The 288,358-nt window shown below is 40.8% G+C and overlaps 12 protein-coding genes and 1 pseudogene across 30 annotated transcripts in view; 8 read left to right on the forward strand and 5 right to left on the reverse strand.

Annotated features, from left to right (window-relative positions):
- The first annotated feature begins 31,249 nt into the window (after window positions 1-31,249).
- Window positions 31,250-52,428, forward strand: polr3b (polymerase (RNA) III (DNA directed) polypeptide B). The gene is made up of 28 exons (XM_044036532.1): window positions 31,250-31,414; window positions 31,732-31,764; window positions 33,153-33,209; window positions 33,285-33,349; window positions 33,441-33,516; window positions 33,668-33,768; window positions 33,943-34,034; window positions 34,164-34,281; window positions 34,721-34,829; window positions 35,581-35,703; window positions 37,062-37,178; window positions 37,262-37,396; window positions 38,572-38,733; window positions 39,332-39,532; window positions 40,091-40,253; window positions 41,526-41,679; window positions 41,777-41,851; window positions 42,245-42,343; window positions 42,439-42,566; window positions 43,641-43,850; window positions 43,946-44,104; window positions 44,981-45,098; window positions 45,237-45,379; window positions 47,789-47,892; window positions 49,779-49,945; window positions 50,602-50,715; window positions 50,866-51,039; window positions 52,114-52,428. The coding sequence occupies exons 1-28, from the start codon at window positions 31,343-31,345 to the stop codon at window positions 52,241-52,243; spliced, it is 3,399 nt and encodes a 1,132-aa protein (XP_043892467.1). The 5' UTR covers window positions 31,250-31,342; the 3' UTR covers window positions 52,244-52,428.
- Window positions 52,429-55,281: 2,853 nt separating this feature from the next.
- On the forward strand, window positions 55,282-73,985 carry rfx4 (regulatory factor X, 4). Of its 3 annotated transcripts, none has more exons than XM_044036719.1 (18): window positions 55,282-55,514; window positions 57,702-57,788; window positions 57,934-57,994; window positions 59,827-59,950; window positions 61,659-61,720; window positions 62,306-62,519; window positions 63,000-63,077; window positions 63,214-63,377; window positions 64,284-64,384; window positions 64,499-64,557; window positions 64,677-64,821; window positions 65,111-65,205; window positions 66,192-66,309; window positions 68,116-68,235; window positions 69,293-69,457; window positions 69,593-69,758; window positions 70,002-70,140; window positions 72,683-73,985. In XM_044036719.1, exons 1-18 carry the CDS (start codon window positions 55,472-55,474, stop codon window positions 72,953-72,955), a joined length of 2,214 nt encoding a protein of 737 aa, XP_043892654.1. In that variant the 5' UTR covers window positions 55,282-55,471; the 3' UTR covers window positions 72,956-73,985. The 3 variants fall into 3 exon arrangements, with proteins under 3 accessions (XP_043892654.1, XP_043892656.1, XP_043892655.1); XM_044036721.1 differs by having other exon boundaries at window positions 69,632-69,758; XM_044036720.1 differs by having other exon boundaries at window positions 69,296-69,457.
- A 2,005-nt stretch (window positions 73,986-75,990) lies between these two features.
- On the forward strand, window positions 75,991-87,899 carry ric8b (RIC8 guanine nucleotide exchange factor B). Of its 3 annotated transcripts, none has more exons than XM_044036138.1 (10): window positions 75,991-76,144; window positions 77,890-77,937; window positions 78,034-78,660; window positions 79,751-79,845; window positions 80,220-80,370; window positions 81,186-81,284; window positions 81,925-82,069; window positions 82,400-82,544; window positions 82,666-82,785; window positions 85,620-87,899. In XM_044036138.1, the coding sequence occupies exons 1-10, from the start codon at window positions 76,061-76,063 to the stop codon at window positions 85,726-85,728; spliced, it is 1,623 nt and encodes a 540-aa protein (XP_043892073.1). In that variant the 5' UTR covers window positions 75,991-76,060; the 3' UTR covers window positions 85,729-87,899. The 3 variants fall into 3 exon arrangements, with proteins under 3 accessions (XP_043892073.1, XP_043892074.1, XP_043892075.1); XM_044036139.1 differs by having other exon boundaries at window positions 81,189-81,284; XM_044036140.1 differs by having other exon boundaries at window positions 79,754-79,845.
- Window positions 87,900-87,936: 37 nt separating this feature from the next.
- si:dkey-103i16.6 (uncharacterized protein LOC557125 homolog) lies at window positions 87,937-97,293 on the reverse strand. Of its 4 annotated transcripts, none has more exons than XM_044036143.1 (8): window positions 97,114-97,293; window positions 90,757-90,985; window positions 90,245-90,445; window positions 89,324-89,556; window positions 89,116-89,216; window positions 88,864-89,025; window positions 88,573-88,785; window positions 87,937-88,435 (listed from the first exon to the last, which is right to left on the reverse strand). In XM_044036143.1, exons 2-8 carry the CDS (start codon window positions 90,975-90,977, stop codon window positions 88,235-88,237), a joined length of 1,332 nt encoding a protein of 443 aa, XP_043892078.1. In that variant the 5' UTR covers window positions 90,978-90,985; window positions 97,114-97,293; the 3' UTR covers window positions 87,937-88,234. The 4 variants fall into 4 exon arrangements, with proteins under 4 accessions (XP_043892078.1, XP_043892077.1, XP_043892079.1 ...); XM_044036142.1 differs by having other exon boundaries at window positions 97,045-97,292; XM_044036144.1 differs by lacking the exon at window positions 97,114-97,293 and adding an exon at window positions 91,104-91,273.
- A 948-nt stretch (window positions 97,294-98,241) lies between these two features.
- tmem263 (transmembrane protein 263) lies at window positions 98,242-102,342 on the forward strand. 3 transcript variants are annotated; one of them, XM_044035293.1, is made up of 4 exons: window positions 100,291-100,479; window positions 100,581-100,628; window positions 101,073-101,143; window positions 101,775-102,341. In XM_044035293.1, the coding sequence occupies exons 3-4, from the start codon at window positions 101,077-101,079 to the stop codon at window positions 102,071-102,073; spliced, it is 366 nt and encodes a 121-aa protein (XP_043891228.1). In that variant the 5' UTR covers window positions 100,291-100,479; window positions 100,581-100,628; window positions 101,073-101,076; the 3' UTR covers window positions 102,074-102,341. The 3 variants fall into 3 exon arrangements, with proteins under 3 accessions (XP_043891227.1, XP_043891228.1, XP_043891226.1); XM_044035292.1 differs by lacking the exons at window positions 100,291-100,479; window positions 100,581-100,628 and adding an exon at window positions 98,242-98,417; XM_044035291.1 differs by having other exon boundaries at window positions 100,291-100,628; window positions 101,775-102,342.
- A 1,238-nt stretch (window positions 102,343-103,580) lies between these two features.
- On the reverse strand, window positions 103,581-107,382 carry LOC122775879 (annotated as a pseudogene). Its single transcript, XR_006361145.1, has 9 exons — window positions 106,979-107,382; window positions 106,107-106,704; window positions 105,714-105,898; window positions 105,166-105,263; window positions 104,927-105,087; window positions 104,647-104,839; window positions 104,348-104,495; window positions 104,184-104,265; window positions 103,581-104,099 (listed from the first exon to the last, which is right to left on the reverse strand). The product of XR_006361145.1 is annotated as a zona pellucida sperm-binding protein 4-like (transcript).
- Window positions 107,383-110,863: 3,481 nt separating this feature from the next.
- Window positions 110,864-126,379, forward strand: LOC122775713 (low affinity vacuolar monovalent cation/H(+) antiporter-like). The gene is made up of 20 exons (XM_044035828.1): window positions 110,864-111,198; window positions 114,556-114,678; window positions 114,766-114,872; window positions 114,976-115,084; window positions 116,347-116,463; window positions 116,544-116,605; window positions 117,072-117,218; window positions 117,291-117,482; window positions 117,614-117,713; window positions 117,808-117,949; window positions 119,260-119,443; window positions 121,061-121,160; window positions 122,497-122,624; window positions 122,714-122,745; window positions 123,540-123,652; window positions 123,759-123,904; window positions 124,411-124,505; window positions 124,585-124,663; window positions 124,762-124,870; window positions 125,640-126,379. Exons 1-20 carry the CDS (start codon window positions 111,126-111,128, stop codon window positions 125,711-125,713), a joined length of 2,232 nt encoding a protein of 743 aa, XP_043891763.1. The 5' UTR covers window positions 110,864-111,125; the 3' UTR covers window positions 125,714-126,379.
- Window positions 126,380-126,858: 479 nt separating this feature from the next.
- LOC122776370 (kelch domain-containing protein 10-like) lies at window positions 126,859-134,601 on the reverse strand. The gene is made up of 10 exons (XM_044036868.1): window positions 134,374-134,601; window positions 133,206-133,298; window positions 132,293-132,514; window positions 130,643-130,797; window positions 130,410-130,558; window positions 130,241-130,325; window positions 130,090-130,156; window positions 129,949-129,996; window positions 129,720-129,859; window positions 126,859-128,922 (listed from the first exon to the last, which is right to left on the reverse strand). The coding sequence occupies exons 1-10, from the start codon at window positions 134,453-134,455 to the stop codon at window positions 128,713-128,715; spliced, it is 1,251 nt and encodes a 416-aa protein (XP_043892803.1). The 5' UTR covers window positions 134,456-134,601; the 3' UTR covers window positions 126,859-128,712.
- Window positions 134,602-137,400: 2,799 nt separating this feature from the next.
- Window positions 137,401-148,216, forward strand: LOC122776214 (ubiquitin-conjugating enzyme E2 H-like). Its single transcript, XM_044036635.1, has 7 exons — window positions 137,401-137,674; window positions 141,919-141,995; window positions 142,729-142,803; window positions 142,943-142,982; window positions 143,181-143,233; window positions 144,096-144,224; window positions 145,799-148,216. The coding sequence occupies exons 1-7, from the start codon at window positions 137,622-137,624 to the stop codon at window positions 145,921-145,923; spliced, it is 552 nt and encodes a 183-aa protein (XP_043892570.1). The 5' UTR covers window positions 137,401-137,621; the 3' UTR covers window positions 145,924-148,216.
- An 8,679-nt stretch (window positions 148,217-156,895) lies between these two features.
- On the reverse strand, window positions 156,896-170,097 carry LOC122776241 (S-adenosylhomocysteine hydrolase-like protein 1). Of its 3 annotated transcripts, XM_044036680.1 has the most exons (18): window positions 167,265-167,328; window positions 165,218-165,330; window positions 164,946-165,057; window positions 164,429-164,566; window positions 163,999-164,099; window positions 163,764-163,866; window positions 163,551-163,645; window positions 163,044-163,150; window positions 162,844-162,960; window positions 162,699-162,762; window positions 161,660-161,748; window positions 161,499-161,569; window positions 160,240-160,334; window positions 160,039-160,137; window positions 159,777-159,845; window positions 159,576-159,654; window positions 157,475-157,595; window positions 156,896-157,382 (listed from the first exon to the last, which is right to left on the reverse strand). In XM_044036680.1, exons 2-18 carry the CDS (start codon window positions 165,272-165,274, stop codon window positions 157,376-157,378), a joined length of 1,524 nt encoding a protein of 507 aa, XP_043892615.1. In that variant the 5' UTR covers window positions 165,275-165,330; window positions 167,265-167,328; the 3' UTR covers window positions 156,896-157,375. The 3 variants fall into 3 exon arrangements, with proteins under 3 accessions (XP_043892615.1, XP_043892613.1, XP_043892614.1); XM_044036678.1 differs by lacking the exons at window positions 165,218-165,330; window positions 167,265-167,328 and adding an exon at window positions 169,787-170,097; XM_044036679.1 differs by lacking the exon at window positions 165,218-165,330 and having other exon boundaries at window positions 167,265-167,393.
- Window positions 170,098-171,864: 1,767 nt separating this feature from the next.
- LOC122776242 (muscarinic acetylcholine receptor M2-like) lies at window positions 171,865-183,007 on the reverse strand. 2 transcript variants are annotated; one of them, XM_044036681.1, is made up of 4 exons: window positions 182,917-183,007; window positions 176,054-176,287; window positions 174,972-175,838; window positions 171,865-173,006 (listed from the first exon to the last, which is right to left on the reverse strand). In XM_044036681.1, the coding sequence occupies exons 2-4, from the start codon at window positions 176,222-176,224 to the stop codon at window positions 172,695-172,697; spliced, it is 1,350 nt and encodes a 449-aa protein (XP_043892616.1). In that variant the 5' UTR covers window positions 176,225-176,287; window positions 182,917-183,007; the 3' UTR covers window positions 171,865-172,694. The 2 variants fall into 2 exon arrangements, with proteins under 2 accessions (XP_043892616.1, XP_043892618.1); XM_044036683.1 differs by having other exon boundaries at window positions 182,874-182,928.
- An 8,538-nt stretch (window positions 183,008-191,545) lies between these two features.
- On the forward strand, window positions 191,546-204,800 carry LOC122775825 (guanine nucleotide-binding protein G(i) subunit alpha-1). The gene is made up of 9 exons (XM_044036015.1): window positions 191,546-192,037; window positions 196,133-196,175; window positions 197,091-197,232; window positions 198,066-198,223; window positions 199,851-199,979; window positions 200,645-200,774; window positions 200,872-201,025; window positions 203,350-203,542; window positions 203,639-204,800. Exons 1-8 carry the CDS (start codon window positions 191,920-191,922, stop codon window positions 203,538-203,540), a joined length of 1,065 nt encoding a protein of 354 aa, XP_043891950.1. The 5' UTR covers window positions 191,546-191,919; the 3' UTR covers window positions 203,541-203,542; window positions 203,639-204,800.
- Window positions 204,801-212,662: 7,862 nt separating this feature from the next.
- The window catches only part of LOC122775744 (membrane-associated guanylate kinase, WW and PDZ domain-containing protein 2-like), a 113,981-nt gene continuing 38,285 nt past the window's right edge, over window positions 212,663-288,358 (forward strand). For 3 of the 6 annotated variants that reach the window (XM_044035867.1, XM_044035869.1, XM_044035868.1), the window contains exons 1-6: window positions 212,667-213,271; window positions 247,928-248,044; window positions 268,678-268,797; window positions 274,056-274,280; window positions 277,598-277,826; window positions 278,727-278,806. In XM_044035867.1, the coding sequence (XP_043891802.1) occupies window positions 212,974-213,271; window positions 247,928-248,044; window positions 268,678-268,797; window positions 274,056-274,280; window positions 277,598-277,826; window positions 278,727-278,806 (1,069 nt within the window). In that variant the 5' untranslated portion in view covers window positions 212,667-212,973. Of the gene's footprint in view, window positions 213,272-247,927; window positions 248,045-268,677; window positions 268,798-274,055; window positions 274,281-277,597; window positions 277,827-278,726; window positions 278,807-288,358 lie in introns of all 6 variants that reach the window. The other 3 variants (XM_044035870.1, XM_044035872.1, XM_044035871.1) reach the window with 2 other exon arrangements.

Genomic DNA, 288,358 nt, shown 5'->3' on the forward strand with positions numbered 1-288,358 from the left:
GTAAAATAGATGTTTTCTTGACTGAGATATGCTAGTGAGGAGAGAACATGGGCATATGTTCTGTTGGTAATGTAGATGTGAATCAACAATATACATTAAAAGACATTTTCGGTCCATCTTGTTCCGTACTCATCAGCTACAGCACCTGACAACATTTCAGAACAGTGTCTATCAAGCCCTCAACAGTATCAAATGCTGCAGTTAAAGCTAAAAGTACCAGGCCAGAAAACACTTATCTTTTAACTATGCTATGACAAAATTAAAAACCAGACTTTTCGAAAGAGTCTTTAAAATCAAGGTAAGATTGTAGTTGCCCATAAACAATTTTCTCTAAAAGTTTGTACCGTAAGATAGTCAGATCACACCCTGGAAACAATAGGTTTTCCCCAGACAAAACATCGCTCTTTGATTATCTGTAAATGAATTAATCAGTTGGGGACAGTCCCACCACTCTTAAGGTCTCAGTGCAGGATGTAGACAAGTCAAGGTGGCTGAATTGTCATGTGGAAAAGACCCCATGGTGATTTAAAAAGTCCTCAGACAGAATAGCATTCCTGAGTAAATTTAATATCTAATATTACCTTGTTGAGACTTGTTCTAAATAGTTAAGAATCTGTTATTGAATATTTATTTAGTCTAGTTATGATGAGATTTAACATTCATACCCTCCACCTGAGTTGAATAGAAAAGATTTAGTATCATGTCCCGTAAACTCTTGAGTTACATTTCTGACCTAAATACTTCAACCCAGGCATTAGGGCTAATCTTCCATGTGGTTTTTAGAATATAAACCATCCCTGAACTAGACCGCTGTCAGATTTCTTTAATTCTTAAATGGTTAACATTCTCACTGATATAAGTAAAGTTATTTGATTTAATAAATATTTACTTTACAAAGAGGCGAGAAGTCAATTCTGGCAGATCAAACAATGAGGTGTAAATTCCTGTGTCTACCTACAGCTTCTGTGGTGAGTACAGATTAGGGAAAGCTTAAATTCACATTACATATAGACACATAATATAGAACGGATCAACATATCTGCTGATGAAATTCCTCACGGGTATTCCACAAAAGGTGTTGCACTAAAATCTAAAAAATTTCACAATCTCTCTGTAGCAATGATTTAAAATCCATTGCTGAGAGAGAACGTACTTTGGAGAATATCCAAAGACTTCGGTCAGAAGAGATCAAAAACATTAGAGAACAAATTGATGCATCCCATTATGAAAAAGTAAATTGGGAAAGAAAGCAATGGATGCAGAAATTAAGCAGCAACAAACTAAATTTAGAAAAGCTACACTTGCCAACTGGAAGATTACTACGGCGAGGCTAGCTTTCCAGTAGCAGCTGCCATTAGCTTTAAAAGCCTAGAGAACCACAATCAGGAGGACAGTGAAGATGAGGACATTACTCTCATTTCTAGGTGCCCTGTAACTCAGGATGTCACAGACAATGAGATAGGACCTGCAGCTCTCACACTCAGTTAGGGCGATTATTGCCCCCAGCGTGCCTCTCAATTTAAACACTGTAACCAAAACCGGCACAATTATCAGAAAATCTGTTAAAAACAGTAAGAGCTGCAAATAATGATGTCACTACCATTATGTGATGAAAGTTCAAAACACCAAGTAATCGGCCTCACGGCAGCCCGTTTCAAGGTTATTTGGACAAACTAAAGCTCCTGGAGCCTGGAGATGTGTGGCAAATAGTCTTGCTTACTATTCCAGAAGAGCTACACTCTAAAATCCCCCCAGAACTCCGATCTGGAGCAATTCTTGAGAGACAGCTCGGAGAAACCAATGACGATATTTACAGTCATATAAGAGGTTTTAATTCAGATGAGGGGACCACAGAATCCTCGAAATTAAACAATCAAATACAGAAACCACTGAGGCATTTGCAGAGTGTATGTGGGTAGCTTTCAGCGAATACAATGCGGTAGATGATTGCAACCATAACCATGAAATCCTCTTACAAATGCTCCACAATAATGCGTTAGCTATAAGTGGAGACCCACCTCACAACACATTCATTGAATGGGCCCAGCTGGGCACAGCCTGGCAAAGTCACATGGCCTCTTCGTCATCCTCCTGTGGACCCTAAACCTGCAGGGAGACCGACTGGGGTTGGGTACGCTGCCATATGGGTGGCAGTGAAGTCTCGACGTGCTGGCTCTGGGGACGTGGAACGTCACCTCGCTGTGGGGGAAAGAGCCAGAGCTTGTGCGGGAGATGGAGGTGCTACCAGTTAGATCTGGTGGGGCTTACCTCCATGCACAGCCTTGGCTCTGGAACCACTTCTCCGGAGTTGCCCGAAGGGGGCTGCCTCTGTAGCAGACGCAAGCGGGTATGGTCTACATGTGTCTGGACCTGGAGAAAGCGTATGATCGGGTTACTGTGGGAGGTGCTGCGGGAGTATGGGGTGAGGGGGGCACTACTTGGGGCCATCCAATCCCTATACGCCGAAAGTATGAGCTGTGTCTGTATGAGTTGGATAATTCTCAACTACAAAAACTTAGAAATGGCCAACCTGTTAAGAGTGGGAACTCTGCGAAGAGAGTTGCAGCAACGTTCACCGCCTCTGTCAAAAGAATTGAGATCCATAGGAAGGAGATCGGAGTCAGCTCAGTGTCCAAACAAGGGTTTAATCTTGTACAAGAGGAGCATTCACAAAGCAACACACACAGGCCAGTTACAAAGTGAAGACTCCCTGTCTTGTAGGAATCGCAAGGTATTTATCTGTCTCAATGGGTCAGCTATCACCCTGCCATAAGGTGCAGACCCCCGCCTCTGTGGGTTTGTTATCACCTTGCCCTCAGTCGCAGACCCATTGTCTCTATTCACAAGTTACTTCAAACAGTTCCTAAAACAATACATATGGTCACTGGCCAAAAGTCACATTAACAATACAAAGAGTGAGTGGTCTCAACGGTTGCATTTGTCTTCATGTATTACATGAGGTGCATAATTCCCATAACAGCCTCCATACGCAAGCACCTATTCAGAATCTATAGCTGCAGTCTCATATCAGAAGAGACCAGAAACAGCAAGACACCATCATGGCTCCCATGATAATAGTTAAAGGCAGGGCAGTGGATTTTGAGGAAATGGATAATGAAGCGGTTCAGACCTTAAGTCTAATAACTGATTTGGAAAAATCTTTGGATGAAGATAGCGAAGGAGGTAGAGGCAAATGGGAAATTACACCAAGCCCTTTCGTATAGATGTTTATGAAAATGGCTTTGTAAGTGCCATTCTGTTTCAGAAGGAGTTTTGATGTATCATAGTGCCAAATTAGATCACACAAAACAAGGACATCTTGACATGATATGACTCAATAGTCCAGTGTGCATTTGGACTTTCTGTGTATCTCATAGGACTACTGGAATTAAGCTAAGTATCACTTCTGTAGGTCTGTCTTATTTGGTTTCTATTTCATTAATTGCTATTGTATCTAGCTGGGTTGCTTGACTTGACTTGTCTGTTTAGTTAAGGTGAAAGTTTGTTGATATTTTGTTTGCTAGGTCAAAGAGAAAGTTGTTTCTATTGAGTCATCACCATCACCAGGTGTGAATTTTCATTGGCTACAGGGGAGTGGCCAACACTGCTGTAACCAATCTGCCCCTAATCAGGTGTCTTTGAAGCAGCAGCTTCAGTGGCAGACGGAGTCTAAGTACCTGCCTGCAATTCTTTTTCTACCTTTTCACATATGTGCACTTTTTCCATTCCTGTTCATGTTTCTTCTCGTAGATATTACAAACCTCACATTCACTCACAGCATCACTGTAATCTATCCCAACCGCTCCACACACATCCAACACCTTGTTGCAGGGGGCCTGTGGAACTGCCAGTCAGCTACCCGCAAGACTGAGTTCATCTCTGGATTTGCTAATGAGCAATGCCTGGACTTCCTTGCTCTCTCCCACACACCCAGAGCCACTGGAAGAGGTAGTGGGACAGGTCTGCTCATCAACCCCAACTGGACTTTCACTCTTTACCCACTGCCACGCTTCTCTTCAGTCGTTTGAATTTCATGCTGTAACTCACCCAGTAAAACTAATCATTGTTGTCATTTACCGTCCACCAGGCCCATTGGGACACTTCTTGGAGGAACTAGATGTCCTCCTTTCAAACATCCCAGAAAATAGCCCACCACTTGTTCTTCTTGGTGACTTCAACATCCAGTCAGAGAAGTCATCTGATCTACTTCTCACAAAGCTAGCAACAACCTTGACCTCATTTTCACCAGAAACTGCTCCACCTCCGACCTCAAGGTAACTCCACTTCATATCCCACTCTCCCAATTTGATGATCTCATTAGATATTGCACTTGTCTGTCGTAACATTCTGTCTTCAACTGACTCCTTCTCCCTCATGCATCCCAACTCTGCCACAGACACCGTCCTCTTACTTCACGGCAGGTTCCTAAGTCATCCCCAGCCCTGTGGTTGTCTGACTTGTGCGTGCTGAGAGCCACGATACAGGCAGCAGAAAGGAAATGGAGGAAATCAAAACACTCTGACCATCACCTCACACTGCAAGGAATCTGGGTGTGACACTTGATGACCATCTCTCCCTCACTGCCAACATTGCTGCAACAGCTCGATCTTGCAGATACAGCCTCTTCTAACTCAGAAGGCGGCACAGGTTCTAGTCATCTCACACTTGGACTACTGCAACTCCCTCCTGGCTGGTCTCCCTGCGTGTGCCATACAACCTCTGCAACTCATCCAGAATGCATCTTCAACATACCAAAATTCTCCCACACTACACCGCTCCTCTGCTCCCTTCACTGGCTTCCTGTAGCTGCTCGCATCTGCTTCAAGACTCTAGTGCTTGCGTTCCATGCTACAAACGGATCCGGTCCAGCCTACATCCAGGACGCCCACTCCGCTCTGCATCGGCAAACCGGCTCGCTGCCCCCTCACTGAGAGGATCGCAGACCTCGAGACTGTTCACTGTCCAAGCTCCCCATCAACATCCGGACAGCGGAAAGCCGCCAACTAAAATGGTACTGTGTCATTCTGAATCCAACATGGATCTCTATTGGAAGTTGTTGACATTTGCACAAGACATGCTGGAACAATTATGATTCTGATGATTGTCTACAGGTCTCATCAGACACTGAGGACCATCTGCACAGCAAGATGCCTTGTATATTCCCTCTACAAGACTTGGTTAGTCTAAACATTATTTTCACACATCATTGACCACACAGATCGGTTCTCTCTGTCAGGCTTATCTGTATATCCATTTAGGGCAGTGATGTTACTGTGGCCAGACAAGTTGCCATCCAGGATGACGCCTTATCAGAGTCTTGTGGTACGTATTGAAGTGCAAATAATCAGGGAAAGAAAATGTCGTATTCAGTGTTGCATATTATGTATAATCTAGTTTTAGGAAAGGCCCAACAAGCGCAATAGAAACGATGCAAGGCAAGTTGTAACACCTTAAAGTGAGTGACAATGGCATTTAGTGTGGTGTTTGTATTTATATACAAGTACCCAAACTAAAATCCTATGGAATTTTGTAGAAAATCAGAGGCAACACTGTCTCCCTGAGCCAAGAAAGAGGACAAGGTCAAGCACTTCTCTGAAGTACTCGAACGTACAGAGACAGACAAGAAGTCTGCAGATCCTGTGGCGTTCATAATGGATGTACTTTTGCCAGAGGTGAGATCTCAGACACTGACTTGTAGACTACATGTCTGTCTCCTTTTAACACAATCTTTAATGCCACAGGCAACAGTATATGTACTGTACATACGTGGAACTGAGTTTGACTCAAGGTAAACCGGATAGTTTAACTGTTAATCCAATTTTCAGTTTATATATTATGATGTATGTGAGTGTCTTTAATGATTAATTATTTTGCTATATCATTTTGGCTAGTCAGTGAGATAACCCAGCTTGGGGAACAGCTTGAGAGCCACATGTCAACACAAGCAAGGCTGAAACTAGATAGCTTCCTGGGGAATTACAGGAAAGCCTTGGAGAGTGAGGAATTTCTCAGGTGCCTGTAAATTAAACGTTGAAAGAACTGCATGCCTGTTTCCAATCGACATTTATATATTTTAGTTAGCAGTTTGGCTATAAAATTGCACAGAAAGTACATTTCCTTTCCCGTCGCACACCGGAATAAAAGTCTTGTCAACAAATGTCTGATATACGCATGTGTAAATAGAGTTTCAATGTGTCGTGTAGAGCGGTCATCTTGGGTAACCCAGGAGTATGAGGAGCGTCACTGTGACAACCGTCACAGTCAAACCTGTTCCTGGAGCTTCACCTGTCAGTCTGTGGGACACCACTTTTTCAGCTGGACAATCGTTCAGAATGTAACCCATGCACCCATTCAGATCCCAACTAAACACCCACTTGAGTGGTTGATTGACAGCTCTTTCCATGACTTTGAGTAGGCGATTCCTGTCATAGGAGAGATGCCGCTTTACCCAAAGTTCTCTTCACACGACCCACTCAAGCTATAGCCATCGCCTGCCACGCCTTAAAGTGACCACTTTCATCCCACAGGACATAGTGGCTAGCCCATCCTAAATAAACTCACCTGAGGAGATAAAACCTCCTCAAACCCCTCACTGACCCAGTAGGCAAACCGAAACGCACTATCCCAAACCTACTAGACAACTGCTTCTGGTGTGAGCACAAGGCTCTGTGACTAGCTAAGAATCACCAGAAACTGAGTCCAGGGTCACTAGCTTTCTTGTTACATGCTGTTTGACAGCCAAGCCAGCATAGAGGACTGGATCTGACAGTGTGTGGTTTCTTTGCCAGACATGAAGTAAAGCCCAGTGTCTGCCAAAGAAGCCTGGACACTGATATGGACTAAGCCAGACTCCGCCTCACTCACAAAACTGGACTTTGTTGGGTGGGGAAGAGAAGCGGAGGAGGCTGGGTCCCCTCTCCACCTCCACTTACTAGCACTTCAACCCTTCCTTCTTTATTTCCCAGGGTAACGTGCATGATTCATACATCTCTGTGGTGGTAAAGGGGGATGTACTCACTTTGCACTCATTTGGTCCAGCAAGCATTTTGTTAAGTCGCGAATAACAAAGTGGCTGCTAACAACGAGCCGTTCCTCACCGATTCAAGCTTCTTGCTCAGAGCCTATTCCTAGCCCTGAAGTCTTTGTTGAATGTGTTTGTTAACCATTGCTTTTTCTTTGAACCTATAAGCTGTTTTCCACATCCGGAAAGGGGGAGCAGGTTCCAGCAACCAGTGCTGGAGCTCTCGTTCACCCAAGGAATGGAAAACACATTGTTCACCTCAGCACGCACCAACCATTTATAAGAACCAGCTCAATAATTCTATTAGATTGTTTAGGTGTAACATCATTGCATGTCAGAGGGTCTGAAAAGATTGAAACGTGTGTGTAGTTAGGACTCTTATTCAGGACATTGAACAGAGAAGTCAGCTTGCCCGTCAGTGACTTAAAGTAGCAGTTAAACCCTCATTTAGTCCCACTTGACCTGGTCGAATAGCTCCTTACCTCCACCACCACTTTGGTTGTTGTCTCTCAGGTTCACCTCTCACACAGTCTTGTGTGCAATCCCTATTGTTGAAACCTACAGGTTAGAGATGGGACTACAGGTTAGAGTATGTGTGTCATTTGAAATCCGTACTCTACATCGATTGTTGGAAAGGTCAACACACGTGCAACTGAAACACCTCCTCGTATTTCACACTGAGGATCCCTGTGGATTGCCTTCTCCGGGTAGGGAGTGACTCCTTGCCCCAGGTGAAGGAGTTCAAGTATCTCGGGGTCTTGTTCACGAGTGAGGGGACATGGGCCGGAGAATCGGAGCGGCTGGTGCGGTACTGCATTCGCTTTACCGCACGGTTGTGACGAAAAGGGAGCTGAGCCGGAAGGCAAAGCTCTCGATCTACCGGTCAATCTTCGTTCCTATCCTCACCTATGGTCATGAAGGTTGGGTCATGATCGAAAGAACGAGATGGCGGGTACAAGCGGCCGAAATGGGATTCCTCAGAAGGGTGGCAGGCTTTTCCCTTAGAGATAGGGTGAGAAACTCGGAGTAGAACCGCTGCTCCTTCACGTTGAAAGGAGCCAGTTAAGGTGGTTCAGGCATCTGGTGAGGATGCCTCCTGGGCGCCTCCCAAGGGAGGTAGCCTAGGGGTAGACCTAGGACCAGGTGGAGAGATTACATCTCCACTCTGGCCTGGGAACGCCTTGGGATACCTCAGTCGGAGCTGGTCAATGCGGCTCAGGAAAAGGAAGTTTGGGGTCCCTTGCTGAAACTGCTGCCCCCGGATAAGCGGATGATGATCCCTCACTTTACCTGACTCTGAACCTGTGCTCCTAAACAAAAGATAAAAAAAAAGTCCCAATAGCCAATTATCTGAGTATATGTGCCAGGGGGCAGCATGTCTGTTCAAGAAACCAGACTCGAAGACTCAGGTAAAGTGGACGGATGGCGTGACCGGCATGACACAGCTACTAAGGTGAACCTGCCAAAAATAGATTGTTTTTCTTCTCCAATCAGCAAGACTGGGAGATCAAGATCGTGGATGCCCTTTTAACGGTCACATCACAGTAAACACCACCTTCCATCAGCAAACTTATTGCAGAGGGAACTAAATGGTGAGGTTCAGTCCCAAAAGTACTGAAACCACAGGCTTGATCACCTAAACAGGCTGTTAGAGACAATCTAGCTTACTGCACTTGGCCTTCTTAGCTGCTGGGCCATCACAGCTCTTGTTACACATTTAATTTACTGATACACAAAGCAGCTTGAAAACTCTTTGGCTACTAACCACTTTGAGGTTAAGCCAACCTCACACTGTCCTGTCTCCTTTCTGTTTTAAACAAAGTCTCAGTCCACCATTTGGGGCATTCCATGAGTTAGGTTAAGGTTCTATGTTTTATAAACTTTCCGTTGTGTTGGATTGTGTAAGACAGTGAGACCACACCCTGGAGACAATAGACGAAATGTCATCACTCTGTATATTCTGCTCTTTGATGAATTAATCAACTAGGTTCAAACCTCATCAGTTGGGGACAGTCCCACCACTCTGAAGTGTAAACACTGTCTCATTTTAAGTGTGTCTCAGTGCAGGAAGTAGACAAGTCAAGGTGGCTCAATTGTCATGTGAAAAGACCCCATGGTGATTAAAAGGTCCTCAGAAGGAAATAGCATTCCTGAGTAAATCACAATGGATATGTAAATATAAGGTGTCTGTATTCTGGTGGGCTATCTTGGATATAAGGGACAGAGCTCCCATTCATCGTGGAGCTTGGTCTGCTTAACAGAAGCTCCCACACATCAACTGTGTCACGCAACTTACTGGCTGTATTTTCTACTACTGGACATTTCAATAAACTGGTATGTTAACCCTTCATTTCTAATATTGCCTTGTTGAGACTTTTTGTTCTAAATAGTTAAGAATCTGTTATTGAAGATTTATTTAGTCTAGTTATATGGTGAGAATTAACACTCATACCCTCCACCTCTGAGTTGAATAGAAAAGATTGAGTATTATGTCCTGTAAACTGTTGAGTTACATTTCTGACCTCTGAATACTTCAACCTAGGCATTAGGGCTAATCTATGTGGAAAAAGGTCACTGAGTGGTTTTTATAATATAAACCATCCCTGAACTAGACCGATGTCAGATTCCTTGACAATAGAATTGAATTCTTAAAAGGTTTACATGTTAAATGATTGGTTAACTTTAATTCCCAACAATATTTAAAAGTAAAGTTAATTGTTGTTTAAATGGAGTCAGATTAAATAAATATTTACTATACTTTACTTTAGAAAACCTCTTGCTAACGTCGGAAAGACTGAATACTTCTTGGGGAGAGATTGTTACTTGCTGGTAGATATTTCCTCCCCTACAATTGCGCACCCACACTTTCGTTTGTGTTTACACGTTTATTAATTCCCTTCTCATGCCATGTGATCACGCAGTGAGATAGTTTTCTTTGATCACCCTGTATGTTTAAATGTGCCGCTGAAAGCAGAGCGCACCACTGCAGTGATAGAATGTCGGCATAAACGCTAAGATTCACAGACTGGCCTGGCTTTGCCTGTGTAGTTTAAACTTACAAACTCTCACATATGCGATCAAAGCATGGTCCTGTGCTTTGAAACACACCTTTTGGTCTGCTATTCAAACGCGATAGTTGATCCCCAACAGTGGGGCTTGGCTGATTTTCACCACTGAGTGCAATGAACTGCCCTCGGCCCCTGCAAAATGGGACACTTGGCAACGACCATCGCGTGGGCCCAAAAGAACTTGGAGGCTAGCGCTAAAGGAGCAAAGTCCTCCTATGACGGAAAGAGTCCACATGCGAGTACGAGGTAGGAAGTCCTATTTTCAGTACGCCAAGTTGGGCTGGACCCTTTGAGGTCGTTGGTAAGCTGTCCCCAGTGGTTTACCGAATCCATACCTCAGGCTCTAATCTGCCGCTGGGTCCACTACAACCAAAAAGGGGGAGTCGGCTCCAGCTGCTGAGGCTGAAGCAGACTCTGAGAATGGAGTAGATTGATTTGTTGTTGGGACCCAGAAGCCATCAAAGCGGTTTCTGGGAGGCCTACTGATGGCAGCTTAGGCGATTGGGTCCTTATTTTCAGTGGGGTTGTCTGCGGCAAACTCCGTGAGCTTGAGCGCACACCAAAAACATATGGGTGAACTGGATGCAGAGTTGCCGGATATCCAACGGAGAATTGTTTTTTACAGCAGAGAACATTACAAGAGTTCGGTGAAACCCTACAAGGGACAGTTACCGCCGTGAACCATCATTCCACGGTGCATGCTCTAGGTACCGTAACAGAGATTGTCATGGAGGACATGACTTATGTACAGGCAGTCAGAGACCTTATGAATGATCTGATAAGCGAGGTAAGGGTGTCCGCCAGTGAGCTGGGCAGCGGTCGAATCCCTGCCTACTTGGTCCCACTGGATCTGTTTGAGCGCATTCTAGCCTCTGCTACGCCATCAATCATGCAGCCCTCTCAGGTGCACTTAGCATACAACCTTGATAGCGCAATCCTCATTTACGTAAATCCTACCGATTTAGAGATTGGCTTCCTCCTTAACCTCCCAATTATCAAACTTGAGAATGTGTATCGTTTGAAATCCGTTCTCAATGTCGGTTTTTGGAAGGACCACACCCGAGTCCAGCTAAAGACGCCACCAGTCCTTGCCTTCCACGACGAGTACCCCTCGCTGTACCTGATTCCAAATTTGTGTACATGTGTACCCTCACCAAAGAAGTCCATTGGGTTTGCCAAATAACCCCTTTATGAAGGACGTTACTAGTTATGAACAAACCTGCCAGGGTAACATGTCCGTTAAGGAGTCAGGTCCGGGCCCAGGTGGAGAGGGCGGGAAATCGATGGTTGTAAGCGCGCCAGTGGATGAAGCACTCATGGCCTATGATCGCCATGACACAACCACTGGTGAAAGATGAAATTGTCAGACTCTGTCCCTCAGGGGGCCACGATGCACATTGATGACCTGGTCCTCCATTTCAAGTCCCAGTGCCACGGATGCCTTTTTGGGTCATAACGTAAGCATCGACATCTCCCTTCTTCAACAACTTGCAGCTGAGGGGACAAAAATGGGGAAGTTCAGCCTCAACTCCACTGGGCGGAACTCCCAGCAAGGCCAGTCTTAGAACAACATTCGGTCAGCCTAGCCTATATCGTGACTAGCGAGCTGAATATATTGACTGCAAGTTTGCTTCTGTGTTTAACTGCGGTGCTGTCCACGAATATTATTTGTCTGTGTATTTCCTTTGCACTGTTGCTTCGTGCAGAGTGCGATCACACGCCAGGATAGATGATTTTACTCGATCTGTAAAACTACAGAGTAACTGGACAAACTCCAGCTATGCTGTGTGATTGAGGGAAATCGCTAATTCCTGTGTGCCTCCTTCATATCTTCTCTCTCCTCTTGCTGATTATCTGCGGGATCCTTACTCCCTTGTATTATTTTGATCACCCAGTGTCCACAACGCAGCTCGCAATTACGTGGTGAGATGGAAAATCTCCTTTGATCTGTTAGAATCGCAGTTCAAGTCGAGTACAGCAGGATAAACTGCGTGATTAACAGGAGATTTCTGATCAGCCACGTCCCCTTTAAATTTCCATCGTCATTGCTGACTCCATTTCCTCCCTCGGCCCCCAGCCCGTGAGAGGCGAGAACTGACAGTCGGAATCTGAGCACAAGTTGTGGAGCATAGTAAATGCAACTATAGTCCCCTTGAACTTGGTGGACCGTTTGTATAAGAAGGCTACAGTCTCCAATCTCCTGCCTCCTACGATCACCAAGCAGCACATGCTACTTTTGAGGATGTTTGATAAGTCAATAAGCTGACCATGAGGGTTTTCCCACTGTCACTTCAACTCTAGTCTTCATAATGCTTTGGTCTGGTCTTGGGCTCCTTGATCTGACTGGATGTTCAGGTTCTTCTGGGACATACTGTAGATTGATGTCACCAAATCCTCTATCTTGTTTGCACACAATCATGATTGTCCATGCCCTGGTCAGCTCCCTGGACTCCCAAACAAAGGCATTTTATTTGGTTACAAATCAGGCATCAGACCAAGTGCTGCAGCAGCTCGGGAGAATGTGTTCCTGCCAAATCTCTGAACAATTCTGCCCAAGAAAAGCAAAACTAACACTATATAGTCGCCTTTTTTCTCCTGTTTCCATGGTGCAATGTGTACTGTATTTGAAAACAAGTCGGGTCCGGATATACCATACTATCTCATGATCTATAAATTGGATGCAACAAGTTTGGACAATATCACCATTTAGTCAAAGAGACATCTATACTTCCTTAACACACCATGTCCTATACAGGATGTGTATGGTCTGACTGTCATGTATCCAGAATACCCTCTTATCTCATGTTTACTCAATACATTTAAGGATTAAACATTAGCTGAAGATGGAGGCTTTCTGCTGTCCGGATGTCGATGGGGAGCTTGTTCCACCATTTGGGAGCTAGGACAGCGAACAGTCTTGAGTTCGGTGAATGCCTCTGCGATACTCTGAGAGGGGGAAGCAAGCCAGTTTGCTGATGCAGAGTGGGCGGGCTGGGGTGTAGGTTTTGATCATCCTGGATGTAGGCTGGACCAGATCCATTTGTAGCATGGAACGCAAGCACTAGAGCCTTGAAGCGGATGCGAGCAGCTCCAGGAAGCCAGTGAAGGGAGTGGAGGAGTGGTGTAGTGTGAGAACTTTGGTAAGTTGAAGACCAGTCGAGCTGCTGCATTCTGGATGAGCTGAAGAGGTTGTATGGCACATGCAGGGAGACCAGCCAGGAGGGAGTTGTAGTAGTCCAAGAGTGAGATGACAAGAGCCTGAACCAAAACCTGTGCTGCCTTCTGGGTTAGAAGAGGACCCAATTCTCAAGTAAGCGAACAGCGAGGACGGTTCTCAAACCTGGAAGTGTTCTCGCTCCGCCCATGTTTACCAAGTATGCATCGGATGTGACTTAAGCGTACTTGGGATGGCTATGTATCCCAGAATACATTTCGGCGGAACATAGCAGCAGATATTACAAATATAAAAAATAAATATTTTTCTGTGTCCCGGAACGCAGAAATAAACTACCTCTACCTGCCAAGACACACCTCATTGAGCCAACACTCCACACCAGTGATCACAGCTCTTGTTCTTAGCCCTGATGCAAGACTCTCCAGCATGCATTCCATTACCAACATTTCTGCCTGTTCCCTGGACTGTCTGGTGAGTTTTTCATTACCAACTGTCTTGCACTGCATTGCGTTGCATTCAGGTCTGTACTACACCCGTTTCGTGACTTGTATGACCAAGTACCTTCAGACAAATAAATTACAGAGGCCTCTAAAAAAAGAGGCCTGTGCTTCACCCTCCCCTACAAAAATTCTCAGACTGGAGGTGAAGCACAGCGCTATACAAAAGTTTTGATCTTCATGTCCCCTGTCCAGAGCAACAGGGGACATGCTTGTCAACATTATTGGATCCCCGATTCAAAGAGGTGGGCTTCTGCAGCACAACAAGCTGCCAGGCAGCGGTGGAAAGGCTCACCAGAGAATGCACCAATATAATGCCTGCACTGGCTCTGCCACTGCCACCTGGAGAGGGTCCATCCCCTGTCCAGAGCAACAGGGGCCTCTGGGACCTACTGGACAGCCACATGGATGCACACTTTATTTTGACACTGTAGCACAAGCACAATCCCACATATTCACAAGTACCTCTACAATGTTGCATTTGAATCTTTTCATATTATGTGTTACATCACAATCATGTTCTTAATGATTATCTGTGATCCAACTCCTGGGATGTCCCACCATAAGTGGTTTCCACTGAATTGCATAAAAACTTCTCACAAACTCAGTCACACCTCCAAAACATGTTTCAAGTAATTACAGGTTAGTCAATTGACATTATATAGTAACACTTTCATGTGTGAACAATGATTCTTAGAACGAAGACACAACTGCTTAATAACAACTTTATTGCTTTTGTGTTGGAACTGGAATCAATGATGATCAATCATTTGGCAGTTCATTGCTGCTGTAATTGCAGTTGACCACTAGATGTCACTGGTAGGGTCTTTCTTTGAAGCTTCAAATCTTTTTTTGGTACAATCAGGAAGAAACCTCAAAAGCTTCACAAGGCTTCATTTGCCAATCTCTAATTATTCTATTGCCACCCAATAAATCTACTAAGAGTAGACAAATGAAAATTTAAACAAAAAGTGAGCGTCACTAAAGAGTGTGGCCGACCATGAAAACGTTATTCAAGACATGAAAAAAAAAAACATTTTGTTCCCTTTTCCCACATAAATGAGAAGGACAACTGATGGTGTTGACCCTCCTGTTGCATCCAACCCACTGAGCTCACCACCACGAGCCTCCTCCCTATATAACCCAGCTGATCATCATCAGCTCACAGCTGAGAGAAGACCTCACAGGTGTCTCCAATGACTCCTGATGAACAGGGTGAAGTGCGTGGCTCAAAATGTTTGAACAGACCCAAAACATCATGTGAACAAAGTGAAAACTAAAATTCTTACACATTTTCTGAGAGCTTCCATTGATATTGTTCTGTTTTTCATCCTTTCAAATACTTTTTTTATATGAAACTTAATTACTACTGGAGATAAACAGTCTGCAAATACATTTTCTTTGTGTGTGTGTGGGGTAAGTAGATGTCTGTGTGTGTCCAGACCAATGTCCATAGTTTTAGAATTTTCTTGAAAGATGTAATATTTTATTTACTTAAGTGAAATCCAAAACATATGAATGTAGCAGATTGTCTAATCAACTATGTTTTGAATGCACATAAGGGTTAGGGTAATCCAAGTAATCTAATTGATTTTTGAAGTTTGTGTTGTCAAACTTAATCACTGCAATGCAATGGCGATGTCCTTGCCATTTGTCAGCGTTAATACACAGCTGATAAAGAAGCATTTTTACTTGACTAAATTTTGCACACGCCTGTAACTTTCTTTCTTTTTGCAAAATGAAACTTACCCATAAAAAAAATTAAATATTTCAGTATTACAACAAGTGAGTTTGGGGAGTTGCCATTTGAATTTAACTTATCAATTTAACATATATATGATTTTATTTATTTACTCATGTAAATAGTACTTTTGATGTTCAGTGCCTGAGCATTTTTTTCTTAAATACTGTATAAATATAAAGTGCTATATACATGCATTATTATATCATCATCATATTTGGACAGTTGTAAAATAACTTTAATTGCTCCTCCAAATTTCTTTTTAACACCTCCAACATAAAACCATGAAGAAATTTAACAGACAAGACATTTAGCCTTCAAAAACACATTATAAGGGAAACCATATTATTTCAGCCTGCTGCCAGAAAATATACTCCCCCTCTATTTACATTTCTGATCATGCTGAATAACATTTGAACAAGTTCCATCACTCCATGTCAAAGTTTTAGGGGACATATTTTATTTAATCTCTCTCTCACGCATTGACTAAAACTAAGTTCACTCTGTTCATCAGGAGCCATTGGAGACACCTGTGAGCTGATGATAATCAGCTGTGCTATATAGGGAGGAGGTTTGTCAGTGAGCTCAGTGTGTTGGGTGCAACAGAGGAGTCAACACCATCAGTTGTCTTTCTAGTTTATGGGGAATAAGGAATTGAAATACTTTTTAGTGATGCAGGATAAAGCTTTGTTGTCTTTGCCAAAGTGGAAAACAGACAGTTGTGATCATGTAATCTGTGGTACTGCTCAATGAGGTCAAGACTCTGGGAAGCAAAGTCAGCTATAACCAGTTCCCTGCAGCCAGTGCAGACCACATAGCAGCAGCTCCCATGCAGCTGGGTGACTGTCCGTAATAAGAAGCATAGTGCTAAACCTAAAAGTTCTGCTCACTACCAACCAGTGCATATCACTAATAAGTTTTCCCCACTCTGCACCACACAGACTCGGAAGCAAACTCTAGTGATTGGTGACTCTATCCTGAGGAACGTGAAAATGGCAACGCCAGCGACCAGTCATGTGCTTTCCAGAGCTGGTGACAGTGTCTGAAACGGCTGGCTAAGGATAACCATAGACTCAGTGAAGTTACCATTCATGTCGGCCGTAATGACACCTGATTACGCTGATCAGTGTTAATGTTGAGTGTGGGTACGCAAAATCAATGTACGACACCATTATTTTCCAAATGACGGTGTCTGACCTTTCCTTTTTCCCCATAGTGACCAGTGATGACATTCAATCACTGGCTGTCAACGGTGGAGTCCAGAAAACATAGGTTTTATCAATAACTGGCAAACCTTCTGGGGAAAACCTGGTCATGACCATCCAGAGTTGAGACCAGGAGGCAGAATTGCAGTCTTTCATGCTTTCTGTGCTTCTTTTTGTGTAGTCGCCAAATAAAAACCCCATAGACTGTCTGCACTCTGACCTACTAAAGTAAATGAATTGATAAATAGAAGAGGAGTTTGACATTCTAAATATCAATACCAATAATAAAATGGATTCCAAGAATACCACTTTTAAATGTGGACTATTAAATATAAGATCACTCCCATCAACCTGTTTTTTCAGTGATCTCATTACTGACAATCATATTGCTTTATTTTGTGTAATTTAACTTAGTTACACAAAGAAGATTGCGTTAGTTAAAATGAGTCGACTCCATCCGCTCATGCTAACAACCATATTCTCAGTAGCTCAGGCCATGTAAGTACATCTGAAGTTACTGTGATTTTACTCCTTTTCTCATAGATAACCTTGTTTGGTCGTCAATCAGAGGAGACGAGCGACATAGTTCAACTCGCGCTCTTAAACAGGCTTTACGTAGATCAGAAAGAAAGGAGTGTTCATTAATCTAGAGGAATTTCATATAGCCTGGAAAGAAGAATGGCTCTAAAATGTGCAGATTGTAAACACATTTGCAAATACTGTTTTAAACAGCCTGAGGCAATGAACACCAAATTACTCCATGCATCACCTTGAAATACTGCAAAAAATGTGGAAATGTCAATGGAAAATCAGCATAAATGCACCCCTTAGTGTTCACATTGTGGTGAACATAAAGCAGAAGAATACAAAAGGACATTCTCTTTGATCTTGAGACCAGGTATAATAACAGCAAATTATGTGCGTGATGGACATGGAGAGAAACAAGATGGATTTTAGCACATTAAAAGTGTGTCGACTTTTTGCATGCTTCTGGGCTGCTTTTTGAGCAGGTATTAATTTAAAAACCCATTGTCTGTCTCCCAACCTAAAATAAATCAATAACAAGAGGGAACTGCTGCAACTCAGGGAGCGCAGCAGTTCCTTGACCTCACTACTACTCTCAAGTCGGCTTGCTTTATATTCATTCAGGGACATTTGTGCCAAATTCCATGAATTTGTGTGTCTACGTTTTCCTCATGAAGCCTAATACACTTGTGTGCAGCCTATTTAAACCTCATTCATTACCTACATTACACACTTGATGCACACAAAATTTTTTATTAACACCTTACAGGGATGTGTCCAGTGTGGTGCTGAGACTCGACATGGTTGTCCAGCAAAGCCCACAAGAAGGATATAAGAGATACTTTTTTTTTCCACATGCACATTTTTTATGACCGGTTTTGTTTATGATGTGCATGAGCCGTTTGTGGTGGGAAGGGTGATCTCTTTGGGCACGGAAGAGAAACGCATGGAAAAACACAAATTATTGTCTGTGTTTGTCGGATTGTCAAGACAAGCCTGCTTCTTTTTAAATATTTGGTCATACGCCATACTTCCTAATTTACGCCTCACACCACCCTGTTTTTTTTTGTTTTTTTTAAAACGGCTGTGACTACAAATTCAAGACTATCATCTGAGAGTAGTCTGTCATTGCTTTGTATAACTTTCTTGATTTCATTTAGAAAAGTTTCAGCAGTGTAATCAGATGTGTTGGGTGTTAAATACCGCGCACATGTCGCTTGGCCATGATGGACCTCTCAGTATTATGTGTAAAACACCCATTTGGTGCCGCAAGATTTGTGAAAAAATTAACATCTTTTAATTTATGTCTTAATGTTGACATCACAGTTCTTAAATCCCCCATTACGATGCTCCTCAAATCCATATGTTGACTAATCCATTATATTGAAACCGTTTGTTTTGTACTTGTAAAACAGTGTTTGCGGTTTGGAGGGTTTGAGTGTAAAGATTGTGAGTTGTGTTGTCTGCGAGGCATTGTATCACCACCCGTTTGAGGAGATTGCAAATCATCATCCAATTCGATGAATTCTGAGTCATCTCTTTAGTATACCCATATTTTGCAAAACATTAAGAAGCTCAACCGGGGTCATTTCAAAGTCTAAAGTGTTAATTCCATTTTCTTCTAATTCTTTGAATATTGTTTTTCAATATCAGACCAGTTTTGTGGGGAGAGATTGTTTCATTTTCACCCAATTGTAGTCGCTGTCTGAATCTGTGTTATATTTCTCAAATTCTTTCTCTAAATCTGACCAACTTTTGAGGGGAATGGATGAATCGTTTTCACTTTTGCATCACCTACCATATTATGATTTGCTTGTACATTTACGTGAAATGATTAAACAATATGAACTGACAAAATCAGACAGTTTCAAAACCGTCCTCTGGAGTGTCAGAGATCACAATGGGGGCTTGACATTAGGTTGTTCCGACTTTCTCAGGAGTTGTTGCAGATCCTACCTGCGGCTGCCGTCTGAGGCTTGGAGCCTTTTTCGGAAAATACTATATACTCCTGTATAATACAGAAGTTAAAATTTCTAACCAAATCCATGTTTCAACTAACATTTTTAGATACGGAATACTGACTGTTTCGCAGTATCTTTGGCTGGAGATTCTCTCAGCCAAAATTCTCTTTGTTATTATGCTATCCACCTTCACATCGATCAATTCATTGGTCATCTCACTGCTGATCTTTTTCAGTTCCCGGTATAGCAGGAACATTCCCCATCCCAGGGAGAGCATTCAATCATCATGAATGTGAATATGTACACATCCTCTACATCCATTGCGGCAAGGCACACGACTTTCCACTTATCCCATCCATCCCAAATGTAGCCAGCCACGAAGGTCCCATCTGGGCAAGGTTGGGTACATAGGTTGGGAGATCGCTGGCAAAATTTCTAAATACCGCACTAATTTTGAGACAAGCTGCAGCTTGTCTTTTAACACCTTGTGACCATTCTCTGCCAGAAAACAAAGTAGAGACACTGTATCTTTTCTACAATCCTCCCTTGTGGGTGAACATACAAGAAGGTCGTCGACATTACTGTACAAGTGTACTCCCACATGGTGGTTGCCAATGTGACAGGTTTTCTGCTACAGTCATTGCAAACAAAGTGGGACTGGAGGAGAAACCCTGTGGCATTTGCGTCCATGTATACCTTTTACCATTACAAGCAAGCCAGAAATGTGAACAGGGATACTGAAATACGCCTTTGCTAAGTCTCTTACGGAAAACCGACAAGACTCTGATGGAACCTGTGACATTAGTGTTGACAGGCAGAATGGGGGAGTGGTGAATGAGGACATTCCACGATGGCACATTGTTTTGAGAGACTGAATGACAGGATCTATGCCTTCAGATTCTGGACTGAGTGGATCTTGTCTTTTACAAGGTCTGAAAACAGATTTTGGCTTGACAGTAACAGGAATTGCACTTTTTATATTTCCAAAATCAAATTTACTTGTAGCCCAAAATTTGTCAGGTACTGTTGAAACCAATGCTTCCTCTTCAGTGGTTAAAGTCATAAGTGTAACTTCATGCGTATATGTGTGAATCTTTCGATCGACTGCTACTCTAATGTTCACAGGATAAGATGTGATCTTCATTGACGGGGAGTAACAATTTTTGGTCTGGTTTGCCAGTCTGATACCTATAAACAGGTGGCCAAGTGGAAATGGAACTTGGCTTGTAACCGGAAGGTCGCCAGTTCAAGTCCCCACCAGGTCGAAAGGGCTGGGGTACCCCTGAGGAAGGTACCCAACCCCCATTGCTCCCCGGGCGCTACTCAGTGTGGCAGCCCACTGCTCCTAACTCTAGGATGGGTCAAAATACGTAGTCATGACACGATCCTTGAGGCTAGGGTGGAGGCCATTAATCAAAGCTGTTTTCAGCAGGTCATCGCATTAGTGATGCTCAAATGAAGCAATAAAGCAGTATTGAACCACTTTGCCAATTGTATTGAACATGGGTTCATTCATTCAAAGGTTCATTTCAGTGACATCTAGTGGTGAAATATTAGACAACATGCCAGTGATTGCCGTTGTGACAGACAGTGTTGGTTGTTTACTGCTGAACATATTATATTCAGCTTATTCAGTAGACAAGGTTAACTAGTATCTGGGATTGAGAGAGGGTGTGGTCGAGGAAACAAAGTAGGTGCAGGGAAGGTGGGCTGTGCTTGTGTAACTTGGGGATGAATTCAGAGGTTTTTATTGAGGAATAGCAGTTTTTCCACTGTTTTTGGACTCAATCGATTTCTTTTTTTGCTGACAACTTCTCCAGCACTGGACCTGTATGAACAGTAATGATCAAACAAGAAAACAAACTGTCAGGCCATAGAAATCACTTAAATCACCACACATGCTAATGTACCTAACTTACAAACAGCTGGCTTACTACTCTTTAAGTAACATTACATGTCATTTAACTGACACTTTTATCAAAAAGTGCAAACAGCTTTGAGGGCCTTGACTAAGGGTCCATACTGGGTATGAAAAGTATTATAAGTATAAAAGTACCATCTGGGATTTGAACCCCAGTCCTCAAGACGAAGGCCCTGCGACTATGCCACTGAGCTATACAACATACTGTACTTTGAATCAGATACTCACCTTATTAGGACTGATCAGCTCAAAGTGTTCCCACATTTGAGAACGGCTTCTCTTCCTATTTGGCTCCATGACGATCAACCAACAGCAGGGATGATAACAGCAACAACAGCAATAACGCACACAACAACTTTGGCAAGGCCACATGTTGTGGAGTGTGTCGGGTGCCTTTAGGTGTGTTTTGGCGCGCACAAGCCTCCCGAAGCAAGTCTCACGCCAACAACTAATCTCGCGATAGCTCGTGAAGCTCATTCGGGGACCGAAGCAGTCGCTGCTTCATACGTCATCGATTACGTCACTTGCTCTGCCCCAAAGCAAGCTTCGAATCAGCGGTTCAAGGAGAGCACAGCTTCGAGTTTGAAGCAAGGATCGGAGCTCCGGTGTCAGACTCGCATCACTACATCGCATGACACATTTTCTGCGTCGATGCCGGAGTGAGCTGCAAAAACAGATTCCATGCGAGTGCGGTAGTCAGCTGCTAACTCACCCTCCTTTTGTGTTGTGTTGTGAATCTCAGGCCAACACACTCTTAAGGGGAAAGCAGCCTGCAAAGCTTCAGCCAGGCTGGTCATCATGTCGTTGAACCTCACTGATCCAATGACTGGGGATGTTGACCAGTTGGCTGGTCGGATATTGGCCCATCTGAGTTTGAGACACATAGCTTCTACCTCCTGCAGAGTTGGATAATACATGGTTAATAGCTGTTGCATTGCTATTACCCACTTCTCACCTCCAGTCTTTTGGGGATCTGGCAGTTCTCCTGCGATCTCTTTTAGTTCATCTGGCTGCCATGGCCTATAGACCAACACTTCCGGATCCCAGTGGACATATTCCTCTTCACCAGTTGGCCGTGGATTTGGAAATGTCAACGTAGGCATCTGGTGCACGTTTCCTTTTTCCCCTTGACTCCCCAGCCAGTAATCGAAAGAAGCTGCTAATGGAGAGGAGACATTCCTGGGAGAGGCAATGTTAACTGGTTGAGACATGATATCAGTCCGTTGTTTACCCTCATAGGTGTTGGAAGGGTAGACAGATCAGGGTACAGCTTTGGCTTCTTCTCCTTCTCCCCTTCAGAGTCCTTTTGGGATTCAGCTGTAGGTGATTGTCCTGCTGTTTGTGTCTGAGGGAGGAGGGGGTGCAGACACGGGGAGAACATATGGAGGAGGCAGATTCACTTCTCTGGTCTGTCTTTCTTTTTTACCACCTTCTCCATTTCTCAAACTTGCCAATCTATCTTTACTTTTCCTTACTCTCTTCTAACAATACCATACACCTTTTCAAACAATCAGTACTTAATGTGCCTGTTATAGGAAACACTTCCTTGGTCAAATGGCGCCAGAGTGGGATATCTTCATTAACACTTTTACCCCATTTTTCTGCCATCAATTTAGATGGACCCGTAAGAGGATCAGATACTGACTTAAGTTTTCCCGTTTTGTTCCCCATGTTGTCTATTGATTCACTTGAACGGATGTGCTTTTAACTTCCAATGGGCTTATTGTTTACTCAAACTTCTTCACTCATTCTAATCTTCCCATGCCACCATGGTTAGATCTTATCAAACACACACTAGCGTTGGATAACTTTTTCAGCCAGGTGGTTTGTATGACACATACGTTCCAAGCAACGCAGCCTGGTAATATCCACAAAGGAAATTGAGACACTGAAATGAGTCACCACAAAGTTTATTTTCATTACCGCATCCACACGCCCATTTTATTATAGTGGGGAATCGATCATGATCATACAATTACTATTATAGATATAGTTCAAGAGTAACCCCTCTGCAAAATTGCTTCAAAACTCATGAACATCTTCTCCAAGAGCCTATGATAGTAAATTTTATATTCCCTGCCTCAGCTCTTGACCAACTCCTTTTGTTTAAACTGTTCGAATTTTATGACAATCGGACGTGGTCGCTGGCCTTCCTAGACGATGGGCCCGGTGGATCGAAATGTTTTTGACGGTGTCTGCCGGGAGTTTGAGTTGTTTGGTAATAAAGCTCTTTACTGTCGCTTCTGCGTCTTCCTCGTTGTTTTACGGGATCCCAGAGAAAACTAGATTGTCCCTCATACTGCATGCCTGTAGATCAATAATTGTGTCCTTTATGTGAGTATACTTCTGAGGCGCCTCGTTTCCTCAGTGAGGGTTTTACCGACCCTTTAAGTGCGTTGTTTTCCACCGTGAGCTGGGACACCTGTTGCTGGCTGACTAGAGATTCTCGCAGCGATTGGAATTCTTTGTGCAAGACCTCTACCAGAGAAAGTCGGGCATTGAAGGTGTCCAGCTTTGCGTTTCTGGAGGTAAGGATCTCCATAAATTCGCTGTTGGATGATGAGGCTGCTCCAGTGGAGTCCTCCGGGCGACTGCGTTTGGAGGAGGGGGTAACCGCTGGTTGTTTTGGTTTCCCCATTACGACTCGTTGAAAGTACTCATCGATGTAATCCTCCAGACCCTCCAGTCTCCTGTATTTGCCCTCTTCACGTGCAGAAAAGGAGATGTGACTGACAAGTATTTTTTCCTCTTGATAGTATACGATGTGGAAATGTTTGGGCTAGATGCGCTGCTGCCAGGTTTTGGTTTGATTGTACAAATCAATCTCGCGATACTACCACATCTCTACCCCTCGCGATACTACCACATCTCTACCCTCAGCGTCAACTACAATGTTCTCAGCATCAACTGCAACTTTGCGTTTAACCATGCACCCTTCCAGAACAGAGATGGAAACTCCACCAGCTTCATCCTCCTCCCCGCGATGTCCGCACCTGGGCCGACATCTCTCTCCGAACCTGGCGCCCAAACTGCTGTCCTCCACCGATGCAGAGAATCGTCTGCTGTGATCCACACAGCGGCCCGTCCACGCTCTGCAACTCCAACAAACTGGACCGGACCCAACGACAGACTGCATAACTTGTTGTCAGCTCATAGTGTCACACCCTGGTTTCTTGCGGTATGAGAAGGAGCTACCACAGAGTTGTCGAGGGTGATAATCAGGTCTGTGGTGGGAGAGCCCTTTCCTGGGAGAAAAGGAGGTTAGAGAGATCGAGAAAAGGTTTTTGGGGTAGAGAAAGAGGACTGAATTTTAGTCTGATAGAAAGATTGTTTGGCTGCAGAGAAGAGAATGATAGGAAAGCATGTCGTCAGGGTGTTTTTGATTTCCTCCATTTCCTTTCTGCTGCCCGTATCGTGGCTCTCTCAGCACGCACTGAGTTAGACAACCACGGGGCTGGGGAGGACTTACGAACCCGACGTGAAGTAAGAGGACAGAGAGAGTCAAGAGAGGAGGACAGAGTAGAGAGGAAGGTGTCTGTGACAGAGTTGGGATGCATGAGGGAGAAGGAGTCAGCCAAAGGAAGTGCTGATAGAATAGTTGAGGAGTGAGAGCGAATGTTACAACAGACAAGTGCAATATCTGATGAGATCATCAGATTGGGAGAGTAGGATATGAAGAAATGATCAGAGACATGAAGCGGAGTTACCTTGAGGTCAGAGGTGGAGCAGTTTCTGGTGAAGATGAGGTCAAGGTGGTTGCCAGCTTTGTGAGTTGGTGGAGAAGGAGCAAGTGAGAGCGAAAGAGACGAAAGTAGAAGTAGATCAGATGACTTCTCTGACTGGATGTTGAAGTCACCAAGAAGAACAAGCGATGAGCCATTTTCTGGGATGTTTGAAAGGAGGACATCTAGTTCCTCCAAGAAGTGTCCCAATGGGCCTGGTGGACGGTAGATGACAACAATGATTAGTTTTACTGGGTGAGTTACAGTTACAGCATGAAATTCTAATGACTGAAGAGAAATGTGGCAGTGGGTAAAGAGTGAAAGTCCAGTTGGGGTTGATGAGCAGACCTGTCCCACCACCTCTTCCAGTGGATCTGGGTGTGTGGGAGGAGTGGGTGGAGGAGAGGGCCGCAGGGGTGGCTGTGTTAGAGGGTACCATTTAGGTACCTGTTTGCTTTCTCCACTCACCTTGACTCCAATCAACAAGACCAGGAGATCAAGATCATGGACACCCTTTTAACACTCACATCTCAATAAATACCCTTCCACCCTTCTAGCAGCAACTTATTGCAGAGGGAACTAAATGGTGGTGATCAGTCCCAAGCACCTAACCCCTCCCTAGGTGCCTCTCTTGGACCAACAGCAAGAACTATGCCCTTTTTTCGCTGCCCGAGTAAAAACTTGTTTTGCATTTAACCACAGAACAGATGGAAACTGTGCAGCCGCCAGCTTGAAAACTAAGGTTTACGAAGTAATGCTAAACACAGATATTTTACCACTTTTCTTCACATTACTTTAACTTCTCGAATAAAATTAAAGAAAATAACCGCATATTCTATATCAAAAAATATTGTGTCCCACGTGACAAATAAAGTTCCCATACTTTGCCCCCTGCATTACTTTTATACTTTAAAATTAAAAAATAACCTTCTACATCAGAGCCATATTATGTCCCCATGCATTCCCCTGAGACAGTGAGGTGTTAAAGACATCAACCTAAACTTTCATCAATCCATAAGGGTGTTACCCTTACATCCTTGATCTCACATACTCCCCCTTAATGAAGCCTCACCAAATCATACTCAAAGTGATCACCCTTCCCGCCACAAATGGCTCATGCACATCACATGCACGTCATAAATCAAACGGTCGTAAAAATTGTCTCTTATATTCTTCTCCCAGAAGTTGTAGTTCTCTTCACCGGCACTGGTTGATGTTGTTGCAGGCACTATCCGTCAATAAGGCTGACTCACTCGTGTCAGCAACCTTTGACAGCAACCTGAGCATTGCTTGGATTACTAAAGTTAGCTTGTTTGAACCGTGGATCCAACATACGTGTCACCTTTTCCATGCCTACGGAATTTTTTTAGGGCAGCACTCAAGGCCTATGGAGTCCCATGGGGTCAGCCATTAAAACGACACCCCTTTTACAAACTTATTACAAGCAGAGGAACTTCCAGGGGCTTTGTCTCCACTTTTTATACTTCTATTGAAGTCCTCTTACAAGGACCTGCTCTTAGACAAACAGTGGAGAATTGATGTTCCAGGATTTACACCTGATTTCCATTGGGACAAGGTCTGGTCTGAAATTTTGTTGACTTCACGTAATCCAAATCACCCATAATACCATATTATTATAAAGTATAATATAATTATTATAAAGTACTTTTATTTGTTGATATAATGCGCACAACTTTTTAAGTAGCAACAATATAATAAAATCTGTTGCTCCAATTAGAGTTTCTTCTTTCTTGGTAATGTAGTAGCTTTCAAGAAAGATAGTTCAACCACTGCTTTTGCAATTAACTTCTTTTTTTTATTATTTTGAACTAAACTTGAGATTGCAAAATAAGAAAACAAACTCAAATTTCAACTTCTCCTCAGTGAGAAAAGCATTATGTGTTATGTATTCCTTAAACGTCTTAAATAAGTGTGACCACCTCAAAATCGCTGTCTCCGTGGATACATACTGTAACAGCAAAAGCCATGGAACTTACAGCAAGAGACTGACCGCAAGTGACTAAAAGCTGCATAGTAGCACAAGTATAATCATCACAAGTAAGCCCACATCATTCATTTCAAAAATATTCTCTTTGGGCTAAAATATCTGTAGAAAATGTGACAGTGATGGATCTGAGATTTTTAGAAAATAGTGTTTTTCAGACCCATGACTTTAGCACTGCATGTCAGCCCATACAGGCCAAGGAACAACTTTTGAAAAACTTCAAAGTGTATTTAAATTTCTTGCAGTAGATGATGTTGAGGGCATAAATTATGCCCATCAACAAGGCACAGGACCTTGGAATATTCTTCTCAACCAAACATTTGGTTCCTTCCGCGACAATTGTTGTCATCCAGTGATCTGATCCAGGGGTAGACCTGTCTCCAACGATGGCAATTTTCATCATGTGACTTTCAAAGCTGGTCTCAAACTCTTAATTAAAAAGAAGAGGGAATTATAGTCTACCAGTTTCCGATCTGACACTTTCTGAGCCTCATGAGAGTGCTGTCTTGATAGATGTGATCTAAGGCTACCCCATGTTTTAAATGAACAAAAACAGTCTTGGTGAATACATGGCAAACGTTCCCCACCATGACCATGACGTAACCTGTAGTGCCGTAGCGACCCAGTTTGTGTGGAGGTTTCAAATTGACACAGTTTGCACTCAAAACCCATCTTTGAAAACAATGGGAAATTTTACAAAATGTAAATCTGATTAGATTGTCCAAAGTCTTTTAAGATTACATAATTACAGTCACATGGCTATTACAAACACATGACTAAAATCTCTTTCTTCAGATTTTAAACAGGCAGAAAAAATAAAAGAAATAGTTTGCTTACCTCTTTGATTCCTCTCACAGAAATATCAAACCACACTTTGCCCTCAGTGGAACACAGCTATACAACAAAAAATTAATTGTGTTTGTGACAGTGGGGTAACATTAGGTGGTTACACGGTTAAACCGCAATCACATAACTAAAATCTTTTTCTTCAGATTTTAAACAGGCAGACAAAATAAAACAAATAGTTTGCTTATTTCTGTGATTCCTCCCACAGAAACATCAAACCACAATTTGGAACAACACAGCTATATACATATGAATGAACAATTGTTGTTATTATTATTATTATTATTATTATTATTATTTATTATTTTATTTTTTTTAATTGTGGCTGTGACAGTGGGTAACATTAGCATGTAGCTGGCGGCCGCATGCAATGACGTGAATAATCCTTTTCCCAACAGCTCTCTCTTGCTGGGCACACAGGCTATTATCCGAATGAAAGTCACTGAAACAAATGTAAACCCAATACTTAAGTAGAACTATTAGAATTAAATTTTACTCACCATGAAATGTTGCTTTTATCAAGGTTGTTCAGCCTCCTAACACACGTTTCTACTCAGAACTAGTCCAGGCACGTTGTGTGAGTAGGAGAGGGAACTTGCAAAGTCAATGTTGAGAAAAATTGAGTTATTAAGCTAAGTTTTTAAAGTTACAACAACTTGAATTTTGTTTTAAACCCACTAACAATGAAATTTGAATATAAATTATATACAAAATTATTTTGATCTAATTACCAACATTATTATTTGATCACAACTTAAAAAATAAAGTTTGCAACTTAGAAGGTTTATCTAAATTAACTAATTACAATTTTTTTATATATATTTTATTTTAAGTTTTTAAACTTATACAACAAAGGCCGAGACCCCCGCTTTTTAAATTCTTATGCAGATGGGCTTTAGAAATACGAGCGGGTTTATCTGCTCAGACAAATGATAGGACGGCTGAATCCAGTTGTTTAAAAAAAATATAATGGCAAATAAATAGGGAGGTTTTGAAAAATCTTGGAAGTGCAACCATTTTAACAGCATTCATGAGGCCAATCATTGAGAGGGAGCAACTTCCAGTTCCTAATATTAGCTTTTAGTTTATCCGTCATATCCAAGAAATTCAATTTCAGTAAAAGTTTGGGGTTGTTGGAGATCTTAAGGCCAAGATATGTAATATGAGTAGTAACTAATTTAAATATCAAAGATTTCAAGAAAGTAGGACACATGTTTGTCAATGGCATGAACTCACATTTGTCCCAGTTAATTGTATACCCAGACAATTTACTAAATTATTTTATATAATTCAGAAGGTTGGGAACTGAGACCACTGGGTCTGATAAACAGATCAATAAATCATCTGCATACAGATTAACAAGGCTTTCAACGTTATCAAACTTTACCCCATGAACACCTGGGTGACCCCTTATGCCAATTGCAAGTGGTTCCAAGGTAATATCAAAAAGAAGAGGAGAAAGAGGGTCGCCCTGCCTTACACCCCGCTTTAACTCAAAAGGTTGGGATCTATCTGAATTAGTGAGAATAAAAGATACTGGTTCAAGATAAATTATTTTCACCCATTCAATAAAATTTTCCCCAAATCCAAATTGTTTTAGTGTCCTCAGCACGTAAGGTCATTCAATCTGATCAAATGCCTTCTGGGCGTCAAGAGATAAAACAGCAGCCTGTGTATTCTTCCCATGCACACTAATTACAATTTTTAACCTGCGTCCATGTATTAAATCAAGATGTGTTAACAGGCCCTCTGAGTTACTTTTTAGAGTGCAGCAGACCGCTCCATAAAAACTAGCTGATGCCACTACTGAGTCATAGAAGGTCTTAAGGAGTTCTCCCTGCACCCCAAAAGACCTTAGTCTCCTCAACAGGTAGAGTCTGCTCAGACCCTTCCTGTAGAGCGCAGCAGCATGATCAAGCATGATAGTTGAATGTCTATCCTTAATTAATCCTGTCTGGTCTGGGTGGATTACGAAGGGGGTGATTTTTTTTTTTTTTGTTTGTTTTTTCCAGTCTCCTTGCTAAGGCTTTGCAGATGATTTTGAGATCTGTGTTTATGAGTGAGATGGGGCGATGGCTGGATGAGAGTGAGGGGTCTTTCTCAGGTTTGAGGTGGAGACAGATATGTGCCGTGTTTGTGTGTGGGAAGGATTTTACTTTCCTTAATTTCTATTATCATTTTATATAAATGTTGGTGCTAGTATAGACCAGAATGTTTTGTAGAATTCCACTGGGAATCCTTCTGGTCCTGGGGCTTTCTGGTTTGGCATATGATGTAGGGCCTCATTCAGTTCAGCTATTGTGATATTGGACTCCATAGACTTGTGGAAAGAATTTGACTGTAAGATAAAGGTCAGATTTTTTAATACTCCCTTTATCATCTCTTCATACGTGAAAAGCCCCAATGTGGCATTATGTTGGCGAAAATGTGGAAATACTGGAGACACCACGCACATTTTTTGGGATTGCCCGGCAATACAAAGTTTTTGGGATAATGTTAAAAAGGAAATTGATGTTATTTTGGAAGTAGATGTCACTCCGGAACCAATGTTGTTTTTGCTGGGAGCCATACCCAAAGACCTATATAATGCAGATCATAGATACATACATACATACATACATACATAGATACATACATACATACATACTGAGGATTATTTTAATAGAAAATTGCCAACAATAGGTCAATGGGCCTGAAAAATGTATACAGGATGGAGCGAATGACAGCAAGTCTGCAGCTGACTATGGACAGTTTTATTCAGAGGTGGACTTGTATTTCAAGGTACCTGGGTGTCTGATGGATGGGATGATGTGATGGAGAACTGTAGGGAAGGGTTGCCCATCTAAATTCCTCTTTGGAAATATTTATCTATTATTTACAGATATTCGCTCCTCTGCCTGTCGTTATTGTTGTCACTATTATTAATATAACTATTATGTTATTTCATTTATCTTACTTTATTTGTTTGTCACATTTATATGTATGTCAGGAAATGTTATGTAAAGTGATTAAAATGTATACATAAAAAGTAAAAAACAAAAATGTATGAGTTTGGTCAAGTTATGTGACCTCATGTCAAAGTTACAGGGGGATACACAATATTTCAGAGGGAACTTTTTAAATTGTTTTATAGATGCTCAAAACAAAAGTGAAATAAAATGCATTCAGATGTTCTAAATGTGTAGTAAATTACACAGAAAATGATACAGAAAGGAAATACACAGTATAGATAATAATAATAATAAAAACAATGTGAGCCTTAGTATACATTGTACGTTCAGTACATTGAATGAGGATGGACAACACATGCAGAAGAATATACTGTACACCTAGATAAATGTAAAATGATCAATTAATTTAGGTTATGAGATCATTCAGCCTTCATTTCAGCAGTGAAAGATCACATTACCACAAAAACCTAATAAAAACAATTTAGATAAATTTGAACCCCTTCAAATGAGTGATTACACTCGTATCCGTTTTTTCTCTTTAATCTATACAAAAATCATCATAAGCGGAACGTTTCCACTCGCACGGACGTTTTATAGTGTAGCACACTAGGAGTACGCATGTTGCAACGACTTCCGTCGCCGCACAACAACAGTGAAATGTAACCAGAGTTTAGTGCGTTTACAGGGGAATAGTATAAACAAACATGGAGGTGCTGGCAGGAGAGTTTGGAGACATGACTCCCCAGGAGCTGGCGGCTCCTGTCAACACTGTAGCGGTAAGTTTAACAGATGAGGAGTTAAAGTTTCAGACCACGAGCCACGAAAAGCTAACGTGGTGGTGGCGGCAGAAACACAGCAGAGCTGTAAAAACAGTGTTATAGACACCCTCACTAAACATGTTAGTTTGGTTTATATTTATGGATTTAAATAACTGAAGCCGCTACCATGTCTGCGTGGAGACATTTTGTGAACTCATTCTTTATCAGCCACTGCTGCAGATAAATGTGTCAACTAAGCAACTTACGGTCCATTTTCTGTAAAAACAAACCAACAAAAAAAAAGACTGATGTTGTGTTTTCTCTTTCTCTTAAAGGAAAAATGGAAACTTCTGCCGGCTTTCCTAAAGGTAATGGAACACATTTAAACAAATATTTAGACTGAATCCAAAGTGAAAAACCACCACATACTGAAATGAGTTGACTGTTCAGTGTGTAACACTGAACTGAGAGGTTAACTGGCTGAAATTGAATATACTAACCAGGTACAATTTTATAATCACTGTAACATAAAAGTCCTTTGGGGCATATGAAAGGCTAGGAAAACTAATCTTGTTCCATGTTTCTATAACAGCCTGAACAGACCGACCATTTACCATCTATCATTGTGCTCTGAGGTTCATCACTGGCTGTAGCCGCCTCACCCACCACTGTGAACTGTATGCCAAAGCTTCCATGTCTTCTCTGTCTGAAAGACGCTACACACACTGGATGACTCTGGTCTATAAGGCTCTTCTCGGCTTGGTTCCTACTTATTTAAGTACTTTTCTTCAGCGGACCAGAAGCCATTATGCCTTACGTTCAAATTATATTTTGCACTTGTCTGCCTCACGTGTTTGGACTGAAATGGGGAAAAAAAGCTTTCAGTTTCTCTGCCCCCTCTGCTTGGAATACCCTCCAAACTGAACTTAAATTGCATGCTCTTATTTCACTGGGAGCTTTCCGCTCCATCTTAAAAGATAGACAACAAAAATCCATCGAACAGTGCCTGTGTTCTTAAAATTGTTACTGTGACCTTTCTCTACCTGTTACTTTCTATGTTTGTATTGCAGTTGCTGCCTTCCTGTTTTATTTAACTATGATGTGTGCTGCTGCCTTTCTTGGCCAGGTCGCCCTTGTGAAAGAGATCTTGATCTCAATGGGTCTTTTATCTGGTTAAATAAAGGAGAAATTAAAAAAATATAATTTAGTTTGTTTTGCATTTTGAAGTGGAAGCTTCCTATTTACAGAAACTTGTCTGATGACCAGTGTGAGGGGCTTTACTAGCGTGTCCTTGCCAGCAAAGAGATGTTATTTGACATTAATTTAGCATAGACTACCATTGAGTTTCTTTCATTTTGGAGGTTAATTTGTGGAAGGACAGCTGATCCATGGTGTTTCTCCACATGTTATCTTGTAATGTCTAGCATTTCTGTGTTTTTCACTTTTGAGCCAAAATATTATAAATAACAAATTAATGCTGAATGTAAATAAATGAAAAAATTAAAGAAATAGATTTTAAACAGTTGAAGCGTTTCCTGCAGGCCACACATGGATAAATATTTAAAACATGATCTACTAGTTTCAAATTCTGGCAGTGGATTACATTCATCATGATAATATATTGTTTTGTATTGTCAGTTTCCTACTAACTAAAACTTGTCATTGGTAACTTGTGTTTGCCACTGCTTTACAAGTCTCTACTTATTTTTTTGCTTCCCATAGTAATTTTAACTTCATTTTACACTGTATTTTCCAGGTGAAAGGTCTGGTGAAGCAACACATCGACTCATTCAACTATTTTATCAATGTTGAGGTAAAACACGATCTTGACCTGAGTGCGTTTCAGATGCTTTTGTTTTATTGATTTCAATGTGTGTTCTTTTTACAGATAAAGAAAATAATGAAAGCAAATGAGAAAATTACGAGTGATGCTGATCCAATGTGGTACCTCAAGTGAGTCAAGTCTTTGTATGCTGTATCTCAGAGTAGAAAACACAAGCAACATCACATAGACATACTGTATGTTTCTATGTCTTTCCTTCAGATACCTCAATATCTATGTTGGTATGCCTGATGTTGAAGAAAGCTTCAATGTAACTAGACCAGTATCTCCACATGAGGTGAGATCATTTCACTATTAAGAGCAGTAGCAATATTTTCATGTTGCATACTGAATGTTTATCATTTGGTTTTACTAAAGCGTTTGGCTGATGATACAGCAGTCCAATAACTATAATGTCGAGATCCTGCTCATGGTTCCTGTTTTCTCAGTGTCGTCTTAGAGACATGACCTACTCGGCGCCCATCACGGTGGACATAGAGTATACACGCGGCAGTCAGAGAATCATTCGAAATGCCCTACCCATTGGAAGGTATCACCACCTCTTTGTTTTGTTCCATGGAGTCCTTTTCTCTCACCGTTTTTAACTCTAACATTTGATCTTCAGAGTACAAACGACAGGAGTCATGTTTAGTTTTTTTACAACATGCAACAATCCTGCATTTAAGCAGGGCCTTCCATCACTCCTATTTTTTGCTTTTCTCAGGATGCCAATCATGTTGCGAAGCTCCAACTGTGTTCTCAGTGGAAAGACACCCATGGAGTTTTCCAAACTGAATGAATGTCCTCTGGATCCAGGTACACATTCACAATATGAACTTTAAATAATCTTAACTCACAGACACCACAACATCACTAACGGATCAACAGCAATACTACTGGTGTTCATTCCCTGTAGTGATGGCAGCACACTTATTTTTTTCACAGGTGGATATTTTATTGTGAAAGGTCAGGAAAAAGTCATTCTGATCCAGGAGCAACTGTCCAAGAATCGAATCATTGTGGAGCAGGACAGAAAAGGTGCAGTTGGTGCTTCAGTTACCAGGTACTATGACCTCACTTTTAAGTTTATTCTGGTTTGAGTTGATTCCTAATTAAGATACACTGGTAAAATATGGACCTAGTACATTTTATTCATCAGGCACCTTTCATGACACTCAAGGTCACCTTACAATTTCTGCAACAAAAATACAAATGACACAATAACTAAATGAAATTTAACCACAAATTCTTCCGACATTCAAAACACACATACCCTCCCCGTCAGATTCCTTGGTAGGCCTGTTGGATATATGTAGTAATTAAAGAACTGAATAAAATTTAATTAGAAAAAAAGGAAAATTAAAAATAAAACAATTTTTTTGTAAAGTGACCATTACAGACAACTAAAAAGTACAGTGTGACAAAAACTAAGAAAGTGGGAGAAGGAAAAAGAGGTGAAACTGCTGTTAAACTTATTTTTAATCTTTTCCTTTTATTTCCAGCTCCACACATGAGAAGAAAAGCAGAACTAATATGATCGTTAAACAAGGCAGATTCTACCTGAGACACAACACACTGTCAGAGGACGCTCCCATTGCCATCATATTCAAGGTAAAGGAGATTTTGATGAGGTGCACTGACAAAACTGATGTGTCCACTAGAGGGTGCTACAGGACAGCTAGATAAAGTGGGTGATCATTTTAAAATTTGATGTTGTGCGGTAACTTGTTTGTCTTATGTGTAACTCGGTCTTAAAGGAATGTCACAAAGTTTAAATGATGCATGCATTTAGCGAGAGGTTTTGATACAAGGAAGTAAATGGTTAGAAGTCAGTATTTTCAGTAGTAGTACGTCTTCATCGTTTTCATGTGGTGCCCTTTGCCCTCACTGAAAATGTCAGCGAGCCAGCTGGCAACATTAACTCCTTCTCCTCTGAGGACAAATCTCTCCAAACATGTCAACTTGTGAGTGTTGAGTGTTTGTGTCCCAAGGATAATGACTTCAGCTCCAGTTTACTCACTCACTCTGTTTGCTGTGTTCTTGTATGTCCTCTGTGACTTCGTCAAGTTCCAGTGTGGGGCAGACGAACAAGGTCCCACAGCCTCACATTTCCATAAGCAAATGTCAGACAACCTTATGTCTTCGAGTCCACATCTCCCTCTCTGTGCACACACTCATGTCATTTGACTCACCTTTTCATTTCACCTCACCAGCAAGGTCTGATCTGCACAAATTAAGTGTATTTATTTATTTTTCATTTACATATATTTAATTTTCAGTGCAGTTCCCAAATGCTGTTTTATGTTGCTTGGTTTCCACCTTACATTTCAGTACTCATGCAACCTTTCTGTCATTCTCACAGGGTATGGGTGTAGAGAGTGACCAGGAGATTGTACAGATGATTGGTACAGAGGAACACGTTATGGCCAGCTTTGCTCCGAGTCTAGAGGAATGTCAGAAAGCCCAGATCTTTACACAGACTCAGGTAACTCAATGATCCATGTCTGCTAAGGCAGAGGGATGTAACTGAAATGAGGCTTTACAAGTCAGTTTATAAGTCACAGACCCTCTGAATCCAGTTTGTGGATTTTTCCAATTTCAAAATATGTTTTCAGATTTATCAAAATACTTGAACCAATGATGAGAAGAAGGTGAAATTAAACTTATGCAAAACATTTTAGTTCACTTAATTTGTCCTGAAGTGAAACTTATTCAGACAATTTCATATAAACAGAATTTTCAGTATGCATAAAAGAGCAGTTGAATTCACTGGGCTCTGACCTCTGATATTAGCCTATTAACATTGTCTCCTTTGTCTCTGTGGTGTATGTTTTATCAGCCTGTTAAGTAATGTATCTCTTGGGCTAGTCTTGATGCCCATGGCTTTTCTTTCATATCTGCAGGTGAATGCAGTGAGCCAATTTGTTTTTTCATAAAGATTATGTTGTTAGATGAACCACTGATTCAGTGATGAGGCCATATTTGCTTCCCTAGCAACCAGTCGCTGCAGCTCTCGTGTTTGTATGTCTGCCAGCCCCCATGATGCCTTTTCATGGTATTCATTGGGTCATTGTATGGTGCACAATGAGGCCTAAATCTATATAATTAAAGGCAGATAAGGCTGACGAAACAGTTATCAGATTATGGTAAGTAATCTGTCTAAACTACATTTGAATGTCATCTTTTTTTGAGTAATATACACTTAGATCCTAAAATAATATGCTTGTATACCTTATATATCTTGGAGTGTTTTCTTTATGTATTTTTATATATGCACTTATCATAGAGGTCAGGGTGGGTGGTCTTTCAGAAAGTCTTCAAGCTCATTAACCTTTGCCCTTTTGTATAGTTGTGTAGAGGGTTCAGAGCACAGTGAGTCAGGTGTGCACATGTGCCTGATTTCCTTTGTGATTCACTTGACTTCACACAGTCCTTATGCATGCTTTATCCTGTGCTCTCTAAAACAAATTTACTTGGCTTTTGCCAAACTTTAACCATTTATTTAAACCATTTCGCCTTGTGTCAGAGAGTCTAAACCTCTGACTATGTGATGTAAACATCCTGGGTTTGACTCCAGCTGAGGTGAGCTGTGGAGTCACCTCCATCTTCCCAAATCACTCCCTATATTCACTACTGACTTTTTGAAGTCTTTGGCTTATTTAATTATATGAATGATTTGTTTTTTGACAATTAGACCAGAATACATGATACACAGTGTAAAGGTTAAGAATGTTTGCCCAACAAGTCTCTTTTTGGCACATTATATAAAGCTTTCACTACTTGATGATTATGATGCTTAATTCAAATTCCCATTTTTAACATTTCTACCACTTTGTGTCTCAGGCTCTGAGGTACCTCGGTAATAAAGTGAGGAGACAGCGCATGTGGGGAGGCCCCAAGAAAACCAAAATGGAGGAGGCCAGAGAGCTGCTGGCATCTCTTATCCTCACACATGTGCCTGTATGTAAACACGTCAACAAAAATCACAGGTGATTATATTTCACATTGTAAAACAATGCAGTATTTTAACATTTTGTCTGCAGGTTAAGGAGTTTAACTTCCGGGCTAAGTGTATTTACCTGGCTGTGATGGTGAGGAGGGTGATTCTGGCTCAAGGAGACAACAAGGTGGACGACCGAGATTACTATGGCAACAAACGTCTTGAGTTGGCAGGACAGGTCAGTTTCAGCGCACCATGTGGTCTCATTTACAGCTCATACATTGCCCATTTTCCATTTAGTCATTTAGTTTTCTTGTGCTTCACATTATGAAACTAATAAAATCAGGCTAATTAAGTTCACTTTATTTATTAATTAGTCAACTGATCAACAGGGAACTGAATGAGCCTGAGTTCAGTTCAGACATTAAAGGCACCCTGTTGAACTGGGTTTGTTTTTTTTCATCAAAGAACCTCTAGAAAACAAAACACATTTGATGTTTATTAATAATGTGTATGGAAACATAGCAGTAGTGCTCACACGCTTCAGTGCTAACGGATCACAGGAGCAGACCAGAGGACAGCGGCCGCTTTAGCTCTGATCTCTCACCTGCATCTTTGTTCCTGCCTCCTTCTTTTAATAAGACTCTCATTATTTTCCTTCAGCTTTGTTTTTCCCTGTTTTGTTTTCACCCCTCCACACACCACCACCCTCTCCCTGTATTTCAGCCTGGCTTTGTCAGGAGAGAGATATGCAGTGGCACCAAAATCCGGAGGCTGTGGAAGCATGGGGATTTTTCAGCACCGTGACAATAGAATTGCTGCCTTGACTGCAGCGATTGAGCTAATCCTCAGGCTCGGCTCTGATAATGTAATTACTGCTGTCTTAAGGCCTTTAATTTCCCCCCCAACCTGCTCTGTATAAGGAGTAGGGGATGGGAGGAGGGGAAGCACAGAGCCCTCTTTCAATAGGGGGCTTACACACTAACAACGCCAGCAATCTCCTCACTCTCCAATTATGGTTCCCTGACATTCAACTAATTGGCCTGGCTGCGCAGCGGAAGCTTAATTTCTTTATTAATTTCAAGCAGTGCCGCCTGTTTGTTTTGATGTATGCTAATGCACAGGGTGCATGGGGGTTGTGAGAGAGGTTGCCTCCTGTATGCCTGGCAGAGGAGGACAGGGACCCGGGCCGGAGGCCAGGTCAGGCTTATCAGTGAGCTGGCACACCTGGTGATTAAATCTGACTGTAAACGCACCTCAACGCTGATTAGAGACATGAGAAGATGCAGCACGCCAGGAGATCTGAGACTGTGTGAAGAAACAATGGCAATTCAAACTTTGAAATAATTGTTGCTGTAACTCCGTGCTCTGTGGGTAATATCAGTCAAAGAAGTATTCTGCTCTGTTTTCTAGCTCCTGTCGCTGCTGTTTGAAGATCTGTTCAAGAAGTTTAACTCGGAGCTGAAAAAAATCGCCGACCAGATCATCCCCAAGCAGAGAGCAGCACAGTTTGACGTGGTGAAGCACATGCGGCAGGATCAGATCACCAACGGCATGGTCAATGCCATTTCCACTGTGAGTGTGTGACATGAATAAATGTAATAAAGTCAATTCTTTGCCCTCTGTCTCTATGGACAGAACTCTGTCCATAGTAATTAGATATTGTATTATAATTATTGTCATACAGTTTTTTTTAACCTTTGCACACCAAGTACAAAGTTAAATATTATATTATAATATAAATAATCTTTTTTTAATAATTAATTCAGTGTTGAGTACAATTAAGAGCGTAGGTCAAGTGTAACTTCACTATACCATAGCTTTCTTGCTGAATGTGTATTCCTAATGATAACAATGAACTCCATACTAAACGCATTTTATGAAAATCTTCATTAATAAGAATTTCAGATCAATTGTTAACCTTCAAAATCTGCTGCATATTTTGATGACTTTTTCAAACGTTGGTACACTATTCAGACCATTTAAATTTAAAGTTACCTGACATCACACAGGTTTCCAAAAATAAAATCCAATTCAAATTCAAAAGCCAGATTAAACGGTACACTTATTTTATACCAAAATATTTCATATATTAATAATATAATAGTTTACCTTTTGTTCCAGAAAATATGTATTTATGTTGGTTAATAGATTTTTTTTCCTGTGTCCACAGGGAAACTGGTCTCTGAAGAGATTTAAGATGGACCGTCAGGGTGTCACACAGGTCCTCTCTCGTCTCTCCTTCATCTCAGCTCTGGGTATGATGACCAGGATCTCCTCTCAGTTTGAAAAGACCAGGAAGGTCAGCGGACCCCGTTCGCTGCAGCCGTCACAGTGGGGCATGCTGTGTCCCTCTGATACACCTGAGGGAGAGGTGAGTGAGCTACACGTTTCACTTAAAGTGATTAAACACTATTGTGGTTAGTATATTCAATTTCTGCCAATCAATTATCCTAAATGCAACACACTGGACCTTTTTTACAGTTTGTTGTTAAACTCCAAAATAAAATAAATAATATAATGATCAAATATCCAATCAATAATACTGCAGATTTTAATTGTATTTTCATAAATATCTGTTGTTTATTTATTTTTTATTTGTATAGCACCTTTAAAAACAGCAATTTACAAAGTGCTTTGACAAATAATAATAATGGCCATGTTTACACATCATGGTATGGAAAAAGGGGGAGATGGAGCAACATTAGAGGACAAAGGAAATTATTATTAGCTTATTAGTAAATTGATTTAAGGTGCTTGTAAAGAAAGAAAAGCAATGAGATAAAGAATAAAAAGACAGCATCGCATAAAGGAAAGTCTACAAAATGAGTGTTAAGAAGTGATTTAAAAAGGACACTGTTGTGTGGTGTGCAGCATTATTCAAATACATAACATGTTTAACTGTGTGTGCATCATTGGTCTGGTTGTATAGGCATGTGGTTTGGTGAAGAACTTGGCTCTCATGACCCACATCACCACAGATATGGAGGACGGTCCCATCATCAAACTGGCCTTCAACCTCGGTGTAGAAGACGTCAACCTGCTGTGTGGCGAGGAGCTTTCCTACCCGAGCGTCTTCCTCGTCTTCCTTAATGGTAAACCTCCTCTGCACTAGTACAGCCTAATAACTAACTAAATAAATAAATGAATAAACAAACGCAGAGAAAATTAACAGCGTATGCTTTTGCTTCAGATCACTTGAAAAGAAAGTCTAATCCTACATGTTTTGAATGCATTGCTTATGAACATAAAGGGGGGAAAAAATACTCTGTTTATTTTACAGACGGTAATTTTGTGTTTTGCAAGAAGGCTGATAAGTCATTAATTTCATGGCAGCAGTAGGTATTATTCTTGAGTCAGAACTTGGCCCCTTAATTACTGTATATGTTTGTCTCAGCACTGATAACTGTCAAATTATATTAGCTGCCATACCATTTAATTAGTTGGTCGCAGCAGGTGTCAAAGCCCTTCAGAGTGTGTTCAGTGCAAATGTGCCCTCACACAGAGGCAGAGCACAGCGTCTCCTCTGTTCTCCAGTCATTTGTCTGTCAGACGTGATATGAACAAACCCCTGCAGGCAGTTTGAGCTCTGCTTTTACCAGCAATGGAGGCTCAGAATTTTCCACCATATATACTGTATATGGTGTTTTCTCCTTCTTTATTTAACCTAAAGTTTTTTTAGGTGTAACTTTTTGTCAAAATTTAACAACGGACCTGCTTACCTGTTTTTATCTGTCATGGATCTTTCTTGTATTTTTTGCAGTCGAGCTAAAACACTTCATGAATTGACTGGAAAATTAATTGATTACACTTTTAATTGTTGATTTCCTGGTTCACATCTCAAAATTAGCTTGTAGTCTGTGTTTAATATGGAGGTAAACACTATATTTTTGTATTTCACACTGCTGTTTTGACGTAATTGACATAGTGGTTAGGCAACTTTACACTCGCACTGAGTCTAAAGGCGTCCCCTTATTTGTGAATATTATTTTTTTAATATATATATTTTTCTCGTTTGTTCCCGTTTTGTTACCTTTCCATGTATGTACCTGATTGTTTTGTCTTATTCCATCAACCTGCCCATAGGTACTACAGATGTTGGCATGATAAATCTCTTCAAATTACTGAAACGAAAGCAGACAAGCACATTTCACAAAATATAATATTAATCCTTTAACCTAATCTAAGTTATTTTTGTTTATTCTGTACAGGACCAACTCATCATTTGGTTTACAAAATATATTTTAACACAAGAGTGATACAGTACATTCAAATGTGATTTTAACATCTTTTTAGTGTTTCTGGAAAAGTGTGCATCAACCCTGTCTTGACACCTGTTTTTCTGTCGGTCTGTACTTCTACCACAGGTAACATTCTGGGTGTGATTAGAGACCACCATAAACTGGTCAGCACCTTCAGACTGATGCGCCGTGCTGGTTTCATCACAGAGTTTGTGTCCATCTCCACCAATTTAACCGACCGCTGCGTCTACATCTCGTCTGATGGAGGACGCCTCTGCAGGTGGGAAAGCAACTGCAAACTTGTAGTGAAAGCTTTGAAAGCAGGAAACAAATGCAAATTAAGGCAAATTTGAATGTGTTGCGTTCTTTCCATACAGGCCGTACATAATAGTGAAGAAAGGGCAGCCTATGGTGAAAAACAAACACATTGAAGATCTGTCACAGGGCTACAGGTGAGGCTGGCAGAGTTATTTGGAACATGGTTTGCACATCATTCTGGATATTAAAAAAAAAGTTTAAAAAATTTATTTTAATGATCGGCTTTCTTATCTTTTTTGTGTTGCCAAACAAATTGCCAACAACTATTTGACCTGCGATTTATTAAATAACGTCCAAAATGAAGTTGTGGTCCATTTATCAAAGAAATATTTTGAAAAGCCCAGTTTACCAATTTAAGTTGGTATCAAGTCTTACAAAAAATGCAATAAGATAGACAAGTAATATTTTGTGATATAGGACACAAGAGTTTGTTTTGTCTGTGAAGATTCGCAGTCTTCCAGATCGTTGTAATCTTGAACATGAAAGGTTTGGGATACTTTGCTTTAAAACTCTTTCTTTCACTACAGAACCTTTGAGGATTTCTTGCACGAGGGCCTAGTTGAGTATTTGGATGTCAATGAAGAAAATGACTGTCAGATTGCCCTGTATGAATACATGATTAACAAGTGAGTGAAGAATGATTCTGCTGACATAAAAAAAATAGAAAGAGATCCTCCTTTGTTGATTTCCATTTGTATGTATTCATTTTTTTTGTCTGCAGAGACACGACACACTTGGAGATCGAGCCCTTCACTTTGCTCGGGGTGTGTGCCGGCCTCATCCCTTACCCCCACCACAACCAGTCACCCAGGAACACATACCAGTGTGCCATGGGCAAGCAGGCCATGGGTAAGTGTGACACAGCTGAGCAGGTGACTCCACTCAGCAAGCACTCATTAAAGTGTGAGGATCAGAAATCTCTTCTCAAACATTCTTCACACAGCTGCAGTGTTTACCACATGAGCACACACAGAGAAATACACACACTTACTTACAGTAATTTTAATCTTACATGAACACCAATCTTAAGCCTCCTAAGTCTGCTGGTTCAGAGTTTAGAGTTTTGTTTGCACAGGTTAAAATCTTACAAAAGGTCATTAGAATAACAAATAACAAAGATACAAGAAGCCCGCTGGTTCAGCTCCCCCAAAACTCTGCTCCTGCTCTACCTCTTGTCAGAATACATTTGTATGTGTGATTGAGTGTTTTTGTGTGTGTGTCTGCGTGCACGCACACACATTTGGACATCAAACATGGGGCTCTTGCGTAGGTCCTCCATTGTGCGTGTGTGTGCTGAGGCCCTTTCCCTGCCAGTCACCCAGAGTGTCATTAGCAATTCATTGTGTCTGCTGTGGCTGTGCTCAGGGGGTCAGTGTACTCAGCTGCGAAAGACCACAGAGTGAGCACCCGTAGCTCCTTGGTAACCAAAACTTCCCCAAACGGCACTGCTAACATTCGTAAGAACCTCTGTCACCCCAACCCACTGCTTTACCTCTGTCTGCCCCCCCCATCTTTACAAAAACACAGACTGGAACTATATCTGGCACAATATCCTCTGCCTTGTCTGTTTCTGTGTGGACAGCCCCATACATGTGCAAATCTGGCTGTGTGGCCCCAGCCTATTATCACAGACGCTGTGTTGTAGCTTGATTGTGAAGTAATAGCATCTGACAAATGTCAAGGCTTTCAGACCAGGCTGTTTGCCATACCTCACCCCATTCCTCTAGTGTGCTGCTCTGTGATAGTGATGACCAGACTCTGCCTTGCCCCACCTGACGGCAGTATAGATACCCTTTTATAACACTTAGACACTTGACATGTGCTTTACTCTTTTGGATACCATCACTTGTTTGAGTGTCAGTGAGTTCATATCATTTTAACAGGTATAGCAGATGTCATGTTCACCATGTCCTCTCTCTTCAGGGACTATTGGTTACAACCAGAGGAACCGCATCGACACTCTGATGTACCTGCTGGCATATCCTCAGAGACCAATGGTCAAAACAAAAACCATTGAGCTTATCGACTTTGAGAAGCTGCCTGCTGGTCAGAACGCCACCGTGGCTGTCATGAGTTACAGTGGCTACGACATAGAAGACGCTCTGGTCCTCAACAAAGCCTCACTTGACCGAGGTGAGACCGACCAGACCTGACAAGCAGCACTTTCTCTAATCACCGACATGGTCAGGTAGCAGAAAGTCTGATCTCGGCAAACTTTATCTCTGCAGGGTTTGGTCGTTGCCTCGTCTATAAAAATGCCAAGTGTACGCTGCGGCGTTACACCAACCAGACCTTTGACAAGGTGATGGGGCCAATGCTGGATGCTGCCACACGAAAGCCCATCTGGAGGCACAACATCCTGGATGCTGATGGCATCTGCTCCCCAGGTGAGTAGCAGCAGGAATGTGGAAGGCCCAGTATGCTTTGCTATTCCTTACCAAAAGCTAATTGTTACACTGAATTACTCTAATTATCATAAATTTGAGGAGTCATTTAATGTTTCAGCTGCACAGCTTTTTTTGCCTTTTGCCATGTAGAGTAGTGTAAATGTTTGTTCCCATATTTTTGCTTACTTATAATTATGTAAGCAAATAATGGTTGTTATTGTGTCAACACATTTCTACAGCAAAGTAGCCCAAAATCAAGTTCTGACAAACTGTGACAGTTTCAGCTGAGAATCCTTCTTTATATATCCATTGCACCTTCTGTTTATGTTGATATGCTGACACCCTCAACCATAAAAAGGCAGTATCATGGCAACAGTGAGTGTAGGCACAGTTAGAGACAGAGTCTTCATGGCCAATCAGAAGAGAGATGGATAAAAGATTAATACCTGCGCATAAACTGCGTATTAATATATTGTTAAAACTTCCATTACACACTTTGGCTTTGTCTGATACCATTACATAGCTTGCCTATTGTAAACAAACATGATTTGATGTCGCACTGATATCAAACAGAGGAGACACAATTGCATGGTGGGACAAAAAGACAAAAACATTAAACAAATAAACATTGTGAACAGATTGTCAAACTTTTGACCTTGACCGTTTTCCAAAAATGTGTGTTTTCAGAGACCTAACCCACGGGGGGGGGTGTGTGCATGACGATTTTTTTTTTTAAAATACCCAATTACATGAGACTGTAGATTTGTTTACACTGTTGAAAGTAAGAGATTTAATATGGCCCAGTCTAGGCAGTAATGGCCTTTTATGTAAAGTTATATAGTACTCCTCCTTTAACCTGTCCTTTGTCTGGTGCAGGTGAGAAAGTCGAGAACAAGCAGGTGTTGGTGAACAAATCCATGCCAACTGTCACTCAGACACCACTGGAGGGCAGTACCCAGCCAGGCCAGCCCCAGTACAGAGATGTGCCCATCAGGTGAGTGCACATCATCTCCTCCACCACACCCACCCAAACACTTTCACTGTGAGCTCAGCTGGTGTCACTTCACTGTGGACCCATCTGCTATGTCAGTTCAGCTGAATTTTCGGTGACAAAAACTGTATTTGTGTGTAGCTATAAGGGCTCAACAGACTCGTACATCGAGAAGGTCATGATTTCATCCAACGCCGAAGATGCTTTCCTCATCAAGATCCTCCTGAGGCAGACCAGGAGACCAGAGATAGGAGACAAATTCAGCAGTCGCCACGGACAGAAAGGTGCCGACCTTAGCACGTTCACACTGTCATCTCTCTCTGAAATTAACTGGTTGAGCAAAAAAAACAAAGCTTTTCATACTTAATCACCATTCCAGGCTACATTAGAACCTGCTGAAAAATTGTAAATGACTGGACAAAAAAGAAATTCAGTGGTCGTCTCTGTGTCAGAGGGTTTGTTGAGTCAAGTCCCAGTGGCTGTTGCTCCGTCACTGCCCCCCTGTCCTCATCTCTCAAGAGCTCTTTTCAATTAATTGGCTCTTTGTCCTGTGCCAGACTATGCAAATTTATTACACCACAGCAGTATTCTGCTGCTACTGGGGGGAAAAGTGTTTACAACCTCTATTGTTTCGCAGCACCTCCCCTATAGAGGGCTTGTATGATGTTTTAATCAAAAAGCTAACTGGCGCCATGCATAATTTACTTTCTTCATTAACGCAGTGGCCACTGAGCGGTCAGCTTAGGATGGGACAATGTCTTCTGTCTCAGATAATGACGAAGAGTGAGGGGTCATCGGTGGGTTAGCAGGAGGAGATCTGGATGGAGAGCCCCAGATGTGTGACTGATGTATTGCTAGTTTTTTAATCAGAGTTCTGTGGAGTCACGTTGAGGTGTTCACTGCAAGTTCATAAGCCAGAGAAGCTCATAAAAACTTGCACTTTTGCTTCAGCTGGGTTTTTTTTCCTTTATCAAAATAACTGCGCTTTCCTGCCTGTCAAATATATAAAAAGAAATCCCAAACAAGTTTTTATTATTTAATTAGAAGTGAATTTGGCCTCAGTGGTAGATCTCCCAGTGACTCATGACTAGTCTCATAAGTCCTGGTCAGCAGAGCAGAATAAGTTAATTATTTACTGGTTACACACACACACACACACACACACACAGCTGTGGAGGTGGGGGAGGAGGTGGAGAGGTTGTCAGTAGTAGGGTTCCATTGTGCGAGCCTCCAGTGTGGAGCTGTATGAGCTGTGATGGAGGGCTCTGAACCCTTGCTGTTGTCTTGCCTTTCTCTGCTGATTTCATGCCTCTTTTATCATTCACTTTCACACAAAACAAACAACACCAAGGATGTCTGCTATGGGAACTAGTGTCTCTCTCTCTCTCACTCTCTCTGTCTCTCTCTCTCTCCCTCTGAATCTTTCTGTTCACCTTCTCTACCATCCATTTTCCACATTATTTCCCTCATGTCTTTCATCTCACTCACTTAGCCTGATGTTCAAACTTTTTTGTTTTCTTTGTTTTTAATGACTCCCCCCCCCGCCTTCACTCCTGGCTCTGTCACACTTGCCTTTTCTCTCCTCCTTTCACCTTCTTCCTGCTGTTGGATGACTTTCCACTAAATCGTTGCACTTGTTCCTAGTCAACATCCTGTTGCTGTGTCCTGTAATGGCATCAACAGTCTGCTGTGCACTGTGTCGCTGACAAGACGGCTAATAGTGAATTTTTCCCACGTGCTCAGATTCAATTTCTCCTCTCCAGTTGATCCCCAGTACTTCCTCTGAGTTGAGCTGAAAGTCATGGGTGTGTAATCCTGGTCTCTCTGTCGCACTAAGCACCTTTCTCCACTTCCTGCTCTCCTTCTCTTCTCTACTCATTCTCTTTTTTCATTTGCAAATGGGCCTACAATCTGTTTACCCTGGCCTGGGAAGAGTGCTTCGGCCCCTCGGCAAACATTTGCACTCACACTTAAACTCCAGGCTACCAGAGAGCTTGTCCCCCCATGTCATGTGAATCAAAAGAAGACCCCGTCTGTCCACATGGGTATGGAAATGTCATGTTCCGCCTCAGGTCCACACCAAGCTTCCAGCTGCAAGACACAAAACAAAAACAACAGTTTTTCTTGGAGTTTGCTGCAGATCTGGGTGGTCACTTCAGTCAGTGGGCTTAAAAGAATCAAACCTGCTGCCAACTTTTTTTTCCACATGATACTCTTAAGTGTTTTGATTAATTTGTCAGTCTGTCAAATGTGAAAAAAATCTACAACAAAAACTAGCATCCAAAACTGGTACCAGATCCTGACTTGTATTTCTTTTGGTAATATTTTTCCTTAAATGGCAAAAGTTTTAAGATATTTTTGTTCAGTTTCCTGTTGATTTTTTAATTATAGGCCCAGTGTGTAAAAACTTGTGCCGTCTTTCTTTCACATCAGTGAATTTTGGTGGTGGCACAAAAAGGCTGCCCCGTAAAGCAAGGCCCTTACCTAAAGTACATATAATAGGCTTATTTTACTTTCATGTGATTATACACTGATATTCAATTTCTACCCATAGACTCTTCTAAATGGACCTTTACTGCATCAGTTTGCCCACTTAAACAGAAGAGAGAACGTTAAAGTGGATGCATTTACTTCAAAAAGTGCAGACACACAGATGTGGACATTGACTGTTTTTCTGTTTGTGTGTCTCTCAGGTGTTTGTGGTCTCATCGTCCCACAGGAGGACATGCCATTCTGTGACACGGGCATCTGTCCGGATATTATCATGAACCCTCACGGATATCCCTCCAGAATGACGGTAGAACTCTTCACATTTTGTAGTTCTATAAGATACTATGATTTTGGATCAAAAATTCTCAGAGCCTTGTTTTGACAGCTCAAAAACCAAATGTATCCAATACCCTGTGATATTAAAGAGGAAAACCAGCCAATAATCACTTGTTAGCTGATAAAGTTTGGCATTGTCTTCTTAAAAAGGTAGTTGATTGATTGGTTTATTTAAGTGTCATTGCCCATCCCACACAAGACACCAACAATAACAATACAAAGTTGACTGCAGTATACCCATCCACAATTTCCCATGCATAGTACCCAAAGGTAGAATAAAAGCAGTCATTAAGTTGGACACATCATTCTCTTCTTTAATATCCACACATTTCCTATAAATCTGTCTAATTTCATTCTAAAGTAAGTAACCAATGTAATGTTTCACAAATCGATCACGAAAATAAATCTACGGTAATTATTTCACTGAACACAGGACAGTGAAGCAGAAAATGAAATTCATCTTCACCTACATATAGATCACACCAAACACATTAACACTGCTCTTCTGGGATACCTTTTGTACCTGCCTGCTTCAATACCTAACCTGAATATTTATGATTTAGAGCTTAGAGTCTGTGTTGACCGTCAAGTTTGTCTCTGCTCTTCAGAGACAAAACCCTCATTATCCTACTCCTCTCCTCTCTCGGTTATCATTGGCTTCCACAGCACACGTCCATTGACGCCATTAAGCAGCAGTCTCACTGTTCACAAACAGATATTTGTTGCTACAGAGACGGCTGCCAGCGAAGCCGCCTCCTGTAGCAGCGTGTGGAAGTTTTATCAAACATGCACAGAACATAGTGGTGCTGAATGTGAATGACATAAAACTTGGCCCCCGTATGTGCCTGCTTTTTTTGTCCCTGACGCTATAAAAACGTGAATAATCTTTATTGCTGAAGTTGTCAGTGCCAATGTATTTGCAGGCAGTGGTTGTCATGGAAAAGACTCAGAAATGTTTGGCTCGGGAGGATGTTTCTGTGGCCTGACAGTGAAATGAGAGTAGGTGTTTCCTTTTATGTGACAGGGTCAGGGGTCCTGTGGGTGTGACCTCAATGGAATTGTAGAAATCAGTCATCCTTAGTCTCAGAGCCTGAGCAGCTCACCCTGAACATCACATGTGATTTTTTTTTCTTTTTCTTTTTCTTTTTGTTTATCTTTTGTGATTTACATCACAAATCACAAAAGCTGGACCCCAAAAGGATTTGGATGCTACTGTACAGTGCATTCAGAAAGAGGTCAGACTCAATAAGTGGTGCAAGGAAAAATGTGTTTAAGAATTATGGCTTGACAGGTTTCTGGCATTATTTGTCATTATTATTTCAATATATGCATTTATTTTAAATGTAAAAATAGTAAACTATAAGAAGCGATACATTATAAAAGAGGAATGTAAGGGCAATTTCTCTTCTCCCCCCATTGCTCCCTCTGTCTGCTCAGTCAGCCAGCTCTACTAAGTGTCCTGCTTGTTCCAGACTTCTGTGTTGACACAGTCCTGTCTCTGCAGGCTGTTCTTTTGACCTTGTTATTTGGTTTTTGCTTTAAATTTGTGTCATTAACTGTGAAACATTTTGTACAGGGACTACTGTGCATCTTTCCAGGGAACATGTGCGATCCAATGACTCTAATCAGGGAGAAGGAACATCTTAAAGATCACCAATAGTGTTTGACCACTTACAGTGTTAACAATCTTTACTCTATATATGATCAACCTTTAGCAAACGAAAATATGAGTGGAATTTTTTTTTAAATTGAAGCATAAAGCTGCAACAAAAATGTGCAAAGAGGCTTCAAATGCTTTGTGAGTGCACTGAATATAGCTTTTTATTTACATCTGTGTGTCTGATTCTGTTCTGTCAGGTGGGAAAGTTGATTGAGTTGTTGGCGGGGAAGGCGGGAGTCCTCGACGGACGCTTTCACTATGGCACGGCCTTCGGAGGCAGCAAAGTGAAGGATGTTTGTGAGGATCTCATCCGATACGGATACAACTACCAGGGCAAAGACTACGTCACCTCCGGAATCACTGGGTAAGTTTATTTTTATCTCTGTAACACACGTCATGTTACTGCCCAGCTGTTTGTATGTGAGTTAAAAAATAAAGTAAAGTAAAGGATTTTGATGAAATTTTCTCATGTAGGTTATGGCCCAAGGAAGAAATGATCAGATTTTGTTGGTGATACAAATCAGGATTGTTTTAAAACATTGTTAACCTTGCAAGATAGAGGAGTTTTTAATATCTTCATTACTACCCTATTATGAATCTTGATCCATATTAACACTAGGAAAACTGGGCTGCCTTGGTTGAGGTTTGTGCTTTCTCACCTTTAGAAGAAGTTTGATCTGACTGGACAGCAACACTTTTAATAATGCATCTACTTAGGTGCTTTGGTTGAGAAGGGTAGTCGTCTTGAATAAGTACAAAAATATTCAGTCCTCCTGATGTTTTTTCAAGTTTTCTTCCTCATCTGCATTTCCAAAAGACAGTAACACCGCTGTAATTTATAGACGATCGCTTTAGTCCGAGGGAAAAAAACTCAATAGTCATGAGAAATATCACGTTATTAGAACACAGAATGGTTCCAATCATTGTTTTTGATATACAGTTGTATCTGATAAAAATGTGTTGTAATACATTTTGTAAAATTAGCTCGATGTATATGTTTGACGGCTGTATTTTCCTCAGAGAACCACTGGAGGCTTACATCTACTTTGGACCGGTGTATTATCAGAAACTGAAGCACATGGTCCTCGACAAAATGCACGCCAGAGCCCGAGGCCCTCGAGCTGTTCTCACCAGGTCAAAACTGTGGACTTTTACAACAATAGAATGAAGCATATTTTAATCAAAAAGTATACCATTTAAACTCATACAGAGCAGCTGGATTAACAAACTATACCTATATCTGTCTCACCGGTCTGTTTTCTCTGAATGTGTCGTGGCCAACAGGCAGCCGACAGAGGGTCGCTCCCGAGACGGAGGTCTGCGTCTGGGCGAGATGGAGCGTGACTGTTTGATCGGCTATGGAGCGAGCATGTTACTGCTGGAGCGTCTCATGATCTCCAGTGACGCCTTTGAGGTGGATGTGTGCGGACAGTGTGGCCTGTTGGGATACTCAGGGTGGTAAGCTTGATAACAGCAGAGTTCAAATGTAGCATTGTAGTTCACAACAGCTGCTTTGTCGTGAAATGGAAACTGAAGTTGACATGAATGTGGATGACCCTTACCCAGCTTGTTGTGTAAACACAGAGCTGTTGTCATTTACTCATAACAAGCCTTTTTACTAAAAAATGCTCGTAACTGGCATTTTTGTCATTTCTTAGTGACCTCACCTGTCTCACTTATTGGCTACTTTCTGTATTTTTTGTCACAAATTTAAACTGGATTATGGAAATAATTTAATATTAAAAGGTCCAGTGTGTAACATTAATGATTGTTTATTGGCAGTAACTGAATATACAACCCATAAGTATGTACGTGTAAGCGTTTAATCACTTTAGAATTAAAAATGTTGGTTTTTGTGGAATAAGTTTTCCTATGGGCCAACCAGCCAGAGAGTGCATTTAGCTACTGCACAAAGGAACATTATTTCTGGTATTTGATGGCTACTATAGTTCTCTGATGAGTTTGTTAAATGCAGGAGTGAGTGGAGGAGTTTGCTGCAGTCTCACTATTAGATGTTACTAATTTTTTCACACTGGACTTTTTAAGGTAAATGTCATTTTATGTTTTCGAGACGTCTCCTGTTTCAGGTGAAAAGCTCTTGCCTCATGTCGTTGAGGTGACAGGTAACATTATGAGAGCTGTTGTTGCTCCTGTTAATTTGTGTCAAGAGTCAACAGACGACTTTCATGTCCCTAGCGTTTCCTGTTTGATCACCGTCATAAACAAGATGCTGGTACTAAGGACTTATCTCAAAGTTAGTGTTGTTTATAGTAAACTCCCCTGCAGTGTTTTGGATACAAAATAACTCTGTTCCTTTGTCTCTTAAGTTGATTCAGTTTTTCCACAGAGACAAGAGATTTAACATGATGAAAGTAAGGTTTATATGTGAACAATTATCAGTTTTAACACCATAATATGCTGATAGCACCTCTCAATGCCTGGTTAGTGGAGCTAGAGCATAGAGTTGTTGAGCCCCAGTATTCTGAAGAATGTCTACAGTCTTCTGGTCTGATTTTCGTGTCTTCTTCCCAGGTGTCACTACTGTAAGTCGTCCTGTCACGTCTCTTCTCTACGTATCCCGTATGCCTGCAAGCTGCTGTTCCAGGAGCTGCAGTCCATGAACATCATTCCCCGACTCAAACTGTCTCGTTACAATGAGTGACTGGGAGAAGGAGAGGAGCACAGTGTATGTGAGTGAAAGGTTTCGAGTCACAGATGTGAGTGACAAACTTTATTTGTGAAAGCTGTTTGAGCTTTGAATGAGCAGTAAGAAACAGGCTGAAGATTTACTTTGGTGTCCACAAACCAAAAAAACACTTCTGTACATCATGTTTTTTTTTCTGTTTCTCATTTATGTTGATACTTTCACATTTCTTTGCTCTTTGTATGTAATAAACACAGAAAGATTATTTCAAATCGGCTGCCGTGTCTTGTACAATTTGATCAATTTAAACAGCATTTGCTGTTTATTGAAAAACAAAAAGCACATTAAAAAAAAACACCTTTTAAATCTACATAATTTTTTTTGGACGTCAACACAAGGGGAAAATGCAGCTGCCATTTTTCCTTTTGTACGGTGTATCATTATACTGTAAATAATGGGTGGTAGTTTTCCGTCTGCTGAAACATTTCAGCAGAAATATATTGTTTTATTTTGTTGTATTCTTTCATTGGGTGTCCAGGTTTCATCACTGGTTTAATTCCAACCAAAAGCACTTGTTGCATGTGACACTGGCTCCCACGGCTTTTAAATCTTTATATAAGAGCTCACACACTTATTATTATTGCAGTATGTGGTCAATTCAACCAAAGAAATTAAACAAAACAGACTTTTCCATCGATATGGGTTTTTCTATGGCCAATGCTGATTCATAGAAATCAGAGCAGCCAATAATTGTGGCAGTTGGGGTTTTTTTGGCCCATATATGTAGCCGATTTTTTTTTCCTCCATCAGATGAAATATAACTTTTTAATGATAAAAAATAATACAAACAATTGCTTAATGATCGGTCTCTCAATCCACATTTACATCTGCACTGCAATGCACTACAGTATTGTGATTTGTAATAACCCACCAATTATTTATTGCAAATCCACTAAATAATAATCCACTAATGCTGATTATTAAAGAATGGCAAATATTAGCCCAATTAATCGACTGAACTGATTAATCAGTCTACGTCTAAATGGACTTGATGATCAGTGATGTTTGAGCTTATAGAAAAACTATTTTTAGTGTATCAACTTCTCTAAATTTAAAAAAAAAAATGGTGATAAAACACTTTTCAATGCGTTTTTCTACAGTGCACACTGACGTACACATGTCATAAATAATCTGCATATAGCAGACGTGCGTCTTCAAGCATTCATTAGGAGATTTGGGAAAAATTTAAATAAAGTTACACAGTATGGTGTTAAATGTACTTATAACTCAATTTAAAAAAAAAAAAAATCTTATTTTGTTAATGAGAAAAATCATTAGCCCTATTCATACCAATACATTTAAATATTTTTCCCCTAATTCACTGATTTGTTTTTTTTAAAACAATATAGCAGTTGGAAAAAAAGAGATTCCCAATTTCATAAAGCCCAGGAAAAAACTTAAATGCCATATGTCTTATTTTGATTAACCACTAGTTGAAAACCCAAAGACATCCAGTTTACATACATCTAACGTGTTCTTGTTTTCTCTGTAGAAAATGGAGGGCCACATATTTGGTGACAACATAATGACGGATATAAACAGAGCTACAGCTTCATTCATGTCTTTGACTCACACAATTTCTTCCAAGCCTTAATGTCACCAACACGCTGTATGTAGCGTAACCATACCCCCCACTCGCTCATACACACATGACTCAACTGGGGCCTTTTCATGGAACAAAAGCAGTACACATCCGTTTGTGTGTGCAAAGTGTGTGAGGATAGGAAGAGTAGAGGCTCATTTGATGGCTGCACCTGTCCCGTTTTATGAGGCTCTAATAAGCAGATAACGGGAGGGAAATACGACGTCCACTGACAGAGGACAGAGACTCCACCTTGTGCTTATTTGACAGAAAATAATAAGATCCCCATTAGCCACCATTTAAGCTTTTGAATACTGTGCCATTAAATGGTTGTAGTGTTGTTGATATGTAATGTATTTACTTTAAAGCAAATTTGCAATGATTTTTGAGTCGACTTGTTCCATGTACTCACTCCAGCAGCTTTCTTCTTCCTCTGTGAGTCTGAATATAGGTGCACATCACTGTTTTGTCAAACCATGACACTCATGGCATGTTGGTGCCACCCTGTCCCACCCGTGCTCCCAGGTGGCTGCATGGTGCGTGTCAGTGAGTGGTAGCGTTGGTGTCCACGCCTGCGCCGTGGCAGAGCGAGTCCTCCTTTGCTATCCATGGTGCGGTGAGTAATTCAGCCATAATCCGCCTTTCTCCTCTCCCCTCTTCTTTTCCCCTCTCCTCTCCCCCTCTCCTGTGGTTCCATTCATATTCTAATCACAGCTTTCCCTTCTCCAGCTCTCAGGCACTCCATCAGAGCCCTCCCAGCCTCGGGCTTTGCACTTTTACTTCCCCCCCTTTTGTGACCGTTCCCTCTTCTCATAGGCACACTAAAAAAAAAAAAAAAGGTTTCCAAAAGTAAAAAGCGGCTAAAGCTCCCATCAGAAAAATTCACACTTGTGCAGTTTTGGCGTGTGTTGATGTTGCGTCTGATGTGTGACGTGGGGAAAAAAAGTTCTCACAAAGATGCATTAATGGTGGAGTGAGAAGGTTTCGCAGAAGAAACGATGCAACAAGTGTCTGTGGGATGTGAAAGTGAAGTTTAAAAAAACGATGGAAAGGCAGGAGCGGCGGTTGTGCAGGGACGTATGTTTATTTGCAGCTCGGGGGTGTATAAAACTTAAATTAGATGCCATAATGGAAGATGGGGAGGCCACAGTGTTAGGACTGTGTAGATCTAAGCCTCTCTTTTTTTTTCTGGGAGGGAGCTTTTCTTATTCAAAACAGCCCCACAAAAGACTTCCAGTGAGCCTTGCCACATCCCCATCTGACTTGGGGCCATTCATCAGCCTTCCAAGCCTATCAATGACATGTCCCCATCAGGGCTCCTATAAAATCAGCCCCTTTCCCATGAAACATCAGCAAACATTTTGACGGGTCTGGCTTTCCGCTGGATTTCTGAGTCTCAACCCCCCCACCTCCCTCATTCCCACCTCCCCCTCTCTCCTCCGCCAACACCACCCCTCTCCGGGCGAACGTCAGATCCTCAACATCTCCTGTGACGGGCAGTGGTCACGGAAACACTGAGCGAGACAAGGGGAGAGCGGCCGTGGAGGAGGAAACGTGCACTAAGCCATTTTCTTGGAGGAGCCAGCGTTGTTGATGGGAAGAGGATGCATTGCGGGCTGCTGGAGGAGCCTGATATGGATTCCACAGGTCAGTCCTCTTCATCTCTGCATGTCTGGATGGTGTTTAGAGAAATCAGCTTCCGCTGCAGAAGCATGGTGCGAGTTTCTGCCGCTGCACACTCGAGGAAAACTTTCTCTGCAGTCATTCAGAGAGTCTGGGAATATATTTTGTTTTTTGGTTTTAACATTTTTTCCTCTTTGTTAAGTGACCTCAGCACACAAATTCAATTAGAAGTGTGTGATGTTAGAGGACACACTTTTTGGTTGATTTAAGAAAAGTCATAGAAGACACATAATAGTCCTTAAAAGTGATGCCTTGCTGGGGGTTTTTTTTCAAAAAGATTTTTTTTATAAATTGTACCTGATCATCATTAGTGGAGAAATAGAAACAGGTGCAACTTCATGCACCTGCTCTTTTTGTTCATCTTTTCCAGTTGTTAGTCTAAAACTCTGCTTATAACTGAATTTTATTATAAATGCATTAGTGAAATGTCAATTAATGAATGAGGTCCAAACACAAATAATTAGTAATTTGTCTCATCTGCTGAGACACTGAGTTATTTTTTTAATTTGAGAAAATTGGTTAATGAACGATCATGTGGCCGTTTGTGTTAAAGTGGTGCGGTGTAGAGCACTTAAGTCCTGAATGTGTGTTAATAAATGAGTGAACATCTGTTTCACTTGTTGATCAAATTTAATCCAATTATTTAGATCCCCAACTTATCTGCTCCTGTGGCAAATGAAGCTTGAGATCTGAGCCTCTGTGGAGAATTAGCTTCACTTCACTGGGTTCACTTTTTCATTTCCAGGGTTTTAGGGAACAGAAGTGAAAGCTGTCGGTAAAAGATGAGAGATGTCGCTGACAACGCTGCTGTGTTCTTCAGAGTTGATGCATAAATGCTCCGACTGCTGCTGTCGTAGTTTTGCATTATAATTAGATTGTTATCCAGAATACTAATCAGCAGGAGCAGGAAGACAATTGGAGAGAAAAAAAGCTTCTAATGATCATTTTAATTTAACTTAAAAGCTTCTTCCCTGTCTGTGTTTAAACATGATGATAGAACTTAAAGCACAACCTGATTTAAACATTTTTTTTCTTTACAAGCATGTGCCTAACATGGAGATCAAGATCCTCGCTTAGTGAAAACTTCTAAAACTTTTCAGCCTCTGATTCTCCACCATAGGCTGCACCAACAGGTCGTCCTGCCAACAGTTTATGCTAGCAACAGCTGTTATGGTGACTGTTGTCATTTCATTTACACACTAAAAAAGAGATGAATAAATTTTCTAGAAACAGTATGTAAGGAGTTTTTTGTTGTTGAAGGTGTAAAAAGTAACTGCTGTGGTGTTTTATGTTGATCCTGTACGCGCTGGATACAGTTGTGAGGCTTTGCCTCCTAATTTCCATTTAAGGTTACATAATAGGTTTTGTCAACCAATTTAATAACAGACATTTCACTTTGTATTCACGTCTCCGTTTAATATGCCTGGCTAACAATAAATAAGCTGGATAAGCAAGATTCAGAAAGTGCTTTGTTGCTTTCACATAAAAAAAAGAACATTAGTTACACACAATTTCATCCTCAATTATATTTATCAAATACTGAAATGTCTGTGTGAAAGAAATAAAAGAATTGTAAAGGGATTTCCACTCTGTCAGGCAGTTCCTACATAAAAGCACTGGTGTTTTGCTGCAGCTCGGTCACAGAAAGCACACCAGTCGTGCCATTTCTAAGTAGAAATTAAAACCGGACAATGGCCTCTGTTCCACCAGAATGCTTCAGTAATGTGCACGGGCTCTTTTAAGCAGGCGTGTTCGCGCAGATTCTCCTGGGAACAATGCTGGATTCCTGCCGTCTTGGTGAAAACATCTCAAATAGAGCCATGGCTGCTGCGCTGCCCATACAATCGATTGTTGTCAGCTCGCCCTGTCACGTAAGTGACATTTATAGTGTCCTGTATAGGCAGCGATTGTCAGTGTTTATAAACTAAACTAAACTAAAGCTTTATTTACAAAAACGAGACCGGTTCAACAAAAACTCCTTTTTTTCCCACCAAATGACAGAAAGGATCCACTGTTAAAGCCTTAGAATCATGTTCTTTTTTATCAAAGTAATACATCGTCTAAATGACAAAGTAAATATTAATATTATTATTTTCTGAGTTGTTCTAAAAGGTGATTTATGCTTCTTCTTCGTCTTTTTTTTTTTTTAAGAGAGTTGGATTGAAAGATGCCTCAACGAGAGCGAAAGCAAGCGATACTCCAGTCACACGTCTCTGGGGAACATGTCCAACGATGAACGTAAGCACAAACAAACACACGGCGTCACACTTAAACTGACACCGCCGTGTCACACACGCTTCAGTGCAATAAATGCTCTCGTCATGTCCTGCACGTTACTGCGCCAGTTTTTAAATAAACTCACTAAATGTGTCGTGTTTCACAGATGAAGAGAAGGAAAATAACCGAGCCTCGAAACCACATTCGACACCAGCTACTCTGGAATGGTGAGTCTGAGAATTAATCTTTGTTTTTTTTTTTCACTCAACTTTAAAAGGGAAAGCCACAGAAGGGCGGTGGGGGGATTAATTAATCTATATTAATTAAGTACTTAGAAGTGAATACAATTAATTCACTTCAAAACAAATGTAGACTCCCAATTAAAAAAAAAATGTGTGGAACATAAACAAAATGTATGTAAACAGAAAATGAAGTTCACATTGAGTCAATTTTAATTTGTGTTTTTGCTGCTCCTCATCCTATCACACACTTAGATGACATGAACGTTATTTTTGACATCATTATATCGGGAAACGTGAGGTTTAGTAAAAAAAAAATGTTTTTTTAATCAAAAAACATTTTGTATTTAATTTCAGCAGATTAGTTTTCTCTATTTTAAGTATAATACAAACCCTAACACATGTATGGCCTCTCTGTGGCTCAGCCTGTGAAATAGCCACACGACCAATGACATCCTGAACTCAGTAGCATGAAGACACACATGGACTGAAATGAATATTAATAGTGATTTAAGCTGCACTGTGGGAGGCTGACACCCACAGGGAGGAGGATGAGTGGAGTCACTCACCTGTTGTCATATATCCTTTGTGAAAAGAGGCATTAAAGTCATAAATGCTAATGCACTCTCCAATAATAATTGTAATGATGATCATTTAATAGAGGGTTTAAAACTAACCCATTATAACAGGCAGTATATGTTTGTCATCTGTCAAAGTTTATTAAAATCCAGTTTGCATTATGTATATTATTATAAGTATTATTGTATTATAACATTACAAAACAGCAATGAATGAATTGGCAGATTTTAAAAAATGTGAAAATTGTCCTTTTTTTCAAAGGTCATAGCTTTCTGAGTGAAAGAAAATTATAATAACTATTCATGTCACAAAATAAAGGGCAATATCAGAGGACTTTATTTAGGACTTTTGATTCTGAATTTGCTCCTTTATGCATTAACTCTTATTCTGCCAACAATAACAAAAGGAACTACACACATGGAAATACATATATAATATAAAATATATTTGACTTATTGAAGAAAGATTTGTTTGACATATATTAAAAAGTCAGTAAATAGACCAGTTTCTTTAAAAACATCTGGACCATTAGGGGGCAGAGAGTCACACTTAAGAAACAAATAGTGATAGTAATATTTATTTTATCACAAATACTGAGTGTAAATATGTTCCAAATATACCAACAATGTTTAATTTTCTGAAAGTTAGGAGATAAAAAGGACCAGGCTTTGGGAACATACAGGAGTGCATCATCAGCATAGCAATGAAATCTATACTATCATTTACACAGAAGGAAGGAAGGAAAGAAAGTAACAGATAAGAGATGAAGCATTAATGTCACAACAGGGAGGTCAACAAAAGTCTCCAGATGCTGTTTGTGCCTCATATACATATATATATAAAAAATACAATGTAGTGACACTGACAGCTCCAGAGAGCTTTTGTCATGCAGGACTATAATAAAAGCAGTATGATCCGTTATAAACTGGAACAAATGCACATGATCTCTGCAAAAGTGTAATAAAATATCCTCACAAAAATGAATTTATCTTATCTATTTTTCCACAACAAAGTCACCTGCTTCTAAATTCGACCTGATTCGACTTCTGGTTTGTTTATTTACTTACCTTCTTATGTAAATTAAAAAAAAAATACATTTAATAATGTCACATCATTAGATGCACTACATCACAGTCCTTTGCTGATAGTGGCACAGTAAATTCCTCTGTATTATATCTACACTGTTTACAAATACCAAACCCTTTTTGTGACACTGATGAATTCTATGATCTTTTCTTCAGGCTAGAGGAGAACTATGAGATAGCTGAAGGTGTGTGTATTCCCCGAAGTGCCCTCTACATGCACTACTTAGACTTCAGCGAGAAGCAGGACACACAGCCTGTGAATGCGGCCAGCTTTGGAAAGGTGAGATTCAAAAACCCCTGTAGAGATAAAGGTTGTAGTATCTGACAGCTCATCATCCTAAAACCCAGCATGAAATGTCTTACAATTCCATAAAGCAGCGAACTCTGTACCATTGTCACTGTGTTTTCTTGAAGCATAATTGTTTGATTAGTGATTTTGAGCTGCATTTATTAAAAAGCAAAATGTGTAACAACTTGCTTCAACAACATATATCCCCTATGAAAGCAATAATCCCAATAATCTCATCAATTCAATCAGCCTAATGCATTAGTCTGACCATTTCATGGCTGGGTTGGTTCTGTGCTGCAGCTCTGGCTGCTGAGTTGGAATAATATTGTCTGAAGCTCAGTGTGAAGCAAAGCTCTGTGGTCGCTCACTGAACACATAATCTAGAGCCAAAGGAGATGTGCTTTCGTCTGTTCCCACAACCCCGAGAAGTTCCTCGTAGCCCTTCCTACCCCCAGCCATCGCCTGTACTCTGGACTCCAGCCCCAATCCCCAACCCCCAACCTCCCGGGCCCACCCCCCGCCCCTCCGCAGCTCCTGTCGGAAGATATTGAAAAAGAGAAGGGGCCTGGATTAATGTGTAATTAAAGGAAATTTGGAAGGGTGAGATGTTGCGGAATGTTAGATCAGTGGCTGGAGCAGTGTGGGGTGTCCTTTAGGAAGGCTTCATTGATTCAGGACAAAAAAACGAGAGAGGGCCCGGACTGCCTCCCTGTCTGCTCATTTATCAAGCGGGGCCTGACAGAAACTTCACAGCTTGGCCTCTTTTTTCATCCCACACAATGGAGAGCTACACTGTTTGCTAAAGTTTCTGCACCAGGAGCTGGACCAAGGATCCAATCTCTTTGGACATAAAGAGAGGAGAGGAAGAAGGAGGGAGTGGAGGAGAGAAAGAGAGTGTGAAGGAAAAGGGGATGGGGTGGATGGATGAGGGGACACTGTTGGTATTGGGGGGGGGATACGACTGGATGTCATAAATGGATGGTTCTCAATGCTTTTATTTTCCTCTCAGACCTCCCAGTGGACACAGCGACGAGACTTTTACGTCGATCTGCTGACAAACTTTACTAAATGACCCGTCATTGTGTTTTAATCTGTTACCTTCAGGCAGACGTTGTAGAGCGAGCAAATGTAAAACCAATGTCTATCACACCACTCAATGAGGAAATGGCTTCATTCTGTCATGAATCTTCATAAGAAAGAGTCACTTATACTCTGGCACATGTCACTTATGGTTACTGGTTCTTAATGCCTTGTTTTTATTGTTTTTCTTTATTGTTTTAGAGCAGGTGCAATACTCATCTTTTTCATTCTGTTTTAATATTATGTGAATTGGCTGTGTATTCTGCAGCTCTTGTAACACCAAAGCCCAAGAAAAATGTCTGAAAGTCTATTTGTTTTGATTGATTTGATCTTTTTTTTTTTAATCATAAAGACTGAATATCATGAACATGTGCAGTATTTTCTACTATGTAATATTCAGTATACTGTCTGTATTTTCTTCCACTGAGTTAAAAAAAATACTTGATACAAAGATAAGATTTGACTTATTGACATGTCTCCTGTTTGCATGCCTTTTTATTATTTGCTTTAAGGAGATTGTGGCAAATGAATGTGATATAACTCCATCTCTATGTGTGTTGTAACAGCACCCTAACCACTGTTTTTCCTTTTTGTTTTTATTTTATTTTACTATGAGCAGATCATAAGGCAACAGTTTCCAGCCTTAACTACCAGAAGACTGGGAACAAGAGGACAGTCCAAGTAAGTAGGTTATGATTGTTTTGGGTCACAAAACATGGAAGGAAGTTTGGAAAGTTGCTAAAAATGTATAATAAGCATATTTTTACAACATTGATATCAGTAAAGCTCTGTCTAAATCCTTATATTGTTACACTTTATAATAGTATAAAAGGACACAGTTCCATCTTGTCAATAACAAAGGTAATAGTGTGTTGATAAAGAGATACTATTACAGTAATACCGTAATATTTGCAAAGCAATATTAAGATAAGACATACAACAAGTTTGTCATATGCACTGTGAAAAACTATGAAATTCTTATTTTGCCAGTTTCTTTTACACAAAATAATATAAAAATGGACTAGGTTTTAACTTGCTCATGACCACCAGTTACCATATTATAAAGTTGGATTTTCATCCAACTGTATGTCCCACCCACATTTTATATTGTTATTTCCAAGATTTTAGTTGGTAACTGTTACAAAGTTGTCACCATATGATTGCTATATAGTTACTGTTCTGTAAAGTACAGTGTTAAGATATAGTTTTTACTGCTACTTGATCAGAGAAGAATAACGTTGTCGTCACTGCGCGTCTTCTCCTCAGGTACCACTACTATGGCATCGCAGTGAAGGAGACCTCTCAGTACTATGACGTGATGTACTCTAAGAAGGGAGCGGCGTGGGTGAACGAGACAGGGAAGAAAGAAGTCACCAAGCAGACAGTGGCGTATTCACCGCGCTCCAAACTGGGAACCCTCCTGCCAGAGTTTCCAAATGTCAAAGACCTAAATTTGCCCGCCAGTCTGCCAGAAGAGAGGGTAAACAGGAGTTTTAAAAGTCCATCCTTATTCCCCCCCCCTCCACACATCCCTCTGCTCCCATCTCTCCCTGCCATCTCTTCGTCTCTGCGCCCCCTCTGGCTCTTTTATCTGGAATTTCACTGGGTTGGCGTTTAGAGAAGGACCCTGAGGATTTATATGCTGGCTCCTCACTAACTCTTAATCTTTTGGGGGAGATAATAAGATCTAGCAATGACAAAGGACAGGCACTAGCTGTCCGGCTTTTAAAGAGGGGCCATGATTTTAAATGGTTTGTGCTTTGCTGATCTCTAAAGCTCGTTTTTATATTAGTCTGCTCCAGCCTAGACCTGGTATGTGTATTTATTGGTTCACATGCTTTGTTAGAGATTTATTTTCTTGTTTTTGTACCACTGTTGTTTTTTTGTTGTTTTTTTTGAGGAAAAAAACGGCCATTAAGTCTGTGATGCAATTAGATTAATGTTTTGTTGTTGACCACAGGTGTCAACCTTCATCATGATGTACAGAACGCACTGTCAGAGGATACTGGACACGGTTATTCGAGCCAACTTTGACGAGGTAAGGCATCTTGTGTTTTTTAGCATTATCTTTTAAAATCAGCTTCTCTTTTACCAGAAGTCCAAACAAAAAAGTGTGCTTGTATTTAACAAATTACTTTGTTCTGTATTCCTGAATGTCCTGGTGTTTCTTTCAGGTCCAGAGCTTCCTGCTGCACTTCTGGCAGGGCATGCCGCCCCACATGCTCCCTGTCCTCGGCTCCACCACGGTGGTGAACATAGTGGGTGTTTGTGACTCCATCCTCTACAAGGCCATCTCTGGGGTGCTGATGCCCACTGTCCTGCAAGCACTGCCTGATAGGTGAGTGGTGCTCTTACATTTACTCACAGTGTGCTCTTTACTGAGCTACTAAACATTTGTTTGTATTTGTGTGTGGTGCTGTACGCGCTGCAGCATTTAGATTACACTGCAGGGTTTTTCCCCTGAATATAAACACAATTTACTAAATTGTTAATAAAACATTAGTAAATGAGTTAGTTGTGGTGTTTAACTGTGATTGGCATCTGTAATGTTGCTGCTCTGCTCTGAATTCATTCATTTATTACTTCTCTTTTGTCCTGGTTCTTGGTATCTTCTCCTTCTTTTCCTTCCCTCTTTTTCCCCTCTTCTCCTTCCTCTCCATCTTCTGTCGGTGTTTGTCTTCTTCTTTCACGGCCTTGAAAATCCATTGTACTAATTTATAGGTTGAGTATTAGTGTTTGGCATTAAGTCTTCCGACAGCTCCTTAGCATGTCTTGTCAAATGATCTACGCCACATTTAAATTGTGACCACTGATTGGCTGCCTGGAAAAGTGCCCATCAATCACCTGGTGTGAAATTTCGAACAATATTTATGTATAAAAATGATGCAAAAGTTGCAGTCGCATTTTGTGCCAGCCTTACCTTGACAGGTCAAGGTCTAAAGCAGGGATTGAAGTTGAAAAGCTTTAAATTCTGGTCTGAGCTTCACAGTTTGGGAAAGAAAGCTATTTAAGAAGAAGTCGGTTATAGTTGACTCTTGTCAGTTAATCACTTCCATCAATTGTCTGGTTCCAGCTTCACAAATTGTGAGGATTTGTTCTTTTTGTTCTGTCACACATGAAAGAAACGTAATCAGTCTTCGTCAGCTGACTGATAAGTTTAGATATATAGATTTTCTGCGTCACTCACTGATTTAAATCATTCTGGGTTATTTATTCTTTTTATGTTTGTCCATCTTTTCCACAGTTTGACTCAGGTTATTCGAAAATTTGCCAAACAGCTCGACGAGTGGCTCAAAATAGCACTTCACGACCTTCCTGAAAATCTGAGGAATATCAAATTTGAACGTAAGTATGAAATTACTCTTAGAACTTACATTTCTTTTGTAAAAAAAGAATAGAAGAATAATAATAATCCGTTGCAGGAGTAATCACTTTTTTTCTCCTCTTTTCTGTTCCCAGTATCAAGGAGATTTTCACAGATTCTGAAGCGACAAACATCGTTAAACCATCTTTGTCAGGTACTTATCATGATCTGAATGTTTTTCTTTTTTAATAAAATCCATATGAACACACACACAGCTGATAAGCAACATGGGTATATTTGTGTTAGTAATATTGTTGATACATCTGTCCTCAGGCGTCGCGGACTGTAATAAACAGCGCTGACATCACCTTTCAAATGCTGGAGGACTGGAGGAATGTGGACCTGAACAGCATCACCAAGCAGACACTTTACACCATGGAGGACTCACAAGAGGAGCACAGGCAGCTTATTATCCATTGTAAGTGTATGCAGTTAAACACATCCAGCAGCACAGAGAATTACACTTAACTTCCACACAAACAACACACACCAAGGAACAATCATTCCCACGACCAGCAGAGTCAAAGCATTAATGATGGAGACCAAGAGGTTAAATAAGTTCAACCTGCTCTGAAACACCCTGTGGAGCATCTCCACTCGTCGTCACTGACGGGATCACAGGTCACAGATGCTGTCACAGGAAGATGCATCCAAGTCTGCAGCCATGTTGAATCCTGTGTAACGTCACGTTCTGCCTCCCGTCGTAGTGTATCAGGAGTTTGATCGTCTCCTGGAGGAGCAGTCGCCCATCGAAGCCTATATCGAGTGGCTGGACTCCATGGTGGACCGCTGTGTTGTCAAGGTCAGATTTCACTATTCTTCTTTGCATTTGTTTAGTAAATCAGCTGGGAAAACCTTTGCATGGATTAAATTTAATGTGTAACGATGATTTCTTTAATAATAATGATAATAACCTTAATGTATAGATACAAAGTGCTTAACTGTGCAAAAATAAAACCTGACAGAGTATAGAAGCAGAATGAAATCCAATAACTATTATAACATTCATTAAAGCAAACAAGACAGTGTAAGGAGGCTAAAGCTGCAATCATACTTTTTAGTGATTAAAAACCTAGCTCTCTTTGTGGATGCAAGAAAATGTTATGCATTAAAGTATTGCAGTATTTCATGGTGTGATACTCTATCAATTATTTGTTGCTTTGTATCTATATGTAAGTATTCTGGACAGTGGCTTTATGTTGTTTTAAAGCCTTCTGCTGCTTGTTTATGCATATCGGATAGTTATATTTACCTCTGAGGGAAAAAAATTGCAACATATCAAGTTGCTTATAGCATTGTAATATCATGATATAACATCTCATCCCCTGTATCAGGAGATGTATTCCATCACCAGATACAAAGCTCTATAGCTGTTTAATTTTGGCAGACAATTTAAACCGTGTTGGTAATTTCTACTAAATATTTGTGCACAGCAGCTCATTCTGTCCTTAAACAGACACCTGTGGCTTGAAGCCACTTGTTTCTGCATGTCTTTTTACACAGAGGCACTTAGGCTGCAATCCTCCCAGTTAATGATGTCTTCAAGCTTCCCATTTGCGTCCATTATGGCCAGATATGGGCTTGTAAAATTTGGTCACCCTGGCAACGTCTTGGACTGCCCAGACAATAGTTCAATAGGAAGGCGTGTCCCCGGGGGCAAATTAAATAGTTGACTTGTTGACATGTTTTTCGTTCCTGAGGGTTAAGCCCCAATACGGACCCAGGGGTTAATTCTGCCCCGGCATCTCCACCCTTCCCCCTCTTTTCTCATGGAAATGTTCTCTCTAGGTGGCAGGGAAGAGGCCCGGCTGCCTGAAGAAGGTGGCCCAACAGTTCCTGCTGATGTGGTCGTGTTTCGGTACCAGAGTCATCCGGGACATGACCCTCCACAGCGCGCCCAGTTTTGGTGAGCTGCTAATGCTTTGTCATCATTCCTGCAGCAGACAGGAAGTACACGCTGTTGATAGTGTGATACAGAATAGTTCTTTTGATGTTATTATTATTTTACTATGTCCAGCACAATGTGTTATGGAAACATTTTTTTTTTGTTTTTTGCTTCACTGATCTGATAAAGTATAGCAACTATTTTTACAAATTATGTATATATATGTATATATATATACATACATATATAGATATATGTAATATATTATATTATATACATATACATATTCATGAACCAGATAATTATTTTCATAATTAATTAATATGTAAATTATTTCCTCAATTAATCGAGTGAATTGCAAATTGAAAAATGCTGATCAGTGTTGACCAAACATGGAGATGAAGATGTTCTCCAATATCTTGTTTTGTCCACAAACCAAAATTATTTAGTTTTAATGATTTTCTTTGTTATACCAAAATTGACCAAAAAATTGACCAAAATTGACTGTTACGTTCCGAAATGATTAATTAATTGCTTCAATTTTATTATACAAATATACAATATAAATATTTCAGGATATCTGTGTACAAGAACTAATTATTCATAAGTGGAAATAAAATCAGAGAAAATGTCCTCTCTTTCCTGTACTTGCGCCCTGTGACCCTGTCTGTGAATATCAAAGACACAGCTGGTTGCGGTGTTTTGATAGAGCAGGTCTTCGTGCACAAACAGCTAATTAACAAAAGCCGACCCCCCTTTTCTCCCGATTTGTTTGCCTGTCTTTTCCATTTTATGACCGGTCAGTATTATACCCTGCTCCCCTGAATAGTCACAAGTGTTTATTATGCGCACGGCAGCGGCAGGGACCAGCACAATGGCACAATTGTGACACTCCCCCACATGCCAAGGTCTCATCTTCTGTGTGACCCCAAGGTCGACCGACATATTTCTGGCACTGATTCTGTGCATGGAAACAAGCGCACTTGCCTCTTTTTAATAGGGGCCGTGCTGTCAGTGCTGCAGGATGTGAAGTCATGAAACAGATGTTTGTAGGAATGCTTCCGAATTTTTTTTTCCCTCTTTAAATCTTTTTTTATGTCTCAGGATAAAGCAGTAGAAACTTAGTGTGTACACATATATATGTATATAAATCTATATATATATATATATATATATGTATATATATTTATATATATATACACACTTTGTGAATGATTCATAGAAAATGAATTTGATTTTACAACAGCAACTTTGAAACATTCCAAACAAACTATATTATGCCTTTTTTTTTTTAAAAGGTTACATGATTATGTCTGTTTGCAAACTTAAGTTAAGCTTAAAAATTACATAAAAACATCAAGTTTAACAAAATAATATTGTTGTTGAGAGAGCCAGGAGAGTTATTTTGCCATTTTCCGGGATTATACCAAATAAATTTAAATTCATCAAGGGATTAGGTTGAACATGAGTATAAAAGACTTTAAAACTGGAGTGAGGAGTGTATGCAAAAACAGTTCTGTTGGATAGAGGATTATATCCAGTGCTTTGACTTTATGGATGAGGAATGACTTCTGTATAAGATTATATCCCAGAGCATTTCATCGAGGCAATATATTCAAGTCATTCTCCTAATGAGCACTTCAGTCTCATGCACAGGAACTCCTGAAGATGCACAGGCTTCTTTTCCAGTTGAGTCTCCTGGTCACTGAAGTCACTGTGTTAATCACAGTTCATTTGACGTCACATCGTAGGGTTTGGATATTAATGACACTTTGATTTAACACTCTGTTCTCCTGTGTGTGTGTGTGTGTGTGTGTTTGTGTCAAGGCTCCTTCCACCTGATCCACCTCATGTTCGATGATTATGTGCTTTACCTGCTGGAGTCTCTGCACTGTCAGGAGAGAGCCAACGACCTCATGATGGCCATGAAGGGCGAGGGCAGCACAGGTGAGCTCACTGCCTGCACGTCAAATCAATAAGCACTGACTGTTCATCTGCAAAGAGTGATAATAACAATAATAATGCTTTTTCCATGAAAAGCCCTGTGTGGTAGTTTGCTGACAAATTGAGAATTAGCTGTTCCAATCATTTAAAATCATTTCATTTGCATTCAAGTTTTCCACTCCTTTTTAACACTTGTTGTACCAGACAACAATTAATTACCTAAATGAATGAGCATGTATTTCTTTATATACAGTTTTCATTTTTTATTTATATATTTTTTTCAAACGAGTCCTCTCTGTGCTCACTAAAATAAAAATATGTATGTATAAACATGTGTTAACTACTTCAAATGTCAAATTACCAAGATCTTAAGGAGCTTGGATTCAATAAATCTTCATTGTAATATTTCATGGACTCTCATACAAGTACAACATTTGAGAATAAATTAATTAATATGCAACACATAGCAACCGTGTGAGGGTCCAGTGTGTGAGAGTTAGTGACATCTAATGGATAAATCCACTCACCCTTCTCTTTCTCAAGCATGTCAGGGAACCACGGTGACCTTCACGTAACCGAAAAGTTGTTGTTTTCCACAAGCTGTCCATCAGCTGAAGAGGTTTCCAAAGATACAGCTGTTTTAAAGTATTATTTATCTAGTTTGTTAAAGTTTAGGTCATAGTCATGTAAGATATTGTAGAAACATGGTGGTGTAAGATTGTAGCTTCTATAGAGCACAACCCTTGTAGGGGAAAGTCGAATTCAAAGGCTACAAAAACCAAACAAATTTAAAATGATTGTACACTAATACCAAAGCAAACATGGGTAGTACAGTATTCAGTTTCTGTCAAGAAAGCCCTCCAAAATGTTACATACTTCACCTTTACCTTTTAGTAGTTGCGGTTGAAGGTTAAAAACATAATATTTCATTTTATTTAGCAACATTTTGTACATGTTTTATTTATGACATTTTTGAGTTTGAACTTCTCAGCAGTTAGTTCAGAACACAGCAACTCTCTACTGTTTGATTGTCTAACACTTTGTCTGCTTGCACCTTTAGCAGAGAGAGAGGAGGATTTCACGCAGACAGAAACCACTCCCACCTCTCCGTCCCCAGGATCCTATTCTCCTGCCCGCTCAGTCCACTCGGTGGGTATCTCCTCGACCAGCTCCCCCACAGCGGCCTTGTCCCCAGAGTACAGTGGAGTCACCACCACCACCACAGGTGAGGCACGCATCACTGTCACGCACACACACACACAAACACGAAGATTAAAGAAGCAGCGTGTAACAGGTTTCACTGCACATAGTTTCTCTGCGCCAACACATTTGTCTCTGTGTCTATATATGTGTCTACCAGGCGCTGTTCAGTCATATACCTGGTCCCTTACATACACAGTGACAACAGCAGGCGGTGCCACTCCAGAGGCCGGACAACAGCTGTCCTGTATGAGGAACAGCGCCCCAGTCCCTCCACCGTCCTCCGCACACCGGATGCCAGTCTACGCCCATAGAGAGGAGCATGGGTAATTATGATTTCTACATCAAATCACTTTGGAAATAACAGAATTTTGTTAAACAGTTACGTCCTTTTTGTTGTTGTTTTATTTTGAGCAGAATAAAGGACAGGTTTGGATGTCATTTTCTGGAGATGTAGCTTATCGTCCATGGGAGAAATTATTATTTTCTCAACACTGTGGGAAACTGAGCAGCCTTGATGTTTTGAGTGCTTCCTCTAGTTTCTAAATGCATTGCTCACTATATTCCAGGTACACTGGTAGTTACAACTATGGCAGCTATGCCAACCAGCATCCTCACTCCCTCCAGAGTCAGTACCCGAGTCTGACCCAGGAGTCCCCAATCCCAGGCCCCCTCCACTACTCCGCCTACCACCGCTCCTCTGCACAGGTCAGTCTCAGTCGATCCAAAAAATTGACTCAACTTCATTTAAAGGGAATGTAATTACTTGACAATCAATTATTGTAATCTTTATAACTGGGGACCCACTTTTTAAAAGCATATTTGTGCATCATATAAAGTTTCTTACTACTATTACTCACATTTCCATTTCACCTAATTGTATTTTGAAAACCTGACATTTCCAAGCAATAAATGTTTTATAAATAAATCGCAACTTTATTATTTATTTAATCAGGTGTTGTTTAATTGGAGTAGATGGCTGAACAAATAATGCCAATATGAATGATATATATGATTATATTATTATTATCAGAAACTCTCTTTTTTTGTATGAGAACATCATCGGATTTAGTGTCGCTCTGAGATGGAGATGCTGATGTGACAGCTAATGCCATGATAGATATGAATTTACTTTTTTGATGGTAATTTCCTGTGGAGGGCCCTCCAGCCTCCGCTGCCTTTACGGTGGGAGGAGATCAGCTGGGCCTCAGCGCTCACAGTGTTTCTTAAAGGCCTCGAATCACTTCTCTCAACACAGCGGAAGCAGAGGAGTGAAAGGTGGCTCAGCCCAGGCCAAGAGGGGCCCTGCTCTGTTTCTCCTCTGTCCAGCTCTCAATAGTCTCTTCATCTGTTTGAGTCGGTTGCCAAAGAGCAGGGCAGCGGGGCATTTATTAAAATATTGTTATTCAATGGTCTCTTTTCTGCTTGTGAACAAGAGGCAGCTAAGGCGTCTGTTCTGCTCTCTGACCTGCAGTGACTGTCTTTTTCCATGTCGTGATCCCCCATAATGGATTCAACTGTCTCTCTGTTTATATTTAGTTAGAAAAAGGAAAAGGGTCTTACTTCCACTTTTTTTTTTAAGATCGTTTGAGCTTAAATCAGGCACAATGCTGGAGCTTTGTCTGTGTGAGAAGTTAGAAATGGAGCTGACACCAACAGAAAACTTTATCAGATCCCCATCTGCCCAAAGTATTTTTGTCAGCAGGCAGATTTCTTATTGGCTGTTTGTGGTCTGTCACCATGGGTAACAGAAATAACACAGAAAAAAACACTTCTCCAGCTGATGTCTAATTGTCTTAAGTGGCTTAATTTTCTATTTTGACTGATCTGATACAACATGTGAAGCAATTTCCCCTGACAGGAAATTACTGTTGGCAGGGTTAGGTCACAGCTTGTGCCACAGAGGTTAGCATGGTATCAAATATAATATCAGCATGACAGTAACTTTCTCTCATGTCCTCTGCAAAAGCCCTTTCTACAGTGAAAATAGTGCATCTTATGTTTTATAAGCTAATTTACACTTATGTTTTGTTCTTTGATGTGTTTGGTTAAAGTTTAGGCTGGAAAACATTTCAATAATTATTGAGGAAGTAAATGTTAATTTTTTGATACTTCGTATCAGCTTTCCAGGAACAAAGCAGCCTGCAACGGTTAATTTCTGTCTCAAGTAAACTCCACCCAAAAAGCCCATAGGAATTTACTTAATATTAATGTTATTATTATTATTATTATTATTATTATTGTTGTTATTATTATTGTTATTCTTATTATTATTAGTAGTAGTAGTAGTATTGTTGTTATTATTATTATTATTATTATTATTATTGTTGTTGTTGTTATTAATAATAATAATAATAATAATAATAATAATAATAATAATAATAATAATGATGATGCTGATGATGATGATAACAATAATAATAATAGCCATATTATTATTGTTGTTGTTGTTGTTATGATGGTTATTATTAACCATAATAGTAATTATTATTATTATAATAAATTATAGTTATTATTATTAACCATAACAATAATAACCATAATAATAATAAACTATTAATTTAATTCTGACAAAAAATAAAGCAATACCATCTTTGGAGGGATAACATGCCAACTATTTCTTCAAAGCCAAGCTAAGCTAAGGTAGCTGGCTACTTGGTGTAACTTCACATTTAACAGACAGATTTTAAGAGTGATTTTGATCTTCAGACAGTGAATAAGGGTGTTTTAATGATAGGAAGGAAACACTTTGTGTTGTCTTTTAGTTTGGGGGTGGTCAGACTCAGGAGGTGTGTGGGACCTCGGTATTTCTAGAAAAGTAGTAGTAGTTACATTTATTCAATAGAGTGGTTGATGGTTGGTATCAGCCTGTCAGAGCCTGGTTGCAGGTGATATCTGTAAATATTCTTTTGCAAAACATTTCTCAAGGCTTCAAAATGGGAGTTCAGATTCAGTGACGTCATTTGGAGTGGCCTCTCGGTCTCTTCCGCCTTTTGTTATAATGACGTGTGCTGGTTTGAAATGATAGTAGATATAATTTCTGAGTTGATGATGATGACATGTGATGTCTGTCTTTGTTGACCAAACCAGTTAAAACCCAAAGATGTTTCATGTGGTAATATGTAATCAAGGCAATAATCATCAGATTTATTGCCAATTTTGTGGTTTCAGCCTTGTTCTTATTATTGTCCATGTCCTTCTTTCCTGAATGATCCCTCACCTCTACCTTATCTCCTCTTGTCCTCCACAGTACCAGCTCAATGGCCAGATGTCTCGGATGGAGCCTTGCTTGATGAGCGGCACTCCTCGGCTGCACTCTTCACCTGTGGCCACTCGGTGGCCAGATGTATCGCCAGTTAACAGCTGTTACACTAGTCCACCTATGCATTCATCCCGCTATGCCACCTCTGGGGACATGTACTCCCCGCTGGGCCCACGCAGAAACTCAGAGTATGAACACTCACAGCATTTCCCTGGCTTTGCCTATATCAACGGAGAGGCCACCACAGGATGGGCTAAATAGAACAAACTCTGGGACTGCCAACCTGATGAATGCAAAGCCTCTGAACTCCTCCAATCAAGTTCATGAAGATGGAGCAGAGAGTGGAGAGTATCAATGCAAGGTGAAAGGAATCATGGTATGGACATACAGACAATTTGAAAAGACTGGTTATGTAAATCACGCCGATGATTGCAGTATAATATTTTAAAGGATCTCTTTAACGGTTTGATGGAAGAAAAATATGAAATCATTCAGAAAACTTGCAGCAAAATCATTTAAAGAGTGCAATGCTGCTGCTGCCAAGCTGTGCCTTTGTTCTTAGGAATGTACACCTCTGCCAGAGTTTCCCCTCATCAGTCTCACAAGTCACTGCACACATCATCCCACCCACTGTGGGTCAGCGACGTCAGGGACTGATGGATCAGAGCGCTGTAGGCTGTTACTGACGCCAGTACAATCTCGGTGACACCACTGTCTCTCGTTTCTCAGCACTGTGCAGCGTCTCGTCACGAACTCACTGCAGCAGATAAAGCAGAGTCTGCTGCAGGATGAAGATGAGCTTGCACTGCCTTACCGTCCGTTATCCTGGGACAACAGTTACAAACAGGTGACAGAAGTTATAAAATCACAGAAGACCTTGATCGTTGTCTTTATGTTGGATATTGTTTGAACGCTGTGACTCAAAAAACAACTGTGAGTGTATTTTGTTGCAAGATTTTCAGCTGTTTTCCTGTGACACTATTATATATACACTACACTATAACTTTGTGACATGGTTTATCCTTTATTGTTCTCTGTTTTGTTTTGTATGGTTAGTAATGGACGCATTAACCTAGGGTTGTGTGTTTTATAATGCACTCAAAGCTACTGAGGACCTATTACCCTGTGGGTATTTATATAAGAAAATGGGGAAATATCAAAGTGTACAGTAACATGAAGTCTAGTCACTTTTTCTGTAAATAAAAGCACTGAAAAGCATTTGTGGTCACGTTGAAACTGATGTGTATGTGGGGAAAAAGTTGCCACACAAATACAGTAATTTCACAATCTACACACGGTTGTCTTTGTCAAATTGTTGTCTTTCTGTATTCTGTTTCAAAATTGTTAATATATTATTTCATCATTTTAATAATCTTAGTCGTTGTTGGCACTGGAGTAAAATGTTTAATTCCATTATTTTTCGTTTTAAATTCATGAATGATTGAAAATAAGATGGTTGTAATATATTTTAATTTAGGTATTTTAAAGTACATTTAACTTATTTCTAAAATGTTGATTTTTTTTCTCATCCCTAAGCTGATTTTTTTTTTTTTTTACTTCTCTCGGCTACACTTTGGGGGGGTTGGGCCAATGGCACAGGGGCCACACTGCAGAAAGAATTACATTTCAATAGAGAGAATGTCCTGCTGTGCTGGGGTCATTGTACCTCAGTCCTGTAACCTTTGACCTCTGACCCCTGCTAAGGTTTGTATTTATTGGAACATATATCCTGTGTGTTCGCTTTCATTCTGTTGGATTCACGGCTGGGACTTTGAAAACAGAAAACGTGTTAACGCCAACCACAAAAAAAAAGAAGCTGCCTTCTTTGTGATTTAATCACCTGACCTGTGTGTCAGTGTCAATATCCGCTGAGGATTTCACAGGAAGATTGGTGAGTGTGGTTGTGCAGGAGGACACTGCTGAAACAGTGGTCATAACAAATGCCTCCATTTTAAATAAAATAGGTACAGTATGTGTTAAAGAAAATGTTTAAAATAATGTGTTTTCTTGTTCTTATAGTTAAATTCACTGTACATTCATTGTATTTATAAATGGGCATTTGCATAAATCACACCCTGTGGTGCATTGTCCATAATAAAATAATATCTCCAGGGCCAGACTGCAGTCTGTAGTAACATTTATTAGGAAATATACTGTATATCTTACATCACAATGTAGCATCTGCATAGAAACTACTGAGGTCCAAACAACGGGAATAAATCATGATCACACCCAAATGGACAGTGATTCACCAAAGTAAGTATAGGAATACTTTTTTCCATCAACAAGTGCCTCCAGCAGGTCTGAACCAATGTAGCTGCATCACTGTTTTCTATTATACAATTTTATATTTTCTGTAAGATATTTAATATAAAATATCTGCAGCACAGTTATTTATTTTATGCAGATGACAATAGTCTAACTTCAGGTGCAGAGTTGAAACAAGTGGAAGGAGTGGGGTTTGTTTATTGGCACTGGCTCACAGTAATGGACAGATCCTGCTAACAGTGAGAAAGACAAACTGAAAACCTACACCTGTGTTTTTTACATTTAATATAAACTTTTTTAATTACACGACATGAGCCAGCAAGTCAATAAATCCTTACCATTCTCATGTTCCTGTGTTGATAAACATGTCTTTTATACATTGCCTAAGTTAAATATTTATTAAAGCATGTCTAGATGTTTATATGTTGTTTTATTACTCATTCATTTTATCTCTTTGAATGACATACAGTAGGGAAGACATAACCCAGTGATTAGTGTGACATCTTTGTGTAAAATAATTATGAGACAGCAGCTTGTGGTCAGTAATGTTCAGTAAGACAACTTCTATGTAGCTTATTCCTCTTTTGTAAGTTGCTTTGGATAAAAGCATCTGCTAAATGCTCAGATGTAAATGTAATCTGATGACCAGTTTTTGTAAATAAAAGTAAATAAAAAGCATCCTATGCATTTATTTTAGAAAGAAGAAATCAGTGGCTGATGGTGGTAATTATAAGTCTGGAGGTGGAAAGAGCATTAAGTATTTAGGTGCAGTGTTTATGCTGCAATGAGAACTTTTTTATGGCTATGAATATATTGATTTGAAGTGTTCATTAATATTAATTAAGGGCGTGAGCATTTTCATTGGTGTAATAAATAAACTGCAGTATTAAAGAAAAAAATTAAATATCACATATTGTGTAGCAGAATGTTACATGTTGATTCATGTAATTCATAAAATATTGTAGTAACAGAGGTTTTTCCCTGTTGACAACCCCTCCCTTCCTCTCTCCCCCTCCCTTCCTCTCACGCTAGCTGCGCTGCACAACATTCACCGGTGTCGTCCAAACCAAGTTGCCTCTCACGCTAATATTTTTCATTATGGATTTGAATAATATGCTGTCGCAGCTTGAAACGACCAACGCAGAGGAGGTCGAGCAGCTCCTGCGTCAGTATAATCGAGAGGTGAGTCGCGACTCTGCTGTGCTTTTTGTAAAAACGTCAACCAAAACAAACGCCGCCGCTAACGTTAGCTAGTTAGCCCGACGGCTATGCTAGCTTTGAGTTAGCTAAACATCATGTTAGCCACCCAAACTGATGTCAGCTCACGGTTAATATTGTTACGTTAAATATCACCACACGCCCTAAAGCTGTAACTACTATCAACATTAACATGCCGTTTATAACACACGGCTCTGTTGGTGATGCTAATGCTCCCTGCTGTCAATCTGAAAGTGCACCTGAACTGTAATTTTAAAGGTAATAGTCGTATAAAATGCGACAATGTTTTGACACCGCATAGACACCTTTGCTAAAAAAGGTAAGTGACGTGACCCGGAAGTACCTCCGTGACAGCCATTATAAAGAACTGTTTTTTTATTTTTGTTCACACCATATTTAAATATGCAAACAACATGGCACTCAGAACACTTTTGAGCAGTGTTTCTCAATCCTGGTCCTCGGGATCCACTGCCCCGGCTGCATGATTTAGATGTTGCCCTTCTCCAACACACCTGATTCAAATGAATGAGTCGTTGCTGATCATTTAAATCAGGTGTATTGGAGCAGACAAACCTTTTAAAACATGAAGGGCAGTGGGTTCCTAGGACCAGGATTGAGAAACACTGCTTTAGAAAATAGAAAGGAATAGGCACAACATGTTAGTATTGTTATTGTTATTAATAATATATTATTATCATTAAGGACAAGGCAAAGGACAGCAACATAAATCAACAAATAATAATGGATTCATTTAGCCAAAGCAAGAGCATATTTGTGTATCTCCTTTTAGCATAGGATACACCATAGTTTGCAAAAGGAAAGGAAGCAACGCTGCCCCACAATCCAAAGCAGCAGCAAGAGAAATAGCTGTTGCCATAGTCATGTTTGTCAATTCAATTTTGTGACTGTGGTGTGTTTTCAATCACAGTGGTGGGGTTATGTTTTTTGTTTTGTTCACATTTATATCACCTGCATGGGACAAAGTGTTTGTATTGTGCTTTTTGATCATTTTCAAACCATTGCAGTTTCATCACAGCAGATCAACATCGTTAAAGTCCACTGTTGCATAATTAAAAAATAGTGGGGGTTTTTGGTAGCCTTAGAATAAGTCTCTTTAATTTCTTACATGTACTTTAGGCAAGGGTCATGTTTTAATGACGTCCACCATCATGTTTCTACAGTCGAGCCAGACCATGTATTTTGGGAAGTGGAAGCTTAGCTATCAAACATGGCAGAATGACACATAAACCTAATGTATAAACCAATTTTAAAATAGCTAGTATCTATGTGTCTATCTATCTATATATATATATATATATATACATATATATATATGTACATATATTTTTTTTTGTATATATACTGTATCTGTATCTGCAGTCTCACCAGTAGATGTCACTAATTATTACACGCTGTACCTTTTAACATAGCGATTATCTTTTCCTCAGTCATCATGAATTCTCCCACATCTTTGATTGACCATGAAAATTTTTCCATTGTGGTCAAGTTATTATTTATTTATTTATTTATTTATTATACATCATTTATTTTCTGAAATATTTGGAACACACATAGGTTCCATAGGTTACTTTGGTTTCTGATTAAAATTGTCAAGTGGTTGAAGCGATACATGTTTTGTGTTGTGGTAAACATTTGTAAAAATTAATTCTTGATTTGTTTGTCAACAATGAACATCATTTCTGTTTCAGAACAGTCGCATTTTTGCTTTTGATCCAAAGGAAGAAGCCCTGCGAAGTGTAAGCACTTTTTCTATCTAAGCTTTTTTTTTGCTTTTTTTTTATTATTGTGTTGTTTGCTGTAATGCCAGTGTTGTTATGCCTGTATCATTGCAGAAGCTGTGCCAGAATGTGTTATCAGTACTTGGGGGACAGGTGCAGCCCAGCTGTCAGAGGACATGTCTGGAAACTCTACGCATCCTGTCCAGAGACAAGAGTGTCCTCGCACCTGTAGCCACCAGGGAAGGCATGTTGACTCTGGGAGGGATGGCAAGGCTTCATGATAGAGAGGAAGGAGGTGACAATCAGAGAGTCTCTGAGGAAGACACACAGTCAGAGGAGGAAGAGCGGGTGGTGGTGGAGGCCTTGAAGTGCCTATGCAACGTGGTTTACAACAGTCCTGCTGCTCAGCGTGTCAGCATAGAAGTGCAGCTGGCCCACGGCCTGTGTGCCAGCCTGCGTACGGCCCGCACATGGCACCATGAGGTGGGCCTGTTCACTCTGCGCCTTCTCTTCCTGCTGTCTGCCCTGCAGGCTGATGTAAGAGGAATTTTGAGGAGAGAATGCCATGCAGTGAGACTACTGACAGAGGTCCTGGAGCACATCCTAGATGTGCGCTGGGTAGGCCCCTATGAAGTTGCCTGTCCAGATTCACAGGCCCTGTCCATGCCTGCAGAAGACAATGAGCGAGCAATGGAAGCACTCAAGGCCTTGTTCAACCTTACTCTATCTGTCTCTGGTGAGGTGAGTTTGTTGTGAGCTGTGAGAGTGTATAATTTAGGGTTTGTACTATGATGGTGTAAGACACCCATCTCGTGAGATTAGTAGATGCAAACATACAAAATATTTCTGGCTACTTATGGATTAGGCTTTCCCACAACCACAAAGATTATGCATCCATTCATCACCACAGCCAGTCATGTTTGTCCTTAACCATTTGTCCTAAATGACATCATTCTGAGAAATACACTTACCTCTCACTGCTGATTTACTGTCTGTAACACTAGTCAGACAAACACATCAGCTGAATCCGTGTTATGTATATGTGACATAAAGTGGAGCAACATGTTTAAATCAACTTTATTTAAAAATTATTCAGTTCATACACAAACTATTCACTATAATAACATGTGGCCAGGGTGGCACTTAAAAATAAGTAAAAAAGTAACCTAATTTTTGCATTTATACATTACACACTGACTCTCTCTTAATAGCTAGTCTGTCATTTTTCTCTGAAACACTTTATATGTTATTTGTTGAAATCCTCCTTGTGTTTGGAGTCTCGCGGGGAAAACAATCCATTGTTGTAAGAGACTAGGAAAGCTCAATCAATCAAACTATAATCAATCATGTAGGCTGGACAGTTAGTTACAGTTACATCAGATAATACATTTGGTCTAATTTATTTATTAGAGTATTGCATGGGCTACAGACACCAGATATTCTCAAACTTTACTTATAAATGGTGTGATCAGGACATGAAAATCATTTCAACAAATAAGATCAAGTGTTTTTGAAAACAATTATGGACTATAATTTCAACAGGCTATACATAGAATACAAGCTGTATTTGTGATTTGCTTGAGGACAATGTGTGAGCAATGACTGTGATTTTTGTTTGTTAATGTGCCTAATTGCCACAGTTGAATTTAGAAAATTGGTAACTATATCTATATATCAAACTTGTACAATACATGTGTACTCTGCTTTTATGGCCTTTTTAAAATGGCTGTGATGCTTCTTTAAATCTTCAAATTTCTATTTCCTGCCGTTCTGAACAACAAAACAGTGTTTTTGATATTAGTGTTTTTGCACATCTTTTTTTATTGGACAGAAGGATGACCACCAGTTCCGGCTAATCACTGCCATCCTGCGCCACCTGTTGATGCTGAAGACTGAGACAGAGGAGAAAACCGAGGAAGCACACAGGTAGGAGCGCGTTCTGCACTTTATGACACAAAAGACGAGACAAGCAGTTCGACACATTTCCCTTTAATTTGATTTAAACAAAAAAATTCTTTAATCACATAGTGGACACTTGAGCTTCCGTGCTCTACGTGGATCAAGTTATTTTACTGAGTAAATCTGAGTTAAATTTTAAATTAAGACTATTAGCTAAAAGCATTGTACTTCTTTGAAGCCTCATTCAGTGTATCTTGGAAATGATTGTTGCTGTATACTGGATATTGCAGCTGTATTTTAGTCAGTGCAATAATTATTATTGTCCCTGCTGTAGCTCCTTCTGAAAAACTGTGATTTTCACAATAGGTTTACTATAATTAAAAGATCTTTTTTATCTGCAGCCATGCTGTTAACTTGCTGAACAACATGCCAGCCTCCTGCCTCGACGTGTTAATCGATGTGCCTGTCCAAGGAGGACATGAGAACTATGGTGGCAAAAACATGGATGCAATCCAGGTGTTAATAGATTTCATGGGGAAAAGGATTGACAAGGTAAAATTCCTCCTCTGCATCGGTTAGACAGAGGACTGCAGTGTAAACAGTGAATGTTTGCTGCTTACATGTCCAATATGCTGTATGTGCTCTTGTGTCCTAAGTTACAGTGCAAGTGTAGCAGAATCAAGCATCAGATTTTATTGAGAGTATAGAACATAACATCATTAATCTACTAATCACAGTGCAGCGAACCATTGTGATGTGGTTACAAGCCTGTGAGGTTAGTGTTATGACCTGGGGTTGCTTCAGGTCTAGGTTCAGCAAATGCATGTGTTCAAAAAGATGCCAGTACCAGGACTCATAAGGCTCATATTGTGAAAGAACTGCTGTGAAAGCGTGATTCATTATTTACACTAATGGATTAGCCCATTTCAGAATCTTTGGGATGACCTGAGGGAACGCAACACAGTGGTCCAACATCATCACAAACACAAGATCTTGGAAAAAAATGAATGCAACTTAAATAATGTCAACATAATAAATGTTGACTTTTGATAAGCTTATTAAACAAAAGTGTACCATAATCACGTAATCTATGACAAAAGTGTACCGTAATCAGGCTGAAGGTGGTCCAACAAAATATGTGAGTGTGTACAAATGAGAAATATTTTTTTCATAAATAACAGAAACTATTAGGAGAGAGACGTAGTGACGCTTTTTTGTGTATTGTGTCTTCAGCTCTTCATCTACCTTGTAGCTGTCCCTCACCTCTTTGTCCCTCCTATCACCTATGTGTGCAAGACTGGTTGGCATTTATCCTGTACTTCAACTCATGTAGCATGTGAAGTTTTTGTGGTGTTTGTCACTCCAAGCAGGGTTCCAACTACAAAGAGGGGCTGACACCAGTGCTTAGCCTTTTAACAGAAGGATCCAGACACCACAGAGAGATCCGCAGATTTATCAAAGCTCAGGTACAGTAACTGCCGACAGACTCGCGCTGTTCAAGTTGCCTCTGTAATATAGAAGGAAGGGGTCTGCATTGCTTAAGTGCTAAAATAGTTGTCTTTTGTAAATCTTGTTTTAGGCTACCTCTATACTCCTAGATTTTCATTTGTTAACAGGGTTTTAAGACTAAAAACTATCTGTGTCCACACAGTTTTTAGCTCTGTATTGAAGTAATTCATATCCAAACTAAGCTACTGAAAACCCTATAGAATGTGACCATTTTTGTCACAGTACACTAGTATAGACAGGAAATTGATTCAGTCCTCTTATTACTTATTCTAACGAGAAACAATTGTGATGAAAGATCGAGGACATGGAAGGCAAAGGATTTGCTCAGGGAGCTTTTTGTTCACAGCTGATTGTCAAGTTGGGGCCGATAAGAATGAGTCAGGAAGTGAAACCTGGTAACTGTGTCAACATTTTCAAAACACAGTCCCAGATTTTTCGAAATTCTCTATTTTCAGGGCACAAAAACACAGTGTAAGACTGGATGGCAGGCGCATCAGGAGTTATGTGTTTTTAAATGAAAACAGCTTTGTGTGTCTGTCGCCTTAGTCATGACAGAATAACAATAATCTTAACTCTTGTATATGTCTTTGATTTTAGGTACTCCCTCCACTGAAAGATGTGAAGATCCGGCCAGAGATTGGCACCACCACCAGAAACAAGTTGGTTCGCCTGATGACTCATGTGGACATGGGCGTGAAGCAGACCGCTGCAGAGTTTCTCTTCGTTCTCTGCAAAGAGAGTGGTAAGAGGGCACAAGCAGCTGGCGGGTCAAGGCAGGACACATAAGAGTGTGGTTTAGTTTAGACCGGATCACTAAGGATGGACCCCATTCATACCAGGTGTGAAAGGGGTCCATTCTTAGTGATCCGGTCCAAATTGCTGTAAGCACAGGTCTGAATGTTCGGATCATATGTGGTCACAGGAGATTTTAAAGCCAGGTCTGAACTGTCCTACCTCAGTGGTGACAGATGTTAATACCAGCCCATAGATTCTTAACACCTGCATAAATAAAACTACAGCTTGGCTAAACCTCACCCACTCTTTGTGTGGTGATAATGGTATCCTGTTTCAGTGGACAACCTGTTGAAGTACACGGGATATGGAAATGCAGCAGGACTCCTGGTGGCTCGAGGACTTCTTTCAGGAGGAAGAGGAGAGACGCAGTACTCTGAAGATGAAGACTCAGACACCGAAGAATATAAGAGTGCCAAACCATTGTGAGTAAATAGACCGAGGCTCAGAATAAAGCTTTAACATGATGTCTGATTTTTTTCTTAAATCATTTTGTTAAGTTAGTACACAGGCGCACGTTGAGCTTGCTCATCTGCTTATTTGCAGCATCAACCCCATCACTGGTCATGTGGAAGAGCCCATGCCAAACCCCATTGAAGAGATGACGGAGGAGCAGAAGGAATACGAGGCTCAGAAACTGGTCAACATGTTAGACAAGCTGTCAAGGTAAAATATCTTTGTTATAGGCACATAAACGGAATGTTTTGCATTGTTTTGCATTGTTCATAGGAATGTAAAGGTCATGTAGGTTTCACAATATTGTAAGGGAAAAAAGGGATGATGCTGTTGTGGGAGAACGACAGAGACCATGCTGACCATCGTCATTTGCACTTGTTGCCTCTAGAGATCTAGAATTATTCAAATGGCAGACACTAGTGGTGGTGGGGATGGAGAACAGCATTATTTTTTAAATTGTGGATGTTACAGTTGCTTTTGGATCGGACATGCCGGATTATTTCAGTTTCCTCATGTTAAGAAATGAGAAAAGGCGATATGTAGGCCAATCAAGTAATATGAGCAGACACTTGGTAAATCATCAATCCCTAAATATATTATCAAAGACCTATGAGCGTTTCCTGTAATGGACAACAAAGACTTCAGAAGGTCAGTAAACCGGTTTGAGGCAAAGTATAAAATCCTTTTAAAGACAAACTTGGGTCTAACACTAATACCAGCTCTGTACAAAGAGACAAAAGCTTAAGTTATACAGCGACTGAAGCGATCGGAGAACATCTCAGCCACCACAGATAGGTATATCTCACCAGGTTGCCATGTTTGCTGTTGATGGTTTGTTGATACATGAGGATGGAGGGAATGTGTGTGACAGAAAATTTAACAGAAGAAATTCACGTTTCCTGGTTGGAAACGAAAAACGTGACACAAAGAATGATTTAATGATCCATTATGTTTCCTTTGCAAAGGCTCGACTAACGTGCTAAACTTTTCCTCTCTGAACAATTGTTGCTCCCCCTGCTCAAATTATTCATATTACTTATTGTTGTCTGCGCAAAGGCCCTTTTGGAGTCTGACCTTTCCTTGGCAAAGAGAGGCTAACGTTAGTCAAGCACAATGTCTTTTAGAAGAGTAACAGTGAGCTCGCTCCCTGCCAACTGATTCATCAGAGGAAGAATCTCTTGCCATTAGCTGCAGCTTCAATTAGACCCAGACTTCCAACACGCCACAGTATTCAGCTGGAGTAAATGGAAGCTGCTGGGACGCGGCTGCAACATCATTACCTCTTCTCCATTAATTATCACCTAATTGGCACACAGTCAGCTTTGTCGGCCCTCGTTCCCTTTGTGTGCCACATTCAGGTTTTTAAAAAAACACACATGTCCTGACTTTATTCTTCTCATTCTGAGAAGCCAGACTGACGGTGGACTGAGACAGAGGTACAACGAGACAAAGCAATTTGGGTGGAACGTGGGTGAAGAGGAAAAGCCACGAGGGAACAAATGTGCAGACAGAAGAAAGCTGACCTCCTCATTGTCCAACCAAAGAGTGGGTTGAGCTGTAATGAGGCACGTGTGTACCAGAAGAGGAAGATTCCTTTATCTGAGACTGTATCCTCTTTCTTCTCTCTTCCTCTGTGGAGGAGATTAAAGATTTGGTGATGACCGAGAGGTGCTTCGTCATTGCACTCACCGCTCTAAGGAGATAGCTCAAAGCCCTACAAGAATGTGCTCTCCTAACTGCTTAACTGATCCTCCAATTAGCACATATTCTACACCTACACCCACCCTCCCTCACATCTGCCAGACTCCCGGTCCTGACACTGATGAGCAGCAGATGAGAGGGTTCTTTTTTTGCTCTAATTGGTAGAGATGATGCTACATGTTTTTGTTTGTTGTGTCTCGTTGGTCCTCATTATTACTGACTGTGACCAGTGACACAAGGCTGTAAACTTTCTGCAGCAATGGAAAGATGTGACTTGGGGATGTACTGTAAAACAAGCAAAACTATCAGGCCTGACTGAGGGAGTGTTGGTGTGTGCAGGGTGCAGGCTTGGCCTGGTGTTTTGAGCAGAGAAGACCAGCACAGTGTTCCTGTTGCCTCCATCAGTCTTACCAAAAAAACAAACCACTTCCCGTGTGCAGAGTGGCAGTGTCGCTGGGCAACACAAGCTTTATTGAGAAACAGAAAATACGTTTTTTAAATGTCAATATCTGCAGAATTTGCCCCTGAAGATTCTCCAGCCAGCTCCCTGGTTTAATCTCTGGTTTATGTCTGAGTGAGTGAAGGTAAAAAACACTCCTGAGGATCCACAGTGAGTGGATGTGAATGTGAGTGTACTTCTACCCGAACGCCTAAGCCCCCAGAAGATTCTCCTGCTGTGTTTGTGATATGGAAATGGTAAACTCCAGAGAACGACTGCACCCAGATCTCCACAAATGACCCCGAGTTCATGTGTGAAAACGAGCTATAATGATGGCTTTCACTTGTACATCTTTACTGTCTTACATCCAGGACTTGAGGACCCTCACTCAACGTCCCGCGCCCCACCCCCACCCCCGACCGGCCCTTGTTGGGGCATCCCCTTTCCCTGTCGGCCCTCACCCCCGCCTCCTCTTCTGTAGGAGTTTAATTACAGGATCAGCACTCAGACTAATCTCCTCAAAGCCACGGCTGCCCCTTCATACTAATCCAATTATAGCTGCACTTTTGTCACCACTCCCTCTCTCATGATTTGTCATCAGAGATTTAAAGAGCATCATTTTCAATCATTTCAAAGATCCACAACACAAATGGACTTTCGGTCTTCTGGTCTTTTCTACTGATTCCTACAAATGAATATAACATATCCTGATAATGACAAGTTACTACAATGCTGTAGTGTGTATTTTCTGAATATTCACACAATGCTGATAAAGCCTCTCTGCTCCATGTGACTCAATAAAGTGGTGTTTCGAGTTTGTGTTGCCTGCGCTAAACACAGGAAGTGATTAATTTTGATTTTAAGTGTTCAATGTCTGATGTTGTTTTTGCTCTTGTGTCTCCAGGCAGAACCTGATTCGGCCCATGGGTGTCAGGCCAGACGGGAAGCTAGCACCCCTGGAAGAAACACTCTGTGATCTACCCGAAGACAACTCAGACTCTGACTCTGACTAGTGCTCTGTACACTGACGCCACATTTTCCACAAGCCCACCAGGTCAACCCACCTAAAGCTGTGTCCCATTTCGAGGGCTGGATCCTGTGAAGGATGGGGAAAGGTGGGTCCTTCAGAGTTAGCTAAAACACCCAAATCGAAAACAGAGTCTTAAAAAAACAAAAAAAAACAACCCACAAAAACCAGCAGGTGCCGGATCAGAATAGTGCTGCAGTGATGGTTCCCTGCAAAGTAGTCTAAGACAACTGATAGTGGATAATCTGTTTTACACACACTCTCGCAGAAGTTCAGACAGAGGACTGTGGCTCCTCCCTTCAATTGACTAAATCTATTTTATGCCGATTATTTGATCCTTCACAGTTCTACTTTTTATTGGTAAATACATCTTTGTAACTTCTACTTGTCTGTATGTTTATATCTGACATCTGTTACCTACATCAGTGCTTTCTTCCTTCAACGAATCAGTAACTGATGACCACTCGCATTGAAAACTAAAAGCTAAAAGTGATGTGGTGATATGCATCACATTAAACATGACTCGGATGCAGTGGATTGTGAGATAGTAGTAGCTGCGAAGAAGCGTTCCCTCTTGTCTGCCTTTTTCAGAGAATGCGTTGAAGCGATGCAGTTCTTGTCGATCTGATGTTTTCAGTCTTGCTAATGCAGCTTGTGATGATCCAGCCCTGAGTTGGGACTTTAGGGGTCTGTTGCTACCGTAAGCCATTCTCCACAGTGGAAGTGGACTTTAAAAGTGCGATACACTGTAATGCAAAGGCCTTTGTGGTTAACTGTTGCACCTTCCTCATTCACTTTCCTGCTCCAGAAGGTTGTGAGAGGTTGAAAACACTCATGTTTGCTAAAAGTGTAGTTAGATCTAAATTATCATTCCTTCACCGTTGTTTTTTTTCTATTTCTGCCACATGTTTTGTCCACTGTTTTTACTACTAGATAATCCAAGTGCACATTATCAACACACATGTAAACGTGACGTTGGCCTGTCCAGATCGGACCAGTGTTGATGTATATTTAGAAATCAGGCAGTGCCAGTGTGAAGAGTTTGACCTCGTAGCTCACAGTGAGTCTGTATTTATTTGTGTAATTTTCATGAATGCTGCACATCAGTTAGTTGCCAAGGAAACTTTCAGGATTCAGTCGGCTCTCACTTATTTCACTGGACGGTAGTTTGGCAAAACTCCCTTTTGATTCAAAAATGAACTTTAAAATGAATGGATGCTACGTTCTCTGGTGATGGACGACGGTAAAGCTGTTGTCAGACTTTTGTGGACTCTTGACAAAGAAATGTTAAAATTGAAATGATTTTATCTACATTTCTTTTTCTCCTCTGTCAAATCTGCATGATGTTAACTCTATTCACAGTAATGTGATTTGTTTTCTACATTTAAATATTTGCTAATTTTATAAAAAAAAATCTATTTTAGTCCATGTATGAACTGGATAACAATTCTTTGTGCTAGTGGAGTTTTTTATTAAATGTATAAAACACTTCCACTTGTGAAGTTGAGTGCATGGCAGATGCAACAGATTTGGACTTTGAACTCCCTATTCCTTTAGATTTCTTATACATTTGTGGCAAAGGGAAAGAAAAATAAACACTCTAATCCAGAGGAATTTAACTTAAACAAGAGAAAACAAGTCATTATTTGAGGATTCTGTGAAAGCTCCGCTCTGAATCACCACTACTGCCTCCTCACAAACATTAATAGAGATCATTTAGGAATCAAATGAGTGGGAAAAACCAACATAAGTGTCTTAGTAAGATGATGAAGCCTGCATGAGCTGTTAAATCAGCTTTACTGCACCATGTCATGAGTTCAGCAGTTCTGGCTGTAAAGGCCATAGCACAAGTCACATTCTCTCCTAATCAAACCATTCAGTGGCCATTTTGCTTTCTTCTTTTCTTCAGGTTTAGTTTGTGTCGTTTCTGTGAATCTGTTTCTTTTCACGCATGTAAATACCATATTTTCCTGCATCATCATTATTGTTATTATTATTATTGTTGTGGGAAAACAAAAGTGCATGTTCACATTCTCTCCATCTGCAAAGTCTATGTTATGAAAATTGTTTTGTTCTTTTTGCACATTGTTAAACTGTAAATAGCACTGCTCTTATAGTGAGGCGTCTAATGAAAAGTAAATAAAGTGAAGGAGAATATTTGTCGTTCTTTGACTTCCACAAGGGCACAAATGACTCCAAAAAAAACAATTTTATTAAATATTGTTTAAAATACAGTTATGTGCTGAGATAAAACATGAACAAGTTGTTGACGTATAAGAAAACAGTGTTTACAGGAGCATCGTCGTTTACTAGTGTGGTGGATGGACCCTCATCCACCAAATAAGTGCTTTAAATATGGCTGCAGACCTTTTATAATAGTGAACATCAAACATCCAAGATGAAGAGGTAAAAACAACCTGGTGAGAAATTGGTCTTAGTGTGAACTAAAGAGGAAACAGCCTCAGTGTGGTCTCATGCGTCATTGTGCGGCGTCAGTGGCTCAGGTTGGAGGACGCAGAGCTCTTGCTGTCCGTCTCTGAATCCGTCTCCTCGCTGCCACTGCTGGCTGCTCTCTGACCTTCTGGTCTAGGCCTGGACATTTTCATCCTCCCTGGAGGCTCTGACAGAACTCTGCCCTGGCAAAATGTCTGTCCACTCACTGATGGAGCGTTGTTTATCAGTGTTGGGATGCTCTGCAGAGAGATGAAAAAGCAGCGTCCAGAAAGGGTTCAATCCTATGTATCGGGCATTATTTTAGACCAAGACCTGTTTGACCATTTTATGCAACCAAGACCCTCAAACAAAAACCGGTGCTTGAGATGGAACTCACCACAGTTTGGAGACTTCTCATCAGCTCTGTGATCTCATCGTCCCAGTCGAGCATTTCGGCAAACCTGCGAACTGTAACCTCCAGGTCGCCCAGCTCCATGTGGTCACCTTTGCGAAGCGGCACTTTCTCAAACTGACCCACGGCGTGTCGGTTCAGGAGGAGACGAGGAACAGAAGCGCGCACCGTGTTCACCAGGCTGGCGAAAGGCTCAATCTGAAACAGATATTTGACATATTTATACTAAAATATTCTAGAAATCAGTTTAAAGACAGTGAAGTATCAATGTTTTACCTGTAGAGATGTTCCCATGATGATGAGCAGGTCTGCTTTGGGGAAGTCTTTTGAGTGGAGGAAATACGTTTGAGGAAGGTCCTCTCCGAAAAACACGACGTCAGGTTTGACTGTAGCAGCACAAAATGTGCATATGGGAACGTTGTCGTTCATTATTGCATGCTGGGGGAAAAACAAAGGCAGGAAACATTACACAGGTGTCAAACACGGAGACATGCCTGTGTTAGGTTTGACTGTTGTTTTCTGACGTACCTTCGCCTCTTCAGCAGGATACGGAGTGTAGCATAAGTGACAGGAAGCTGTAGCAAAACTCCCATGAGCCTCCACAAGTTTGTCTTCTGGGATACCACAGACTGTGAAGAAGGTTATTCGGAATGATCAGCGTCAACTGACATGATGCAGTGGTACTGAACGTTTGTACTCACAGTTTCATACAAACATCTGTATTTATCTGACTCACGTTTCTCCAGCCCGTCAATGTTTTGCGTGTACATTCGGAGCAGCAGGCCTTTGTGATGGAGCATGCGGATGAAATAGTGGATGTAGTTGGGCTGATGGCTGCCAGGATACAGAGCTTTGGCCAAAGAGAAGAACGGCTGCGGGTCATTGGAGAAGTAGTCGATGTTGAAAATAGCTTCCGGGTATGGGATGTTGTACTTTTCCAAGTTGGCGTAAAGTCCCGTCCCTGGAGTTCTAGGGAAAAATGTGGAAACACGGGGTTCTTCATTCTTTTGTGATGCACAGATTTTAGTGCCATCTAGTGGTGAGGCTGCAGACTGGAACTTTTTTTTCCTTCCAAAATGGCAGCCTACAACTGTCTACCTAGACCAGGGATCAGCAAGTAAATGTGGGCAATGTTTTTGTAAGCAAGTGAATATTGGGCCATAACATCGCATCTTCATCAAGTACCAAATTCAAATGTGTGAGACACATACACTTCTACTGTTAATATTTATTGTGCATCATTTCAATTTTAACTTCTGCAAGTAGTTATTTTGCAGACATTTACTGCCCAAACCTGGCTGTTTCCATGGCAACAGCAGTGTTTTTATTTGGATTTTTCCAACCAAACTTTTAGTTTAGGTATGTAATGAAATGATTTAAAATCAGATTTGTTAAATCATCTGCCGGGCCAGATACTGATGCTGGAGGGCCAGTTTTTGATAACCATTGACCTAGACTCATTTAACACATTTTATTCACACAAACTTAGTACTGGCCAATTTTTCACTGAAAAACAGAACGTGACACAGCAAAACACTTTTTGGCTGAAGAAGTGACTGTGGTAGTAACTCCAGCAATGACCAATGTACTGTTCTGGTGTCAGAGTGTCCTTTACTAGCCTCTCTATAGTATGACAAACAAACCCAAAGACAACAACCTGAAGTCTGGGATGCCGCTGGCTGTGCTGATCCCTGCTCCGGCCACCACCACCACATTTTTACAGCGTCCGAGCTTCACCAGTCGAGCCACAGATGCGAGGCCGCCTCTGGACGATGACTTGACCACGGGCGTAGATCTGGATCCAGAGGATCCGCCATCCTGCACAGAGTCACTGCTGATTTTGGACGTTTTTCCTTTACTGAAGAAGAGGACAGGAAAAGACAGATTATGACATGGTCAGGTTTTTTAGTTTTTGCTTGAATATGATAATCCAAATACGTGTCATGTCATGTCACTTTGTCTACTCGTCTACTTTACAGACTTTCCCTTTAATGCACCGGGTCCCTGCTCAAACACCTGGTGATGATAAAGGCCTGATTACGACCTATTCATTTGAATCAGGTGTGTTAGAAAGCATGCTGGACAGTGGATCCTGATGACCAGGACTGAGAAACACTGCCGAAACTTTAATATTCAGGTTTGATTCTAAAGTCACTGTGTCCTCCTCACCTCGTGTGTACAGCGTCTTGTCCACTCACACTCATCTTGCTGAGGTCTTGGGCCAGAACCGAGTCCCCCTGCTTCTTCCGTTGTTTTCCATACGGGCCGGGCCCAGAGTCCTGAGTCTGTGCTGGGTCGGCTGCTCTGGTCTGGGAGCCGGAGCTGCGGGTTATTCTGTTGACTGAAGGTTGGGGGCCTTTTTTATGTGACCTGGACCTGGATCTGTTCATCCCAACACCTGCCGACAAGCAAGAGAAGAACAACGTCATCTATCATCACGGTATGTTTCAGAGATTCAAAACTTTTATATTACTTCTTGCTTCCACCAAGAGGGAAATGTGTTTGGTCGTGTTTACGTGTTTGTCTGTGAAGGACGGCTGTGATGAACTTCTCTGATGAAGGTAAAACACGGTCCAAGGAAGAGCCGGTTACATTTTGGTGGTGGGACTGTGGGAAAGTGAGCAGCCTCAGCGGAGGTCCGTGCTCCCTGAATGCGTTCTCCAGTTGTTTAGAGTTTCTGAAAGCACTAATTGGATATCGACTTGTTTGCAGTGATTTGCTTTTATTTATTTGCTCTCGCTCCATCTTCTGTGTCCCATATTTAAAAAGCTGTTAGACTGAAATCACTGTGCTAGCCTTTTCTCTGCATTCCCTTTGCACAAACAGAGAGAAGGTGAAATGTTTTAAAACCGTCAACTGTTGAACAAAAGGTAATGGCTGCAATATATTTAGCCACCCCCCCTGCTCCTTAGCAGCTATGCTAATACAGTCCACAGCTGTGGCAGCTTTACTGTTCAGGGAAAGCGGAGGGTCGAGCTGTGGGTGGTGGTGGGGGGTGAGAGTTAAAAAGAGGGGTGGCAGAGGTGAAAGAGAACCATAGATTGCCTGTGTGTCAACAAACCCAGCTGGGAGAGAAAAGAGGATGCCCCCTAACGGCCCCCTTAAACTGAGGAGGAGGAGGGAGAGTGGGGTGTAGAGATAAATGATACGGAGGCAGGATTCAGTAAAGAAGAGGGAACAGAGGAGTAGAAGAAGAAGGAGGGGGAGGCTATGCCAATACTATTCTAGGCCTTCAAACAACTTCCATGAGGGATGAGTGAGAGTGATCAGGCAGAGGCAGAGAACAAGGAAACAAAAGAGCTACAACCCATAAAACACGACTGCCTCAGAGGGCAGCGGAGAGATAAGACCAGCTTTTCTCCTGCAGCACCTTATCGCCCTCCGGAGGAGAAGGAGGAGGAGGGGAGAGGTCACTGGAGGCGCAACAGCCATCGGCTTAAGAAGCGGTGGGATAGCGTCACCTCAAAGTCTAACTTAAATACAATACTGGCTCTACAGAAGTTTCATTTGCAGACATCTTTAAAATCTCATTCTCCCCAAACTGCTTTCACTTCAGGCACTCAATCTTCTTTCACTTTGACCCCACATTACAACTGTGTTTTTTTCTCCCTCCTGCACATCCCATGGAACTATTAAAAACAGTGGGAGGGTGAGGGTCTCTGCTTTTGTCCTCTCGAAAAGACACTGCTGAGTACAGGGCAATAAATCACCGGCCCAGTTATTAAGGTCTCTCACAGATGGTGCAGTGGAGCAGCGAGTCAACAAGATCAGACCCTGCTCCAACAGAGCAAACTTTCTTCTTCACTACCTCATGTCAGATTATGAAATTCATAGATCAAATTTGACTTGTGGGGGGAGAAAAGAAAGAAACATTAACATGAAAGTCTTTCATGAAAAACCAAACCTCAGAATAATGACTGGAGGAAACTTTTGCACACAGTCAGATGAGAGTAGCAAAGCTGACCAATGCAGAGCGACTTAGAACAAGTGCACTGGAGTTAGTTTTCGCCCGTCAGCGTTTTTTAAATGTCCATAAATGCCCGGATCGACTACAAAAACGCTGTTCTTATTCTGTAATGACAAGTGAATCCCTGTATAAATGACAAAAGGCTTTAAAAGGATTGGAGAGCCAACAGCCCTCCCCCTCCATCCACACACTTGTTTGGCCTTTCACACCACTAGTGCTCGCAGCTCTCAGTCCAAAAGCTGAGCCCAGCGTGTCACAGTCCAGGACGTCCAGGACCACCAGGAGTGCTGCTGCTGCTGCTGCTCATATGAGGGTTACAGTTGTCTCAGGAGGACACAGTCCTACAACACCAGACACTACTGGCTCTCTTTTACAGCTTCAGTAATTCAGTAATAATCATTTGTTCTCCTGTCATTTATTCAGCTTTAAAACATACAGAATGTGATTTCTATGGGAAACAATACCCAGCCTGTTCAATTGGAGGTTTGTGGGCTACATGCGGCCCAAAAACAACCTCTTAATGGCCCAGCCACTGGTACCACCAGAGACACTTGGCACTTTTTAAATTGTTTAAGCTTTTTAAATGTGAATATTTTCTTCATTTCTTTGCTCTGGATAACAAAGAAATCATTAAAAGTGAATCATTTTGGTTTGTGGACAAAACAAGACATTTGAGAACGTCATCATTTCCAGGTTTGATGAACATTGATCAACATTTTTTAAGGTTTTCTGACATTTTATGGACCAAACGCTTAATTGATTAATCGAGAAAATAATCAACAGATTTATCGATTACGAAAATAATCGTTAGTTGCAGCTCTAGTTCTAGCACTATTCGGCTGGACTCTACTCTGGTTTGTTTTGATTTTCCATTAGTGATAGTACCTGGAGCTTTTTATTTTAGTACCTGCTCTAGCGAGGTTCCCATTGAGCTGAGCTGATATTAAAATGTGCCAGCCACTGATTGGTCAGAGAGTGTCGTCACCAAAAGAGTTATGAGCGCAACGTCCGACACAAGAATCAAACTGAACAATGCCGAACTGTAGATGAGTTAAAAAGACTTTAAAATACTGAAAACGTGCGTTAATCTCCAACATTTAGCAAGGAAAACATTTAACAGTCAGTGTATTTGACAGTGCTCTGTTGTATTTCAGTTCAGTGACTGTGTCAGATGGAGTCTGTGCTCCAGTCAAGTACTGAACAATTATGTGAACAAATCTTTAATTAACTGATTCTAATTGTTCGGTACAACAAAAACAACTGCATTGCTCGTCACTAGTTTGTGTCGTGTATAAAGCGATGTCAAAGCAGTTTCACACTGTTATGACGACAGAAGGCACAGGAAGTAATGGAACACGACATGCCTGATACCAAAGCGAGCAGAGTGGAGCAGTGCCAGAACTGTATAATGAAAAAACACATTTCTCTCTCCTTTTTAAAGATTCCTACAGTAGTACAGACCATGAATGGAACACTGTAGCCTGAGATCATTGATAGTTCTTCTGTATCCTGTGAAATGCACTTATTTTAAAGAGAAATAATTGCTATTTCGGCTCGAAAGAGATAATACTGTGCACTATTTTGCTTTTATGTACTTTGAGGTGTGTGAAGGACAGGTATGACCAACTGCTGGGGATGTGTCCACTGGAGGAGCTGAACACACACACAATTTAAAATAAAATTGGGTTTTTAGACAGTTGTCCCAATTGTTTCCTGTACGTCTTGTACGAATCCAACAATCATCATGTCAACAATAAATCAACAGGGCTGTTTATTATCCATTCAGATACAAAATCTGGTTCTGATCATTTTAACTTAGTCTTTGTCTTAATTATGCTTTGATATCTTTATTGTGTTATTTTTTTCTATGCAAGTGAATATGAGGTCCTCTAAAGAGAGATCCATGTTCATTGACACCATCATCTCCCCGGTGTCCGTGGAGCAACATGTCATCTGTGTGTTAAAGGAGATTTGGTTAAGTTTAACCAGAGGCTTTTCCTCTTCAACCCCAGCATTTAACCCTCCACTTACAGACAGCCAGCTTTGATCTCTACCCCAATCCCCAAAAAAAGAAAAAGAAAAACACACTGAGATGGCACCAGTCAGTCCAGTCACCATGGAAACCTCTTCATTACTTAGTTGAAGAGGCAGCAGCTCTGTGTTCTCCTTCCCCACCTGCTCACTAATGACATTTCACTCTGTGTAGCATCTTTGTTGAACTCTCAATTGACACAAAGCAGCGAGTCCTAATTTGTGTTTGTATATTGTTTGTGCACACAGAGGTGAAGGTGGGTGGTGGAGAGCTAATTCTGACCAGTGGCTTTATGACCAACTAATGACCTGTCCTGTTACTCCTCTTAGGGAAACACCAGGCCTTTAATCAACAATCAACCAATAAAGGTACGTGTTTTTAAATCTGGCTGAACTTCACATCACTTTTGTGCCATGTCTCACATTACTTGGCATATTTCGCTCTGACACCACAATCATAATTTCTGTCAAAATAATCGCAATTTGATATTTATTCAAAATCGTTCAGCCCTATTAAATGTGAATATTAAGACTCAATACTTTTGGTTTGTGGACAAAATAAGATGTTTCAGAACATCTTCATTTCCAGGTTTGAGAAACGCTGATCAACATTTTAACATTTTCTGACAAGTAATTGGTTCATTGATTATAAAAATAATCGTTAGTTACAGCCCTAATAGTGATATACAACAAAAATAGCAAAGAATTTGAAAATAAAAATAAAAAGGATATCCCATCAATTCAAATAGTAAATGACCAAAACAAGCCAATACTGTCACAGAATTAACATTCCATTAATGTAACAATTATATTATTCATCTTTTATTTTGCATTGAAAATATATTAAATAATTGACAGCAGTCACACCATATATCAGCATGTGTGAAAATCCTGATATTTAAAAAGAAAAACAAACAATATTGTTATTCCTGTGCAATTGCTGCTGTCATGCATTAAATAGAAGTTGATAAATTATTTGCATCCAGGCTGAGGTTTTACAGGAGAGTTCCCAACAGTGGGCATACACTGCCACCTGCTGGAACCTACAGAACACTGCATGTGGTAAACAGCACATTTAAAACGGTCAAGCCAAGGCCACAGAACACTGTTTCTGTTTCATAATGTTTGATTTTCAAACAATGGATCCGGTTTAATCAGCAAATATAATCAATATGCAACCATGAGTCTTGGGGCATCATGAGGGGAAGTTGTTGACACGTCATAGTGCAGAAAGTGATTACAGTGGAAGTTTTCTATACAAAATTTGATGCTGATTAAAGTGAGAAATATTATTGTGGACACTGTTGCTTTCATCATAGATTGATAGGTTTATTATTTTCTTGATAACTTGATTGTTGTTTCATTCACTAAATGCAGAAAATGGTATAACGTGAACAGAGACAGTTTAATGTCACAGAGGAGCAAAGAAACCAGAACACATGCACATTTAAAAAGGTCCAGTGTGTATAATTTAGGTGGGTTTATAAGCAGAAATTACAAAATATTACCTATATGTTTGTATAAGAATATAATTGCCTTAAAATAAAAAATCTAATTCTGAAGAAGAAGCTGACCACGCAAATGAAGAACTGTATTATTTCTGATATGTGAAGACCATCGTAGTTTGCCGACATGCTTGGGAAACAGCGGGGAGTTGGACTCCATAATTTGATGCAATCTCATCATTAGATGTCATTGAATTTTATACACTGAACTAGGGCTGCAATTAACAATTATTTTCTCAATAAATTAAATAATCATTTGGTCCATAAAATGTCAGAAACTATTAAAAAATGTTGAGAAATATTTTTCAAACCTGGAAATGAAGATGTTCTCAAATGTATTGTTTTTTTCAACAAAATCATTCAGTTTTCATGATTTATTTGTTGAATGGAGCAAAGAAAGCAGAAAATATTCACATTTCAAAAGCAGAACATTGGTTTTATTCTTTATAAAACAAAACACTCCAACTGATTCAACCATTATCAAAATAGTTGACAATTACTTTAGTAATCGATTATTAATGAAATAACAGTTTCTACAGTCCTACTCCGAACCTTTAGGGAGTTGGTTGTGAAAATAGTTGGGGATTAAATATGTAATACATCTATAATCCATTGATTTATTAAACCTTACTTCAGAATCAATGGAAACAAACAATATGAAATTGACCTACTGGAGACAAGATGTCTCTTACTTCATATAATTACAGTGAATCCACTCTCAGTGTTATGTGCACTGGACCACAACTGCTTTACTCACAAACACAGTGTGACTTAATCCTGCTCTTGTCTCTCATTCTGTACCAGTGAGCACAGGCATAGTGTCTGCATTGTGTCACTCACTACAGATTCTCAATCGAGACACAAGTGTGAGTCAGAGTCACACAAACAAACACGAGCATTAAAATGTGATGCTAACAGCTGGAGGAAACCATTAGCATCGTTGTTGGTAGCTACCTGACAGTCCAGACGTTGTAGCTGAAGACAAACTGCACACTCGTCGAGCTCCTTCAACACTGAACTCACTTTGTTGTCGAGCTGCTGCTGCAGTCAAGTCAACGGAAATCTCATCTGTTGCCGAAATGTTTTTACATCCAGACTCCACTCCGAACCGAACCGAGCCGAGCCGAACCGAACCTACGGCTTTACACGACAGAGCTGTCACTCTGCTGCTGTTTCCGGGTGCTAAATAAATAAGCCATTACGAATACGGGCGGGAAACATAGCTGCAGTCACGTGACTCTCCAGTTCCGCTTTCGCAGGAGGACACTGATCATCTTTTGACCTTCACAAACGCTACGTTTACTAGAATGTAGCATAACATTGAAATTTAAAGTTCATGCTCCTTTGCACAGCAGACATTTCGACATATTTTAACAGGACAAGCACTGGTGCTACTAATCAATGATGGCTCTATTCAGTTAATTAAAGCCAGGCAGTGTTGTAATGTAACAAAGTACAACTACTTTAAATACTTTATTTCATAAAAAAGTACAGATGCATACATTTTATACATTGTTTTTCACAACTTTTACTCCAATACATTTCCCCTAAATATCTTTGGTATTTGTTAATACTAATAATAATAATAATAATAATAATAATAATAATAATGTTAAAAAAAACTGCTTTACAGTACAGTTTTAACATTCACGCCCATTTTATATCACACATCCATTTCATACCCATACACACAATGCCGACATAAATTATTCAATAAATGTTATATTTCAACACTTTTACTCAAGTAATATTATAAAAGATGACCAAAGTAATTTTCTGGTAATATACTACTTGTAGTGACAAGTAGTGTCATTATGACAGCTGTCATTAATCTGATTATACACACCTGTGAGTGCCCTTTAAAAATAGCTGCAAAACAAATGTAATTACTATTTTCGGCCATAAAAGAGAGGTCCTGTTTTGTAGCTTATCGTATAATTATGATACGTTTTCCAAATACAAATAATGTGTCTGAAGCTTACTTGCAACACCTACGTGTGTACGCTTTTATTTTAGAAACATAAGACAACTCCAAATGGTTCAGGTTTAGCATTAAATATTTGTTTTTATGAAGTCAGCCAGCAGCAGAGTGAAAACGTGTGTGTGTGTGTGTGTGTGTGTGTGTGTGTACGTACACGTACACGTGTGTGTGCGCGCGCGCCTCCCTGGGTGGAGACTGAGGTCCTCGTTCCTCCCAAACTAGAGACAAACAACTCAGCCTCATCTCCAGCTTTTTGTGATTCTGTCACAGGTTTCTTAAACCTTTGCGTTACTTTTGTGTGCATATTCGGCATAGACTGTACAGCAGAGTCGGTCTACATAACGGGGTAAGTGGTGGTGGGTGTTGTGCAGTTTGTGTGTGTGTGGGAACTTGTGCAGAACCATTAGCGTCACCTTTGAAAAACTGAACCGTATTTTGACTCAAAGCTGCGCGAAGTAGAACCTCTCGATCGAGGAAAGAAAGGTGACGAGCTCCCGGTGAATGTGGATCGAGTTTGCGATGAAAATGGAGAAAGAGCACCGTTAAAATAAAAGTAAATAATGTTTGGACTGACAACAAACCATGACCACGAAGATACACGCTATCTTCACATAGTCGCATCACGTCTGGGTTTTCACAACAGTTTTTGAATGTTACAGGGACAAGTTAAGTTTTTAATCCAAATATCAACAACTGTCCAAACCGTTGGGCCGTTTGTAACGTCAGCTTAACGCAACAAAAGTTTACTAAAGCGTAAACAAGTGATGTACATTAGCTACGTAGCACAGTTGGTAGGCCTTTAGCTAACTAATCCCATCAATATGATTCACAGAGGTGTAATGTTTAACTTGTTCAAAGAAAAAAAGGAAATGTATAGCTTGTATGAGATTCCCATATATTTTAAAAATCTATATTCCCAGGTCTAAACACTGTGATGGAAGTATAATAAGAGAAATGTTTGTTATTTTAAAGCACTAGTTGTTAAAAGTTAAGAAAACCATCCCCTGCTATGTGTCGTAACCTGAAGTACAGCCTTGTGACAGATTATGAACAGGTCTGCCTTGTTTGGGTTTAACAGTAACACCCACAGCAAGCTCATTTATTTTCTTAACACACGTTGTGTGTGTCCAGTACAGCCCCATGCTAACATTGACACTCAGGACTTAATGTCAATTATAAGGCACGTCTGTTTGGTATAAGAGCAAGTCATACTGCAGCATTGTTAGTCCTCAGTCTTCTGAGTACAAACTGAGTCCCAAGGCCTCGTTGAGTATAAAGTTCCCTGTGTTGGACTAGAGTCAAGTCCAAGTAGAGTCCCCAGTGTTCAGGGGAGACATCAAGGTTGAGTAGAGTACATCCATCCATTCGCCGGGGATGCTGTGCCATCTCAGTTGACATAGGGCAATAGACGGTTTACACCCTGGACAGTTTGCCAGTCCATCACAGTGCCACACATAGAGACAAACAACCAATCACTCTCACACCTATGGTCAATTTAGAGTGTCCAATTTACCTAATCCCCATATTGCATTTTTTTGGACTGTGAGAGGACGTTGATTAGACTTAACTGTGATGGGGAGGATGGGGGTTAGACTGAGGAGATGAGACAGGAAGAATACTGAAGGATTAAGGAGTCAGGATGAGGATAAATGAAGGAACATTTTGAATTGTGAGAAAGGGAATGAGGAGACTGGTGGGCAGTTGGGTGGAGAACTTTGAGACTACAATGGAGGAGGACGAGACTGAGAATGTGACAGCATTACACCTCTTGGTGTAGAGCCTACTGGAATTGTATTGGAAGTAGAATATATAAGGATGAGAGGCCATCCACAGGCTTTTCCTGTGGATGGCAGCATTGCCCACCTGCAGAGGTGATTTAGTCTCTTCTGTTGTGAAATTAACCTAACATGACTGAGAACCCTATTTCACTGTCTACACTAAGAGCAATGTAGATGCCAACTCATGTAAAAGACCAACAATGATTGAGCTTTAACTTTCCTCTTTTTCCTGAATTTACTGGGAAAAAGTCCAACTAAAAATGGGTAGCCTATGGCCAAGAGGAAAGGAATTAGGCTTGTAACCGGAAGGTCACCAGGTGCAGATAAGGGCTGCCCATTGCTCCTTTGCCTGGCTTGTGTGTTCACTGCTGGTGTGGAATAAGGATGGGTTAAATGCAGAGGAAACATTCACTATCACTAATTGTTGTGTGTGCAAAATAACTAATTCTAATAAAAACAAAAACTAATGTAATATATAAATGAAAAATGTCTTCCGAGTATGACTGCAGTCAGTGCTCAAGTCCTGGTCCAAATCATCAGTTCTCCAATCTGAGTCTGACTTGAGGCAGAGTCCTGGACTCAAGTACTAAACCACAGTCACTGTCAGTACACAGCCAAGCAAAGTGTAAGGTAAGGTAGAATTAGGTTAGATGATGTAGCAAAACAAATATTTGTCACGGATATAGGATGAGATCACAACTCATTTCTTGTATTCTGACTATGTTCTCTAGGTCTGTGCATGATTCCCTGCTGTACTCTACTATATGGACAGATGACATGTTAGTAGAAAAACTTGTATAAAAATGTATAAAAATGATGGCAATCAAATGGCTTTTGCAATCTCATCAAAACACAAAATTATGGAATAAATCTAAAACCAAGGGGCTTCTGCATTCAGTGCCAAAGTGCACTGAAGCTGGTCTGGTTTTCTTTTTGTTCAGTTCATATTTTGAATGTGTGATGTTGCACTGCCTTCCTGTTATAGAGTTAGTCTTGTTGCCACTGTTGCCCTCCTAACTAGACATAAAAATGTGCAACAAGTACAGACACAGGACCTTTGCAGGGTTTACATCACATCAGAAATTCTGTAAGGATGCCAGCGAGGAAACTATTTTGGGCAATAGCCTTACTGACAGGTGTTATTTGTTTTTCTTACTGATTGATGCCTTTTAAAATGTGCCACAGTCTCTCTCTATTGGTAATTGTGTCATTTATTTTCCCAGAGAGATGAGTCAGGCGGAGCAGGTGCCCGAGGACACGCCTGCATACCTCAATGACGAATCAGAAGCTGCAGGTTAGTGAAGTTGCCAAGGTTTTTTCATGAGGAAAAAGGTTGTACATCATTTTATAGCATATTTTTTCAGTCAGGAACGTGGTTCACTGGTTTTGCATAGTGACGGTTGTTTTAATGGTGTTGACAAAAAAAAAACCAAATCATTTACTATTCAGTCACTAATCGTTACATCCCTGATTTCATAGACCATAATTATTGTTTTTATTTATTTATTACACATGCAAAAATACAAGTAAATGTAGGAGTGAGAATGTAGTAAGGGCTATTATGCGCTTATAAAAGCCACACCCAGAAAAGTAGTATATTAATTCATTTAATAGACTAGAGAAAAAAAAAACTAGAGGGTTATAGAACACAAAAAACACCCTTGGTGCTGGACACAACCACTCACTGATAACATGGTTTTCTGCAGGGGCAGAAGGGGAAACCCTGTGTGAAAGTTGGTGTTGATAATGCAGCAATATCTCATACAATCTGACCTATCTACTATCCCTTCCACATTTGCATGTATCATGGTAACCGTGTTGTGACCAATGTTCCTCCTTCATGACACATTGTTAGAAGGCCTGTGAAGAACATGAGCATTACAGTGAAACGTTGTGTGTAAGATCTTTGTTTTGTTTTTAATCAGACAACAACAAGGGCCACCCACAGAAACAGCCAGGCATGTTTGGCTGGGTTGTGGGGGGCATGTACGGTGCCACCAAGGGAGCTGTAGGAGCAACAGTGGGTGGTGTAGCCTGGATAGGGGGAAAGAGTCTGGACCTGACCAAGAGTGCTGCCAGCACTGTAGTTGCTGTCCCCGCCATGGGAGTGGGCCTGGTTAAAGGAGGAGTGTGCGCTGTTGCTGGAGGTGTGTCGTCTGTCGGTTCTGCTGTGGTCAGCAAAATTCCCATCGGTGGTGGAAAAAAGAAGGACAAGTCTGACTGACAGGAAGTGGAGGAAAATGAACGCACACACCTGAGTTGTGTGATCTGACCTGTTTCTAGGATTCACGAGCTGATAAGTGTGCGGGGTCTGTGCTTTGTTCCATTTCTTCTTTGTATTTTATGTGATTTTGATGGAAAACCCACATTAATGCATCTAGTTCTATGTGATGTGGACCCACAAAGCAAGACTTTACAAAGACTCTGTTAAAGGAAAACATTATCACCTGTGCCTGAAATAGTTTTTGTGCGTGCGTGTGTGTGTGTGTGTGTGTGTGTGTGTACATACACACACATATATATATATATATATATATATATATATATATATATATATATATATATATGCATATATATTATAAACCACAATGATGTTTTCACTGCAAACTGTTGTACAGGAGATCAGCTCAGTGTGTATGCACTTAAATGTCACTTGCAAGACAATCAATGATCTGTTACTAATATGAGGTGTTAAGTTTGAATTACAAATATTTCACCGTAAACTCACAAACACTTCACTCAAACAAATAAGTCTGAATAAAAGATGTTATTTTTTAAAAAAAACTAGAGTCTAATTTCTTGCTGTGAAGATTTCACAGGTGCATTTCTGGGAGAGTTTCAATTTGTCTCTGAATTGACATCACCCTACAGTGTTAATTGTTTTAGGTTGATGGAGAGCAGGTTGGGGTTTTGATACCGAACCCGAATTTGTAAAAATAACACTGTCAACAACATATTTTTTTTATTTCAATAAACCTAATTTCCAGTGTTGGTTAACTGTGATTAAAACAGTTAAGTTGAAGTCCATCGAACTGCCTTTTGAAGACTTCTATTGAGTGTCACCTTTGATGAGGAGGTTATATTGGATAGGATTATGCCTAAACTAATGTATTTCCGTTACATATTGTGGAGGGGTGGTTGGATGTGACCAAGGAGGGTTTTTTTTAACTTTTGAAGCAGATCCAGTTATGGACACTGGATTTTTAGGACATTTTCAGAGTTGATCGTAGTTTATCTGGTAACCCTGACATGTTGGCTAATATTGTTTCCAGATTTAAATGTGTTACCACATCTCCTTGGAAAAATACAATCACCAAAGATACTTGATGATGGCGTTGATGTCTGACCAAAGATGTTTCATTCCATGTGTTTGAAAAAATTATACTCTTTATTGTCTTAGTGTTGTAGCAATCTGTGGCTGGATTTCTCGACTAAAGTCTGAATGACATTGAAGCTGACAAATGTGTTAAGTACAATTTAGCAATGATATTTAAACATTGATGCATGATGCAAAATGAAGCTTTCAAAAGTGTTACCCGTGTGGGGATATTTTTTTTTTGCATAATCAGGAGAATATTATAATCAGAAATAAACATGTTGACAGTTGTATTATTTTTGGTATTGTGCTTCATGAGTCCCAAAATGGATGGATTATGTTGATTTACTATGTCTCTATTTATGCAATCAATATACTGTAAGTGCTGACTAAGGTGACACAGGCACAGTAGTGGTATGATGACAAGAATGTTGTGTTTTATCAGCTTTACATTTAAAATAACTCAATTCTAAACTCACATCAACACAGTTCAGTGGATTTTTGTTTCAGCAAACATTCAAAGAAAACATTATTTTCAAATTAAAGTTGAATATTACTGCTAGTGGTTCATTCTTTTTTAGGATGTCACTGACAGTTAATGAAAAACAATTACCCAATTTACCCAAAATAAATTATTTACAGCACATAAAAGCCAATATTTTTTTTAATACAAATTTGACTACAAGACTTTGGCGATACATTTCATTCTTTCTGTTGCAAACTGTGTTGGCATACACACAATATATGTCTGATTTCTCACCACAGATAACTGCACCATGTTAATGCTATAGATGTTGTACTAAATGGTCTCAGCCAAATGCTCATGCTCCTCATTCTTCGCTGGTTTCTGCAGGGAAGTACATGTCCACAGGTCCAGAAGACACCACAACCTTTGGTTCATTCATCACCTGGTATGTAGCTTCAACGTCTCTCCCTGCAAACACACATACATGCGATTACCATCAGATTTATGGTAATATTTGTCCTGAATTCTGCAGATTATGAATTGGTTGCTTACTTTTCCTGTTTTTCGCAAAGCATGATGGCTCACAACTGCCAGAAGCGGCACTGCACACAGTTGTACTACAGTGGATGTACACCTGAACAGAATCAACAGTGTCAACAGGGTAATGGGTAGATAGTAGTTTGCAGAATTTTCGCCTCAGTCGATAAATTCCTTACCTGCTCCCTCATGGGCGTTAGTGTGCTGGTGTCCACAAATGTAAACATTTTGAAAATGAAACGCCTGTAGTGACTTGGGAAGTTCAGACCAGAGGAGACACCGACTGGAACCAGTGAGGACAAGTAGCGATCGTCCCTGTATGGACACCTGGATGAAGAGGAAATTATATTAAGGCAATGATTATTAAATGCAACTGAATAGAGAGGTTTCCCACTTCATTATCACTTGTGACCAATCTAAAATAATTCACAAATATCCACCATGTTTTCATAATAAGGACAGTGTAAGTTGTTGTTACCCATCTATCAGAATGTCCCACTGGGGCAGGCTGTGAGGGTTGAGGCTTGTGGTTGTCCAACAGTGACCAAGAGTCAAGACTAGGTTTGGATCTGTCTTCTCAAGGAGCTGAACCTCCACATACACTGGGTCCCTCAGTACTTTGGTCACAGGGTAGTCTGCATCCGTATAGAAAGAGCTATAGGCTGCATCCACTGTGAGAACAGAAATGAGTTAGCATGACAGTCAATGTTCGAAGATGGTCCATAAATGCATACATGATGCCATGCTGACATGTTTACCTTCATTACAACCCTTTGTTAAGCACTGCCCGTTAGCCAACCTCATTTGTACGCTGATCGGTCCAAAAGCAGCAACAGGTAAAGGAGGCTCTTGTAATGGTAATACTTCCACAACCAAGACTTCCACAGAAGAGCCTCTAAACCTGCATTGGAAAGTCAATCTGACAAACAAAAACAGGGATTACACATCTTGTCAGACACTCTGTTGTAACTTAATGTTCTAAAAAAAGATCACCTACTCAAACTGGCTATCCCTGGTAATTATTCCACTTTCCCCTACTAACGTCTCAAATGAGGATGACATACGGTTCTCGTAGACTATAGTCCCAGGCTCCTCCTACAATACACGATACAAAAGTTAAATACTTGAAACAGTACAGTCACACACAATAAAAATATCTTCTAAGTATATATATATACACACACACACACATAGACAACAAGGGCCTTTCTGCATGGAGTTTGCATGTTCTCCCGTGTGTGCATGGGTTTTCTCTGGGTTCTCTGGCTTCCTCCCACAGTCCAAAAACATGCAATATGGGGATTAAGTACATTGGACACTCTAAATTGATCATGGTTGTGAGAGTGAATGGTTGTTTTTCTCTATATGTGGCCCTGTTATGGACTTGCAAACTGTCACCAGTCCAACCGCCTATCGTCCTATGTATGTCAGCTGAGATGGTGCAGCACCCCTCACGACCCTCTTGTGGAGGATAAAGCAGTAGAAAATGGATGGATGGATATATATACACAATTTTGTGGAAAATAAACAGAGACATGGTCTTACCCAAACAACAGAGCCACAGCCAGTAACTGCAAACTGGTAGATGGCAAAGGCTGAATTAGAGTCAACGTGTGTACAGCCTTGACCTTCCCCCAACATTGAGATTGACTCAAGGTCAATGTTGGGCAGTGTTGCATCTCTGGCCACGACAACAATGAACTGAGCATCCTTTGTACATTGGATGGTCACTGGTGGCACAAAAGCATACATTAATAGGTTGAGTGGTTAGTTGTATTGTCTAAGAAAACAGAAAAAACACAAATATGTAGAATATGTTCTTGATAGATTTTTGTGTAATATTATTCTCCCAAAACCACCCCTTTAATCAGTCAACAACTAGAATAAAAGTTAATTTCCTTCTCTTTGATCAGAACAAAAGCCGTCTCAAAAACTCACCAGCCTTTCCGAAGAAGCACTGTTGGCCATCAAAGCAACAGTTTATGGCTTCACATCCAGCAGCAGAGATTTGAGGACTTCCACATGGGATCCTCACATTGCGGTCCACCTCACAACTCAAGTCATTAGGGTCCTTTGGCAACACTGGGCGAGGTTGGTATTCTGGTTTCTGTGGTGGAGAGATCTGTGGCTCCTGTCGAGACTGGTCATAGTACACTTGATTTTGTGATGGATATGTAGAGGGTCTTTGTTGTGTAGGTGGTTGGATATTAGGTTGTCCAGGATATGTAGAGGGTCTTTGTTGCGTAGGTGGTTGGATATTAGGTTGTCCAGGATATGTAGAGGGTCTTTGTGAGGTGGTGGATATTAGGTTGTCCAGGATATGTAGGGTCTTTGTTGCTATGTTCAGGTGGTTGGATATTAGGTTGTCCAGGATATGTAGAGGGTCTTTGTTGAGGGTGGGTGGATATTAGGTTGTCCAGGATATATAGAGGGTCTTTGTTGCGCAGGTGGTTGGATATTAGGTTGTCCAGGATATGTAGGGGGTTTTGGTTGTGGAGCTGGTTTGATGTTAGGTTGTCCAGGATATGTAGGATATGTAGGGGGTCTTGGTTGGAGCTGGTTTGATGTTAGGTTGTCCTGGATATGTAGGGGTTTTGCCTGAGCTGGTTTGATGTTAGGTTGTCCAGGATAGGATATGTAGGGGGTCTTGGAGCTGGTTTGATGTTGGGTTGTCCAGGATATGTAGGATATAGGGGGTCTTGGTTGCGGAGCTGGTTTGATGTTGGGTTGTCCAGGATATGTAGGATATCTTAGGATGGTTGTCCAGGATCTTGGTGAGCTGGTTTGATGTTAGGTTGTCCAGGATATATGTAGGGGGTCTTGGTTGCGGAGCTGGTTTGATGTTAGGTTGTCCAGGATTTGTAGGATATGTAGGGGGTCTTGGTTGCGGAGCTGGTTTGATGTTAGGTTGTCCAGGATATGTAGGCTGTCCTGGCTGTGGCACTGGTTTAGGATATGTAGGCAGTCCTGTCTGTGGCACTGGGTTGATCCCTTGCTGTCCAGGATATGTAGGCAGTCCTGGCTGTGGCACTGGTTGAGGAAATGTAGGTTGTCCTGGCTGTGGAAAAGGATTGGCTTGTGTTACCTGAGAAGGTTGAGCACCCTTTGATGCAGGCTTCATCCACATTGCATCCTGAGCCTCCACATTTCTTGTAGCTAGGCAGCTTAGCAATGCTAGTACCACCAAAGAGGTGGCACTCAATGGCTCTCCCATGTTCTCACAGCTGTTTGTTCCCAAGTGCACCACTTATGTCTGCTACCACATTTATAGGTGATTAGACTTGACTTTTAAAACCCCACCTCCACAACCAAACCACCAGCAATCACGGCTTCCCATCTTTCTATCTCTATCTCAATGTGTCACGATGCATTGTGTAATCTTTGAGTAACCACCCAACCTTTGGGCAACTTCACAAGAGCACATGTATGGGTTGGACAACGTGATGAGGTGTGTTTGACATTGACAAATCCAACATTTGGGTCACAAAAACCTTGTTGCAGGTCTCTATGGCCTCAGGATTTATTTGTTGCCAAATGTTCACCCTGGGGAAAAAATAAATGTTTTCTTCAAATATGTCACAGTTTGCCAGAGTCTTCAGTCAATCAGTACATTAACACTGTATCTGGAAAGAGTTTGTTAAAAAACAACATTTGCTTGTTTGTAGTGACAGTTGACAGTGACAGATCAGATGTAGGTCCTTTATTTCATATTCTAAAATAATAAATGAAAATAAAATAATAAAAGTTTTTTTCAAAATGTTAGTGATGATGCATGTTGAGGAAATTTGGAATCCATGTGTTATTCCTCTTATGATAGAATGACATACATTTTTCCAGAATTATTTTGATGAAAAATCTAAAAATTGATTATTTTGATTATTTCAAATGTTTTACTTACTAACTTATACTATAATTGTGCTACTTCAATATTATTTGAGTTTACTTTATATACACAGTGGTCCAGTGGTTAGTATTGTTGCCACAGGTTTATTCTTCTCTTTAAAATTGTGTGTGTTAAATTCACAATGCCTGTGTGTGACATCAAAAAATTGGCCTGGAGAAATGTTGAGTGCACATTGGGACTCGGGCAGTGGTAAATATTGTTGCCTTGGAGGTAGAAGGTCACCAGTTTGGATCCCAGTCTGACAGAGGGCCTTTCTGTGTAGAGTTTGCATGTTCTCCAGTCCACTGGGGTTTACTGTTGCACCCTATAACCGTCTTGTGGAGGGTCAAGTGGTAGACAATGAACGTACCTTTCTCCACTGTATAATGTTGCCAATGGGATACTTTTTATTGCTGGTTGTTTCCCTATAAAACTGCCCATAAACTTTTCTTTTTCTTTGATTATTTTAGTTTCAGTGAAGTTTATTTTTTGGTTTTATAGACATTTCTTAACCCATCTTTGGAAATTCAGGTCCAGTGGAATATTCATTCAGTAAAGAAAAAAACAATAATTCATTGTTTAATTTTCTTTTTCAAAATCTTTTTGACAAGACATCATAAAACATATTGTCTTATGTAGGGGCCTCAGTGGCAGTCTTCAGGTGAGTTAAGTTGTTTCTATATTTCTTATGTTTTCTAGTTCAGCCAATATTTAGTCTTACAAAAGTGGCAGTAACATTTTAGACAAAATGGCTTTTTACCTTCTAAGTAGAGACAACAGGATGAAATGTGTTGTAATTGGGGTGGATGACAGTTTGACATTAAAGTATTTATTTGCCAGTCCAACGTTTAGGTCACATAGACCTTTTCAAAGGTCTATGTGACCTTGAACTTTATTTGTCATTGTGTGTTTATTTTGCTGGTGAACAATCTCCTCGCAGGAGTTTTTCTATACGCATAATCACGTAATAGTCAAGGTTTCATATAATACCAATAGGACCACCATGACCATCCACAGGAGTGCAGTTTATACATTGCTTGGAATTTGGAACTAAGTTTTATACTATAGCTGTTTTGAGAAAGTGGATATCAGCGCGCATGGCCTAAACTTTGTGAAGAGTAATGAATAAATAAATAATTTCAGTCTACTTTCTTTTTGTACAGTTAAATCTATTTCTAGATCATCTGGTTTCTCTGGTTAAAGGCAAACCTGTAATAACTCATGTGTCATATGTCATCTGACATATGCTTGTGCCTTTGGAGGAAAATAAGTATAAAATAGTTACTTTGCCACCAATTTGCAGACAAGCCCTAAACTAAACTACCTGAACTAAAAACCTGAATGTTTGAGAGAGAAAAAATGCATGTAATACTTATTTTTGACCACAGGTTGGAGCAAATTACTCTACAAGCAAATATGGCTGCATGATTCCTTTAGCAACAACAATCATTTTTCCATCTAGTATGTTTGTGTTAAAAAAAATACCTTGCCTGGATACATCAATGACTGCAGGCTTCAGGTGAGGACATTATGTTTCGTCACCACTAAAATTTTTTTTTTTTTACTGCCTTCTGTGAATTTGACAGAAGGCACACTGGTGATTTGGATCACACAACACATATGATCAACTTATGTATATTATTTATTAACAATATGTAGGCTGTTTTTAAGATTTAATTAAAACAGAACTGAACAAGAAATTGTATATTTTTGCCTTCACTTATATTAATATGTTAAAAGTTTTTCCACTGAAAGTTGTCTAAATAAAGAAAATCAGTATCAGTCATATGTTACTGACTATCTTTTTTTCTGCCGATTAAACTAAAGACACGCCCTAAGCACTAGACAAATAGAGGCTGAGTCTACCACACCAGACAGGATACCCAGTGCAGGATATGCAAATATGCCTCTAAGACAGTGCAGCACATCACAGCAGGATATAAGTAAGTGGCTGTCTAGGACATGGAACGTCGTATCCAAGTGGCTAGGAATAGTGTACAGGAACATCTGCACTGAGTTTGGACTGTAGGTCCCAGGGTCAAGACGGAAGATGCCAACAAAGGTGGTTGGAAACAATAAAGCTAAGATCCTGTGGGTCTAACATACTGTACTGTATATGTGCAGTCTTGTGTCTTCTCCAAGCTCAGGTCCTCTTCCTAGGTTCCTCTGGACAGAGAGCTCAGATGCTGTTCATTGGGATCGGCTGGAGGTTACAGCGCCAAGTCGTAGGGGCTGTATGGTAAATATCACACCCATTCACTCCCAATATCATGCAGCACATGTATGTGCAGCAAATTTTCTATCACACATAAGTGTCTTGTGGTCCAAGCCCTCCTTAGGGGCACACCAGAGATCACAGGGGATATTTGTGCATTCTAATCAGACCCTCTACTGGATAATTAGAAGTCAGTATCACCCAAATAAAAACTATAATTTTTTGGTCCACCTTTCAATTTATTAAGCTATTTATCACCATTACCTGATCACGTTCCTGTTGTCTGAGAAACGTGAAAGTACCAAAGACTCACCACTATCAAAAAAATGAAAACAAGGCAATAGCTTGGTTTTGATTTAATGGAAGCACAGAACAGTTTTTTATCAATAAACACTGTGAGTTGTTATTTTTGCATATGAACTTTTTTACTTTTGTGTGCGTGTCCTGCAGGGGAAGACAACTCACTCTACCACTGAGCTGCCACCAGTTTGTCTGTCTGGATCTTGAAGTCTCACAGAAACTAAGAGAAGTCAGTAGTCTATTTGCAATCTATGACCAATACAACTATAAAACGACTAAAGGGTTGTGACAGAGTGAGAGGACTGTAGTCTGTTTAAAATGTTTCCAACTGTCTCCAAATCATGTCAGGGCCGTTCTTTATTTGTGTTGAATACATCGGAACCTAACTGGCGGGTTTTCTCCGTATGGCGTTGAAGAAGAGTGGCCTACATTTCCCACAATCCCAAGCGTTACGATTACCTCCGTAAAGTGCGTCTCGTGCGTCTCTCGTCCTCGGCCCAGACTAAGCTGAGCTGATTTACTGAGTCAGTGAGACAGTGAGGGTCTCGCAGCGGCGGACATGTCTCTACCGTTCACACAGAGCAGCTGCGACACGAGCAGCAGGAGGAGGAAACCTGCGGAGCACACACAAGGTGAGGAGCCCACGCTCGTGATTTAAAACACACACTCGCGTGACAACTTTATTCATACGATGACGACGGAGTGTTTACCAGCACAGTGACGGCGCTCTACATTTTAACTCAGTTGTGTCTGATATTCTTAACTGTGATATCAGCGAATGGATGAATGAAGGAAGAGAGTCAAGACGCTCAGCTATGTGTTTGTACCGCTGTCACATACTATAGTGCTATTTAACCTGCTATAGTGACGCAGTGGTCATTACGACGTAGTTCCTGTGTGCATGTGTGTGTTACCTCTTTAGGACTAGTACTTCTGACATAAACACTGACCGTGTTAGGACCAATAGTCTTTATGGAGACCAAAACCTGGTCATAATGAGGCAGAACCTCATTTCTGAGGAACTAGTTAAGTTTAGGGCTAAAATTTGAATTGTTGTTAAGTTTGTGTTTGTGTTAAAATGAATGGAGAAGAACAGCTTTGCAAAGTGGTGTGTGTGTGTGCTCCTTTACTGTTTCCTTCTCTGGTATAAACACTGACATTTTCAGGACCAGTAGTCCTAATGGAGACCAAAGCCTGGTCCTAATGAGGTACAATGTCATTTCTCTTTTTAGAGTTTTTTCTACTACTAAAAACAATCCATTATTAAGTTCCACCTGCAAACAATTATCTATTAGAGTAACATTAATATTAATCTGACAAAGATGCATGAAAATCGCAGCCCTTTAGTCACATACTTAATCAATAGTTTTGTTCTTAATAGTTGTCCTTCAGTAGTTGTTTATTTGCATATTTAGATTAGGGACAATGCACAGTTAGAAACATCGACATGTAAATATGCCAGACTATAGCCAATGGCTAATTTGCCCCACTAGGTATGGGATAAGACAAAATACATGCGCACACAAGAAGAAAACAATACAAGTTAACAAAAAACAGACTACAAACACTATAGAATGTGTGGTACAAATAAGAAACATGGGCCATACATGTTAAGCTACAGCTACAACTGCACTAGTACAGTGAGGTGCAGCAAACTTTAGGTTAAGGAATACAACCAGTACTCTCAAACAGAACAAAATGGATCTAAACATGGATCTAAAAATCTGTTTGATTTATAGTATCATACAACAAATCCTCGCACTGGAGAAGGAGAAAGCAGGGAATGTTTGATATCTTGTGCATTTAAGTGCCGCACATCATGTTTATCACGCCAAAATATCCTAGAGTTTATGAACAGACAACAGTATTCACACATTTATTTATATGGTGATAAACAAACGTAGTAGTTGATTACTGAATGACTCTGTTGATGCACAATCACGTACGAGTGTGCAGACGTCACCGCTCCGTTTTATCTTATATACCATGTAAGTCAACACAGAGGCAAAACGAGGAAATGAAACAAGACCAGGGTTAATGCAGTGACCTGATGTAAGAAGGGAAGCGCTCACTTGTCTCATGATGCCAGTGGTTAGTTAACATTTGTCAAGGCTCTATCTCAGTAGAGACAAACCCTGGTGCAGAATGATTGAATAAATGAGCAACTGTTGCCTTTTTTTTAACCCTTTATTTAATTACAGTCATGCCATTGGTTTCTCTGCAGAACAGACGCAGCTTTTGTCAGACTGTCAGACACAGTCATCAGTTCAAAGATAGACAGAAATGCCTCTGAGGTTTGTTGTGGCAAAATCTTAACAATAGTGAGTGTAGAACTAAGGACACAAGAACAGGAACAAACAGCAGAGAGCATCAAGGCTGTCTGTGCAGTAGTTCAGGGTAAAGGAGTCACTGTTTGGGGTTTAATCGCCCGGAATTGCCCTCTGATTGGTTAAACAGAGGTGAGAGTCTGTTGATACCAGGCATAGAGACAAACAATGGAACCTTGGAGGGAAAGTTAAGACACATGTTGTTGTTGCAGGTGTGTTTCAAGGCTATATGGGGACATTCTTGTAATTAGTTCATACATATGAGTTTGTACTGCCATTTTCTATTGAAATAATAAAGAAATGAGATTCAAGATATTATTGCAATGAGAATAAGTGTCTGCACTTTTGGTGGTCAGAAACACCGCAGAGAGGATACTTTTCTTATCTTTATTTAATCATAATAAGTCACAAGGAAAGATGCATCTCCCCACTTTGGCACATTAAAAAATAAATCACAAGGACTCTATGTTGGTGGGTTAGACAGGATTTTCAATGAGTGATAATATCATAATGTCCCATCACTCATTTATTACCTGCACTGCGATGCATTTACAGCTAATAAAGCACACGGGACAAAACTGTTTTCCCAGTTAATTGAATATGATTAATTGATTTAGACTCTTGTGTCATGCGATACCAATAGTGTCACGCGTGTTTCTGCTGCTGAGCATCAAGATGATGAGGGCAGTGTGAGTGACACTGATCCTTGAATCCATGTGTGTGATTTGAGGTTTTGGGATTTCAGGCTGTCTGACGTTACAGGTTTGGAAAGGACCGGAGTGCAGACTGAAGACGCAGTGTGTAATGTAACTGACACAGAGTGGCAACAAGTCTGAGCACAATGGGGTCGTTCTCAAGACAAAGACTCATTTGACAACTGCAAAACACAATTAAATTACACTAAATGTATACACATCACAGGTTTATGCACACAACATCTTAATAAAATATATTTATTATCCAGTCTCTACTATACCAAATTAATTAAATTACTCCACTAATCCCCATATCCATTATGAAGCATGTATGTCTGTGTGTATTACTAAATGATGAAACACTAAATCATGAAAATAAATAGATACCATAAGATGTTACTAATGTTTGCATCCATTTATTTAAATATTCAGTCTGTGATGATTGTAAAGGATAAACTGACTGAATCCAAAATAAGCAGAGATCCAGATTATTTTTAGAAAAAAGGAGAAACAAATTTATTTACAAAAACAAACAAAATCAAGCCAAAGGAAAAAAAACCACAACTAAGGGGGCATTAGGGCCATTACCACACAGAGTAGATGTGACACATTGGCAACTGTGGATCCAGAAACCAGAGTTTAAATAGCAGAAGTAAACGAGGAGATGAGTTGCAGGTGAGTGGCTCAGAAGCTCTGCCCCGCCCACCTGGAAAACAGAGAACTTTAACAAAATAAAGGACAGGAACTGACCCCATGACACAGTCTATATTAAAATAACTGAACACTGGACTTACATTTAACATTTTGACCAACTTGTATAATAAGATTATATTTAATATCATATTTAAACTTCAAACACACAGTCTGTTTTATTTGGTGTCCTTTTATGATGCAGTCCTCCAGGACACACATGTGGCAATAAACATGTGAAAACCTTGTTGCTGTCTTCTTGAATGTTTTCTTGCAGATCCTTTGCTGGAGCATGATCTCCAGTCAGACGAGAGCCATGAACACGTCCATGACCAAAGTCAACCGGTCAGCTCCACATGTCATGCACTCTGCACAACAAAGTGCATACCTGCACATGCATGTGAGCACCAACTTATTTATAGTTTTTTGTTTTTTTTTCTTCCTGTGTTTATGTATGTTTCTTGTGTCTTCTTGTCTGTGGTTTTAGGTTCAGGCCACAGTGCATGTGATGATACGTGGGAAGAGATTCAAAGTAAAAGAACCATCAGAGCAGAGAACGAAGTGGAGGCCAACAAACTGGTCAACAACTACAGGGTAAGAAGACGCCCGGAGCAAGTTTTCCTCCTCTAATGCACAGAGGTTTGAGTTCTGCTGCGATGATATACTGATGTTTAACGTGTGTGTTCCTGTGTGTCAGTTTGGTTTCCGGAAATGGAAGAGCCACGTGACCGAGCGTCCGTTTGAAGTCCGGTCAGAGGTCGTGAAAGAGCTCTACTCTGAGCTGAACATCATCAAACCACAACCAGGTTTGGTTTTATTGTTTAAGATGGATGGATGGATTGATTGACTGACCTAGTCAGATTTATCCACAACCACTGTGGCACCTCCTGCCTGCTTAATGACAATGTTTCAAACATTTTGTCTCTTGCTATTTATTTATTTATTTATTTTTTTTTAAATGGCATTTTTGAAAAGCTTATCAATATTTTGTTCAACACATCTACGGTATGTTTCAGTAGAGTTACTGCAGTTGTTGGGAGGAAATTATTTTAATAGTTCTCTTAAATATTCATTGACATAGTCAATGAATTAAAAAGGTGTGTATACTGATATTAAAACCTTGTCTGCACATCTATTAGAAATCCTTTTTTTTTATTGGTACATTCTGTTTCTATGTATGTTTAAACTGTCAAATTAACCTGTGATTGTTAGCTCCCTCCCAACAGGTGGAGACTAATTATTGTGATTGCCAGCACATGTGTCAAGTAGGAGTGGCCCACATTATAAATGAGTGTCACTGTCACAGTGTGCCTGATGGCTGAAACGTCATCACTTTCAGTAAAAATCTTATGTGTGTGAGTGTGCAAGACCCCTTTTTTATTTTAACATAATTACTGAGTAACTGCCTGGTCCTACTGTGCACCTTTTTTTTTTCACTTCTGAACATGTTTCTCAATCACTAACTGCCTCTTCCTGACCACACGGATCTGCACTCTGTTGTTGATCTCATCCTCATAAAATCAAGTGAGAGCCACATAAGGTCTGCTACCACGTCACCAGATCTCAGCAATTCACATGAGATCCACTTTTATTGTTACCGAAAGAGACAATTGTTGTAAAAACAATGAAACTATGTATCCTCAACAATTATCCCCAGCAACAGCAATTAAACATACACACAATATGTGGACTGAGAAAAAAAAAGGAAATATATCAGACAAACTCCTTGAGACTCCAAAAAGACATATTTATCAAATGGTGGAGCCCTGACATGGGAAAACTATTACAATGAGGAATCCAATTTACATTTATTTGATACCCTCTTTCCTTTTTAAATGAATGTATTTATTTATGTGGCTCTCTCTGCTATCTTTGTTTTTGTTCCCTTTTGTTTTGTTTTGTTATATGTCCATGTGTATATCACTGCACTGTCAAACGAGTAAACAGCTGCTGTTTGCATGAGTTAAAAAATAATGAATCTAGTATGTAAATTATATGTAAGATCGTGGAGAATTAATGAGTCTTTCACTCATGGATTTCTCTCTTTTTTTCTTCTCCCTGGAATTAGGTCGTCTAATCACATGTGGAAATGTCCTGTATGTGTTTCTCTTTGGTTGGTGGGTCTCACTGGCATATTTCCTGGTGGGATTGCTTATGTTCATCACTGTCACTGGAGTACCATATGGTACGTGAGCTAACACGAGATTACTGTGAGGTTTGTGAACACTAGCGATTCCCCTCATTCGTCTCTTTCTCTATCTTCAGGGAAACTTTGCTGGAAGTTGTCCTGCTACTTCATGTGGCCTTTTGGCAAGACAATCCACGAGGTAATGTTGGGATTGTGATGTTGTGTGTGTTTTTTCTGCCATTCTCTACCAAGAGAAATTAGGTACTTTCCTCATTGTCCTGCCCTAATCCGTCATGAAAGCAGAACCTGTGGTCATGAAAGCAGCAACAGAACAAGGTTACAACACGAGCCCTTGGCAGCAGTTTCTTATGACGATACATGTACGAAAAACAGTGCTGTGATGAGCTCCAGTGCAGAACTTCTTGTTCTTGCTTGTGTTCTCCCCCTGTGTTTTTCGGGTTCTCCATACATCCATCCATACATCTTCTACCGTTTTATCAGGGAATTAACTGGACCTTTAAGTGGAGACTTTGCCCATAGGTTTGAATGTGATAGTGAATTGGCTTGCATTGGCCCCCCTCCCCCAACCATGAACCCAGACAAGTGGTAGAAGATGAATGAATGAATGTGATGAAGCACACATTGCCCTGGTTGTGTGTTTCCAGATTGGAAATACGTTGAGGAGATGCTGTGAACGAGCACCAGACTGTGAATGCAACATAGATAATGTGGATGAAAACTGCCCAGTTCTGCTACCTTCACCCACAGAGGTGATGGAGATCCCAGAACAACGTCCTATCACTCCCATCTGGGTAAGAACACACATGATGACCACTGTGTGCACTGAGTCACTCATATCTGACGCATGTTGGGTTTTTTTTTAGCATCGTATCTCCACATACGTGTGGTTGCTGTTGGGATACCCTCCCATGGTGGTCATCCATTCCCTGGCCTGCTTCTTCTCCTGGATCCTGATCTTCACTATCCCAGTTTCGAAGATGAATGCACGGACCATGACGGTCATTCTCCTCCTGCCTCCTGAGGATGTTTCTGTTTCCTCTTGCTTACGGAGGAAGGCGAGTGAGAGAATTGGCACATATCAGCCAAAGCACACTAACTATACACCAACCCCACATGAATCAGTGTTGGTTTGTTTCTTATGAGCCTGTTTTACGTATTAATATGTCTGTTTTTACTCGACCTGTAGAATCAAAGCTATGAGACCAGAGCACTTCTGTGCTGTTACCATGCTGTGAACTGGTACTACTACAAGTACACTGTTGATGGGATCAACGTGTTTGCTGTCAGTATCCTTTTTTTAATGTGTCACCTGGAGTTTGTGTGTGTGTGTGTGTGTGTTACACATGAAGACATGTTCTCTTCTTTGACTCACCCTGCCAGACCTTCTCCCTCTGGTCATAGTTGCCATAGTAATTGGATATATTGACAAAGATAACCAGTACGCCGGCTCTGCAGTCAAGTTCGCCATAGCACTTAGCTCCATGATACCTCTGTCGTATTACATTGGTATGGGCATTGCCAGGTGAGCTGTTTTCATTAACTTTACACACATGTTAAGTCGCCTTAGATAAAATATTTCCCACATGCTAAAGCTCCAGTGTGTAAGAATAATGACATCTAATGGCTGAGACTACAGTTCTAGCACAGCTTGGCTCTTCTCGGTTTGGTACCAGATTTTCCATTACTTGAAAGTACCTCCTCAATGTAGATGGGGTTGTCATAGCACGGCTGTGTGAAACTGCCATGACGACACAAACACACAAACTAGCGACGGACAAAGCAGTTGTTTTGGGTGTACTGAATCATTAGAATCAGTTCATTAAAAAAGATTAGTTCAGTACTTTCTGCATGGCCCGAGTGCAGACTCCATCTGACACAGTCACTGAACTGAAAAACGACTGAACAGTGCTGTCGCTATATACATCAGACTCTTTGGTTAAATATTGGGATTTTAGACATTTCCTTACTAAATTTTAGAGATTAAGGCATGTCTTCAGGATTTTTAAGTCTTTTTAACTGATCTACAATTGAGCATTGCTCTGTTTGATTCTTGTATTGGATGATGTTGTGCTTACGACTCTTCCTGTGACGATACTCTCTGACCTGTCGGTGCCCGGCAGTCTGTCAACATCACATTTTAGTATCGGCTCGGCTCGCTTGGAACCTCGCTAAAGCACCAGGTACCAGGTACTATCAATAATGGAAAAGCAAAAAAACCAGAGGAGAGCCGAGTCATGCTAACACTGTATAATGTAAAAGTGCCATTTGTAATAAAAAAGGAGAGTACTCCGCTCATGCCTCATGCCAGGGAACCACGGTGGCCTTCACATACCAGAAAGGATGTTATTCTCCTTCATTTACATAGTAAATTTGTCTGTAAACATCATATATCACAGGCTGATTTTAAATCAATTGTGAGGCAAAGTAACGGCATGAAATTGCTAAGAATGCGGCCGTGAATTTCAACACCCCCTCATGATTCTTACATGATGCCATTAAGCACATTCATGCTGAAATGCTGACTACTGAATAAAAGGAAAGGAAAAGAAATACCTGGACACAGCCAACACTGAAGAAGAGATGAAGTGAATGTTAACACATTACTGCATCAGGACATCAGTGTGAAAGCTCACATTTACAGAAAACAGGTTAAAAACATATTAAAAAAAGGCCTTGACGCTCTTCAAAAGTGATATATCCTATTACAGATAGTAATTATACTAGTTGTATTGTATTCAGCCTGTAAACCCTTCTAAATATCACACACTGGACCTTTAGCAGAGTAACCGTCGATTTCCTTCAAATGACTGTGGATTATTTTTGCATTGGCAGCATCTCAGCGCAGAGTAACTTTGCAGTGGGTGCAGTGGTGAATGCTACCTTCGGCTCCATCACAGAGCTGACCTTTTATATCACAGCTCTGCTCAGAAGTCACCAGGAATCTAACACGTGTCTGCAGGAGGTGGTAAAAGCTGCGCTGACTGGCACGCTGCTCGGCTGCATTCTCTTTATTCCTGTGAGTCAATTTCTGTAATTAATGACCTCAACTATGTGCCTCACCCACTGTGAGTGATTATGTTTTTTTGTTTAGAGTTGCATATCAGTCCACTTCCTGAAAAGCCAGATTTCAACCTGTAGGTTTAAAATATCATTAAACTAATATTAATGCCCCCAAATCACACACTACTGCTACTACTAATAATATAATATAAAATAATTTTATTTATGTAATCCTTGCAAATACTCGATGGGACATAACTTGCACTTTACTGTTTGATACTGTTATCCATCCATAGTGATTTTTTTGTTTTGTTGTTTACTGGATGTTGTTTTTAGGTGTGTGTGTGTTTGTTTTGTTACTTTTATATTTATTTTCTCCTGTGCCCATAAGATGAGGCCAGTCTTATTACTTGCACTACTTTATGAAACACTTTTTTTTAAATGTATTTATTTGGGAGCTCTTTCACATTTCAATAATGACATTTATAAGATACACATCACATGCATATCAAAATAAATAATATATTGATTCAAAACTTCGCATTAAGTCTGATCTAAATAAGAATCTCTTTTTCTGGAGCTGTCCCTATCATTTTACCTTCAGTAATAAACTGAGCATTTGGACAAAACAATGCCACACATATTCACTCATCTTTGAAGATACACTTCTTATACATACACAGTTTCTGTAAGCAATTACTACTTGTAATGACAATGTCCATCAGATCAAGTCAGGCCTTGACAAATATATACATATATATATATAACATCAAATGGAATATCGATCTGAAAAACGTCAGTTGCGTTGTAATTTTTGGGCAGTCCCAGAACAAATGGTAATGGTTTCCCACATTTTGCCCCACACAGCCTCCAACAACACCTTGATATGTTTTCTGAGGCAGGGGTTGTACTTTGTTCTTAAATAAAATATTTAATAAGAAAAGGAATATGGGATGAACTGGAAAACAAACAAACAAAAAAGCATGTTCCCTTGAAAAGCAAACCAAAATGAATAAAATTAGATCACATCAAGCAGCGCTGCGCCCAAACTTAAACGGTTTATCTCAATGTCATCAGATAATCACATATAAACTGATATGAATGTCAACATGAGAATGGACTCTTAAGTTCTGAAGATAATTTATTGAAATTAATTCAATTTAAAAGTTCAAACTGAACATGAAATACCCAGGAAAACTGTACAAAAATTATGCAATAACTATAAAATTAGGATCAAATCAAAAATAGACCTTAATTATATGATAAAAGTGGCAATAAGTGTACTCTTCTTGTACAAGTGTGTTCCTCAAAGCTGCAGTGGAGTCAGCTGATCTTGTTTCACTGAACAGGAGCCGACCAGTCACCTTTTATTTTCAGTTTGGTTCATAGAACAGCTAATGAGTTTTACTCAGCTGATCTCAGAGGCCTTAAAATGTCTCTGACGTAGTCCAGAGCCAGACCGTGGATCACCTTAAAACTAATTCATGAAATTTTAAAATGTTTCCTAAAGCCATGGCCACGCAGTGTGGTGCTGTTAAAATTGAATGTGATGTGATACAGGAACTCCCAGACTAGAGTTTTACTGTAAGTCTGTTCTGAAGTTGTGATTTTGAACTCCTTTGTCCGTGTGCAGGGCATCTGCATGATCATCGGTGGGCTGAGACACAGTGAACAAAGATTCAACAGTCGCTCGACAGGAGTGAGCTCCGCTTTGCTTTTCATTTCTGTAGGAGGTGAGTCCCCAAAAATCAACAGACTAAAATCTTGTTGTTACATTTTTAGAAATTAGGCACAACACGATGAAGACAAAACAGACGGAAACTAATTTTCATTTCTAGCTGTGTGCTCAGATGGAAATCACCTCAGGAAACTAACTTACTCACATCAGCAGATAAATTTTTCCTTTAAAGACAAAAGAAGCAGTAGCTTCAAACATCTCTACACTATAGCACCACCTACTGGCTGTTTATGTTACAATTTTCTTTTACGTTACTGCTGCTCTCGTTCACTCATCTGTGAGTGGGACCATTCTTACTCCAATCACCTCTGGATTCATTCATGACACATAAACACACTTTTGTTCTCACCATCTTGTTTTATAGGTTATTCAGTTTATCAGTGCATTAATATTAAAAAAGTTTATTTTATGAAGAGACAAATCAGGTTTGTGTGTTTTTAATTCTGTGGGACAGCAGAAGTCACAGTGCCTGCTCGAGGAGGTGGCATCTTGAAAAAACTGGCCCAGAGAAATGTTTTGGATGTTTTTGAACACTTTGTTCCTGAGTTCCTGAGCTCATCTGCAATCTGCCTCATCAATGGCACTGAATGAGGTTTTATGTTGTAAAGTTTGTGTGGCTTTTATGAGAGTTGTATTCATCCAGTTTGACTCTATACTGAAAATGCTCTCATGAAGGCTTTGTAGTAAGCATTTCTGTTTGTGATGTGAGCAAATGAAGAGCTTAAGTGCAATGTGGATGTGAGTATTTGTCCTGGCTGCTGAATGGGGAAGTGCTACCTATGTGTTATTGAATCATAATAAATTCAATTATTATTGTCCATTAAAGAATGAAGTGGTAATATCATATTTTGTATATAAAAAACGGACAAATAGTAGTCTGGTGTCATAACTACTGTTGTGAAGAGATTCACCAGTTGACCACTTACCAGCTGTCAATCACTCTGGTGTCCACTCAAGTTTACATTTTTTACAGTCTATGGCTTATATGCTATGGATTAAAGGCATGTGCATGTTTACATTTTATAGGCCAGCAGGGTCATTTGTGTGAACATATAATCTGAGGAAGTTCAAATTTTGGTTGCAGGAGTGTGAATAAATTAGGGAAGAACATATTGATTAATCCCAGCGTTTGTTGTGCGTCAAACATTTGTTTGCACGTATTAAACGGTGTGTGTCCCACCGTTGTTCATAAAATAAATTTAAACTTTAAAGAATGACAAAAATAAGAAGATGGTAGTGACATATATAGGTCTGTATCAGTCTAAAAACAACTGTGCCGTATACTGCTGTATCAACGCTCAACTCATGTGTCCCTGCACTGTGTCTGGCAGGTGTATTTGCCCCCACACTGTTCTCCAAGGCTTACGGGAGCCTGGTGTGCGACGCCTGCACCAACTACACGGCGGGAAACGCCATGAGCAGCGTACAGTTTGTCTGCCACAACTGCCACTATGATCTGGTCAGCGTCGGTAACCAGGAGCTGCTCATTCAAACGCACATGCACTGACTGCACCAGGTTTAATGTGACTTTGTCTTTTCATTCAACAGAACAACGGTACACTGTTCCACAGCCACGTTCAGTAAGATACTTACTTACTCACTACAAGTGTGTGAAATGTAACATTTGTTGGATAAGTCACCCTTCACCCTTCACCTTTCTCTTCCAGGTGTGTTATCTTTTGAGTTGTGATGCTAACTGAAGGTGTTTAGTTTGTCCGTTGTGGGCTGCCGTAAAAACATGATCCAAAATGGCCGCCTCTTTAGAGCTGACAGAGCTCCTGATATTATCGCCGGTCGTGATCAGCAGTGCTGTCCCTAAATACACCAGACTCCTCTGTTAAATATTGAGGTTTTAGACATTTCCCTGGTAATTGTTGGAGATTTTTAAGTCTTTTTAACTGATCTACAGTTGGGCACTGTTCAGCTTGATTTCTGTGTCACCTCAGCTCACTTTGAACCTCGCCAGAGCAGGTACTAAGGTACTATGCTAGTGGAAGTGCAACTTAACTGTGCCATGGCAAGGAAATATCACCTTCCATTTCTGCTAAATGAAAACAGTATCACCTGAATGTGACACACTGGACTAACTCTATTTCCTGTCTTTATTCACGTGACACCACTGTGAAAACAAAGGCTCTAAGAAAACTCCTGTGTGTTTAAGGACATTTGAATTTGGAGAGTTTACCACAGTGTCCTCATTTGCTTGTCTCTGTCCTGTATAAAGTCTGTGTCCCTGAATGCACCAGCAAGTAGTTTTCTACACAGTCCCTGTTCACAGCTGCATTAACATCAAACGATACATGTAGAAAATCATTATGTGTAGAAATGTACTGTACATTAAGTAAATTGTATTCCTCCTCTGTCATGTCGTCAGGCCTCTGGTGTACTCGGTGTGTGTCCTGCTGCCTGTCGCCTACATCATCGGCCTGATATTCACACTGAAGACGCACTCCCACATTTACAACATCCATGTTGGAGGAGGACAGGGTATGAGTCCCTGTCATGGTCGCAGTCAATGACTCAGCCACGTATACTGTGAATGATGAAGGTTCATGCTGTACCTGTGTGTGTGTGTGTGTGTGTGCATGCACAGTGAGCGGTCAGCACGGAGCGGTGGTCCACTGGTCACGGTGGAGGTCACTGATCATCCTCATCATGGCCACTGTGCTCACATCGGCCTGCGCTGATCTTGCCACCGAGCACATCCAGCCCATTCTGAACCAGCCCAACATCTCACAGGTGAGGACATGCAGCCACGTCTGAGCGTCTGTTTTTAAACGTCCAGTGTGTAAGAATCAGTGACCTCTAATGGTGAGACTGCAGAGTGCAGTTTTCCACTCACTCCCTCCTCCTCCATGTGTGTCAAGGAACTACAGTGACCTTTTTATACCATAAAGGATGTGGGTGTTCTCTGTCATCACTCTGCTCCTCCTTGTTTGTCAGTTTACACTCATAGTAATGCTGCTTTTCCATTAGCTATACTACCGAGTACCTGGCAATGTAATGTTTAACTTACATTAAATAACTGCACATTATAAAGTGGCCTTTTATTGTGACCAGTCTAAGGTTCAAAGTATATAAATACAGACCATTTACATATAAAAGGCATAATCTTAGTCTTTTTTTATTTTAAAGCAATCATTCACTTCTATAAACCTATGTTTGTGTTTGTTAAGTCACTTTCTGCCTAGAATCCCTGAGAAATGTTACAGACTGCCAACATTTATCCGTCTCTTTCTCTCCAGTACTTCATTGGGGTGACAGTTCTTGCTATGGTTCCTGAGATCCCTGAGATTGTGAATGGGATCCAGTTTGCTCTCCAAAACAACATCAGTCTAAGGTGAATTATGCATAATTAAAACTTAAAAAAAACCTGAAACTTTCCCACCTGGATCTAACCAGTGTGTGTCTTGTTTCAGTTTGGAGGTGGGGAGCTGCATTGCTGTGCAGGTCTGCATGCTGCAGATTCCAATACTGGTCTTATTTAATGCTTTCTATGTAAGACGCCCTTCTCTTGATTTGTTTTTTCTTTATTATAAATACATTTCTATGAATATTATTCTCTGAGATAAAACACCATCTCTGCTGCTACACAGGATGTGGGATTTGTGCTGTTATTCAGTGACCTGCACCTGTGGGCCAGTATCTTCAGTGTCATCGTCGTCAACTACATCTTCATGGACGGGAAGTCGGATTATTTTCAGGGTGAGATTAAGCTTGTTTTTTTTTTCTTTAAAGAGATGTCAATGTTTGCTTGACATTTATCTCTAAAGCAGAGATTCAAAATGACTTCACCTCAAAACTTCCAAGGTTATTGCATGCGTCTGCTATTACCAATGAATAATCATCATAAATAAACACGGTTTCCATATTGATCACAATCATTGTGGTTACCGTTTTTTTTGTCATAACTGAGATGCCGGAGATGTTTTGTTTAAATATTACCACATAATACATCATAAGGATTCAAAGGCTTTATTGTCACTGTGCAAAAATAACACGTGATCTCTGCAATTTCATTCTACTGTGTTTGCATAATGAGCTTCCTAATGTCCATATAAAAGGCTTAATCTAAGCAAAGCATTCTTATTTTAAAACATACTTCAGGTGATTATATCCCATTTCTACCAATAAACCATCTAACTGTTACTCTGGACCTTTTAAGAATCCCTGCAGTTTGACCACGTGAAAATCAGGACACTTCTATTAATGTCTTCTTCTATTGTTAGCATAATCGTGTTCTTGGTCACGCTTCATAACTCAAATTATAAAGTACGGATTGAGAGGATGTTTTCTGGAGATGTAGGATTATGTTTTACTTAGTGATAATGATACAGATTTAGGATTGTTCTTATTTAAGTGTGTGTGTGTCCTTCTCTAAGGCTGCTCACTTTCTCACCGAGCGCTGTCTGAAACATGTTTATCTAGTACAGTGGTAAACGTGTAATCTCCTCTCTTGTTTCCTGTTTCTCAGGTACGGCCCTGGTGGTTGTCTACCTCATCCTTCTGGCTCTGTATTACTTTGCTCCATACCCTGCTGGCTGCTGAGGGAGGATCGTTCATTTTTAAACCTGAAGCAAACACATTATCAAAACCACTCCCTGTCAGTTGAATTTACTCTCAAAAGATTTTACCTGAATGACAATGTGACATTTTTATTCTCAGGTGGGTACTTCCTTCTTTGTTTTTGTTTGTTTTTTTAATCACACATACACATAACATATTACTCCTAACACTATGAAGCTTTTCAGCTGACATTCATGTTTGTTCTGTCGTCCTAAGGGTTAAACTGTGCAGTTTGTTTGTTTGTCTTTACAATGCAATGGATATTGATATTTTTGCACATAGTATTTTGATAAAATTACTGTTGTGATATATTTGTATACTTTTTTTTTTAACCATGTGTAAATTAAACGTAAAATGGTTTGTGTGCAGGAATGACTTGTCTAGTTCTTCCTGAGTTTAAAATAATGATCTCTGTATGTTGAGATTAAGTGTTAAATTGTGTCTCTTAATGGTTTTCCAGCTGAAAAAGTTGCATGGCTGGCTGTGCACAGCAAGAACGAGAACTGTAACGACGTTTAAGTTTCTAACAGTTTCCCCTGTTCTGCCATAGCTGTATGTTCCTCTGTTCCAGCTCTGGTTTCTAACTGTGTGTTAACCTTTTAACACCTTTTTTTTGCTTATTTTCACCATAAAAGGGTCAGAAAATGTCCTGTGAGTAAGTGCTTTTGTCCATTTTTTCGAGAATAACTTTCAATATCTGGTAGTTTATGATTTAGCTAGTTACGCGTGTTAAATTTGAACAGTATAAAACATATTTTTTTTGAGTTTTTGTCTCAATGTCCAAAAACCAAAAAATGGAAACAATGTACAGGTGTATTTCCAACTCTCTCCTCTCTGGTGACAAGGACACAGATTTGCCAGCTTCCTGCAAGAGTGCGAGTGAAATTACAGTAATAACCACACGCTGGTTTTGACTTGCAACTTATCTGCTTTCAGAAACTGTTGGAATTTTTCCGATAGCACAAACGGTCGCATAATTACGGTAATGCAAAGTGTGCTTGTGCAACCGCGTCGTCAGCGATACGCTCAGTTCTCAAAGTGTTAATGGCAGACTGTTTCAAACTTCCATTACAATAATATTAATATTAATAATAATAATACCTGAGAATATATTATTAAAAAAGAACAACTGTCTGTGTTTTATTGTTTGAACAGACAGAAATACAAAACACAATGAACATTACAGATAAAGTATTTGCCTCGGAGGAGACTCACCATTTTACAGAGGGCTTTGTGTGAAGTGACATGCAAACCATGCTGACATGCAGGAGGTCATTTCACTTTCAACATCAAAAACGATGCAAACATACACATCATCGACCTTTTAAGCAGTGCAATACATTTACCAAGTATGAGTGAGTGGAGAGAGGGGGGGAATAAGGCTGCCGTTTTTGAATGGGGAAAATGCACTTTGTGATACAAGTTTTTAAAAAAGTGGGGGAACTAAGAGTTTAACCAAGACAGTGAGAGTTAAAGTCAAAGAAAATAATGCTGAGATGTTCTCAAACAAATTAAGGGTTTGCCTTAATGTGACTGCACAGAAATGAAATGACTGCTGATGCTTTAACTTAAGTGTCTGATCACAGTAGTTTATATCCTGAGTGAGCATATTTACCTCTCTTGTTTGTTTTGTTGTTTTTACTTTACCACAAATCTCAAGCACAATAATGCACAGAGGAAACAGAAGACGGCATAATAAAGATAATAGTAACTGAGTTGTAACAGTATAAAAAAAGTTTAAATTGAGATCAGGCATAAAGTGAGAAGTAAAAGGACAAAGAAACGGGTGAAATAAATACAGCTACAGGGTCTGCTACAATTCATAGATATGTAATAACACCAAAAAACAAAACAGCAGCACGGTGATGGAAATAAATAAGTAAACGCAACTTAAACTTTGTGGGTTTAAGGTGATCAAATCATGTTAAATTGCAGTGGAGTCTCCTGTGGAGAGCAACAGGTAAATCACATGGGGTAGGGAAAAGAGAGACATGAAGACGCACTTAAAAAGTCTTAAAAATGAATTATAAAACACAATTTTTGAACTTTAGAAGGCACTGGATGGACAAATAATAATTTAAAAAAAGGCTTGAGAATCACTGTGGAGCTTCATATGTCAATTACTAAGCTTCACATTTTCACAGTGATGTAACGTCACAGATGTTTTTGTCCGATCACAAGCTTTGATTGCGAGTAGCTAGAGCAACATTTTTCAGTCTGTGCAGCAGCAGCAGCAGCAGCAGCAGCAGCAGCAGCAGCAGCAGCAGCGTTACAATCACAGCTCGCGGCGTCCCTAATGCTCACATGTGTCACTCTGGGGGGAAAAAATGGAATGTAAGGTGTCGCTGTGATGCATCGTCAGCAGTGCAGTGTGCCACTTTTCAGAGAATCTCTGTGGATTCTGACTGAGCAGGAAGTGAAGTGTCATCACACATTCTCCCTCTTTTTCAAAGACACAGGAGACCTCGAAATCACACCTAGTGTAGCAGCGGCTGATGAGCCGCAGCGTGAAACAAGCAAATCTCAGCCTCTGGATTCAAGTTTGAGTAGAAACTAGCAGAAGCATCATTCGTTCAGCTTTTTTCACAACATGTTCTTTGGAAAATGTGACTGTCACTGCTCATGCTCCACAAGTGACAAGTGTGGCCAAGACTGAAGAGCACAAGACAAATTCTGAGCAGAACACGAGAGACTTCTTAGTAACGAGGAAGTGGGAAGCAGCCTAACAGTGATTCTGGTTTCCACAGTGATGTGTGATTCCTCACAGAGACATGCAAACTCACAGAGAGAGAACATTACACTTTGCACTTCTGCTTTAAAAAAAAAAACACATTTCAATAAGACTAAAATTAAAAAGGCATTCAAAGATTTCTCATCACCATCTGACATCAGTTTGTTTCGGGAGTGTTCTTTGTCTTTGCCTTGGTATCAGTGAATTTAGAGTCACATACCACTTCCTTTTCAGAGTCTCTGTGCTTCCTCTATTTGAGTCGCTGAACGAGTGAGTGGGTCAGTCCTAGGCTCAGCAGCTGGAGGGTGGACAGTTGCGCTAAATGAGGGAAAGACTTGAGCAGTTTCTCCCAGGTGAGTTCCAGCAGGCTGGGAACCACCAACCACACTTTGTACAGAGAGCCGGTCCTTCTGTTCCCGGACATGTTGACGACACCGCCATGGACGTACATGCAGCCGGCCTGAGGGAGAGGAACAGGACGAGAGATCAGAGCTGCAACATTCACTCCTTTAATCGATAGGTCACACATTATAAAATCAATTACTTTGACTTTGTTAAGATCAGAAAAGATACACTAAACTTTCAGCGTCTCCTTAAGCAGACATTTTGCAGAAAACCAACATGTCCCACCAACAAAAGGTTCATATCATATCATATCATATCATATACACCTGCTCAGGTCCATGATATCTTAAGAAACTGCATCAACATCCATACAAAGAAATGTACATGTTTAGCTTGTGGGGAGACAGAAGCTGCTGGTTTGTGTGACAGGTAAATCCAAATAAGTATTTCAATCACAAAATAACATATTTGAACTTCCTGAAGAAGGCAACATGAAAAATTAAAAAGGAAAAAACAGTGAACGTATCAGGTGAGCCTTTTGTCAAAGAGGCTGGGCCACAGACGCAGCAAAGTCAATGTTGACACTTGTTGAAAAGAAACCTGACCTAACAAAGCACATGCATGGCCACTAATACACACACATCCACACCCACACACACATATAGAAAAGGAAAACCTACTTTACTTAGCTTTGACTATTGTTAAATTGTTTTGATCCACTGGGCTCTTAGAGAAATATGGGTGGACATTTTTCAATATAGCTAATAAAAAGAAAAACAACCCAAAAAATGAATGATAATCACTTGTTTGCAGACCTCCAGCCATTTAAACTGCAGTGCAGATTTATTTTCCCACTTGGTGAAGCAAAAAGAAACCTGCTGAGGTGGCAGGTCAGAAAGAGATTTGGCTCACTGGAGTGACTGCAGCACAGTGGAAGTACGCTGGTTCTGGCATGATGGCGGGAAGCTTAGTCCACTGAAACGTCTGCAGGTTGATCTTCCACAGGTCTGACAGGATCTGCTCTCCGTTATAACCCCCACATATAAAAACCTCTGGGAGGAAAAAACAGAGTGAGAAATGTTTTAACAACAACAACGCAGGCGCACGTGTGTGTGTGTGTGTGTGTGAGAATCCTTCGTACCGTGTTTGACCTGCACACAGCTATGACAGCGACGGGCAGCAGGATAACCTACCATTAAAATGACAAGTGAAATAATGACGACATGTTCTTCTTAAAATTCTCCATTCACAATGATTATTAAGTTAAATGCAGGCCACAAACCTATTTTTTCATGAGCTTTCGTGTTTATTTCCTCCCAGTTATTCGTCTCCAAGTTATACGCGTGAATCTGATTAAAAAAACAAACGACCAACATTAAATAGATGACATTAACAATTAACTTTAAATTTCTGTTTGTATTCATTCCTCTTACTTTATCCATGGGATACGACGTCCAGGATGTTCCACCTCCCAAAATGTATATTCTCTGTCTGTCATGAGCCAGCTCATGTCTGTACCTGTAACATTAGGCATTCACAATCATTTTAGTGAATACTGACGAGGAGTGTAGCTGTTAAAATTGTCTGCTCTGCCTGACTGACCTCTCCTGAGGTAGATCTGAGGGTGTGTTGTTGGGTTTGAGGTGTGTCCACTCTCTGGCGGTCAGGTCCAGCCTGTGAAGGTCAGTGCTGTAAAGGTAGCCCGTTGTTCCTCCAAACACATAGAGGTAGCCATTTATGATGACCATTGCCTGCAAAATGGAAAACACTCAGAGATATTTGTCGGCTGCAAACAAAAGTTTCCACGCAGCTGTGAAGAGTCAAACACTCGTTACCTGCCCATAGATCTTGTTGGGCTTCTTCCCTCTGCAGTTGAGCAGGTTCCATCGCTTGTACTGAACATTGCAAACGTGGACGTCGTTGCCATTGTTTTCACCAAATGGAATCCCAGTGCCACCAAACACCAGCAGGTTGTTGCCATGTAAAACAGCTGAAAGCGACAAACAGTCGACATGACTTGTCAAACCAACTGAAGCCGACTCAACGCAGCAAACTCTCGCGAGAGCGACCATATCTACAAGAGTGACAGTTTAAAAGGGTACACAAACAGCCGCCGTTGTTTTGATATTCCTGCTACTTCCTGTTGTTGTCGTCTTCTGACGCTATTGCCTGTCACTCACCTACTCTTTCATTGACTGTTGACAACACGTGTTTGCAGTTGGTCGGTAATCAGTACACACTTAAAATTCAAACATGTTTGACTGACAGCGACTGAGGTCGGGTTGGGTCTGTCACCCACACACACAAATAGATTTGGCTTACACCAACATTCTGGTCCACTAAAAGCATTACAACTATTCATATGTTTGTTTTGAAGAGGCAACAACTCACTTTCGTGTCTCTAGTGGTTTCTGTTTAGTGGCAGAAACAAGAGGCCACAGTTGTGTTGTGTTATAACAATCCTTCCTTTGTTAAAACACAGTAATGGGATGAACACTGTTCTCTTGTATGTATGTAAAAAATGCAGATCATTTGTCCCATTTTTTGACCAAGCCACCATCCATATAAATGCAGAGTGTATGTACCATTAAAACTATGCAAATGTGCATCAAGCAATTAAAAATATCGACTAAAGTACGGCACAGAAAACATACTACTAGCCTGTGTTTCAAAATGAGGTTTCAAATCATGTGAACTTCAGCAACATTCTCTGCTCTGAGATGCTGGGGGCGTGTCCACTGCAGAAGCCAAACACACACAATTTGGTGTGTCAACAAGAAATATTTTTCAAAAACCCACTTAAAAACATTCTGAACAGAAAGCCAGAGACAAACTGTTACCTCAACAATTCTTCACACCGCAGTTGCTCTTATGTTCACATGTTTGCGGCCATTATTTTCTAATATAATGTGTGAAGAGGAGAAACTGCATTTGCTTTACTCAGACTTTAAGTATCACTCATTACAACAAAGTGTGACAATCTACATTTCACACCGAGTTATTGTCTCCGATCAAACCCGGCATTAACATCCAACCACAAGAGGACGGCTCTAAATATAAGTATAACAATACATTGAGGACACATTTGCATTGGCAAACAAAGCAGGAGGGAAATGAGAGGAAATAAGAAGTGGTCACTTGAGAACGCATCGTAACATTCTAATGTGCCAGTGAACTGCCGTTCTTAGAACTGTTAAGTGTGATAAGATCAACTGATGTCAGTGATGAGGACTTGTGAAGAAATCACTTGACTGCAGAGGGCTGACTGGTGACCTTAGTTGAATTAGTTCAATCATTGCTTGAGGGAGTCCTGAAGAGTTTGCTTGAAAAAGAAGTTTCTGTTTACACACTTAACTTCTACAGTCTGTGATTGAGGGCTGACAAAGATGTTAAATGCATTTTGTTCTCCAAAACATGAAAAAAACTGGGGTTTTTTGTTATTGGTTTTTTATTTACTTTTTCTTTTATCTGTGTGAAGTGCTTACCGGACATAGAAGCCAACTCTGTAGGCATGTAACCCTCTGTGCGGACTTGTTGCCATGTGGCTGTGGCAAAGTGAAATCTCCAAAGCTCCCTAAACAGAGGGTAGTCTTCATTCTCCGACCCGCCTGCCTCGTCAAAGTCTGGGTTGTAGCCTCCAAACACATACAAATTGGTGCTGTCTGCAACACAGCGGTGTCCACTGCGGGCAGGAGGTACACAGTGTCCTGTAGGAGGATTACAATACATTTACATTACATGTCATTTAGCAGACGCTTTTATCCAAAGCGACGTACAATGGAATTGAGTACAATCAGCCAGGGGTGGAGTCAAACTTGCGACCATTGTGACCATGATGTCTTTCGCACACAGGGTACCGGTCTTAACCACTGAGCCACTCCACCCCGGAATAATGTAAAGGTTGTCTTTTGAGCCTGAAATATGATATTATGTTTGTGCTGCTGCCTGTCTTAACCATATCCTTGTCCTGGTTAAAAGAAGGTTAAATAACATAGATTAGATTAGATAATAATAGAACAGATAACCCATAAATATTAGACAACATGTGTCAGTCATCATCTACCGCTTTATCCTCCACCAGAGGGTCGCGGGGGGTGCTGTGCCAATCTTAGCTACATCAGGCGATAGGCGGGGTACACCCTGGACAGTTCGCCAGACACAGATCGAGACAAACAACCATTCACTCTCACACTCACTCCTATGGTCAATTTAGAGTGTCCAATTTACCTAATCCCCACATTGCATGTTTTTGGACTGTGGGAGGAAGCCGGAGAACCTGGAGAGAACCCACGGACACACGGGGTGAACATGCAAACTCCATGCAGAAAGGCCCTTGTTCCAACCAGGGATTTAAAAAGTAAATATATATATATCTCGATGAATGTGAGGGGTCTTTACCTTCACGCAGAAACCTGTTTGGGATACGCAGGTTAGGACAGGAGGGAGAGAAGATGCGTCGAGCCTGAAGCCATCGAGCTCGCTTCTTAGAGCCTGAAATAAATCGGTGACACAGACAGAAATGTGTACAGTGAGTGGTCTGCCTGTATCGCACCAAAGAGAAACAGTAATACAGTTTTTAAAAATAAAATAGGGATGAAGGATATTGGACTTCCAATATACAGAGTGCTTGGGCCGATAACAGATACCGATATATACGTTTTGACTCTTCTATAGAGAAATTAAAACAATATTTGTTTGAATATACATTTTCTTCATTGAGCAAAATAAATAGCAGCCTGCTCAGCCTACTGTTGTAGTCATTATACATTATCAGCAGATGTTGGTGTGTTTGCAGATATACAATAATCCCTTTTAAAGCCAATATTTGCAGATATTGCGCCAATAATATTGTGCATCCCTATTTAAAAAACAATTAAGAGACCTGAATAACAAGAAAGATTATTGCTGGACTTAATTAAATATGTAGACTGTTTCACAGTCTTATTATAGGAATAACTGAGCTGGATCTACAGATCTAGTGTTTATGCCTAGGCACAAACTGATTAATAAAACCGCCATAAACCTGTGAAGCATTTAGTGTAACAAGTAACATGAATAGTTTTAAACGTAATGCCAAATTAAACAGAGAAAATAGTCATTTCAGTGTTGAGTGTTTGTGAAGCGTTTAAGGCTGTTTAACACATGAAACACACAGACTCTGACATTAGATTAGACACATTAAACAATGAGGTACTGCTAATGTTCTTTGTGCTCTATTGTCAGCAGCTCCGTCACGTAGCTCACCCTCTTCTGCTCACTTCACTCACATGTTAATCACCATTTAAAGTAATAACAATAACAAAAGCAGCGAGGCTGCCTCGTAATGCCTTTATTCAATCACCATTTGCTGCTGGCTTCCGCAGCAGCTTTAGCTAACTCTGGCCTGTGAGCAGTGGCGATGCTACACCACAGCTAGCTTCACTAAATCACACATAAATCTGATTCCTTCTCCACAGAGGAGCAGATAGCCGGCAGTGAATAGCGGTTCGCTTAAGCTTTAGAAAACCTTCACTACTGTTTGTTTAGTTGACAGCTTGAGGCAGAGCACAAGCTGCTGTTTACAAACCCGAGTCTCGGATGGACGGCCTCCACGACAGTTTCTCAAACTTGTTGAGCTGACTGAAGGTCCCGCTGTGCTGCGCCGACATCTTAACGGGAGTGAAACACACGGACAGGGAGAGAGAGCGGAGGCTCAAAACAGATAAACAACCCGCTTCACTGTGACCCTCAGCCTGAAGCAACAGAGCAGAACAACACAAACGCGTCGTCTCCACCTGCTTCTGCCTCTACCGCTACATATGACGTCACATACAGCTGCTCCCAGCTGGCCAATCAGAGGAGAGACACGCGTGCTGCGTTCAAGAGTAATGTTTGTATAGTTTACAGCAGTTTACATACGCTACCTACGGGCAAGGATTAGGGCCATATATAAAAAAAGGAAAAAACAACTGACTTCTGAGACTAAAGTCTAAAGTCGTTTTGTTACAAATATACTGTACATACACATACACAAATGTATACGATATCAAAGGAAGTACTACAAGGACATGGCAGCCAAAATATTCAAACAATATGCAAACAAAATGTACAGAACACATAGATAAAGTTCATACTCCACTTACGTGAAATAAATAGTCTGCTTCCTCTCAATTACTGTCTATTTGTCAAGTAAATGTGTAACATATGATAGAAAAACACGTGGTAACTTGGAGCATTTACTTAATTTCTATATTTTTTCTAAGAATTTAATCTTAATATTTCCTTTTAAACTGTTTCCAACTTGGACATTGCTTTATTTCCACTTCAAATATGTTCCATAGCCCCACTCATATATATGAAAAACACATTTTAATTGTTAAGATTGTTAAGATTTTAAGTTACGATTGTGAACCCCATCTCCACTGCCGAACAGTTTCTGTATATTTTTGAGGAAAAGATTATTTCTGGCTTTGAACATTATTTGTGCTCGTTGCTCCTGACAGCGTTTAACTGGGTATGAAAGATGAGTGATAGAAAATACACTGTATGAAAGTGTGAGTGAATGGGTGAATGGCAAAACTGTAGTGTAAAGCAGCTTTGAGTGGTCATCAAGACTAGAAAAGTGCTATATAAACACAGACCATTTACCAAGTCAACCTTTAGCCCAGATCTCTGGGGCTGCTTTGCTGACATGTGGTAATCTGGATTTGAAGCTCTCCAAGAAGACTGGCTGCAAAACACAACAGTACGATCAATCATCCCATAAAACAATATAGTAGCATGTTCAAACATGGTTGCGGGAAAATAACCATCATATGCACCTGATGGTTAATATTTGTCTCAGTGACAACAATAATGATCAAATGTGTGGTTTAGTTGTCTTATCAGTGCTGTTAGTTCACACATTTACATGCAATGGTGTTAATGTTTAACATCTGAGGCCTCGGCTGTCCGTCCAGACCTCAGAGTTGTCCAAGTAAAACAACTGTGCGACTTCTAATGTGTTTCCATTGTGATAGCAGGAGCACCATTCAATCAGTTTGCAGTCACTGCAACATAATGTTCCTTCATAAACGTTCCCTTCCTTCACCACTAACATTAGCAAAGATCATTTGTAAACAGAATTAATTCCAGTTTCAGTTGGTAATTTAATGCACAAATACTCCACATAATTGGTCAATGCACCGACAGAGAATAGGAAATTAAGCCATTGTTTGAAATTCCTCAACAGTGACCTGCAGCTCAGATAATGAGATTACAGGAAGATGAGTCGTCAAGATTTTCTTTGGTCCACTGATCTACTCATAGATTTCTGGAGGTCAGCACTTACTAATACAATCCCATCCAACATGATTAACCTGGTTATGAGTTTGCACTGGATTCATGCATTTTAATTGTTTGTGGATGAAGAAATTACTTTTGATCACCAAACTATAACTTAAATTAAACGTGAATTATGCTGGCATTTTTGTTTAACTTTAATTTAACACACATACTATTAAGTTATGTTTAAGTCTGGAAACATGGTACATCAGTGAGAACCCATTGATTTAAGTGCCATGGCTGGAGTGAAATCTGGAGAACTGAGATTTACACTCAAGTGAAGAGTGCTACAACATGAAAACCTGGTACCTGTGTAGTCATCCATTTTGTTTTTGTCCCATCCACGTTGCTCCTCTCTGGAGGATTACAGGTTTTAGATACAAAGTGCTCATGAGGTGAATCTGACACGTACATTACCATGACAAAGGGTTTTGGTACAGTACATTACTTGCAGTTGATGTCTTATAAATAGCAGTGGGTCACCGGCTCAAGTCATATGAAACCTCAAGACCTTAATTTTACTCTGGTATCAAGTAAAGTTGATTTTAACAACAGGATCTTAGCGACTGATGCAGTTTTCTATTTGACCAGAGATATGTGAGAAGATGTTGGCCTCTTCTCTGTCAGAGACAATGCATTCACAATAAAACTTTCCTCAATGGACTATAGGTCACAGAAGACAACAATATAAGGAAACAGCAGGGTTTTTTGTGTAACATTAGTAGCACAAAAACTGTATTATGGCCATGTGACATGAGTGATGATAGTTATTATAGAATCCATGCAGCTTTTTGTACATGCACTGATGGTTTTAGAGGACAGTTGCATTCACACCTGAGTCAGACGTGTAGTCATGAATGTGAACTGTCAAATGTGCGGCTGGTTGTAGCCTTTACTCAGTGCTCTGGACTAGTTCAACAACATGTTGACGTGAGAAATGAGAAGGTAAAATTTCCTTTATCTTCCTGAGCATCGAGTCCATGTGAACTAACACAACTTCGGCCTGATGTGCCTGTTTCAGAATTTTAAATGAGTTCGTAAGCTAATAGATCTGGACACGATAGATAAGCACGCAGCCTTTCTTCAAGCAACGCTTGGACAGACTGTGGAAAAACAAGTCAGTAGTGCGTTTTCTGATGAACTGCAGGAGTAAATATTTGCATAAATGAGCAGAGCAGTGATACTAGATTCATAAACATGACACTGAGAGTGCAGTTTTGTTCTGTGGCGTACATTTCTGTATATGGGCCCCTCCTCCTCCCCATCTTCCTCCTCCTCTCAGCAGCTCTGCTGGCTGGAGGTGGATGTCACAGGCAGAGTCCTCAGGACAGGACAGTCAAACCCTGGAGATCCACTGAGACAGAGGAAGAAGGAAAGTGGGCGATGTTGCAGTTAGGATCTTGTTTAAGGACATTGTTGGAAGGCTGCTGATACAGTCCATCCAAGCTGAGAGTCGAGGTTTAGCCTCAACGCCGCAGTATTTTTAGATCACTTCTTAAAAGGAATACAAAAATGTCGTCTCCAAGTCCGGGCAAGAGGCGAATGGATACCGACGTGGTGAAACTGTATCCTTTCCCAGAACATAAATAAGCAGAGATAGACGAACCGTACAGACACGTCCTGTCTTGTAGCAGCTGTCAGCTCTTTATTGTTAATTAAATGTGTCATTTGTTTCTTGTTGATGTTGTAATAATATATGTTATGTCATTGTTAGCTGAGTGAGATGAGTAGATAATGGGAAAAGTGAAAAATGCTAATCTTTTAACACTATGATGTTAACGGCCAGCTCTTTAACGTTAGCTCACTTAAGTTAGCAAAAAGAGCGAATGAGCTAATGTTTTTATATGGACTCACTTGCCTGTTAGCCACTGTTAGCTCTGTTAGCTCACTTGTACAACGGTCGTGTTTTCCCCCTTGTTTGTACGTAGTGTGAATTAGCAGCCGAGTCTGCTGCAACATTGAAGCAGACTGCTCAAACTCTGAGTAAGCCGTGGGCGCTGTTAGCCTTAGCTTGGTACCAAAGGGATAGCCTGTTAATTAGCCAGTAATATCTCGTGCCACCGCATTGACAACACATTATGAAGGATTGGTGACAGCCTCTTTACATTTTGGAGGCACAACTTTGTAAATTAAAGTGTATTATATCACGATTTTTGAACGCTTACGCGGACGGAGCTAGCTGTGTAGCACGCTATCACCAAGAGAACAAATAAGGTCGACGGAGCGTAACGATCTTTGACAAATGACACGGGGGAAAAAAGACAACAGAGTACATTTAACATTACCAACAGCAGCAAAAACAAACACTGTCGTTGTGTGCTTTTAACATTAAATATTGGATAAAAACAAAAAACTTCAATCTACATTATAGACAGAATAACATTAATGTTCACGGTGAATAATACGGCATGCGTGTTTACTACTTCATACTATAAATATCGTGAAGCCCGAATACGGTTTACAATTAACTTTAGTTTTACGATGTCGGGGTAAAAACGTTGTCCTTCATTATTATTATTAGTTGTCCAGTAACAATACTCTTCCTGAGGTTGAATTTAAAACGCTTCTGTGTTTAAATGCGTTGGCAGCTCACTACTTTAGTGTTTTATGTGTATTATTTTAAGTTGTATGTCATGATCTGCAGTTTCCTGTTGGAAGTTTGCATGAAGGGTTTTATGACAACGTGAGCTGCATTGTTTTGTTTTTGTCCTGCAGCTAGATGCTGCTCTCTGATTGGTCAGCCTGTTACCATCCGGAACACGACAGTGGGCGGGGCTTTTCACAGCTGATAGTGGAACAACAAGCGTGCTGTGTCCAGGGGCACAGAGCTAGAGCTGGGGGGCTGGGAAAGAGGCCGTGGCTTTCCATACAGGGGTCATCTAATGCTGACGCGATCACATGATTAAATAATTAGTCAAACTGTTCAGTGAAATTCATCCATAATCGTTGTAGCTTATAGTTATTCAGAAGAAAATCCAGATTCCAATTCCTAAAAGCTGAAGATCAACTTTTTTGTGGAAAATAAATAACGTGGTGACCCTGAGGTTCTTAAATGTTGAGGATTATTTATTTTGTCTAATTAATAAAATATGTGATCAAATTAACTACTGTAATAGACTAATCATGGAATTAATGACCAACTAATTAAATGAGCAAATTAATTAGTGAATATAACAATTGAATAACTTATTTATTGCTTGTAACAAAATAGGTAATAGAATAATTAGAAAAATCAACCAACTAATTGATCGCTGGATCGTAGTCTTAATTAAACTAACTATCATGCCAGTCCTAATATTTAGTTTTATCTCATGTCCCTTTGCTGATCCCTGTCACCCTCTAATTACAAGTTACTAACTCTGCACACAAATATCAACATTTATTATAAATAGTGAAATTAGACAACAGTTACTTAGGATTAGACAACAATTAATTAGGATTAACCTGTATCATATCTCTTATTCATAATCAAATCTTATTTAACCAAGTTATTCCCACTGAGATCAAATCTTTTCCAAAGGGAGACCTGGAAAAAAGTAGCAGCAGCACAGTTACAGTAAAAGTCAGAACACAGAGGTTTACATTAAAACTTGCTGATATAAAACACTAGACAACATTTTCTCCAGACCTTTAAACCCGTTTATGGTCACTAGGTTTTGAAGTTGCGGTCTATTAAAAGTAGTTATACTGTTGATTATGTAAAGTGTAATCATGGCTGTGTTGTCACATCTATATGAAAAATGCAAACACAGGAGAAATTCTGGTGATGCTAAATATATTTGTTTTGTTGTTCATGTAATCATTAAATATGGAGGAGAAAATCTAAGAATAGATATTAGTAGACACTCGGGGTTTAACATTCACACCTCTCAGTTCTTGCAGGTGTGGATCTTGTTCCAGCACCTGAGTGTTACTTTAGTGTTACACAGACATTTAGCCTCATGCTGTGACTGTAAATCACATGTGATGGATTAGTCGTGTGTAACACAAGTACAGCTGATTCTTGCCTTAACGTCACAAATGGAAACAGAGCTGATAATCTCAAAGTCATGAGAACTGGTGCTGATAAATCAGTGCACTGTGAGCTTTTGCCAAAATAAAGGTTTTCCCTTGTGTAGTTACTTTACCCTTGAGTGAGCATATGCTTAGGTTTCTATGGATGACCCTAAGGGAAAGACAGAAGAGAGAGATGCACATTTTTACTGCACAAGCCTGCAAGTTTTATTTATAGGAGCCATCACTTTAGATCACATTTAGCACTACCTTGTTCTCATGGTCACTGAGTAACCACACTTTTTAAACTGTCTTTACTGGTCTAATGGCTTATTTCAGTTATTTTGGGTCACGATCTAGCTAGACTCTTTCTGTTACCTTGGATAGATTGTTGAGAATTGAGATGACAGATGGATTTATGGCAGGATGATGAAACAGGGTGTGGAACTGTGTAACTGTTCCTTCTGTGTTTTTCTCTTTTTCCATTTGTCATTGTGTCGGTCCCAACGCCGTTGACTGAACACACTCGACCTGTCTTCGTTGCGGCCAAACAGTTGACTCAGTTTCACGTCTCCTCCTGTTACCACAGGATGCAATTATGACACATTCTCTCCACCCCGTCACCCTTCATTTTCTCCAGCTTGATGAGTAAAACAGGCAAAAGTTCCCATCATACTTCAGATAGCTGAGGTCAACAATGCTCTCACCGTCTTACTGTTTTATGCCTGTGCCTTCAGGACAATTTTCTTTTTTAGAAGTATTAAAAATAATGATCTCAGGCCAAATCAGCCACTTCACCTTTGTCTGAATAGTAATGATGTTGTCTGTGTTATTATACATGTGGAAAAGTTAATATTCTTGTTTAATAGAAATACCGTCTTGCGTCTTGACTCATTGTTATGTTGTTTTGTTGCTAAGGACAGCTGTTGTCCTATGTTATTGTTGTTGTCTGAGAGCGGCCGCTGTCATCATTGAGCTCATTGCCTCGTGTTATTGATCCTATGTCTGACCTCTGACCAGACAAGTTCACACACACACACACATAAATAGACAGAAATAATCTGATATGTAGACTTGTCTGTCCAGCTTGTTTTAGAGAGTTTTTTGTTAAACATACAGTGCTTAGATTTGTTGTTTTAATAATGTGACAATGACAATACAGGGTAATTATTTCTCAGTCACTTTATTGGAACTATTTAGTGTGACCTACTCTACACCTGAACAATAGCACGACCCCACATGTTATTGGTAAAACCTTTGTTTTATTGTTTTACCAATAAAATGAAAATATTGAGCTCTTGAAGTGACACCATTATCACAGGAGGCAGTTTTATTCCCAATACGATCTCTTCACTTGAGTAATAAGATTTGCTCTCTCATCCTCCTCTTCTTCCTCACATATACTTCACATACTGCTATAGTGAAATTAGATTAAGATGGAGGCGAGAGATAAGGTGACTCTAATTATTATTATTTAATCTATTTTATTTTTTGTTATTTGTTTCATTTTCTATGCACACCGGCCAAAATCAAAATTCTTCAGCTCCAACCCGATCACATACCCTGGTATATACAGTAGAACAGTATTTATGATTTTCCTCCAAGTGGTGGTACACGTACCAAAGTTTGAGAACCAAGACAAATGTCTGTTACACCAGGTCTATCCAAGACGGCTTCTTAAGACCAAGTTTCAGTCACATCAGTCCAATCTGAATGCCTATAATCCTAGAGTTTGACAGACATTTGCATGTGTATGTTTGTAGTTGTTTTTGTCACTCGTTGTTTGGAGTTTCACTTTTCCTTAACCCAGCTTCAGCATTGAGAGCAAGCACGAGGTCACCATACTGGGTGGACTCAACGAGTTTGTGGTCAAGTTCCATGGACCCCCTGCAAGTAAGAGCCTTTTATATTGTGATTGTTTTTCACATTGACCTCAGTCAGACCTGGTTTTAACATCCTGAGTGATCCCGTTACATGTGGACAGCGTCAAGTTCAGGTCTTAATGCGTCTTAAGATCTTATCACAAAAAAACACATTCATAGGTGGTTTGCAGATTCATTTGTTCACATTCATGAGCTGCATGAACGCTATCTGTCCTCAGGACTGATTTGAGACCGACTCCTCAGGTGACGTCATCTGACCCCCTGCAGTTTCACAGTGTTCATTTATTTGTAGTCACCACCACAGTGTTAACACTGACTGTTCTAGGATTTATTTGTTACAAAGATTATTTCTTATCATCCGAGTGTGAGTTGTGCATCGGTTCACTCAGCTCCTCCTGACGTGTTTCTCTCTCAACCTGTCTCTTGACAACAGACATGTAAAAAAACCCAGAACAGAAGCGACTGTGTGTGTGTAAGGATGTGAGATCTGATCACATGGTCACAGGAGACACATCCAGCATGTGTGGCGTGTCATTTGTGAACAATTGAACTCAGATGTTATCGCCATGTTCCATCCTAGTATTATTCAATGGTATCAATCTTCTTAAAGCCCTGGTCAGAAATCTAACAGTGTATATTCCAAAATCCTGAGCTATTCCCTTAACAACCAGGATAATGTTACTGTTTTATCAGATATCATATTATTTAAGGAGTGTGTTTGTTGTTTCTTCTACTTCTTCCAGCACCATATGAAGGAGGTGTGTGGAAGGTTCGGGTGGACCTGCCAGATAAATACCCCTTCAAATCACCATCAATAGGTATGAAAAAACATGCCCACTGAGTGTTGACTGACTCTTTGTCAACAGTATAATGGGAAGCCTTGAAAATCTTCTTGCTCATCATTATGTTATGCTGTTAAACAGGGTGTCGAGTAAAACCTGTCTTATTTATTTTCAGGATTCATGAATAAAATCTTCCACCCCAACATTGATGAAGCGTAAGTAATGTTTTAAATATAAGGACATAGTAACTGAACATTACTGTGAATGTTGCTGCCTCAGGCATCTGTTAAGGAAACAGGATATCAATTTTTTTTGCCATGAATGACATCCAGCTGTCTTGATACATGAGCCAAAACTCACTGCACCTTCCTTCTGATTTGACCCAGTCACGTTGTTGTTGTTTGTGTTTTCAGGTCAGGCACCGTGTGTTTAGATGTCATTAACCAGACATGGACAGCGCTCTATGGTAGGTCAAAACCTCAGCTCGCTCACTTAAACTGTCTTGACAGTTAAAGACAGCAAAATGAACACAAAATGAGCAATGCACTCTACAGTACACTATCAAGCAGAGCATATCGCTGTAATCAGCTTACACTGCAGTGATAACTGTCACTTGTATTGAGGTCATACATTGAGCCCGGATAGATAAGAACGTCCTGAGGCTGTGGACTCTCTACACTCACCTCAGAGGGCTGTTTGTCACTTTGTTCCTGTTGTTCCTGAGTGAGTTTTATAGTAAATGTACAACTCTTTCAAAAGTTTTTAACATAGTAAACAGTGTGGAGCAGGACTGCAATGGTTAATTGATTCCCAAATAAATTGTAAACTATTTTGATAATTGATCAATTGGTTTGGGTGTTTTTTTTTTAAATAATTAGAACAGTCGACGGAGCTGTGAGCGCAGCTTACCCTGCATCTGCTTTGCTCCTTTTTTTTTGGCGTCAACGGAGGACAATAACAAACAAAACTGTCGTCTTGAGTGGACAATCACAACAACAAAGCCTCTGGAAAAGAGGCGTGCAGAAGTATTTTTGGTTACACCAGAGATGGCAAAGCAGCAAACAAATCTTTGGACTCAGCTCACGCTCATGTGGGACTATTACAGTAAAATCTCACAATAGTCCGGTGAGATTTGTACATAATTTGAGCCCAGCCCTCATGTGAAGTGTGAGTAATATTGGTGCTGAAGGTTGAAATGAGCCGATCCAATACGTTATCAGTCTGATACTGTTCAAGCATGAATGACTCTGTGCTGATTTTTGTTGAAATGATTTGTGTAGGTTTGCTTTTTTTTGTCCGGTCGTACTGACTACTCTTTCTCCCACCAGACCTCACCAACATCTTTGAGTCGTTCCTCCCTCAGCTGCTCGCCTACCCCAACCCCATTGATCCTCTGAACGGCGACGCAGCCGCTATGTACCTGCACCGGCCAGAGGATTATAAACACAAGATCAAAGGTAACACACGAGTGTGTCTTACACCCAGATATATTGTGTAACTGTTGACTAAAGACGCCGTTTACATCCTCGCTACGACACAGTTATGGGTGCACTTTGAAAACAAGGGTATTCCAGTACTTCATGGACATCCTTTCAAATATGACTGCTGTGAAAGGAGTGGAATTAATTCAATTTGAAGTTAAACTCATTTTAATATACATTCAAAATCCACTCTGTATTTCTAATCATTTTGGCCACTGTGTCTGTTTTGTTGTTCATGGACAGTCCAATATAGAAGGGGCATTTTGACTAATACTGTGTGTATAAGATGTCTGTGAGTATTATTTTAAACTGACTTTATTCTAACAATAATCAACAATGTAGAGGTCCAAATACTCACTTTCACCTAAAACCATCCAAATATTGATTTGGATTTCCAACTTTTTTTTGAAACTTTGCATTCACTTCTCGTTCAGCCGTGGACAAAAAGCTGCATTAACAGTAATTGCAGTAAAACAACGACAATGTCATTTAAAGTGCAAATATTTGGCATGAAGTTTTGGAGCTGAATTTTGAATTGTGAATTTTTGTAACAGCGTGTCTTTAGAGAACACCCCCCTTGTTTTCACTATTTTGGATTAGCCCAACCCACACAGGGTGAGCCCAAATCCAAAGAGGAGTCCATGCAATATAATTCACATCGTCGAGACTGCAGTTTTGTTGCTGCTTTCACGCTAGCTGTGCTCGGAGACAATGAATGTATTTCCACTCAGACGTGTTGGAGACTCGTTGCATTTACACTTTTGTTCAATGCAGTCACGATGAGTCTCCGACCACCTTCTGCAGTGGTTTGGCAGATTGGATAACAATCCATCCTCGGGTGTATTCACACCTGTACTTACGTGGTGGTCAGGCACTATGCAATTGCAATTTGATCACAGAAAATGCGTTTTAATGCCAGGTGTAAAAGGGGGCCACACGGTGCATTAAAACATTATCTCTGTGAGATGGCACAGAATAGCTTTTTTTCCATTGTGGTGAAAGAGATGGTGGTTGGATATTTGGGCAAAATCATCACTTCCAGGGAAGCTCAGCTTCTCTGGGCGTTAATGCTTTTCCTTTTCTGTCTTAATCCTATGTGGATTTGTGAGTGAAATCTAGAAACAAGTATTATTTGCTCGGCCATATAGCCCATATCTGTTTGCACATATTATACACTGTAAGTAAAAACATTTCCTTTTTCTAGTTGTTTGTTCTTTCTGGTCAGAATTTCTGTATAAATAACTGTGCCTGGTGACCTTCCCTTGTTTGAAAGACCAGCGACTATCACTGCTGCACCTGAATGGTCACTTCACACAGGTTTTAAGTCATGTTAGTATGGACACAGATGATTTGTGATTTGAAGCTGAAAAAAATCTCCTGAGATATATATGTGTATATATATATATATGTATATAGGCTATATATAATTTTTTATATCTGTAAATTCAATTTTTAAATGCACACGCATTAGTTTGGATGCAGGCTTTTTGAAATAGTCAGAAGCTGCTGTGTTGTTGCTGAAGTTGCACTCATCCATGTCTCTCTTTCAGAGTACATCCAGAAATACGCCACAGAGGAGGCTCTAAAGGAGCAGGAGGAAGGAGCGGGCGACTCATCTTCCGAGAGCTCCATGTCAGACTTTTCGGAGGACGAGGCTCAGGACATGGAGTTGTAGTGAAGGGGCAGATCTTGTCCACTTCACCTCACAACAGACTTATCATTTCCTAAAGAGCAGAAACTCAGTACTATATTCATATTTAAGACGATTTTTTACAGCGACACAATTTTTATTGCTACACAAGGATTTGCAGTATGATACTGCAGAATATTAACCCTTCTTAGGAATTCTTGACCACCTGCCTCTCCCGCCTCCTCCTCCTCACATGAAAGGAGCCTGTTTACGATCAGAGAGGAATGCGTCATTCAGTTCCACGATCTTCAGCCGAGGCTTGACCCAGTTTCAACACAGGGAGCAGGTGGACGGCCGTCAAAATAAAAAAAAAAAACAGACTGTTTACACTCAGTTTCCTATTTGGAACCCTAACTCACACCTCACCAGCTTTTGTGTTCTAACATTCTTAAGTTTTCTTTATTTAGTTTTTATTCAATGTTTTACTGAACCTTCAGGCATCTTTTCCTTGTGGACAGAGTTTTCTGCAACATGACAATCTACTGGTTCTGAGCGGTCACTACTTCAGAAGAGCATGGGCATCCACATTTAACAAAAAAAGAGAGAAGGAAAGAAAGAAAAGAGTCACCTTTCTTTTGTGCTGCCCTCATGGAGCTGCCATTACAATCACCACTTGTGAGAGGCTGAGGATGGAGAGGGTCTCTCTGATGGGACTGCCCTCTCTGCAGACCTGCCGACACGTCATTTATATCATCATGCAACCATGACTACGCCGCTGCGTGTTTGTGTGTGTGTGCGCGCGCGTGTATACACATGTGCGAACGTGCTCCAGGGAGAATTGTGGCATTTTTGTTTTTAATGATCCACTGACCGCTGATGCTCAGCAGAAGTGGAGGAGAAGGTCGACCGAGGTCCTGATCCGTCTCATTTCCTACATCCATTTCCTCCTCTCCGTTTTAGGAAAGTGTTTTGTCATTCTCTGAGTATCTTTGTATATTGTGGCATGACACAGAAGTAAAGTGTGTGTGTAGGGCTTTGTGGAGCAGTAACGCTGTAAGGACACGCAGAGGACGCCTCCGGGTTTATCCATTGTCCTTGGTGAATTGTCAAACTTCTTAACTTTGCCTATTGCTTGTGTTGAACTATTCTAGGTGTTTGACTTGCGTAGAGATAGTTAGTTTCTTTGCAGGTGGTGACTTCTATCATAATGTATGGTTTAATACTTATATAACACACTAGTTTTAAACGCTAATTGTCCTGTTGAAGATGAGGAGAGTTAAATGCATCTTTGTCTGTGGGATGACAACTCTGCCTAGAATCAAATCCTCCAAAGATGCGTCGCAACCCCCTCCCCCCGCACCCCTTTCTTATGCAAGCGTGTCCATCAGAGTTCATTCATATTGTCCAACAAGGGTGCCGTTTGTGTTTCAGCCGCTCAACGTTGTCACTCGTCCTTTTCTCATGCTGTCGACGGCCTGTTGTTTTCCAAAACGGCGGGAGAGCGTCCTCAGACTGGATTTATTCAGGTTTTTTAAAGTGAGAAGATCATTTTAATTTAAATTTAAAGACACATTTGTTGTTCCTCAGAAAGATGTCCCTGTTAGTGATGGTGCAGAGATGTTTCCAGAGAAGTCACAGTCGATGATGCGGAGATCTGTTTGTAGTGCAGGTGTGACGCCTGGTCTATGTTTGCAACAAGCACACTACATCATTTGGTTTCTTATTTTGTGTTGTATAAGAAAACAAAAATCTTCGTCACCATTGAAATGGGCTGTTTCTTCCCGTTTGGAGAAATAATATTTATATAGTACGGACTTTAATTAATAATAATCCCTTTATAATTTTTGTAGAAGGATATCAGGTTCTGTTAATTTTTGAATAACACAAGTTAATAAAACTAGCACAACACAGTTTGTTTTTTAACATGGAATATAAAAGGTATTTGTTAAATACTGTATTTAAAATGGCTCTAATTTGCCTCCGTATCCAAAACACAATGTTGTTGTAGGTCTTAGGACGACATGAGACACCGTCAGACGTCATCTGCAGCAGAACAAACCACTGTCCAGCCTGGTTCTCTATCATCACCATCTTCTGGGTTCATCTGTGTGATATGTGTATTATTTTGTATTAATGAGACATATATTTGATGCCTATAATTTCTTTCGATGTTGTTTTTAGTTTTGTCTTTTAAGCCCTGACTCAAGTCTAAGACACACAGGTCAGGATGTCCCTGATTTCTTTTCTTTTCTTTTTAAGACAAAAATGAGTAAATGTGCTTCCCTTGTAACATAAATACAGAAATAAACAAAAAATAAATAAATAAGCACCAACTGTCCATATCATGCTTCAGCGTATGACACAGTAGCAGAATGCGTGAGGTAGGAAAATGATTGTGTCGAGAAAAGAAAAATAGATACTATTGTGTCTGTCCACCAGATGGCAGCACTGCCTTTAATGTTTTTTTTGTCTTGTCTAACTATTCTTTGTATAAGCAGAAATAAATATACAAAAGCAGGGTTTTACACATCTGCAAGAAATGTATTGTGATGTACTTTGATCTCACAGGTGTAAATAATCACGTTAATTATGGCTACGTTCAATTTAGGAATCTGCATGGTGCATGCGGCCTTGTTGTCTTTGACTTGACACATAAATTGAGCTTAGCCTTTGCTGGTGGTTAATAATAACCCATCACATATCTGTTGTGGAAAGAGACAATACCAGAGAGGTGAAGTATGGTGGCTGCTAGTGTCCAAAAAGAATAGAAGTATTGGAAACGTTATTAGTCATTTAATGTGAAAAAAAAAATGCTGTGTGTCATCATTTTTAAAGTGGTAAATATCAATTTTAATCATAATTACACATCACTAAGTTATGCTTTTGTTGTTGAGCATTTTCTTGTCCTAATATTACAGATATTGAGTAAACACAAATAAATAAATAAATAAAACAGATGCTGTAGTGTGAGGCTCTATAACAGCCTCAGACAGACAATGATGGTCTTATGAAATATTCATAGTCGTGTGGCCATGGAGCTTGAGTGAGTTCAGGTTTCCTGTACCAGCATCAGTTTAATTTGGCCTCAGGTTTGAGAGAGTATCACACACACACACACACACACACACACACTGACGCAGACTCAGTTTTTGTCTTTTGTTGTCACCACAAACGTTCTCTTAAAGCCTGTAGGTTTAAAAACGACTGACAGAGCAACAGTTATGACACACACATTACAAAGGTGTACAAAGTCAGTGTGACATGACAGTTCACATTTCAATTGCATGGAGACATTATTCATTCAGTTATATTATCTTCTCTGATAATGGTTTATACAGTGTTGTATCCTTCCTACCTAACTCCTACTTACCTACCTATTTATCCTCTTACCTACCTACAGTCTGACTTAGTACAGAATAAGTAACATAGTTATTGTAGGCACAGCAAACAACTAAACTGAGTACTGCTTTGATTTCATCATCAGTCAAACTCAACAATCACATACTCACATCCATCAATATAGTAACTACCTGCCCATCTTTGCATCTTTCTTCTTTTGATCTAAATTGAATGAACCACACAAAAGAAATACACAAAAGACCAACACACAATAACTACAGGTGTGTACAATCACCCAAAAAATACAAAGGGACTAGCACAATATCAAACACAGCAACAACAGCACAGTATGAAGCTTTTATTTTACAGTAAGAAGTACAGCATAAATGTATGAATACACTACCAATTAAAAAATAACTGTGGTGGTGAGTGTAAGAGGAGCAGCAGCAGCAGGAGGAGGAAGAGGCTGCTGCTGCTGGTGATGATGGTGATAGTGATGATGATGATGCTGCTGACCGTCTGCACCTCCTTCATAATGTATGTAGAGCAGGACAAAGGGTGAGCGGCTGGATTTCAGCGTCAACTTTAAAAAGAGCCGTAACCTAAACCTGAGTCATCACACTGTGACAGGATGATGCCGCTTTTTCCACCTGCAATCTGCCCCAATAATTACTGACAGCAGGTAAATGAGCCGCAGGGACCTGAGCGCGAGGCTGTGAGTCCACTATATAAAGAGCAGCAGAGGACAGACACAGAGAGAGACTGAGGGAGAGAGAGAGAGACAGAGAGAGGGAGAGACAGAGAGAGAGACTGAGAGAGAGAGAGACTGAGGGAGATTGACACTGAGAGAGAGAGAGAGAGAGCCCGGGGCCACACCCGGTGGATGTTGTCAGGTCGTTTTTGTATCAACTTAGAGGAACAGATGGATCCGTTTCTCTTTTATTCATTTGTTATCACTCTCTTTTTTATTTCAGGTTGACATGTGTAACATTTACTTTAGTCAGTTCCGTTTAAGGCCGCGTTTATCTGTTTATTTATCTCAAGAAGTAAAGGATTTGGGTGAATCTGTATAGGTCACGAGCCACGAGGAGAGTGCGAGGAAATCTATAGTTAGTATAGTTTTTGTTCAGAATATAACACAATTCTAATGTAAGCAGCAAATCTTTACAACGAACTAACTCCCGACATCGTCGCCACTGCAGTGCGCGTCCTGTGCGTAAAGGCGCAAAGGAGACGTACTGTACGTATAGAAGGCGGCAGAAGTTGATGGAGGAGGGCGGCGTGGATTACTGCTCTGCCACGGGGTTTAAGACGCTTACCAACTAATTACGTGTCCAGTAGAAAATCCCCTCCCGTGAAGCGTAAACATGCGGGGAACTGGACTCATTGAGAGGTGTGAGTGCGTGTGTGCGTGTGTGTGTGGAGAAGCTGACTGAAAAAGAAGTTTAAAAACTGCTCACATCACCATCATCATCTTCATCATCATGATGATTCTCTGCTGTGGAGATTGTTCCTCTGCTGGATGCGCTCCGGAGTCTCACTGGAGAAGTTTCCTCTTGTTGTTTTTTAAATAAGTGCTTTTGTGTGCAGTGAGGATACAGGATGCACAGTTAAGGTAAGAAGTCCTCGACTGCATCTGATTAAAAACGTATAAAATGATAAATGCATGCAGCTCTGAGCTTGAACGATCAGCCTGTCTTCCATAATCCAAAAAGTGGACAATTGGAGTTTTTCTTTAATGAGTTTAAAATGTGAGGATTTTGTTCCACAACCAAAATGACATGAAGTGTAATTTGTTATTAGGGCTGCAATAATCAATAGACTGATTGATGACATTAATCCAAAACTATTTTGATAATCGACAAATGTGAGTTTGAGAGGGTTCAGCTTCCTAAATGTGAATATGCTCTGTTTTCTTTGAGTTTCTTTGGTTTGTGGACACACTTTTGAGGACATTGTCATTTTTAACAACAAACTGATTAATCTAAAAAAACAAATACTGAATATAACATTTTGTTTAAGGACCCATTTATATTGTATCTTCTATATTTGCCTATCGTTACACTCTGACAGAGTGAACAAGGTGGGACTCTCTCTCTCCCTCTCTCTCTCTCTTTCTGTCTCGAGCTCTATTGATCTCTCCCGGAAACGGGAAGATGAGCCCTGCTTTGGGACCCATTTGGAGCATCTCAAAAATCACTTAGCGCATCATTCCCTGTGCTGCCAGAATCAATCTGAGCAGCAGCCTCGCTCCTTCACCAGGATCAGGAAGGCTCTCGTGGAGGTTTTAAAATCTCCCAATAACACTAAAACCATACAACAACAACAACAACAACAACACAGAGTAACTTTTAAAAGGATAGAACTCTTTGGAGATTTTCCCTCAAAGTCTTTGCATGGATTCAGAATGAAACAAGCATCAGTGATGATGCTGATGAAGATTATCTGATGATCTGATGTTCCTTCACGTGGCTGTGAGAACAGCGTTGGCGTTGACGTGCGGGGCCTGCACTTATATCTCCTCCTGTTCTGTGTATGGCACTGGTAGAATTCACTGTCACAGCAGATCATCAGTGAATTACCATAGGGCCATAAACAGAGTAGAGACAGAACCACATACAACAATAGAACACAAGATGATTCAAACACCTTCTTTGCCCATTTTGGCACTAGCACATTTTTGCTTTTGTCTCTCTTTGTTTGAGCAATCATGTGTAGTGCCAATATGGGACAAGACAGACTCTCAGCTGCAAACACCAGCGTTAAGGTGAGTTTTTCTGTGAGGATGACGGATCAGATCGATTTGCACCAGCCCCTCTCAGATATCATCGGTTGCAACGGAGGCCCGTGCTCTATCTCTGAGACACTGGTCCGTGTAAACTGACCCCCCGACTGTCACACAGGTCTGGTGGTGTTGACCGGCGCTCTCTCCCACAGTGTTTGGCAATGGTAGAACTCACTCTGGTGGGCTGGAAGGATCCGGTGGTTCTAGACTTGCCAACAACTGACCGAGAGTTTTAACCAGTGTGTCCTCTACCATCATCCCAGGACACAACACAGGAGGACGAGGAGGATGAGGAGGAGGAGGAGGAGGAGGAGAAGGAGTTTGTCTGTAGAAAATAATAAAAGTGCCATTTTTATCAGACTAGTACTCAGACTAGTGTAGCCAGGAGTCTAACTCACAACCTTCCAGTTAAGAGATGACTCACTTTACCTCTGAGCTACAGTCACTTAATTCTAACTCTAAAACTTAAGTACATTTTATATCAGAACATGACTTTTGATACGTAAGTACAGTAAATATACTCCAACTTCAACAAGATACTTGTACTTTTACTCAAGTGTCCCTTTACTGTACTTTACACAAGACTGCGTCTGAGAGGAATAAGCTAAGAAAACATGGCTGGAGAGTGTAATTCCTCTTTGTCCTGTCTCCCTCAGATGTATGGTGTCCCTCAGGGTTGTCCATGGCTACACTTGGCTGATCATGACATCAAAACCCTGAGTGGTAATCTTAGACCTCCAAAACTGAAGGTATGGACCCAAAGTGAGACCTTTGCCTACTGGGGCCTTAACCCATAAATCCATGCACAGACCATTAAGCACTGAGCTGACTATCATCCGCCCTGATCAATAAATCTATGCCGCTCATGTGTTTGGCTGTGAAAACAGGGTGTAGTTGTAAATCCACAGCAGCTAAAACTGAGCGGATCCTGAGGGAGCTGAGGCTCAGCAACAGCACTTTTCATCCATTTTACAATACTAGCTTTACACTGTTGATCTCGCTGATGCAAATGTATGATTTTATGTCTTTGAAATGCTGTGATCTGTGCCATTAATTCCTAGAGTCCTACTATTGTTCAAGTGTGAGGGTAAGTCACACTAAATACTTGACATGACAAAATGCCGCATACACATTCCCTGTGTTTTCTGGACGTAGTCTATTAAAGAGATGAAGAAAAGAATAGATAGTGTTCATCATCATTCAATGATTTGGATTGGATTGTTTTAAACCCAAAGCAGAGGAAGCATTTCAGAGTTATTTCTTTCTCGGGCACATAACTGACATCGTCAGGAAATGTCATCAAAATTGTTTCTTAACTTCTTGACTTTTTGAGTTCTGCAGCAGAAACGAAGCAGAAAAGTGGATCTTAAATGAATGTCTGACATGTATTTGTACAGTTTTAAGAAAGTTGTGACTTTAAGTATTTACACTTAATATTGTGCTTTTGTTACTTCATAGATGAAAGTTTAGAAACCAGACCAGTCAGCCATGACAGGCGCATATACAATGATGCATTAAAATATGTAGATGCAGTGCACTCTTTTATTTATCGATACGTTTTAAAGAATACACTTAAGCAGTGGGGAAATGACACAACGTTATTAAGTTTGGCAAAGAAAAAAAGAAGAAGAGCAGCAGGAGCACAAAGAGGATTAGCGACAGAGACAGTTTAATACGTGACGACAACATCAGCTGCAGTTTTAACAAACACACGGGAAATTCAGACCAGACTCGTCACCACTGCTGTATCTGTTACAGGAGGATCAGAGCCATCACACGCTGATATGTGTTCATCATGTTTCACTTTACATGTGATCAGAGTCCATTACGGCCGACAGTAGAGGATGTGAGGTTAAGTGGTGCCAGTGGAAGGGGAGAGAGAGAGGGGGGAGAGAGAGAGAGGAGAGGAGCCGACAACGCACTGACAGCTGGCACGAGTGATTAGACTTGGTAGTGATTCAGAGAAGGGCATCAAAGCTCTTTAGGGTGAATCCCTGAACACACACACACACACACACACACACACACACACATCCATTATCTATCACTTTATCCTCCAGGCAAATGTCTAACTCTAAACTTAACCTAATCACAATTCAAATCTTAACCTTAAACATAACGAGTTTCCCAGGAATGAGGTTCTGACTCATTAGGACCAGGTTTTGGTCCCCCATAAGGACTGTTGGTCCTGACAAGTTCACTGTTTATGACAGAAAATGTCCTAAAGAGGTCACAAACACAAGTACACACACACACACACACTCACACAGATGACATGATGAAGTGAATGGATCTCCTCATGAATGTCTTCACACTCATGGCTGTGTATGTGTGAGTGTCTCAGCCGCTCATTTACAGTGAGCCTGTAGTTCTTGTCACATTAAAGGTGCATTTCACACAAACCTCAACAGTAAGGTGAGTGTCTCTTAAGTGATGTCAGTTCATGCCTTCAACAAACTTCTAAAAACACGTTTTTGCACGTTTAGCCTTCCTGGTTTCACAGTAACTGCATTTTATGAAACTGTCAAACGTGAGTGAGCTTTGTAAACGACTAAAAAGAGAGAGACCTGACTCTAATGTAAATGAATGTAAGTACATTCTTTTCACAGTGTGGAGGTTTTTCTCTGTTCTATGAGATTTGTTTTTGAATGTTAATTTTAACTGTCTGACTTTATTAATAAAGCCTTACTTATTTACTTATTTACTTCACGTGTGATTATTTTACACAGACCAGGTGAACATCACCTGCTGTGATGCTTTTGTTGTCATTGTGGTAAAACGAAAGTCAGGAAATAAGACTTTGTAAAAACAGCTATTACAGACATTTCTAACTGACGCTGTATGTCATGTTTACAAATAAGTACAACATATATCATGAAGTCAAAATGTGATGCAAGACATGTTTTATTAGACACCAGTTCAAGGCCCAGTATGTAACATTTAGGAGGATTTGAAGAGACTACCCATAATTATATTTGTACACAAGTAAGTAAGTGAATAATAGCTTTAAAATACAAATAATGAGGTTTCTGTAGCCTTAGATTAAGCCTTTTATATGCACTTTGATGCACTGGCGGTCAGTGTGCAGTCTGACCATTAGATGTCACTAATTCTTACACACTGGACCTTTACTATCTTTACATTTAAATGTTTGACGCAAAACAACAACAACGTTTGGTAATTAAAAACATTTTTATATTCAAGTTTAAAGTCAACTCGCAACACCTCCCTTTAGGAAGCACTGAGGAGGACTTAGTTTAACGTAAATTCCGAAATGTACATGAAATTTTGGAATTGACCTTTATTTTGCTGAGCTGCTCAACGAGGACCTTCATCTTGGTACAAACACACATGAACACAGGGAGGCTCTGGATTACAGTAATCCAGGAACAGAGTGGTATTTTTAGTTCTTTATGTTCAGAGACAGACAGGATGCAACAATCGAGGAAAACAGATAATGATTGTTATATGATCGGCTGGATTTTCTGAGAAGAGAGTTAATTATGTAGCAGCAGGAACCTGAAGTAAAGTATCACACATCAACAGTTCTGTGAACACATCTCAGATAAAACACAGACTTAAATGTCTCGCAGCTAAAGTAAAAGTCTGACAGTCTATGATACAAATGAATGAAATGACTTTATAAGACATGCATTACATTTGACAACATTTAAACTGCTTTGAAGCAGAAGAACAATTTCATTTGTTTTCCTCTCTATTTCACATCAGAATCAACAACAATATTATAATAAACATGTCTCAAATATTACATCACACTGTAATATCACGTCAAGTTTGATAAGTTTAGTCACACATGTCTCGTTTTCTAAGGCACTTCCTGTTTTATTTTGTATTCACCTTTTCCCTCTCATTTCAGACCCTGACTTCCTCCCCTTGTGTGATTTCCCGCCACGGTGATTGTCTGCCCCGCCCCTGATTGTATTCACCTGTTACCACTTACTTCCTGCTTAAATAGTCCTGGTCTTCCCCTGTCATGAGTTACGTCGTCAAGTTTTTCATATCAAGTTATTCATGTTTCCCTGGTCTAGTTTACTCGAATTGAGATTTGTTTGATCCTCCTGAAGAGCGCCTCATGTTAATGGTTTTCGATCCTTCTAGTGAGTGTTTTTTGTTATTGTTTTTGATCCTCCTTGAGAGCAATTTTTGTTTATATTCTTATTAAGTAAACCTTTACATTGACTTTGAGTCGTGCATTTGAGTCCTCCAGTCTCGTGTCTAAAAGCATAACACACACATCTCATTTATATTCTTTCAATAACTGTTTGCCTGTTTTATGGTGTTTCACAAGTGGAACCCATTAAAGTCATATTTCACACTCAAGCTCAGTTTGGACATTTTGTTATTATTTATGAGATAATCTCTCACACAGGCCATAATATGCTTATTTCTGATGTGTGATTATTGTAAATGATCAACTGACACAAAATCTGACACTACTTTTATTTCCTAAACTCCCAAAACGGACAAGAACAACAACAGAAGAGGAAAATAGATTTCAAAAACTGTTTATGTCACTGTATGACTTAGGACTTGTCTGTCTTAAATGATTCCCATAAAAGTAAATATCATTAGATTGTGGTGAAGACATATTATAAGCAAGTTGAGGTTTAGATTAATATCTTAGACAAGGGACTAATGCATTTTGAGTGTTGACATATGGGTTGTTGGATATTCTGAGGCTTAAAATAGTGATATATTATGACACTAATGCTCTTCTGCCCTCTAGTGGTAGGAAACTGTCACGTAAAGGTGAAACTCTACAACATTACTGCCTCCTTCTGCATTTACCATCCATAACCTATGTACTTTATGTCCCTCACCTACAGCTTCTTACACTTAAATAATAGAAACAGAGACAAACACACATGGAGAGACTTTGAAAAAGATTGTTTTATTTATAATGACCCAATACAATTCTCTTCCTTAATACATGTAGTATGTAATTTAAAGTGAATTAAAATAAATTCAATCAGGATTATAGGACTTAGATATTAAACCATGGTAGGTTTCTAGATGCATTTCTTCCTTAATGGCAAATAATCAACAGATAATCAGCTGATACTTATATCTATGTTACTGACTGCTGTTTCTCTGACGATGTTATTTGTCATACTTCAGTCAGTTCTGGAATCGCAACAATCACATTCTAGACGTTTATTGCAAAACCAGGACGATTGTGACACGTGAAACAGATACAGATGCACATACACAGAAAAAGAAAGGCAGTCTTTTTCAGAAAGTCCAGCACTGTTACAGCTCAGCGGTGTTCAGACTGTAGGGGGCGCCAGTGCTCCGTGGACAGGATGATGTCACATCTGAGGAGCTTCTGTTCTTCACGTTTATGTCCATAACTTAATACCTGTTTGAAAAAAAAAGAAGATATACATACAAGATAACACACTGGAAAGCAAACATTTGTATTACTGTAACAGTGTGTGTGTGTGTGTGGACCTGTAGTATGTGGGTTTAAAGGGCCCCTGTTTGCTGATGCCCAGGTACTTGGCCTGATCGTCGGTCAGTTCAGTGAGGTGACCGTCAAATGTGGCCAGGTGAAGGCCGGCCACGTATTCATCTGAAAATGAAATTATATATAAATGTAGGCGTTGTCTTGTTTTGATGCGTCTTTAAAGAACAGCAAAGGGATAGTTCAGGGTCTTTGAGGTGTGGTTATATGAGGTACTGAGGACCCAGACGCTGGCTCTCACGGCTGCCTGTCACTAAAATGACACTAACATGCCACTAACATGTCACTAACATGCCACTAACATGACAATCAGATGCCACTAACATGCCACTAACATGACAATAAGATGCCACTAATATGCCACTAACATGTCACTAATATGCCACTAACATGCCACTAACATGTCACTAACATGCCACTAACATGACAATAAGATGCCACTAACATGCCACTAACATGCCACTAACATGTCACTAACATCACTAACATGCCACTAACATGAACATGCCACTAACATGACAATAAGATGCCACTAACATGCCACTAACATGTCACTAACATGCCACTAACATGCCACTAACATGCCACTAACATGTCACTAACATGCCACTAACATGTCACTAACATGCCACTAACATGACAATAAGATGCCACTAACATGTCACTAACATGGCACTAACATGCATCTAACATAACATGTCACTAACATGGCACTAACATGCATCTAACATGTCACTAACATGCCACTAACATGTCACTAACATGTCACTAACATGCCACTAACATGCCACTAACATGTCACTAACATGCCACTAACATGACCATAAGATGCCACTAACATGCCACTAAATGCCACTAACATGTCACTAACATCACTAACATGCCACTAACATGACAATAAGATGCCACTAACATGCCACTAACATGTAACATGTCACTAACATGCCACTAACATGTCACTAACATGCCACTAACATGACAATAAGATGCCACTAACATGCCACTAACATGTCACTAACATGCCACTAACATCACTAACATGCCACTAACATGTAATAACATGCACTAACATGCCACTAACATGACCCACTAACGCCACTAACAACATGTCACTAACATGGCACTAACATGCATCTAACATGTCACTAACATGCCACTAACATGTCACTAACATGTCACTAACATGCCCAAATGCCACTAACATGCCACTAACATGACCATAAGATGCCACTAAAATGTCACTAACATGCCACTAACATGCCACTAACATGTCACTAACATGTCACTAACATGCATCTAACATGTCACTAACATGCCACTAACATGCCACTAACATGCATCTAACATGTCACTAACATGCATCTAACATGCTAACATGCCACTAACATGCATCTAACATGTCACTAATGCATCTAACATGCATCTAACATGTCACTAACATGCATCTAACATGCCACTAACATGCATCTAACATGTCACTAACATGCATGCCACTAACATGCATCTAACATGTCACTAACATGCATCTAACATGTCACTAACATGCATCTAACATGCCACTAACATGCCCACAGCACAGACAAACTGAACAAAAGTGGTAGTTTGACAAACATTTCTATATGTAAACCACTCACATCCTGCACCAAAGTCCATACAGAAAAACAGTGATTTTAAAACCATGGCATGCAGAAGTTTTTAATCTCCTGCTGCTTCCATCAGTCATTTCAAATGTGTTATCTTGTGACTTCGATGTTTGAAATCCTTTGTTTGAATTTACAGAGGAGACACAAACTTATCAAATGAGGCAGCAGTAAACCAGCGGCTCTGTGTCCCAGTGAGCTAAAAACACACATTTGCTCTATGGGGTTTGGTGTCTGAGAGTGAGTGGTTTCTAAACTTCCTTTTGTTAAGTGGCATGGCAGCCATGTTATCAGTGAGGGTGAGAGTTTGGGTCACAGGCTGGTTCATGGCAGTGCACTTAGCAGGGAAGTCAGTGTTGAAAAACTTAAAAAAAAAAACCAAATAAAAAAACTGAACTATCCCATTAAATGTAATGTTTGTTTTGGGGTTTTTAAGCAGAGGACTTGCCCATCTTCTTTGGCAGCAGGTAGACATCTTGTTTGTATCGTCCTTGTGGAGCGTTGTGCAGCTCTATAAGAGCCAGAGCCTGGAACACAGCATAAACACATGACTACACACACCCTAATGCTGGTGTTTTAAACACAACTGGAGAAGAATAAACACATGAACAGTGTGTTCATTCAATTCAATGCCCAAGAATGATCACACCTGAGTTGTCGCAGTGATGGAAAGGACACACGAGGGAACTGTGGAGCAGCTCAGGTTCAGCAAACGACCCTGTGAGAGAAAAATAAAATACATTTAAATCTTTGCACACACACTGAAACAGGATAATGCACAGAGAGCAATGGGACAGTGTAGCATTAGCCCCCTCAGATCTAACAATGTTTTTGTGTGTGTTGTCCATTGGTGGTGGTGGTGGTGTGTAGTATTAATAAAGACATTGATGCTAACAGCGGCATCACCTGACCTTGGCCAGCAGGACGATTCTCCTGCCATCAGGCCAGACGACGTGGTCCACGTGAGGCCGCACACGCTCCCACCTCAACTCTGCCGTCTGCAAACTCACCTGAGAGCGAATGATTTACACACACATGCATGAACACACAGGTGCCTATAGGCACGTGAACATACAGTACATGGTAGAAACACAATTTTCATTTTCATTTACCAAATCTATCTCAGAGTTGGAGTGTCCCATGTTGCAGATGATGCAGCCATTTTTCGTTCTGTCCAGATGTTCCCTCCTCACCACGTTTTTATTGCCTGCAGAGAAATGAGGATTACACGAAACAGAGTGGAAATACGATATAAACACTAACATGGAACGAAGATGGATGGACACTAACATGACTAACATAGTACAGAGGTCCAATTATTCGGACCCTACCCCCAATGGGATGCACCATAAGGGGGTGAGTCATAAGGTTTTTGATTTTAAGAGGGTAATAATATTGATGTAAAATGTACTCAGCATTTCATTCATTTTTGTGAGGAAAAACTACATTTTCTGTGAATACATGAATCATTTACTCATTTTTGTACCACTTATTTTACATTTATTTTTCTCTGGGGTGAAGTTTCCTTGCACTAATTATTTAGCGGTCAATACATTTCCTGTGTTCTTACCTTACTGTATCTGCTAATAATAAAAAAATGAAAAAAAATAATAAATAGAAATACTATAGAAACTTTATTTAAATCATACTAGAATGAGGGTGTTATCGGATGTGGACAACTGCAGTATTCACAAACTAACAGAGTAAACAGGCTGGATAACCATACCGAAGAATAATAAAAAAAATTAAATTAAAAATTAAAAAAAATAAAAGCTGAGTGCAAAACATCGGTTTTGTTCTAATGTTTGGTTTTATTTTGAAACTTGCATTCTTCTCCTGTTTTAGCTTCATTGACTTCCTGTCATTGATCTATGCCCACCAGCTTGATGACACGCCCCCTATTGATTACTCTCACCTGTGTTCTATTAGCCACACCTGCACTATTTAGTCTCCTCCATCATTCATTCCACTCTAATCTGCTTGGGTTACATTTGATGTTGGGAACGCTGGGTCATGATTGTTTGTTTGTTTGTTGTGATGTTTTAAAAAAGTTGGTTTCAGTTTACACTGGTTTAGGGAATTGAGACTGCTTTGACTTCAGCCACTGCCACATTGAACTAGTTTACTGCTGCTTCTGCTCTGAAAGTTCAACCTATAATCATTTCACCAGTAGTGCCTCTGGGAATAAGGTAGATATGTATATCAGGAGTCAGGTCAGTGTTGTAGAGGTCAGCATTTTTGACCACCATTTATTTTACAGCATCTTTTTGTTTCATGAGTTTTGATGATAACAGAAGGTTACACATGTTCTCCAACATGTGATGGCTGCAACTTGTACCTTTTTAATATTCCCTTTTAAGAGAACTGTTACCTGTACAGGTGATGACCATGTCCACGTTTCTGATCACATCGCTCAGTTTAATCACTCTGAAGCCGTCCATGCTAAAAAGGAGGAAAAGAATAGAGAAAAGAGTTCATTGTTTTCATGTTTGGCTACAATTTAAGCTGAATAAACACTTCCTTCACTCATACCAGGCCTGGAGGGCACAAATAGGATCCACTTCTGTGACGTACACGATGGCACCTAGTGCTTTAACAGCAGTGCAGCAACCTTTGCCAACCTCCAAAGTAAAAGAACAAGTAGAGTTATTCAATTCAATGCCATGCCTTTCAAACTCCAGTGTGGATCCTCTATCTGGACTAATGTGAAATTAACAAAACCATGGGATCTCTATGTCCAAGGTCATAGGTCATAGACATGCACACAGAAGAGAAGGAAGTGATACTGTTGTGTGTGTGTGTGTGTGTGTGTTTCTATAGTACTTCGGTATGATGTTTCTGTATTTTGTATATTTATTTATTGTAGTGTTACTTGTTCAGACTTCAGCCAGAAAATTTGGAGCTGTAAGGCGCAGGAAAGAGCAGCAGCTGCCATGAGCACATGCAGGCACATCATCATCAGGCAGTTGTTCAGGTGGGGATTGCTTGTTATGGGCGGAGCACATATTTTTTAGTATTGGAGGATCCATCATGAGAAGCCAAGATCATGCTTGTGATTAGTTTTATTTTATTTTTTTTAACTTTTTGCTTCTCCCTCTCTAGGGGTCGCCTCAGTATTTGATTTGAGTTTAGAATTCTGAGACTATCTGCTTCTTTGGGCTGTATCAAACTGTCTCGCTTTACTTGTGCTGTGCGCTGCTTCCTCCTCGCCCGCCTGTGTTGTATCGCCCTGTGCAACGTGGGAATGTCAAAATAAAACACTGCTGTCCTGAGTGAGTCACACAGAGGGAGAAGTGTGCTACTGATACGCTTAATCAGTGTTGAGTAAACTTTATTTTCCTTTTGATCTGTTTTCATTACCTTGGGCTATTAGTTGTTTCTAGTTTCCTGTTTTCTGTTCCCAGTGTTGGAGATATATTTCTGTTTTCTTTTGATATGTTTTGCCATTTTGTGTTTTTGATTTAAAGACTGTTCATTTTCACTCTACATTTTTATAACAACTGACCGTTTGTATATCTAGGAGTTCCACACTACAGCTTTAAAAAGAGAACGCACTAATCTTTTGACTCACCTCACCATACCCACACACCACCACCTGTTTTCCTCCAAACATGATGTCAGTAGTTCGCTTTAACCTGAAAGCAGAGTTAAACAGGGTAGAACAGAGTCAGGTGTGGGATCAGCTGTTTAACGTCACAACATCACAGCATCCTCACCCGTCCAGTAAGGACTCCTTGCAGCAGTACAGGTTGTCAAATTTCTGCTTGGTCACTGAGTCGTTCACATTAATGGCTGGTACACACAGTTTGCCGGCCTTTGACAGCTGGTACAAGCTGACACACAGAGACACACACACATGAGCTGGAGAACAACAACTGTGAGAAAGAGCTTTTTGAGGTTTGGTGTGAAAACGAACCGATGGACGCCGGTCACACTCTCCTCCACGATGCCTTTGATCCTTTTGAATACACTCGGGTACTTCTTATAGATCCAGTGGGTCAAGTCACCTCCATCATCCAGAATCTGACCAGAGTCAAAAAGTTAGATCATCTAATGAGATCAGGAATGAGCCATATATGTGATATGCACATCAAAAACAGTAGATAAGATAATTGACTTAAATGTTCCTTTGACTTTTACTAAACATAGCATAACAACCATTAATAAGAAAACTAAGTAACTGATATATAAAGTATATATATATTGCTATACTATGTGTTACAATACAAATATATAAATGTACATATTTATCTTTATGACTATTTTGAAATCGCATTGTAGTGTGTAACAAGGAGAACTAGCACAGCATTCCCCTTAAGATAAGATAACCCTTTATTTGTTCCAATTGCTGTGTCGCAGCCGTAAAAGGAAGATAAAAGTGATGTATGCACGTGTGTGTGTTGTTGTTTGGACTTTACAGCACCATGTTGGGCTGCCAGTTCTTAGCACCAACACATTGGTCAATGCACCACCAGAAGTCGTCCTCTGATTCTCCTCTCCATGCAAACACAGAGACACCTGAGAGGCAACGAGAGGAGGAGGAACATGTGACAATCAAAAGAGAAAGTGAGGAAGGACGAAAAGCAGAGTCAGGGTCAGGAGGAGGAGGAGGAGGAGGAGGAGCAGCTGGTTGTACCTCCTTCAGCCAGAGCAGCAGCAACAGCGTTCTGGGTGGAGAAGATGTTACAAGCTGCCCAGCGACACTGAGCTCCCAACACACACAGAGTCTCAATCAACACCTGCAACACAGTGACACGTACACTACAGTCAAAATGGATACAAAACTAATGGTTAGAAATTGACCATCCAAGGCTGTGTGTGTGTGTGTGTGTGTGTGTGTGTGTGTGTGTGTGTGTGTGTGTGGCACTGACCGCTGTCTGGGCAGTGATGTGTGTGCAGCCCACAACTTTGGCTCCAGCCAGAGGTTTCTCGTCACCTGCTCTTTTCCTCAGGACCATCAGCGCTGGCATTTCTAAATGTCACGTTAGACACGAGGACACATCAGTGAGTCATGATGGCACAAATATTTTGTGTTTTTCATTTCACATGCCCAATTTATCTCCTCTTCCCCCCTCTGTTTATTTTCGTCTGCTGTCTCGTCACAGACAAGTTATCAGTCAGTATTTGTGCACATTTTCTGAAACCTCATGTATTCCCATTTACAAATCATAAATATATGCATTAAATCATTAATTTTGTGACAGTTATCGTTACAATGATATTATGGACTGCAACAATGTTGGTGAGGATAAAGATGACGGTAAAGTTTCATGCTGGTCCATGCGTCTCATTTTATTTTACCTTGCAGAGCGATTTCTATCTCTCTGCGTCCAAAATCCGCCTGCTTGATGTTTTTGATGCAGAAGTCAGAAAGGCCCTTGGAATTCTTCTGTATCCTGTCTTTTGGAGAAGACACGTCCTCTGAGCTTTCACTGCCCACTGCAACACAGAAAGAAACGAGCATCAGCTGATATAATATGACAATATGATTTGCTGTTAAATGACTGTAGTTGTGTTGTTTCTGCTGCCATATTTGGGATCAGGCTTTTCTCTGGGAGTCATTTCTTTTTGCATAATCTCTGCTGGTGACTGACATGTTTTAGAACGGCTCACAGAGCCGATTAGAACCAAATTAAAGCGACTTCATTCTTCACAGGACCTTTCATTTTAATAAAGATTTAGCTGGAGGAGAAAGCACCGAGGCTAATCCTCAGGGCCTGTAGTCGCTGGGATCAGAACCACTGTTTCTATATTAAAGACATGTGATCAGACTTAAAAGCATGTGTGTGTGTGTGTGTGTGTTTGCATGTTTCCTCACCTGAACTGAAGCTATCAGTAGACGACTGTGAGATGGAGCGAGACAGAGAGCGACGGGCTGTCTTGGTGGGAAGTTTGTTGAATTCCTTTTTCTGGTCACTGAACTGTATTTGCTGTGGAGGTCACAAAAAAGGACACAGATGAACAGAATTATAGATTATGAGTGAAACAGACACAGCAGATTTTCTTCTAAGCGTCCACATCCCTGTTTTATGGCATGCCTCGTTCATAAATCTCTTTCTGGACTCATTACTGCATCTATTGCTGTCTCACCATCCAGTGTGGCTCTATGAAGGCTGGGCTTCTGTCGCAGGAGTCCCACTTGGCCATGTTTGCTGCCTGAATGCCGAGTCTGACTCTGCTGCCTGAGCCTTGAAGTCTAGCAGCTAAAAAAATGGGGGATTACCTCTTTGTGTGCCTTTTGTGACACACCCTCATTCTGACTAAACCTCCAAAAATACACATATAGTATACAGTTGTAATTAAAAAAGTTAATGAAATATAATTATAATAATTATATATCTTATAATTAACAATTATACAGATGTGTAATATCACGTCAAGTTTGTTAAGTTTAGTCACTCATGTCTTGTTTTCATATGCACTTCCTGTTTGATTTTGTATTCACCTTTCCCCGCCCCGCCCCTGATTGCTTTCACCTGTTACCACTTAATTCCTGCATAAAGTCATAAAGATAAAGTCTTCCTCTGTCATGTCGCCAGTTTGTATTGTTTGGTCCACGAGTTACGTCGTCAAGTTGTTTCATAGCAAGTTATTCACGTTTCCCTGGTTTAGTTTACTCGTGTTGAGATTTGTTTGATGAGCGCCTTTTCTTAATGTTTTTGATCCTCCTTATGAGTGTTCTTGTTTATATAAACTTTACATTGAATTTAAATCCTCCAGTCTCGAGTCTAAAAGCATAACGACATTTTACAGACGTAGTTTGAAAGATGTGGGAATTGCCAGACAGGTCTAATATAATAATAATAATACATGTTTTGGGATCACAGGTCTCTTTAGAGTTCCTCTCTCTAGAAAGTGCAACGCTATCATTTCTTGAGTGATCCTTATCCATCCCATTTTCACAGCAGGTGTCAATTATCAAATTAAATTTGGCTTAGTTTCATGTTCAGCTTCTTCAGTTTCGGGCTGCATGCTGGTTCACACTGTCCTGACTTGGATGAATGGAACACAGCCGTTTGTTAATGTGATAATTAACACCTGGGATTTTCTTGCTGAAACGTGTTAAAATGGCTGCTATGAAAAGGACTCACTGTGTAGGATTATAGAATTTATGACTGTATGAGAAGATATTCTGTTAAAAAACATATTTCAGATAACTACTTTGGATTTATTCATTTATTCAACACTGTGAGAATACTAATATGACTGAGGACTCAACTGATGTTTCATTCTCTACAGCATTAGACTCACTTTGCTAACATAAGGTGCACCTTGTGTTTATTAAATAATGACATTAGTAAAAAGATGTCCAGCTTATCATCAATCATCCCATGACAGGTTGTACATGTGCATAGATTTTTGTTTTTAAACCATATTCTGATCATTTTCAACATATTGCAACAGTTAATACAACAAACAGTTTTCTCCCACTGTGCTGTAGGCGAAAAGGGCAACTTTTTGGTTATAGTGGTTTTAGTAATTGACTAATTTCTCTAATCTCTCTCCTCCTTTACCCCTACAAGTGTTTTATGGCACTGGCCAGGCCAACATTGTAAATAAGAATTTGTTCTTAATGCTTTGCAACTGGAGGTATACCTGGAGTGTATGAATGGAATGTTAAAGAGAGACTGGTTTTAAATTGAACTTTTCCAATAATCACTTGAATTCATTCTTACAATGAATACAATATAGACACATGAGTAAGAGCAGCATGTTGTTACTCAAGTTGCTGCTTAAACTTTAACACAAACGGACATGAAGCTGTGACCTGGAACCGTGTGAAAGTTAACTTAATGGTCTGTCACAGGGTCGGCAAAGTATATTCCGGTTAGCTACTGTAAAAGTAGAATAAAAGCTAATAATCAAGGGACAGAAGGGTTCAATGTTTAAGTATTTAGTTTCCTCTTTTTATTATTTATAGATCTATTATTTCGAGTTCCATTTGGACTTTGATTTCAATTAAATAGCCATATAAAACTTAGTTTTCTTTGCATTTGCCTCTGCTTTTAGAAAAAAAAGGAAAACTATCACAGTTGTAGAAGTTATGGGCATCATATTCAATCACTCCAATCATCAGCTTAGTTTCTAATTCCGCACTTTAATACACTTCAAAATAAAACAAAACAAAAAGGGATACCTTGATACAGATGGACTGCACTGTCTCCTCGTCCTTGGCTTTAGTTATGTTCACTAGACTGTACACTTTCTTCATGCTTTCATGCAGGGTGTTCCCACAGTGACGACCTTACAGAGCTGATTCACACTGTTCAACTTAATTATACAGTTCCCAGAGTGACGCTTAAGCCACACCCACACGCAGGAAAAAGCCAGGTGACAGGTGGAAGAAAACGCTGAATAAATGAGTCTTTGTGAAGCTTTACAAGTGAAAGGGTTGTGAGGTCTGTCAAGAGTTACTCAAGGCCACACACACACACACACGCACATATATATATTTGTATGTATATATACTGTATATATACATAGTAAAGTGCACTGCAGGGTTTACATTCAATAGACTGCAAAGACATACATTGAGCATCCATTTGTTAGTGAGAGAAAGAAGGGGGCAGCTATAGCATGAGAAGAAGAAGAATCAGCAGAGCGAAGTAAACACGCCATACAGATGCATTCTGGGACACAAAGGGCAGCTTAGGTTTCTTATAATAAATCCGAGGATAGAGCTGCAGTGTCACAGTTAGTGCTGCTCACTAAATGACCAAACTCTGCTGCGTTAGACACGCGTCGCTGATTTCACACATCGTCATAATCCATCATCCATCCATTTTCTACCGCTTCATCCTCCACATGATGATATATAAGTGGAAATCAGTGTGAAAAGGCAGTCGTCTATATATAAGGCCTTTTGTGATTATGAAGACAGCCCGATGATGTCACTGTGACGTCATCTGTGTAATCTTGGCAAAAAGCTATAATGGACTGGCCATACACACACACACACACACAGCCATGTTTAACTGCACGCTGTGGAAAGTTACCAGACCAGACAGGGAGAGTGTGGCGAGAGATGCTCACATGCATTATGGGAAATGTGGGATTCAGTGACTTTGAAGTCCATAGAAAAAGCAGAATATCTCACGTCTGCTGCTTCAGTGTTCACGTTAAATATTACAAACTGAAATCTGTAGTACGTTCCTTTTAAACGTCCTTTACATTCAAACCATTGTTAAAGGAGGTCACACGACTAGTGGCCCAGAGATATTCATATGCTGTACACAGGAAGTGATTGATTTTACGTCAAGACAGATGGAGGCAATAGCAACATTGAGCTAGTAAAGTGAGACGAGTGCAAACAGGTGGGAGTTTGACTGAAAATGCAGATACATCAATGAAAAGTTTCAGAAGTGAATTCTACTGCTCAAAAATACCCGCTCTCAGTAGTTTGACAGGATAAACACTCCGCCCGCCCGCCTCCGCCCGCCTCTGCACTGCCACACATGTATACACACAAACACTCTCTCAGTCAGGTGTGATAGGATTCAGCATACAAATAAAGTTTTATTTACACCGGGCGTGTGGCGTCGCTGCTGCGTGCAGCGGCTGCTCGTGTGTCTCCTCATATCACCGGTATGACTATCACTCTCGTTTCTGGTTCATCTTTGACGTACATGGACATGCTGTACATACAGAGGTAGTCTGACATTCACCTGATATAAATATTACAGCTGCTTAAATTGTGTTAAACAATATAACACTTTTTCTTTGCCTCACAGCGAGAGGTTTGCTGGTTCAAGTTCCACTGCAAGTTCTTCCTGTGTGCGCGTGGGTTTTCTCCAGGTTCTCCGGTTTCCTCCCACATGTCCAAAAACACGCTGAGGTTAATTGATCACTCAATGCTTCCCTCAGGTGTGAACATGTGAGTGAATGATTGTTCCTCTCTATATGTGTCCCTGTGATGGACTGACGACCTGTCCAGGGTGTGACCGTGCCTTTTACACTACGTCGAGTAAATGAATGAATGAATGAATGTATTCAGCCGAGGCTCTGAAACTACTGTGTGCACAGGTGTCGGTTGTATGTAATATTGCCGGTAGACACATGCAGTGTAAACACATGAAAACCAAAAAGAGACAGAATAATAACATCAACAACAACAACATCAATAAATCCTTCAGTTACAAAGTTCTCTGACCCTAAATATTTCACCAAAAGTTACACACTGCAGCTTTAAGTGTTTTGCAAGTCACTAAAAAAATTGGTTCAAAAATGGTGCAGCTTAGTTTAAAGGCTTTATACAACTTCTTTTTCACATATAAAACAGTACTTTCCAAAAAAAAAACAGATTTTAGCTCAATCAGTGAGAATTTTCATATTTTTGCCTATTGCATAATAGGTGCTCTGGATGTAGGATGGGAGGTTGTATTTAATTTAAAGAGCTATAGAGATAGTCACTTAGGAAACTTAAAATACCTGACACATAAACTTGGGAAATAAAAGATGTGAGTAAATTAAAGGATAACAGAAGGGTTAAAAATCCTTTTCTGTGTTTTTGGGACAGAGGGATTAAAGGGTTCAATATGCATTTGCGTGTGCAAGTCAAACATTGATCGAGGCCGGTACATAGTAGCTCAAATCACTAAGTAATGACCTAAGTGTATGCAGATTCACGCTGCCACAGAGTTTAGCTGAGTTCTCGCTCACCATGTCAGTCTTCAGAGCCTCAGTGACCTGCTCATCTGTCCCAGATGTCTCTGTGTTGTCTCTGTCCTGACCCTCAGAAGCCCTCCTGCTCTCTGCCGCCTTCAGCATCCGCAGCAGGTCCGGGCTTATTTTCACTGCCTGATCGTTGGTACCAGGCTCATCCTCCTCTGTTTTGCCATTCAGCACAGCTCCGTCCTCCACGTGAGGCTCAGGTGAATCATAAGCTGGTGGCTGGTCCTCAAAAGAGGACGCTGTGTGCTCCTTCTCCTCCGCCATGTCTCCTCTGGCAGCCAGAAATGAAGTGATCTGACAGGTTGCAGCATACACAGCCCACATCGAGCTGCCTCCTGCGTGGTGTGTGTTTTCACTCCAAACAGCAGCAGTTCCGTGGCTCCTTTGACTGAACGTGAAGTAGACAATTAGTGTGGGGTGTAGTGTGTACAGGAAAAACACTGATATGAGTTCACAGAGGGATATGGAACCTGTAAATGTAGGAACTCCACCTGTGTCACGTATGGAGACATTGATCTTCATACAGTCATTTGTATGAAAAGTCTTGGATTTGTGCACATTTTTTTTTTTTAAAGCACAAATGTGTGTAGAATTCTGCAGCTGCTCCTTTATGTGTGTGTTGAGTTTGATAACACAACTAACAAAGACATAGATGCAACGCAAAGCAAAGCTTACATTTTAAACAAACAGGCATGTTTACATAAAACTAAACCTGCATCAACAGTGGCCCTATATGCTGACTGACCACCTCTGCCTTTGAAGACGTTGCTAGGGTAAACAACAATTATGCAAAACAAAAACCATTGATGTAACTCTCAAAAAATGCTCTGTTCTTTTACCAACTTTTTACTTTATTACAGTGGTTCTCTATTATTTTCTGTCATGCCAGAGGACAGAAATGTTTTTACGTCCCCTGTCACTGAAATACTATTGAGAACCTGATCATCTCCCCCCCGGGGAGCCTGCCCCACTATTTGAGAAGTATACTGCTTTTTAAAATTTCCATACTTCTTTTATAGCTGAAGAAGCACATTGTATGACCAATGTGTACGATAATGTGCCATAAAAATTTTTTCTGAATATATAGAAATAAAATCTGCCTTGAAACAAATGTTGGAGCCCATATGAACTCTGAAAATGTTTTTTTAATTTAATTTAATAATATTCTATTCATTAAGAGGAGATAATCTTGTAAAAGGACTCAAAAATGAACAAACAGTGATTACACACACGCACACACACACACACAGTCAGATAACTATGACCTTCAGTGTTTCACCCAAAATATTTGATGTTTGTTGCAGCTGTTGTGTGCAGCAGCAGCAGGTTTCAGAATCAACGACAGCGTTAACGCTTTTTTGTTCCACCAGAGGGCACTGCAGCGCCACAGCTGTCCACAGCAGTTTTTCCCACAGCTGAGACAGAGACAGCCTCTGTCCTTTCTTCTCAGAGAGTGTGGACTGCACTGTGGGAGGATTTGTAGTTAAATTCCTGTTTCTGGCTCTGACAGAAACCAGCGGAGGGTTGTGACCAGCACAGTCCAGTGGGAGGACACTCCACTGTCCCCCCCCCCTCACTTTCTCTGTTCCTCATTTGTGCTCAGAGCAGGAATTTGTGACACTTGTGTTAAAATGAGAGGAGGATAATAAGATTACACTGAGAGACTAGTGGGACTTTTACCAGGATCATTTGAAGGTGTACGCGTTTAGGCTAATATTGAACTTCTTTTTAATGAATGTTTTGCATGAATTCATGAATTTCACAAGTAGCAATAATATTTCTTTTCATTGTTTCACTGGTCTTGTGGTGGTTGACAGGTTTTACAGGGAGCAGGTTACATGCAACATGAAAGAAAAAACACAAATCCATACAGTGGAGGCCACTAAGGTTCGTCCACAGTGAAACACTGTGAGTGTGGCAATGTTTGTCTCGTCTGATGTCTCGTCGAAAGAAACCTAAAGCAGCATCGTCCAATCGTCCTGAAGACACTTCACTTCCACATCCAAGAGGCTTCTTCATAACTTCAAATGACCTTTGGATAATTATGACCCGGATGAATTCAAATCTACACCGACACCGTGAAACATCTTTATTCTTAACAGACAAAAGCAGTGAGCATCAACCAACACCACAGATACATGGTCACATTTTTGCCACACAGTTACGGACGTGATCAACGTTTAGTTTCCATTCACATCGTATTTTGCACCTGTTGAGCAGTAACAGTTATAGTCGTTATTGTCTTATTATGACGTAAATGTTTTGATCATGATCACGTTTTATTCACACACACATAAAAAACATGAATTAACATGTGATGAAAGAGGGGACAATCTGAACAAATGTCACATTAGGGCTCGTTTCACAACAACATGGATTAACACTGTCGTTAAGGACAATTATGATTCAGTAAATCTTTACCCACAGAGGAAACATGCACACACTCACATATGTTCACTTTATAGTCCAGGAGACTGATGACCTGATGAAGGTTTTAGGTCAGATTTTTTTTTTTTCTGTTGCCTTATTCTCACAGTTCAGTGTCACTTTATGCAACAACATGTTGACAGTTAACAGTTTAGCTATACTTTGAATACATTAACTACATTTTTCAATGCTGAGGTAATGAAACAACATACTGCACAAGCTCATCTGTCAAGGTACAACTCCCACTTACAGTCGTTTACATGCATACTTACTGGGTTGACTTATAATACAACATTAAAGTACTATTATACAGTACAACTGTAAACAGTAAAACCTTCAGAATTAAAAAACAAACAATAAAATAGACTTAAGTGCACAATAAGAACACAGTAGAGTTCAACGATATGTTCGTCTTCTCGTCACATTATTTTACCTCCATCAAAGATGGGAGTCTGTATTAGTTGTTCCCTCACCGCGCCGTGCGTATGTTCTTGTACTGGCACAGAAGCAGGTGCTTAAAGGTGTTCTTGAAGGTGACGTTGCACAGGGCGTAGCACGCCGGGTTTATGGTGCTGTTGATGTAGCAGAGCCAGTAGCCGATGGTCCAGAGGGTGTTTGGGATGCAGATGGAACAGAAGGTGTTGATCAGGACCATCACGTTGTACGGCGTCCATGTGACGACAAAAGCAACCAGGATGGCCATGATGGTGCGCGTCACCTTCTTCTCCCTGGAGGAAATGCCTTTCCTTCTCCACTTTGCCACCGCGCTCTGCTTTGTCACCTGAAAAGTGTGATGAGAAAAACAACTTTGTTTTATCTCTGTTTTTAAAAATCAATCAACATTGATATAGAATCACTTGACCAAATTAGATTTTTGTAAATAATTATCAGTTTACACATCGAGCACACATTTATCACGGCCTCCTGCAAGTGTAAACCTATTATTACCTTAGTTAAAGCTGTAGTGTGTAACTTTGAAACACAGACAAGTGTCGGTTACATTTAAACTATTGTCAAATGAGTTTTGACAGATCAGATTATCCATAAACTGATTCAAACCACATATGGAGGTGGTTTCAATCTGAACATCTCGGTCGCTGTCACTCGCAGCGTGACAACAACAATGACATAGAACAAGAGACGAAAGTTAATTGGAGGTGCGTTAAAAGACACTGTGGAAGGCTATATCTAAAAAAAACCCAGTCAATTTTAATTTCTTTATCATCGTGAATGAACTCTCTCTAATTCATTCACTTTTTTGTTCTGTTTTGGTCCCCACCAACTCAGTGAGACGACATTTTGCTAATGTCGTCTTATAGACTAATAGAGTGTATACTGACAAACTAGAGAAAGCAAAACTCTGCCAAAGCCGCTCAGTTTCCCACAGTCTGAAATACACTCCCCTTTCTTGTAAGACAGTACAACTGTTTGTAACAAAAAAATCCTATTTTGGGATCCATGTCTGATTGACCACAGAAATCTAATAATTTCTTCTTTGAGCCACAGCCAACATTCAGTCAGACCGCCTATGATTTAAATGGCTTTTGCAGCAGAATACAAATAGTTTAGCTTTGGCGTGAAGGCTCAGACCTTATCCCTCCACACATGTGGATGTGTTTACATGGACATGTTGGGGAGTGATGAGAAAACATCTTGAACCCTTCAGTTGGAGCCTGCAGGTGCAGGTGGAGCTAAAAGAGGAGCAGCAACACCAGCAGAGGGCAGCAGTAGCACTGACACACACACACACACACACAAGGAGAGATGGGAGAATGCAGCGGCTTAAATCATCTAAATCTTGTGAGTGTCTGTGAGGCGTGTCTTGTGGAAATAAAAATTCAGTATGAGTTTAGTGTCTGAACTCACTGGCAGGCTTCACAGCATTTCCCCAGAAATCTCACAAAATCTGTCTTTTACTGTTTTCTCACTGCAGAGCAGCCTGGCTGAACTCATAACCCTCTTAGCAGATGTAGTAACATTATACCGGCCTAATGTGCACTACATTAATCATCCTAGATTAGTGTGTTATCATTACTAACATTTGTTGGAAAGAAGAGCCACATACAGCTTGGATATTAATGTCTGCACAAACTGCAGATGTAAACCTTATAGTGGCGCAAAGGACAAAGTGAAGGGGTCATCACAGTCCCTCTCCGGTTGAGGGGTTGTGGGGGGATTTTGAGATTGCTAGTATGTTTTGATAGAAATGGCAGAAGAAAATAGAAATGTTATGCACAAATCTATTGTGTAAAATGTATCCTTTATCGTGGGTCAAGATGGTTTGTTGTCTTTAAAAAAGGAGGTCATCGCAGATCTAAGGAACTTGGAAGCTGTTGAGATATTGTAGTGGTACACTGACTGACTGGTCATCTAATTGATTTACCATTAGGATTCAAAAGATTGATAGTTGTAAATATTTGTCTAATTTGGGATTCATTATTTGTGGTGTTTGATGTATAAACCATAGACTATGGATAAAGATGGACGTAGTCTTCCAGTTTGAAAAGTAAAGACTGGGAAACATGACGGACAAAGAACTCCTACACATCAATGCTACTTCTCACTTGATTTATTGTAACTTATGTTACCAGGAAAACAGAAGATAAAGATGTGATTGAGAGCAGGTGTTGTCCAGTTGCAGTTGACATCGATGAATTTTCCAGTTAAAAAGTGTCATGGCAACAGTCCAATCACAAACCTTAAGACTACCTCCAACACAGTCTATGGTACAAAGCAACAACATTACCTTAAACAGTGACCTCGCGACCAGACTTTGCCTGTCAGCCCCTGAGTTTGCTGGAGAAGGTGGCTGTGTGTGATTTGTCTTCTTCCCACCGTTTGATCTTGACTGACACGACACAGCAGCCGCAGGTTCATCTTTAGACGTCGAAGCGTGGATGCTCTCTGAGTCCATCTGGTCAGTTTTTTCCTCTGTGCAGGGACCTCCTCCATTCTGCCGCTGCAACATCTCCTTGTCCTTCCCGTCTCCAACCTCCGCCTCAGACTCTTTTCCCATGATGCAGTTGTTCTGGGTCTCACATCCTTCTTCCTGGCTGTGAGAAGGGACTTCTCCCAAACTGGTACCTGATGTTTTCCTGCTTTCCCTCTTCACACGGCTTCGGCTGGCCTTGGAGATGCGCCAGTAGAGGTGGATCATGATGGCCACTGGCAGATAAAAAGCTGCTATGGCTGTCCCAAATGTAACCGCTGGGTTGGAGAAGAACTGGATGTAGCACTCGCCGGGCAGCACGGTTCGTCCGCCCACGATAAACTGCCAGAACAAAATGGCCGGAGCCCACAGGATGAAGGACAAGACCCAGGCTGCGGCGATCATCAGGCCGGCCATCTTGGTGCTGCGGTGTGCTGGGTAGCTGAGTGGTTTGGTGACACAGAAGTAACGGTCAAAACTGATGATGAGCAGGTTCATGACTGAGGCGTTGCTGACCACATAATCGACAGCCAACCACAGGTCACAGACCACCGCTCCCAAAGGCCAGTAGCCAATCACAATGTAGACGGTGTAGAGGTTCATGGAGCAGACGCCAATAATCAGGTCTGCACAGGCCAGACTGAACAGGAAGTAGTTGTTGACGGTCTGCAGGTTCCTGTTTACCTTTAGAAAAACGATATGGAGCCAGCTGTCAGATGCTAATCTTTTTTGCTAAATGTGATGTGTGTTTTCTCATTTCTATTAGATTAGCCCTCCACACAGGGAGGCACGAGCAGAAATCTTATCTCTAAATCTGGGTGTGCTTTTCAAGATGTCCAGAGATGGATGCTGGAAACATGCTCATTAATCATGGATGATCAAAACAAGGGAAGCCAAACCTTTATAGAGAGCATGACCAAGATGTTTCCGATGACAGTGATCAGACTCAGAGATCCAGCCACCAGGACGATGAGCACTATCTCCACAGTGGTGTATGGACTTCCAGAGAAGAGGCCGGAGTGGTCAGCACTGCTGATGCTTATGCTGCTGGATGAATTCAGGGTCTCCATTCTGTTTCCTCTTGGTGTTACTTCTCACAGACTCTTCAGGCTTGAGTCATATCTGTGCATCACCTGCAAAGGAAGACAGACAATGAAAGAATCTGCTTCTATTACAGCAGTTGTGATGTTTGCGATGTTGATGCAACACTCTTGTTTGTGTGCTTTTATCTGCAGTCGCAGATGCAAAGTCACACGCAGTGAGTGTGTAAACAGCTGGTCGCTGACTGAATGTATCTGAGCTTTCCAGGTCCAGGTGAGGACAGGTGAGCAAATAAAGTCTGCATCAGCTCTGTTTATACTGTAAAATGTTCTTGATAAATGACATTTGTCAGATTTATATTGTATCATAGCTTATACTGTATAAACTACTGTATATTCAAAAGACGTTGACCAATATTAGGCTTGGATTATGTTTTTTCTTAAAATATAAAATGACAGTAAAAAAAACTTGCAGAAAACAACTTTCTGGCTTTCAATTAGGCCTCTGTATATCTACAGTACAAAATAAAAGCACTCTATAAACTGAACATTGTCCAATCAAACATGCATGACATCGGTCTGTGAACAGTTTGTGCAGCTGTAGAAAAACACCACGTGGAAATGAGTCACCAGGGCTTTCCCCCGCAACACAGATTAGGTTTAAAAAAGGACAGTAGCAATCACCTGACAGACTGAAAAACAGATGCATATTTGCTTAAAATTGAAATTTAAAAACCTTTCTATATTTTTTTTAATAACTTTTCACATCCTGCCTGCAGTACCGTCAGGGTCCACCAGGGAATCATTTCCAACACTTTGAGAAACACTGTTTTTTGTCATCTCATATATTCTCATGACTTTGAAAGTCACTAAATGTCCTTTACAGAAATTTTAATATGTGCAAGAGATCAAATTCACACCTACAGTGTTTTTATATCCGGATTCTCTTTGGAAAACAAGGAAAGATTTCTCTACTCTGAATTATGACCTGTAGAATGATTTCTACCTTCTGTTCAAAAGGCAAAAACAGGTTAAATATTCACCGTGGCCACCCACGCTGACAATCACACTCATGGTGCTTTTAGGTGCTTTGGCTAAAAGCATCTACTAAACATTAAATGGGAAGCAGACCTGTTCCTGCTTTGTATTTATTATGGTTTGTGCATTGAAAGCAGCCCCCAGTCACTCAGACTGACAAGCAAAACACCACAATGAAGGTAGAGTATCATTTCAGCTCCTATGATGGTCAAAAAGGGAATGTACACAGCATAACAATGTGATTAACTGCTGCATTCTGATCAGAAAATCAATGTAAAGACACTTAGATGAGACCACAAGGATTGTTGCATACTGCTGAAACCTTGTAAGTGACTCCATTAGACAACATGATAACATCATACTGTACCTGGGAGATGTTTCCTTCCTGCTCTTACAGATAGATGAAACTTCATTACAGCATCTCTAACTATATCACTTACTCGTCAACGACCCATTCTGGGGTTTCTTTGACACAAATGAAACAGAGCTTGAGTGTGCGTGTGTTAGTTTGTGACCTAGCTATGAGCTTTTGGTCTAACAGGTGTTTGAGTCGCTTATAAGACATGGTTAATGTTAGCATTAAATGCTATCTCCACAGTGAAGACCTCAACAAAGAGATCTACACAAGTAACCATCACCAGTATACTTTGTTTACTTAACGCGCCAGTGTGGAACCTCTGCTGCCCCCCTGTGGATTTCTGAGTAATTACCAAAACAGTCTGCATGCTCTAAGATCACGGTACAGTTCAGGTTGGTACAGTACGGTATGGTTTGGAATGGTAAAGCCCTTTGTCAGACTGAGAACAGAACATTTTACTTGGTAGACAGTGTGTGGGCTGTGATGGTCGTGTCAGTGGCATGACGTTGTACCCGTGCGATGGCAACGAACGGTGTTAGTGAACGCAACACAACAGACAACAATGGAGGACGTCCAGCAGCTGTTGTTTTCCTGCTCAGTTTGTGGCCGTTTGTCTCAACAAGGTGTCGAGCTTTGCGTGAGAATAGACTGCGGGTGTTAAAGAAACACCGGTCGCAAAAGGACAGATGTTTTACTTTTGCCCAATCAGTGGACTGTTGTAGGTGTTTCTAGCTCTACTGTGCCATTTTACTCTGGTACCTTAAGCGAAGGGGGCTGAAATGTGGAACGGTAGGGTCTGGTTATTTTGGTTCTATTCCTAATAGAAACACAATAAATACGTACCGTATTTTTCTCATATCACACACACGGAGTGTAAGAAAGAAGAGAAAACGATGATGCTGTCTCTGATGTGTGTCTCTACAGAACGTTGTAATGTTATTTTTTTGCTGTATTTATCTTGTTTGAGCTGCATCCATGAAACTTAACTGGAGCTGCATGGTGAAGGAACAGCAGCAGCTGTGACTGGCATATGCAGGTATGTAGTTGTTCAGGGAATGCTTGGTAGCTGTTGGCAGAGCATGTATTTTCAATATTGCATTATCAAATTCGCAAGAAGCCAAAATTGTGATAGCCATAGGTGAACTGTATGAAGCCGTCTTGTTTAGTTCTTCCGCCTCGCCTGCTCAGTCCTGACATATATTGTGTCACTCTGTGTGTCGTGTAGGAATGTCGACACAGACATGAAAACAAAAAACTGCTGTACTGAGAAACACACAGAGAGTCTCACATGGAGCTGATAGGCTTAGTCAGTATTGCGTGAGCTCCTCTGACAATGGTTTGATTGTAAAAAATCTGTTTATTTGTAAGTGTTATGCACTACAGCTTTAAGTGAGGTTTGGGGGATATTGGTTTAAAGTCACAGTAAAACATGTGACTTTAGTGATTACAGTTTTTCTCAATTGCTAAAACACTAAACCTTATTGTCTGAACCAAATGCTCAGTTGCCTGAACCCACTGATTGAATCAATCACTCTTTTGGCAAAACCATAAGCACTTTTCACTTGTTTAGACACAACTTGCCAACACTTTTTCATTGTGATTCCTATACCTTCCACTGGGTAATTCCAATACCTTTCACTGAGTGGAAGGTATATTACCTGTGCTACATGTAAATGCACAAGATTTCAGTTTTTTGTCTTTTTGTACAAGTGCTAAATGCACAGGTTTTATGTTTTGCAACATGCATTTAGCCTACAGTGAAGAATAAACATTTATTTCTCCAGCTTTATATCCTGAGCATTGTGTTTTCTATTTTTCTACGTAGTGTTTAGTGACTGTTCAGTAGTGTTTTTAATTTTGATTGACTCTGTGCACGATTTGACACCATAGTTCAGTTTTGAGCACAGATTGAACTGTTTTGAGGTGAAAGTTTGGTTTTGCAAGAAGAGTCTGAGGTTTTGTGAATGTAGCTTGAAAATTGGGTTTTGTGTTGACAGTTTAGAGAAAAGGAGAGCAGCTTTCAAGAAATGTGTCATAGCAATCGAGAAAAACTGTAACAGTGGTGAAGAAGCTCTGCTTTGCTTTAAGTAATAGTAAACACTGTCTATATTAATATTCAATTTCAGTCCAGCCATTACGGAAACGCATTGCATTCATTTACAAAACAGACAGTTTTTCTATCTAATGTTTTTTTCCTGTTTTTCTGAATAATTATTTTCCTGTTTTTCTGAGTCATTTTTTTCTGAATTATCGAGAACCTCCAACCTGCAAGTGACTCCCATATTTTCAGCAGTCTCCTGATCATCTCTTGAGTCACCACGTAGTCAGCCTGAATGCATTTCCAATGCATCATCTTGTATCCATGGAGCATGCCACACTGTATCTGTCCAACTGATCCTGGAGAAACATTGCAATATGTCTAGCAGATCTGAATGAGCTTTCCTTCTGAACAACCGCAAAGTCCTCAGGTGTCTGTGTAAAGTCAACAAACTAATGTTAATACCATCTGTGTGACTTAGGGACAGGACTATCTCCCAGTGTCTTAAACCCAGAGTGAACCCAAGTAAAACTTGATTAACTAAACAAGCCGTCCATGTTGTTATAAATCAAACTCTCAATAAAGGAATGAATGCGTTTACTGTTTCAAATGCGCTCATGAACTCAGAAAAAAATTATTGTGTAAATCAGAAAGAAATGACCTCCATTGTCTCTGCCAAACAAAAGGATAACAAACTGTTTCTACAGAAGGAGAATCAAAAAAGAATAAAAGGAATATTTCCAAATATTTGCGTTTTTTAATCTGAGGTACTGTATTGTAGGTATTGTTACTAACTTCAGTGAGTACACGTCCGTCATTGAGAAACATTCTGAGACTTCTTCTCTCTGTACACATGTCTGCTAATGGAGACAGAAGAAATTATTTTAGCCACCGAATAATGGCTCACCTCATAAAATAGAGGCCTGCTTAAGCTTAACAACATGTATGGTTTTTCTCTCCATAAGACAGTGTTTTCCAATGGGAAAGAGAAGTTTGCAAACCGGTCACTCTCCCACGCCAAAGGCCATAGACCAATCTTTTGTTTTAAGCTCACATGGACACAGGAGCTGTTGGTCTTCTGCTGCCTTGACTAGTACGACCGTGTCCTTTGTGTGAATCAGAGCATAGGATAGCAAGTAACAAAATAACTCATTTTAACTTAGTGATGGAGGCAGCAATGAACGCACAACCCCTGTGTGATCTGATGTAAAATCATTGATTTATATTTATTTATATTTATATTTATTTTGGACTTTGGTGCGGAAGCGTGAGACTCCAGTTTCCAGTCGAAAAAAGGCAGCAAAGATATTTTTTAATATATCTTAGACTTAAGCTGGTCTATTTTCATCAGGAGAACTTTTAATTAAGTGTCCAAATGTATTTGTCCTTGTGTCAGTGAGAGTGAGTGTGATAATTTAACTTTAATCGTCCATCACTGGAGACGACTCTTGGTGAGTTAATGAATGACGTTTGATTGGCATGTAAGCAGCTGCTAATGATCATTTCTGTGCAACATGAAATATGATAGATTGCCTGCTAAATAGCTATGGTCACGCCGCTCCTCACCCTTGATTTAGTCCACAAGACGAAGAAGCTACACTACATCTGAATCTCTGGGTGAAAAGAGATAATATAAACCTGACATCCGTCACGATTAGGAGCCTGGGACTGTCAGACAAGTGTAGTGATACGTTAGTGGAGTAATGCAATGCCTCGTGCTAAAATCACTGGTGCAAAACCAGAATATTTTTCACTCTGAAATGTGGTAATAAACGCTCCAGGCGTCTTATATCAAGATGTTTCCTGCTACCTGCTCTCAAGCCACCCTTCACTCCTGCCCTCCATGGTACTCAGTGTACCTTCCTTGTTAGTGCTCGGCTACTGGAGACAGTCACGGAGGCAAACAGTATTTCTTTGACAGGAGCAGAGGCATAGTAATTAGATCCTGCAGATGCTGCCTCTAACAGCTGTACCGGTAATATGCATCTAGGATCTAGTAGTACTCAACAGGCGGGGTAAAGAGTAAGAAAAAAAAGAAGGATGTGATCTCTTTGATATTGTCACACTTGGGTGCAGCGTGAGGAGTGAGATGAGACGCAGAGGAGACGGCGAAAGCTTGTTTACAGAGACACGAGTGCATGTAGAGACACAGATATTACACAGAGTGTACACAGACTCATCAAAAGAACATTTTAATGACTGCACGGATCAAAGTGTCGTTGCCTCTTTGCTAAATAGCTTTTTATCTTGTAAATTTTATGATCTACTGTATGTCTTCTCCGGACAAACACGTCCCATGAAGAATTGTTTAAATGTGACCAGCAGACATCTAAAAACATCAAATGTCTTACAGGGCAGACGTGAAACAGAATTGATAGTATTTTTTTGTAAAACTTGTCACAGTAAGTTGGTGTGTTGTGATTAGTACGGCCCGACTCTGAAGAGTGGGAAATTTCACATCAGCCCGAGCTTTGGCCTCACACAGCGGTGTAATGATGGGGGGGGTGGGCGACAACTTTCTTGCTCCTATCTTAAAGGAACACGAAAGTTAAATAAACACATGCAGATTAAAAACAGTAACTTTTAAATCAAACTGAAAAGATGAAAGTGAAGAAGATGTTAGGTACCACAGCGCCGTGCACACAGAGGAAGTCCATCTCGAGGGACAGGAGTGGGAGAGAGTTAATGAGCAAAGATTAACAAACATAACTAGATTGTATCTTGTGAGCCTACAGTTTTCAGGGCGGAGCTGTCCGTTTGGAAATCTAATTTACGTCTTAAACACAAGCACAGTGTAACCTGGGGGATTCCTCGGGTGCATGGAGACCAGGGAATCCAGAGTCAGGATCGGATGCTGCCGGCTGAAACCTATCAGCTTTGGACATAAATGATGAAGATAAACATTTCTGCTGCAGCCGTAGGGGAACAATAAAACCTCAGTTCTATATGCTACAATAAATAGAAACTTCCTCAGGAAGCAGAAACAACATGTGGAGGGCAACACTTCAATCAATACATTGATCCAGCACATTCCTGGAATCTTCCTTTCTATAATTACTTATAAATGATATAAGGTTGAGATGTGCACTAATTTGTTCATGACTCTCTTTTAATTAAGCTTTTTTTTTAAAAAAACATAGACATTTTTACAGCTTTCCAAAATTGAAATTTTTCAATTTCCAAATTGTCACTGATGGTGTCACTTATCCATGAGGTGAATACATCTTTTGAGAAAGTGTCCTCACCTGCAGCAGTTTGGTAGAAATCCGCAGAGAAACATTATCTTACCTCGGGAAGGACACGGATGAGCTGTTGCACTTTTGTCCATGTTGCTGTCACTTCTGTCGACACACTGGAGCAGAGAGGAGCAGAAAGTAACCTGACGTTGATGTTGCTCCTCCTCTGACAAGAACCAGTGTATGTGTGTGTGTGTGTTGGACAGAGTAGGGAGGGGTTGTGAGGGCTATTAGTATCTGTTGTGTTGAATCCCTAAAGCTAGGGTCACACATTTGAATAAACAAGACAGAGCTGGACAGAGATGTCGGTTTCAGAACCATGGAGAGCACTGGTCTCTCCTGTGCGATAAAAGCTGTGGGCGATCATGTGGAGAAAAGTTTGAGTGGCTGTGGCATGAAATAAAATGGTAGAGTTCTATGAAAAAAAACGAGGACACTTGGTATTTTTTCTCTGTTGCTGTGGGACGTTAACCTTTAAGCCTCAGCTGTATTGACCTTTTAACCAAACCGGTGACGCAGTCTGCCCCAGTTTGGTGGATGACCTTACTTTGATGGAATTATCACAGAGAATAATGGTCCATATCCACACAATAATATTACAAATGAAACCAGGAGAATACCATGAAAAGGATCCTGAGCTACATATCATATTACAGAAAATGTGATTCATATCAAAGGACATTGATATTGTTTTGCTATGATGACGGCGAGGACGTAGGAAACATTATTGGTGAGCCCATGAAAGAGCTTCTCTTCCACTGTTTCATTATTGTCGTGAACACAAATCAATAGAAGGCTTTGACCCTCTGTCTCCATAACATGTGTTGTGCATGCTTGGTTTCCCGTATAGCTCCTTCAATGTCTGTCATTCGAAACGTTATCGTCATAAGATAAATATTATTGGATAGCAGTGGCAGTTGCTGGTCTTTAAAACAGGGGAAGCTCATTTCAGGCCCAGTTATTTATGCATAAATGATGCAAATGAATAACTAGAACAAGGAAAATTATGTACAACTGAAATGCTATAAAAGTGTTTTTATTTACAGTGTATATGTACAAATGAAAATGGTCTATATCGCCGAGCAAATAACACACAGGACCGAGGCAGAAAAGGCTCGGCTGCCGTGTATGTTTCTACAAACGCTGTCAATCAAAAACTGGTTTCCGCCTTTCAGACAGTGCCTGCACCTGCCTGCTGCTCCATTCACTCCCAGAGAAGCTGAGCTTCCCTGGAAGTGACATTTTTTGCCGTATTTGTCCAATCACTGTCGAGCTCACCGCTGTGAAAAAAAACCCTATTCTCTGCCGTCACATAGAGAACAGTTTTAATGCGGTGGCATTAACACTGACACATCATGTGATCCTTCTGAGGCAGACCACAGGAAATTGTTATTGTTATTATTGCTGTCTGAAACTTAAACTCACGCATTCATCAGTTTGATAGAATACACACTTTATGTCTCTGACTGCACCTGCTGTGCTGCTGTATACACACTAACACTCCCTCCCTCAGTCAGATCTGATAGTATAGCTCGAAAGGGTCTGTTTTCACATGAAGACACAGTATACACATGACATGACATCATTTCTGTTCACAGAGAAGAATGGCCTAAACTTTTGTACTACAGCTTTAAGTAAACATCATCAAAACATGCAGTCATAGTTAGCAGAAGCAAAGGAAAAACAGGTGGGACCATGCTCCAGTGGAGTTACAGTCTTACTTACACACATTTAAATTAGATGGAACATAAAAGCATCTGTGGCCAGGTTTTAATGTTGCGGCTGACGGGGTTTTCCTTTTCTCGCTGAGATTTAGACGAGGACATTCATTTAGCCACTTAGCAGAGCGAGAGGCTATAAAATAAGCTGGCAAGCAGGGACACTTTTACTCACAATGGGATGTAATATGCCAATGACTGCACCATGAGTAGTTTTGATATCGATCTGGCACTGGCAATAAAGACAATTCAATGAGAAGTCGGATTATTCTCATGGCTTTAAAGTATCTACTGTGACAAACTGTATTTGTGTGAAATAATAAGACCACACGTGTGTCATATATAATGGCATTTTGCAAGATTATTTTGATTCCATATGAAATGTCACCGTTTCTCAGGGATACTGTTTTCTTGCTTCTTCAAGACAATTCCTTGTGTTTTTAAAGCTTGACACTGAATGTATTATTCATGAGGCTTGTACAGTTGTGTCTCGCACTTGCTGACCAATGGCATTTACTGGCCTCGGTAACAACATGTGAAGGCACAGGGTCTGAATTAGCATCAGCATTTGTGATATTTTCTGTTGTTTAAAGACGCAGCCTCATCCTTCAGTGGAGTAGCACGTGAGCTGACCTTACACACTGTAAAAATCATTCATGAAGTTGCTTGAAACTAGAAAAAGGACGGAAACAAAACTATAAAGGATGAACAGCCTCGGGGGTGTATGATGTGCAGTATAGCACAGCACCATAAAAGCCCAACCCCGCGCACAAACACACAAACAAAACTTTCAGGCAAATCACTGCTCTTACCATTATTTTTAGTATTTAGTATTTAAACACATTTCCTATTTTTCTATCTCACATTAGCAGAATGTTCTCTCTTAAATATCATACAGAAGGTAAGGAGGATTTGCCATGTGTTAGTGTCCTCACAGTAAGTGGAACACACTTACTCTGGGTTTTGCGTGTGTGCAGAAGGAAAAAAAGGGGGGAAAAACAGCAGCACACAAAGAAGCTCTCTACTCCTCACTATATAAAGAAAAGGCCCAGAGGCTGAAGGGAAATGAGGTCGTCTGGTTTGGCCCCAGAGCACAGGTTTGAATGGAGAGGGGTCGCGAACAATACCCGCCTGACATTTTCACATTCTGAAATTTACTGATGGATTCAGTCATCACCAAAGCTGTGGAGCTCAGAGACAGGATACAAATCAAAAACAAAAAAAAGAAAAAAGAAAAAAAAAGTGAAACAGTGAAAGCCACCAGCTTTTGTTTTAACCACAGTATTAATCATTCTCATTATTATCATTCTCCCTATAGGTCTGGAGAAAAGTGTGACTTCAACAGTGTGCAGTCGGGATTCTGGTCGACGACTGGTACAGAAATAAGGTCCACATAAATCAGTTTGTGTGCCTGTATCACATTACAAGTCACCGGCATACATGTATCAAATTTTCTAAAAAAAATAAATGCACTATTTGCAAAAAAAAAACCTGATTAAATCAAAATTCCAACAATATTTTGCATTATATAAAAAGGTTAGTTCACACTTGAAACAAGATAGATATAAAACAAAAAGAAAATATAATTCAAATTAATAAACTGTCAATGATAACATTATTAAAATGTGTTTTGCTTCATATTTTTCAACTACAACATCTTGGGATTGGGTCAAAATCTTAAATTGTGCTTTCATCCATACAGTTTGTAGCATTGTGGTTCATGCTGTTAAATAACCACGAGTGCAGTGGTGACATGAGTCTGTGACGAAGGTGATGTGACATGTTTCATGACTCTGCTGCCATCTGGAGGATTAATGTGTGCTCGCTCTCTCTCTCTTCATCAACTCCTCCCCCTCCCCTTCCCCCTCCTCCTCCTCACACTCTCATGCACACTGCATCCACACAGAGTGCGTAACAATATTCACAGAATACATTATAAGGCAGATATGAATCTTTGTGGTTGTCTGCAGCAACTTACAAACCAAGGTCTTCCACTAAACAAAAGGACATAACATAGCATTGTCACTGTCAGTTAAATAAGAGATTTTTTTTTTTTCCAAAGATAGCATGACTCAGAGTTGTACTTTATCTTTGTAATGTTAATATAATATAACTCAAGGCTGTCTATTCAGGACTTTCAGTTGCCTCTTTTATCCTCAGACTGATGGAGTTCACTCAGTTGTCGTGGAAATGGGTGTGTTGACGTTGTGTGACTTAATTAAAGGGTTTAATTAAATGTGTTTGAAGGGAGGATCAGGAAGAAGCTGTGTCTACTGAAGGATGGAGTTTAATGTCCTGAATTATTAGTGGATGTCTTTCTTAATCTTCCTCTGATTCCAGACTGGTGAATTAGACATGTACCCACCTGATGATGATGATGATTATGATGATGATGACGCAGGAACTATTCAGGACCCTTTTCTTTGTACTGATCTTTGAACTGATCTTTTAAATATGGAGTGTGAGCGGCCGAATGAGCTGAAGAGCTGAAAAACAATAGCTGGCAAATGTCTTGCATCACACGTACACTTCAGGGCCCTGACTTCTGCTGAAAGTAATGATCGTCAGTGCGCAGACAACGCTGATAAAGCGTTGTTTCACCCTTTCACTGACACTCATGAGGCTCCAGCAGAACATTTCCATGTTGCTTGGGGTGCAGTGGCATGGCAACAATTGTGCACATCCCCCTGCAGTCAGAAAACAAAACAAACACGTCGTCACTTCAGTGTTTGCTGATGAAAAGGCCTTTCTGCTGTTTACCAGGCGCCCTCTTTTCATGCAGAGAGAAAATCTTTCCATATTCACTTAAAATGAACTGGGGAAAAAAATGGTGCTAGTTTACATACTGCAGGGTGGGCATCTGCAATGGAAATTGTATGCAAAGTGAGGAGATGAATTCTGACCACAACTCAACCTCCTCCCATCCCATTTATTACTAATAACACTGAGAATATGTTGGTGCACTTGAGGTCAAACTATTTTGGCTCATTTTGTGCGGCGGAAGCGCACACAACATGAAGAGAGACTGATTGAGTTGGGGATTTTCACTCGACACCTGTTTATGAATAAGCACAATCATGAAGGATTTTGAAAAAAAGTGATGAAACTATAGTAAAGGGATCCTGCACTTCACTTTTGAGGCCAATCATCTGAAACTGATTATAGCACATCATTTGGAAATATGTTCTGTTCATTCCTGATGTACAGATTAGGCCCCAAAGCTTTTAAGGTTCAATCACACAATCATCCGCCGGTCATTTGAATTCCTGGATGTGGTCACAGAGGAAGCTCAACCACAGGGTGTGACCATCATCTGTGAGCCTCTGCCTCTCTTTCCGTCACGTCAGAGATGTTCATCACTGAAGGAGAGCAGGCATTTGCTATCACAACAACTGCTGTTTTAATCTCTTGTATATTGTTGTTTATTCTTAGTCTTCTTTTCCTTTACAATTGTTTGTGTTTAAATGTTTATATTTATTTCTATATTATTTTTTTAATATGTACTGTATTTCTATGTATGTCATTATAATGACTTAGTATCTCAAAATAACGAGATAGTATCTTAAAATAATGATTTAGTATCTCATTATTTTATATATATATATATATATATGTATATATATGTATATATATATATATATATATACATATATATATATACATATATATATATATATGTACATATACATATATATTATATATATATAATGAATTACAGGATCTTTTTTTTCCATCAAACTGGTGGAAATGGGCTTCCGTACATTCTTAAATTCTTTTCCCTGCACTTTTTCAAACAAAATTTCTCTTGGAAATCTTGTAAATTATTCATTTACTAATTCAAAATGACATCGCAAAATTTGCTCTCGGTCACGAGTGTTTGTGATCTTTAGAAAGTGGATCCTCATATAAAAAGAAGGCAACACTGCTGTATTTTGTAAGAACCTGAGGAGTCTGAGATGGTTTGGTCACATGCAGAGCAGGGAGTGTGATCACATTAAACAAAGGATATTGAAGATGGAGAAGAATAAAACCACAGAGAAGGATGGATGTTGTGATGTTGGTGTAGACACAAGGGATAATGAAGGCAGATGATCCGCTGTGGTGACCCTAAAGGTCAAAGAAGAAGATTTGATGTTTTACACCACAAACAAATCTGCAAATTCTTCAAACCAAACATTTGAACTCTAAATGTGTTGTTGTTGGAACTAAATGAGCTACTCATGCAAACACGTTGCTCGGCTTGCGATGCAAATCTTCAGTGACACCATGGATTTTCAGTATGCCTTGACCCCCCCCACACACACACACATGTTTTGCATAGTCAATGAAAGTAAACAAAGATGCTACACGCTAATTTCAGCTAAATGGCCGCATTGTCTCCTGCACAACATAATGTTTTATTTATTTATTTATTTATATGTTTATTTCGGTCATGACATTTAGATCACTCATCACCCAGCAGTGTAGTTCACACAATACACATAACCGAAAGGGAAAACGGGAGAAGCCAAAAGCTTATCTCGTCCCGCTCCCATTATCAACACACATTACGTTTTGTTTTTTTTATGACATTTGACAAAGAAAACGTTTCAGCATCAGGTAGCACTCAGAGATATAGTCTAACACTTGACAGTCAAATCAGACTCCTTGTGTGTCTGTACATGTGTCCATGATATTCCGTCACGCGTGACAGTCTCGACTTGTTGCCTGGCATATTCAACTTCCCAAAAGTCACAAAATGATCCAATCAATAGATGTCAATGCATCATTTTTTCCCCCCCTCCCTTTAGTCATCCATCTCATCTGTAGGATTCGCCTCGCTTTGCTTCTCCAATTCTCTTATGTCACTGGAAGAAATGAATGGGAAATAATACAACAGAATTGTATTCAATTATATTTATATTCAATAATGAAATTCAACTTAAAGTCCAAATGTAATCAAAAGTATAGGATGGTGCATGAAAGTCAAAGTTAGAATATGTACTTATCAACTAAAATATTTCATCAAATCAGAATTTACATTTTATCTGATCTAAGTGATCAGATGAAATGTTCATCATTTCATTTCATCAGCATTTAACAAGTTTAACTTTTTACATGGAGTTCTGAGCAGAAACCCCTTTCATCAAGTGAAAAGACAAAAGCTTTCAGTAAAATCCTCTGCAGGGATGAGTCCTGTTTTCAGGTTGTTGTCCTGCTCTTGCCTCAGTTTTTGGTTTCTTCAAATAGCTGATTGTTGATTTTGAGTTCTACTTTGAGCCACTGTGCTGTTGTGCAAGAACTGATCGACTGCGGGACGAACAGTGTCCAAGAATTAAACAGTGTCCAGGCATTGAATTGATTCTTCACACAGTGGCACAGTGTGTAACATGTAGAAGGGTATGTTATCAGAAACTGAATAAGTGTATAATTGCTTTGAAATAAATATTGTTTGGTTTCCAGAACTGGCCACATGGTTGTTGTAGTGCTTAGCACTCTTGCCTTTACAGCAACGTTCTCCCCGTGTGTGCATGGATTTTCTCCAGGTTCTGCGGTTTCCTCCCACAGTCCAAAAACATGCAAGGTGTCTCTATATGTGTGTGTGGCCCTGTGATGGACTGGCAAACTGTCCAGGGTGTACCCCGCCTATCACCCCTATGTACGCTGAGATTGGCACAGGACCCCCTGCGACCCTCTGGTGGAGGATAAATCTACAGTCTCACTGATTCTTACACAGAAGACCTTCATGTTAAACAGCAGAGCTGATGAAGCAGACATGTTAAGACTTGCCCTCATGTGATGTCATCTTTTTTATCTTCTTCTTCTAATAATTGTTTGCAGTTTTTCATTATTGTTACTCTAAACACTTAAAAAAGTAGTAGTACACCTTCTTTGTTTGAGCCACATATTTCTATGGTATGGTATGATTTGTGGGGATATTCCCAAAACTAGGATGAGTTTTGCTGCAAAAAATCTTTGGTGGAAGAGCAATAATAGAGAAAAAAGAAGCAGAATAAACAGGAGACAGTCTCTCAGGAGAATGTGCCTCCTGACTCGTGCACATCATTTGATCTGTTCATGGGCCCCAGGGCAACAGGATTTTGTCTGCCTTTTGAAATGTGGTGTGCCTTCAATTTCAGGGAAAACTCCTTTGCAGTTTTCACAATTTTCTACACTGCAGTGACTTGAAATACTCAGAAAAACTATTCTTGGTTGAACCGCACATTTTGAACAAGAACATCTACATGAAGCATCTACTTATTTATCAAGAATTCTTATTCTTACTTTATGAGATATAAAATACTTTGGACACCTCCTTATTGTTGATTTGAATGATGACTACAGACAGTGCTGTAAACAATGTGCTCAGGCTTATATGTTGCTCTGTAAATGTAGAATGCGTTCTCTTTATGTAAAATGCACACCCATGTATACGGCTCATCTTTGGTGCAACTACAGGAGAAGTATGTGGAGGCTCATGGCCTACAATGAGGTTGCTGTTTCAGGTACCCAGATAACATAGTGCCAGTCAGTTTGTGACCCTGTGTGTTCCTACATGTGAAGCTTTCCAAAGACATTTGAACGTAATGACAATGACTCCAGAAACAGCATCATAGAGGCTCATAAGGGTTACTATCGGTACTCATCCAGGCTCAGAAGGCATTGGCAAGATAGCCTCTGTATTAATGTTGTCTATATTTATTGCTGTGGCTGTACTTCTATATGTTGTTTTATGTTTTGTACTGGACCTCCTGTGATAATAAGCCTGAGCAATATCATGAATGTCTTTAGATCTCAGTAGGCATTATTGATGGGTTGCAGTACATGATTTTTAAACCGACACTAACACCATTTCTTGCATCTAGTCATTTCTCTGCCTCAGTCTGAATCCTGACCATCACGCCAGTTAACAGTTTTCAAATCAGCTTGTTGCTCTGCCACGCATGCGCAGTAAACGGGTGTGTCGGGCGAAGAACAGGAAGCGAATATTAGCAGCGTCCCCTCCTCACTGCTTCTTCCTTCCTACCCCCTTTTGCTTCGTGAATGATTCAAACACATAGATGAGACACATTCGTCTACAAAGCCACCGTCTGTAGAGACATAGTATTTGAGACTTCGTGGATGTGAGACTGGGAGATTGAGTGCGAGAAAAGGGCGTGTTTGAATCTGAACTGCTGTAGAGACAGACCGCCTCCTCCCTTCACCACCACCACCACCACCACCTCATCCTCCTCCTCCTCCTCCTCACTGGATGCTAGCTCGGTAGCTTTTACATGTTGCTGCGCCCCTAGGTAAAGTTGCGTTTGTAGTCGGAGTCCTTTTTAAATTTCTTTATCCAGAGGCCAGGGCAGAAGAAAATGGGGTGCACGCTGAGCACGGACGACAAGGCGGCTCAGGAGCGGAGTAAGATGATCGACAGGAATCTGCGGGACGACGGAGAGAAGGCGGCCCGGGAGGTCAAGCTGCTCCTGCTCGGTGAGACAAACGCTGAGACTTCGGGGTCGGGGTTTTCCTCCTGTCCTTCAGCTGTTGGCATTTTATATCTTTAACACATATCGAAGAAAGAACACTTGTCCTTTGGCAAATATGTGTTGTTTAATGAGTCGACGGAACATGCGGCACAGAGTTTTAGACTAATTATTGGCTTTTTTAATGAATGACACGGTTGAGGCACAGGCAGTGAAAAAGTTGTAGCCTCCGGAGCTCCCGTCTTTTTATCTTCCCCTCGGTTAATGAAACCAGCTCAAACAATTAACTAGTTATTAGTTTACTGTCAGATTAGTTTTAATCCCACACTGAACCAGCCGCTAAATCGGTGAGCTAATTTAGCTAAGCAGTTAGCTGCTTAGCTAGGTTAGCGCCCCGACGCTAGCTGAGATTAGTTAGCTAGAAGAAAGCGTAAACTTGCGTAATATGCGATTCGGTCTCTAAACAAGTGCGACATTATCACAGCGTTGTCGTTATTGTGGCACATTTGTTTTATTCAAATGTTTTACATGGATGTGTTTGTCGTCTTGGTTTTCTGCAGCGGTGCATCACTTTAAATACTTGAGGCCAAATCGGTGTAAAAAAGCTTCCCTAAATGAATGTAGCTAGCGTCAAACGCCCAATCTGATACAGGAATGTCTTTGAGAACATAATCTGGCGTTCTTGTGTGATTTAGAGACAACATTTTGCTCAGCTAGATTCGATGTTTCAGTAAACGCCCAACCCGGAATCAAATCTTGGGAAAATGGACTCTAGCTGGCATTTAACTCATGTTGTACACTGTGTATTTAATTGTTACCTTTATTTTTAATGGTGATTTGATACTCTGTGCTATCCAAAGTCTGATTGACAACTTGATTTATCCAGAAGGACATTCCTGTGCCAACATTTGTTCCAATCACTATTTAAATTAAAAGACTGTACAATGTAAAGTGAAAAAAGAAAAGAAAAATCTCTGTAACTGCTAAGACATTACCTAAATGAAAGCAAGAGTAGATGGATCAAGTAAAATGCAAAAAGTAGTAGTAATTTCAAAGTAATTATTGCACATATTAAATGTATTATAAGCTCATGGAGTAAGAATAGAAATAGGATTGCTCTTGACAATGAGAACAATATTGCACATGATACTGAAAGTGAGGCAATGAAAAGGGTCTCATGAGAGGAAAAACGCTGTGGTCATTTGAATGTTGTGGTCTAGCAGGCAGAGATGTCCACTCTCATTTCCACCAGCAAGAACAGGGAAATGTGTTCAGGAAATGCTAATGAGGAACTGTTTACCACAGCCTTTACCTTTTAAGACTGTGAAAAGAAAGCAACCAGGCAATATTAATTTTATTGTATATATTTATTATCTTGTTCACATCCCTGTCTTGGCACCACTTCAGAGTTATCACCTCCACTATGGAGGATTTGTTTTTGGCCACATTTGCATGCAGCATAGCAATGATCTGTATGCATTTAGTATTTTTTTAAGTAAAACAATTGTGAGATGATATACTTTTGCGAGGTAAAGGATTGGACAACAACACAAAGGAGCAACAATGGAGGAGGTTTGTACTCTCTGAGTGCTTTCTCTAATTTGTTGTATTATTTTAACAGAAGTTGCCACACCTCCCCTCTGTTCTTTCTATTACTGGTAGCTGATAACCACTGCCTGGATGTTTCAGTCAGGAAAAGTCAGCTGAATGGGTTGCTATGCAACCCCTGTAGCCTGGCTGACACCAATAGGCATCTGTGACAACCATGCACACACAACAGACAGTGAGTGCATGCTAACTGGACAGGACATCTGCCTGGGCCATGTAGTCAAGAAAAATGTTCCAAGGAAATGAAACCGTTTTGTATACTGTTTTACTATTATCTATTATCTGGCAGGTCTGTGCATAATTGTAGCACCACTTATTTTCAGACACGCGATTTCTCCAGTCATAAACGCTGTGTGCTGCCCAGCTGCAGCAGTCAGCTTGCATAATGTGTGTGTACGTCATTTGATATGGGCCTGATTTGAATTTCACGGTTGTTGTTTTTTCTTCCTCACACCATGCCCACAAGCACCTGCACGAGACAAGTGGGTTTGGTTAGTGGATTTATCACCTGATGGTATCTTTGAACTTGTAAGTGATAAATGGCTTTTATCCTGTATGTGTTTTCTGAGTGAGATGGGAGGGCGACATCACCCTGCATGCTCAGTGCAGTTTGCTGCTCTGTCGGGCCTCCCACTGGGGGTGTTCGCACTAATGCAGTAATCTGCACACGACATGCTCCTTGAGACAAGGGTTTTGAGTAGGAGGGCTGCCTCAGATGGAGGATGCGCATGCAAATCCTAAAAATGTATGTTTATTTTTGTGTCATTTTCATGATTCTGTAGCAGGGAGATCAGTGGATGAGATGCTGATAGTGTTTGTTGTTTGCTGTGGAGATATCTGCATCTCATACAGCCTCAGAGGAATGTATGTGTGTCTGGTTCAGTCATGTAGCCCCATCAAACATCACAGCTCATTGACAAACTCAAACCATTCTACTTTACAGCCATCCACTTTGAGCAGTTCAGTGATGCACGTGACGTGTGTATGTTTGGGATTAAATTGATGTTTGTTGTGATGTTTGCAGTAATATTAACTCCGTGTCTGCACAGTGTGTGGCTGTTTATCATGTGGGACAGTGAACTGATGAACACTTTTCCTCACCAGGGAACCACGGGTCCCTGCAGAGGTTGGGTAATTAAAATGCTGTGTGCTCAGCTGCAAACAGTCCTGGATCTCATAGGGAGCTGCAGGAGAACTGTGTGGGTGACGATACGCCGAGCACTTCTATAGTTGATTTCTATGTATATCAGATATTCACCGTTGTATGTTTATTTTATTGAGTAGTTTGAACCAGTCAAAAGTATTGGACTGGTAAATGTTTTGGGTGTTTCCTACCTCCTACCGTATAGCTAATGGATGGATGGGTGGCTAAATGTTGCCTCACATAATGTTGTAAATTGATGGCGCAGAAATCAATTGTTCTATATAATGATGTGAATCATCTGCAGCTGTGACTCCAGTAGAGCTGAAACAATTACTTGATTAGTCGATTACTAAATCAATTAGTCAACTATTTTGTTAATTGGTTTGAGAGTTTTTTAAGAATTTGAAAGAATTTATTTTTCAGCTTCTTAAATGTGAATATTTTCTGGTTTCTTTGCTCCATATAACAAAGAAATCATTAAAACCGAATCAGTGTGTGGACAAAACAAAACATTTGGGAACATCTTCATTTCCAGCTTTGAGTAACACTGATCAACTTTTTCTGACATTTAATGGACCAAATTGATCACTGGATTTATCAAGAAAATAATCAACACAGTAGTCGGTTATGAAAGCAATTGTTAGTAACAGCCCTCGACTCCAGCCAGTCACTGGGGTGTTAAAGCTTTGTGTAATCTTATTGACAGGAGGATTCTGTTGATTAATCCAATTGCACTGTGACCTCTCCAGACTGGCTTTAAGGCACTTCCTCACTGCACTGTCACATAGGCTTTTTGCTTTTAGACTACTGACTGTATGGGAAGTGAATTTACAATTCAACTAAAGCAGAACAATTTTCTCTCAGGTGTCTTCTTGTCTGTGACTTAATGTCCAATATATTTTTTTGTTTAGTCGCCTTCAGTATCTAATAGGTTCAAAACATGATGGAGCCTTAATACCTGACACCATCAAATCAAAAAGGACCAGTGTGCAGGGTTTAGTGCCTACTTGGGGTGAGGTTACATATCGCAAGCAGAGGATACATTTTGTGATGGTAAATTAATGAACACATAATTTTAAATATTGAATTAAATGTTGCTTAATATCCCCTTAAATTCTACAGAATGGACCTTTAACGACTATATTCTAATGTAAGGTTTAAGAATGGTTTCCATCATTGTGTATACGAAATGAATCTACAGTGAGAAATCAAATATAAAACAATTAAATTGAAGCTTTTTCTATGCTACAATTAATTACACTTAATTGTTCAGCCCAACATTTTGTTGGTATTTACTAAGAAAATCAATCAATCATATTTTAAATGTTAAACTGTCTTTCTTTGTTTTAGGTGCTGGGGAGTCTGGGAAAAGTACAATTGTGAAACAGATGAAGTAAGTGTGGTTACAAAGCTACTTTTGTAAGTCGCTTTGGATAAAAGCGTCTGCTAAATGACATGTAATGTAATGTAATGGTTGAGTGACATCTCATTTTGCAACACCATGAGCACCTTTCAGAGAATTATGTACCGTACATTTGCGTTTCAGTCCCACTCGCCTTACTCTAGTGATAGTCTTATGTAATTATAAAGTGTCATTCACACTGAAATTAGCAACGCATACCCACGGTTTTTTAAAATCTGGGTGAAGCTGCTTAAAAAGGTGATAACATCATTCCCGTTGCCAGTGGTTGGTTTCTCGCCTTGAAGCTTTTTTATGTGTGAAATATGACGTCACAAACTCGACTGAAAGAAAATTAATTTGGGGCAGATAAAACACTACCACCGCTCAGTGACAGTGTTATGTGGTGATTAAACTTTTCTATCTTTTCCTTCAGTGTCTCTTTCAGTTGACCGTTTAATTGATGAGATATTGAGTGCTGTCCCAGGTTTTAAAAAGTAAAGGTTCACCACAATTCATTTATAGCCAACAGCTGGAAAATGGATGTGAGGTTGTGTGTGCCGGGAATGACGCAGGAGTTTGCGTCGCGGCCAGAAATCAGGTTCCCACTAATGCCATCTGGAGCAGAAGCCAATAAAACCCATGTGCATTGCAGAGTCATTTTGACTGAGAGTGAATGCTGATTTAACACATTCCTTCTGGTCAAAAACCTTTTTAACTCTGGTTATTTGACCAGTGGGAAGTAATGGACTGAATTTTACTGCATATATTTTGGACAGAAATTATTTTGATGCACATTTAAATGTAGTGATTTAGGATTCCCAGTCTGATATAATAATTTGTTTTTTTTTATGAACATGTGCACAGTATTATGTAATGCAATGCTAATGTTGTGTGCTTGTGTTCCAGGATCATCCATGAGGCCGGTTACTCAGAGGAGGAGTGTAAGCAGTACAAGGCTGTGGTCTACAGCAATACCATCCAGTCTATTATTGCCATCATCAGAGCTATGGGACGCCTCAAGATTGACTTTGCTGATCCAGCCAGAGCTGTGAGTGAAGTCAAAAAACACTGCTCTTGATGTATTGTGGGATCTATCTCTGTGCTAATGTGTACCTCTGTGCTGTGAGCGCAACAACCACTTAGTCATATGTCATCCAGCACTACTGGGCAGTTTTCTTTCCCTCCTTTACAGCAGGTCAGATAGAGCCGATAGGGGTTTAATACCACGTTGAAAACTGAATCTGACATGAGAGCAGTCCATAGGTCTAATAGGAAATGTTTGTTTGTACATAGTCAAAATAGCTGCCTGTCATTAAAGTTAATTTTGTTTACCATAAATGTATTTTTATTCCTTCTCCGTAAAGAGACAAATGAGGTTTTTCTTAGAATAACAAACGGCTTAGTCATTGCCTCAGCGTGACTATCCTGGCTCTGTCATCGTGACCAATTTTACACCCAAGGCTTTTTACCCCCTGATTCTCTGCCCTCACAAATATCAGTTTTGGCCACTGATCTGCTTAAGACACTGTGCCACTTTTTGAAATCTAATTTTGATGAAAGCGGCACGGCTGAGATGACCACATCAGAGACGCTTTAACGTTGCCGAATATAGTTTGGTTTTTTAAAAGGCTGTTTTTAAAGTGTCAGAAATACTTTATGTGACATGACTGCCAATAGTGATGTCCAAATTAAGGCTATTTTTGACTACACACACCAACTGTAATGTGATTTGTGCTGGGATACAGTGAATGTTATTGTTGACGATGCACTACAAACATTCTCTACTGACAGATTGTTTAAAAAAGGAAAAATAAAGGCAGATACTTTCTTTGTTGAAAAGTAATGTTGTGGGTTGAGACTTAAACAGCTTGGTCTCATCAGGATGATGCGCGGCAGCTGTTTGTCCTGGCGGGTTCAGCAGAGGAAGGCTTCATGACAGGCGAACTGGCCGGGGTCATCCAGAGGCTGTGGAAAGATGGAGGAGTTCAGGCCTGTTTCAGCCGCTCCCGAGAATACCAGCTCAACGACTCTGCGGCATAGTGAGTGAGGCGCATCGACACGTTTCTTCACACTGGCTTAGAGCTGTGCATCTTCACCTGGTCTCACAATTCAATTTGATTATGATGTCAATAATTGGATTTGATATCCTACTACACCAATTCACACAAAACTGAAATTGAAGTTTTCTATCCACAAACACAAAACTAATGCTACTGCATTCAACTTGCAGCTTCGAGCAACTGAAAAGTCATCCGGCAGTTATGTGTTGGTTTAAGATTGTGACAGTGTGATAACCTTTAGCCGAAATATCACAGCTTCATGGTATTGCACTTGAGTGCTGTTGCAGTAGTATTTTCTTTTTCTTTTTTTACATAAAATCAAAAAAATCAATATTTTTTAAAGCCATGTTAAATCCAGTTGTTGTGCTGCTGAGCATAATATTAAATGTTGCTGTAGTAGCTATTCAGATGTTGTGTTGATGCTCACATACACAAAGAGTGGGAGAGGAAAGAAAGGGCGAGACGGCTTCAACTGTTTACACACACACAAACACGCAGGGAGAGCAACTGTTCACTCGTCTGTTTACTTAACAATCACACTAACTAATATTGGCAAGTTAATTGGCTAACTGCATGGTATCGGGCCTATTGTATTTACTTGACTATTGCTTAACATGCTAATTTTCGTGGCTGGTTGCAAGCGTCCATTTTGAGACTGTGTTAACCTGAAGAGTGTTGTGTGTAGATGTGAAATCATCCTTGCTGCTCGGAGTCTGCATCGCAATGCTTCTAGAAAAGGATTATTTTTACCACCCTCTACACTGGATGTGTGAGAAATGCATTTGTGTCACAGAACTTCTTACTTTTATCTGATTATCTGATCCGTGTGTGGGCAGAGCTCCGTGAGAGTCCACGTGATGTAAATTTCTGTGTTGGTCCATTCACACTCGATAGTGACAAATCCACACCCTCCTATAGCTGGATTCCCCATGGACTGTGTGTGTGCCAACTTTGCATGCTCCCCTCGTAGCACAAGACCTTTCAGTCCACTTGGTACCGCGTTCCTCTTTTGGTCCAAATAGACAATAAAGAAGACGGTACTGGACTACTAGAATGTGAGATTGAATATGCATATGAAATATGGCGCGGACTCTGAAACCACGGAATGTACTATATGCACATGCAAATTGCGTGGAAAGTTATAAGCATGACTAAAAATCAAGCTGTAGACTACTTTAACTGGACAGCAGTTCTCATCACTCAAACATATGTTATTTACCCATTTCAAATTAAAAGCATGTAGGTTTCCTTAATCATTCCTTTTAAAACAATGCTTTTATTGTAAATTGTTGCAGGACTGACGGATGCATGGCAACCTATAGATTCCTGGCAGGTTGAGTTGAGCATGCTAGCACATTTCAAATGATAGCATTTATGGCCATTTCATTTCAAAGGCAAATATTATGTAAAACAAAGCAGCAGCTCCACAGCTGACACACTTCCTGTGTGAGGTGCAGCAAATCAACAGCGCTGCCTTCCAACCTGCCCATGCATCCGGTGTGGCCCTGGCCTAAGGCCACAACTCTCTATTTATTTATTTATTTATTTATTTTTATCTGTTGTTTATCTCTATCTTTCTGTTTCGGTTTGATTTTCCTCTACAAAGCTACCTGAATGACCTGGACAGGATATCCCATGGTTCTTATGTGCCCACTCAACAGGATGTGTTGAGGACCAGAGTCAAAACTACTGGTATTGTAGAAACACACTTCACTTTCAAGGATCTGCACTTCAAGTGAGTACAATAAGCACAGGTGATTTGTTCTCTGATCCATATAAGATCCACTCTTGTTCTCAGTGTTGGCTGCATGTAGCCTGTTAAAATAATATCTTAACTTTACTAACTGGCTACATTTATTCAAAATAGTGACCGTGGTGGATGACAGACGCACAGACCATGAACACAAAGCCTGAATGAGTCCATTCAGTTGTGTTGTGCATCCACAGACTCAGTGGAATCTTTGAATTACTTCTTTAAACCCTTTTTGTATTGACTTTTTATATTGGACACTGTCCTTTTATTTGCTTTTATGTGATGTTTTCTTGTTTCTCTTTATTTATTTTCATGGAGTTCTGAATTTTGTGACTTGCCTTGTGTCTCTTCCTAAGTGTCGTGTTACAGACTTAGTAGTCTGTCAAAGCACTTTGTGAATTTGTTTCTGTGCTTTATAAACAATATTATTTTGCCAATGCAAAAATCACTTAAGATTATAGGGTAGAAATATTGCAAACGTGGTAAAATCAGAGCCATATTTGCCCGGATCCTCCCATTGATGCACAATGGTAAAGAAAAGTATGGAATGTGTCAATAGCTGGGTTGAGATGCATGTTAATGGGTGAAAATGTGCCTTTTTCTGTGCCACTATTATTCAACTGTGTGTTTTTGTGGTCCCGTTGCAGAATGTTTGATGTAGGTGGTCAGAGATCAGAGAGGAAGAAGTGGATTCATTGTTTCGAGGGAGTCACAGCCATCATCTTCTGCGTGGCTCTGAGTGACTATGACCTTGTGCTCGCTGAGGATGAGGAGATGGTAAGAACTGTCGAACGCCAACAGACACACACACACACACCCACAGATTCATCATCAGCTGTTCTTTATTATTCACTTTGTCGTCTCTCTCCTTCAGAACCGTATGCATGAGAGCATGAAGCTGTTCGACTCCATCTGTAACAACAAGTGGTTCACGGACACCTCCATTATCCTCTTCCTTAACAAGAAAGACCTGTTTGAAGAGAAGATCAAAAAGAGTCCGCTCACAATCTGCTACCCAGAATATGCAGGTGAGAGAGAAATGTATACAGAGACCCGTGCGTGTGTGTGCAACTCAGCTTTGTTAAACATGCAAATACTGTGCTTTTATGTTAAACATGAATCATCACGTCCTGCCAATATGTATTTCAAGACTTAAGCTTCCATAAAAAGCTGCCCACTGGCCATTAAATCTAATGAACAGCTCCAGTTATACAGACTGAACTTGAGGTCTTGGAAGGTTTTTAAATGTTTTAGAGGTTTTAAATCCCCGGTGGGTGTGGCCATGGATGCCTCAGCAGTGAGCAAGTAAAACAAAAAAGCATCCAGTCTGGATATTTATTTCTACAAACAACATGTACGCTCTCATTATAATTTAAATAGTTATTTGAATCATGCACTCATGAGGATTTTGGATTTTAGACTCCACATCATCACACTGTTTGTCTGCCTCTTGTGGCCACTCAAAGGTGTGGCAGTGTGTGCAGCTGACACAAAGATGTGTTTTCTTTATTGTCTTCTGTGCTCTGCTCCTGAGCTGTGTGTGGGCTGTAAACAGTCTGTCTTTGTCAGGTTCAACAATTATGACTAGTGCTCACATTTAGGCCTGCGGTCATTTGATCTCCTGATTAACTAAATGAGTCACAGTGCAGTGAGGGGAAGTCAAATCAACTAACAAGTTTGATTTAATACTAAGTATTTAGCATACCTAAAAATGAAGGGGAAACACCTTATGAAATGACTGAGTCTGGAAGTAAATTTCCCGTAGTACGAGTTAAACTGTGATTACTGATTGTGATTTGCTGCTGCTGCTGCTGCTGAAGTGCAAACACACAAGGGAACCAATTGAGACAATAATTCCCATATTCCCACACCACTACTCCTGACGTCATCAAACTAAGCCTTTTTTGTTTGTTTTGATTAAGAGACCCCTAGCTGCACAAATGAGCCCATCAAATCAATTTTGTTCACACCCAATTAACCAAGTGGCTGTTGAACAGGGATATACAAATCATTTTCATCTTTTAATACCATAGAATGTGTGACCACTTTGGACAAATGACAGACTGGAGACCGCAGCCACACTTGGTTTACACTTGCACAAGCACCTCTAAAAGATGAGGTTTAAATGAGGGGAGATTTTATGGAGGAAGTAAAGTCACAGGGCGATAAAGTCGCACATGACACAGCTGTAACAAACACTGTGACACAGAAACGTCCCACATTTATGAGCTGTCTCTTTTATGACTGAGGTTTATGAAGACATATTCAAATGTGTAAATAAAAGAAGGTTACAATGTTGTCACAAATGGATGTGGCATGGAATATGAGCTTTCATCTATTCTAATGTAACCATAATTGACTTTTACCCATTGACTTCCTACTTATTTACAGATTTGTTTGTTTGTGCGCAGCCTAGTGGTTCGAACCATATTCCACGCATGGACTATAAACACCTCCGTGCTGGTGCACAAACCAAGGCTCTAGTCCTTTTTTACAAGTCTTTAAAGTGCTGTCACTGCTCTCAGCCAAGATTTCACTTAACGTAAATGAAACCTGTGCAAAAGACTTTCCGCTAACTTTTATTTGAAGCTGGGAAGTGTCAAAGAAACCCACTGCATTATACATGTGAACTTGTGTCAGTAAATATCACCAATGACAAAAAAACAACTTGCATGTTATAGTTGGGACCCAAGCAGTGGAATGAAGTCCTCGTTGCTTTTCCTCTGATCATTTTATTTCTCCGTCTCGTTCTTCTCCCCAAAGGATTGAATGAGTTTGTAGTTTTTGAAATATTTAACTTCTGCCCTTGTTTTGTTTTCAACGGGGATTCCACGCACGCTGTGCTTCACACAGATCAAAAGCAGATTAACCTGCCACAGTAGCAGCTGGGGATGCACAATAGTAGGTGTTTTGTCAATATCGGATATATACGTTTTTCCCTGCGCTGAAGCTGCCGATGTTTGTTTACTCTCGTCTGTACTGAAATGAATATGTTTTGCATAAATATGTCGCAGCACATGTCGATCTACATTTTCTATGTGTTAAATGGGTCAGGGAGCAACATTTTCAACCTTCTGTATCAGTCATTCGTCATATCACGGGGGATCTTGGTGTGTTTGCTGATCCCCGATGATACATTTTAAAGCCGATATCGTGCTGGTAATAGCAGAAATGACATCGTCCTCATCCGTCCAGTGTCCTGAGTTAGCCGCGGCTCACGGCTACGTTGAGGGCGAGGACCTGGTCCCGTTTGCAGCTTTAATTTACAGCCTCATGTGTGTTTTGTGTGCGTTTCCTCCTCTGACCCTCTCCTCTCTCTCCCTCTCTCCCTCTCTGCCGTCCGTCCCTTCAGGGTCTAACACGTACGAGGAGGCTGCGGCATACATTCAGTGCCAGTTTGAGGACCTGAACAAGAGAAAGGACACAAAGGAGATCTACACCCACTTCACTTGTGCCACCGACACCAAGAACGTGCAGTTTGTGTTTGACGCCGTCACCGACGTCATCATCAAGAACAACCTGAAGGACTGCGGCCTCTTCTAAAGGTAAAGTCTGCCCATCAAGGACGAACAAGCAGGACGTCGGATTCAAATGTTGTCTGGTAATTACAGTGGTTTTTGTGTGTGTTTTTTCCTCTTCAGGCAGACAGGTGGTCGACCTACCAAGTGACTTTATTCAAGGGGAGTCTGACTGGAGGGATCTTTATGGACCCTGCTAGGAATGTCACTTTTAACCTCTTATTAACTTATGTTCATCTCTTAAAGTTTTGAAGACGGTGTGTAGAAAAAATGTTTTGTGTAAAATATTTGTACAACAGTCTTTGTCCGAGGGTTTTTTCATGGGTTTTAAAATGTGCGTGTTTTACCCTTTTATTATTCTCATTATTTTTAATTTTTATATAAAAAAAGGGGGGGGGCGGAGTTTCACATTTTCTTGTCCATAAATGAACACGTTTTTTTTTCGTCTTCTTTGTTCTTAGGCACCTGTGCCATGCATGCCTTAGTTGCAGTGTTTTAATTTTGTTGACGTAGAGACTTTAGGTTTATTTTAGCGGTTGCCATTCAACTCTTCTCAGCCCCCTTCTCAGAGTCCATTATATCTGATTGTTTTTGTGTGATTATTTTCTTTGTCGTGTAACCTTTTTCTTTCCACCTTGTATAAACCAATTAAGACCAAGTCACTCTGTTAGACCAATTCACTCTGACTTTCTCTGACCTACTGTGAGAAACGTGTGTTAACCTTTTCCGGATGTGTGGATTGCCCGTGCGCTGCGAGAGGGAGTTTTTTCGATTGAGGCCAAAAGGTGTGAGTGCGAGTACGAGTGTGTGTGTGTGTGTGTGTGTGTTTCAGTGTATGCACAATATAAAACAAAGGGACTTTATTCCTCTATTTGTCATCCTCTTTCAAAGTTTTTATTTTTCTAAGCAACCAAATACAAGCATTTGTCTCTATTTAATTGGCGCGCGTTGTGTGTGCGCTGCTACAAGCTGAAGCATTCCTGATTGAATGAGGAAAAGAAGAGAAGCTTTGAAAAGAGGATGCCAATGGCGGCCTTGTAGCAGACAGTAGGACCATCATTTAGATCTGTGTTCAGTGCATAGACAGACAGACAGGTGGTTGAGCACATGTGCACTGTTATTGATTATGAGCTGTAATGGTTTCAAGTTACATACTCCCCCCCCACCCCCCCACACACACCCCAGCCCTCTGTTTCCATTGGATGGGGACATTAGTGGACTAATATCCATGATTTTGCTAATAAAAGAGTTGCTGTGGTGAAACCACGGCAGCTTATGCAACACCTGTTATCTCCTGTTTTGTTTTTCTTTTGTACTGAAATCCTCTCTCCTCCGTCTGGGTGGTGATTAACATTAACATTTGCTGTGTGAGGTCATTTTCTCTCAGTTGGTTAATGGAATAAATGGTTAGTTATTCCATTAGTCAGTTCACTGCAAAATTTGGTCACATGAGCCTAATAATAATCATAAAAAGCAAGATAGTTTTTCGCTCAAGAGGAGAAAACTTATAGCTGAATTTGAAAACTAAACATAAAAAACACAGGTTCTTAGTTTTGACTACAACCCTCCTATTGATCTCCGTCAGGAATATCATCTTAACTGGGATGAAAGATCTATAAAATATCTGGGAGTTAATATCCCTAAATATATTTTTTCTTAAAACCAGAACATTTTTACGAATTTAAGAATATTTGTCTCATGTTTTTGCAAAACTACAGAGTTCCCACATGTCCTTAAAAATCCTTGAAAGTTTGTGAATTTGAGTTTTCTTTTTCTCATGGCCCTTTAAAATTTTTGTATATAGCCATACATAGACATGGGTCATTGAAAGTGCTTGAAATGTGTGCAAGGAAGAAAACTTCTCCCTTGTTTGTTACGACACCACCTGCTGTTTCATGCTCTGCTTGGCTTGCTGTACATAGACCAGGCCTTTGCAGAACAAACATCCAGTCACTGTCCATTGTCTCTCGCTGCTGTTGACCTAAGATTCCATGCAGAACAGTGAGCAAGTAAAGTTAAGCAAGCGAGATCAAATCCTGTGCTGCCTGGGAAATGAAAATTCCAAGATCTTTGTCTCACCAAAGACAAATTACAAAGACCAACTCAATAAAAGTGGATACCAAAACCAGCAAAGTGGCTCTTACATGTCGCCCTCCCATCTTAAGATGTTTCAGCACATTCGGTCCTTGAATTTGAGGGACTTGGTCCTAAAAAAGTCCTTGAATTTGATGTCAACCAAAGGTGTAGGAACCTTGAATCTAGCAAAAGTGTCTCCAGGTCCTCTTCATGAATTATCTACTGATGAACATGTATATGAGGCTTAATTAATCATTACCATGCTTTTATTAACACCTTATAGTGCATAACCATATTCTACCATTAAGAGTTTACCTAGCCCCCACTTAAGAATGGGGGAATGTATTGCATTACAGGCATACATAGAAAAACATATAATATAATATAATATGATATGATATAATATCCTGTCTATAATCAGCCTCCCTTCAACTCGGTAAACTCACATTTTTTATGTGAAACTTGTGCATAAAAATCCTCCTGCACCTTTAAATCACCAGCATCCATGTCAGTGTGTGTGTGTGTGTGTGTGTGAAGGTGGAGCTGGAGCTGCTTTTACAGTGCAACAGCAAACTGTTCCACCTAGTGGACACATTGTGTAACTGATGACGGAGACCGGCGGCTGCTGGATGCCCATAAGAACTGAGAGGAAACACCTGATCACCATCTTTGATATAATCAACATAGATTGTTCCTGGCAAAATCTCCACTGCTAATGGCCCCAGATTAGGATTAACGATTCCTGCAGCAGAGTGAATTCATGAGCTCAGCTGACCAGCCGTTACAGGAATCACTTTAGAGACAGTGTTGGGATTAACTGTCGTCTTATTTCTCCTTCTTATTTGCTCTTTATTTACGGAGGTTCAGAAATGGAACAGCTCATCTTCTTCAATTCTCGCTTACTTTTTTATCTCCATAATGTTACTCCTATGGATTAATATTATATATATATGCTAATGTGTACATTAGGATATGCCCTGGGGGATTCACTGAACAAGTGAATGTGTTCTCTGCATTTTTCCATCACATTTAAACTTGATAGTGAATGTATTGTTTGTATTTTTATACACATAACACATTTTATCAAATCAAAATGGTGGCAAACATCCTCCCCATTATTCAAGACTGAGTGAATAATAACTTAACGGCATTAGCTGAGACTATGAGACTATTTTTGGGAGCCATTGTGTGATTTAAACCCCAACTGTGCCGTCATTTAGCTCAACTCCAAATCTGTCCCGAGGAGGTCGAATAAGCACGTTCAGAGTGAAGGAGTGTGTTTGACAAAAGGGTGAAAGAGAAGAGCAGGAGTGAGCTAACGAAGGTGATCGAGCAACGCAAGAGAGTCTGAGTCAAACCAAAGATCACATGAGAAGGAGCTCGTGTGTGTGAGAGATAACCAGCTCATCTGTGTGCGGGTATCACCACTTAAAAGAGTTAACATCTGAGGGGACTGCTAGAGACAGAATTAATAAGATACAGTATGTTTTTAATCTGAATATATTATGTAACTGTGCAGGGTGAACCCCAGCCCCCCCCCCCAGCTTTAAACTTGTTATTCAAAGAAAATGAATAACAACCAGACGTGTGATGTTTGAATGTAGTGACGTCGCTGTGTCCACTTTACCACAACACCTGTCTCCTGTCTCTGTGCGCCTCTATTTCTGTGATAAACTAATATCCACGCTGTCGTATGTGTGTGTGCCTCTGGTGACTGTGTGTCACTGGGAGTCTGTGTGTTTGGAAGTCAGTCTGGACTCAACAGGTGAATTGCATCACAAGTTTCTCCACATAATTAAATCCCAAAGAAAAAAGCTAGCGTGATTTAGTTGCCAATTCCCTGAAGCCATTTCGTCTAATTAACTTGCTCTTCCTCTGTGTGTGTGTGTGTGTTGCATCAGTGTGTGTGTGTGTGTGTGTGTGTGTGTGTGTGTGTGGTGCATATTGAAAACTGATTTTAACCACTTCTCCCGTCCCGCGCGCCCACAGTGTTGACAGAATCCTTCTAAAATGTCCTCCACATTGTTTCTCTCACCAAAGATGGCAGAGTTGATGTCTGGCACATGCACGGATGAAGTGAGGATGATACACACATGCAGAGATAGTGTGTGTACTTGTTATTTGTCACCTCTGCAGAAAGTTTTCTCGCATAAACCTGACCTTGTCAGGACCAAAACCTGGTCCCAATGAGGCAGAACCTCATATCTGGAGAAGTGGTTAAGTTTGGGGCTAAGATTTAAATTGTGGTTAAGTTAAGGTAACAGGTAGGTATTAAGTAGTTCTGGTTCCAACCCTGGGAATTGGGGTTTAGTAGGGGTTCAGGCAAAATGTACACACACACTAAAGACAGTGTAATCCTAACCGGAATTAGGATTAAGGGTTATGGTTAGGGACTTAGTTGTGATGGTTAAAGTTAAGGTAAGGGGCTGGGGAATGCATTATGTCTATGATGTGTCCTCACTAAGATATAAAACAGTGTGTGTGTGTGTGTGAAGGTGACCCAGCTCTCCTTGCCTCTGTCTTTGCTGAGCAATAAAAACAACTTAGTATGCATTTCTTCCCCAGCAGCAAAAGCAAAGAGCAGAGCGTCAGTGAAGGAGGCAGTGAGCTCAATCCATACGAGTTTTATTGAAATCCTCCTTCTGAGTGCACTCTCACACACACACACACACACACACACTCACACCGCCTGATGTTATTGGATTTTCAATTTCTGCCTCCGACAGTCTGCTTTACGACGCTCGTTATTTTACGTGTTCACATAATGATGATACCAAGTATTATTTCTTCATCGTCTCGCCTCGCTCTGCGCGGGGAAACATATTTACACACAGACTGAGGAAGCCACCGTTTATATACACTGATTGTTGTATTTGGATCAATAATATTCTGACGCACAGCGTTCAAAGAAAGGATAACAAAGAGTTTCTCTTTCTTCTAAGCCAGACGGTCCCAAACTGAAGAGTGTTGGGCTCCACTGTGAAATCTGAAAATCCTCTGAGGTCCACACCCAAACTTCAAATCACGACTGTGATCAACACACGAGACTAGGGTCAATATTATTGGTGTCATGTGAACATAGGGATACAAAAACATTCAGTTTCACATTAATCGTCAGCTTCTGAACTCTCTTTTTTATTCAACACATGCAGCTGAGCTCCACGTCATATCTGAAAGGTTTAGCTTCACAACAAAGTGCTCATTTTCCATCCATCCATTCATCTTCCAGCGCTTTATCCTCCACATGAGGGTCACGGGCACCAATTATCCATCCACATAATTGACGCTGATTTATTAATTTATTTAAAAAAAACAAATACAGAAACGTTAGGCTGGATACTTACACATAAAATGTCTTAATATTGCTACATATATACATATTACCTGCTATACTAGGTCAGACTAAAGAACAATAGCACAGAATCTGAACACCGTGGACACTTTTAGAAAATTCCAGCAGTTTCTGAAAGCTGAGAAGTTTCAAGTCAAAACCAACATGTGGTTATTACGGTAATTTCACTCGCGCTGTCACAGGAAGGAATCAGCGTCTTTGTCACCAGAGACATTGAGACAAAAACTAAACTGTTCAGTTTTCAAATTTAACACGCAGAATCTGGTGTTCGTGTACAACTACAGTGTTTTTTCTAAAATAAAACTTAAATTCTTAATACACTATTTTAACATCAATAACAATAACAACAATAACTGCCAGATATTGGAAGTTATTCTGGAAAAATGGGCAAAAGCACTTATTAATTAAAATCTGTCCTACATATTTTACATACATTCTAATACATAATACATTTTTATGGCCCACCTGCAGTACTATCGAGGCCCACTAGGGGACCGCGGCCCACACTTTGGAAATCGCTGCTTCTATGCCATATCACAACATACTGTCTTCTACTTCCCATCATATTTTAGTTGCACATTTTTCCACACATAAATAAAGATTTCCACAGTTTTCTGAGAGAAAGTATGTTGAATAATTGACCCGTTACTTCTTCATATATTTTAAAACATGATATATAAATAAATAAGAAAATAATATGGACAGTTTAAAATAAATAATAAGTATCCAATAAAAACATTTTAAAAGCATATCTGAAAAGGGCAAATAAAGAGAAGAGACCAACAGGACAACACTCACCAAAGGACATGATTACACTGTTGTGATGCAATGAGCTCATGCATAAACTCCCCTCCCTCTAAAGTCTACACCCAGGTGTGATTTGGCCGCGCAGCCTCCACCGAGAGCTGCTGCTCCACTTTAGCATCTTGTCAAGAGAGCATCTTAAAAGTGTCAGTGAGTTGCTTGAAGTGGCTCCAAATATAGACGCCCGAGCTCAGAGTGTTGACAGCTGGTGGCTTCTCCTTTTGTTCTCCTGTCACTATTATGCACAAACGTGCATCCGAAATGGTGCATTACTCTGATCCAGGTATACACAGAGAGAGTAGGATTTGTCGTGTAAGCCAAAAAGAAACAATTTATCAAACAGAAATACTACAAAGTGCCAGATTATAGTACAATCTGAATGCGGCATGGGTTGATTTCAGCATGGATTAGGCCTGGAAGTGTGCTAAAGCTGAAACACTCCAGTTGGCTCTGTTTGTTGCAGACTTTGAATCTCTTCACACTGCAGTTCTCACATCGACCAGCAAAGGCACAAATGAAGCAAAGCAGGGATTTTTTTTTACCCTCTGACCATATATTATTATCTCCTAATCCAGCCAGTTTTCTGGATTATGCCAGCGCTTTAATAACCATCTCTTCTGCATCATCAGAATTGCTGGAATATAAATTTGACCTAAATGCCGCAGGACGACACTGAAGTGAGTGAAGAGGCAGAGTCAGAGTGGATCCAGCGCTGGTCATGGATTATTTACTGGTCGCAAATGCACAGGGGGCTGTGTACAGTACAGTGTTGTCCTGTAGGGAGGGTACTCACATTACTGCAGAGAGTGACAGTATGAGCTCCTGACTTTTGTGTTAAATATTAAATGAAACTTTACTTCACCCACTCTGGAAAAGTCATGTCGTCATGAAAAAGTAATGGCAACAAAGGGATTTGTCATTCTGTGTTGCATTTTGATTTGTCACTATTGCAGCGATGTAATGTCGACCCAACTTAACGGCAGCGACTTTGTGCTGTTGTTTGACAGAGATAATGAAGAGAGACGGACATGTGGGGGAAAGACGTGCGGTAAATGGTCCAGTCAGCCGAGAGATGAACCCATGGGACTCACTGCTCAGGCATTTTTTTGCTCAGAATGGATCCACCCTGACCATTTATAGCTGCATGGGCTGCACAGTGGGAACACATTTCACTTCTTTCACACAATATGTTTTTGCCAGAAATGTTGACGTGAGACATCTCTTACTATGAAAATGTAGCAGTTATTATGCGAATAATAATGGCGGAATGCTGATTTTAAATCTACAATTCCTCTGTGTGAGGTTTTAATGCAGGTTATGGTCTTCAACTGACTGCAACTAACGATCAATTTCATAATCGATCGATCTGTCAATTGTTTTCTCGATTAATCGCTTGGTGCATAAAATATCAGAAAACCTTAGAAAATGTTGATTGCTGTTCGTCAAACCTGGAAATGATGATGTTCTCAAATGTCTTGTTTTGTCCACAAACCAAAATGATTCTCTTTTAAGGTTTTCTTTGTTATCCAGAGCAAAGAAATGAAGAAAATACTCACAGTTAAGAAGCTTAAACAATTGGAAATCTTGTTTTAATCATGAAAAAAGCTTCGAACCAATTATCAAAATAGTTGTTGATTAATTTAGTAACCGGTAAGTAATCGATTCATTGTTTCAGCTCTACTTTCCAGATAATGTGTATACTCTTGAGTGGTTCATGCAGCAAACGTGTTCACAATCTAAAGAGTCACATGGTTAAAAGGTCATCGTGATAAGAGCTATTTATTGGTCGTAGTAGTAGTTCTAGAGGTAGCGCTCTATAACTAAGTCAAAATGCTTCTATATGTTTCTCCTACATTTCTCCAGAATTAAAGATGTAGCGTGAACAAATGAGTACATCTAACGGTGAGACTGTAACACACAGAGGACTCTCTCCTCCGTCCACCCCACCCTTTCAAAAGCACATCACAGAACTATATGGTGACCTTCACATGTCGTTTCCATAGCAAGCTTCCACATCGAAACTCTGAATACACACTCAAATTACTTATACATGCCTGTGGGTCGTATATTCAATTTCAACGTCTGTCGAGAGACCTCCATCAACCCGTGGATAAGTGAAAGTGAATTGGGCTTCTAACGGGAGGGGTTTGGATCAAATCCCCAGTCACGTCAAGGGCTGAGGTGCCCCTGAGCAAGGCACCCAACCCCCACTGCTCCACTAGGGATGCAGATATGCTGCTGCCCGCTACTCAGTGATTGTGCAAGTATAACTAATTCTACTATTATACTAAAAGGACAACAATCTAAATATATGTGCAATAGACATTTGCTATTTTATATCATTTTCCTTGTTGTATATATATAAATTGTCATATTTTTTATTTTATGTGCCTACAGTAACTGTTACTGCCTACATGTTTATACAGCGGCTGATTTTCCCCATCGAGGGATTAATAAAGTCTTATCTTATCTTATATGTAAATGTATACGCATAATTTAAATCAAGCGTGAACCTAAAGAATGCACTACATATTCGCACTTTTCCATAATGTAACTCCAACAGAAAACAGTTTGTTTTTGTCGTGTTTGGCCTCCTGTACAGTCATTTTAGTCACATTCTCGCTCGTGTCTTGAGAATAACTTTTATATTTTGTCTGGAAGTGAAATCACATTAGCTGTGTGCGTGAATGCCTTTGTTTTCAAAGCTCAAACATGGTGGCAGGTAGACCACATACTGGTTTATTATGTTCAATATAGTGTAGTAAACTGAGGTTCCTCCCAGCCCATTAGCCCATGTGTGTGTGTGTGAGATCAGAGTGAGCCTGAGGAAGCGCCCCTGGCAGCAGTGTAGTGGGAGTGAAGCGCCTCCTGTTATTTCCCCTCCTCTCCATCCTTAAACGCCGAACCAGAACCATTCATCTCTCCCCTCCTTCAGGCTTCACATCCGGGTCATCCGCCAGTATCTGTCTCCTGCGTCTGGTCTGTCTGTGTGTCTGACAGAGGAAGAATTATTTCTGCCGCCGCCGCCGCCGCCGAGCTCTACCGCAGCCCTCCGTCCGACTGTGCGGCTCGCCGAGCGGACACTGCGCCTGGCGTGCACCGCTGACGATGGAGCCACGGGCGCCGTGAAGCCGCTGCAGCTGCTCGCAACGAAAGGCAGAGATGAGACGGTAGGACCGGAGGCTGTTGTATGGGCTAGCCCGCGGAGATTTCACTCGCCCTAACCATGTCTAAGAGCCTCAAGAAGAAGAACCACTGGACCAACAAAGTCCACGAAGCCGTGATAACGCGTGGGAAGGATGGGGAGCTGGGGTTCGAGCTGAAAGGAGGCGCGGAGAACGGCCAGTTCCCCTACTTTGGCGAGGTGAAGCAGGGGAAGGGACTGATCCAGAGCGGCAAACTGGCCCAGGACGAGCTGCTGCTGGAGGTCAACGACATGCCAGTGGCTGGACTCACCACCCGGGACGTGCTGGCCGTGATTAAACACTGCAAAGACCCGGTCCGCTTCAAATGTGTCAAACAAGGTGAGACTCACGAGACACGAGACGAGAGCGTGCACACTTTACAGGGAGCTGTGTGTATGTGTGTGTGTGTGTGAAGGTGTCAGTTGTGCACTCATTATTAACGCATAAGTCGTGTGTTTACGTGGACAGAACACAGACAGTCACACTCAGGCCTGTCTCCTGCTCACATGTAACCATGACGGCTTCACGTCACCGGCGTCACTTTACGTCATGATCATTATTATTATGAGTATTATTGTTCTTACTGATCGAACGCAGCCGCTGTTCGCTGGCTCCGTGTCACAGCAGCCTTGAGGAGGGGGCGTGTCCGTGCAGGCGTGAAGCCACAGCCTGCGGTTTTCTCCCCGCTTGTTTTGGTTGAGCAACCGGGCTCGTTTTCACCAAACAGGCCTGAGCTGTGGATCACATGTTTTCCTCTGTAGCTGCTACTACATCCCAGCCACACACACACACACACACAATAAAGTGCAAAAATTAGTCAGAGAAAAGAAATGTGCATTTGATTTCCTGCTGAAACCCACTTGTATACTTATCTACGCACACACTATGTGAAGGGTATTGATTGGGTTTTATCAATACTGATTGATACTGATACTGATACTGATACTGTTGCCTTCCAGCAGAAAGACCCGTGTTGTGACCCGGTCTGACTGAGGGTCTTCCTGAATGGAGTTGCTCTCCTTATGTGTGCATGTGTGTTTCTCCCAACACAGTCCACAAACATGCAGAGATGAATTGGACAATTGAATGTGAGAGTGAATGGTTGTTTGTCCTGTGATGGACTGGTGACCTGTCCAGGCTGTACCCCAACTTTCCCATCATGATCCCCACGTGGAGGATACAATGGTAGCAATGAATCCCTTAATGATACCGGTACTGGCGTTACACTTATCGATACTTTTCCATAATTTGTCGCTGAAGGTTCGGTGGAGATGAGCGAGGCAGGAGACTTGTTACCTCATCACCAGACTCCGGTTAAATCTAATTAAGTCTTCTGCAGTGAAAGGATGTTCATCTGTTACAGTAAACTGAATGACAGCCTTGTGACCTCAGCTGTTTTTATACCGGTCATTTTCCATCTCTTAGCAATCGAGAATGAGTTAACCGGACGTCTGAGGCTCTATCTACATCGTCTGCGGGATTATTTATTTACAAAAATGAGTAATAATGCTTACAGCATATTGAGTTAGCAGGTTCAAATTGAATCAAGTGTACCATACAGCCTTCAGAGCCGGGAGGTTCTGACGCAGCAGCAGAAAGCCCTGCTCTGATCTAATTGTTGTGTGTTACCCAGTTTACTCACAGCTACCTGTGTATATGTGAGGCAATTTGATAGATTTTTGCAAAATTTAGCAAAGGCCAAACCTTTGAGACCTTGTCCACCATGATGACTGTAGTGTGAACCCCACACACTATGGACCATATGCACAGAGCTGCACTTAAACCTTGTTGTTGCCGTGGGGGAACTTGGGAGTGTGTAAGTTAACATCAGCGTTTAAAACGTCCGATATCGATCGAAAATGTTTACATTGTCTTTAAGTTGTTGTTTTTGTAGATGACCCTGAGGGATTCAGCACATCCTAACAGGACAAAGTCGGTTCACAGCCTCCACTCAATTCTAGAATCTGTTGTTAAACGCTCTCGGTAACGTCTGCAGACACTGAGTGTAGAACATCTCTGCGTCTTTGGCTGCCAGCTTATTGGAAATAGTCGGGCTGGCTTATTAAAAACCAGGAAGAGACCATGCATATATTGAATTTGGCTGACATCGGCAAATTTTGTCACTGGCACGTTTGTGAAGCGGAAAATTCCAGGGAACTGCATGAGCATTTTCCGATTCCCAACTATTCTGAATGACATTAATACCTATAGTGGCTCTGTTGGTCCAATTGCATATTGACGCTTTGGTTCTGACCAAGGAGGAACCGGCAATACTGGTTCTTGGAAGTTTCTTGAAGTCGTGGTTTAAGCGTGGCAGTGTCGTGTCAGCTGTCAGCTTTGTGTGGTGTCTCTGTTGAGTAATTATTGTGCCTTCTGAAAGTGGAGGCTTAATGTTTCTGAGCCTGGCTCCTCTGGAGTTACAGCAACACTTGACTGAGTGACCTGCTTCTGTCAGCCCGTGTAACTGCAGACAGGGTCTGTGTGTGAGCCTAGAACATTGGATGTAAGGAGCAGCAGAGGAGATGTTTATCATCTCACTCTCTGAGGCTCAGTTTAAGTCCGAGTAACGTAAGTGAAAAAGGGCTGTGTGCTGAGCCATGAAATGAGCATTACAGCAGTTTGTTTCTGGGACATCAGTAAAAATAAGAAATCAAACCCATTTTTATTTTTGGACTCACAGAGGATTTGTCTCCGCTCTTCATCTGACTGCTCGCGCTCAATCTCGGCGTTTTCATGGCTCGTATTAATGCGATTGATTGTTTTGTTGGAGCTGCTGACAGAGTTAGAGCCTTGTGATGTGTGAGGGGTTAAATGCTAATGTGTGTGTATCTCACAGGTCTATTATCTCCCCCCCACTCTTATCCATTTAAACATGAGTCTGTCTCTTTATTGATGCACCCAGCTCAGACTGTTCTCTAGCTGAATTGTCAAAATGTCCTTGACACGCTGCTGTTTGGACCTCTCGTTTGTTGCATACCTGTTTTTGTTCTCGTCCCCTCTGTCTCTCGTTGTTGCCCGTCCTGTTACCATGTGACTTCCGTCCAGCGGAGAGAGAGCAGTGTTTAAGTGTTTGCGCTCTTGCGGACGACCTGTGACACAGTCACGGCCTGCTGAAGAATCATCTCGGAGCGGTTCAGTCGCTCGGCTCAGAGGCCACACACATGAATCAGAGATGGACGTCTGAGCGCCCGCGTGGACCTGCACAGACATTTGAACATGCTATTTCCACTCAGGTAGAAAGTATAAACACCGTCGTGTCCCCTGAGGGAGTACAGCGGTGTGATGAACCTGCAGAGCGAGGTCACAGTCTGTCCACGTCCTCTGACCATAGCTTTTAGTCAACACACTGCATTATGACGTGTGTTCACGTGTCCACGTGGACAGGACCGGACACTGGGATTACCTGCAAAATAAAGCTTGTAGTCTTTTGCCGTTCTCCCATTCACCCCCATTTACTCACACATCACACATACAGTACATATATCACACACCTGTCATGCCCAGTCATATATCAGGAGCAACTTGGGGTTAAGTGTCTTGCCCGGGGACACATCGACATGTAGACCAGCAGAGTTGGACATCGAACCCACGGTCATTGAATGATGTTCCTCTTTCCCTGAGCACCTGAGTGTATGGAGTCAGAAAAGGTTTATTAATGGCATTAATATTTTGAACATTCTGCAGTTGTGCATCATCCTTTAGGCACATGCTTATGTGTGAATTTCAAAGCTGAACCAATGACTCGATGAATCGGTTTGAAGCTTTTTTCATGATTAAAACGAGATTTCTGATTGTTTCAGCTCCTTAAATGTGAATATTTTCTGGTTTCTTTGCTCCATATAACAAAGGAATCATTAAAAGCTGAATCTTTTTGGTTTGTGGACAAAACAAGACATTTGAGAACATCATCATTTCCATTTTTTACATTTGGACCAAACGATTACTCGATCAGTCGTGATAATAATCGTCAGATTCATCGATTATGAAAAGAATCGCTAGTTGTAGTAAAGTAAAACAAAACAATGCTCACAAACGATTCATTCTCACGTCTGCACAAGTATCCATAGAAACAATTGTCGCTCATTTACGCTTTTCTTGTTTTTGTAGAGTTCTCTGTGGACACAAACCCAAAGCCTACACTATACTGCACTTATCCAATATAACAATGCTACCATTACGTATATATTTTTATTCTAATTAAAATGTTGGCATCCACAGGAGTGGTTTGTTCACCTTACTTCAAATATGAACGCGGAAAAAAAAACTCTATCTCCAGAGAGCAGGCGGTGTGTTCTTATCTCCGTATATAGTCTCTGTGATCAGTATGTAAAATATTTGGATCTACTTCTCCTCTTCACCACACTGGTCTCAGAACAGCTCTGGAAACTTCACCCACACATCTATTTTACATAAAGCACCATCCAGGGCCATGCATTTATCTCCTCTGGATTCAGATGAAAAAAGAAAAATGCTTAAATTTAATGAGAGGAACTCTAAAGAGGGAAGAGGGTCAAGAGTCAAGTCCACCCCTACATACATCTTATATTCAGCTGTTCCACTTACAAGTTCATGTCAGTTATCATCAGGCTGTTGAGGAGGTGAAGTGGACTAAAATGTTTTATATTATTATTTGTTTAATGTTTTTGTTTTACCACGGCGTTCATTTAACAGTTTTACTTTTCAAATGCTGTTTGCACTCAGCAGTTTATCAACGTTATCGTGTCAAAGCTTTTAATTGTTTAGGTCTATGTCTTTATGAGATTAAAATGGAGTCATTATTTTGTCTGTCAAGTCTGTTCTGGCTGTTAAAATCCAGCTCAGCACAACAGCTGGTGTGTTACATCATGGACAGATGTTAGTTTAGGATTAATAATGATAAAAAAAACATGCTGTCAAATCTGAATGCAATCTGATTAATTTTCTATGTTCCACTCATTGGAACTCATTGTTGACATCTGACATGTATTCACTTAAGTAGTTGATATTTAACATTAACTTTTCCATTTGAAAGCTTAAGTTTAAAGTGTTCCGTTCTGTATTGGTCTGGTCTGGCTTGGTCTGGTCCTGGATGGTCTGCTCTGCTCTGCTCTGGTCTGGTCTGGGATGGTATGGTATGGTATGGTATGGTCTGCTCTGCTCTGCTCTGCTCTGCTCTGCTCTGGTCTGGTCTTGGATGGTATGGTATGGTATGGTCTTGGATGGTATGGTATGGTATGGTATGGTATGGTCTGGCTTGGCTTGGCTTGGCTTGGCTTGGCTTGGCTTGGCTTGGTCTGGTCTGGTCTTGGATGCTCTGGCTCTGGCTCTAGCTCTGGCTGGTCTGGCCTGGTGTGGTCTGGTCTTGGATGCTCTGCTCTGCTTTGGTCTGGTGGTCTGGTCTGGCTTTGGCTTGGTCTGGTCTGGTCTGGTCTGGTCTGGCTTGGCTTGGCTTGGTCTTGGATGGTCTGCTCTGGCTCTGGCTCTGGCCTGGCCTGGCCTGGCCTGGCCTGGCTCTGGCTCTGGCTCTGGCTCTGGCTCTGGCTCTGGCTGGCTGGCCTGGCCTGGGTCTGGTCTGGTCTGGTCTGGTCAGGTCTGGTCAGGTCTGGTAGGGTTGAGGTTATTTAGCTGTAAGCTGAAGCGCAAATGTACTTCTGACTACCAGCATGACTTGTGCTGTGATGTGCATCATGTAAAATGTGTCCGTATGAAATATCTAAAAGTTAATAAATAACACGTCAGTTGAAAGTTGAGCGATTTATTAAAAGCTTAAATGAAACATTTGACTGAAAGCACTACAGGATAGTTGCGTTGCTAACGTGGTAAAGGTGTTTGGACGTTTGAACGTACTGACCACTTTCCCATTTATTTCAGTGGCAAAAATGTCAGAGCAGAGGTTGAATATCATGCAAACTAAATACATCTGATCATTGTCCAAATGCACTTAACATTTCATAAAAGTTTGAGCAGCATTTCTATCATCCGACACACCTTTCACCTGTTTTATTCATGGCTCTGTGCTGCTGCTGCTTTCTCAGCTTAGTCATGAGACACTTCATAGAAACTCACGTGTGAACATTGACAGTGACGTCTTTGCAGTGAAGTGCTGTGTGGGTATTTGCACAACACGCACACCGAGCTACACACTAACAAGTCCCCTCCCACTGATGCCCATGGATACACCGTGCTGTATAATTAGCTGTTCAATCAGTTGTAGAACACTGTTTTGTTTGGTTTTGCAAATGAAAATACTCAGATGTGATGGAAAGTGTAGAATTGCCAGTAAATTAATGTATGTATTTCAAGATGTCACATTATGGGGACTCTTCTTCCTCATGGGGACAAAAAAAACTAGTCCCCATAATGTAAGTTATTTAATTTTAAGGTGAAGACATGTTGTTAGGTCACTAGTCGTTATGGTTAAGGTTAGAGTAAGACTCAAACGAATGAATGTAAGTCAATGGGATGTCCTCTGAAGTCATGGAAACCTGGTCCTAATGAGGCAGAACCTCTTTTCTGATATTTTGATTGAAGTTACGAGTAACTCTTAACACCCAAGCCTCAAAATGTCTGTTAAAATGGCTTTTTTTGCTTATTGTTCTCATAAAAGGACCAGAAAATGTCCTGTAACTAAGCGCTTTTGCCCATTTTTCCAGAATAGCTGTCACTATGTGTCAGTTATTTACACTTTACTGCATGTTAAAATAGTGTATTCTCTAAAAAACAAGTTTTATAGAGAAAAAACACTTCAGTTGTACATGAACACCAGCTTTTGCGTGTACAATTTTAACTTTGAACGGCATGAAACATATTTAAAGTAACATTTGTTTGAGTCTTTGTCTCAGTGTCCAAAAACAGGCCAAAAAATTTATGTTTTTCCTAAAGACGCTGACCCCCCCGACTTCCTGCAATGGCGCGAGTGAAATTACCATAATAACCACACGTTGATTTTGACGTGCAACTTCTCAGCTTTCAGAAACCGTTGGATTTTTTCCAATAATCGTAATAACAGTAATGCAAAGTGTGCTATCTGCGATATACGCTTAAATTAAGGGTTAAGTTGTAAATTGTATTGCGCTTAACTGGTCATGGTCAAGATTAGGGATTAAGATTATGGTTCGGCTGTCAAATGAACAGAAGTCAGGGCAGCGCAAGTATAGCTGCATAAACCTGAAAATGTATATTGTTACAACACCGGCAGGATATAAACAAGCGTATATTTACTGTGTGTGTGTATTGTCACTGTATTTAAATGATATTTACAGTAAGTGTGCTGCTATACATATATGTAGAATATTGCACACGAGTATGTACTACTCGTGTGTGTGTGTGTGTGTGGGAACAGAGGCGGTAACACTCTGGCTGCTGCAGGAAGGAGAGAATCATACGTAAGTTATACTCTTACCCGAACACGCCACAGCGGGAAAAGCAAAGGCATGAATAATATAAAATCAATGATGGCTGAAATCCGTTTCGATTGCTTCAGTTTCCAGCGGACTGTCCTGCTGGATCACGCTGGAATCTTAACAGAGGACACCTGAATCTGACCAGTGATGAAATATCAACACGTCTGCTTTGAAATATGCTTCTTACCTTAATGAGCTATTTCTAATTATTGATTTTCCCGCATAGTGAAGTGTGAACCAAGTAGAGTCACACGTCATCGGAGGTGATAATAAGACCACTTTCAAATGATAATAATAGTAATAATAATAAAAAAACATACACTATAATTAGATTTTCTTATAAAAGCAGGTCTATAAATAATAGCGTGGTTGTGTCAGTTTGTATTTGAGAACGTGATAAGTGTCCCTCATATGTGATTATCGTCTTAGCTGCAGTAAGCAGGAGGGAAGTGCAAACACAAACAGCTGCTCGAGCCACGGAGTCAGATTTATAAAAGTGAAGTGAGAGGTGTTAGAACATTATACGGCAGAAGTGCGAATGCGTGCGCGCGTGAAAGAGCAGTGCAGAGTTTTTTTTTTCTTGAGTATGGCGTTCAGTGAAGGTGTGAGAACACACACCTTGGGAAACAGATTTCTCATCTCTGTTATTATCTTTCTTGGCCGTGGTTCTTCATTTACAAAGAGATAATTAAAAATGATCGCTCAATTATTATGGTGTTTCTTTGTTGTGCCAACTCACCATGACTAAAAAACAGTCGTGCTCTTCCTTAATAGAAAAAAATAAATAAAGCTGCAGGAGGGGCATGTTTTCCATCGTAATGTTTGATTTTGATCATTAATTTTTAACTGCTGCTCATTCACAGTTGTTGGTAAATTCAATAAAAACACCTGCTCTCTCTTCTTTTCTTTCTTTTTTGGTTGCCTGAATTAACATTAGTATTTTTCCATAAATAGCTATGGAGCAAATTCTGTGATATAAATAATGATAATGTCAGCTATTTTGGGATTTATTTTGGCCCTCATCCAAGCCTCACTCCACAAATCATTCGCATAGAGCAGGATGTTATCTTCTTTATTTCTTTACCTGTGGATAAATGCAGCCTTAAAGCCACAACCATGCCACCGCTCGCTGATATTGCCCTTTTTTCTAATGTAATGTTCTACTTTTGAAATTGTGTGTCGGAAGACCCCAGGACATATCATCCACTTGCGTTTATGAGACGAGCTCTGTTTTCCTTTCTAAAGGAAAAAGCTACATGAATTGTGAAATGTTAACATGACCTTTAACAACTGAGCGGAGCACAACGAGCCTCCCTGCAACGCTGTGCCGCAGTTCTCGGGCAAAGCTCATACAGGCTTTGGTGTTACATATGAATGAAAGTGTAAACAGGAGTTCAGCAGTGCATTTCATCTGAAATAAGAGAACAAACATGATTGTTAATTACAATGAACTATTTGCTTATGATGTGCAGCTGTGAAATGTACCTTTCATCAAGTAGCAAAACCCCAGTATCAAGCCCTGGGGAACCCCTGTGGGCCAGTGATGGAAGGCGAGCATTTGTCCTTGCCATGATTCAGAAGGATCACCCAGGAAAGACCTCTCCATATTCTCCGTGCTCCATGAACCGCAGAGAGTTGTTCACACTTAACCGTTGAACACCTCAAAATGTCCCTCTGGACTTTTTGTGCTTTTGCACATTTTTCAAGAATAACTTTCAATATCTGGCATCGTTATTTACAATTTACCGCATGTTAAAATAGTGTATTAACAATTTAAAATACAGAAAAGGAAAAGGTTATATTTAATAAAACACTGTTGTTGTACACGAACACCAGATTTTGCTTGTTAAATTTGAGATGTGAACAATGTAGAACATATTTAAATCAGATCATTTTTGTCTCAATGTCCAAAAATATCTCTCCTCTCTGGTAACAAAGACACTGATTCTCCAGCATCCAGTGAAATTTACCATAATAACCACATGTTGGCTTTCTGATCTTTCAGCTTCTTAAATGTGAATATTTTCTGGTTTCTTTGCTCCATGTAACAAAGAAATCATTAAATCTGAATATTCTTTTGGTTTTAGGACAACATCACAAGACAAGACATTTGAGAACATTGAGAACATTTGAGGTTTGAGAAACAGTGATTGAACATTTTCTGACAGTTTATGGACCAAATGATTATGCGATTAATCGAGAACATAGTCGTCAGATGAATCGATGATGAAAACAATCGTTGGCTGCAGCCCTAATTGTCTTCGACATGCAACTTAAGTAATTACGGTAATGCAAAGTGCACTTGCACAAACGCGTCGTCTGCGATACACTCGGTGTTAAAGGGTTTAACTCCCAGGAAATCCACCCTTCCTTCCGTTTTCTACTGTTTTATCCTCCACATGAGCGTCGTGGGGGGAGCTGGAGCCAAGCTGAGCCTAGCTGACATAGTGAGGGGGGGTTGGGGTTACATCCGGCCGGGACAGGTTGCCAATCTATCACCCAGGAATCCATTCACACTGAAGTGATGGTGTGTGTCAGTCTGCATGACGATCACACATTCTTCTTCATTCCGCTGTACTTCACTATATGGATCGTGTGCAGTGCAGATCATGCAAAGTACATGAATTACCATGAGAAAGGAGGATTTCAACGTGTGCGTTTGAAGAGTATTGAAGAGTATTGAAGAGTACAAACAGCTAAAATGTGATGGTTTACTTTAATGAGGCTGTAGCTGCAGCTTACTTTTACAGCGTGTGACAACAGAGAGCATGGGGGAGGCTGTTTATAAAGACAAACAGACTTTGATCAAGGTAGACCTGTTTAAACCACACCTTAGCGATAAAGATTTAATAGTAAAGTACAAGACTGATTCTCTCAGGTCCTTTCTTTAGGGTTTCGCCACAGTGGATCGAGCCTCCATCTTGTCCTCTCCCTTGTGTCCTCTTCTGTCACTCCGACTGTCCTCATGTCTTCCTTCACAACATCCATGAATCTTCTCTGTCTTCCTACAACATCCTATAACGTCCAATATAATCACACTCCCTCCTCTGCACGTGACCAAACCATCTCAAGCTTGACTCTCTCACTTCATTTCCAAACCTCAGCATCTCCAGCTCTGCCGCCTGTCCTTTAGACACTGTCCTCAAGCCATGCATCATCACTATCGTCTGGTAGACCTTCCCTTTCACTTTTGCTGCTATCCTAATGTCACACATGAGCCCTGACACTCGTCTCCACCCACTCCACCCTGCCTGCACTCTCTTCTTCTCCTCCTCTCTTGTGCACTTTCCATTACTTTGGATGGTTGACCACAGGTTTTTAAACTCATCCACTTTCACCACCTCACACACTCACACACACACACACACACACACACACTCACACACAGGTTTTCTGTCTTAGTAGTATGTTTCCAACATTCTTCAAATCTTTAAATCCTTTTAATGACGTCCTCCATTTTACCTGTCTCTGCTATTGTGTAACGCTGACGAGCAGCAGAACTGAAAACAACATATACAGCACACGACATTCATGACTTGAAGGGACATTGCATTGACTTACATTCATTTCCTGCAGACTTAATCTAACCTTAACCACAATTACTACTGGCCTAATCCTAACCCTGACCCTAACTTGAACCTATCTTCACCTTAAAACGTATGCTTTTTGCTTTTTTGTTCCCACAAGGAAGACAAGTCCCCATAATGTGACTGTGTAAACAGGTTTAGGTCCCCACAACATTAGTAATACCTGGATACACACACACACACTGGCTTGTCCTACATACTCACCAACAACTCTCCTGTGTATTACATCGCACCGGCTGCATGACTTCTGGATATGAGCGTATCTACAGTAACAGAGAAAATGTACAACCACATTTGAACACGACCATATAGAGCAGGGCTACTCAACCTAAAAATGATTCATTTTAATAGAATATAAAAACACATATAAATGATGATCAAGTTAATATTCAATAACAAAAAGCACAATTTCATAAGACCTTTATGAAAATAAATGTTGATTGAATATTATACTTATAGATCTACAGTATATGCGGCTGTTTTCTGTATTTCCCTCATTGACAATAAAGATAACTCGACAAACATCATTAGACAAATCACTTGTCAAAGACATCAAATGAAAAGTAAATGATGCTTTATGAACTGCCATTTAAGTAAATCACTTACTCTGCAGATTAACACATTTCTTCTTTTGGAATAGAACAAATAAGAACAGCTCTGCTTCGGTGAGTGGCCGGAGACTCCTACATTCTACATTCCATGCAATTTTGAACGATGCCTCAGGTCAACAGTTTGTTGACCGCGAAGATTTCCAATTAGACTGCATATCCTGTCTTTTCTTATACCACTGCCTGCTGGGACGTCAACTTTGAAGTCTTTGTGACAGCTGTCGTGGTGACGATGGAGATTTGAACGTTATGGAATGGACTGTTTCTGGCAGAGAACACACGCTGGCCATTTTTCTTTTTGTTTTGTTTTAAACTTGTACATTTTCAAATGTAATTAATTATGTAAATTGCTAAAGGACCAATGCCACTTTTTAAGGGTTTTTAGCATTTCTCCCTCACATTATCTGCCAAATTATAAACAGAGTATGACGGCTGTAAATTCTGGGGCAAAGCTCTGATGAAGTATTCTGCACTACTAGTATTATGTTGTCCATTGTAATAATAGAAAAAGTCCTCAAATTTACTGGAACACTCATGTATGATTTGGAAATTGGGTCCAGTGTAGTAAGATGGCCACAGTCGGGACTTTTGATGTATTGTTCTCAGTTGCCAACTTCTCGGACTTGGCTGTAACTCATGACAGTCCCCTTCATGTCGGGGACAAATACAGCAGAGGGAGAGGAGGCAATCTTCTTCTACTCTCCTGTCACTTTGTGGGCGAGAAGCTTGAAAAATCAATGCATAACATGTTCACTCTGTTGGTATTAATAACTCACCAAGAGATGAGTGCTGTCAGTGGCAGAGGATGGTTTTATTGAGGATAGAAGCTGCTGGAGCTCAGCTCAAGAGATGAAACTCGAGCTCAGCCATCCAACGACCAAATCTAACTGGTCCACTTAAGTGAATCAGGTCAGCGCAATTCTCCACGGACACGATGCACGGGACAATCTGGGGCTGTGCTGCTGCATTTTTGTTTGTGAAATATATTTAGAAATGATACAGTATTTGTGCTTGAAAGTCTGACTTCAAGAAAGATGTGCTCAAGCCGTTGTGGTTTTGTGTGAGACCTTTTCTCAGGACTATGATGACGCTCGACTGATGCTTTAGTCTCCTGTTAATTTTGTAGCAGTTGTGTGGGCGCGATGACTTGTTGACCTTTCTTCGTTTTCTCTGGTTCTGACACCTTCATGGTTTCAGAGGATGTGAGTCAGGTCTTTGAAGGGGTCTCGAGAACAACATGAGACAAATGGTTGATCAGCTGCTGATCGTCAACATGAAAGTACAACCTTTACCTTAAAAAAGAAGCTATGATGCTATACAGACGTTTATTTGGCTGAGAAAGAAAATCTTATGAGTATTCTTGTTGAAGAGTGTGAGAAATGAATAATATGAAAGTAGCATCTTTAAATAATAAAAGATTATAGTTTATAATTATATTTTCTGAATTCGGATTAAAGTCTGAATTATTGAGATTTAAGTCAGAATTCTTGAGATTAAAGTAGGCATTCTGAGATTAAAGTCTGAATATTGAGATTAAAGTCTGAATATTGAGATTAAAGTCTGAGTTCTAAGATTAAAGTCTGAATTCTGAGATTACAGTCAGGATTCTTGAGATTAAAGTCAGAATTCTGAGATTAAAGTCTGATGTCTGAGAAAGTCAATATTCTGACTTTAATCTTAGAATTAAAGTCTAAAATAATGAAATTAATTAGTATTTATTGTAATGTAATTAAAAAAGTTTTATATTTCACAGCAAAAAAAAAACCTCTTTTTTATTTATTAAAAAAATAATTACCGGTTACATTTACATTTTTCAAAGTTAAAAACAAGGATTTCAAATCATTAGCCCAGGGGTGACCATGTGAAATATCCCAATTACCAAATTTACATTTATTATTAAATACAAAAGAATCTGTGGTCAAACAAGCGTATTCCAAGGCTGGATTATTTAATATTTATGTCTAATGTGTGATGGATCCTTCTCATATCTCCACTAATGCCTAAAAGAGCTGCCAATTTCTGTATTCCCCAAAAACAGTTGGATGACTCTGTAATGCACAGACTTGTTTCCCACACCAGAGGCACAGCCACAGGCCCTGAGTTCAGCGAGGACACTGGAGCTGAACAACTCCACAGTCTCTCATCTCGTCAGGCTGCGTCCACCTGCAATGAAAGTCATTCAGTCTGTACGTGTGTTTCCTTGTATGTTTTCAGAGTCTGTGCTGAAACAAGAATCCAGCCTCCCCCCACGTCGATCGTATCCTATCACATTCAGTCAGGACTGGCTGCACAGATGGAGGCGGATGTTTTTTTTTACTCATTGACATAGTGTAGATTAGCCAGTAGCTCCGATCTGATAGCATCACTGTGGTATTCACATCCAACTGAGAGGGATTATGAAAGCTGGCGTCAGGAGCAGCGGCGGCTGGTGATTCCAAGATTGGAAATCAACCCTCTGTGCCATTTTATTATCAAAAAAAAGTCACAATCGATGTGAGTTCAATAAAAATGTAAGCATAAAAACAATTGTTTAGAGTTTCTTAGTTGGAGTGTTATTGGCAGTTGGCTGAATAACCTCTATGTTTATTTATTTTACACAATTAAGAACATTTAAAGGGGACATATTATGCAAAATCAACTTTTTAACCATTTCAATACTTATATTTGGGACTCTGGAGGCCCTGCCAGTCACCAAAGTGTGGAAAAAGAATACTCAGTCATGTTTTCGTGGTCCCCCTTAGTGTAAGTACAGGCGAAAAAACACTCGATGTTGAATTCCCTGCACTTATGACGACAGCATGCGCATTTCACCGCGAATGTTACCACCCCACCAGTGAGTTTACTTTGCGAGCTCCACCTTAGCGCCACCTTGTCCCTGCAAGCGTGCAGGCGAGGGAGGAAGAGCGGTATTATGTCAACGCGGAGGGACAAGTGTGCTGTTGGTGGCTGCACAGTGGAGCACAGTGTTTTACAGAGGATTTTATGTATGAAGCTAATGTGCCGGATAGTCAGCAAACGTGTGTTCGTGTGTTCGCACCACTTCGAATCAGACTGCGGCCAGTGGTCGCTGTATTTAGTCAGGGGACGTATTTCACTGACGTACAAACACACACATTGTTAAGAAAAGGTCACATAGAGCTCATAACTGACCATTCTGACACGTCCTAATTAAACATATTTGTTCAGTACGTCCTCCATGACTGGAGCACAGACTCAGTCTGATACAGTCGCATACAGCGCAGTTTATTCAGCCCGCAGCTCGCCGCTGGTGATCAGTGGTGCTGTCCCTAAGTGTTTTTAACTGATTTACAGTTCGGCAGTGTTCGGCTCGATCCTTATGTAGGACGTCTCTTCCTGTGACTGCACTCTCGCTGTTTGGAGGGAGGGGGAGACGAATGGAGCAGAGGGAACAGGATCTGAGCGAGTGAGCGCTGTAAAGAGCACAAATCAGCAACCCCCTGGAAGAAGTGGGTGTGTGTTTGCCTGTGTCTCATTTGCATATAAAGGGACCATGCACGAAAACCGAGCGTTCTGAAAGGGGCGGGTTTAGCAGGGTTATTGAACTGCTATGATGCTTCATCCTTATGGTATTTTGACCAAAGCATGTCACTGACATGTTCATTAGGACACCAGGGAACTATTTTAATGGGGGAAATAGGGTATAATATGTCCCCTTTAAATCTATATCTGCTGTGACATGAGTATGCAAAATATTATGTTAAAGTCACTACAGAAGAGACTAAATGACCTTTGCTGATGGGCACAGGGTAAAGCATGTATATCAATATCGGTTATTGGCCCAAACATTTCTGATATCAGCATATTGAATATCGTGTATCCTATTTCTTAGAGGCAATCACTGCAGGCTCTGGACCTTGTAGGTGGATAATATCGTGACACAACACCCAGTGTGGAGAAATACATTTAAAGATGTAGAGAGGAAAAGAAAGAGAAAAACATGATCGTCTGGAAATATTGAAAACTAAGCAAAAATAACTAAGAGCTCTTAAAATGTTGGGAGATTATCTTCATGTCTGTTGGGAGGTCTCGTCTTCCAAGAGACTAATTAAAGCTGTCTTTCCTCTTTGTGTGGTGTGTGAGGCCAGACGAAATCATGTCAGTAAAATGATATTGTCACGTGTCAACCTTTAGTTTAAAGATAGAGCTGCAAAACAAAACACCAGTGAAACCTCTACAAGCTCTCAGATTATCAGAGTCTGTCTCAGTCTATCACTTTGTGTGTATTGAGGTGGCAACGTGCCAGTTTCCTGAGTGTGTGAATGTGCCAACCTGGCATTGTGTGGCTTTTTAAAGGCAGTTTATTGGTTTAAAGATGGCTTGTATGAATCAGTCTCCTCGAATAGAAGCTCCACAGTAAACAGTGTTCTGCACTTTCTGCGCCATCATTCCTGAGCTGAACACCCCGGTGCCAGCGCTCATTATATCACTGATTATATTTGTGCGACTTGTCAAGTTAAAACTCACGTCTCTGCATCAACCTTTGACTATTTTGAAATCATATATACCTTTTTTATGTAAAAATCAAGCGATAATGATTTGAATTGAGCTCATATAAAAGCTCCTGTGGTGGTGCATCATTTCATGTAAGAGTGGAATTTAGCTGCTGGATTGTCTGAAATGTCCCCGCTGAGCTAATCATATCACAGCAGCAGGCGGCTTCATGACTTTCTGAGAGAGTCTCAGTTAATGTGTTTGCCTTAAGGATCTTCTCATCTCTGTAATAGATTCTTCTTACCAGTAGAGGACGGTAGCTGTCTAATTAATCAGTGTCTGCGCTGCTACTGTCGCAGGGAGAGTGTGGACCAGTTTGGTTTGAAGTTTAGATGTGATGCTCTCATCACTGGTTACTCCCTTTAAGGCGATGGTTTACGACAGGGGTGTCAAACTCATTTTTGTTCAGGGGCCACATACAGCACAATTTGATCTCAAGGGGGCCGGACCAGTAAAAATAGTAAAATAATAGCATAATAACCTATGAACAACAAGAACTCATTTGTTTTTTCTCCTTTGTTTTACATTTACTGAAGGATAATTTTACAAAACATGACATTTCTTGAGAAATATAAGTGCAATTTCAACAATATCATGCGTAAATTTACTATTTACACAGCACAATGGATCTATAAAGGTACAAACATTTAGTCACGGGTATCTGGAGCATTTGACATTACGTTTAGATTAGTGTGAAATTTTAACAAATTCATCCTGTGGGCCGGATTGGACCCTCTGGCGGGCCGGTTCTGGCCCCCGGGCCGTATGTTTGACACCCCTGGTTTACGAGGATCAGTTAGCTAAAGTTATGGCACAAACTCAATGAAGAAATGAAATTGTGTAAAACTCTTCAGCCAATTCCTTCTTCAGTTACTGACATAATTGTGTTGAATGATCTAGAGCTGAAACAATTACTCGAATTAGCAATTATTAATCAATTACTAAATGAATTGTTAACTATTTTGATAATCCATTTATCGGTTTGAGGGTTTTTGTCATTATTAAAACAAGATTACCGATCGTTTTAGCTTTTTAAATGTGAATATATTCTGGTGTCTTTGCTCCATGTAACAAAGAAATCATTAAAAGTGAAGCATTTTCATTTGTGGACTAAACAAGATATTTGAGAACATCATCGTTTCCAGGTTTGACGAACATTCATCAACATCTTTCTAGATTTTCTGATATTTTATGGAGCAAACGATTCATCGAGAAAATACTTGACAGATTAATCGATTATGAATATAATCGTTAGCTGCAGCTCTTTATGCAGATCTTTATGTTTACTTTTTATGTTTACATTGTACAGTTGATTTACATACAACCTGAGTATCTGTCAGTGATTGTGCTTCAGTTTGCCAGAGACTGACTTATTTAACCCTGAGATGTTGAATTGTCAGCTTCCACCTTGTAACAATGTAACAGTGAATAATAATTTCTTCGTAAAATTGTTGAGCGGTAAGATGAGAAGTAACTTCTGTTCTGTTTATTCTGGAACATTTACAGAACAAACACTCAACAGAAAAATAGCATTTACTGAATTGGGAACATGCACTACCCCAAACAAAAAAAGCTTTTTAATGTGCAATGTTTGTGGGAGAATGTTACATCATGTTGCCCTTTTGGAGTAAGGTTGGCACAATACCTCCTCTTTGTTTCCCATAAGGATATCACAGACTCGTATGACTCATATATTCATTTCAGACCGCTAAAGCTATGACGCTGTTACATTTGTGCCGGTGCACTTCAAGCTATTTTCAAAGACATAATTCTCCAACTGTGTAACAAATATTCTTCTCTCATAAAGAAGAAATAAAAAGCCCACAGCATGGCTCAACTAAAATGCTATTGCAGTGTATCAGGGCCACACTGTGGCACACATGGTCCCGGCCCTTCTGTGTGGAGTTTGCATGTTGTCCCTGTGTGTGTGCATGGGCTTTCTTTTAGTTTTCCACTTTCCGAGGTTAATTGGACACTCTAGATTGACCCTGAGTGTGTGAGTGAACGGTAGTTCGTCACTATATTGTATGCTGGCCCTGTGATGGAGGTCAGGTGGGATTGGCACCAGCAGCTCTGTGACTCTCATGTGGAAGATAAAGTGATGGATGGATTGTATTGGATTTTTAAAAATTATCTCGTTTGGAATGAAATTTGTTTCCGAATGTTCTGTCTCGGATCAGAGTTTCCGGATTGGCATTTACGTGACATATTATTATTCAGATTACAGTGCGTGTGTTCATGTAAACATAGGTAATGATGACATAATGTATATGTTCATCTCAGTTGTAATAGGATCAAGGCTGAAACTCTATGAAATGTATCTCGAACACTGACAAACAGAAATCAGCGCCATCTTAGCGGTGGCTCAAACCTGTTCCCTGACCTCTCATACTATTTCATTCGCTCTGTATTTTCTTTTCTATGGTTGTTTTTCTGACTTTGTGAAAGCAGTAGTGCCTGTCTCTCTCTCTCTCTCTCCCTCTCTCCAAATCCTGATGATAATTATCATCCAGACAACAAAGTGGTTGTGTAACACTTCAACAACCCACACTGCTGCAGCACACGACAATCTGCTTTTCAAACACGGTTCAGTGCTTAAGTTTCAGTGTTGCCATCATCACTTTTACTTTTCTGGTAATAATCACAGCAATAGTGAAACAACAATGGCGGCTTTGATTAGTCATTGAAAAATGTCGACGTTGTGAAGCACATAGAAGTACTTTTCCAGCTGACTTGTTCGGATTTGAGCTATGGCCACGTTTAACTGCCTTTCTGTGCCCGGTGTATATAATATCCCTGTTCATCTAAGGAACGGTCAGATCAGTACATGTGAGATGAATGAAACTCATTTTCCTTTGGATTAAACACCATGAAAGACACTGTAATAGCTACAGACAGACGTTATTAGACTAGACTATCAGACCATAAAAGCCAAATGAAGCACTGGAGAGAAGAACCATTACGATGTTCAGAGGGAGCGGCCCGCTTTCAGCCACAGCCACAGTTATTCTTTTTTGTAATGGCAGTGTAGAAATCAGGTGACATGCTGATAGGCCTGAAGTTGCTGAGTTCCTGTCGACTTCCTGTTATCTGAAACGTTGTTGAGAAGATTGTGACTGAACAGCTTGATGAGCAGCAGTTAAGATTAGGGCAACGCATTCTACCGAAACAGCATGTTGCTACTTCCCTGACGTCATCAAGACAAATGTTGGTAAGGGAGGAGCAGTGGGTGAGGCATATATCAACCTCTGTAAAAGGATTTTGATACGGTCAATCATTCTGTGACTCAGACACTGAGAGGCCACGTCCAGTGTACTCACAGCTCAGGAAGGGCATCTGTTGTGGTGACCCCAAAAGGGAGAAGCCTAAAGAAAAAGAATCACTACTTCATAAATTATCCAAGCTCAAACTCTCTGTTAATGTACTAAAGCAGCTCCTATCTTACCTACAGTACCAGGCTTTCTCCCTGTCTGTCAAAGTCTGCACAATGGGAGTGCCACAAGGTTCCATCTTGGGGCCACTGCGATTGTCCACTGCGAAGAGGAGATGTAGAAGTATTTGAACCCATAAAGAACTTTGCATTCTCTCTCCATCCACTCTATTTTGTGTGTTCATGTGCAGGTTGAGGGGTATGATGAAGTGTTCGGGCTAACTGGCTGGTTTTCAGGGGAAATGAAGAAGGGTTATTTTTCTCAGAAAAATATGTTTACTTTTTTCTTTATCTGATTTGGCAGATGTTTTTATGCAGGATGGACGTCCTGACACAAACGCTCCCATTTATCTAGACTTGGGAGCAGTACTAGGAGTGTCTAAATAAAACTGAGCAATAGGGATTGAGTACCCTGCTCAGCCCTTGACCTGGCGCGGATTCAAGCCCAATTCCGTTCGGGTTCCCATTTGCATCCTAGAGTACATACTATAATCAGGTCCACAAGTGTTTTCAGGTGTTGAAGATTCAAAAGAAGGCCTAGAGCCTCACAGGAACTGTAAGAACCACATTCGATGTGTCCATGATGCCGACTGACTACTGATAATGTCTCACCTTGAATGGGTGCTTTATTTTGTCGGGTAGAGTTTAAACCACGTCTCGGTTTAACTCAGTTCCAAGAGGCAAAGGAGAACAGGTGAAAATGGATCGGGCCTCATACTCATTAAGAAGCATCCTGCTTGTTGTTCCTGAGGCTAAGGAACTCCGCTGTAACTGCAGAGTGCAATCAAGAGTGACAAACATCCAACTCCAAATAGCCTTATTTAAATCCGTAGCCACAGCAGACTCACAAACACACGCCTTGTGTCCGTCAGTGTTTATCTCATCAATGTAGACTTGATGTGTGATGAGGAATTAATTTGCTGTGGGAGGAAGACAGTGTGAGGAATATTAGACCCAGCAATTCCTATAACCTCGCTCCTTTAATCGTGAAGTCTGATTTGTCGAGGGCTGGTTTCTCTTCACTGCGACTCAGAGGTTGAAAATGTGTGTTTGTCCTTGATGAGAGAAAGACGTGGAGAAACATCATTATGAAGACTATAGTCTGAGGATGGAGGGGGGATCAATACAGAGACCTTTAGGACAGAGTCTTTGTCATTTACTATTAATAATGGGCCCTGCTGTCTGCTCTAATATTGCCATTAGAATTACGGGAAACAGATATTTCATCCACAATTGAGCGACTCTCACATGTAGAAACTGTCAGCGCATTTACAGCTTAATACACACTCTCCATCATCGATCTCGCTTTCTGTCTCTTTGTCTGTCTACACACACACACACACACACACACAGGATTTAGCTGTACCTATTCAGAACTTGTAAAACAAGAGAATAATAGACTATAGGTCAAAGGAGGTGAATAAAGATGCAAATTGCGAAACACTGAAACCAAAATGTCAGCTGGCACAAGCAGAGTGGATAATCCAACTGAGGCGACTAAAGGAAGTGAGTCCAGATGTAAAGAAATTATTTTAAGATGATGTTCTGTGTGCGTTGTTGAAAAGGGCTGAAGAGTATAGGCGGAGGTAGAGATAAGTGATATAGTTGGACACGCTGACTCAGCATTCCCAGCTATTAGGACAACATTTTTTTTTTTTTAATCTTTTGTTTTGTTTTTAGCTTATGCTGCTGTGAATAAGCACATATGTAATTCTAACCTTTATTTAGTTTTCCCCCTTTCTTTTGAAAGTCAGGCATCAAAAACATTAGACTGTAACATATGGCAAAGCTCAGAGTTGATGAGGGTTTGTGGTAATTAAAGCTGTGTCGAAGAATTGGATTAAAGTTAATCTAACAAACTGTGCACTTTGTGTAACTTTTCTTTTACAGATGTAAAGTTATCTTATGTTAGTGTTTGTTGGTGTGAGTTTGGCTCTGAATGTGGTTTACTGAGGCTAACACAACAGGCGGTCATCAACACCTGCATGTTCCTATTTACACTCAGAGTTGCACACATGAGACAAAATGCTATGTCAAAGGTTTTAGTTGTTTTTTTTCACTAACTTCCTGGAAGCTCGTCCGCGTGTCATTCTTCTCCTTGAATAAATCCTGCTGACCTAGATGTTTGGTGTCAGACGTGTTTTTAATCACCGTGGACATTTTGGCTGGCATTGCAGGAAATTCACAGGTGCATCTAATAAAATGGATGATTGCTGCAAATGACCTGGCTCTGGGTTTGGACATGTGGGTATTATTCTCTCCAACTGCTGCCGCCAAATTGTCTGATAAACCCCCAATTTTATTTCTTTACATGTATTATAGTGTTATAAAGCCTGGTCCAGCTTATAGCTTAAGCTCCTTTTAGACCTGATATAAACAGCCAGAGTTTGCATTGCCTCACTCACTCATGTACATGACAATATGAATGTGGAAGTACTGACATTTAGTTTATTGCTAAATGAATGAACTCATCCACTGCTGTTTTCTCGTCAGATGTTATTTGAACATATTGTACCTGTTCGGCGTCGAGCAGTTGTTTATCTTTGTTGCGTATAATTGTTTAAAGGAGCTGTGAGAGAATTGCAGTATTTTATCTGCTGTACTGTGTTGAGCAGACTGCCATTAAATTAATAATTATAATTATTAAATAACTGTATTTTGCATGTTATGTAATATAGATGATAAACTAATCATCTAAAATATTATCATAATAACAAAATATTTTTCTCCAGTGTATTTTAGTGCTTGATTAACTGATTATTAATTGATTACTAAATGAATCGTTTTTTTTCCATTATACTATTAGTTTCCAGATTTTTCAGTTCCTTAAATGTGAATATTTTCTGGTTTCTTTGCTCTATATAACAAAGAAATCATTATCATTTACAGTGTATTGTAACTCTCCTTCAACAAGTGCAAACATCTCAAAAGAATACTTTTCCTGAGTTCAGAGAAACAACCTGTGTGGAGCTTTATATCCCCATATATCACCTACCTCATGATATAGGAGACACATTTCTGGATATTCTTTAGAAGCCACGTCACCCAGCCTTACAGAAATATCCTTTTTCTACTGTGATATATATTTGTCTTGATAAGTAATGATATAAGCCCTACTCTGACGTTAAATAAACATTTTACAGAGAAAACACTTTCTCTGTAGCCTGAGTCTCTAACATGAGTCACTGTAAATAATAAGCACCTCAATCAGTATAATTTAGTACTTTACTCTAATCACAGTCTATGGCTTTAGTTCTAGATGCATAAAACATTTATCTTAACTGTGCATAATGCTGCTCACAGTCCTTAAGAACATATGCATTACACTGCTTTAGCAGAGTGGAACTCTTGCAGTTAGTGACGGGTCCATACACTCGCGTTGAATAGTGTTGAATGGGGTTTGGCAGCAAGCTGTGCAGTGATTAGTGTTGTTTTTGTTTACACCTCGGTAAGAGTTTCTACTTCGCTTTAGTTCCAACCTATATTCTCCTCTGGGTCATGGTAAGTGTTTGAATAGGTATAGAGAACGTGGACTGAGTTTGGGCTTTGACAATAGTCAATCAGTGTAAAGCTGTCTTTCAGGGTTTCATGCTGCTTGATTGTGCTCCATTTATGGATGGAAATGTGTGTGTGTGTGTGTTGTAGGTACTGTATTACTCACGTTGTGGGGACCTAGATCTGTTCACACAGTCACATTATGGAGACTTGTCCTCTTTATGGCGACAAAAAGCAAGTATCAATAACATTTTAAGGTGAAGACATGGTGTAAGGTTAGAGTGAGTCTCCAGGAAATGAATGTAAGTCAATGGGATGTCCTCTGAAGTCATGGGAACCAGATATTCAGGACCATTTCTGGCATAAACATTGACCACGCCAGGACCAGTCGTCCTCGTGGACACCAATACCTAGTCCTACTGAGGCAGAACCTCAATATCTGAGGGGTTAAGATTTGAATATTGGTTAGGGTTAAAGCTGACTTCCAAATGAATGAAAGTCACAGAGATTCCTTAAACGGATAGATGCACAAACCTACATGTTCCAGATGTGCAGACTCTCGCCCGGCACTTTTCTACTCCTCTCTACTCCGTGTGACCTCTTGTGGGAGTGTGGGCAAGCTATCGATCACAGAGTCTCTCCGAGAGTTTTGCTCTCCATGACAACCACTCTGGTACAACAGCAGTACATCACCTCAAGCCTCAGCTTTCCCCAGGCACCCGAGACCATCAGCTCAGATCTCAGCCCTTAACCAGCCAGACTGCCCCTTCAGTTTGATAAGTGTGGTCTTATGTGTGTGTGTGTGTGTGTAGGCTTTAGCAATAAGGGTGGCGTGTTAACGTGTGTGCAGAAGTCAAGGAAGTGTGTGCAGAGAGGTCGTTGCTATCAAAATAATGTGGAGTGTTAATTGGCAGAAATTGATTAAACATTTGTAAATATGTTTGTAAAAGTGTATGATCACCTTAAAATAAAAGCCCTCCTTTTACAGGGTTGTCATCTTGAGTCAGCCAGAGCTTGTGCTTTGTGTCACAAAGCAGAAAAATGGCTCCACCCACATGAACCTGATAACCTGATACAGTAGAGCAGGGCTGTCTCTCTTACTTCTTTTTGTTCTGGGGCCACATGCAGCACAATTTGATCTCAAGTGGGCCGGACCAGTAAAATAATAGCATCAACACCTGAACAACAAGAACTTTTTCTTTGTTTTACATTTAATGAAGTAGCATTTTTATAAAATGTGACATTTCTTGAGAAAAACATGTGCAATTTCAACAATATTATGCCTAAATGTACCATTTGCACATCACACTGGATCTGTAAAGGCACAAACATTTGGTCACAGGTATCTGGAAGGGAAAAATATAGTATAGTATTTTACATTACAATCAGATTCTAAAAGTAATGTGAAATTTGATTTTATGTAGAGGATCAAAGAGTGGAGTTGTGCAAGTGTTTGCATCCATTCTGGTCTGCAAAGGCCACCGTAGTTTACTGAGGGAGACTGCAAACCTCACAAATACTTGGACTGTTAAATGTAGTATAAATGTGTATAACAATTCTGAAACAGTGACACAAATCATATTTCTTCTTGACACTGTGATACCTCAATCTGCTGAACTCTCATTTACCAATGTACCAAAACTAATATGTCTTCATCACCATTTTCTTCACACTTAATGCCATAAAAGTTGCTGATAACAAAATCATGAAGTGATCAGTTCTATTTAAAGGCAATGTGAATATTGTCATGTGATTATTTTGAAGCCATCACACCTGCAGCCGTGTTTTGAGAGTCTCCTTATAAAGGATAGAAAAACATAACAAAACTGAGGTGTGAACAGAAGAGTGGAAAAGGAGGATTTGTTACACCTCTACTCCACTTTAGTGTGATTTTACACCACATTTATTCCCCAGTTTTTGTCATTATCAGGTTTTATTTTCAGGTATCTGATACCATTTCAGCTGTGTGTGTGTGTGTGTATGGATCAAAAGTTGCACGCAGGCATCTGTCCCTAAAGTGTGATTGCAAAGTAGTTTGCACTTAAGACAGTTAAACTTTGTAATGAGAACGATATAGAGAATCAATGTGGTAAGACGGTGCTCCCCTTAACTCATGTCCCTGTGGGAGAGCAGACATGTCAGATCTAATTATGCCTTCCCAAACCAAACAGAACGGATCCTGTTGCTTTCTACATCTATCTGCTGCTCACTCAAACCTCACTCCTACACGGACAGGTAACACTGAAAGCTTCATTTTACGTCACTGAAAAGATATTAGCTAATAACACAGAACCATGAACATAAACCATTTTCCCCCCCACATGCACCTGCTCTGACAAGGTTCCAAGCGAGCCGATACAATACGTGACGTCGTCAGACTGCCAGGCCACTGACTAGTCAGAGTGTGTCGTCACTGGAAGAGTCATGAGTGTGACGTCCGACACAGGAATCAAACCAAACAATGCAGCACTGTAGATCAGTTAGTTAAAGAGACTTAAAAATCCGGAAAACTTGAGTTAATCCCCAACATTTAGCAAGCAAATGTCTAAAATCTCAATATTTAACAGGAGTCTGGTGTCTTTAGGGACAGCATGCTGAAAGCTGCGAACACGTGCAGCATCACAAACCCTGCTGCAGTATTTCAGTCCAGGAGCCTGGGCTCCAGTCATGGACTGAACAAATCTTTTTAATGAATTGATTCTAATGATTCACTTTACACCGAAAACAACTGCATTTCAAGTCACTACTGAGTTTGTGTCTCGAATTTAAAACTAAGTCACAGCAGTTTCATGCAGCTGTGCTTCGATGACTCCGCCCACATTGAGGAGGTAGAGTCGAGCCGTGCCGAGCTGAGGTGAGGTGTGCTGGGACTGTGTAGTGGAAAAGCATCATTATTCTATTCTATTTGGAATAGTACCAAAGTATAACCAGCCCCAAATGTCCCATTCTTTAGCACCCTTCCCCTGTGAAGTACCAGAGTAAAAAGGTGGAGCTGGTCGAGCATGACAGTCAGCTGGTTGAGCGACAGAAAAATGTCAACGTAGAAAGGAATTATGTGCTTCTTTTTTTCAAAGACAGCTTCTACTTCAAAATAAGAAATGCACACTCTGGCTGGTTTTGTCCAGTCAAGCCACTGTAGAAACAAGGAGACACAAAATGTCGGCCACTGTAAAGCCAGGCGCTTGCTGTACAACTTTTACTCTTGTACATACATGCCTTCCTATGTTTAACACACCTCGAAGTGCATTGACTCGTAAGGCCCCTGTCTCCATGTTTTACAGCCATTTTGTTTCTACAAACAAGGCGACCATGTGACAAACTTACAACCTGACGTCAGACTTTGTCCTTTCAGCGTAGAAATAATTGTTAATGTTTAAGTGTAACTAAACCCCTACACTTTTTTCAGGTGTAAAACAGTGTATATGGGTAATGTAGTAATTTGCTGATCCAGGTGCACATCTAGTATTGAAATGATACTATGTCTATGTCTCTACTGCCTCTCTGGTCAAACAGCGTTCACATGCTGCCATTGGCTTTCTTAGTCCATGCTTCTTTCACTGGTACAAGCTTTTGTCACCTTTCTAACACAGCCGCAACTCAGTGTCAGATTTCACTTCCAGACCATGTCCACTGCACTGCTCCCCTCTCTCCCTCAGCTTTCAGCCCACTTCTTGACTTAATTCCCTTGCAATACTTTTTGTGTTCCCACGCAATAATTTTTCTCTCCCATGCATGGCTCTTGCCCGGCTGCCTCAGGCAGCCCTGCCCACCCGTGCATGGCATTTGCTCTCTGTGACAACTCATCAGAACTCCACTGCCCCGTGCCCCAGGCAAGCACTTATCCTATGCCATGCACTGCCGAACAGGGCTTCTTGAGGCATGGGGAGAGCCAGGCAGCACCGGGGAGTGAACACAAAAGTTTTTCCAGCTATACATATTTGTAGCTGCATTTAATGGAGCCATAAAATTGTTGCAGGAAGCAAGTACCATGCATGTGAGGGCAGGGGTGACGGAACGCAAAAAGTATTGTGAGGGAACATTGTAAGGGAACATTGTGAGGAACATTGTGAGGAACATTGTGAGCATTGTGAGGAACATTGGGAACCTTGTGAGGAACATTGTGAGGGGGAACATTGTGAGGAACATTGTGAGGGAACATTGTGAGGAACATTGTGAGGGAACATTGTGAGGAGGTAAGGAACATTGAGGAACATTGTGAGGGAACATTGTGTGAGGAACATTGTTGTGAGGAACATGGTGAGGAACATTGTGAGCAACATGGTGAGGGAACATTGTGAGGAACATTGTGAGGAACATTGTGAGCAACATGGTGAGGAACATGGTGAGGAAGAAAGCCAATGGCAACATGTGAATGCTGTTTTGACTAGAGAGGCAGTAGAGTCATAGACATAGTATAATTTCAATACTAGATGTGCACCTGGATCAGCAAATTACTATATTACACACATACACTGGTTTACACCTGAAAAAAGTGGTTTAGGGATTTAGTTACACTTAAACATTAAAGGCGACATAGAATGCTTGTATCACACATATATGTTAGTTATGGTCTACTTACATATATTAACTTGTTTTCATGATTAAAAACCTCCTAATCGCTGCAAACCAGCCGATCAATATATCTCCTCACTGACGCTCTCGTCAGTCGTGCTGTTTCAGACCAAAACCACACCCCCAGAACGTGGACTGTGTTGTGATTGGCCAGCCAACGAGAGCTTTCCCACTGTCCTGTGATTGGCTAGGTACCTGGAAGTGACGTAATAGATAGGCCAGCTCTCAGATACACAGCTCCCCCTCTGGCACGGTGGATGCTCTGCATCTCAGCAGCTACAACGAGAGTAGTTCTTCTTCTTCTGTGGTTGAATGTACGCAACCGGATGTGCCTGGACTAGTGCCCGCACCAGGAGGCGCAACGGTGGGGAGAGTAGTGGTGAGGATTTCTGATGACGACATCAAATTAAGGAAGTGCCGATCCACTTCGCAGAGCCCAGGAAAACAATAAAATACTCTTTTCTCAGCAGTGGCTGAACTGTTGTTCTGAAACTTTAGGGTTTCATAAACGAGGTAATGACGCAGATACACACACACACAAACGCAGCGTTAATTGGAGCTTCCGGTCTATGTCGCCTTTAAGAATTATTTCTAGTTTGTCACATGGTCGCCTTGTTTGTAGAAACAAAATGGCTGTAAAACATGGAGACAGGGGCCTTACATGTCAATGCAGTTTGTGGAACATTGTAAAGAACATTGTGAGGAACATGGTGAGGAACATGGTGAGGAACATGGTGAACATTGTGTGGAGTGAACATTGTGGAACATTGTGTTGTACATTGTGTGGAACATTGTGAGGAACATTGTGAGGAACATTGTGTGGAACATTGTGAGGAACATTGTTAGGGAAATGCAAAATATTGGGATGGAACAAAAAAAGTCTTTCAAAAGGTCTAAAAATATCTCCCACCACGACTCTAACCAGGATCTGTATGTTTAGTTACCCTTTAAGAAGACAAAGAATCTGAATCTGAATTCGATCATGTCATGATACATTTGGGGAATAATATAAACCCAGATACACTGCAGTGCAAGGTAAGTTAAGCTATAATTGTTTCAGTTAAACATCATGCCTACAGTACATGTGGGGGATGGGGAAAAAAAAGAAAAAAGCTAATGTTATTAAATTAGCATGGAGAGCAGAGCTGTACGGCCGGCGAGTCTCTGCTGAACCCTGTTGCTGTTTAGAATAATATCCTTCTCATCTTCCTCTGAGATTTTAGTTTGTATGCTGGTTTGTTCAGCCTCAGGCGAGATGTGGAGTGTGATCTGGACCTGCTGAGGGTGTTGAGGGCAGGATTAACCTCCTGGGGGAAAGTTGTATCATTATAAGGCCTGCAACAGTATGTTCCTCTTCTCTGCTGTTAGTTCACCCATAAGAATGTCATTAAATATGCAACAATGTTTATTGTTGAAGCCTAACTCAGGTCAGGTTCATTTTGCCTACTAGGCTGGAATGATTCCACACGTTGTTAAAACAATCTTTAATCTCAGAACACAGCCTGTTGAAATCATCCGAGTTATTCACAGATTCACTTACCGACCACTTCTTTTTGTGAATCTAATAAAGTGTCCAGTGGGGTCTTCTGTTGCTGTAGCACATCTGCTTCAAGGCTTTCCACATTACGTGGTCAAAGATGGTCATCTGTTGTGTATTTCACATGAGGGACACAAGTCTCCAACTGTTAATACTGCCGTATACATTAAACATAAGAAATATGTCTATCAAAATGTGTCTAAAATTCAAAATGAGGCCCAAACGGATTGAATTTTGAAATGTGTGGTCAGATTTTGAGAGAGCAATCATTCTGGGGGAAAACATTTTAAAGATCAAGAATCTTCAGTTTGAGCATTTTAAATGCGGAGCAGAAAAGTCCCACAGTGGGTGTGGAATGGAGCCGCTGTTTATCTGGCTGCTTAGACACAGTGTGTGTCTTCACACCAGCAGTTAGCAACAGTGATGGAGTTCATGTCAGATCTATTTTTAGTTCACAGTCATAATTGAAATGAACTGCTGGCTTTTTACATAAGTGAGAGAGAAGAAGCTGGATGTGGTTGTTCTGGTATTAACGTCTTTAAGTAGAATAACCGGAGCTGTTATGGCAGAGGCCTCCATGCTGCTTCATAACGGTGTGAATTAATAATCATTTGTAGCCAAAGTTGAATGATGCACGCGACGTAACGTAGCGCCTCTGCCCACATTTCCTCTCCACTTCCTGGTTGTGTTTACTGTCAATCAAAGACACGACACTACATGCTGCTAATGATCCTCCATTTGCATTTGAAGTGCACATTATTATGCGATGATGTGAACACACTCAAATCAGCCAGTGTTGAAACAATGAGCCACTGTTGTTCACTTGCGTAGTGCTGCTGTGTTCGGTAAATCAACAGCTGTGTAAACAAAATCTGCTTTTTGTGTTGCTAAGCAACAGCAGTAAAAGATTGTGTTGTCTTGCCACCATGCGCACATATCCCACTGCAAAACTGTCTGCTCCTGTCAGCTCCCTATGCTCACTGTCTCACACAGAAACATTCACTGGCCAAATGCTTGCACAGTTCCACCGTGGAGTTTATATTTGCAGATGCATTTGTCTCTTGTCTGTCTTTCTGTCTTTCAAAAAAAAAAAGACCAGTGATGGGCCAGTGATGGACAGAGTTTACCCCGCCTTCCACCCTATGCTGGGATTGGCTCCAGGATCCCCTTGGACCCTCATGTGGAGGATATAGCGACAATGAATGAATGAATGTCTAGGGGTGTACTGCAGGTCATAGTTATTTATTTATTTGAAACCAGTGACCCTGTGGGAAACTGACTGGCCTTGGTTGAGGTTTGCAACCTCCGAGTTGCTTCCTCTAGTTTGTATTTTGAAGACTCAGATTTCCAGATTTGTATCCGAGTAGAACTGAAACAATTACTCGATTAATCCATTATAATTCCATTGCTAAATAAATCAGCAACTCTTTTGATAATCAGTGAATCGGATTGAGTGTTTTTAAGGCATTAAAGCCAAGTCTTGCTCCATACGACATTTTCATGTCATGTAATGGAAATCATCATGTTTGCGAAACACTGATGGACATTTTATGGACCAAATGATTATAATCGACACATTGGTCGATTATGAAAATAATAATCAATTTACATCCCTGTATCCTTAGGCTGCAGCTCATCTTCATTTTCATAATCGATATTTTTAGTTTTTTTGGTCCATAAAATCTCACAAAATGTTGAAATGATGATGCACTCAAATGTAATTGTGTGTCCTCAAAAACCCTAATGATTCAGTTTGAACAATTTCAGAAAATATGCACATTTAAGAAGATGAAAAATAAAAGAACTCAAACCAATTCATCCATTACAGAAAGAGTTCATTTAAACCATACCAAACACTTACTCTGCAGGAACAACAAAGACTTATTTTACATTTGCCTATGACTCATGAGCCACTTTATTAGGTACAGCTGATAAATCGACAGTATTGTCTGTTGCTGCTTTAGTCCGTCACCTTCATGGCTGAGCGTGTTAAGTATTCACTGATGGTTTTCTGCATATATTGGTTGTAACGAGTGGTTATTTGAGTTACTGTTGCCGTTCTATCATCTCAGCACAGTCTCCTCTGACCTCTGGCAGCAACAAGGCATTTTCCCCTATAGAACTGCAGCTTTTCTGGCTTATTTTCAGACCGTTCTCTGTAGACCCTAGAGATGGTCACGTGTGACCTTAGATCCTTGATTTCTTCCTCACTCAGCTGCTCCACTTTGAGCTTTAGCATTTCATCTCGACCGAGTTGCTTCCACGTGATTGGCTGATTGCGTATTTGCGATAACAAGCACTTAGACGTGCATATTTACTAAAGTGAGTGTAAATATTCTGTAGACACGTTTCAAAGAGACCCACTGGGCCTTCATGATGTGTTGATTAATAAGGTGAAGGCTGCGCTGGGAGGGAGCAAAAACTGTGGTTTGACAGCTTAAACGGCCCCACCTCGCTGAAATGTTTTTTGAAGGGCAGGAGACTGTGTGACCTGCGTTGACTTATGGTATGTGTTTATGTAACGCTTCACTGAGCAGAAGCTGCAATGATTGCTGTTTTCCCTGTGACAGATTGTGGCTGTCATCTTTTCTCCACTTGGTGTGTTACCATCTTTTGAAAATCTATAAAATCTGTCTCCCCCGGAATTTTCCCCTGCTTTGCTGCAGTCACTCACAGAACAAGCTGACTGTGATGTTTGCCGAGCTCAGTTTAATTCCTAAGCTTTTCTTTTTTTTAGTCGCTCAATTGAAACATGACACTCATAAAGTTTCTGTGAATATGCTTTGAATGTATTTAAAGAAACTGAGCGACTGTAGTTCTGTAGTGGTACAGTGAGTCGTCTTTTAACTCGAAGGTTGTGGGTGGGTATAGATGGGTGTGATAGAGAAAGTGCAGCACATAGACGTGCTGTATGAATGGGTGAATGGTCAAAACTGAAAAGCACAATATAAATACAGACATCAGTTGGTGTCAGTTTGGACCAAACCTTGCTCAGGACAGCACTTGAGGCATCTTCACTGGGGTTTTGGATTTTTCAGAGGGCTGTGGTGCCGGAAGTGACGTACTGAGGGCCGGCTGCCAATGAAAAGCCGGCGCCGGCAACTATTCCCCAAGCTAGAAATCCCCAAGAGCTCAGAAAAGTGGAAGAAGAGACGGTTTCTAAGGAGATCACGTACAAGAAACAACTCAATTTCAGGGAAACGTGCACCCCGGGGGTTTAGGGTTAGGTATGGAGAAGAAGTGAGGTTAGGGTTAGGGCCAATATGACCTGGTAAGGCCCTTTAACAAGTAAAAAAATGTCACGGTAAAGGCTATATTTCGTAGGCGTCAGCTAAGTCCTCGGTTACTACGGCCCTCAGTACGTCACAGCCCTCTGAAAAGTCCTCAGCCCTTCACTGGCATCTGCAGCTGTGAGCTCATCAGTACGCGTGTGTACGTTCAGTGTGACATGTGTTGCTGTGCTTCAGTGTTTCTCTCTCTCACACACAAGGTCAGACGGAGAACATCTGGTGATCGACACACAAGAGTCACTCCGTACAAATGCTTTCACACACTTTGACTGTGACTATCTATTTACACGCTCTCTCTTCACACACACACATATGCAAACATACATCCCAGTAACCCTCATGTGGAGGATAAAGTGGCAGACAATGAATGAATGAATGAATGAATGAACATCCCTGAGACACTTTAGTGCAATAACAGCAGCAGCAGATAGGGGCTGCTGCAGGACCGCACAAGCCGGCCGGCCAATCCAGGGGCAGGTTGTTTGTAGCCCGGCTCCCCACTGGCACATCATCTCCTCCTCCTCTCTTTTCTCCTGACGGTCGTCGTCTCTCTCCATCGCTTCACGTCTCTCACCATTTCCCTTCCCTCTCATCCTCATACTCTTTTTCCCGGGGATTTAAATTGGCCACAGTGGCCGTGCGCCGTGTGTGTGTCGGAGCGGCTGTTGAGAGGCAGGAGGCAGAGGGGAGACAGCGAGGTTTTCACCAAGGCGGCAGAAGATGTGCAGTGGATGCTTTGCAAGGGTAGAGGACACCTGAGAGGACAGGCTGCCTGTGGATATATGTACCTGTGGAGAAAGGACTGCTTCTATCAACATCTGGGGCAGCTGCTGATCAGGTGCCTGGATTGACTGTCTCTCTCTCTGTCTCTCCTTCTGTCTGTGAACTGTCTGTCATTGTGTCTGTTGATGTGGTCTCTGTGTCACCGCAAAGCTGAGTGAAGGGATGCATGCTTGTCTGAAAACTGCCGCATTCCTAATATTGTTATTTCACATTTACTCTTATCTCCCTTTGTTTTCTGGCCCTCTCCTCTCCTCCCTCTCCCTCTCCCTCCCCTCCCTCCCTCTCCTCTCCCTCTCCTCCTCTCCCTCTCCTCTCCTCTCCTCTCCTCTCCTCCACTTTGCTGGTTGTGAAGCAATTCACAGTGCTTCTAACAGTGCCTCAGCTAAAATGGTGTCAGTTTACATAAGCTGCTTTTCCAAAAGGATGCATTTCGGTACAGAACCTGCAGTCAGTCACCTGTGTCTGCAAACATACGTGTGTGTGTGTGTGTATTGGCACGGTCGTGTGTCATGGGAGCCTGTGTTGAGAATTTGCCGTCTGACAGTGTGACTGCTCGGCGCTGCATTATTCTCCACTGATGGGCAGAGCGATGTCAAGTCAGTTTGGTATGAGGTCACGTCGAGTCTGCACGAGTGAGGAGACATGGCTGTCGTTTGCAAATGCATAACAAATAAACCTCATCCCTTCCTGCAGCCGCTGGATGTGATCGTCTTGCACAGTGAATGTTGTGTGGAGAATAACTTCTCCTCCTCCTCCTCATCCCTCCTGCGCCTGTTTGGCTTGAAATGGAGGGAGGAGGAAGTATTCATGGACATTATCATACACAGTGTGTGTGTGTGTGTGTGTGTGTGTGTGTGTGTGTGTGTGTGCGCAGCGCAGACATGTTGGCCCTCTCTTGTAGTCCTCTGCCTTTTTCTTAAATGACTTCAGTGAGACGGTAGACAACAGCTTGTGCAGCAAATAATCAGCAGTGACACCGAGGCAGAGACAAAGTGCTGTGAGCTTCTGTCCTCTGTAGGCCTTTGTCACCAAACCAGCTGACTCTGCACATCTGTCCCCCGAGGGGATTACACTGGTTTACACTACTACCATGATATGTGTGCATGTGTGTGTGTGTGTGTGTATAACCTTTGTTGTTTGATGGAATTCAGTGCAAGCTTTCAACTTGATTAAGCCATTTTGACTTCATTAAAAGAACAGAACTGCTTCTTCCTCACACAGTTTCTTTCTTTCCTTTGGTTTTTTTTTACTACCGTCAGCTTTTTAAATCATCTTTATCATCTATATTAGTTTCTCTCATTTCTTTGCTGAAGCTTAACAATATTTTCACTGAGAAAATTAGCTCCATCAGTCTGTTAAAGGGAAATCTGCTGCTACTGCTTCTCCATACTCTGCACACAGCTGATACAATACTAAAATAGATTAGAATAGAATTAGAATAGTGAATAGATTCACTGAATACAGGCAAGATGTTGTGCCGTCATCGTCACGTGACCAGGACGTCAGCAAACATGTGCCACACCATTGGAGCATCATGTTTGCTTATAACCCGGCTGTAAAGGACGAGATGGGACTCATGTTGCATCTCAGACATTGACTCATCTGTAATCTGTGTACTTGTATTGTTACACTGAACACAGCTTGTTCTACCAGGGGAGTGAAACCCCTCTGGTTCTTACTGACACATGTATTATAAATGATGGCAGGAGCGTAACAATGTTCAGGATCTTGAAGCACAAGGCCAGAGAAACAACAACAACATGAGCTAACCCTGTAACCCTTGCTCTTCTTGTGTTTAGGGGGCGTGGTTGACAAGGATTTGCGGCACTACCTCAACCTGCGCTTCTCCAAGGGCTCTGTGGACCACGACCATCAGCAGATCATCCGAGATAACCTCTATCTCCGCACCGTTCCCTGTGAGTCCACCTCAACCTCTCTCTCCTCCCTCCCTCTGGCCTCCATCTCTCCTTGATGCATCGCTTTCCTCTCCCCTGCCTCACTGTGGCATCAGCAATTGCCTTTTCTCATTGTCTTTCTTAGATATGGCCCTCCCGTTACTCCCCCCCCTCCCCAGTTCCATTTCCTTTTTTCCCCCCGTATTAGTTTTCCCCTCCTTGCCCTCGGGACATTGCCCCCGTATTTTTTCATCACACGCTCTTTCTCTCTGTCTCTCACCGTCTATCGCTCCTTCGTTTCCCTCAGTCGTCCGGCTGCTGAGCTCTCACTCTGAGGTTTCCACGGCAACCAGGCTCTTGTCTTGAGGCTTGCATTGCTGTGACGCCCTACCCCCTTAAGCACACGCTCAAAATGCACAACACACACACACACACAGATGTACGGTGAAACAGTCACGACATGAGGTGACTGGTTTGATCCGCGGGCAGAGATAATAAGACGTCACTCAGATAGGATTCAATGAGGATGTGTCCTGTGAGAAAGTGTACGTGGTGGATTCACAATGCCGTTATTTCAGTCAGGAGAGACGAGCGAATAAAAGAAATAATTTATTACAGATTGAATAGAATAGTGTTTGAAGAGTCTTTGGCTCTTGGACGTAATGGGGCTGAATTTCAAAGTGGAGGGCCTTTGTTTCCGAGCCGCGACGACAAGGAAACACTCAGACACTGATGCTGATGGTGGATGGTGACCTGGTGAGATGGATGAAGGAGGAAGAATGATGGATAGCATGAGACGGCAAATACTTGGTGGTGATGGGGAGGGGGAGCGCGTGTGTGACAGCAGAGCCAGAGAACTGAGGTAGAAGGAGACCATTCCTTATGGGCAGTATTCAGGTTCATGTACTGAAAATTGGTATTTATTTTTTTTAATGATATGAATGGAACTTAACCCTTTAACAGCGAGCGCGTCGCAGGCGACACGGTTGGTGCTAATGGCAAAATTCCAGCGGTTTCTGAAAGCTGAGAATTTGCAGGTCAATGTGTGGTTACTGCAGTGGTTTGACTTGGCGAATCAGCGTCTTTGTCACCAGAGAGGAGAAATTTAGAAAAAGGCCTGGACATAGTTTCCATTTTTTTGCCCTGTTTTTGGACATTGAGACAGACTCAAACCAATGGTATTTTAAATATGTTTTATACTGTTCGAATTTAACACACAAAATCTGGTGTTTTATTTTAAATTGTTAAAAACTGTTTTAACATGCAGTAAATTGTGAATAACTGCCAGATATTGATAGTTATTTTGGAAAAAAATGGGCAAAAACACTTAACTCACGAGACATTTTCTGGTCCTTTTTATGGTTAAAATAAGCAAAAAGGTCCAGTCTTAAGTGGTGAAGGGTTAATGTGGTGCAGCTAAACACTGATTGAGGGGGGGACACTTTTCTCTGCTGCACTACACAAAAGCTGCTTGGCAAATGCTTAGATAAGTAACTGTGGTAATAACAGCAGGTGACGAGTGGCCGGACGTTAAAGGTTCTGAAACTGTAATGGTTCACCTGGATGACGCAGATGAATTTGGACCAAAAAGAGGAGCGGAGTCTGTTTTTCGGCTTTAAAAAGTCTGACGTGGACCAAACAACGATTTACTGCAAATGTCGTTTGCCATGTCACCTCTTTCGCAGGACACACACACACACACACACACACACACACACACACACAGTGAACTGCTTCTCTCTCGCCGACCACTCAAAAACAAATACCGTTGCATACTGTGACACTGTTAAAATGTAGAAAATAATGTTGTAAATATACATTTTTGGTCATACCACACAACATTAAAGACAATATTTAAAAAGAAGACAACAAGGTGATCGTCTAACGACTTAGTCACCATGATGCAGCAGTAGTGCGACAGAAAAGACTGATGGACAACAGTGGGACAAAACAACAGGAAATGACAATGATGGAGGCCAGGAATTAAGAGTGTGAATACATGAGAGGAGATGGAAACAGGAAGTATTTGATAATTCAACTATGATCAAAGCATGCAGCAAAAAGTCTTCCTCACTGAACTTACACTGTAGCTTCCCAACAATAATAATAATAATAATAATAATAATAATAATAGTAATGTTTTAAAGAAGCACCAAACATAGAATTAAAAGAAACAATAAGGATAAAACAACAATAAAAATTATGTAAAAACTTAAATTGAAAACTAGAGAAAGCACTCAGCACAAACTGGATTTGTGCCATAACCTACATCCCCAGAAAATGTCACCTAATTCTGTCCTTTAGTTTTTATGTTATGCTGCTCACTATCAGGCAAACATACAGACCTTCCTGTATGGAGTGCATGATAAAGCAATCAATTAAAAACCAAGTCTAAAATAGTGAATATTTAACAGTGGCATCAAAGAAGACGAGGCTTTTACTTTCCTGATCTCTGCTGCAGGTCATTCACAGTGAAGGATGTCAGGCTGTAATCTGTAATCTGTAATCTGTACTATGGTGTCATGAATGTTTGTGAGAATAAGATCTGTTCCCAACAGATTGGGAAAACAGGATTAATGTGATGACTCAATAAGGATATGATAAGCTTTTGATGATGCTTTACATCCAGAGTTTGGATTTTTTTGTGTCAATGTCAATAATGGTTTGGAAATAAACCATGTGACAGTACATCGTATACAGTTAGACTCTGTTACTCTGTCATTTGGTTGAAATCCAGTTGTTGAAGCATGAACGTTACATAGGAAATTCAAATTTTTTCTTTCTCATTTCTGATTGTGATGCTTTTACACTAAGTGTATTTAGAAGACTTAGAAGACATTTGTGCTTTTCTGATTTTGGAAGATAAGATATCTGACTTTTATTATTATTCTATTTAGATATTTGAAGACAGTTGACCGACAGGAGATGTGTTGGGACTATACACTGTATGTACTACTACTACTACTCACCCAGTCCCTGTAGATCATGTGTGTACACGCCTGTGCTTTTTACTGTGTTATCAGAGTGTACCTGTTGTCAGTGACTCGATTAACATTGAGGGGATGTTGTCTCCAGCAGCTCCGCCTGCTGTCAATACAGCGAGCAGCTCGTGAATCAGCTTCTCTGGAGACTGAAGCCACTCTGACGCTCCGCTCCGCAGACCACAGATGCCGCTCCATTCGCGCGGCGCGTGGATCAGTGCATTTTTCTGCTCGTCTGACGTGTTCGAGTATTCTGTTAATGGCCTCACCTGTCGTACTGTCTGGGTCTTTTGTGAGCAAAGGTGTTTGGAATGAGTCATCTGGCAGATTTGTGCGCAGAACCGCGAGAAAACAAAAGTGACTTAACGACGTCAATGATTTTTCTGTGTTGGCTGAGATCTTCTCCTACACTCGATGTCCTCTAGCTGCTGACACAGAAGGGATTGTTTAATTCTCTCCCACAGCTGCACAGCTCCTGAGTCTCCCTCTCTCTTCTCGACTCCTTCATGTTTCCTCTGCCTGTTCTTCCTACTCCGCCTCTTTGATTTCCTTTGGTCACTCTATCATATTTTCTCTGCCTCCGAGTTTTAACTCCATCTGGTCCGCCCTCCGTCTCCTTCCCTCTGCTCTGCGTCCCCGTCTTCCTACCTGTCTCAGCTTGTTGGCTGTGTAATAGTGCAGCGAGGGCCGACTGATAGAGTGACAGCTGGGGCGATGGGGACTGGCTGGGGTTCAACACTGCGGGTCCTCACCCATTTCAGCCATGTGACACAGCTGATTATTGCTTCCTGCTGTATGTTTCTTCTAAAACTTTATTTCCTTTCATTCAAAAGTTTGTTTGACACGCTTCTGCTTTTCGCTTGCAAGTGAATTCTGCTCTTGGAGTTGAAATCAGTTTGGGGGCGGAAACCAAAGGGAGGGCACCAACCCTTTTATGATGGGTCACTTTCAGTGTGATCAAGGAACTTCTTGTATTTGATTGACAGCTGTCACTACAAGGTGTCTGGAGCAGAGAGGAATCGGGTAAATGAATGTTATTGTTCTGACTCTGGGCGAGAACTCATATTGAAGCATATATTTGATGTTAGTCGTATTAAGTAACATTGCATATTGCTACTGTAATGAGTAGTGAGGTATCTGACTTAGATGAACACATGAACACAAGATAATTGTTGCCTTGAATGTGTTAAAGATGTGCACTCCATTGCATTGAGAAGCGAACAGGAAACTGAGGGTTGATTTCAGGGTCACACGCTTTATTACTAAGGACAGTTTTACAATAGAAGCCGGTATGTACATGGCACCGATATCACTGTTGTTGTGCATCCAATGTTGACGTTCATGTGTTGTAGAGGATGAGGATGTTAGATAACCTTTAAAAAGTGTGGTCCTGCTCATGGAGGGCAAATGAAGTTCTCTTTCTTCACCATCATCTCACCACCTACATATCATGTCATTGCGATTTAAACGACAGGAACTATAATGAGTAGGAACCGACGCTAAGGAATGTATTGTATTGAGGAAGACGGGACTAAATAACATTAGACCGCCTGTTGCCCGTATATGATTTATCTAATATTAACGTATTGCGTAATCTCGGCGCACGTGCAGTAATGTTATTTGCCCGTGAGCATGTTTTACTGCTCTCGTGACTCTCGACACGAGATCCAAACGCCGTTAATACTGAGAAACACAGAGAGCGTCGTGTGGAGCTGAACGGCTCAATCTGCTTTGTCACTGACATTTCCTACACAATGTCACGCGTTGGGTCATCTGTCCAGCACACGTTCTCAGACACATATAAGAGTGATGCGTGGCTTCGGTGAGAGTGCAGTTGCTGCTCATGCCCGGTGCCGCAGGCTGCTCGCTGTGGTGGTGGAGCATTGGGAAACGAATGCTTGGTCAGAAGCGAGTCTGTCAGTTTGACGCCGCTCTGTATCACAACATGCCGTCACATGGCAGAGACGTGGGAGGAGGCGTGCCAGCGCGTCTGTGTGTGTTCATGCAGCAGCGAGAAGGCGCGCACATGCTGACATCAACTCCTGCATCCTGTTACATCATTCAGTTCAAGGACTGTCTGTTCTCTACCCCCCAAAATATAATGTCTGACATTCAAACCTTTTTTTTTGTTGCATTGTTGCCTTCGGGTGCTCTGCTGTGTCTCTGTATGAGTTTGCTCTCCGTCTGTTTACAGATTTTTGCAGGTTTGTGTTCCACATGTTTGCACACAGGCCAATCACCAGCACACACACACACACACACACACACACACACAGTAGAGAAAAGTAGGAGCTCAGAGCCCAGTGAGTGTCATTGTTAAAAGTTTTATTAATTTGTCAAGCCTTTAGAATTTGAGATTTGAAGCATGCTCTTGTTAATTTACAGGGTTCACTTGACCACTTCAGAAAATGAGTTTTAGTGTCGAGAAATGAAGGAGCCAATACCATGACTATGAGTATCCACTGATACCGATGAAAGAGTCATTTTATAACACACAAAATAACAAATAATCTGCTCCCATACAGTTTTACTGTCTGTGCTTAGTAAAGCATTTAAGTGAAATTCAGGCTTTTTGCTTTTTGTATAATGTTGGATTTTACGTCATCCAGTCCCTTCATTTTGACCAGTGTAAGGAGAAGGAGAAAATCTGGAAAGCAATGTAGTAAGGTGCAGGACGGTGGATGTGTAGTAAACAGAGGGGAGCGGAAATAATGAACATGGCCATGAGAAAAGAGGACGGAAGAAAGAATAAAGACAGGAGAAGGAGTGGTAAAGAGAAGGAGGCCAGCGGGGGGGAGGTGCAGAGGGAAGAAAAGCGTGGATGAGAGCGTATGAAAAAAGAATGGAGGGATGAGCTGAGCAGTAGAGGTATGCGTGCACTGACTGGGGGGTAGAAGAAGATATGAGGGAGCCTCGTAAGTCATTTCCCAAGAGAATCATCTCCTCTCCTCTACTCTACTCAGAGGCATCAGTATAAGCTCTATAAATAGCTCCAACAGTGAGCGGCACGTTTCGCCACTCAGAATCTCAGATAGCCTATAAATAGTGTACATGCAGCTTCTGTCACTTCAAATCTGCGGCTCTGGATGTAAACTGGCCCGCAGCTTCACTGCATCTGACAGGGAATCCTCCTGTGGAGACTAGAGAGGGAGAAGGAGACGGAAGAAGCTGCAGAGGAACGCGGTCAGGAGCGGAGGATGACGGGGCTGACAGATGCCACTGATGATGATAGCTGATAGAGAAAAACACAAATTGAACAGGAAGCGCTCCACAATCTGGAGATGTTTTAGAAAAAAGGAAATTATTTTTTATGATAAGGATATGAAGAGAGCAATTTTTATTTTTTAGGAAAATATTGTGCAACAAGTCCAGGACACAGTGATAGTATCTGTGATACTGAGGCTCTAACAGCTTCCTCTGAAATGTCCTCACATAAATGGTCAAATATTGGATTTGATATTAAGGTCACGATTCGATTCTCAATCGTTTTTCTCTCTTTTAGCACAGAGCGGTGTGCATGTGTCGTCGTGCTACAATGGCTACAACCACAACCTCTGGCTCGCCTGCAGGACACCACACTGGGGGCGTTGTTAAAAATTTCACCTTCGCTTCCGAAGGTCGAGGAGGTAGTAATCACTACCTCCAATCGTTTCATTCTTTGATACCCTCCCCTTGTGGTACCAGAGTAGGGGTAGCTTCACCCACGACAGTCAGCTGATTAGGCGATGTCCTCCTTTGTTGTTGTGTCGCCTTCATTGTCGTTGCACCGGTACCATCAGGCACATCCTGCCGACCACGTAAAGGTACTGTTCTCAGTCGGAATGCAAACCTGATCCAGGGCTTTACCATTCCAAAGCGTACTGTACCATGATGGAAACGCAGCTTATGAGACGGCCTAAAAGGCGGAACCAGTTTTTGATTGACAGCGTTGTAGAAACATACACAACAACAGAGACAGAAACCACCTGTCTCAGTCCCATGTGGATTTTGCAAGTGAAGTCTAGAAACAAGTCGCTGCTGGTTGTGTGTTATTTGTTTCCATTAGTACATATAAAAACAGAATTATAGCATTCCCTTGTTCTAGTTGTTCATTTGTCCATGAATCCACGGTGAGTGAGAGTCTGCAATCTGATTCCTGTGGCAGTGTGTAACGTCAGCGTTTGTCTCTTTGTAGAGAGCTGCTAATCGTGGCAATAATGTTGTGTGGCTGCATCATTTATGTTTACTCACAGGTAAAGTAAACCCAACCGGTGACGACTCGCCCGAGGGCTAATGCTAGAACTAACAGCGGCGTGACCAACAGCAGAAAACACAGCAGCAGTCCACACCACAACTTTCTCTATTAGGACCCACTTTTTAATCATGAAAAACTATTGTGACCAGATCACAATAACTCACGCTAAGAGCAAATTTGTGCATGATTTAGCAACTCATTTACTGCCATATCTGTACCCTTTTAATATCAATTTGAATCAGGAAATAAAGCATTTCCAAGAGAGTTTTGGTAAATGAAAGATTTATGAATGCTATTTAGAACACACACAAGTGAATCGTGACTCATCTGTGGGGGTCTTTTGGAATCACTGTCCTGTGCTATATCTAGAAGGAGTGAGTGGAGCGAAAGCATGATGGCTAAATAGAACGCCAGTTTTTACCCAGAAGACCTAATGGTCAATTTCCGCTACTTGATTTGCCTCGCCACGGCACGGTTTAGGTCGGTTTACCACTACAAAAATAGTAGCTACTCAACGTGGGCGGAGTCATCACTGCACGTCTTTGTTTTACACGCACAAACGAGTGACGAGTGACGTGTAACTGAATCATTAGAATCAGTTAATTAAAAAGATTTGTTCTGTACTTCCTCCATGACCGGAGCACAGAGTCCGTCTGACACAGTCACTGAACTGAAATATAATTTTTATCCAATCCAAATAATATGCAATTTTTTTTCCCGATAATTGATACAATTTCACCACGTCATCAATTTGTCAGTTATTGTTCAGTGGAATTTTTCTTGTGAGTGAGTGAGTAAAATAATCTGTGAGGACATGCAGATGAGTTCAGCAGCTGCCGGTGGAGACTGAATGTCATTTAAATTGAGTTAAATTAGCCTTAAACATTTGCATAGTGAGTGTATTTATCGTTAAGAAACTGAGGGAGAGAATTGATGTAATCCTCTTGTGTTCTGTGACAGGAATTTCCACATGAATATTAAATATTTTCTGGTAAATTACTTATTTTCTACCCCTGGAAGTCATGTGACTTTCCAAGGCCCACAATCATAAAAGCAGTTAGCGCAAAGCAAAGAAGCACAAGTACAATGAATCCAATCAATGTAATTGTTTTAACCGCGCGTGGTTCTTTTTCTTTTGTGCTGTCTCGTTCTTCTGGTCAGCTTCTGACCCTGTAATTACACGTGGGAAAATAAATGTGATGATTTATTCTGTAAAGGAAGCTGCCGCTGGAATGAGCTGCCGACTCTCCCACCTCCATCTGCATTTGATTTTTATTTGATCAGCCCCAAGAAAGACGTGTGCTGCATCCAAGAATTTGTCCTGGAATGAAACAAAGAAGCCGGTTGAGTTTTTGTCGTTGAAACACCTTCTTTGTTTACTCCCCAGCTGAGTTATGAGACTGCTCTCTGAATCATCTGCTCTATGGTTCCTGACGTGAGGAGTTACTTTTGATATGATGTAATACTGAAATAAAAGATTAATAACATTTCTTGTGATCATTTCAGCGGACTATTCCTTGTTTGCGTATATATTTGCTTGTTAACATCATCCCTGCGCTGCATGAATGTACAGTAAATGTACGTTTGTGGCTTGTTGTTTTTTACATCGTTTTTTACATCTGTTGCATCGATTATTCTGTTTGTGTGTCGAGCTGTAATAGACTGAGCTGATGAATGAATAATGAAGTGTAAAAAAAGACCTGTGTGTGTGTTCTTGTGTCTGTTACCTTTCTGGTAGAAACACTGACCTTGTCAGGACCAGCCTGGTCCTAATGATGTACTGGTTAAAAGTTTGAATTATGGTTAGGTTAAGACATTAACTGGTTATGGCTAAGGCTTTGTTTGTGTTGTCCAAATGAATGGAAGTCAATGCAAGTGTCCTGTGTGTGTGTGTGTGTGTGTGAGAGAGAGATAGAAAGAGAGAGAGAGACAGAGAGACATCATCCCCTGGGGACGCTCTTCTTAAAGGGGTGATTTGCCTGCCGGCTCGCTCTTGTTAAAGGGCTGGCTGACATGCTTTGATGTGGTTCTGTGCTCCCTGCAGTTTGATTGGCACAGTGGATTAATGTTGTTCCACAGATGAAAGAAACTGCAAGGGAATGATATGACTTCTATTAAATGAAAATAGCAAATATTAATGAATTGGTTATGTTTGGAAAGTACTTTAAGCTCTGGACATGTGTCATATTTTTTTTCCCCCTCATCTCCTCGCTCTGATCCTCTCACTCGGTGTGTAATCACACAATGAGGCTGATCTGAAGCCTGACTGTCTGTAGTTTTTACCTCTGCACCTCCTCCATCTCCGCAGCTGAGATCACAGTCATGTGCGGTGATGAGCCAGGTGCTCGCTGAGCTGTTGGTGCTGTGTTGGTCAGAGAGCGCTGACACCGAGACTGTTAATGCTGCTCAGTCTTCACCGCTGCACACAGACACACACACAATCATCGTGGTGGTTTTGTGTCCGTCACAGCTGCAGATTAAGAAAGGCACCTTTGGTCACCTGAGGAAACGCCTCATTTCTCAATGTCAAACAGGCGCCGGCTTCACCACTCTGACAGAAGCGGACAGACAAACACTTCATAGGTAGATGGACTCCAGACGATGTAGAGATGCTTTCTGAAAACCATAATTAAGTTTTTGTTGACTGAATGTTGCCTTCTCTTGGAAAAACAGGTCAAATAACCATCACAGAGAAAAAAGAATTAAAAGTTTGTGTTGTGTGACCAACTTTTTTTTTGAATTTGAATACATTTTAGTTTGTTGATGGAAAGCCAAAAACCTTCAGAAAACGTTATTGTTCTGCGAGGGTCCTACGTGACCAAAGGCAGAGGAAAGTGGGTACAATAATTACAGTAATTACGTCATTTGATTATTATGGATTTCTTTAATATTCAAATTATATTCCACTCTGGAAATTGGTTCCAGCCCTAGTCCACTTAAATATTGTACCTTGCTCAGGGGCATCCCAGCCCTTGACCTGCAGGCGATTTGAACTGACAACCCTCCGATGACAAACCCAGTTCGCTCGACCGTGCGCTGCTAATAATCGCATCTAAAAAGCTCAAATTCATGCACCTGCAGTGGTTTTGTTGATAATGACTGAAAAAATGACCAAAACCAATTGTCAAAAAAACAGGATTATTAAAAACGATTGCTTTATTATCACCTGCAGGTTTGCTAAGATAAGAGATCATCCACAGTTTATTCACGTTTCAGTCGTTCATGTGATGTCAATATTCTCCCTTACCTCTCAGCAGAGAGCAGCGAGAACTAGATACAAGCTTTGTCTAAATGTTGTCCATCCATCGGTCCATCTGTCCGTCCATCAGTCAGCTGTACTTGCTCATATCCTCACAGTCTGTGTGTTCACCGTCCCTCCACTCTTACAGCAATCTGTCTTTAACTACTGAGTCTCACATTCATCCCACACACACTGCTTCACGGCTGACTGAGACCAGACTGAGCATCATCATCATCATCTTCATCAGCCCCAAGACCACTTTTACGCTGAAGACGTGACATCCAGTTCACCCCCCGGGTTGTCCCAGCCTGCAGCTGCTGTGTGAGTCAGGTCCTCTGCCCTCTTAAACAGCAGCTGCTGAATTACTCTTAGCTAACCAGGTGTGAGCTCCCGGCGACCCCAGCTGTGACAGTAATTGATTGATAAAGTGCGGCAAAGCGAGAACATCAGAGCTGCAGCTCAGCAGGCGAGGCTGGAGCCCAGACTTTAACACGTGTGCACAACAGCACACGGTCAGATCCCACTTTTTATTTATTTATTTTTGATTTTTTTTTTGCTAAACTAATTTAGATGTTGCGGCTTGTTGCCATGGCGACGCTGTGTTGCCAGGCACTGACGTGTTGTCGTGGTAGCAGACGCTCCTGTCAGACTGTTGCCATGTTGCATCGCTGCATCCATAGCACGGGCTTTGTAGTGTAAATAAGGGTGTGTGTGTGTGTGTGTGTGTGTGTGTGTGTGTGTGTGTGTGTGTGTGTTCAGTCTCATACCTCACCTATAGACCTGCTGTCACGTTTCACGTCTGCCATTTAAGAAGAAGGAAATGGAGAGGGTGGGTTGATCGGCGACAGTGAATGAGATATGAGAGTGTAAAGTGCAAGAAGAAGCTTGAAAGGGAGACAAAAGGAAAAAAAAGGAGGATAATGAAGGGGGGAGGGAGCGGATTAAAAAAGACAGAGAGAGAGAGAGAGTAACGGGACAGAGGAACAATTGGATGGAGCGATGAGAGAAATTGCAAATGACAGGGATGAAAGACAGAGAAGGGAATGTGAAGATACTTTAGATAAGATAGACAGACAGACAGACAGAAGCAGCAATGTATGAGAAACAAACATTGACATTTTTCTCTGTGCTCATGCTGCTATGGTACTCTGCTTGCTGAAAAGGATTCTGGGTAAACAAGTTCAGGTTTCTGAGGACAGTTTCTGTGTATTCTCCTGTGTGTGTGTGTGTGTGTGTGTGTGTGTGTGTTATATCTTGAAATCCAATGTTCCCTTTACTGTATTTTCTATTTCACTCTGGCTGCATAAGTAGAGCAAAGACAACATTTGAAAGCACCATTTTACACATTTTATACAATCTTTAAAGAGAAATAAATATATGGATCAATACTGGAAGAACATGTTGGTTTCAGGAGGTTAGACAAACATCACAACGTCTTGATTGAGATGAAAATGGATGAGTTCTGAAGAAAGGCTCCTTTTCCCTCGCGGCAGCGTTATTAGATTAGAGTATTACATAACACTGAGGGGACAGGTGTGCTCACACATCAGTACCTGCACGTTTGAATCCCTTTTCACACTTTCACCATAATCCCCAGGTGGATTATTGTGAACAGCCTTACACCTTTTTAGAGATAGAGATATTTTTAGTTACTGTTAGATGAGGTCGCACCTCGGTCCGTGTAACGAATTCCTTTCAACTCCCACAGAAACCTGAAGCCGGTGATGGATGATTCTCTGAAGCCACGAGACGAGACATACATGTGCATGTTGTGTATGCACTTTTTATCATCTGAGTCTTTTCCTCAATCCAATTATTATTACAATTCTTCAATGCATTGGAACTGCAAACACTGCAGGAGTCTCAGAACAATTATATCCACTGCTTTATGTAAAGTAAACTGCAAATGTGAAGCACTTTTGATGTCCACCCTCCATTTTCTCATTCCCACACACTCAAACTGAGACAGTAATTGACCACCTTCCCCCACCCTTTATTATGATAATCCGTCCATTGTGGTCTATTTTTAGCTCCGAGTTTCCCCCGCCATGTTTCTACCTCTGGGTGATTTCCTGTCTCATTACACAAACATGTGTCGCAGGCTTCTGTGGACGCACAGCATGTTGTTCCCCTCCCAATAACCTTAAATGTAAGAAATGTATTAGATAAGGGCAGAAAATGACTTATGGCATACGTGTCGCTCCATTTCAGGTTCATGCAGGACTGGGACCTCAAACCTCGAGTCTCTGGGGAGGAGGAGAGGGTCTGCATAGTGCACCTTTAAAGTGTTTCTGCAGGAGGTTGTAGAGCTGGACAATGTGATGAAAAAAAAAATCACATTTGCAATTATTTTGTTAGGTACTGTGATTCATAACTGTAAGAAAGAGGATTAGGTGTAAAATGTAAAACAAAACAAAAAAATCAATTGAAAAACAGTCTGAGATTTTCTCTATTCTAATTCAATAATAATATGTTTTTTTCTCTGATGTCTTTTCAATTTTGCTTCTGTATACTCTTCCGCATAACTGCAGTGACTGATCATTCTTCACTGTTATTTTCTCAAAAAAAGAGTCAACAAATAAATACATATTTTCTCATATGAAGAGGAAGGTTTTTGGTGAATTAGTGAATTACTACACTACAGATTTCATCAAATACTCTTTTATCACTCATTTTATCTCCATCAAATCCTTTTTGATGGAGTCAGTTGATTTAGTTATTGCCCGTGGTCTTATTGTGCAACTCATTGTGCGTTCCAAGTAGGTGGTGTTACATTTTAATTGTGTCTCCACAGAAGAAGGGAAGAGATTGTGACTCTATAAAACCAGCCTATTCGAACAGTGGCTCGTGACCCACACGATAGTTCTTCTGTATCCCAGTAAATTGACTTTGACATGTGCATATGTGACAAATAGTTCCCTTATTTCAATGAGAAACAAATGTTGTTGCTAATATTGTGCACCTGTTTGATGGAATGCACTTTGAAGTGTGCGAAGGGCAGAACGACCAACATATCTGTGATTGCTTGGACCTCCGATTGTGTTCAGGTATGGTTGTTTTTAAATGTGTCACCAGCTCCCTGGCTTGAAAACATCACCCAGCTGAGTTTGTAATTGAAAAGTGTCAGTCGTTGTTGTTTCTCATCTGTTATTTTAACAAGTCAATCAATGTGTTGGTGTCCTCATCAGCAAACACAGTCTTCCTGTCATCTGCAGTTTGCACCATTATTTCCAGTGCAGTGAAATGTTGACGCTCACCATAGTGACGTTTCTAAAAATCCTCCTTTATTCTGTGAATCTGTTTCACGGATTGACGTTTTTTGTTTTTCCCATATACCAACTCATCCACCGTTCATAACCAGAAACATTTTTTTCTTTTCATTCAGCTCAGTTTATGCACAGATTGAAAATGTGCATAAAAACAGGCTAATGCAAAACCACCAACTGTCTCCGTCTTATTGCAGTCTTTCCTGGCGTCCTCTGCTTGCCACTCGGCTGCCACTCCATTATTTAGCAAAAGTCTTTGTCCTCTTGTTGTCAAACAGCCAGCTCAGTTATTTCAGTAAATCTCTAAATGGACTTTCCTTGTTATGTTTCTATGAAACCTCTCTTTCTCTCTCATTAATGTTACAATTTCCTCCAGTGCTCGGCTGTCATGGTTAGAGTCAGAATTAGCTCTAAAGCTTTACCGTGCTATTATAGAGTTAAGTCATTCCAGCCGTAAATCTCTATGGCACTCACACACATACTCACAGCGTCACCTCTCAGAGCTTTGGCTACACTGGCTGATTGTAATGCACAGACCATTTTTGGCTCACGGCTGACTTTATCTTTTATTAGTGAGAGCACGACGCCTAATCAATAATCAACAGGAGGAAGCGTTGCTGCTCTCAGCTGCTTTGAGCACCTGTGCAGCTTTACTTGTCCTCCTTTGTTCAGCTCATTTATTAAAGCCGTTTTTGTAGCTATATCTACAAAAAAAGAATACAAGACTGACATTTCAGCCTTTATCCAGAAGCCTTCATCAATTATAAAAGACATTTTTATCAGTGTTGTACCTGCGAGCTTGCGGGGATAAGACAGACGAAGTTGGCAAGGTAAAAAATAGATGGTGTTAGAGAAAAGCAGTATCAGGGGCAGAAGGAACAGCATATGGCTTTTTATTGGGACAGCTTTCCTTTTAATAAAAAGGTCTAATTAACAATTATTTAGTCGGTGTTGCTACCGGGAAGAAAAGAGGGAGAACAGGTACAGTGGTGTGCTCTGCTCTGCTCTGCTCTGAATAGAAATGTGTGGAAAGGAAAGAAGAAAAGAGGAAGAGTCCGTCTATCTGCCTCTGTCAAGGCCACACAATCGATCAATATTCCCTGCTCAGATCCGAGATACTCTCTCTCTCTCTCTCTCTCTCTCTCTCTCTGTTCGACTGGTGTGTCCAGTGAAGGAAGCTGTGGGAAAAGGCCATCGGCAGGTCATCAGTATTCCAGCAGGCTCTGCCTACTCTGGTGTGGGCAGCAGAATAATTTCACTCTGATCTTACAGATCAATAGCTGTACTCAGTGGAAGGCGACCGGCCCCCGTCTGACTGACTGACTGAGCTTCTGTGCTATTCACAGAAACTCTCCACACACACACACACACACACACACACACACACACACACACACAATGGATGGTCCTCTTCAAAATGCACTTATTTTATGATTTTTGGTTGAACATGCGGTGGAGCTCACGGGAACAATCACAGCGACTCCTCTGAGGGTTTTGCCAGTGTCCTTGATCAGCTGGGTTTATACAGGTTAAAAAACAAATCCAATACCTCCTGTATGTTGAGTTTAAGTGAAACTTTATGTTGTAAAGTGAGCCGATATATAAGCAGTTAAAGTGCAGCCTCATAAAAACCATGGAGTCGAATCAATACGTGTGAAAATGGGCAAAAACAAGGCCCAGTGGCAATATATACTGTATGTATGAGGGCTAGTTATTATTAAATGAATACAATAGTTGTGTTTTTAGTGTTGATTTACTTTATATCACAGAGGGACTTCAGGTGCTGATATTTCTGACACAGGTTCATTTGTTCATTGGGAACAATATTGATTTGAATTTCAAATTTATTTATTTATTTACACTTTTAGATGTCCGGGGCACATTTTAATGAAGAGGAACAGTTCTAGACCTCACCCTCAGACCAATATTTTAAGAATGTCCGCTCAGTAGTTTTTAACAGGGTGTCTTAAAAAGTATTACAAGTTCATTAATCAATTTTGGGAAAATTAAAAGGTATTAAAAAGTCTTAATCGTGATTTCATGAGGTATTAAAAATGTTTCCATAGAGTTTGGCTGCAAAAAGTATGCTTGAATGTGTCCCCCCCCCGTGTTTGTTAAAAACAACAATGCGCTCCTGGCGTGAAATAATATCCGAAATTGCCACGAAATAAGCTCCAAAATCGTCAGACATGGGAAAATGTAAGTTTGCGAACTCCTGGTTGGCGATCCCTGAATTTCAGCAATGGCTGAAGCCTGTTGCTGAGAACAACCGGGAGGTTGTTCTGCTCATTGTAAACAAACACGCCCAAGCCTAGCGAGGGAGTAGCATGTATGTCCACGGTCCTCCACCGAATAATTCTGAATATGTTCTTTCTTTGCCGATTAAGGACCGCGAACAATACCTAAATAAATTAGTACTAGTCGACGGCAATGTTCTGCCTGAACCAGCTTCCATAAAAGATTGGGAAGATGATATTAGCAAGTGTCCAGCTCATCACTCTTACCTTATACTGTAGATAAGAATAGATAAAAAGCCCGTACACGCGTCAGAAAGTGTTTTCTGACCCCAAACTGTGCGCGCGCATTTCTGTGACGTAGCTCTCAAAAGGGTCTATAGATATAGATTTGCAAACTAAAACTGTTTTGTAAGTTAAATATGTGTCGCTGATTACAGCTTGATGTAGCGATAAGGTCTTAACATATTTTGAGAAGGTCTTGAAAAAGTCTTAAAAAGGTATTGAAATGAACTTCAGGATCCTGCTGAAAGTCAGACTAAAGCACTAAAACAGAACCTCCTTGGCAAAGGTGATGATGGGACACAGAGGACGAGTCACATGATTTACACTGTCCTACAGAGCTGTTACCAGCTTGGCACTGAGATTATTGTTGGCACAGTGGGCACTTGTCCACCATTTAAGGACTAATCGACTACACAGACAACAAGTAAACACTCATCTGTAGTCTATACACAGACTTATTGACATATAAATCAACCGTTTTGACTCCGGGGACAGGACAACATTTGTCATGCAGTGGGGGAGAGGGGGCGTGACAGAGCCATTAGTAATCCCCTACTAATGTTGTGTCCATATGTAAAGTGCTTTAAAAGCATAATTCATCCTATTCACACACGTGAATCAATACTTAAAGGAGCCATATGTAAGAAAGGTATTATGTTAAGTGATAAAAGGACTATAATGTGTTATATATGTTAGCACCGCGATCGACTGGAAACTGCCTTTGACTCGCCGTGACCACCATGTGGAGGTAGACAATGAATGAATGAATGAAACTTAGAAGAGGTTAAGGAAACTGAAATAAAAAAAACCCAACAATTTCAATGGTACAGCGAGTTTATTCACAGTTTAAAATAGTATTTAAATGTATGTTTATGTTGCGGAAAGGGATTTAAGAGTCGCTCCCGGGGCATTAGTCTTTCACTTCATGGGTGAAATAGGTTCTTCAAACTACCTGGCAACCTGGAGTTTGAGAGAGTGGGAGCAGTGCTCTGCAGAATTCCTTATTTGGATCACACTTCCCATTTGAAAGTCTACATATAGCCGCTTTAAACTCACCGCGGTGCGAGTCGTGAGCCTGTTTTCTGGAGTATGTTGACTCTACAGTGTGAGTGAGTGAGTGAATGAGTGAGTGAGTGAGTGACAGACTCTGTGGGCAGTCTGCTGCAGAGCCGTAATTGTTTTGTATTTTTTTTTAAACAAATATGAATTCCCAGTGCACTTGTAATGGCTTGTTGTTGCTATGGCTTTTCACAGTTCAGTCCTGCTATAGATGCTTTACAGTGTGATATCACCTCTTCATTACGTGATGTGAAGCACTTGTCTTTGCTGCTACTGGTGAGGTAAACACAGCAGAGGATGTTCAGCAGATGCACTACAGGAGTAAAGTGGTGACATACAATCAATAGAGAGCTATTGATTAAGATATCACACTCTGGAGACAGTTAGATGTTCCTCAGTGACTAACACCTTTCACAGCCTTTTTATTTTCCTACTGAACTGTACATGAACGGAACAGCCCTGCTTTTATCTTTATCACTGATATGGCTATTTCTTTGTAAATCATACCATACATAATGGCAGTTTTAAAATGTAACAGTTGAACAGTTGAATTAATGATTAACTCGTTTCTGTGTCTCTAGCCAGGATAGTGTCAATGAGCAGCATCATATTTGCAGTTGGACAAACAACCACTGCAGTGCTTTTGGGTATTTGAAATTAACAAGTCCTCAAAAATTAACATTTGGATATATATATAAAAAATGATTTAAGTGTACTTGCATGTGAGTAATAATCTGGTGATTAACTGAAAAATGGCATGAAATGATCAAACTTATCATATAGTGTTAACTTAAGTTTAACACTAGATATTTAAATATATCTAAAGATTTCTACATATTTAAATGTTTTTTTAGTCCGCTCAGTTTGCTTATGCCGTGGGCTGCTCTGTGACCAATTAATCATCTGTTTTTAGTCATAGTTAGTTTTCTGCGTGCAGTATCAGTTTGTTTTAAAGTGGCCGATAAAGTCATTTTAAACTCTTTTATAAAAACAACACATTTACTGCATGTTGACACAGCAATAATCCAGCCATATGAAAAACATAATGCTGTTTAACAAACATTCTTCTCCCATAAAGAAGAAATAAAAGGCCCAAGTCAAATAAAATGCAGTTGCTACTTTTTTTTTATTTACATTTTTACAGCCTGTGCATAATCAAGCGTTCATATTTACTTTTCTTTTCTTTTTTAAGATAGTATCACTCGAGGGATTTTAGTGTAATCTATCCTGTGCTCCGCCATCCAACAGTTTAAAAAACTCAATGAAGTCTGGGAATTCTAGAGCTTCGACATGTGTTTCAGTCAGAAAGTGCTTCTCTTCTGTTGTTCACCAGGACCATTGGATAACAAATCTCAAATCAACTGCACGGCCGGGTCAGTCTGACTTGGATTGGACCATCATCAGTGGAAAGCAGGAATCAACACCAGTGGACTTTACTGAGCCTGGGCTGAAAATCCACTTGGCAGAGACACAAACACAGCACCTCATTAAACTCAACACTCCCTTTGCTGCAATCACAGAGCCGAGCCTCGGTGCTGCAGCACTGATGGAGATCTCTGGAGCGTTGATGAAGGAGCACTGTGTTGTTGTTGTTGTTGCATGGTAATGTGGGGTGTTCTGGACCATGATACAAACATTGGAAGGGTATGGTGTGTCGTGTAAGGAGGTTTGAGGTTTATTTGGTTTGAACGTCTTCTGGACTCTTCCCTCCTCACCTGCTCCTTCAGTCATTCACATATTTAATTGGCAGAGATTTATTTAAGCCGGATTCTCTTCTTGACACACAACCCTCCCACTTTTCCGGGCTTTGGACGGGCACCAGGAGCACAGTGCATGTGCACTCCTGGTGGGAAAAGCATGCTCAACAACGTCAACAACGCTGTAAACGCTTCGGTTTATTTTCATATCCATTACAGATTTTTCTCTTTCGTGCAGGAAAGTTTGTCCAAAACTTCACGTAATATTCACCTAACTGTCATAAAGGAGTAAAGAAACCAGAAAGTATTTACATGCATGTTAAATAATAAAACATTGGTATTTTACACACATAACATAATAACATGTGGCTTTGGTTCAATTCACTCAATCAGTGGGAAGCAGGTGGGATTAGGAACCTTTGATTGATCACTAAATTATTCAGCAAATAATTTTATCAGTCATTCCCAGAGGCTGGATTGGGAATTTATCACTCACCAAATACATGTATATGACATCATATACAGTATATCATCTGAATAACACATATTAATCATTTTCCTGTAGTTATTAACATTATGTACACATTTGCTAGATTTTAGTTAATGTGTTTGTGTGGGGTTCTCAGTTTTCTCCCACACTCCAAAAACACACAGAGGTTAATTGGACACTCTAAATTCACCGTAGGTGTGAAGGTGAGAGAATGTGTGTGTGTGTGTGTGTGTGTTGGACCTGTGATGAACTGGTGACCTGTGCAGGGTGAACGCTGCGCTTCATCACATGTCAGCTGGGATTGGTTCGAGCCCCCCTGCAACTCTCATGTCAGGAGAAGGCAAATGAATATATATACTGTATAAAGAGAAATCTTTCAGAAACAAAAGTTATTGTTTTTTATTTGGAAAATCACAAACTGAATTCACCTTCTTATATTCAAATGTGAGTCAAGCTCACTGAGCTGAAGACTGAATCAAGCTAAAACATGAACCACTGAGTCTTTTCTGGTCAGGAGTCTCTGTCTGTCTGTCTGTCTGTCTGTCTGTCTGTCTCACACTCTCTCTGTCTCACACTGTCTCTCTCGCTCTCTCTCTCTCTGTCTGTCTCACACTCTCTGTGTGTCTCTGTCTGTCTGTCTCACACTCTCTCTGTGTCTCTGTCTGTATCACACTCTCTCTTTCACACTCTGGCCTGTCTGTCTCTCTTGTCTCACACCCCTCTCTGTGTTCTGTCTGTCTGTCTCTCTCTGTTCTCTCTCTCTCTGTCTGCTTCTGTTCTCTGTCTTCTCTCTCTCTGTCTCTCTCGTTTCCTTCTCTGTCTCTCTCTCATTTCTGTCTGTTCTGTCTCTCTCTCTCTCTCTCTCTGTCTCTCTCTCTCTGTCTCTGTCTGTCTGTCTGTCTGTCACTCAGGCTCAGTTGTGTGAATGGACTTGGCGATCACAAGTGATGACTCTTCACTCGCTCTCCTCTGTAGCATTTCCTTTTCCCTCCCACTTCCCCTCGTACACTTTGTAGCCTCAAATGTGCCGTCTTCTTTGTCCAGTCCTTTCTCCGGGCTCTTTCTCTGCCTTCCTGCCTTTTCTCCTCAAGTGCCCTATTTGCCTCTGATGACCTTTCTCATTTTCTCTTTCTTCCTCTGCTTCTCTCTCTGTGTCTCACTCTGCAGGTACCACCAGGCAGCCTAAGGAGGGGGAGGTGCCGGGGGTGGACTACAACTTTGTGAGTGTGGAGCGTTTTATGGAACTAGAGCAAAGTGGAGCCCTGCTAGAGAGTGGAACATATGAAGGTGAGTTCTGGGAGTGCTGTGGCCGCTGTCCAGGAAACTTTCTGCAGCTGCGAGACGAGTACAAGTGTTTGGGGAGCGGAATTAGGAACATGTTTCGCTCGAGATGTTTGACTGTTTTTAAACAGAATCTGCCATCTTGTGCCACTGTGAAAATATCGTTGCTTACTAGAACAGATGTCAGGTGATGTTTTTACACACAGCTTTGGATCAGCGGTAGAGCAGCTCATCCTCCAGCTCGTCTACATGCTGCTGTGTGTCTGACACAACCTTCTGCTTATAGATGGGCAGCGTGAATGGGTGTAAAAGAGCTATGAGTGGACATCAAGAATAGAACAGTGCGACACAAATACAAACCTTTGAATGTAAACAAAAGCGGTGTGTGTCTGTGTTGTGGAAGTGGGCTGGATGAATGCAAACATTGTCGTGTTTACCAGGAGTTCATCCTTATTTGCATGTTCTTGTTCATGTGTGGATTTACCAGCAGATCTCCTCACATAACCTCGAGCAAGTGTCGATGGTTATCGTCTTCTGCGCTGATAACCAGACTGGAAAGCACTGCACTAAGTAGCATGTGTAGTCAAGTATGGTCAGTGTGATCTGGAAATGTGGACATGCTCACATTCGTGTCCCCTCAGGCCCTGGTCATAGTTCGGAGTCTGTGAAGACTGTATGGGCGGAATAAGACTTTTCTTTCCAGTATTGCCGGGCGGTAAAGATATACATTTTTCATATACCACAAGACGTGTGCAACACTATGTGGTGCAACCACTGTGTTTGGGGGGAACCGTTTTCACTGCTGCACAACCCTTGCTAAGTAACTGTGTTAGTAATAATAAGTTATTTTTTGGTTTGGTTTTTTTTATAATTTTTTTTTTCCAGGTTTTCTGCCAAATTTCATTTTCCTGTTTTCAGAGTAATTTTTTCTGCTTTTCTGAATCATTTTTTTTCTGAGTTATCGAGATACTGCCGAGCATGCCGTATCTGTCCAACTGATCCTGGAGAGTCATTGCTATGTCTAGCAGATCTGAAAAGGCTTTCCTTCTGAACAGGCTCATGCTAATAAAACCATCTATGTGTCTTAAACCAGATCAAATTAAAACTTGATTAAACTAAACAAGCCGTCCATGTTGTTACCATTAAATCGAGCTCTCAATGAAGGAATGAATGTGTTCATTGTTTCAAATGCTCTCTAAACTTAGAAAAAGAATGATTCAGTAAATCAGAAAAAAATACTGTAAAAAACAGAAAAAAGAAACCAATTTTTACATGAACATGAGAGTCAAGAGTCAAAAAAAAGAGAAAATATCATTATATCAACTTTTTTTTTTCAGTTTTGGTCAAAAGAGACAGTGGAGAAGACGGGAACTCTGGACACCTGCTTGAGATTATGTGAGATTATGTGAGATTATGTGAGGAGGTCCACTGTTACCCACATTATGAACAACCCATCACTCACACAACACAAAGACTCTCATATGAGCGTGAATTGCTGGCAAGAAATCACTGCGATCTGAAGGGAATGTGAGATTGATATTAGTATGAATGGAGTCACAAACGTGTGTGTGTGTGTGTGTGCGGGGTTGATTTCATAACTGCATGTTCACGTATTTTGCACAGATTTCGAGTGTGTATCTGTCCCCCCAGAGTTTATTTATGTACGTTATGGGAAGCTGTTTAAGATTAAAATAAGAGGAAGTAGAGATGGAGACAAGATGAGAAAACTATTTAGAGGGCAGTGATGTAGGACAGAATCAGAGAATCATCAGAACACTCTTCAAGGTAATTGTAGTGCATGCATGGTTTCTGTGTGTGTGTGTGTGTGAGCACATAATGTAAGAGCTCGTGTGTATGGTGAGTCACAACTGAAGGCGGCTATTGAACTAAGCATAAAGCCAAGATGCTTTAGGGCAAACCAGGAGTGGTGAGGAGGATCAGGGGAGCATTGTTGTTTTTTTGAGGGGTTTTTTTAAGCATCAGGGTGCAAAAGCAGGAAGTCTGGCCTGAACTAATCCCAACATGATTTATGTTCTGCAGAGAATCTCTTCAGTTTGTCCTTTAAGTGTTTCTTCAGGTTTTTGTGAAGGGTGATGGTATGAGGTCCTGACTCATGACGGTGACAAGCTGCCTGCCTGCGTGTGTGCACTGTGAACAACATCAAACAGAATCACTTAATAACATGGCTGCTGTCAGGGACACAGGGAAAAAGAAAAAGAATAATAGTATAATACACGCACATACGAGTGCTGCCTCGTTTCAAACACCGAACACCACTAAATATTACATTTGAACTTGCTGTTGGAGGCAGCAGTGGATCAACAGGTCCTGTGTGCTGTGTTTAAAATGCAACACACGTTTGTCAAACATAAAGGCATCGTTTTACGATAGGTACGCTAGACTTAAGCAGGTGCAGATTTGATTTGTGAAGTTGCTAAAATGATTTTCCTTGAGTCCCTGCTGACAGACAGACTTTTATGAGGTCAAGCGTTCCTGTCTTATGCTGATTCTTGGCATGTGGTGGGGGGGGGGTGTGGCTGTGTTTCAGCTCAATATCAGAACTAATCTGCGTTCATATTAAAGTGATTCTCTCTGCACTTATAAGACAAAATACTACAGATGAGAAACAGCGACGGGGTTTCTGTTATGTGACTGATAAAGAGGTGAAACTGAAATATGAAGCAAGAAGGTGTTTCCTGAACAGAATGTATGATGCAAGTTGTGTGGACGATTTGGGTAAAATATCAAAAATAATTATGGATTTTTTTTTTTTAATTCATTTTAATTGAATTCACTATTTTCCCTTTTCAAACGGAAGAGGAGATTTTTATTCTCAATGACTTTTTTTTGTATTCCTAGTTAAATTAAGGTCAAATCACATTTAAATATATATTTATATACTTTGTTCTGAAAACAATCGAAACAGCTGTACTGTGGCTGAACTTTGTATAAACCCACAAACCGGAATGATCCCTAAGTGAAGTTGGTGGATGTTCGCTGCAGATCATGGTGGATCATGCTGTATGTGACTGTACACTTGTTTACATGTGCCAGTGTGTGCACATTCATGCTTTAATCACAGTGCCGTGGGCAGCAGGCTAAGTGTACTTATACCGAGGAAGAAGTGGCTGCAATCGAGCCTGTCGTAATATCTCTCCGCCTCCTGCGGGGATGAAAGTAAACTGATGTCTGTGGTCTATGAGCCACTGATCCTTTCTTTGTCCTTTATTGCTGCCTCATTCCCTCTCCTTTGCTCAGCTGTTGTTCTCCTCCCTCTGCCCCCGTCCCTTGGCTTCCTCTTTGTGAAACCCTCACTCCTCTCCACTTTGAGGGATTATAAAATAAGACGTCTCTGCCTCTCGCTCACACTTAATGTTTTATCATAAAAATATATTTCCCTGACAGCGAGGGTCTTGTTTATATTTCAAATGAAAGTCGAGCCGTCCTGTGGCTGACGAGCAAACGTGACCAGTCAGAAATGTGTGTTTAGCAATGTGGAAAATAAGAGTTGATAGAGAGATGCGTCTCTGGTATAATGTGGAGTAAGTCATGGTTTATACTTAACATTTACTCCATAACTAACAAGCTCTTCACCTCCCTCCAAACAGAGCTGCTCACAATGACATAGAAGATTCTATATCTTCACCAACTGAGTTCAAATATTATAGCGTACGTTAGCAGGTGTCCTCTGAAGGCAACATTTTTAGAAAGAACAATATCTAATTTATCTCCATGCAAATGACTCACAGACAGAAATACGTTAAAGCAGCACTCTGCTCATAAAGTAGAAGATGAAGTGCACTTGTGCTCTAAACCATCCAAATATGACTGAATATAACTTTGTACTTGTGTAGTTTGTTGTTGTAACTTAGAACAACAAAGTTGTTGTGGCTGTTATTATGTTGCGTGCAGACAATGCAGTGGGTCATTTATCATTTGTCCCTGGGGTCATATTAAGCCTTTTGTGTTTACATTTGATACTTTACTCAGCACCAAGATTTTGTTTGTTTTTCCAGAGAAGAGGAAAAAGAGATTTTCTTGAGACAAATCCAAGAACACTGTCAGCTTTTGAGGAAGCAATTAGCTGTGATTTGAAATGAACTAACATGTTGTTCCTCTCACTAACACCGTGTTAATCTTTCTCCACACATACACATGTCCCACGTCTGTCCAAAGCAACAGCTGTAGTTTAGGGAGAGTCATCTTAATTAAGATAAACAGACAGCCGGTTTGGGCTTTGAGAGCTGAACCTGTGAGTCAGTTAGTTTAATACAGCAGAGACAAAGTCAGGTTATTTTACTGGACCCAAGTGGACTTAGCAAATCTGGACCTATATTGACCTAAACCATACGATATATATATATATATATATGTATGTATGTGTATATATATATATACTGGCAACCTGTCCAAGGTGTCAGCTGGGATTAGCTCCTCCTCCTACTTTATCCTCTCTCCTCATGTGGAGGATAAAGTAGTAGACAATGAATGAATGAATAAATAAAAGGGGGCATATACTGAAGCTACCTAGAGTAGCAGAGACAGACACAATAAATCAGTTCCCCTCAAGTGTATCTATACTGGGACATTCAATAAATGAGGGAACTTTACTGTACTGAATGAAGAGCCATCAGTGTGGTAGTGTGGACATCACAGGTTTGCTCTGTGTAAGGACAGAGGACGGAGTCAGGGAAGGTTGCTGGCTATAGGAGAACAGCATACAGGGCGAATGATAGGGCAGAGAAATTTGTCATCCACTAAAGGTGAAATGGAAGCACACTGATGCTTTGACTGTACATGTAGAGGTTTGGCCTTGTCACTGTTTTTAGGACAAAGCCACCTTGTGTTATAGTTGACCCTTATTATCTGTGTGTTTGTGTTGCAGTGGCAGATAAATACATTTTAGGTATAAAAATAGGACGTTTTATCTTCTGATTTAAAGCATGGACATCTGGCATCTAAAGATCACATTTAATAAGAAATGAAAAGTTATTAGTTATAGTCATTATTTCTCGAAATGTCAGTCAGCGTGCGAATGCACAGCATTAATTAGATTTATCGCAATTGATTAGTCTCTGGTCAGAAATAGTTTGTGTTAATTCTGCTGCATTCTGTGCAGACAACCGAGTCTGACATCGTCTGTTTAAATCCCAGGTTCCCATAGTTTCCGCTCTGCTTAGCAGACAGTGTGTTATATCACCTGAGGTAGTCGTGCTGTACATATGGTCACTTATACAAACACCACCATGCCTCTCTGCCCTCAGATAACTTTTACGGCACACCAAAACCTCCAGCAGAGCCGTCCCCCGCAGCCCCTCCTCTGAATGTGAGTGAGGCCCTCCTGCCTGGAGCCCGGCCCAGCGCCCAGGGCAAGAGGAAGAGGAACCAGTCAGTCAGCAACATGGAGCAACGCGCCAGCCTAGAGCCGCCCGAGGAGGAGGAAGAGGAGAGTCCGGTTGTCAATGGCAATGGCGTGGCCATCACACCAGGTGCTGTATGATAGGAGAGTGAAAACGTCAATATTCTGTTTTGATGTTTTTATTGAGAATTGTCTGAGATTAGATTGACACATGAGGACAGGTCTATATTTAGGGGAGGGGAAATATATGCTCTGGCAGCCTTCACGATCTTTAGGGTTGTTTATTAAAAGGCCATTGTGTAAGAATTTAGTGACACAAGTGTAGATTGTGTCAAACAGAGGACTCCACATTTAACCCAATCTTCCTCGAGATGTGCATCAGGGAACTACAGTGGCATTCGTGTACCTGAAAGGATGTGGTTCTTTGTTTTAGTCAACATGCGCTCTTGGGCTGGCTTGTCCATTTGGGCTGCTGTACATAAAATGGTTAAGCTGTTATATTCTTATACAAACATCCATGTGGGTGGTATATTCAGTTTCTTCCAATAAAACCCTTTTAAGGGGTCATTTACATGCAGCTTCTTTCGCATTCACAAACATATTATTTTAAATGGAGATGCACATCAAACACACACACACACATCACACATTTGCATCACACTCAAATGAAAAGATCTCAACTTTTTTGAGTGCAGCAAGCATTTTAGTGAGCATTGTGATACACGGCTCAGATAAGTAGGTCTGACTGGTCTTTGTCCACTAAGCTTCTGACCTCCATCATCCATACACTCAAGATCTTTTCTTTTTTTTCCCCTTGTAAACACATGAAGCAGCAGAGTGGCTGCGAGGGAAATCTAGTCCTGATAATTCATTGTCGGCACGGCACGGTTAAGAGTGCCGTCACCGGAAGAGACGTCCGACACAAGAATCAAGCCGAACAGTGCCGAACTGTAGATCAGTTAAAAAGGCTTAACGATCCTAAAAACATGGGTTGATCTCCATCAATTATCAGGGAAATGTCTAAAATCTCATAATTAACAGAGGAGTCTGGTGTATCCAGCACTGCTGATCGTGACCGGTGAGCAGCGAGTGGCATCACAAACCCTGCCACTGTATTTCAGACCAGCGACTAAAGTGTCACATGGAGTCTGTGCTCCGGTCATGGAGGAAGTACTGAACGAATAGTTTTAATTAACTGATTCTAATGATTCAGTTACACTGAAAACAACTGCTTTACAAGTCACTAGTCACTCGTTGTGTGTGTCGCGTGCCGTTTCATGCAGCCATGCACTGATGACCGTAAAGACTGACTCACACATACACAGTGGAGGTGTTCATTGAAACACTTCTCACTCATAATATTGTCTTTCTTTGTCTAATATTGTCTTTACTCACTGGTATGATTGAGTACAACCATGAAAGAGCCAGTTGTAATAACTGTCACACGTTCTTCTCATTGCACCTAGAGTGTCTATTTTATCCTTTAGTCCAGTTTTCCATCTGCAGTTTATGAGTGAGTACAGATGTGACTGATCATTACAGACATTTACAGACTTTGTAGAGCAAATGTTGTCATTAACCGTATGGAACAGAATCCATATGGACTCATTCATGTCTCCGTCATTATCACCGTCCACAGTCTCATCTTGACTTGAGCTACTGTCTGTCCGTCCTCTCATTTCTCATGTGTCTCCTGCTGTCTGTCTCTGCCCTCCTGCCACTGGCCTTTGTCCTTGTGTCTATTAATACACCAACTCTCCCCCTCTCTTCTTCTCCTGAACAATCTTTGTGCCCCACACACACTTCCTTCATCTGAAAAATATCTGTCTCTTTCATGTGATACTGACACGTCTGTAAGCTCACTATCAAAAATGATCAAATAAAGGCAGAAAAACAAAGGTAACATTTTTAATTTTAAATAGTACGTAGATGGAAATTAAAAAATAAAAACACTATATTCGTGACTAGAGGATAAGTTAAGGTTCCAGGATGATGCAGCAGAAAATACTTTGCACTCTTTAAGTGCAAATGCAGACCATGGCCAAGAGGAAAGGAATTGGGCTTCTAACCAGAGGGCTGCCAGTTCAAATCCTGGGATGGCTCAAGCACTTGCACCCAATCCCCATTGCTCCCAGGGCTCCCTGGTGCTGCCCACTGCTCCTGTGCGGTCTGTGTGTGTTCACCACTCTTGTGTAAAAAGGATGAGTTAAATTCAGAGGACAAATTCACTATCACGAATAGGTGTGCGCGCAAAAATAACTAATACTAATTCTTCAAATGCAAAAGAGGTTAAAAAGCTCTGATCAAAAAGCTTTATATCCTTTCCTTTTAAAAATCATTTTTCGTATCAAACAGCATCTGAATGAAAGAACTTTCTAGTGATCAATAAATATTTCTACGTCTGGATAAATCCAATAAGTAGTGAGAAAAAGAGCGTTTCCTTCCTCGCTTTTCTTCTTAGAACTGTGATGTTTTCTCTCTTGAGGATTCACTCTCCTCAATCAGATACTCATCATCCACTGACTGAGGCCTCCTGTACACCTGGCATTAAAATGTGCTTTCTGTGATCGGATTGCGATCAGATATTGCCTGACCACTTGTCACAACAGACGGATTATGGACGGATTGTCATCCGATCTGCCAAACCACTTGGGAGGTGAACAGAAGTGTAAATGCAACTACACACCGACATGACTGGAAATACGCTGGTGGCTCAGAGCACAGCTAATGTGAAAATGCCGACAAAACTGCACAGTCTCCTCTGCGTTCATCGGTTTTCTGCTTGTTGAAGAACGGCAGTCCACACAATAGTGGCTAACGTTGTTGTTGTTGATATGACAACACACAGGATGTGACGCTGTAGTCTGCAGCTGGAAATCTTTGCAGAAGAAGAGGGGGAGGTGACGTAAGAGGGGCTGCAGTCGGATCTTGATGTGTACACCGGAGACACATGTTAATACCAGGTGTAAATGCATGTGGTGAAGAGCTATCCGATCACAGAAAACAAATCCCAATACCATGTGTAAAGGGAGCCTTAGATGCCAGCTTTTCTCCTCATGTAAAAAAGATTTCCTCATATTTCTTAGTCTCTGACCCCTAAACTCAGTATCTTTGTCTGTTTCCCTCCATCTCTGACATCATCATGTTATTTCCTCTTCATGCTCTTTGTCCGTAGACCCCGTCTCTCTCTTCCTCTCTCTCTCACTCTCCTGGGGGTTCATAGCTCTGCAGTGACTTGGCTCTGACTCATCATGCATGGCGTGTTTTGTGTGCATCCGGGACTGTGTACAGAATGAATTTGAGACTAACTCTCTCTCTCTCTCTCTCTCACTCTCTCTCTCTCTCTCACTCTCTCTCTCTCTCTCTCACTCTCTCTCTGTCTCTCTCTCTCTCTCTCTCTCTCTCTCTGTGTGTGTGTGTGTGTGTGTGTGTGTGTGCTCGCTCCAGAGTCCAGTGAACACGAGGACAAGAGCACAGATGCCTCTGGGGAGATTGCGGTTGAGGTGTCCAGCCAGGCCCCAGCCTCCATGGAGCCCCCTACTGAAGGAGAAGAAGCCCCACATTCTCCCCCTAAATCTCCCACCAAGGTCCCAGATGTAGATGAGGAAGAGCTCGGCCCTCTGCCAGACAACTGGGAGATGGCCTACACCGAGAAGGGGGAGGTCTACTTCATCGAGTAAGAGGATAAAAAGACACCATATGAATCCATTTTGTGTTTTTCTTTTGAAAATCCCAATAGAGGGACTTTCTTCCCCCAAAACAACATGTTCCTTCTATAGCCTGTGTATGAAAGGTTGACATTGTCTTACAGTTTTCTCAATGAAGACAACCCAGAAAGTAATATAGAAAACAAACAACTCCATTTGAATGGAAGTCTATGGGTAAATGGGCCTTTTACAAAGTCACTCAATGCTTACCTGTGCAGTTAAAGGTCTATAGCTCTAGTTTCAGATCTACTTTAATGGAACACGTTGGTGTTTTGTAGATTAAGTCCCATTTAGAGGAAAGACACCACTGTGATTGACAGCTGGTATCATCCAGTAGGAGCCTGGTTGCAGCCGATGTCTGTGAATTTCCAGCTGCGATTCACGTTCAGATATAGTCGCCACTTGGTTCCACCGTGTCTGCATCTGTTGTAGAGTTTGTCATGTCTGAAAATATTTAAAAACTCAAATCCCTTGTAATGCAATTTACAAATGATGCCAGATTGTTTATGCATGGCTGGCTGTGTAAACCTCATAGTGCTGTTTGAATAATTAATGTAACTTAATGCTGCTAGTCAGACATACAGGTTCCATAAACTGTCTATAAATACACACATACAGACATGCACATCCCTGCAAACTGTTGACCCCTCCTTTCACCCGTACTAATTAGTGGCTGAGGGCTAATTAGTGGATTAATGACCATTAAGTTTACCATAGAAACGCATGCACACACTCTGAGGTTCAGGTCATTAATCATCTCTTTCTCTTATCCTCACTGTCAGTTTGTGCCTAACCTTTGTTTGCCCCCTTTCCTTTCATCATGTCTTTCACCTACACATCTCTTTCTTCTTCTTCTTCTTCTTCTTCAGTCACAACACCAAAACAACATCGTGGCTGGATCCTCGGCTCGCAAAGAAAGCAAAGCCACCCGAAGAATGCAGCGAAGACGGTGAGTGTGAACGACCTGTTGACACGTTTGCGTTCTTGTTTTGTGAGCTCTGTTACGTGTTCTTCTGAGACACACTCGTCGCTCAGTATTTGTTGCCGTGTGTCGTCGTCTTCTCTGTTCCTGCTGTTTGTGTAGCTGTGTTGTCTGTTCTTTACTCGGTGTTCCAGTATGTTTTCCTTCCTTGTAAAAAAGAAGAGCAAAAATACCTCAGCGTTTGAGGTGTTTGTTAGTCTTGTCTTCTTCACAGGTTCAGGAAGCAGTACTAACAAACAAAGGAGGATTATTTTGGCAATTAAATTGAACCTTTCTCGGTTGTTGATATTGGGAGGCGTCCATTTGCATGGAACGATCTTGGCTCATGTGCACGTTTGGTTGAGAGAACTCGGTATTTGACATCGTGCAACACTTGGATCCAAAACAACGCCATTTTGGCAGGAAGCCATGCTGTTTAAATCCATAGACATATATAACCAGCAGCATATATACCAGGCAGAATGCCAGGCAACTTGTCTCCGACGGCTGTATTCATAAAAAGCGAAGATGATGAATAGTTGTTTTGCCCTGGGATACCAAAATCGTTGAGAACAAGCAAAGGGGAGAGCATTTTACTGGATCTTCAAAGATCCCAAGAGACAGCAGAGTTGGATCACTGCCCTAAAACATGCTCAAAACAAGCACAGAACATGGAGCAATGGGAACCCACAGACGGCCAAGTCTGCTTGTGTAGTGATGATGAGCAGGTACAGAATCCAAAGCTAACTAGCTTTAATGTCTTATTTATTTGACATGCTTCTATTGCGATGTGTAAGCACTCTGTGGGGTAGAGTGAGGTCCCAACATCCTAATTTGATCTCTCTATTCCGGTGCATTATTAGAAATATGAATGCTATGATGTTAAATGTTAAAAGAAATAATTAAAGAATGACCTCAAATGAGTCACATTAATGTGCTTTCTATTTAATTTGACCTATGCAACTCTACAGGACAGTCATAGGCGATTATTCAAACTCAAACTGTAAAAAACCTGTTTTAGTTCAAAATATACAGCCTAGAAGTGCACCAGACAGGCGTGGTGAAGTGATTGTGGTTCTCCATCGACGGCAAAGTAACAAACACATGTGCAGACTCGGCTGTCACAGTCGGGCAAGACTATTGTGTTAAAGTCTCCTGTAACCGCCAACGTCTGCCGTGACTGCAATAGTCTTAGATTTATGCAGAGGACACAGTGAATGGCATCAGAGGAGATGGAGTTTATGAACCGATATCAGATATTTCAAATAACGATCAATCAGAAAATCAATGTTCTGAATTCTACTGCCCTACTGTACCTTTAAAGATAAAGCAAGACCCTGTTAATTACCGAATATTATTGTCAACATCATCGCACAAAAGAAGAAATAAATGTTAATTAGTTTCTGTCTAAATTTATGTAGTTTAGTTTACAAATGAATTTGGTTTGCATAGTAAACTAAATTGTCCCTCTGAAATAAATCAAAATAAATTATTTGTGATTAAATAAACTTAGTTACAGATAGATGCAAGTGTGGTTCCTGGCCTTTTCAGTTTGTAGCTTCTTCTTCTTTTGTCGTCCATGAGATGTGGGCAGATTAATTTAATTGGAAGTGGAAGTGACTCTATTAGGATAAAGAAACAAAGTCTGAAAAGTACGTTATATTTTGATGCAGAAATGGTTTTAAAACCATGACTCCTGTATGAAATGTGTGCTGTGGTTCTCTGAAAGGGTCCCAAATGACTGCTGCAGTGATTAACAGCTGCAGGATGGCGTATATGAGATTGAGTGACTCATTTATGTGTTTTTAGACAACAAAGGTCGTCTGTGGCGCAGAGGAATGTGCTATATTAGGCTGTAGCTACACACGCTGTGCTCATTAATGGGATCAGTCCATTGTTTTTGATATTTTCCTGGGATTTATTGACAAAAAGAAAATCAAGTGTAACTAGAACTTGTTTTTTTTAAGTTTGCTTTAAAGCCGTTTGAAATGGAAAAGGTTTTCTGAATGAAATAAATCTAAATCTCTGCTGTCAGTTTCTGTGTTTCTTGGTGTGATCAGATAATAACAATGAGGTGATCTTACATCCCTGCTTCTGTCGCAGCCTTCAGTCGGCACATGAGTTAGTGATGTGATTCACCAGAGCGAGAACTCATTCACTAGCTTCTCAACTTCTCCTCTGTTATCCAACTCTTTAATTTTCTTCTTCCTCTAGCTTCTCCACCGCACTCCTTCACCTTGGTCTCTGTCACTCACCCTTTCACTCTCCTTCTTTTCAATTTTCCTCTTCTGTTTATCTCTCTCTCTCTCTCTAATTCCCCCTCTTTCCCTGTGCCCAGTCAAGAGCTGGACTGTGACAGGAATTCCAATAATGCTGCTCAGCTCTCACTCTGCACACACACACACACACACACACACACACACACGCTGTTATCATAATCACAAACACGGCCAACATACTTGTGCATCATCTTGGCAAAGATCAGTTCTCACCAGAGCCAAGTTTCTGTCAACGTTGTCGCTCTGTGATCACTTATTTTGTCTATCAGTGCATCAATACATGCTGGGTTCAAACTCATTTGAACACACGCTGGTGACCTCTGACCCTGTAAGATAAGGGGTTAAGAGTCTTGGCCAAGGACACATCAGCATGCAGACTAGAGGAGCTGGGAAATCGAGTCTTGTGGTTAGAAGATGACCCGCTCTACCCACTGATCCACAGCCACCACAGTAAGGGCCGGAGCTAAATTGTACCTCAGGTCAGTGCTTCCAGGGCTGCAGTGGTCTTTATCATAGCGTCAGCTCCCGCTCTTTCTGGGATGGCTGCAACGTAACATTGTAACTGTAAAAGAACAACAACATGGGAGGTGGAACGTGAGTGCTTAGGGCGCTGGCCCACTCCCTGCTACCCTTATGTCTGATTCTGATCACATCATTATGTCACTCTCGTTGCTTCAAAATCTCCCAGCATCCTCCCAACATGAACATTTTTCACCATCCAAGACACAAATATGAATAATCAACCACCTGAGCAGACTCACTACTTTCACTCTCTCTCCCTCTCAGCTCACACGCACACACTCACACACGCACACACACACACACGGGCAAATCCAAAAAGGGATGGGATAAAAGCTTCTTGTCCCCGCCCAGCCCTACACTGCAGCTGTATAGAAACAAACGCTCCCTCAGGTCTGACAGTGAAGCATCACAGAGCCTGTTTTCAGATGAAGTTTGGAAGCGTTTTCTCTCCAGAGCTCCCCCTACAGTTTCACTGTCACAAAGACTCATCTCTGACGAACACCGAGCTGGCGAACACAAGCCGTGTAGGCATGTGCGTGTCAGTCGCCATCGAGAAAAGGTTGCTTCTTCTTCCCTTCGACAAGGGTTTTATCTGATTCGTTTTTGCCGGCTCTGCCATGATGAACATCTAAAATAACACGAAGCCTGTCCAGGGAGTGTTTCTGTTGTGCAGTGAAGCAATTGGTGTTTCTCATGAGACCTGCTCTTGCTGCTAACAGACAGTAGGGGGAGTGGAGGCGGCCCCCAATCTCCCTGCAACAAGACATTTAACCATTTAATCATCAAGAAAACAAACAAACTCAAACAACAAAAAGCACCAAACGTTGTGCACTGCAGCTTTATTTGACTGCTTTCTCTTTTTCCCTGTGTGTATCATTGGTGACTGTTCTTTGAGACGCTACTAAACGTTAAATGAATAAATTGCCCCCTCCCTCCCTTTCTACCTAACATATTGTGAAGCTCTCTACTCACATGAATCGTCCCACCTGTCCTCACTGGAGGTGACATTAACAGGCCTCAGGTCTGCTGCTGCTGCTGCTGCTGCTGCTGTTGTTGTTGCTGCTGCTGCTGCTGCTGCCGCTGTGCTTCTGTGTCTTCTTCACCTCCGACAGTGAACTGTTCTACTGCTGCTTCAGCTGAGAGACCATTAAACAGCATCCGCTGACAGTGTCTCAAACATTAGTGCTGATGTAACGTGCTGCCGTCATTTAACACACAACCTTTTCTTCATGTGTTTTAAACATGATGTTCCTCAAGCTTTATTTGTTAAACCCTGCTCCTTTCAGCTCCCTCAGGCCTGACCAGCTCCTCCAACTGGGAACCCCTCGGCAAAATGATGTTCTTGCATCCATGCCATGCACTTGCTCTACCATTAACTACAATTAAAAACACAAACGGTGGCGCTGGAGTAAAAGTCAGTAGGATTGATCGTCTTTTCTTACCTTTGAAACATCTCCAGTTTCACCTGTGCCCTTCATAAATGATTTGGTAGAAGGTCACGAACAGACAACAGAGCAGCGGTTATATTTAGACAATAGAAGAAAGTAGGCTATGTCAGTGACAACGTGTGTGAGTGTAGATGTAGACACGTGCACAGAAAACAGGCTTCATTTCCAGGAAATGCAGCTTTTTTTCCAGCTCAGCAGCCAAACGGATGACAGACGAGTATAGCGTAGTTCAGCCCAACATGCTGCTCTGAAGTCTATTCATTGTGTTGTTGAATGAGGACCACAGAGCTTTTAGTTGTGCGCTGCTCTGTCGTTTCATGATGATTTAAAAGAATGTTCTATAATATAAGAGACTGAGATAAATAAAAGACATCCTATTCTTGTCCACGGTGACTTCACAGCAACACCTGCTGGTGTGGAGGGCAAATAACTCAAAGGACATTTGTTTGAAAAGGATCACAGTCCTACAGGAAATATTGCGCCTAAAGTAACATGATGTTTTGTGTTTTTGAAGCACAATGTGTTCATGATAAATAGTTTTCTTGCTCATGGTGAGACCTCCTGTGTTTGTTGCAGGGAATTTGTAAAATGTGTTGTTTGTATGTTAACTTCCTCAGTAGTTGTGTCAATTGTGGGACTGACGTAGAGACTTCAAAGACTTATATTACTTGCAGTCTTTTTTTGTCATGCAAGTCGTGTTCTTTGTAACACAAACCAGTATCTCCTCGTTTTCTCGGAGGAGGTAAGAACAGAGCAAGACAAGCTTCTAATCATGGCCAGTGTTGATTTCAGCTTTGACTTTGATCCCTACACTGGTTTCAAAGTGATCTCAGTTTGTTGCTGAAAATACTCATTTAGAGGAAGGAATCTTCACTCGGGCTGATGCCACGATGTCGAAAACCCTGTTTGAAACCAACAAGTGTGACGTGGGAAATGGGATGAAACGGAGATGGTGAAGACAAGAAATATAAGAAACGTGTTGTTGGTGAGCAGAATAATGCCTGCGAGAGTGTCTCTGTGAGGAGAGCGGGAGACGAATAGAGATGGAGACGGTGTGTATGAGGAGAGCTGAAGTGCTGTCAGAGAGTGAAGCTCAAATGTGTGATGTCTGTTATTCCACTCAGTCATGTCTGGACCAAGAGCTGTTCTCTCTAAGTGGTCGTCGCATCCTCATGTTCTCTCTATGAGAGTCTTAGCAGGTAAAAACATGTAGCTTTAGACTTTAGACTAGTCAAGAGTACATATGTATATACAGTATAAACACACCATGAATTACAAATGATGTTTGATGGCATGATTCTGTGTCAGTTTTTTGAAAGGGGTTTGGAGATCTTATGCACAGCCTGACAGTGGGTATATTTGTATTTAAGCCTCTGACCACTAGTTAGCAGCAGGCATTTGTCTTTACCTCCTCTCACTCCTCTATGGAGGCCCAGACATGACACGGGGGGGAAAGAAATTAATGCATGGCCACAAAATAGGTAAAACGTGCACATGCATAATATTAATTATTGTTAATTATTAATAACATTCTCATGAATTATCTGGAGAGCTGCACAAGTAAAGCGAGCGAGGGCTGAAGCTTCGGGACGGACAGAGTGTGACTGATATTATTTTAGGTTGGGAACGAGTTACAAAGATATTCTCAGAAGCCTGGCTGTTGGAGCCATTTAGAGGTTTTTATAAGTAACTATATTTTGAGTTATGGTGGAAATTATGATTTATTATTACTATTATTAACATTATTATTATTATTATTATTGGGAATTAAGTGTAATGAAATATGAACCTAATTTAGATTCGGGATTCCTGCCTCACCTGTGAAAAGGGAGTGTCCAGGTCAGAGAATGCCTTTTATGAGGGAGGCAACAGTTTTCTGACCGCATTAAAACGCATCTGAACGTATTAGCTCGCCCCTTCGCTGGCCGCGTATATAGCGACGTTGCTTGGATTGTTTTTTGGTTTTGTTTCCATGAAAAGTCAACCGGAGATTATTGTTTAATAAATATCAAGAAATCAAGATCAAAACTTTCTGTGCGTGCTTTCAAGGAAATGTGTGTCGGACTATCTGTGCCTCAAATGGAACAAGAAGGCTGAACACAGGGTTTGCTGTTATACTGTCATTGCAAGTCGTGCAAGTCTAACCCATCGTGCCAAGGTTTGTATCCCCTGCTGCAGGAGGCGGGGTTACGTTGCTACCTGTAAAGTAACCTGGCTCTTCATATTCTGTTTAAATGCCTCTCGCTAATAATGATTCCTTACGATGCCAAGCTTTTGAGAATATCTAAAGATAAAATAAAACTCAATCACACTTTAATCTCTGTCCATCCAGAAGCTTCAGCCCTCTTCACTCGCTTTACTCTTTCTATTATCTACTATTTCTATTTCTGTCTACTATAATGAACATGAGAGAGGGCAGCTATGTGGACTCAATGGCTGATTTTGATAATCAGTCTCTGAAGTGAGTGATGAGTTAAGTTGAAAAGCTTTATTGAAGACAGCTCAGCACTGAAGAAAACGAACAACGAGATGTTAACAGTTAGGCATCCCCTGTCATCCTGCCAGTAAGTTAAGGTGTGACTCCCCAGCTTAGAGGAAAGGCTACAGGTCAAGCTGTCCAGCGCCTTCCTCTGCTGATGCCTCAGTCAACTGTGGGGAGAACTGCACTCCACTGTGTTATCACTTCTTTCCCTCAGCAGATGTAGGAGCAACAATGATACAAGAAAGAACACTCTGTCGAGGATTTATGGGAGCCAAGGTTGCACAGAGGCCTTATTGTGCGACTGTGTGATTTGTGAGTTACAGCTGGTCTGTAATGAGTTTTTAGGTTTGTATCTAGGAAGTGGAGTAGAGAGTAGACATTTAAAATGATTCAAATGTGTGAGGATAGGGGAGTGATGAATGGCTGACACTGTGTCTTCACCCTTTAAATGGCTTTTGAGGGTTAAGACTTGGTTGTAATGATAGGGTTAGGCATATAATTAAGGTCAGGATAAGGGGCTAGGGATGCTAATAATAAATAATTTGTTTGTTGATTCCTAAAGCCTCTGACTGACAGAGAGAGAGAGAGAGAATGTTGTTTTTGAATTATCGGGAGAAGAATCATGAATACAGATCATGTGTGCATTCATTTTGCATTCAAACAAAATGGTGGAATTAAAAAGAAATTTGCTTTAACTCCTTATTTATGTCTAAATGTTGCCCTAATCCCAGTATACCAGTATATCCTAATAGATCAGATTGTCAGCCCCTTTATATTGTAGTGCTATATTCTTGCCAGTAGACAAGTGTCTGACCCAGGGACACTTAGGCAGATTCGGGGATCGAACCTCACTCGACCCACTCAGCCACTGATCCATGGACACAATGATATTATTCCTCGAGGAATACACTATGACAAAGAGGCAACATTGCAGACCCTAACTGACCAGCAACACGACCATGTTTGCGTGCTGCACGTTGACCAATGACCATACACGGTCATGTCTAAGTTTGGGCGTCTTGTTCCTGAGTCATATGAGGTTGTTGTTGCATCTGTTCCTGGCTGTGTGTTATTTAAGGAAACTTTGTGTGAGAGGGGAGATGAGTCATCTAATGCACAGAAGACACAACTGGACTTTATCTCTGAGAGAGAGAGAGAGTGAGACTAATACAGATAACGAACAACAAGCGTTCAAACACACTTGCAAGTCCCTCAGTGCTCATTCTATACACAGACGTGTGCTGAGACAAAGAGGATGATGCTTTCACTCATATAAATACTGTTCAGCCATCCAACGCACATGCACACACACACACACACACACACACATAGCCTCATATGAATGCACAAAACACACACATACTCTCTCTCTCTCTCCCTCTCTCTCTCTCTTTCTCTCTCTTTCTATTTATTTTAATGGCAGGAAAAAAGACAAGACAGGGCCCTCAGCTCAGGCGAAAAAAGACCACTTGTGGTTTCCATGGAAACTGTCTCCCTTTCACTTAAGGGGGAGGGCAAGCGACTGGCAGATGAGTTTGTTCGACATTTAAGGTGGATAATGTACGGAGTTGGAGGAATTCTAAGGCGGTTTAGAGCGTGAATCCATCGAACTTCACTTCCCCGGAGACGACAGAGGTTGTTTGAGGTAATGGCAGTTTCTGCAAACGCTACAGCGGAGAAACAAATAATTGCAGCATCCCACTTTTTCACCTTGGGCTGCACAATCAGGAAGCTCAGTAGCCAGGTCACACACACACACACACATTCCTACATGGATTGTTGATATCAAGATGACAAATCTGTTCATAATTACATTACAGCATGATGCTGATGCCACAGTAGATTGGTACAGACCATGTCATTGTAAAAATAATGGAGCATGGGATTAGTTTGTGTGTGTGTGCATGTGCACTTGTTACCTCTTTTTCTGTCACTTGTCAGGACCAGTAGTCCTCATGGAGACTAGAACTTGGTCCCAATGAGGCAGAACCTCATTTCTGAGGAAGTGGTTAGGTTTAAGATTTGAGAGGTGCTCAGGAAGGGTTTCTGGTGTGGCTATTTTTCATAGTTTTTCTCTTGCCTGGGAAAATGTGCATATTTGGGTGAAGCTTAACTGTAAAATCCTCACAGCTGTACTGGAATGAAAGTTAATCAGTGCACATCAGGTAAACACGCACTGCTGAACATTCATAAATTGGAATTTGACATCAGATAAACACACAGTCCACAGTACGTCCTTCTGTGTCAAAATATTTTTGCTGTAAATTACACTTTCACTATGTACAATATTTATACAAAAATATTCCTGTTCTTCTAAAAATAGCTCCAGTAAGTCTTTCTACAGTGTCTCTCTACCTGACTCGTGTTTCAGAGAACCGGGGTTAATTCCGTAACCTAAAGAGTGAGTCATGTGGATCTCACAGTCTTAATCAGTCTGATGGGAACTCATTTGACAATGGTGTAAATAATTGTTTATTAGTCCAATGTGAAACTGTACAGTGAGCTAAAAGTTATACCTAATAAAAATGCATTTACACGTCTATGAATGTAGAACATAGGAGAATATCGACTATGAAGATTATTAAAAATAGAACATACACTCAGTAACCAGCACATATACAATATGAGGTTAATATTTACAGGAAATCAGGATTGTACATGAGATATTACACGTGTGTAAAATTGCAGTTTTATATTATTATATTGAGAGGTTACACACTACTGCTTTAATAATGTATACAGAAAACACGATCAAACCAAGAACATTAAAATTACATAAACTAAAATGAATTTAAAAAGAATCTCATTA

Source organism: Solea senegalensis, linkage group LG10, assembly GCF_019176455.1.
Source record: "Solea senegalensis isolate Sse05_10M linkage group LG10, IFAPA_SoseM_1, whole genome shotgun sequence".
In the NCBI taxonomy this organism is placed as follows: Eukaryota; Metazoa; Chordata; class Actinopteri; order Pleuronectiformes; family Soleidae; genus Solea; species Solea senegalensis.

What these genes read in the sequence shown, in the direction of transcription:
- polr3b (XM_044036532.1), top strand. Translation starts at nt 31,343, where the DNA reads ATGGAGGTGCTGGCAGGAGAGTTTGGAGACATGACTCCCCAGGAGCTG. An exon ending in CAAAGCCTCACTTGACCGAG is followed by an intron (nt 43,851 to 43,945) that starts GTGAGACCGACC and finishes TTATCTCTGCAG; the next exon opens with GGTTTGGTCGTTGCCTCGTC. An exon ending in CTGTTGGGATACTCAGGGTG is followed by an intron (nt 51,040 to 52,113) that starts GTAAGCTTGATA and finishes TCTTCTTCCCAG; the next exon opens with GTGTCACTACTGTAAGTCGT.
- rfx4 (XM_044036719.1), top strand. Translation starts at nt 55,472, where the DNA reads ATGCATTGCGGGCTGCTGGAGGAGCCTGATATGGATTCCACAG. An exon ending in GGAACAAGAGGACAGTCCAA is followed by an intron (nt 61,721 to 62,305) that starts GTAAGTAGGTTA and finishes TCTTCTCCTCAG; the next exon opens with GTACCACTACTATGGCATCG. An exon ending in CCAGTCTGCCAGAAGAGAGG is followed by an intron (nt 62,520 to 62,999) that starts GTAAACAGGAGT and finishes TGTTGACCACAG; the next exon opens with GTGTCAACCTTCATCATGAT.
- ric8b (XM_044036138.1), top strand. Translation starts at nt 76,061, where the DNA reads ATGGATTTGAATAATATGCTGTCGCAGCTTGAAACGACCAACGCAGAG. An exon ending in CGTTCTCTGCAAAGAGAGTG is followed by an intron (nt 82,070 to 82,399) that starts GTAAGAGGGCAC and finishes ATCCTGTTTCAG; the next exon opens with TGGACAACCTGTTGAAGTAC. An exon ending in TATAAGAGTGCCAAACCATT is followed by an intron (nt 82,545 to 82,665) that starts GTGAGTAAATAG and finishes GCTTATTTGCAG; the next exon opens with CATCAACCCCATCACTGGTC.
- si:dkey-103i16.6 (XM_044036141.1), bottom strand. Translation starts at nt 91,016, where the DNA reads ATGACGTTGTTCTTCTCTTGCTTGTCGGCAGGTGTTGGGATGAACAGA. An exon ending in AGCGGCATCCCAGACTTCAG is followed by an intron (nt 89,557 to 90,244) that starts GTTGTTGTCTTT and finishes ATTTTTCCCTAG; the next exon opens with AACTCCAGGGACGGGACTTT. An exon ending in ATCCTGCTGAAGAGGCGAAG is followed by an intron (nt 89,026 to 89,115) that starts GTACGTCAGAAA and finishes TTTTTCCCCCAG; the next exon opens with CATGCAATAATGAACGACAA.
- tmem263 (XM_044035291.1), top strand. Translation starts at nt 100,537, where the DNA reads ATGAGATCACAACTCATTTCTTGTATTCTGACTATGTTCTCTAGGTCT. An exon ending in ACTATATGGACAGATGACAT is followed by an intron (nt 100,629 to 101,072) that starts GTTAGTAGAAAA and finishes TTATTTTCCCAG; the next exon opens with AGAGATGAGTCAGGCGGAGC. An exon ending in TGACGAATCAGAAGCTGCAG is followed by an intron (nt 101,144 to 101,774) that starts GTTAGTGAAGTT and finishes GTTTTTAATCAG; the next exon opens with ACAACAACAAGGGCCACCCA.
- LOC122775713 (XM_044035828.1), top strand. Translation starts at nt 111,126, where the DNA reads ATGTCTCTACCGTTCACACAGAGCAGCTGCGACACGAGCAGCAGGAGG. An exon ending in GTGCATACCTGCACATGCAT is followed by an intron (nt 114,679 to 114,765) that starts GTGAGCACCAAC and finishes CTGTGGTTTTAG; the next exon opens with GTTCAGGCCACAGTGCATGT. An exon ending in ACCAGCCCAACATCTCACAG is followed by an intron (nt 123,905 to 124,410) that starts GTGAGGACATGC and finishes CTTTCTCTCCAG; the next exon opens with TACTTCATTGGGGTGACAGT.
- LOC122776370 (XM_044036868.1), bottom strand. Translation starts at nt 134,455, where the DNA reads ATGTCGGCGCAGCACAGCGGGACCTTCAGTCAGCTCAACAAGTTTGAG. An exon ending in TCAGATCTACCTCAGGAGAG is followed by an intron (nt 130,326 to 130,409) that starts GTCAGTCAGGCA and finishes CTAATGTTACAG; the next exon opens with GTACAGACATGAGCTGGCTC. An exon ending in GAAAGCTCATGAAAAAATAG is followed by an intron (nt 129,997 to 130,089) that starts GTTTGTGGCCTG and finishes TTTTAATGGTAG; the next exon opens with GTTATCCTGCTGCCCGTCGC.
- LOC122776214 (XM_044036635.1), top strand. Translation starts at nt 137,622, where the DNA reads ATGTCGTCTCCAAGTCCGGGCAAGAGGCGAATGGATACCGACGTGGTG. An exon ending in GATACCGACGTGGTGAAACT is followed by an intron (nt 137,675 to 141,918) that starts GTATCCTTTCCC and finishes ACCCAGCTTCAG; the next exon opens with CATTGAGAGCAAGCACGAGG. An exon ending in GTTCCATGGACCCCCTGCAA is followed by an intron (nt 141,996 to 142,728) that starts GTAAGAGCCTTT and finishes TACTTCTTCCAG; the next exon opens with CACCATATGAAGGAGGTGTG.
- LOC122776241 (XM_044036678.1), bottom strand. Translation starts at nt 170,062, where the DNA reads ATGGCGGAGGAGAAGGAGCACACAGCGTCCTCTTTTGAGGACCAGCCA. An exon ending in AGTGTGACCGGCGTCCATCG is followed by an intron (nt 162,961 to 163,043) that starts GTTCGTTTTCAC and finishes TCTGTGTGTCAG; the next exon opens with CTTGTACCAGCTGTCAAAGG. An exon ending in CCAACTCTGAGATAGATTTG is followed by an intron (nt 160,138 to 160,239) that starts GTAAATGAAAAT and finishes ATTCGCTCTCAG; the next exon opens with GTGAGTTTGCAGACGGCAGA.
- LOC122776242 (XM_044036681.1), bottom strand. Translation starts at nt 176,224, where the DNA reads ATGGAGACCCTGAATTCATCCAGCAGCATAAGCATCAGCAGTGCTGAC. An exon ending in TGGTCATGCTCTCTATAAAG is followed by an intron (nt 175,839 to 176,053) that starts GTTTGGCTTCCC and finishes GTTTTTCTAAAG; the next exon opens with GTAAACAGGAACCTGCAGAC. An exon ending in TCGCGAGGTCACTGTTTAAG is followed by an intron (nt 173,007 to 174,971) that starts GTAATGTTGTTG and finishes CACACTTTTCAG; the next exon opens with GTGACAAAGCAGAGCGCGGT.
- LOC122775825 (XM_044036015.1), top strand. Translation starts at nt 191,920, where the DNA reads ATGGGGTGCACGCTGAGCACGGACGACAAGGCGGCTCAGGAGCGGAGT. An exon ending in ACAATTGTGAAACAGATGAA is followed by an intron (nt 196,176 to 197,090) that starts GTAAGTGTGGTT and finishes CTTGTGTTCCAG; the next exon opens with GATCATCCATGAGGCCGGTT. An exon ending in TTGCTGATCCAGCCAGAGCT is followed by an intron (nt 197,233 to 198,065) that starts GTGAGTGAAGTC and finishes TGGTCTCATCAG; the next exon opens with GATGATGCGCGGCAGCTGTT.